The 288358-nt window shown below is 45.8% G+C and overlaps 1 protein-coding gene and 5 long non-coding RNA genes across 8 annotated transcripts; 3 read left to right on the forward strand and 3 right to left on the reverse strand.

Moving 5' to 3' along the window:
* Positions 1–52446: 52446 nt before the first annotated feature.
* LOC141417423 (uncharacterized) lies at positions 52447–89686 on the reverse strand. Of its 2 annotated transcripts, XR_012441982.1 has the most exons (6): positions 89358–89686; positions 67297–67395; positions 59519–62849; positions 55659–55720; positions 55315–55464; positions 52447–54329 (listed from the first exon to the last, which is right to left on the reverse strand). It is a non-coding gene; the product is annotated as an uncharacterized lncRNA (long non-coding RNA). The 2 variants fall into 2 exon arrangements; XR_012441981.1 differs by lacking the exons at positions 59519–62849; positions 67297–67395 and having other exon boundaries at positions 52450–54329; positions 89358–89468.
* Sall1 (spalt like transcription factor 1) lies at positions 89207–105512 on the forward strand. The gene is made up of 4 exons (XM_020187216.2): positions 89207–89232; positions 90273–90365; positions 99114–102538; positions 103664–105512. The coding sequence occupies exons 2-4, from the start codon at positions 90290–90292 to the stop codon at positions 104102–104104; spliced, it is 3942 nt and encodes a 1313-aa protein (XP_020042805.1). The 5' UTR covers positions 89207–89232; positions 90273–90289; the 3' UTR covers positions 104105–105512.
* Positions 105513–105764: 252 nt separating this feature from the next.
* Positions 105765–135051, forward strand: LOC141417424 (uncharacterized). 2 transcript variants are annotated; one of them, XR_012441983.1, is made up of 3 exons: positions 105765–106833; positions 127988–128238; positions 130283–135051. It is a non-coding gene; the product is annotated as an uncharacterized lncRNA (long non-coding RNA). The 2 variants fall into 2 exon arrangements; XR_012441984.1 differs by having other exon boundaries at positions 105765–106740.
* Positions 135052–140511: 5460 nt separating this feature from the next.
* LOC141417196 (uncharacterized) lies at positions 140512–210973 on the forward strand. Its single transcript, XR_012441784.1, has 3 exons — positions 140512–140598; positions 208713–208938; positions 210923–210973. It is a non-coding gene; the product is annotated as an uncharacterized lncRNA (long non-coding RNA).
* A 10359-nt stretch (positions 210974–221332) lies between these two features.
* Positions 221333–223753, reverse strand: LOC141417197 (uncharacterized). Its single transcript, XR_012441785.1, has 3 exons — positions 223448–223753; positions 223016–223146; positions 221333–221527 (listed from the first exon to the last, which is right to left on the reverse strand). It is a non-coding gene; the product is annotated as an uncharacterized lncRNA (long non-coding RNA).
* Positions 223754–283245: 59492 nt separating this feature from the next.
* On the reverse strand, positions 283246–284227 carry LOC141417198 (uncharacterized). The gene is made up of 2 exons (XR_012441786.1): positions 284087–284227; positions 283246–283568 (listed from the first exon to the last, which is right to left on the reverse strand). It is a non-coding gene; the product is annotated as an uncharacterized lncRNA (long non-coding RNA).
* Positions 284228–288358: the final 4131 nt, after the last annotated feature.

A 288358-nucleotide genomic window follows, 5' to 3' on the forward strand; every position in this document is an offset into this window, starting at 1 on the left:
TTGAGTTGAGTCACATGACCATCTCTAAACCAGTCACTGTGACCAGAGGCCATTCCAGGGGTTGGAGCTTGGTTCTCATGACTGCCCTGAAATGGAATGGAGAGATGGGGGCGGGCGGCGGTGGATCCTACTCACAATCCATGAACCTAGAGATGAAGAAGGCTGGTTCTCCAAAGGAAACTTGAAATGCTTTCCTCAGAAGATAGAGGAATGTATTCTGGGATAGCCTTAGACATCAGGTGTTTACTGTGGCCCCCAAATACCCAGTCAATAGAGATATTTAGTTCTTAGATCTGACTTCCTGGTGCGACCTGTTCTAAAAGAACCCTCTGGAAGGTCAATGTACTCTCATAGAAGAAGAAAGCCATACCCTATGCTTTTGAAGGGAGCTAGATCCTGGTCATTTGTGTCCTTTTTCCTCTTTCCTTTGTAGGAACATCAAGGTTGCCCTCAGCCCAGTGCTTGCTAAGGAAAGAGAGGACAAGAGCCAAAGGCCAAACACTGGAGCTAATTCTCCTACACAAGGGAACACCATATAAGGAGGGCAAGTCCCAGTACTGGTTTTGGTGACACACCCTTTGTCCACTTCTCCTCCTTCACTATCACATGACCTCCTGCCAGCTGATTAGCATCCACGGTGGAAAGAAGCAGAGGAATGAGACCATGAGTGATGGTTACTCTTCATGGTCAACTTGATTGGATTGAGCCATGCCTAGTTTAACATGCACATTTCCAGAGAGGATTGAAGCAGGAGGACGCTGACCTAATGAATGGATGAGTCTCTCCATGAATTCATAACATCATGGCATTGTTAACAGGTGGTGAAAACTAAGAGGTGGGGTGTTTGGAGGAAGTAGGTCACTAGGGCGTGGCCTTGGGGACATTATCTTGCCTTGGCCCTTTCCTATATTCCCTTTGCCCTGCTTCCTGGCTGCCATGAGGGGAGTATCCTTGGCCACACGCTCCCATGGCCAAGGAATGTTCTGCCTCACCATGGGCCAGGAATGGTGGAGCCAGCCATGACAGACTAAACCCTCTGAAACTTCAAGTCAAAGTAAATCCTTCCTCCCTCAGGTTGGGTCTGTCAGCATTTTGTCACAGAGATAAGAAAAGTCACTACTATACCATGACATGGCAGAGTTTTAATATTGTGTGAAGAGATTTAAGGTGGTGTGGTTGAGCCTGGAAGCCCTGTGGGAAACAGTGTTCAAAGGTTTTCTGGAGAACAAGTTTATGGGATGGATTAAAGCAGAGAATCCCACCAACTCTGCCCCGTCAATCTTGACTTTGTTCTCTGGTGTATTTTCATAGACCTCAGTCCTAGGAGATACATTCTTTGCTGGCTTTGTTGATCATTCACATAGCAGGGAGTTCTGCTACTTCAGATTATTTTTAATTATGGAAATTTTTCAGATATAATCAAAAGCATAGAGACTAGTCCGGTGAGCCCCCGTGCCTATTCCTTGGCTTCCACAGTGATTAACTCGGGGCCAGTTTTGTTTCATCTCAAGCCCCACCCATCCCACTCCACCCTGGATGACTTTGAAGCTAATCCAGACCTCATATATCTTTAAGATGCTTAGATTGCAGGGCCTTCCAAGAGCTGAAGAGTCCATTCTCCTTGAGAAGAAAGGAATCTGATCCATTATTACTGCATCCTTTAGCCAAAGAGAGTCTTGCCCTTCCTCCTCCATAAACATGGCCCACTCTCCTTACTCAGTATTGTACTTTGCATCTCTCTAAGAGGTTCTGATTGTGTGGACATACTCAGCTGGAGTGACTGTGGGCCTCTTCCTCTGTCTGCCATATTGCCCACCCCATCTCTGTCCCCTTTCTCTGCCTGTGGCCTTGGTTTCTGACCCACTCCTCAGCAACTCATACCCGATTCCTAGGGTCCTTTACCCAACTTCCCCAGCATTCTAAGACTCTCACGTAGTCTGGGGCTCCACAGCAGCCTGAAAACCTCTTGTAATCCCAATATGACCATCTCTCCCAAGCTCTATACCAGCCCCAACCTGCTGCTGATGCATGAATCAAAGAGAAATTCAGCTGCTAACGTAAACACAGACTGACCATGTGCTTTCAAACTGTACCTTATCTCCACCACAGTGTACTCCTCGACTAACTGACAAATGCAAAGGAAAGTTTGGGAGAAAAACATAACAAAAATTATTATTATTACTTAAAGAGCCAGAGAAAGGTAGCCAGCTTCTCTTAAGGTTCTACCACCATCCTTAGCAGCTGCAGGGTACATTAAAGCAAGGGGCCGGGGGAGGAGAGATAGGACATATTTCAAAGCTGACTGCTGCAGAACAAAAAGCGAAGGGGGTGTTGTGTGAAAGAGGCCAAGTGTTTGAAGTGGACAAGATTTCTAGCATGATTCCTTGATGCCTGTGCGCACTTAATAACAGATGTTTGGTCTCTCTGGGAAGATAATTGTCCTGCTGGAAGGTTGACTTGACCTGCCTGAGCGGTCTGGCTTGAGCGCCCCGGCAGTAACAAACGATCCTGATCCTCTCGTTTTTACTGGGGGAATGCTCGACCACGCTTCCTTTTAAGAACATAATTACTTGGCGGCCACCGAGCCCATACATCCCCCTCTCCTAATGGCTAAGGAGCCATTCGGCCATAATTTATGGGGACAGGGTTCAAAGTTTTAATAATATTTGGATAATATCATTGCCCACACGTCAGTGGCGTGGTGATGGATAGAAGGAGAGTGGGCTTATTTCGATTCCATGCATGACAGTGTACGCGTTAACGACTGGGTGCCCGGCGTGGCCTTTGTGGAAGCTGCCGCCAGGCCATCAGCTCATGAATTATAGATCTGGGCATGAAGGATTATAAACAGCAGTGGGGATCACATAGGGACGTTGCTCATGAGGAACTGTCCCGTTAGTGCCTCTCCCTTATGCAGATAAATGAATTGCAGGGAATACCAAAACGGCATAAATAGACCCTTAGTGGATAATGTATTAGCACAGCAACATAAAAAAACCCAGTGCGGGGGCCTGCTCGGAGATATTTATGTTTCTACTCTCTGCTCAAGTGGCTTCCTAGTTTTTTGGCTTCTTACCACTCACCTCGTAATCCCCACATCCTACCAGCACCTCAGAGCACGTTTCTTGATGCTCTGTGGAGCCGGTTGACATTTGTACACAGGTTTGCTTTTTAGTTGTCCTTTTGGGCAGGCAGATGGGTGAAGGATGATCATCAAATAAATACAAGGCCAACTGAGTCGGGATTGCTTTGGGGACATTGTGGGTTGCCTTCAAAACAGAGGCCCACATTCTGGCAAATGCTGGTGGAGAAGAAGAGGCAGCTATGTCCCCCAGGGCAGAAGGAAGAGACGTGGGTTCAGCCATAAGCCACGTAGAAAAGAGCCTTAAAAATGATCAAGTTCAACTGACAAGACTCAAAAAAGCAGGTGGCAAGACCGAGGTTCAAAAAGAAGGGACTCCCCCTGCGTCACAAAACTTTGTCACTAAGCCAAGATTTTGGCTCTCAAGTGCTGCCCTAGGCTGCCTTATCAGGCCTGAGTTTTCTTTCCCCAAAATGTAAACATTTGACACCAACCCCAAATGATAGTGTTAAGACTGAAACAACGTTAGCCAGCTTCCTCCTGTTAATCTAGACTGACTCACCCCGAACTTTGACAAGGTTCGCGTGCGGTGAGCAGTCATTGAACTTACACACTCGATATCCATTTAATCTGAAGGATTTATTTAGAAACAACAGCAATTATGGCTGCATCTCGCAATAACCAGGAACTGGCACATTTAAATCTCTTTAAATAGCTCTCTGGTGTTCTAAATAGCTCCCCTCACCCAGACTTAGCTGTCACTTGCCTTGGGCCTCCTTCTCGCAAAGGTCAGGAGTGGCTTGAAGTTTGTCTCAACCTGGGGGCTTGTTTCTCATCTGTGAGGTGCTGTGCACACAGAGCTTCTCACCTTCCAAAGTCTAAGGATATGTTTTTTTTCTTTTTTATCTTGCCCCAAGAAAGGAGGAAGGCAAAGGGCAGTAATGTTTATCCAGCCCCCAAATTTTATCATACAAAAAGTTTACTCTTTTTCATTCACGGTTTTATGACTTTTAACACTGAGTAGAATCATGTAACCACCATTACAATCAGAATACAGAACAGTTCCAGCACCCCCCAATCTTCCTTTAAAAAGTTTAACTCTCCCTTGACCTTGGACCCCAGTCCCCATGACCCACTGACCTGTTTTCCATCAGGATAGTTCTGTCTTTTGGGACTGTCCTTTAAATGGATGTGTATGGTAGGAAACATTTTGTCATTTAAATGGATCTGTATGCTACAGAACCATTTGAGGTACACATAGTACCTCCCAGATCCATCCACGTCCTGCCCTGTTTTTACAGTTTGCTCCCTTTGTTGCTGACTTATGTTCTATCACAGAGCCTTGACTGAGGCAAGGAAAGTAGCAGGCACTTTATGGGATGATAAAGTAGCCAAGGGCCAAGACTGTTCTAGCATTTTCCCATGTGAACCTGGGCAATCTCACAACAACTGCTAAGGTTTGAATGTGTCCTCCAAAAGATCATGTGTAGGGGATATGAGGGCAACCTGGTTCTGCCATATGTCACCCCATTGATTGTCAGAGTTGACTGAGCTCACCTGGCTGGCTAGGTGGTGTCCCCTTCCACCCTCACCACCGTGTCATCCCTCCCAAAGCTGCTGGCACAGTCAAAGAGGGTGAATTCCCAGACAGAGGAGGAAACCTCCAAACAAACTCCCAAAAGTTCACCATGGGAAATTTTATCCCCAAATTCATGTGTTAATGGTATTTGGAAGTGTGGCCACTAGGGAGTAATGAGGATTAGATAAGGTCATGCAGGTGGTAACCATGATGGCATTAGTGGCTTTATAAGAAGAGAGAGCTGAGCTGACACACTTGCACCTTGAAATGATGCAGTACCAGGCGCTTCCAGAGGCTAAGCAGATGTTGGCACCATGTTCTTGGGCTTTCCAGCCTCCAGAACCAGCTGGGTAACTTCTTCATAAGTTACCCAGTCTCGGGAATTTTGCTATAGCAAAAGAACATGGTGACAATAACCTAATGGGACAGTGACTAGCGTTGTGTCCACTTTGCAGATGAGTAAGTTAAGCAATAGAGAGGATATTTAACTTGCCCAAGGTTATGAAGCAGGTAAGTCAGGAATCACTTATAAGGTTAGAAAGGCCCAGCCTTGTGTTTCCTAGGGGAGATCTCAATAATCAAAAATGTCTCTGGCAGGCAGATGAGAAATTAAAATCTCCAGCAAGGTGTGAATGGTTGATAGCCTTCCCTTTCAAAGAGCAGGTTGTGCTGGGGACCTGGGAGAACAGCTCACATGACCAGAGGTAAACAAGGAAAGGGGGCCAGAGGTTCCCACAACCATACAATCACACGCCACCCAAGACCACTCACAGAGTTTGCACACCCCACACTCATACTTCCGAGGGGAAGTGGGAAAGGACTACACTTTGCATGGATACCATGTCTGGCAATAGGAAACCCCTGGCCTCCACCCACCCTGCCCAGTCTCAGGGATTAGGAGGGGGAACCAGAGCTGAGGGTTGTGATTAATAGCCATGAATTGAGGGCTGTCAACCTCCAGCCTCCAGAACAGCAGTCATCAGCCACCTTCCCCAACCTCCTTCTAAACCTGAGCTGCTCCTAACTGCCTTGGAAACCATAACTACCCACAAATACAGCTATGGAGTTCCAGAAGTCGTTTCGCTCAATATTGGAATGTAGGGAAACTGAGTAGCAGAGAAAAAAAAATAGATTTTCTCACAGTCACATAGCTAATTCACAGCAAAAGGAAGAGGACAACCCCATCCCCTTCTACACTCATCTGCTCCTTCATTCTCTTGAAAAATACTGAACTTGCCTTGTATCAGGTACCTTTCCAGAAGCTGGAGACAGATGAGAATCAAGACATAGTCCTTGCCCTCATGGAGTTACAGTTTTGACAAGGAGACAGAAACATTACAAGATGATTCCAGCAAATTGCACACCTAAAACTGTAATAAAGGTTCTGTGACCTTTTTTGGAGGCCCTGGGGTTTGAACTCAGGGCCTCTCACTTGCTAGGCAGGCAGGCGCTCTACCACTAGAGCCACTTCACCAGCCCTTAAAGATTCTTGAATCATCTTAAGGCTCCCAGACAGTGTTTCCAACTAACCTCATTTGCTTCCTCTTCCTGTAGCCACAGGGTCAGGGATCCTGGAGTGGTGGAAGTTTCTATGGACCCTCTGAGTAATGTCTGTAGTTCACACAGGTCTATTCAGATCTATGATTCTGTAGCTGTTTATCAGTGATGTTGAATGCTGGTCCCCTAAATATCACTAAAAATTTTTTTGTTGCTTTTTTGCAGCGCCGGGGACCAGGCACAAGACCTCGTGCATATTAAGCAAGTGCCCTACTACTGAGCTATGGTATTACTTACTAACAAGACAAAGCTAAGTAGACTGAGCCCTGCAGGGTGGGACCACCCACCGCCACAGAGCTTTCATAGTATCCTAAAGGGGTAAGGGCAAGGTCACTTTGACTGAGATAGCTGAAGTCTGCCTTAAGAGAGGGTTTCCAAGGTGGTGGGGAGTGGGTCGCAGTTAGTTAGAATCAAGTAAGTACTGTGTTATGGGTGAAAGTTGATGAAGGCAATAGTGATGGCGGTGGTGGAGTTTAGGACTGGCAAAAGTAAGATGAGGTTATCGAGGTACATGTTTCAAAGAGTGTTAGGATAGAAAGTGTTGATGCTTTCTGTTGAAGAGTGCCAGGATTTTCTTATAGTGAACAACCAAGTTCATTGACTGGGCTAGAGTATTTGCTGGAACAGCCAGGTTATTCCGGTGAAGACAACAGAGTGAAGGACGATGGACTATGTGGGGAGCAGAACTTTGGTTCAATAGAAGTCATGCTCATCCTAAATGGAGGCACTAACCATAACCACAATCTCTACTGCTCTACACGATGAGCACATGCTAATATGGTGTGAGGAGACCTATTTTATGGCTGTTGATTCTGAAGTTGAGTGGGGTCAAGATGCTCACCGCAGCCCTCTCCTATGAAGCACAAAGACCAGGACTTGAACGCAGGTTCTCTGTCTCTATCTCTGCTCTGTTGCCAACAAATCAAAAGTAGACAAGATAAATATTAGCACAACCTCACCACTGACAACCAATTCCATTCTTTTGGTTATTATTCTGTTAGTCTTTTTTTTCCTGAAAAAAAAAAAAGAGAGAGAGAGAAAGAGACAGACAGAAATCCTTATGTGTGTGTGAATATACATAATTTTAGTAATGATTCAATCACATTTAACCAATTCACCCTAGCTCTTTCCTCAACTCACATCACATTTTTCTTCCTTGCTGGGTCATATCCATTGTGTTCTGGAAGAGGGTCACAAAACTCCTATGGAAATCACCCTCTTCTACTCTTTCCAGTGGGATGTACCACTCCTCCTGTCTGGTTAGCTTAGACCTGAGTCAAGGTGAGTGATGCTGAGAGGAGCGTGTGATGCAAGCCAGGCCAACAAGACAGAAACTTCCTGGGACTTTTTCTGAGACTGTGGGAGAAAATGCCTGCTTTTCTCCAGAATACCTATATATAAAGATTCCATACGCTTAAAATTGCAAGTGGCCATCTTTGCCTTCAAATGGAAAGAGTCTGCCTGAGAATGAAGCCCACAAAGAAAAACGCAAAACCAATATTCAGTGTTTGGGCGAGTTGCCCAAAGTCAAAAGAGTTTGGAGTCTTTTGAATTGTGCAAGTATAAGTCAGTAAGTTCTTTTCACAGCACAAACTAGTAAAAGTCAGATTCTAAAACTACTGGCCTTCCCTACTTGTTCTACATTCTTAGATCTCACACCTAAGACGAAACTACTGAGAGACAGCCCTGGACCTTCAGCCACTCACCTCTATCATGACCAATCCCCATCAAACTCTGTTAGCAGAAGTTTACACTGCTCAAGCTTCAATAGCCAAACTGGAAATAGACCAGATGCCCCACAACTGGTGAATGGGTTAAGAAAATGTGGTATATATATATATATATATATATATATATATATATATATATATATAAAATGGAATTTTATTCAGCCATAAAGAAGAACAAAATTATTGCAACATCCCATGTACATATGAATATATGTACATGGGATGTTTCAATATTTTTCGTTCTCTAAAATTTTCTTTCTCTCGCCCACTCCCATAGTCCCCTCAGACAGACAGTCAGACCTACTAAACTATCTCTCAATAGTTTAGTCTTAGGTGTGAGAACAATCTTGTTCTCTCTCAATAGATAGATAGATTGATAGATAGATAGAAAGATATAGATAGATATAGATATATAATGTATTATTTATGTGTACATTTAACTTATAGGTCTAGCTTCCATATATGAGGGAAAACACACAAGCTTTGACTTTTTGAACCTGTCTTACTTGGCTTAACTTGATGTTCTCCAGTTCCATCCATTTACCTACAAACAATATAATTTGTGCTTGTATAAGCTGCTTTTTTATTTTGCTTGGTTTTTTTCTTTTTTGTAGTTCTGGGGTTTTTTCTTTTTCATGGTTCTGGTGTATATAGGGGAGTCCCTGCATACTCCCTACTGTACTCTGAATGATCTTCTTTGACCCAAGTCCATCTGGAGAGCTCTACCTCAGATTGGAAAGTTCAAGTTGAGAATCTCTGTGAAAACTCCTGGCCAATTACCACATCCTCCGCACTTGCCACCACCAGCACTTCCATCACCACTTTCAGTACCACCATCCCATCACACCAACATCATCCTGCCCCTGCCAGCACCATCACCTCAATCAACACCACTACCACAACCTCCATCATTACCTCCACCCACCTACCACTGTCACCACCATCACCACCTCCACTAATACCATCAACACCAATAGCACCCTACTGCCACCACCATCACTGCCTCTACCACCACCGCCATCACCACTACCTCCGTTACCACCACCTCCACCATTACCATCATCACCAACACCACAATTGCCATCACACCACAATCACCCTACTGCCACCACCATCACTGCCTCTACCACCATCGCCATCATCACTACCTCCACTACGACCCCTCCATCATCACCATCACCAACGCCATCATCACCTGCCTTCATCATACTATCCCCAAAACCACTGCCGCCACCGCCTTGAATTCTCTCACCACTGGTACCATCAAAAACAGCGCTACCACCATCACCACTACCTCCAACATCACTACCATCACCTCCTCCACTACCAACTCCATCATGTCTACTTCACCACCGTTGTGTCTTCTTGGTGCCATTTCACAGCACCCTAGAGCTGTGATCACTTTTCAAGTGATTCATGCATTCGCTGAGCTTTGAGCTTTTTGAGGGCAGAGACGTTCTGATTTAACCTTGAGCCTCCAGCAGTTCAGCCTGGCCCAGAGCAAGAGCACAGACAGAGTAGGCTCCCTGAGTGGGCGCATACCATTCTGGGTGATTCCTATGGCAGGGCTGTCAGCTCCCTCTTCAGTAGCCCTGGGTGCATTTGGTCCTCATCTCCCAGGATGGTGTAAGGATGACCTTGTCTATGTCACCACTCAAGCACTGAGCTAGTTGTAAGGCCCAATGCCCCAGTTCTGGGTAAGGATAGTAACAGTAATAGTTATAAAATCTACCACTGTGTGCCAGTCATTGTGCAGGAGCCCGAGAAGCACAAAGGAGGTCTGGGGAGGGACCAATGGACTGGGACCTTCTTGGAGGCAGAAGCAGCTCTGATTCAACATTAGACACCAGAGTCTTGCCCAACAGGCTAGAAATCAGCCAATATTTGTTGACTAAATAAGCTTTCTTTCATATACAATTGACCATCTCAAAGCAGAAAATCCAAAATTCAATGTGCTCCAAAATTTTTAGCACTGACATGATGCCACAAGTGGAACATTCTACACCTGACCTTATGGGATATGTCACAGTCAGAAGGAAAGAGCATTGAATACAATTACCTTTGGGCTGTGTGCATAAGTCCTAGCTCCAAGGCCTCGCCTTATGCATATGCAAATATCCCAGAATATGAAGAAGTACATAGCCCACAGCACTTCTGATCCAAGCGTCTCGGTTATGCACTACTCCATCTGTATTTACTTTTTAACCTTATAGTGAAGGCCCTGGCATCAGAGTTCTCAAATTCCAGGTGCATCAGAAATGCCCCTAGAGTCTTGTTACCACACAGACTGCTGGACCCTCACCCAGAGTCTCAGACTCTGCAGTCTACAATGGGACCATGAAAAAGTGACATGGACACTGCTGCTCTAGGAACTCCATTTTGTGAACCCCTGCCCCTTTGGGAACCCCTGCTAGACGGAATTGTGGTTTGGGAAGGCCAGAAAGGTCAAGAACTCCCTACTCCATTCTCCCATTCTGAGCATCCCTGTCTGGCCTGGCTGACACTACCTGGGGAAGGGGAGGTGCCCATGAGGATCCTGTTTTGCCAACAAACAGAAGGGGCTAAATCCCCAATCTAACCTGCTTTTTTTTGCGTAAACACATTGCAAGGCTGCCAGTGTAAACACGCATTGTCTCCTGGTGGATTAAGACTGAGCAGGGGCTGAGATTTTTTTCTTTCCTTTTTCTTTTTTTTTTTTTTTCATTTTTTTTTTTCTTTTCAGCACTGAGAAAAGCCATTAAGGGATTAACACCCCGATTTATGAAAATGGAGGATGATAAAGGAACAATGGGTGACAGCATTGTGTAAACGACATTGATTCATTTCAGAGACAGGGCTGTTAACTAGGAGAAATGGAGAAATAAATGGAACAATGAGGAGATGCTTTTACCAGCTTGTCATTAATTAGCTCAGAGTACAATTGTTTTATTGTCCTTTTTGAAAAATACAAAATTGGTAGGAAAATACAAGCGCTGAGCAAATCGATTATTCTGTGTCACGGCTGACATCTGCTTTTCCTTTTCTCCTGAAGCTTGCCTCCGGAAGTGGCTTCCGAAGAGAAGGGAGGAAAGAAACTTTTCCCCCTCAGGCAGAAGGGCCTGTGGAGTTTGGGGGTGTAATTACTCTCCCTTATAAGGACATTCATCTTAGTGGAGTGGCCTCTAAGCTGGACAGCAGGTCCCCTTTTCTCTAGAATGGATAAGGGGCTGGGAGGTGCTAGGCAGCAGGGAGAAAGGACAGGCCCTTGGGGAAAGGAAAATGGGCTCCTGGGACACAAAGCCAGCACAGAGGTCTCCACCTGATTAAAAGCTTGGCCCACTCAGCCCTCCAGCCTCCTCCCACATACCTCCAATGAGGAGCTTCAGCCTGGGAACTCTGCCTGCTCTGGGATGCAAAGAGTGAGGTTGCCCCAGGCCAGTGAAGGGTAGGTGTCTGTTACAGAGGCTTTCTGCAGTCACAGAGAGCCAGCTTTGCTCCAAGGAAAGACCTATTTCTGCCCCCAAGGACATTTTAAACAAGACATCTGCTGGCCTGGGCGGCCTTCTGTTAGCATGAGTTAGAGGGGAATGGGTGGCATGGATTTAGGGCCATGGAAACTCACAGGTGGACACACAGCTTGCCTAAGGGGAATTCTGATGGAATAGAGCCCTGCATGTGTTACCCACTCTCCCAGCAGCTGGGCAGAGGTGCAGCTGGGGAGAGGAGCAAGGCTGTGTGAAAGCCAGACTTGTTCCATCCTCCATCTGTAAAGGGCCATTTGTAAATCCGAGGGCTCATGTCTGGATTCTGACCCATCTGATAAAGAACAGTTAGCAACAGTCCCACAAAGGGTTAACAGCACTTAGAAAGAAAAGGAGCTCAGAGAGTCAGTTTGTCCCACAAGGAAACTGTAAACAGCTTTCCCATTGTTCTTGCCTCCTGTGACTATTGGCCATTGTTTGGCCTTTAATCTGGAAACACTACAGATATAAATATAGCTATCTTTATAGCATTGTGTCTTTACAGCCCAAGATCAAACAATGCATCTTTATATTCTAATCTTTATATTGATATAAAGATGTCTTTATTCAGGAAGGGTCTATATGTATGCCTCACATATAAACATTGGCCCATCGTACACTTTTATGCATTCACACCACACACTCAGTTTCTCCTATGTGCCAGGCACTGCTCTGGAGTGGGGCACACAGCAACGAACAAAGTGAGACCCCATCTTCTGCCGCATTCCCTAAATGCTTTACATTGCCGAGCGAAGAAAAAGTCAGAAATTAAACGAATCTGTAATCCATAGAGATAGTTCAGATAATATTGGGAGCCATAGGGAAAATGAAGCAGGTGTGTGTGTTGGGGGAGGGGTGCTTTTTTATATGCAGAGGTCCCAGGCCTGATAAGGTGACAGCTGAGCAGATACCCCAGCTGGCCACCATCCCCCAGGGAAGGGTGACCCAGGCAGAAGGCAAAGCAGGTAGGGCCTGGAGGTGGGAGCAGACTTGGTGGGGCTGAAGTACAGGAAGAGCCTATGAAGCTGGAGTGGTGAGGACAAGGAACAAAGTCCATGGCAAGGTCTGAGAGGTGGGCAGCAGGCCTTCGGGCTGGGCCCCAGGAAGGGCATTGATCTTGCTCAGAAGGCCATGGGATGTCAGAGGGTTGTGAGCATAGGAATGGCGCAGTCACAGGACCAACACCACTGAGATGTGCAGAATCAACCAAAGAGAGTGTCCTGCACTAGGTGCCCATCTTAGGTGCCTAGGAGGTCTTCGGGTGATAATGGGAGTGGGCAACAGGGAACAGTGGGGAGCATGGCTAAAACTACCTTGAACTTCAGAGATATGAACGTGAAATCTCATACTTTTATCTTTACAGTCAATCTGGCAGAAAGACAGGAACCACATGTTCTCTCTCATGTGAAAACTGAAAACCAGTTGGCCTGAATGTAGAATAGTAATTGCTAGAGGTTGGGAAAGGCTGCAGGGAGGGTGGGTAAACGGAGGCTGGGTTCAATCCAAGCACACCATATGTATATGTCACAATATCATACCAAACCCCATCAATATATATAGTTAATACATATTAATAAAAAATTTTAAAGCAAGGCTGGATTTTCCACTGGACTCTTCTTTTTTTCCACTGTGTACAGCAGTCCCCTGCTGGTCCCCCACTGGTCCAATGGTTTCAGTCACTGTGGCCTGAAAATAGGAAAAAGTTCCAGAAATAAACAATTTGCAAGTTTTAAATAACTTTTATTACATTATATTTTTATAATTTTTCTATTTTATTATTCGTGACTGCTGCTAATCTCTTACTGTGCCTAATTTATACATTAAACGTGGTCAGATGTATGTATGTAGGAGAAAACGTAGTATACACAGGGTCGGTACCGTCTGCAATTTCAGGCATCCATGCGGGGTTGGAACATATCCCATAGGGTAAGAGGGACAGCTGAACAAAGCAAGCCAGAGGCAGACTCCTCCCACAAGTTCCCAGTTTATACTCTGTCTTGAATTTCTTAGAAAAGGAGAACTTGAATGATACATCTTCTTGCCCTTTGTTATAAGGTTGCCAGAAAACTCAAGAATAAATCTAATTTTAAAGCATTGTCACTAGGCTGCACAAAATTCTTGGTGAAACCATCTCTCTCCTTCCAGTTCTCATGGTTTAATATAATTTTACATGACTGATTAAAAAGTGTGTGCTTTTTATTATACGCAACCTCAAATTATGTTAAATGAAGAATAAATTCTAAAAAAACTGAATGGTAAAGTATAGCTACTATGGTTATATCCTTTTGTAATCATGTGTTATAGATGTTCAGAAAGAAAAAAAAGCAGCCTGCTTACTGTTTTGATTCCCTAGGAAGGGGCCTCCAGCTTGTGCCATTGGAATTTTTGTAAACCCTTTAGATTAGGGATGGGGGACCATTTGCATTCCATGTGCCAGTTCTGGTAGATGGAAGTGGCATTGTAAATACAGTCGCCCCTTAGTGTCTGTGGAGATGAATTCAGGACCCCCGGAATACTAAAACCTGCCATAGAAAGTAGCATGGTGTGTGCCATAGTGGGCACAGAGGTCTCCTGTACACTTTAAACAATCTCCAAGTGGCTCGTGACATCTAACTCAGTGCAATGCTATGTAAATACTGTAAGTCCGTGCACGCTCAGTACAGACACTTTTTGTTTTTCCAAACGTTTTCAGTCTGTGACTGGTTGAGTCCATAGGCGCAGAACTCCTGGACACAGGTGAGTAGAAACTACGTAAGCACTCAATCAATCTCATCTATCACTACCCTCACCCAGTGGATTTTTAGAGAACCCTCAGGGCCTGCTCAGAGTTGTATTAGCTCACTTTGCTTGGTGTCTCACCACCTCCTCCATCTCCTCATCCTGTATCCAATCCTCTCAGCACACCAGTCACTGGCTGCTGAGGTTGTCCTTGTCTTTCACTGTCTCTGGTGCTACCGAGGTACCGCTCCCCTCTAGTCCCTACTCTATCTCGCTGCTGTTCACTGAGCTTCCTTCTGACTGACTCTGGGTCCCACGCCCAGGGATAGGATCATTCACTGACCTCTGCATCCTCCAACGCAGCCATGACCACCTGTCACAGAACAACCCATAGCAGAGTTAGGCCAAGCACGCAGACGCAGAGACTGCCTGTGGCAGAGGCCCTGAGTATTGTCCCCAGATGGTCCTGCGGACTCTTCACCAGACAGTTTCCAAGAGACCAACTGACAGGCCTTGGCCTGTGTCCTGCAGTAGACTTCAAGAGCCTGGAGCAATGGACATGTCCTGGTCACCACTTGTCTCCAGCCCTAGGCAGAGCCTGACCCATGGGTACACTTGGGAGAATGTGGCTGGAGACAGACCCCCAGTCTTGATTCCTCCAAGAAAGAGCTCAGGCAGCCTCTCGGATTCTGCGGGCTCTGCTTTATGATCAGGGGCAGGAATAAAATGCTTTCGGCAAGGTCTTGCTAAAGTATGATTACTTGCAGGAAAGGAAACATGGGAAAGGGCTGAACCTCCTGGAAGATCTCTTCAACTTTGTGTTGGTCCGCTCCCTTCCTCATGGCACAAAAGCTAATTTAAGCCAAAATCAAAACAGTAACTCCAAGGAACTTACTGCTCTTGGAACAAGAGGTGCTGGGCTCAGAAATCCTTGTTCTGTGGGCCTTTTGGCCTTTTGATTGAGGAGATGGCTCAGCACTGACTCAGGAGGTGGGTCAAAGCCTGGCTCTACTTTTCAGTCTTGCGGATTGTGGATGAGTCCCTCAACTCCCTAGGCCTCAGTTTCTCACTCTGCTTATCTTGGGATGGTGGTAAGAGTATCTACCTTAAAGAACTGCTGGGAAGATTAGGTGAGATGACGTGCGTGAGTTCTAGCACCAGCACATAAGAAGAGCTATAGACTCCTCAGTATTAGTATTTTGTGAGTGTGTGTGATACTAGGGTTTGAACCCCAGCCTATACCTTTAGCTACTCCACCAGCCCTGCTTTGTGATGGATATTTTTGAGACGGGGTCTCCCAAACTATTTGTCTGGGCTGGCTCCTGATCTCTGCCTCCTGAGTAGCTAGGATTATAGACATGAGCCACCAGCTCCTGGCTGATTAGTGTTTTTTAATAGATAGCTATTCTTTTGGTTACCCAGCTTGTAAAGTTCCTTCTTATTTGAGGAAAATTGTCCACTTTCTGGGTCTTGGAAGGAGCATTGGCCTCCTTCATCAGAGGGTTGAAATGGCAGTGTTGGGGCTCAGCAAATGAGACCCCAAATGTGTGATTTTGGTCTTCAACTGACAGCAGCTGGGAAGCAACTAATGCAGAGAGGGCCCATCTCTGAATTCCCACATCTACAGAAAGGCCATTTTGCCCAAAAGCAACACCACTGCCTTCAGACCTTCCTGAAAATTCATTAACCAAGGAATAAACCCCTATCACAGAGGAAGAGACTGTGAATGAACCACCACACACAGAGCCCAGGCAACTGTCTGTTCTCCAGGCTCATCCCCATTTATTCCTACTCTGAAATTACCCACAGTTCCCTATTTTCCTCTTTCCCCATGAAGAGACTATTTAAGCCTTAATCACCTGGCCCGTCTTTGAGTTTCATATCTGTATGGCTCCTACGTACTGCACACATTAATATATGTGAATGCTTTTTCTCCTGTTAATCTCTCTACTGTCAGTTTTCCAGAAAATTCATGTACCAAGCCTTCAGAGGAAACATTCCAACTTCACTACCTTAGCTATGCCCATCCCAGGATCCCTTGCAGCTGGAGCAGACATGTGACCTTTGGTTCTCCAATCAGAAACATCCACCCCAGGTAGATCCCTGTGATACAAAAAGGATGGAATTGGGAAGCATGTGGGGGACAGTGGCCATACTGGGTTGCCAGGGCAGTGTCTAGAAGGCCAGCCTGTGGGGTCCCTGCAACAGTGTTAGTGGTACATCTATGGCGCAAGAGTGGTGGCCTTCACCTGGCCTTCCTGAAGATGATGGGCTGACTCCTGGCTGCATGGCCAAATACTGGTTTGCCAGCTCTTCCAGTCATGTGGAGCCCATGCCCTTGACTTAACTTCTTTCCTGCTGTGTCAGCCCAAGTCTATTTCTGTTGCTTGCAGCTAGGAAACCTTCTTGATATAGCAATGTAGAAAAGGCACACTTCTTAAAGTTCTGGAAGAATTTGGGTATTAATTCTTTTAGGTTAGCAAACTCATAAGAAAAAAGAACTCTTTCACTATGACCAAGCCAGAGGTGGTAGGTCTATCATTAGGACTCCACAGCCAGAGTCAAGGGGAAGACTCTACACTTTCCCAAGGAACCAACAAATTGTATGAAGCCCAGGCTGCCACAAGGGCTCTGGTATGTCTTCTCCACCCACTAGTGGACATGGATGGACTCCTCAGGGAAGAGTGAGGGTCAGGAGGAGGTGGGGGAGAATGAGAAGAAAGTAAGAAGCCCCTGACAGAGGCACAGGAGTGTTTGGTGAGAATAGCCTGGCACTGCCCAGAGAGAGGCCACTGAGGGGGCCAAAGCCAGTGTCAAAGGCTTTTCAGGTTATCTGGAGAAAGTGAAAAATCAGGTAGCTGGTAGGTTTTCCTTCACCCTCCCTCCAGGGGAATTGTGAGCACAGACTGAGAGCTCAAACAGGCAATGATCCATAGTCACCCTTCCCTTGGAGGTGGCAGAGCTGCTCCAAGGAACCAGGCTTGGAAAAGACTCAGGGCCTCGGAAGACCCAGAATCACCAGGAGCAGCTGTCAAAATGTAGATGGCAGGGCCTCACTGAAGAATCTCTCTCTGGTTCACTTCCACAAAATTCCCAAGAGCTGCTCACTCTTTGGGAACCATTGGCAAAGGATGAGTCATTTAGTTTCTTCATCTGTAAAATGGGAACAAGGCCTAGTTCCCAAGGTGAGCCCGAGGGCCAGTTATGGTCATGGACAAGAGAGTGCTGTATAACTGAATGTCACCATTAAAATGTGAGTTGTTTGTAATGACGTAGAGGTTGGGGTGTGGCTACGTGATCACGGGAACATAGCTATCAAACCCTCAGACATGGTCATTGCTGCTGAGAAAACAGGAGAACTTTCCACACAACCTCTGTCACTCCCATCTGTGTTCTCATTTCCACTCAAGACAGCTTTCAGTTGCACAGCTCTGGCTCCAGGCTCCGAAGGATTTTCACAGAAGCACAGAGAGCCGACACGTGCCAGGGTGCCTGAGCACCTCCCAGCACGCTCCCAGGGGTGGAACTCTGTGTCAGCTTTGTACTTTGTGACCCTGACATTCTGGCCAGGGTTGTTGGATCAAAGGTTGACCCCTGACCTAAGCTGCTTCAATTAGCCTCTCCCTCCTGGGAATTTAGAACTGCTACAGAGAGACAGGGACTGAGTCTCCTGTACAGAGGATGCTGGTGGGACATGGGTGAGGATGGAGGGGAATGCAAGATGCACACAGAAGCAGCAGATGGGTGCACCAGTGGCCCGGATGGTCTACATGCCTGGTACCAGGAGCTTGCTGGGCTCTGCTGCAGCCCTGTCCTCGGAGGCCATGGTGTGTGTGTGTACATGTGTATACATGTATGTGATGAACTATATATATAATTTTTAAATTTTAAACTAAATAAGTGAGGTAATATATAATAGCTATTTAATTTTTTAATTAAAAATAAGGTAAAAAGAAAATACAATTTTTTTCAATGAAAAAGAGAATAAATGTTTTGTTTTGTGTTTTGCTGTAAACGAAAGGAAGCATCTCTAGCAATCTTCTGTAATAAATATCACTAATTGTTGGGTGCTGGTGGCTCATGCCTATAATCTTAGCTGCTCAGGAAGCAGAGATCAGGAGTATTGTGGTTCAAAGCCAGCCCAGGCAAATAGTTCAAGAGACCCTATCTCAAAAATACCCAACACAATAAAAAGGTGGCAGAGTGGCTCAAGTGGTAGAGCACCTGCCTAGCAAGCGTGCTGCCCTGAGTAAAAAAGAAATTATACATATAATATATATCATATATGTGTATTATAGAAAATAATATTATATATATTTTTTGTTGTTACCTATGTCACTTTAAAGTGCTAAGGTAATTCTGGCTTTAGACAGGGCTGATTTGGTGATTGAAATCTCTCTCTCTCTCTTTCTCTCTCCCTCCTTCTCTGCCTCTGCCTTTCCTTCCTTCCTCCCTCTCTCTTTTTGTAATGTGAAATTAATTCCAGGATTCTTTGCAGCTCTAGACTTTTTTACATGATAGCAAAATAAGCGCAGCAGTTTCAGACCTGGTGCATAACTTGTGTTACCCAAAGGAAGAGGGAACCCCTTCCAGTTGCCCCTGCACAAGTCCTAGGAGTCACCCCCATTGGCCCATACTAGGTCACATGCCCATCTCTGACCAGTCATTGTGAACAAAGAGATTTATATGCTGTTCATATTAAGCCAATCAGGACTCTCCCTTGGAGCAGAGGGTGTAGTCTATCCCTCTCATACCATATTCCCCAAAGGACAGTGAGGCATTTTGGGTGGAAGTAGGACCAGTGTCTTAAAGGGACCAACACATGCCCACTTCAACAAATATAGATCCAATAGGCATAGCTTCAATAAATCTTTTTTTTTTTTTGCTTAATTGTTCTTGAATTAATTTTAAACTTTTAACCAAAGAATTCTCACTAAATAGGTACATGTGATCTTCACCTTTACTTTCAATGATTTACGCTAAAATATTTCTGGAAAGCTCTGATATACTTAGACAAGCACACTCTTGTTTAAACAGAGAAGGAAAAGCAAAGTTAAATCCCACTCACTCCAGGTGACAGAGAGAAGTTTAATCAGACTTTGTTAAGATCCTCCTCGCTACAAAAATTTAACAGAAATATAGTTATTGGGACTAGTAATAAACTATAAACAAGATCTAAAGAATGGGACTGAGTAAAATTATGGGGTTAATAGAAAATACTCAAAATATGAATCCTATTTCAGTATGCTTCATTCATGATACCCACTGCAATCAAGATCCTATGTCCTGACTCATACTGAGGAATCGTAATTATGACTCCCCCAAACATTGTTTTATTTTACTAAATTTATTTTATTCATATAGTAGTCATATAAATATTCACAAGGGAGAAATTTTCAAAATCTTACTCAAGGAGAATAGTGAATACCATTGTAGAATCATCACAAATGATTAAGCCACAAATAATACTGTATAATTTGGGGGAGGGGCTGTGAGTGCCTGGGAAGAAAATGGCAGCTGCCATAGCCAAGGACCCTTTTAGGAAATGCTGAATTACCAGTGTGCACAATAGCATGAGGGTGAGCTTGTAGGTGGAACACAGACATCAAAAACTCAGTCAACAATCATTTGTAAGAGGTGGACATTTCATGCTTTATCAATTTATTTGTCATTTGAGTTTGCACAAAAAGAATTTATCACTACAATCCATGTCCAAGCTGACCATGGTGGTATACACCTGTAATTCCAGCACTTGTGAGACAGAGGCAAGAAGATCACAAGTTGGAGGCTATCCTGGGCTATATACCAAGACCTTGTCTCAAGAAAAAGGATACAATTTAAAATAACAATAGTAAAATTCATGTCTAAAGACATGTACAAAACTCAGTAAATTTAATTTTCAAATACTTATAATAAGAAAACGTTACATGATATTGCCTGATGTTATTCTTTGTCTACTTAGTTAGTGGTAGATGAACTGGTTACCTTACCTTAAGAGCATCCTAAATGTGACAGAAATGTGGCAGTTCAAGTCTATCACCTAAAACTTCACATGAGACAGCCTCGCTGCATCACTGCCACAGTGAGTTCACCTGGTTGATGGTCCCCTAACAGCACCCACCTTTCTTTCTTTCTTTTCCTCATCAGAGTCAAGTACTGTGAAACTCAGTGCCTCCCACATTCACTACCATTATTCATGGTTCTATCCAACGGGTGAGTGCAGTTTACAAATTTATAGCAGTACAAATGTTGATATATTAAAACTATTATATTAAAATGATTTTTGTGGTCAAACACCCTATTTCATCCTCCAAGAATCTAAGACCTATAGAACAAAACAAACCAACCAATCCCAAAGACATTACCATCTACTGACAGGCACAGCTGCCTGGGATGCAAATGGGAGAAGATATCAAATAAACAAGCGTGTAGTGTCGTCCAGTGAAGTGTAAAGGAGAAGGAAATGAATGAGGGGGCACATGCACTTCCTGCTCAGCGTCTCTCCGTCAGCAGTTAGCAGACATTGCCTTCAATGCCTTGGTGCGGATGGGACTCATCAGCCAACCCGTCTTACGGCTCCGGCTATTTCTAGAAAATGGATGCTAGCATTCATGCTAGAAGCATGCGAAAGCATGATCGTCACTGTTGCAAATTTCCCTCTCTTCCATGGCTGACCATTCCATTACGTCATAATTGCCACACAGCTATAGTGTAACTACGTGGTTATTTCCCTGCCTCCGTCCAGATGGTCGGTTACACGATAATTACAGTATGTTTGTACTTACTGGGTTTAATTACCAGATAATCAGGAAGAACATGCAAATTGCTAGGTTGTTGTAACACAGTACATTGAACCAAGTCAAACCTGTGCATTGCATGCAAGTAAACAAGCTCTTACATGGGACCGGCCTCTGTAACCTGCGACAACAAGGCTGAGGTGGCTTATAGCTGCATTGTGTGGGTTAGCATTACACCCACTGCAAGCTTGGATTAATGTCCGGATTACAAGGAAATGTAATGGGAGAGACGCTGGTGCTGCCCCACCTGCGTGGGGACAAAGGGGACCGGGCCACAGGAGTGGCTGAGCAAGGTGCCAGCTCCTGGCTCTGGTATCCAGCGCATTCCAGAGTCACCTGCCAGCATGTCTTCTCTGCCCAACCATGTACCTTTCCACGAGTTGGCAGGGAGCTATTGCAAAACACCAACCAAACATGCCCCTCGCTTGACAAAAACCTGCTGCAGGCAGAAGCCAGCCCACAGTTCCCAGCTTGGCCACACTAAGCTGGTGCTCGGTATTTTTTCCCTCTCACACAGCAAAGGGAGCCACCCAAAGCAACATTCTCTCTTTCCATGGTCAGACCACGCTGGCTTCCACCTTCCTGATTTCCTCTTGAAATTTCATGTTGTTCTAAAGAAGCCAAGGTCATGGGTTCTTCTGCCCTGAAACTGACACCTGTGCAATTAGCATAGCCCCGCCCCCGGCTGAAGTAATTGGTTGAAAGTTGGACATAAGCCACAAGCTGCTTCAGTCAATCTTAGGACAGAAGATTTTCTGGAATGGCAGAAGCAAGGCCTTCCCTCCTGCCTGTGAATAAGGACGTGTGAAGCCCCAAGGGTCACTGACAGCCATCTTGCAACTATCAGGAAGAAACTGGGTCTTGGTGAGGTGGATCAGGAGACACAGGATCCAGGTTTACGTGAAATCTTTACCTACCTTTTCCTAACACAGGAGTGAATAAACCACCTTTCTTTCTTGTGCCACCTTGAGTTGGTGTTTCTAGTATTTACAACTACTTATCCTCAAAGTTGCCAGATTTCTCTGCCTGGCTTGCCACAGAAAAACCCTTTCAGATTTTTGTTTTTGTTGTTGTGTTGTTTGCTTTTGTTGTTCTTGTTCTTGTTTTTTTGAGACAGGGACTCATTATGCAGTCCAAGCTGGCCTTTAATTCTGGATCCTCCTCTTACCTTGGCTTCCCGAGTACTGGGATTATAGGTGTGCACAGCCTCGCACATCCCTTACAGATTGTTTGCATGGAATCCTCTGCCTCACTCCCAAGACACAAGCGGCCTCCATGCTCTGATACCTCATTTCTACAGCTCACATATCTACTGCTTTTCCTGTTCCCAGGAGTTGGCACTGCAGCATGGGGGGACCTACTTTACCCAACTCATTACAAAGGAAGAAGTGGACAAAGTATTCTTCATCTGTAGATGGAGTAGGCTGGGGGAGGAGACTTTCCAAAGTCCTGCTCTTTCTCTTACGGAGAAGTTTCTGTGGGCCTTTCCCTCTGGAAGAGGTGGAAGGTTTTGTGGGATGACACAGGTGTGGAACCAACCTCACTCGTGTTCAGGAGGAGTTTCCTACAGAAAAGATAATCTCTCTGAATCCTGCAGGAGGAAGAGCTGGACATGAGGGAAAGAACAAGTCTCCAGAGGGGATAAGAATGCTGGTGAGGGAGCCAGGGGGCCTGCCGGCTTCTAGGGACAGGAAGGAGTCTGGTGAGGCTGTGTGGGGGTCAGCGCCGTGGAGGTTCACCTGCAGAGCCAAACAGGGCAGTGTACCCAAGGTCTTGGCACCCAAAAGGGAGTTTGTGCCCATCTCAACGGTGGTTTTAGCAGCCTCTGACATGAACAGATTTGTCTTTTGTGGGGGGCAGGGGTCACTGGCCATATTTTGTTCCAAACACATCTGCAAGCTACTTTTCAAAGGTCTCCTTTGGGGGGCTAAAAGGAGGGATATCAATAAACCCTTAGCCCTATTTTCCTGTAACCTAAAGTGCAGCAGCAGAGAGCAAACTGTTCGGCTCAGACGCATTTGTACTTCACCAGCGTCCTCTTCACAGCTATTTGATGTTCAAGACACCCTTGGAAGACTTTCAATAAGTCTTTTCAAGTCTGTTTTTCCTCGAAGCAGGAAGCCCTATCCTCAGCATGTGACTAGGTTGCAACACCCTGCATTTTCCAGACTGTAGTCACCAGGCACAGCGCCTGGTGACAGCCGAGTTCCCAACCAGCAAACGCCTGCTTCCCTCTGACCAGATGGCATTGCCTATGTGGAGGTATCACTCACCTTTGTTCCTGATGCTACAAAGCTTCAGCGGGACATTAACTGAGGATGCCATCAGAGTCAAAGCCAAAGACCTTCTTGTCACACGGCTGAAATCTAGGAGCCATGACAGATGATGGGGAAAGACAGGAAATGAATTCTTATTTCCATGAGCTATCTTATAGAAATACGTTTTGGGGTTTTATCAATACAGTTGTCTCCCCATTTTCTCTGACACCTCTCCTATTTTTTAATGGGCTAATAATAATAACAATAACTTGAGGAGATTATCAATAAGAATAATGACCACCAGCAGCAGTAAGAAAAATGATGACCGCACATTGAGTTTACAAAGTACCATGTTCAGAGACAAGCACCTGAAATGAATGATCTCATCCATTCCACAACAACCTTGTAAGACAGATAATATTAAGTTTCCATTTTACAGGTGAGAAAACAGAGGCCCAGAAAAGTGAACTCAGGCCACCTGATAACGTGCCCACAATCCTTGACCCCTTGACACAGAGGGAATCCATTCCTTCTGAGTTACAAGGAAGTCCATCCCATCCCGGCTCTCCCTGGCACATCAGCCTCCGTGATGACCTGCACAGGACAAATATCTGTCTGCTTCTCCAGTATTTCTCCTTGCTGGTCCTGGAACCACAGTGCTGAGCCAAAATAGGCCCCATCACCTGGGCCAAGTTCTCATTAAAATGTGTGTGTGTTTGGGGGCCTAATGATTATTTTCAGTCCTGGTTCCTGCTTATTTGGTTTGGGCTTTGCACGATTAATTAGGAGCCTAAATTAATGAGAAGGGAAACACGTGTCCAGCTGGTCTTCCCAGATGTTCCTGGAAACAAACTCCCCCATTTGCACAGTGCATCATCACAAACATGAGTCGGGAAGCCGCTCGAGCTGGTTCAGGCCCCAGTGCTCCTGGCAGGGAGGAACCGGCCTGGCTGAGTCTGCGGTATCCAGGTCTGAAAGGAGGTCTTAGATGTGTTTGCTCATCCTGTTCTTCCTTGGCTTGTCACGGTCACACTTGCTCACCTTAAACCCCAAGTGAGAAGGGAAAGAGGGAGCCAAATCCAGAACAAAGAGATGAGGAAGGACTAGAGCAGTCCCCCATGAACAGGGGACAAGGACAAACACTGCCAAAATTCAGTGCCATGTGCATTTCGCAGGCACCTGCCAGTATCCAGCGGTGCAGGCCTCTCTCTCATCCCACTCCTGGGGCTTCTTTTGTCTTTGGAATGAGGAAAGACTGGCTTATCTGTCCCGGTTGTGTCAGATTCGGGATAGTGGCTGAGCTCAGGCAGGGTCATTTAGTATGCCTCTCTGTGATGGAGTCAAATACCATGAGGAGACCCCTGCCCTGCCTTCAGGGAACAGGAAGGGATGTGCAGTGTTGCCCTGCAGCATCTCAAAGTGGATGCAAGATCAGGGAGCTTAGACCTCCTCTCTCTTGTGCTACTGGGCACCTCCTCTGTGGTGAAGCTGGGCACTGATCCAGGCAAGCATGATCTCCAGCCTCAAGTAGGGATGGCCCAGCAGGTCTAGCTTTGCCCCTGACCCCCCCAGACATAGACAGAGGCAAGACATCACCCCACGTGTACACATGCAATGGAATCCTATTCAGCCTTGAAACTGTGTGAACTTCTAACGGTGCTACAGGTTGAGTGAACCCTGAAAATATCTCCTGTGCTAAGTGAAAAAGTCAGACACAAAGGACGAATGCTGGCTGATGTCACTTACCTGAGATGTCCAGAGAAGTCACTGAAAACAGAAAGTAGAAATGGGATTCCAGAGGCTGGGAGAGGGAAAGCGGGAGTCGGAGTTTCAGTTAGGATGATAAGAAAGTTCTGCAAATGGATGGTGGTGGTGGTTGCATAGCAATCTGAGCACAATTAACACCACTTAATTTTGCACTTAAAATGACTGAAATGATGCATTTTAGTTTATGAATATTTTACCACTGTGAAAAAAGACTCCATTTTAATGAGAAATCCTTGGATTTTTATTAGCATATATTAACTGTACAAAATGATGGGTTTCTTATGACATTTTCATACATGTACATGAGGTACTTTGATGGTATTTACTCCCCCCTTATTAACCACACTTATCTCCCCTGACCCCTGCCCAGCTAAACTCCTCCCCATTCCCAAATAATCCTCCTCTACCTTCCTGTCTTTTTTTTTCTAGATTCTGTGTATGAGAGAACATATGTCTTTCTGAATCTGGCTTAGTTAGCTTAACATAAAGTTCTCCAGTTCCATCCATTTTCCTACAAACAACATGAATTTGTTCCTCTTAATGGCAGCATAATATTCCATCATGTATATACACCACATTTTCTGCATTCATTCATCCATTGAGGGCACCAAGGCTGATTCTGTAACCTGGCCACTGTGAATAATACCAAGATCAACATGGCTGCACAGGTGCCTCGATTGTGTACTGACTTAAATCCCCTCAGGTATATACCCAGGAGTGGTATAGCTGGAGCATGTGGGAGTTCAAGTTTTAGTTCTTTGAGGAACCTCCACACTGATTTCCAAGTCACATTAAGGGCTTATATTTTAATGAAAGTCAAACAGTAAACAAGCAAGTCTCACGCCTGCACCCAACCGGCTCTAACCTGGTCCTTAGCACTTATCACAGTTCCACATGGTACGTGTTTTACTGCTGTGTCCTGTGTGCCTGCGTCCCTGCACCCCTCCACCAGGACAGAAGCTCGACTACGATTGTGTTGGTGCACCCCTGAGCCTAGAGTAATGTCATATGACAGTCATCAATATGTCAAAAACGAATAAAACCAACAAGATGCATACAATACTTCTCAATTGGGACAAATCCTTTAGAGGAAAGGGGGTTCTGTCATACAGCAGAAAGTTCCTGGTGCGTGAGTTTAGATAAGTTGATCAAGGAAGGGTTTTTTAAATGAGATGACATCAAATGGACACTGGACGAATAAAGGGATCACAGGCAGCGTGTGGAGGGAACAGCAGATGCAAAGGCCCTGAGGCAGGAAACATCTTCATTTGTTGATGGGGAATAGAAAAAAACAATGTGGCTGAGGGAAGTGTGTGAAGAGGAGGGTGCGATCCGCTGAAGTCACAGGGTCAGAAGGGAACAGATCCTGGAGAGCCATGTGAGGAGCTATATTAGTGTACAGCATGGCAATACAAAGTACACTCACATAGTCGCACAACTACCACCACTCACAGCCCAAAACTCCTCTCTGTTACACACTCACTTCCCAATGTCCCTCCTCACCACTCCTTCAACCACCACGCTACATTTTGTCTAGGAACCAGACTACTCTAGACACCTCATAGACATGGAATCACACATCATTTGACCTTAGGTGACTGGTTTATTTTACTTGGTGTGTCTTCAAGGTTCAGCCTGTGTCTGAATTCCCTTCTTAGTCAAAGCTGTTAAATATTCCATTGCATGTATATGTCACATTTTGTTTTTCCATCTACCCTTGACACACACTGAAATTTCTTACCCGTGTTGGCTATTCTGAATAGAGTTGCTGTGAACGTAGGTGTGCAAATGTCCTCGAGACTACATTCAGCTCTTTCCCCTGTATGTCCAGAAGTGGGATTGTTGGACCAGGTAATGAGTTTAGGTTTAATATTTCCACAGTGGCTGGATTTTACCTTCCCACCAACAATGTGGGGAAGGGCGACTGCTCCACTCCCATGCCAGCATGGTCTTTCTGGCCTTTGGATTCCAGCCGTGCCAGAGTCCCTGTGGACTAAGGTGTCAGACGCCTTGTCACCCATTTGTTGCTCTTCTCATACCTTCATTGGTGAACTGCCTATTTAAGTCCTGTGCGTACTTTTTGACTGTTTTTGTTCTCAAATTAACCTGTTACCATATATGGTTGAAAATGTTCTCTCTGATTTTCTGTGGTCTTCTCATTCTGGTGGTAGTGTTCTTTGATTCACATGTTTTAAATTTTGGTGATTTCCAATTTACCTATTTTTTTCTCTTATTGTCCAAGAAGTCATTGCAAACCCAGTGTCCTTAAGAGTTTCTGCTCTATTTTCTTCTAAAAGTTTTCTGGGTATAGCTCTCACAGAGTTCTTTGAACTATTTAGAGTTCATTTCTTAGGTCACGTAAAGTTCCAATTTTGTTGTTTTATATGTGTATCTCGTTTTCTCTCTTCTGTCTGTTATAAGGACTGAGTTTTGTCTGTCAAGTGGTCTTAGCACCCTTGTCAGAAATTGTTTATCATATGGGCCAGGGTTTATTTCTAGACTCTCTTCTATTCCATTGGTCTGTGTGTCTGTCTTTACGCCAGTGCTATACTCTTTTGATTACTGTAGCTTTGTAACAGGTTTTAAACCAGGAAGTATTTAAGTCCTCCAGCTTTTTCCTTCTTTTTCAAGATAATTTTGGTTATTTAGAGTGCTTTGATAGTCCATAGTGATTTTAGATCAAATTTTTTCCATGTCTGCAAAGACATCTTTGAGATTTTTGATAGAGTACATTTGACCTGTAGATCACTTTGAGTGCTCTTGGCATCTTTGTGATATTAAGCTGTATGGTCTGTGAACATAGGACATGTTCCACTCACTCACAGCTTCTTCGATAGCTTTCAGCCATGTTTTATAGCTTTCCTTGTATAAGGATTCCACCTTATTGGGTAAATTAACTCCTAAGTATTGTATTATTTTTATGTAAATGAAATTCTTACAATAATTTTCTGTTCAGATTGTTCATCGTTAGTGTGTGGAATGCAATCAATTTTCTTGCATTCCCTTTGTCCTTCTATTGTACAGAATTCACTTATTAGTTCTAGCATTTTTGTTTGTTTTGTGCACCTTTTCCATTTTCTACATATATGATCATGGTATCTGCAAACAGAGAACTTTTATTTCTTCCTGCCTAATTTAGATACCTTTTATCTCTTTTCTTTGCCTGATGGCTGTGCCTAGAAGCTCCAAATACTCTGCTGACCAGAAGTGGTGGAAGTAAGCTTGTTTGTCTTTTTCCTGATTTACATGAGAAACTACCCCTCTTTCTCTGTTGAGTCTGAGGTCAGCCCATGTGTTTCAGATATGGCCTTTGTGGTGCTGAAGTGGTGCCCATCTTCTCCAGGCTGTTGAGTGCTTTTGTCCGGTGCTTTCTCTGCATCCCTTAGGGTGCCTGGTGTTATGTGAGTGTGGTCTACTACATTGATTTTCACATGTTGAGCCAGCCTTGCATTCCAGCAGTGAATCCTGCTGAGGATTATCACATAATCCTTTCAATGTGTGGCTGAACTGTGCTTGCTAGTGTTTTGTGGAGGGTCAATAGTCGTAAAGGATAGCAAGCTGAAGTTTCTTACACCTTCTTTGTTTGGCTTCAGTTTTACCAGGGTAACACTGGCCTCACTGAATGAGTTCGGGAATATTCCCTCCTCTATGTTTTTAGGAGAACTTGAGAAGGTCTAGTGATAAATTAATCTTTTGTTGTTTGATAGACTTCACCAGCAGTGCTTTTCTTTGTTAGGAGGCTCTGATTACTAGCGATAGGTCTCCTCTTTCTCTCATCACGATTCATCTTGATAGGTGGTGTGTCCATGTTATCTAGGTTACCCACGTGCTCACACTATTCTCTTCATCATTTTACTTCCATAACATCAGTAGTAATGAGCCCACTCTCATCTTTTACCTTAGTAACTCCAGTCTGCTCACCCTTTTTCTTAGTCAATCTAACAAAAGGTTTGTCAATTTTGTTGATCTTTTCAAAGAACCAACTTTTGGTTTCATTGGTTGATTTTTTTTTCCCTATTCTGTCTGATATTATTATAATCACCCCAGATCACTTTCAGTTACTCTTAACAGGGAACATCTATTTCTATTCTTTTATTTTCAACCTGCTTGTATTTTCAGGTTACTTTATTTTGTTTTGTTTTTGTCACAGGGTCACACTGTGTAATACAGGGTAACTTCAAACTCTTGATTCTCCTGGTTTAGTGTCCCAAGTACTGAGATTACAGGTGTGCATCACCATGCTCAGCCCTGTTTGTGTCTTTACATCTAAAGTGAATTTTCGTGGAAAGTATACAGTTCAATCCTGTTTTGCATCTATTCTGCCAATCTATTTCTTTTCCTGAGGATTTTAATCCAATCACATTGAAACTATTGCTGATGAGAAAGGGCTTATTTTCACCATTTTGCTACTTGTTTCCTGTATTGCATAGCTTTTTTTTTAGGAAAAAAATTCTAATATTCTAAAATTTTTGCCTAGTTCACCTTTTGTAGTGACTCCTTTTGACTCCCTTCTATTTCCTCCTGGCTGTATCTATAAATTGTGTGTGCGTGCAAGTGTGTGTTCAACATGGAGAGGAGAGTCAACATTTAAGTGTATAACAATCTATTTAATTCATACCAAATTGATTCGAGTCACATATGAAAACTCTAGCTCTATCCCTGCCCGCTTTCTGGTATTGGTGTCTCAGTCTACATCTTTATATGTTTTATAATCATCAACATACATTTGTAATTGTTTTTCTTCATTTGTTTTTAAATCCTATAAAAATAAAAAGTAGAATTACAAACCAAAGTAATAACAATGAGTGTGGTTTGGTTTGGTTTGGTTTGGTTTTGGTTTTTTAAGCCTGGGTCTCCCATGTCACTGTGCAGCCCAGGCTGGCCTCAAACTTGCCATTCTCCTGCCTCAATCCCCCAGGTGCTAGGATTATAGCTGTGTACCACACTGCTCAGAATAGTGTATTTTCTGGGTTTTTGTTTTGTTTTGTTTTTTGTTTGTCTTTTGTGGTACTTGAGATTGAACCTAGGGCCTCATGCTTGCATTCTACCACTTGAGCTATGCGCCTAGTCCTTTAATTGAGTTATTTTTTCTGAGATAGAGTCTTACTGCTACTTTTACCCTGGCTGGCCTCAAACTTGTGATCCTCCTGCTGAGTAACTAGGAATACAGTATATGCCAGCACATTCAGCTTGTGTTTTGAGACAAGGTCTTGCTATGTAGCCCAGACTGGCCTCAAATTCAAATTCTCCACCTTCCAAGTACTGAGATTACAGGCACGTGCCACCATGCCTGGTTTAATGGTTGCTTTTGTGTTTACACAAAACATTTTTACCAGAAATGTTCATACTTATGACTTTGACGTACTCTTTATGTTTTATTTCAACCTGAAGGACTCCCGATAGCATTTCTTAAAGGGCAAATCTACTACTGATGACCCTTCAGCTGTTATCTGAAAATCTTCATTTCTCCCTCATTTTTTAATTACAGTTTTACCAGGTATAGAATTCTTGCTTAACAGCTCTTGGTGGATGTTGCAGTTGTTCCTGATGGTGATGTTTCATCCTGCACTAGAAATATACCATCCTTCAGTTTTTCTGTTGAGAAATCAGTCAGTGCAGTAAATCCTTGGTGTCCATGGTCTATGGTCCCAAAGGGGTCCACCACTGAGGAGAAACTGTGGCTGCCCATTATGCACAGAACTCAGTACCTACTGCAGATGCTTGACTCACTTTTCCATAACACCACCCATTTCCACTAACGATAGGTCACATTTCAACAAATCTCAACTTTTCACTTTATTCCATAAGTTAAGCACATTCACTTTTACCTTGCTTTTGGGGCTCCGTTTGCTTTTTTGGGAGGTAGATTTTTCACAAAATCAAGGGCAGAGAAATATTCCTGCAGACAACACAACAACTTAAACACAACTACTAAGAGCTTCTCCACACAAATTGATCTGTGGATGTGTCCATGAGAATTTAAAATTTTTGCTTTTGAAAAATTTTTTTGATTTTTTAAGTTATTTTGTCTTGACTACATTTGGGCAAACCAGGCATATTAAATCTGTGAATCAGGTGGGCTTGCTATAATTTTATTGAGAACTCCTTGTACATGACAAGTCCCGTTCCTCTTGTTTGGAGACGCTTTGTCTTTCAGTGGTGTATGTGTCTAGATGTGGGTCTGGATAAGCTGGTGTGCATGATGGAACCCTACAGACCCTTAGGCTTTGTTCAATTATTTTCACTCTTTTTCTTTCTTCTCCTCAAACTCAATAATTTCAAATGCTCTACGCTCAAGTTCAGTGATTCTGCCTGTTCAAGTCAGCTGTTGAACACTCTAGTGAATTTTTAAACTCAGTTATTATGTTTTTCAGCTCCAGAATTTGTTTCATTCCTTTTCATAGCTCCTTTATCTGTGATAAGATTCTTATTTTGTTCATATATTCTTTTCATTGTCCATAGTTCCCTTTAACTCTGTGACCCTACTTAAGATGGTTTTTTAAAGTATTTATCTATGAAATCTTATGTCTCTGTTTCTTTAGGAACATGTACCATTTCTTTGTACCACCTCAACGGCCCTTGATGGGCATGTTTTCCTGTTTCTTTGTACATGTCATGATTTTGTTATTGCTATTGAAAATTAGCTAAGCCAAGGAAGTTCTTTACTAATTTTCTCAGAATTGAAATCAGCCTGAGGAGAAATCTTAAGGTTTCCTCTGGATATGTGTCTTACCCGTGCTGCAGATAAAGACTGCTCCCTCTAGTTTGAAGGAAGGAACTGGGAACTGGGATGTCACTTCCTCAAGAGGTGTCCTAAGATGGCACTGCCCTGGGGAAGCAACGGGGAAAGGCAAGTAGAAATGCTGCAAAATTTTCTACCATTTTGAGTGAGTTTTTTTTTTTCTGGATTGCTGTAGATCTCTGTTTTCCAAAAATTCTATAAGGTTACTTTAGCCAGTTTGTGGTTGCTTTTTGATATCTTCATGATGGAACAAGGACTGAGACCTTCCTAGTCTGCCATGTTGCTGACATCCCCCTCACAGGATAGGTCTTTCCAGTTAGAAGGGGGTGTGGGGAGCAGAATATTCTTGTGAAACCATTGCTACAATCAAGATAAAGAACATATTCTTCATACTCAAAAGTCTGAAGTCCCTCCTACCCTTTCCCTACCCTCCTCTGCCCTTGCCATCCCCAATCACTGCTCTGCTTTCCCTCACAATAGATTTGCTTATCTGTTCTAGAATGTACATAAATGAACCCATACAACATGTATTTTGTCTTATTCACTCAGTGTGATATTTTGAGATTGATCTGTAATATGACATGTGTCAATAATGATTAATTTTCTTGCTGCCTAAAATTCCATTGTATGGTGAAACCACAAGTATTTCATCTATTCACCTGTTGATGAACCTTTGGATTGCATCTAGTTTGGGATCATTTCAAATACAGCTACAGTCACCAATCAGGTACAAACCTTCATGTGGACATAAGGCTTCATTTAGTTGGGGCACGTAGCTAAAAGTTGACTGGCAAAGCCACGTAGTAGGTATGTACTTAACTTATTAAGAAACTGCCAAATTTCTTAAACTTAAACTTACATTATTTTACATTCTCACCAAGGCTTCTAATTCCTCGACATTCTTACCAACTCTCATATGTTAGGTCTCTAATTCTGATATCCAGTAGGCACACAGTGGCATCTCTTCGTGGATTTAATTTGCATTTCCCACATGACAAATGATATTGCACATCTTTTCCTGTGTTTAATTCACCTTCCATATGTCTTCTTTGGCTAAATAGCTGTTCAAATCTTTGGCTCATTTTTTATTGGGTTGTTTATTTTGGTTTTGGTTTTCTTATCATTGAGGTATGTGTGAGTATGTGTGCATGTCTCTGTGTGTGTGTGCATTCTTTATCAGATATAAAATTTCCAAATATTGGTTCCTATGATCTTTTCATTTTCTTAACAATATCTTTTGCAAAGCAGACATTTAAAATTTTGATGAAATTCAATTTGTTATTTTCTGAATTATGGTTTTTTTAATCATATCTAAGAAATATTTGACTACAGTAAGGTCAAAATATTTTCTTTTTTCTCTAATCATTTTATATTTTACATGTAGGCCTAGAATTCATTTTGAGTTGAACTATTTATGCGCTGTATGCATGGAACCCAAGTTCACTACCACTAGCAGTAGTTGTTTTACCACTACTTGTTAGAAAAGACCGTCCTTTCTCCATCAGTTGTCCATGTATGTGGGAGTCTATCTCTGGGCTCTCTATCATGTTCAATTCATGCTCACCTACCTTCCCATCAACCCCACAGCTCTTCTTTATCATGGCTTTCTTAGAAGTCTTGAAACAAAGAGTATTAGTTCAACCTTTCTAGGCCATTTGAATTTCCATAGGAATCTCAAATCAACTTGGGGGAGTCCTACAAAACAGAAGCTTGCTGGAGTTTTCATTGTTATTGAACTAAACCTGTATCTATAGATCGATACATCAGCTTAAAGACTTCTACTCAAGAGTATCATCTACATTTCTTCAGCTCTTTAATTTCTATCAGCAGTACTTTGTGGTTTTTATACTACAGGATTATTTTTTAAATCAGATTTAATAGTGAAGTATTTTGAGCAAGGTATCCCCATGGTCTACTTTCTTTTGTTTGTTTTATTGTTGCTGTTTTTCAGATGGCCTGGAACTTGTGATCCTCCTATCTTCATCTCCTGAGTGCTGGGATTACAGATGTAAACCACCATGCCCAGCCTCTCATTTAATTTCTAAAGTAAAAATAAAAAGGCCTGGAGGTGTGGCTCAAGTGATAGAGCACCTGCCCAGTAAGAACAAGGCCCTGGGTTCAACCCTGAGTACTGTCAAAAAAAAAAAAAGAGAGAGAGAAAAGACTGAAAGAGGTAAAGCTGGAACAGGGAGCCCAATCAATTAGGAGACTGCTGCACTGATGATAGTTTGGACCAGGATGGTGACAGTGGAAATGTACAAAGCAGTGGTTTGAGATGTAAGTGACTTGATCCAGATGAAATCGTCATGTTTCCATAGGCCAAAAGGCTATACATGAGTCAAACTGACATTTTGGAGGACTTGCTCCTCCGATAGGTAATTAGTTCAGGGAGCTGATGAAAGGAGAGGATTAAGCGTGGTGCTTGGGAGCTGTGCTCAAGAAGTTAAGGATTACGCCACTTCTCCAGTCCACTGGAGAAGGCTGGGACAGGAAGGAGCCAGGCAACCTTTCTCTTTCCTCCCAGTTCTCTTCTCTTTCCCTCATCTTTAGCTGTTCAGGGGACACAATTATCACGAGCTACATGTTTACTTTTAAGCATGCATTTTTCCCACCTGGCTTCTTGTCTGACATTTTAATGACTTCTTGCTGGCTTAGATTTTCATGGGCAGGGTCTACAGAAAGAACGTATTTTCTCTGCACAGCTTGAGACTCACGCATGCCCCCTTAACGTCAATGCCATAGCACCGTGCCCTTAACTTTTTATTTCTTTGAGCCCGACCCGCATCTGGAAGGGTTCTGGGCCACATTTTCAAGCAATTTGGTGCCGACCATCATGAGGCTTCTGAGTTTATGGAGGGAAGGCTAGGAACGCATGCTTTACTTTATACTCAAATTACTATCCTAAATGACTCCATGGGGGGTTTCTTTTAGGGGTCACTGAGAGCCAGAATGGAATGTTTTTCCTTCCTCACTTTTTGCCAGGCATTGGGGCACAAGAACCATAAATGCAGGTAATGTATTTAATAGCCAGATTCCATCTTTCTCCCCACCCCACAAAGCTGGCTGGAGGTTCACTGTGTGCAGTCCAGTTTCTATAAAGACTGAGATTTGGAAGGGTGTGCAACATGGCAGTATGCCCCAAAAGCACGTGTCACTTTCTGTCTGTGGCTCAGACAGACATGAGTGACCATCCTCAACCCCATGGAGAGGTCTAAACTGAAAAGGACTGCTCACAGGTAGAGAGCTCCCCGTCACTGGAGGTGACCAAGCAGTATCCAGACAACTGTGGTTGGAGATTTATGTATCTGACAGGACACTGGACTACAGTGCTTCTCTCTCCCCCATCCATCATTTTACTGTCCATGGTTTCAGTTATTTATATTCCAGCAAGGCCTGAAAATATCAGATGGAAATTTTTAGAAATAAAGAATTCATAAATTTTACATTGCATGTCTTTCTGGGTAGCAAAATCACATCTTCCACTGACCTGCTCTGTTCTTCTCAGGACATAAGTCATCATCTCACCAGGTTATCCACGTCATACATACCACCCACCCCTTAGTCACATAGCAGACGTCTCACTCATCTGCTCTCCGGCTAGAGATATCTCTGTGCCTGTGTTCAAGTAACCCTCACATCAAACCTAACGCTATGTTACAATGCCTGCATTGGTCATCTCTCTCACTTTTGTATTATTTCATGTCATTGAAGCAGAGGAACAGTAAGCACAAAACAGGAAGATAGTTTGACAGACTGCTTTCACACACGAGTATATTGTCATAATTGTTCTGTCTTATTAGCAGGTCTATTAGCATACCTAATTTCTAAATTAAACCTCATCATAGGTCTATGTACATGCATAGGGAAAAGCTGGTGTATCGAGGGTTCAGTATCTGTGTGGTTTCAGGAATCCACTGGCAGTCTTGGGATGTATCCCTAACAGATAAGGAGACACAACTATATAAACCATAAAGTTTTCATACAGCACAAACTTTTTCTCAGACTGAATGCCTCATTGCATTACACATGAGCTGGAAATTGAACTCACACAGCAGAGACTGAGATGGATGTGAACCCTGCCTAAGGGAGCTCTCACTCTAGTGAGGGTGACAGTAACAGGTAAGCAATCTGCAGCAATGTGAGGACAAGGTTGTGGCTTTCAGGTGGGAGGCCAAGGCCTTTGCTGGTATGTTATATGGAGTATCTCAAAGACACTTTCCAAACCTGTGAGGTCAAACTTCACTTTAAATATGACAGATGGAGGCTTGGAAAGGTTGCTTAAATCACCCAAGCTCACACAGCCTCCACCTGTACCTGCTGAAGTTGGAGCAGCTGGCCAGCCCTCAGCTCTTTCTCTGTCCAGTTAGCTGGGCCTCTGCTTAAGATTCCTGCAAAAACCAAGGGATTGTTCAGATTCTTAAGGCCATATCTCCACACCTTACCCTCACTCTGACCTGGAGAAAGACCTGCATGGTGTTGGTTCACTCACTTCCTTCCCCCTTGGCAAACACACCAGCCCTCAGAGGTCTTCGAATGAAAACACTTCTATGCTTCAGGCAATTCAGCCTGCCAGATGTGGTGACTCACATCTTTAAACCTATCTACTCAGGAAGCAGAGATCAGGAGGATTGTGGTTCAAGGCCAGCCCAGGCAAAATGTTAGTGGGAACCCATCTCATCCAATAACCCTGGTATGGTGATTCATACCTATCACCCCAACTATGCAGGAGGCACAAACGGGAAGATTGAGATCTAAGCCAGCCCAGGAAAAAGTGTGAGAGTCTGCTGGAAAAATAACTAAAGCTAAAAGGGCTGGGGACCTGGCTCAAGTAATAGAGTACCTGCTTAGTAAGTACAAGGCTTTGAGTTCAAACCCCAGTATTGCAATAAATAAATAAACAATCAAAAGCACAAATAAACCACAACACATTTTGTTTGAAACGTGAGACTTGATCCTTGCCAGATATCCAACCACCACTTTGAAAGTAAAGAGTAGGTAAGAGAAGATGAGACAGTTGGTGAAGGCCCTACTGTGTGCTGGACTCTGGGAGAGAGAGGGCTGGGCACCTGGAGTGTGGAACATAAATAAAATTAAAGATAAGCTACCGCCCTTGACAGACTTAAGATCTAACTGCAGGGACAACAAAGAGTGCACCCTTCAAAGCCATTTCAGCTGCTAGAGACCAAGGTTCAGTGGTAGCTTTCTTTTCAACTTGACAATATGACAGGGTTATGAAGGAAGCATTAAGCAGCATCTCTACTTTCTGGCCTGGAATTACCTAGGTCAGTGGTCAAAGGCTCCAACACCTGCAGTGGCTAAGCAGGTGGCAGCCATGAGTGATGAACCTGAGCCAAGCACCCATGCCTCAGAGGAAGCTGCTGTCCACATGTCCAGGTGATGTCACCTGGTGGGAAGGTGGCCTTTGTCTACAGATCTCCAGCTTTTCCAAGGAATACCAGAAATATGAATTAAAAAAAAAAAAACACAAACAAGTAAAACATCTCAGTTTTAAATGTTGGCTCAAAAAATGTAAAAACAAAAACTGTAGACCAAGCAAAGAATATGTGCAGACTGAACTCTGCCCCACTCCCAGCCAACACCAGAACAGATGATTGGGCCAAAAAGGACCTGAGTCCGGGACAGGTCTCAGAAGGCCACCTTTAGAAGAAATCCAGACCAGACCCATTTTTTAAATCAGACTCTTCCCATTAAAAATCAATACAATGACTTTTGCCCCAAAAGTCCAGTGAAGTCCAACACAACTAAAAACCCAAAGCAAAAAAGATTCCTGGTGAAATTAGGAATTGGTCACCCTGTGGTGAAAGCTGACATTCAGAAGTCTGTGATGTTTACTTTGTCAAAGTGTTCAAACCCAAAATGTCCTAGGTATCTTGAATTCCTGGGCAGTAAAGCAATAAGAAGTCCCCATTGCTCAGTCATAGAATCATTTTTCCCAGAATTACTAGGAAACCAACATCCAGGTGACGTTCAGTTCCCACCCAACCACCCTGGAAATGGAGGAGGTGACCCCTTGTGATCCCTCCCACAACTGCCTAACATAATGTCCTTCCTCACATCTACCAAATATTATAAATGCTTTGATTTCCTTGTTTACTGTCCACATCCTCCACCCACTAAAATGGAAGCTCCATGAGAGTAGAGCCAGTGCCTGTCTTGTTCAAAGCTCTTTCTCCATCTCCTATAACAGCCTGGAAACAGTGGGGTTCCAAATATATACTCACTAAATAATACTTGAGTGAATGGTCATCAAAGCTATATCCCAGTGTTCACACTCAGGACGAGTATTACGTTCCACAACAGTCTGTTACTCTTTGCACACTTTTCCCTGATAGAAAGCACCTCTAAAACAAGTTTGAATGCAAATGAATAACCTTAACCCCAGTTTTCTCTCATGGGGTCACACAAGCTAAGCCTGTATCCTCTTCCAAATCATAGGCTCCAGCTTACAAGTACCATGTCTCTTTGAGCTTTTTTATTCAGTACTGGGGTTTGAACTCAGGACCTACACCCTTAGCCACTCCACCAGCCCCTTTTTGTGTTGGGTAGTTTTGAGATAGGGTCTCACAAACTATTTGCCTGGGCTGGCTTCGGACCATGATCTCTGCCTCCTGAGTAACTAGGATTACAGGTGTGAGCCACTAGCACCTGGCCTTTTTTTTTTTTTAATCCAAGTGATGCATGTTTGCTCCTTCTTGTCGATGTCCTAACAGGAGAGTGATGACTGAGGGTAGTAGAGAGGTGTAAAGAGAACGAGTAAGTCAGCATCTCAGAAGTCTTAAATGCAATACACAGCTGACAGTCTCATGGGCACGCTTACTTTCAATATGTATTTTAAAACCAGATGGTCTGGTTTTGCAAAATGTGCCTTCTTCCTCACATTTGGATACACACATTGAAAAACAAGCCTGGCTCCGTGATCCCAGCCACATTTCTCTGTGAATATGCAACAGAAGGATTTATTGATTATGGACTAAATGCATTGGATGGGCCCTGCCAAACTTCATATTCTAAGACTCCATGAAGAACAGCAACCACCGTGTGTGTGTGTGTGTGTGTGTGTGTGTGTGTGTGTGTGAGAGAGAGAGAGAGAGAGAGAGAGAGAGAGAGAGAGAGAGAGAGAGTTTGACTGTACAAATGGACTTTTCTCTTAACACATGACTCTGAAAATACCTTCTAAAATGTTCAGAGACAGTGGTCCAGCACAAGGGAGCAATAGGCCCAGGAATGGTGATACTGTCCTTGAACCACCCACACCCCTTTGATGTCCTGAAGATAATCAATCTTTATGAAGAACAGAGCAGCTCTTGCTTCTGAAGATTCCTGCTTAACTGACAAAGTCTGTTAGTTATCTGCAGTCTGGATGAAATGCACATCAGGAGGCTCAGCCAATGCCCTCCTGATGTCTGGCCACCAAGCTACATATCTAGCTGGAACTCGATGTGCTGCTCAACAGGATGTCACTAGTAAGGCCAGGGCACTGGGGAGCAACAGTCAAAGCACCAGAAATCCAGAGGAGAAGAAGGAGTGGGTATGGCATGGTATGTTAGTGGCTAGAGACCATATATGCTTGAATATTAGGCAAGATTATTTTTCACAAAAATTATCTCTTGAATAAGAGAGAGTTTGGTTATTTAAATCTCTGTGAGGTCTACCATGTTATAAAAGTTTTTTTCAAATACTTTATTTTGAACAAACAGTGCTATTTCAGGAAAACAAGTTAGCCTGAAATAACTTCAACCAGCTGGTTGGGTTACTAGGAGAGGTCATCTGACACAATCAATAAAGAAAGAGGACGAAGACATTTAAAACAGATTTAGCCATTCTTCCTGGGGGTATGAATTTACAAGAGCAAGTTTTGAATGTTGTTATACACAGCCTTTAAATGATTGGTTCAGAAAGCATTGTGGTAAGTTGTTAGGGCTGAGATCACAAGCAGTGCTTGTGCATTAGGATACAATTTCCAATGACAGAGCCATTCACAGACTCAAAGAATGCAGCATGCAGACGCAAACAAGGAAATTTTTATAATAATAAAAGGGTCAGATTCAACAAGGAGACATAACAGCTATAAACATATATGTGACCAACAACAGAGCCTCAAACTTTACGAAGCAATAACTGACAAAACTGAAGGAAAAACAGGCAATTCAACAATAATACCTAAGGACTTATATACTCTACTCTGTATAATAGATAAAACAATTAGACAGAAGATCAACAAAGAAATAGAAGATGTAAAGAGCACTATAAACAGACCTAACAGAATTCTCCACCATGAAAAAACAGAATTTGCATCCTTCTCAAGTGCACACAGAGCATTCTCCAAGATATACCATATGTTAGGCCATATACTAGGTCTCATTGTATTTTAAAAAGATTGAAATTACACAAACTATGTTCCCTGACCATGATGAAATGACATTAGAAATAAATAACAAAAATTAATTTGAAAAAGTCATAAGTATAAAGAAAGTAAACAATACTCTCCTAACTAAATAATGGATCAACACAGGGAAATTTAAAAGTGCTTTGAGAGAATGAAAACAAATATACAATAAACGAAAACTCATAGGATACAGCTAAAGCAGTCTTATGGAGAAATTATAGGTATAAATGCCTTTTAAAAAAAGATTTAAAATTAATAAACTTCCATCTTGAGAAACTAGAAAAAGAAAAGCAAACAGAGCCCAAAGCAAGCAGAAGGAAGGGAATAATAAATAAAGTGGAAATAAATGAAATACAGAATGGAAAAGCAATAGAGAAAATCAATGAAACCAAAGGTTGGATCTTCAAAAAGATCAACAAAATTGACAAACCTTTAGCTACACCAACCAAGAAAAAAAGAGAAAAGACTCAAATGACTAAAACCAGGAATACAACAGTAGAAATTGCTACTTACCCTATAGGAAAAGTTCAGTATTCATGCTTTTTGTAGATATTGACAAACTGAATCTAAAATTTACAGAGAGGAAAAGGTAAAAGAATTCAAATAGCTAAATAATTCTGAAGAGGAAAAACAGAATTAGAGGACTCATACTCCTTTTCTCCGAGAACTCAGTACTGGTGTCAAATTTCTATGTAGCCATCTTTGATTCCCTTCAACATGTTTTCAACACCTCTCCTCCATGTTCCTACAGGAGCCTGTGCAAGCTATCAGCAGTACACTCATTGTGCCAACAATGTGACCAGTTTCTTGAAGATACAGGTGGCATCTTTCTCTCTTATATCCCTAGGACCCATCAGAATGCCCAAAACAGAAGGATGATTAATACATAGTATTTTGGATGGATGGCTAGATGGATGGGTGGATGGATGGATAGATGGATGAATGGATGAAACAATGAATAGATGGATAGATAGATATGATTTTAGGATCCTTTATCTATGTACACATGGGTGAGGCACTGTGATTTCTTAGATGGTTAACACAGAAAAAAATCTAAATTGGAAAACCAGGGGACCCCTCCCCCACTCCAGTTCTTCCATTTACTCCTATATGAGTAGTCAACCACTTAACTGTGTTCTGTCCTCAGTGCCCTCTGGAAATTTGTGACTTTTAATAGGTGATATCTAAAGGTCACCCAGGTATGGCTTATCCTAGGACTAGTTGGGTCCTTTTAATCATGTCTAGTACATTTAGCATTTGATGGAATTGGCCTTTACTTTTAAAAGCCAACTTACTCAAACTGTTTGATAAATCTTTCAAAGGGGTCAAACCAGTGGTGTGTCTAAACACAATACTCTCTCTCAAGAATCTTTGCACAACTGTAGCATTGGTACCCCTTGAGCTCCTTTTGTAGAAAATTTACATGGCACTCCATCAGTATTCACAGTGAGTTTTTGGCATGGATAATGTGTCACTACAACAATGTCATCCTGAAAACTGGCCCTAAATTCAATTTTCTACACTGATGGGGAAGGACACTGTAGAAATTATGGGATGCGGATTGGACAGATAGTCACGTAGGCAAAAGAAAGCGTAAAGGAGGTGTCCTCCGATCTTTAAACTCATGGGTCCTCCTGTAAAACCTACAATTATTTTTTAATGCACCACAGCAAAGAAAATAATTAATGAGTCCTTTTCTTGTCTCTCAATTTCTAAAATATCTTAGTACAAAACTGGATTGTTTCTTGGAAATTTTCTTAACAAAGAAAATGGCTTGGTCCAATTTCAAAATTTTAACTTTTTACTCTTTTTAAAAAATTTTTTCAGCAAAACACCTACTTACTTTCTCCATCTGACTCCAGCCATTAGAACTTTGCCAATGTGGGGGTTTAAACTTGGAAGCAGACTCTTGAAATAACTTAGTCATTCCTTCATTGGAGCAGTACTAGTCTATTTCGCATTAGAACATTTTCTCAGGGTGCTGAGGACCACAGAAGCTCCCCAAGTCTGCCATTAAAAAAAAAGTGTCATCCTTATTAGGAAAAGATACACATCAGACTTTACAGTAAGAGAGTTGGCCACTTTTCCATTACTTTCCTAGAACTCATTTTTATTATTCTAAAAACATTATAGTTAAAATCATCAGTATCTTAAAACTGCTTGTTGAAGTATCACTCTATAGCAATTATACAATGAATTTTCTTTTAATTACCACCAAAAAAATCTTCAAAATAACCAAAAAAAAAAAAAAATGTAAAATGTGATTATGGTTTAACATTTCCCTGATTTGATCTCTCATAAATAAAGACCAAACTAGGCACGACAAAGGGGGAAAAAAGACTTCTTTTTCTGCCTTTTTGAGACAGCTCAGGAAAAGGCTATTTGTTATAAATCAGTGGACATTCAGGTCGTCAAAAGCACAGACCCATTAAAGGATGCCTCTGTATGTATTTGGCTGGTGACCCGGGGACATATTTTCAGATCTTTATCAGTGCTGGGAATTGAACCCAGGGCCCTAAACATGCTAGGCAAGCGCTCTACCACTGAGCTACAACTCAGCCCTAGTTTCAGTTTTAACTCCAGCATACATCCTGGGCCCAAGGTCTGAGGATTCCACTGAGCAGGCCAGAATGTTCACACACTATTGCTCCCGATGACTAACTTCATGCCTGAGTACAGATTAAAGAGGGGAATGTAAATGTCTGCTTTCCTGGGAAATGAAAGGTCAAGGAATTTATCAACACCATCCAGTTTTGATTGCCCAGAGACATGAAAGGAAAAGTGGCCTGGAGCTCCGGGTGGCACTGCCATGGCCTTCCCAGTACCTTGGGAGATTCTTCCTATCTCAGTTCTTATCCCATTACCCCTTCTGTGCCAAGCTCTTCCTCTAGGAGGAAGTAATTTAAGGACCTTAAGGATTAATCCAAGGAATCCTCTTTGTTCAGGAGTCATCTGGGAGCAAAATCTGGATCCATCCTAGTGTATCACAGGCCTGATCAAGCGGTGAGCTAAGTGAATGGAAAAAGCAAAAGAACAAGGTAAGTCTGGTGTCCACAGACACAGTAGTGGGAGTGGGGCATGGCCATAGGCCTCACACTTCAGAGCTTCATCAGCAGTCACTTCAGTAAGCCCAACAGACAGTCCCCATCATGCTTCCCACACAGGCAAACAAATTTCCACCGTGTTTGTGCCATTGCTTCTCCCGAGAGGGTCAGTAGTTTCTCACCATCAGCACCCAAGCATCAAGACTACCCCATCGCAGATTCTGTTCAAAAGGTAATGCCATTATCCATCAGGTAGGACAGAAGGCAGGTAAGTGATAGATAGATAGATAGATAGATAGATAGATAGATAGATAGATAAATGGATGGATAGATAGATGCTTGCACACATACGTACACATGCACACATACATAACACTACAAAGGAAAGAAGGGAACGGAAGTAACATGTTGAAGATCATGGCTTCTCTCAGTGCTTGTTGGGACCACAGAGCCTAATCCTTGACCTATGCTGGCACTCTGCACTTCTCCCCTGAAAATTCTGGAAGAACATAGCCCTCAATATCTGGTAGACACTGCTATTTGTAGAATGAATACCATGTTCCATAGGGCATAGCTTCTTGGGTCTGGCTTGATCACCTGAAGAGCCACCTCAAAAGAATAAATTCCCAAGACCCATGGCAAAGATCCTGACTCTATGGCTTAAGGGTTAAGCATGAGGTGAGACTAGAGTGCTCTCTCTCTCTCTCACTCTCTCTCTCTTTCTCTCTCTCTCTCTCTCTCTCTGCCCCACCCCCTGGGGGATTTTACTAGTCTTGGTAATTCAGGAACCTCCGCTATAGGGCAAGCAAAAGACAGCCAGGTCATAGGGCCTCCTGCATCTGAGAACTGTGAAATTTCTAAGGTAGAATTTCCATTTGAACTCAAATGCATCTGAGAAAAGGGAGGGCACACACTGCACTGCAAGTTGGAGCTGAGTCCCTGCTCTACGCACATGGACACCTTGACAAGCCACTGAAATGAGTCTTCTGAAGTCTTACATGGGGTCACCTCCATCTCATGAGGTAGGGGACTGGACAGGCACACCACTTAGCACAAGGTCCAGGTTAAATGGTGAAGACTTTTAAGTTGGAAGGGTGACTGTTACTTGTAGCCCCACCACATTAAAGGAGTCAGGCCCTAATCAAGTGCTATGAAAGACAACAGAAGGGAAGTATGTTTACAAACTGATAATTAGTCAAGGAACACGTAACAGACGTGGCCTAGAAGGAGGCACTTGGGGCAGGGGTGGAGCCTCTGGATTTGATTAATACCCTGTCCTGGGAGAGAGGAGGTTCTTCCTGCCATGGACTGAGAGCAGGTGCTACAGAGCGAGTGCAGCTTCCTGGGCTTTCTCTTGCTTCCTCTCTCTCTCAATTTGGTCATTTTGGCTTTCTGCAATGAGCAGAAGCAGCCTGATGCCCTCCCCAGCCCCATGCTTTCAGACTTCCCAGCCTTCAGAACCACGAACCAAAAACCCTCCTTTCTTTACAAACTACTCAGTCTCAGGCATTTTGTTATAGCAAGAAAAACAGACTACAGGGGCTTCAAGTACTCTGTACTTGAAGAGCTTCTAGAGAAACACAGTCATCAGGCCCCAACCCTAAGAAGCCCTTTCCAGTCGGCTGCTGGTGACCCTTTCCTTACTTACCATAACTGGGGGGACTAAAGTGAACTCTACCATGCTGAACGTAGTGGTCAGACACCAGGAACAAACCTTGATGACACTGGGCTCAGCTCACCCCCCCTTCTTGGTTTGGTTGCTACCACCTGACCCAGACACTTGTGCTTCTCACCTTCCTGAGCCTTGCCCTTCAGAAGAGGAGTGAGAAATTCAGAGCCTGGCGCTGTGACCTAGAGCCCTCCCCCATGCCACCTGGAAATGTGCACACTTTTCAAGAACAAGCAGCCTTATTGTCTCTAGGCAGTTTTGTGATGTATACAAAGGCAATGTCAGTGATTAGATCCAAGAGAGCCCTTCAAGGTCAGAAGCCAGAATTCCCGAAGCAGAGGATGCAAAGTTCACCCAAGCTGATGCAAGCAGCTGCACAGCACAGTGTGCCCTCACCCACTCTCCCGACCCTCAGTCTGCCTTCTGGTGAGGCATGGAGAACAAGGCTCCGCGGGTCCTACTGTCTGTAACTCTGCTCTCACACCTGCCCATCTCCCTTTGCAAGAAACCACAGCGCCAACCATGAGGGTGCACATCTGTAATTCCAGAACTCTGGAGGCTGAGGTAGGAAGATTATGAGCTTGAGGCCAGCCTGGGTAATGTAGTGAGAACTCGTTCAAAAAAACAAAACAAAAAAAAACAGGAGGGGAGAGAGGGTGAGGGTGAGGGAGAGAGGAAGGAAAGAAGAGAGAGGGAGGGAGGGAGAGAGGGAGGAAGGGAGGGAAGGAAAGAAGGAAGAAAAGGAGGGGAGAGAAGGGGAGGAGAGGAGAAGGAACGAGAACAGAGGGGAGGGGAGGAGAGGAAGGGGAGGGGAGAGAAAGAAACTGCAAGTAGACCTAGGGCCCAGAATCTTCAGCAACAGCACTTAGCTAGAATTTAATTTAATAACAGCTTTTTTGTTTATACTATATGTATTTTTTCTATTACCTTCTTTTGTGTTAACTGGTTTTCCCTCTGTGAGAGCAAATAGATTTGTTTTAAAAAAGAATGTATGGAGTAAATTTAGTGAATCAATTAAAAGGAAAATATTAAGCAAATTAGGATCTAAGTGATTCATAGACATGACAAAAATTATAAAAAGTGATACATACATGATTTAAGTCTAGAAAACTCTCACTACCCCACCCCATGATCCTGTTGTTACAGTTTGAATGTGAAGTCTCCCACAGGCTTATGTGCTAAACACTTGGTCCCCAGCTTGTGGCAGTACTTTGGGAACTGTTGGAAACTTGAGGTAGGGCCTAGAAGGAGGAAGCAGGTCACTGGTGGCATGCCTTTGAAGTTGTGCCTTGTCCCCAGCTCCTTCCTGTCTCTCTCTCTCTGCTTCTTGGCCACCATGAGGTAATCACCTTTGCTCCACACACCCTCCTGGCGCCATGATGCTCTGCCTGACCACATCATCTACCACAATGGAGCCAGCCAACCAAACATAGGCTGAAACCTCTGGAAACATAAGCCAAAATCCTCCTTTTAAACTGTTTTCTCAGGTATTTGTCACAGTAATGAAAAGTTTGACTGACACACCTACTAATGGAGAACTGAGGCCAGACATAAGCACCTCGCTTGCAGACAGCAGAGCTCATTTGGGGCTCATTTGTACATATAGTGAACTCTGAGAAAGAGCAGCTAAAGAAACACAGTGTCAGGCCCTGGTGAGCTGGATGAAGACTCAGTGATGGGCAGGGTGGCAAAAGGAAAAGGCCTTGGAGAGTCTGAAATCTGACTGACAGTGAACCTGGGATGGAATCTGTCTGCAGAGTTAATTCTGCTTCACGAGGTAGCACTCCAGATAGGCCAGCTAAAAACTCTACTTCAGAGCCCTTTCCTTTTGTAGAGATCTATCTGCAGTTCCATCAGAAATAACTCAGTTCTGGCCTCTCTGGCTCAGTTGCTAGACTTTGGAGAGTAACCTAGGAAAATGTGGGTGTGAACTGAGCCAATAGGACATCATGTATCCCAGCAGAGATGGGTACCAGCAGGAACAGCTACCAGACTGCACTGGACTGGTCTTCAACAGCGACCCTGTGTGGAAGAGATGAGCAACAGCAGGGCTGCACGGGTGAGCTCACCCTGTCTTTCTTGGCCAAGCATTTGCTCTAGAGCTGACACACTGTTAAAGCAGGGTTTCTCAACTCTTACGCCACGGACCTTTTGGATCAGAGAACTCGTCACTGTTTGGAAGCTGCAAGGCACATTGCAGATGTGTAGAAGCATTTCTGCCTCTACCATTTGATGCCCAGAGCACCATCCCACAATGTAATGACCAAAGATGTCTCCAGACATTGTCAAAGTTGCCCCTGGTTGGAAACAACTGGGGTTAAAATAATCCCATGAAGTTCTTGGACGATGTAAAGCACATGTAGAATTGTCTAGAGAAGTATTTTCATCCTGGTGTTAGGGATGCAGGCACTCAAGAAATTTACTAGAGAAATGGGAGTTTATACCACAGAACTTTCTGAAAATAAATACACAGGATCTGGCAGACGCTAAGTGGTCAGTCGTAACCTAATTTCCTTGCTACGCTCTTGCTCTTTTGCGTGTGTCTTTCTTCCGTGAGGTGTTAAAGATCACTGTGAATGTGTATAAGCTAATTTCAAAATTAGAAAATGTCAGAGGGGAAAAGAAAGAATATGCGTGTTCCATTGAAATCTTCCCTTAGACAAAATGGAACCAAAAAACAAAACATGGTGGGCACCACGGCTTCTGTCATATTGGCTCAGAATTTCTTCCCTCCTGCTGGTAACAGTGCCCACCAAAGTCACAGCTGAAGACTCTCCATTCAGGCTTGGCCACAGATGAGAACAGGCTCTAACAAGGCAAATCAAAGAGTCTCTCTTGGGAGTTTCATTCTTGAGTAGAAATGCACAGGGAAGGCTGCCCTAGAGAAGAATCAGCTATGACTTCCTGCTTTACGGAGGTCACCAGAGGTGCACTGGGTCCTGCCAGTAGCTGTGTCATGAGTCCGTCTTCTTGCTTAAGTTAGTGAAGTCCCTTCTATGATTTACCACCAAAGAACTTCAGAACAGTATTTTTTATTTTTTTTTTTTTCAGCAGACTCCATTTAGTTGCCTTCCCACAAATTGTTACCCCTAGAGGCTCAAAGTTCTTTCTTTTTTTTTTAATGAATTTTCTTTTTTTTTTTTTTTTATTGCTGTGCTGGGGGTACCTTGTGTCATTTATAAAAGTTCTTACAATATCTCAAATATATCATACTTGAATTCACCCCCTCCACCATTCTCCTTTACCTCATCCTCCCCGTTACTGGAATAGTGTCGACAGGTATCACTTTTCCATTTACAAAATTTACAAACGTGTGCACAGTATTTGCACCATATTCACCCCCCCTCCCTTTCTCCTCCCTCCTCCCCCTCCCACTGATACCAATTCCCCAGAGAGGACCTGTTCTGCACTCCTGTTCTCTGATTTTGTAAAAGAAAAAAAATGACATTTCCCTTTGTATTATTAATGTATATGAATTTAAAATTAAAATTTTTAAAAAATTCAAAATGACAGACTGGACTAGCTTTTAAATCTTAACAGAGCTTTAAAATTTTTTAAATTCTGCTCATTGAATTAGAAATATGTTAAGGACAAATGACAGACACAGTGGAATAAATTCAGCACATCATGAGAGAACGTGGAAGTAGCATTTAGTTTAAGCACAGGAGAAGGAAGAATTAAGATAGTCTGCATCAGATAACCAGTGTGCCTTCTACACAGACCATCTTTACAACTGCACTAACTTGGGTTGGGCAGGTGGCAGGGCAGTCTGGTTCTGTATAAAGCACAGAGTTTGTAAATACATCCAGAAGAGTCATGTCACATGAGAATTGTCTTGGCTCAGTCAGCTAATCGAGGTTGGGAGAGATGGCGGAGAGAGAGAGAAGGAGAAAGGGAAAAATGGACAGGATGTCCCAGATATGGGATGAAGTAGGATTCACTGATGTACTGGTCTCTCCATCAGCCTCGGTTTCCCCATGCCTCTCATAGCCTTACCATCTTGTTCTGGGGATTTCGTGGTTTCTTTTACACATGATTCCTAAACTCCTTCATCCAGTGTTGTTATGGTTTGACACCTCAAAGTTCATGTGCAGGAAGTTTGGTCCCAGTGTGATGGCCAACTGTAAGGCATGGGTCTTGGGGGAGGTAACTAGGCCTTTATAGGGATTGGTATTTTTCTTTAGGGGGTGCATACTCTCGTGGAACGTTCTGGCACCTTCCCTGAGATCTCTCAGCTTCCTGATTTGCCATGTGATCTCTTCTGCTATTTTGATGCCATCCATTGTGAGGCCTTCACTGAGTTATGTAAGTGCCAGTGCCATGCTCTTGAACCTCCATCTGTGAGCTAATAAACATCTTTTCTTCATAAAGTATCCAGCCTCAAGTACTCTGTTACAGCAACACAAAACTAACACAAATGCTCTATTGACAGCATGCTCTCCTCCAACACTGGAGGAGATTAGAACAGGGTTGGACTAGTTGAGAAGATGGTAAACAGAAACTGAAATGTTCTGTTTTAAAGTCATTTGTAATTTTTTAACACTTTACAGTCAGAGTGATGTCAGTACTTAACAGGCTGGTGGAGCAGCTACAGTTGGTAAGTGCCCACATCCGTCCATCATTCAACCCTGAAGCCCAGGCTTCTTGGGAGGAGACTGACTGTGCTGGGACTCTCCCTGCCTTGAGGACAGGGAGAGGTGAGTCATTAGCACCTCAAGAGGTGCCCTCCCAGGAGCCCACAGGGAGTTGTGGAAAACACCACACCAGCTCCCTCACTCTCCCCGGGGTATAACTCCAAAATCAACGTGCCATTCTGCCTGCCATGTTCTCAGTCGGATTGAGCAGTGTCTCCCTCAGTGACAGCTCCCTCTTCTTTGGCTACCTTCCTATTGTCTCACATTCTTAGAATCTACTTTTAGAGGAACCCAAACCAAGACTCCTGCTCTTTGTTTTCCTTGCAGTGCTAGGGATCAAATCCAGGGCCTTGTGCAAACTAATCACATACTCTTCCACTGAGCTACACACCCATCCTGACTCCCACATTTTCATTTTGGTAGCATTGGGATTTGAACTCAGGGCCTCATACTTGGTAGACAGGTGCTCTTACCACTTGACCCACTCCACCAACCCTTTTTTTTGTGATGGTTTTGTTTTGAGATGGTCTTATATTTGCCAGGGGGCAGGCTTTGAACCACGATCCCCCATCGCTGCCTCCTGAGTAGCTAAAATTACAGGTGTGAGCCACTGGTGCCCTGTAATCTTTCTTTTCTTTTTTCTTTGTGTGTGTGTGTGTGTGTGTGTGTGTGTGTGGTGGTGGTGGTGCTGGGGCTTGAACTCAGGGCCTAACTCTTGCTAGGCAGGTGCTCTACCACTTGAGCCACTCTTCTAGCCCTCCCACATTTTTAACACCAACTGTCTTCACCCCGTTGCTAAGATCCAAAAAGGAATGCTTAGTGAGTTTTGAGGGTCAAAATCCAGCATCGTCTTCTCAAACAAAGACTATAGGGACACCCTTTACAATCTATGAGCTTTGCAAGGCCTGAAAAATGTTTGCACCCTAAGACAAAAGGCATTGACTGCAGAATATACAAAAGAATCTACAAAACCTTTTGCAATATATGATTAAATGTGGACAAGAGGAAGTCTGAGGTCCAGCAGATCCACACGTGGTTCATACGAATTACAATTAACGCAGATGTGGATATTATAAAAGCTGTCTTCTGTAAGGACAGCGTAAAACTTGTGCTGATGGGCTCAGTCCCAGTGGCTGCGAATGCAATCCCTATGCCCAACGCTACACTCGCACTCTACAAAACAGAGCAGAAAATGCCCCTCCCAGGTCACCTCGCCTTCTCCAGAGTTATAGATCGTCATCTGTGGACAGAAATCTTTTCTGGAAGAAGATATCACCAAGGTTTAGAATCCAATATTCACCCAGCTTTGTTCTACCTTCCTAGGAATCCATAGTTCCCGCAGTGGTTGTGAGGAAGTCACCATCATCCCAGTTGTGTTGTGACACCTCTGGGCCCCTCCCCCACATTAGCTTGCTATCCAAATGTGACTGGAAGGCTGGGGAGGCTCCTGGTGATCAATGACAGCTCCAATCAAAGCCACCCAGATAGGCAGTGCACTCCCGGCTCCTTGATATGAAGAGTGTTTTATTTCTCATCCCTTTATTTTTGTCACTGGAAGAATGCTTCCCATGTGTGGATTAATTAAAGTGTAAACATTAAATATTGATTGATGCATTATCAGCACAGAGCAGGGGCCTCCCGTCCGATTGATTCCTGAAGTGATTTATTGTCATATTTGAGGAGTCATTTTACTTGATAACTAAGAGGGATCACCTGCCTCCTCCCGCCATGCTGACTCCACTCCCCTCTTTTTTTCTGGTACCTCCTCTTCTTCTTCTTGTAGGTGACATTTGAATTCCAATAACTTAAACATCTTCATCTTTCTGTCGAGAGAAAAGTGTGTGGCCTGGCATTTGTTTTGCGTAAATATATATCTGTGTGTATCTCCCAGGCAATTATCAAATCAATTAACAATTGAACACAGAAACTAACAAATCTGCCCTCTTGTATGGGATAGCTCTGGTTAGCAAAGCTTGCCCCTACAAACCTCTATGAAATCTGACTGGGAGCAAGTTGGAGCTGCAGGTAGTATAAAATGAAGCAGACAAAAAGGATAGCTCCAGTCTTTCTCTACGTGCATACACACCCGGAGGGAAGTAAAACAATCCAAGGTTAGAATTGCCTGTGAGTTTCTCCAACTATGACTCCGGATTCCACATTTGATCAGGTTGACCCACATGAAATGGGCTGTTCTGCTACGTCAAAAATGACTGAATATTGACAACTTTCATAGGGCTTGGAGACCGTAGTATTTAAACTCCCTTCTGAAATAAGATATGATGATATTTGTCTATTCTGTTTTCAAATTAGAAAATGGTAAGACAGGTAAGTCATAGCTAGTGGCACTTAGTTTGTGTTGTTCTGTGAGCCAGGACCAATTCTAACTGCTCTACATAACGTCCTCATGGAAAACCACCATGGCTGAGGCCCACACACACTGCAATCATTCTATAAAAAATTAAAAATGTAAATAAAAAACAACAAAATGAAACAAGGCTCTATGAAAGTCAGATAAATCAGTAATCAGCAGAGACCTCAGGGGCACACCAGTCCTGAGATGCCAGCATTCGTACAGTGTGCCTCATTCAAGGCACTCACGGGTCACTAGGAGACTCACAGACATCCGGGGCTCTGACTTCCGGTCAAGGGTGTGTGGGGGTCAGTTGAAGACTTTGGCTTTGACATCGTCCTGTTTCCTGGGACTTCCTGGCAGCATAAAGGTGCAGACCAGTGTGGAGAAAGCAGCTGTCCTCTAAGTTGCTACCCTGAACAGGAGTCCAGATAGGATCTACTGGGGGTCTTGGTCACCAGCATCGCATCAGGAAGATGTCCTCAGGAAGGAGAGTCTGGTCTCTTGATTACTCATCAGACTACTTACCCAGCAGAGCAAGAAAAGGGAGCCAGCATTCTGGTCCCCCTTCCACCTCCCCCAGTCCTGGAGATTCCTGCTGGTGGCTCAGGTCCCCTCCCTCCCAACCCCAGCATCACACCCTGCCTGTCACACTCAGGGCTTCAGGTCCCCAGCAATGCCACCACCATATTGTACAGATTGGACCACCCAGCATGGTAGTTCTTCATGAGGTCAAGGGCCAGAATGAGCCTTGTGCTTTCTCTGGGACCATATCCCTTCCCCACAATCCAACACTTCCATTTTCTGCCCATGACACTTTCTAAGCATGAAATGAAATGTGATCGACTGTTATAAAATGGCTGAAAGCTTCACACTGTGCACATTGACAGTATATAATTATGATTGTTAATTAATGAAAAACGTGACCATTGGTGACAACATTCAGGGAAATGGCCTGATAAAAACACATTCCGGTGTTGTGACCTTTCTATGAGAAGATTCAGATGAAAATTTCTTTCTTCCTTTTTGTATTTGCGTGTGTGTGAGTGTATGTGTGTTGGAGATGGTGGTGGTGGTATTACTTGTTCTCCGGTCCTTTGTGCTGAATATTTGGTTGAGGTATTTTCAGTACTATATTTTGATAAATCAACTAAGGCTATAAATTGTTCTCTGAATGCTATTTTAGCCACATCCCATAGGTTCTGGTATGCAGTGCCAGTTATGTCTAAATGGTTTCTTATTTTGACTTTTTAATCCAAGAGTTAATTTGGAAAAGCATGTTTAAAGTTCTGAGAAAGCATCTGTAGTATATTTTCTAGAAACATTATCTGCTATAAATTCTAGAATTAGCTTAACTTCCTGAAATTGTCCTTTTCAAATCAATTTCATAGCACTTAAAATTCAAAACCACAGTAAGATGCAATTGATGTTATCCCAACCTTAAGGCAGTGCTGGCATCATTGTCAGACTACAGGGACAAAGCCACAGTGCAGAGAAAAGACACATTTTCAGGCCTCTGGATGCTTGTTCCCACCATATTTCTTCCTGATTCTTGATCAGGTTAATTTTCTCAACAATATTTGTTGACTATCCAGTATGTACAAAGGACTATTCTGGGCATCAGGAATAAAACAATCAGTGACACAGATGAATATCCCCACTTTCCTGGGCATTTGCTTGGGGGTGCTTACTTTCAGGCAAGTGGGGTCAAATATGTAACACAGGATCTGAGAATAGAAGAGCAAGAGGTTCAGAGGAATGGCTCCTGCAAGGAGTAGGAGAAACAGGAAGTCATCTTCACAAGGAAATTCTGGGTAGCCTGCTCCACCTACATCTTAGAGTGCTCAAGCCAGTGGGAGGGCTTCTGCGTCCGGAGTCCCTCCAGAGATCATCCTAGTCCTGTCCTGAGACACGGCCTTCTTCCAGCCACTAGCCACATGCAGAGTACCTGCCAGGCCAGATGGAGTGCTAAGCAGTTCTACTCAGGATCTCTTCTCATTTCATCCTACCATCTCTGCCCATTTTATAGAGGAGCACATCAAGACTCAAACAGACTTACCCAAGTTGGCATCTCAGGAGGGTGAAGTTTTCTGACTCCAAGACCAGTGCTCATTCTAGGGCCCCAACATTTCTTTGTGGTTTTTTTGTTTGTTTTGTTTTTGTTTTTCTCAGCACAAGGAAAGTTTGGAGAATTTGTAGAATTTCATTGTTCTACAACCCTCTGTTTTCTAAATATGTACATTTTGTTTGTGTTTTGAGCTTTTTATTTGGGGGGTTGTTTTGTTTGTTGTTTGTTTGCTATGTGGTGCAGGAGCTCAAACCCAGGGCTTCTTGCATGTGGACCCAGTGCTCTATCACTGAACTATACCTCCAGCCCTGTATGTGTCAGTCTTGTTTTCTCTTGTTACATCATCGTAGTCATCACTATCTTCATCACCACATGAAGAGATAGCCATGGGCTGAGCAGGGTGGTTCATGCCTGTAATCCCAGTACTCTGGAGGCAGAAGAAGGAAAGCAAGAGGATTAACAACTTGAGGGCAGCCTGAGTATACAAGGCCCTGTCCAAAAAAGAAAGAAGAGAAGAAAAGGAGAGGGAGAGAAGGGGAGGGGAAGGAAGGGGAGGGGAGGGGAGGAAAGAGAAAAAAACAACAACCAAGAGTGAAGATCATTTCTGCCATTTAGGAACAGCCAGGGACCACAGTAACCATACCGGATCAACTGCACCCTGCACCCTGCACCCAGGGACTAGATCCCCTGGGTTCAAACAAATGTTCTGCCTCTTACCAGCTGGTAACGGTGACATTGGGCCTAGCCTCTTGCCCAGTATTCCACAGGAAGTAAATGTCAATCAGAGCCAACCCCAGGCCTGCTGCTCCACCAAGCTCCTGCCACCCGCCCTCCACAGGCTGGACATGACTGACACAGGGCCCTGAGAAAGGAATCCTCACATATTGGAGAGTATAGGGCTCTGTAGCGCTACAGACTCATGGATGATATCAAATGAATCTGAAAATTCAAAGTGATGGCATGTCTTGCATCCAGAGGCAAAGAGGATGAAATCAGACATATGGGCACTTTGGGATCGCATGTGGGCCTGGGAAAAGCCAGAGGCCAAGTTTCCTTGCCCTGCAGAGCGTTCCTGTGTGGAAAAGTACAGGACTTAGGGAAGGTTCCCTAGAAGCCCGGCCTAGGACAGGAATCTGAATGGGGAGGATTTCTCTCAGGGGAGAGAAAGGAGCAGGAGAAAGAAGGGAAGGAACTGAGCCAGCCTGTGCTCTTGGTAAAAACTAAACCTGGATGGGAATTGCCCCTTGTTTATCTCTCCAGATGAGGTCAGCAGCAACCTGTGGGATGCTTGGGGAAAGATGGACTTAATACACCAGAGAAGGTGGCAGCTCTGAGCCAAAGGGAGTAGCTGGGGAGTGGGTGCACTGACCCCTGACCCAACAAAAGGATCTGTGCCAAGCCCCAACACTAACCTCATACACAGCCAAAGTGCACGTAACTGAAGCTCCATCCACAGCAGTTTACCAGTGCCTCCTTCCTGACAGCACAGTCATCGGCTTGCAGTGATAACAAAACAGAGACCCCTTCCAGGTGGTGCTCTGTCTTTAAGTTCTCTGGATACACTGGGCAGAGAGGCAGGGAAGAAGGCAAGGAGCCCTTCGCAGGAAGGACCAAGAGGTGTCCCAGTGCTTCCCACAGCTCAGGACTGTGCTCTGCCCCCCAATCAAGAGCAGCTCCCCAGGGACCCACCCACAAGGGTGATTTGAGGTTTTTGTCCTCAAAAGTTTTCCCCATCCTCATCATCCCCCATTCTCACCTTCAATAGGAACAGAAGTCTATCCACAGGAATAAAGTCCCACACAAGCTGACTGCTTCACTCTGGTGTAAAAAAAAGCATTTAAAAAAGAAATTGAGTGATCCCATTTCTGACCTTGGAAGAAACAGAACTGAAAGAGCAGCATTCAGATCTCAGCATTCAGAGAGTTTTAAAAATAATGTCCAAATGGCTCAGTGAGGATCCATCAGAAGACAAGGGAACTTGAAAGGTACATTCTTACAGCCATCACCATAGCACAGACGGGTCTGAGGGGAAGAGTCTGACATCCCAGTGTGTCACCTCCCCCATGGACACATTTCAGACTAACTCGCTGCTTGAAGTGTGGCTGTGATTATTACAAAGAGAGGCGAGGTGGCTAAGGCTGCCTTCCCACCCTGCTCCAAGGGCCCCTTCAACTCCGACATCAATTTTCAAAGACAATGACACTCAAGAAAGCCTCTCCGGTGTGGCCGAGCACCCAAGAGTTGTGACAGAGTAGGGATCAGATTGTCTGAAAGACGGTAGAGCTTCCTGGAACAAGTTTTATGAAAAGACACCAGAATCTCATTTTATGAAAAACCCACGTTGGAACAAGCTGCTAGTGTCTTTTTCACGGTGTGGAAGAAATGACTCTTTAAAATGAAAAGCATCTAATTTTCTATTATATAAAAAGATATCCACACCATGCACACTCCACAATTCCATCACTTGGACTTGAACCCTCTTATAAAAACTTACCTAGACCAGAAAACAGTATCATTCATTCTTACAAAACTGGCTTTTCCATTTTTTAATCAACAAGTACAAGCCACCTCCCAATGCCTGGTGTGTTATTTCCTGAATTGTATATGAAGGGTTTAGAAATGTTTGGGGAAAGAGTTTTGAAGTTCACTAAATGCCCACTGTCTCCATAACTACTCAGATCAGGCTATTTTTTATAATTCCTTTAAATTAAATATCTTTGATAATAAATGCAAATTAGGGAACAATAAATTATAACTTCCAGACTGACCAGTGACTAATTACATATATTATAATTAACTCCGGTTTCCTACAAAAGGTATTTATCTTAATAATCATCCCATCCCATTAGCATATCTTGAAGGGGTTTTGTGAAGCCGATTTTACCATTTGAAGAGCCAGCTGGTTCCCTCCCTGGGCTATGAAAGGGTGCACAATCAAAAGAGATGAAATTACTTTAAAAAAAACTTTGCACTAAATATAAGTTGAGAAACTCAGATTATAGTCATAAAACCCTAACTTAAAAATATTTATCCTAAATACACCCTCTGATCACCACTAAGGAGCCTTCAGGTTCTAAAAATCTACAATTTCCACGAATCTGTTCAAAATAGCTTTAACCCTTCTAAGCTCTTGTGACGGAAATGTAGGGTTAGGATTTGAACTTCACCGTCAGATTTTTTCAGGAAGCCCCTGGCCTTGGCCTCTGAGGGGCACAAGGAGAACCAACTGTTGGCAGCAGTGACGAGAACAAAATGGCTGCAGCTGATTTTGCTCTTGTTCCTGTTCTGCTGTTGATTTTAGAAACTTAATTGCTTCTCTGACCCACAGTTAGCTGAGCTCTTGGAACTATAAATAAGGCGTAGCCTATGTCGGCATTTTCAGACCCAGTTATCTTTTGGAAGATTTCAACTGTCCTTTCAGAGTGGCTGCAGAGGTCAGGAGGCCCTGAAGAAGGCATGAAAATGGCCCTGATGGCGGCCCCGCTGCCCACCATGCCCAGGCTTTTTGGGAGACCACGGGGCATCTCCTAGTCTTGTTCCTCTGATGCTCCATTGTCTCTGGGGTAACACTTTTTTGATACAGCCTGTAATCCCGACTCTGGCCATTATTGCTGCATTTTCCAACTGTCCCTGGGTAATTGTCCAAGGGACTCGGACAAGTTGCGCCAGCCAAAGGCACCGTGAAGGTCAAGCTGCAATAGAGCGCGCCCTGATTTTATCCAGGAGATTGATGCACAAATCACCTTGATTTCGATTTGGCACTGAGGTTATAAAATGCATTCGCAATCACCGATAACACGTAAGATCAGGCCCCAGCATGGGACACTGTATTTTATACCCTCGGTGGAGTTCTCCCTAATGCAACCATAAATCAGCCCACAAGCAGGACGTTTGGTCCATGTTAATAGACACAACAGTGAGAAATCCTGGGTGCATTAGAAGGAAGGCATTTTTAGAACATGGGATGAGCTTGAAAGTTTGAATTAAGGCCACCCAGATGCAACCTTCAGGAGAGAGACCACAGAGGATGAGTCACAGAAGGGACACAGACTAGGATTACCCAGCAAGAAGTACATGGAGATGTGTGAATGTGTCCAGAGACTTCTATTTCTGAGTATTTAAGGAAAGATTCAAAATCTCCAGGTGGGAGGAAAAGTATGCAATAGAAAAAGTTCATTCTATATGCATATTTAAATGTGAAGAAAAGAGTAAAGTGTAGCAAGTAGAGAAGGAAAAAAAATTAGCAATCAGAAAGCAAAGCAGAAAACCGCAGCTTGCAAGGAAAATTTCAGTAGTAGTAACAATATCATCCCTACTGCATCCTTCCTGCCTGGTTCCATGAAACACTTGTCTCAAATTAATATATTTTTAAAAAATAAGTATTTTCAGTTTGCTTTGTAAACTCACGAAAGTGGCAGTGATGGTTTTGATAACTATTTCATAAAGAACCAGAGTGGGGGATATTTCCAGTCCTGAAATGCCAACATCAGTATCAGAAAAAGAAATAAACGTTGGTATTCTCAGGCTTATCTACCCCGGGTGCTGGGGGAGAAGTCCAGTCCCTAATTCTGCTCACGGAAACTGCTCTGTTTCTCCCAACCTCCTTTCTCCCTCCAGTCACCCAGTCCATTTACCTGTGGGTGTCGGACTCACTCTCAACAGGGTGAGAGAGAGAAGACAGGCCCAGCCTGCCCCGTGGGAACCACAGACAAGACGGGGCTTAAATCTAGGTTGGAAAAAATAGAAAGGTAATCACTTGCATTATTTTTTCCTTGCATTGTTATTTTTTCAGAGCTTTCCTGAAGCAAAAGCAAGGCAGAAAGCATCTCATGAAAGCAATTCCCATGCTGTGATTCCACAGATCTCTCCCCAAGGACGACAGAAACCAAGAGACCCAATGTTCAAGAAAACCTCACTCTACTGATCCCGACTGAAGTTTCCTTCAATGTAAAGAAAAACTGCTTCAAATCAAAGGCTCGTTTTCGCCTCTTGTGAAGTTTCACATGGGGGTTTCTGAAGTCATTTGAGAATGGGCACGACTTGGGGGTTAAGTTGAACACGGAGAAACCCAACCCTGGTACTTGCAGTTTGCCGTGGTGGTAGTCTTTCTTGGCCAACCTGGATGCCCAACTCTTAACACACCTCATTCTATGACTTCCTTCTTTCTTTTAATTACAGTGCAAAAATACACACCACTTCTTTTTTTGTTTAACCATCCTTTGTCTATTGATACCTTCTCAAGGTAGAAAAAGAACTTTCTAAATGAAAATGCTGCTTTTTGTTTAGAAAGAGGAAGAAAACTGACTGTTGTACATTCTTAAAACTTAAGAGTATTGAAGGCAAGTTGATGTTTTTGCTGTCTGGCTTCATTGGATCCAAATTAAACTCTCCAACAGTTTATACAGGTTAAAACAAAAACACAGCACACAAAGATAATGATAAAAGAAAGCTCCCTCCTACACTCTGCTCAAGGTCAGGATGTTAATTTGAAATAACATAAAAATAGAATAAAGTAGAAATCCCATTCTCCTTCCAAAAGGTCAGGCTGCAATCAACATCCCAGATATGCACAGCCATTCTCCAGAACCCAGAGGAAGGCTGCAGGCATGTGCCCACCTGTGTGCGCCAAGCCAGGAAGGACCTGCTCACCAAGCAGTGTGACGGGCCGAGTGGCTGTACAGAATGGAATCTTCCTTCTGCTTCCAGGCGAGAGGGACTTCTCTAGACAGTGCCTGCTGGAGAGATGCTGACAGGATGCAAAGAAGCGGGCACGGATTGAGAGGTCCAGTTGGCCCAGTACCAGGCTCTGTGCTCCGTCTCCTGCCCTTGCCCTCCCAGGAACCTGGACAGCCTCACAATTCCCCAGCCAAGAGCGAGGAGGCTGGCCTGCTTGTAAAATGTGTCACTGAAGCTGGAAAAGGGAGGTGTCCTTCCTTGAAGGCAGCAGGAGGTAGCGGGTCAGGCAGGAGACAGGGAGCCTGAGGGAGACAACTGTCCCTGAGACTTCAATGCAGGACCGGCTTTACTCTGGAGTTCTTTGCTTTGTCTCCATCAGCCTTTCCCCAGGAAATATCAGAGAGACAAGAGAGGGGAACCGGATCTTTCTCATCTGGTCTCTACTACTGTGTGTAGTCGGGGCCTCAGTTTCTTCACTGGGAAAAGCAGTGATGACCCTTTTGGGCATAGCAACATGCTGACGGCCTGCCTGGGCAGCCACTAGGCTCAGTCACCTGCAGGCTCTGCAAGGGAGGTGGGTGAGAGATGCTTGCATCTGACAGCTCTACCCACAAAAGGGACTAGAAATTGTTCCTGCCTATGAGTGCCATCAAAATAGGCTGGTGCCCTCAGATAATGCTGCAGAGCCTGGACAGAACAAAGCCCAAATGTAAAACAAGTTTGCTTCAACATTTGCTCCTGGTCAAAAATGTCCTTCAGGGCTAAGGGATGTAACTAACTCAGTGGTAGAGCACTTGCCTAACATGTGCAAGGTTGTGGATTCATCCCCAGCACTGGAAAAAAAATAAAAATATAAAAATCTTTCAAAAACAGGGGCTCACCATACCTAAGTGTCACAAAAGCACCAGTCAGTGAGGGTCTTGTGACAGATCTGGGAAAACCTTCAACCTCCACCATGCTCAAGCAATGAGGCTGGTGTCATAAAGGGACCAAACTCAAAAGGGGTGAAGAAAACCACAGTGCTCCCCGAGGTGTTGGGGACCAGGGAAAAGGTAACGTGAAAGGATGACTTTAAAAGCTACCAGGTTATGTGTGGGGACAGATAGAATATGGGAAATCTTGATTTTGCTGTAAAATTAAAGTGCTCTAAAAACAAACAAACGAAGAAGTCTGGGGTGGGGTGTGGGGGAAGGAAGCAGTAAGGGGCAAGATGGTTGGGATTCATGAAGAGCCAGCAGGCACCTGAGGGTGGAGTGACAGCATCAATGAGCACTGAGGGTGGCCCAGCATGTGGTGTCAGATTGATTCAGGTAATGAAGGCCCAGGCGATGTCAAAGACGTCTCTCTAGCCTACCAAGTTACAATCTCTACTGTTTTTAACACCAGAACGTCGTTAAATCCACAGACTGGACATTGTAAACCAACGTCTTTGCATCTGACGGTTACAGAGATTTAATTTGGTTTCTTCTATTCTTGTCTATATTAATAATTCAGAAGACAGGTGTGAGTGAGGACTTAGAGAATCTGCAGAGGGTAGGGTTGGTGGAGCAGGTGAGCAGCCCCCACCCTTGCTCTCTGCACCTTGCCAACCCTGAGAGGGCATGAGGTCAAGTGTGGCAAGCATTCCTCTTTTTCCATTTGCTTCCTCTGCTCTGCACTTTTTCTGCATTCGTCAGAACGTGTGCCTGTGTCTTGCTCTGGCCTCCTCCCATCCCTCCTCTGTCTCTCTTTGTTCCCAAGACTCCCTGCTCTCCACAGACACCATTCTTGATAACTACAGTTTATTGATTCTCTGGGTATTTGCTGCCCCTGGGGCCAGGTTCTTCATCTTCGTTGGGCCCCTTCCTGTGCATCTCAGCCTGCATTTCCTGGCAGGCACAGTGATACTCAGTGCCAACCCTTAGAAAGCCACTGCCCCACAACAGGTGGGCCTGACTGCTCCCTCCACCCCCCACTGAGGCTGGGAGGCTGAGGCTGGAGGAGAGGTAGAATAACAGCAGTAAACATGTGTGGACACTCTCCATATGCCAGATAAGCTGTAAGAGCTGCTCACAGGCACAGTCACCAATCCTCCCAAATCCCTTCCTGGGAAGCTACTACTCACCACTAGAGATGAGGCACAGAGAGGTGCAGGGCTCACCTGAAGTCACACAGCTGCTACCTACTGCAGCTGAGATCTGACCCCCAAGCTTGGGGATGTACACATCCCCAGCTTACACCCCCAAAAACCAAGACCACTAATGTGGGTGAAGCAGATGGTACGGGTGATGCCAGTGTAAAAAAACAAAAGTACAAGCTGAAACTATGTGACTGGCAGCTTCTCCACCCAGTGCCACCCAGAGAGAGAGGTCCCCGCCAGCTTGAGCAGTGGCCCAGCTGTTGCTGGAGACAACCTGGCTCCTGAGCTGTTTACTTCTCAGCCATAAACAGGAGGGCTATAAAAGGGGCCCCTTTCAGTCAGCCACCTCAGGCTTCTCTCTCCTCCTGCTCTTCCCTTTTCTTCTCCCCAGCGGGTGAGCCAGGCTTCCTTGAGACTGTGGCTGCCTCACGGGTGCCTTTGTCCCTTTGCCAGAAAATGTCTCCCTTGTGCTGGAGGTTCCAATGCTAAAGTCACCCTGAGTAGGAAAACAGGAGTAGACACCTGTGCCCTGCCCAGAGCCCAGGGAAATGGGGCAGGGGGACAAGGACAGATATGCAGTAACCTCCCCACTCTCCACTGGCCACTCAGAAATGGACTCATTTCCTGAAAACAGAAAAGTGCAATTAAAAAAAAAAAAAAACATGGAAAAAAGGGACTAAGTATTGAGGATGTTGAGAGGTGAGGGGGGAAGGCAGAAAGGAAGATTAGACAATGCAGCTCAAAGGATATTTCTTTCCAAAGAGAAACAGACAAAACAAGCCGAGCATTGGGTGGGGGTGCTCTATTGCCCAGCAGGGATGTCCCCCTGGAGCCACACACAGCACAAGGCTTCTTAAAGACTCTGACACCTCCAGCAAAGGACCGGTTTTGTCCCATAACCAGTTTTCCAAACATCTTTACTCACAAGCTTTTGTGTCCACAAGTGGTCCATTTACTTCACTCCATTTCATGTCACCCTGCACACTTTGGGAGCCTCTGGTAACTGTGAGGTCAGAGGTTCCAGATACTCACAGGTCTCATGTCACAGCACAGTGGTAAGAGCCATATGGATGTGGCCAGGTGTGGTGGTGCATGCCCAGAATCCTGGCTACCTGGGAGGTAGAGGTTTGAGGACTGCAGTCTGATGGTATCCTGGGAAAAGTATAAGATTCTATCTCAGAATAAACTAAAGCCAAAATGGCAGGTGGTGGAGGGGGGTCGCAAGTTGTGGACATGCTTTCTTTACTGTTCAGTGTCCCTGCTCCCCAAGAATGAGCTGAGCCCCAGGAGGGATTTACCCAGCCATGGCCTACTTTCTTAAGGAGGCCTTCTTCTGTGACATTCAACCATATCCTGCTCCTTCCCCAAGCACATGGTGACAGTGAAGTTTGCAGACACGCAGCCTATGCATTAGAGTGTCCTCAAGGAGCGAGTGTGGGAAACTGCTGCATGGGTAAATGTGAATAAACCTAACAAAAAACTCACAGGGTTGAGTCCTGGAGAAGGCATGTGACCCTCCCTCCCCTCCCCCAACCCAGGAATGTCCTTGTCCCCACTATTGCTGCAAAACCCTCTCTGGGCACTAAGCATCTCTCTGTCACCCTAGAATCCCCAAAGCATCCTCGGACCCCGGCCGCCTGCTCTCGCCCTTCTCCTCCTGGGCCCTGTCACTTACCAGGTGCCAGTTACCAGCTTGAACATCCAAGTTGAGTCAGATGTTGTAAAGTCTCAGACTGGTAAAGCAAACCTAGTTCACTGACGTCTTAAGCTCAGAGTGCTGTTAATTTAAGTTGCCCGTGTATGGTAATCAGAGGATTTAACTTGAAACTTATGGCCTAGGTTTTTAAAAAATGAGAGGACCCAGCAACACTAGGACCCCACTCCTCTTTCCCAACCATCACCTGCAGCCAAGAGTGGTCTTCTGCGGGCCATGTATCTTCAGGTTGTTGAAATCCTCACCATTCCCTAATGCCATTGGAAAACTAAGACACTGAGCCACTTAAATCAGCTCTACCCCTAACTAGCTGTGTGATCTTGGGCACGTGACTAAACCTCTCTGTACCTCCAATGTCTTGCCTGGAAAAGGAGAACAAAGGCAGTATTCTATATATATTGTTTGGGTTAAGCTACCTTGCTGTGGTTAAAATACAACTCTCAAAAATCTTGAAAGGGGAAGAAATGCCCCAAACAATGTATGCACATGTGAATAAATGAATAAAAAATAAATAAATAAAAATAAAATGCAGGTGATGATAATAATAATTTAAAAAAAGTCTTGAGAGTCACCGCAATGAAAAGTTTACTTGGCGTATTCCATATCTCTGGCTGATTAACACTGGGCAACACCTATCTGTTTCCTTAATGTCCTATTGGCCAAATAAGTCACGTGCTCTTGCTTAGCTTCAGCAGGGGCAAGGCACTAATGTAGCCCACAGATTTCCTAGGGAGGCTTTGGCCCTTAGGTCTCTGTGTCCTGCCCAAGGCCCTACCTGGATGTTCTACTTGTAGCTTGGTATTTCTTTCCTTCAAGGGAAGTCCCATGGCCAGGCTCCAATGGCTCATACCTGTAATCCTAGCTACTCAGGAGGCAGAGATCAGGAAGATCACAGTTTGAATCCAACCACAGGCAAATAGTTCGTAAGCCAGGCTGTGTGTCTGGCTTGATCATCCAAATAAAGCATCTTGCAGCCTACCTATGCCTCCCACACATGGCCCAGGGCCCCCAGCTCTGGGTCCTTTTCCCAGCTAGTTTTTCTGGTCAGACATGAGAGAGGGAAGAAGGTCTTTGTGAGGATGCAGGGAACCCTAGGGGCCAATGTGTCCTCTAGAACTCTTCCAGCCTCATTTCCAAGCTCCCAGATGAATCTTATCAGAGGCTCAGGGTTTTTCCTATTTGAAAGCAAAAGAGAATGAAGGAAATCCCAACCCTAAATCACAAAAAAAGCCCAGAACGTTCCTTGGTTTAGGTCTGAAAGGCCAGTAAGGGCCTCCCGTAGGAGGGAAGGGAGAGAAGAGAGTCTGAGCTGGGCAGTCCCCTGAAGTTAGACATCTGTCCACTGTCCTTTTAGTGTGAGCTTCTCTGGTCCTCAAGCAGGGAGGAATGCCCCTTCTTGGAGAGTATGTCCCTAGCAAGCAGCCCCTCCCCTGATGTCACCTCTCCCTCTCTAGGCCAGTCTCAGCACTCCTTTCAGCAACTGTCTCAGGGACATTCCACAAGCCAAGCCTGTGACTTAACCATGTGAATGAGAGACAGGAAATGTCAGCTCCAGAATAGTTTCTGTTTTGATCCATTCATCACTACTCTCTGCCTGATTTCAAATTGTGGTTTGTAGCTGGGCAGTGGCACATGCCTGTAATCCCAGCACTCAGGAAGCTAAGGCAGGAGAATCCCCACGTTTGAGGCCAGCCTAGATTATAAATTGAATTGAAGTGGTTTGTTTTCTCTTTAAGACTCCCTGGCCAATACTGGAGTGGTATCCAGCAATCCTACTCCTAGGGATATACCCTGAGGTTATTCCAGAGGCACCTGCACACCCATGTTTATTGCGGCACTATTCACAATAGCCAAGTTATGGAAACAGCCAAGATGCCCCACCACTGACGAATGGATTAAGAAAATGTATTTATACACAATGGAATTCTACTCAGCCATGAAGAAGAATGAAATTTTGTCATTTGCAGGTAAATGGATGGAACTGGAGAATATCATCTTAAATAAAGTTAGTCAGGCTCAGAAAGCCAAAAGCCACATGTTTTCTCTCATATATGGAAGACAGATCCAATACAAATACAAGCAATATTATGAAAAGCAGGTTACATTAAGGGAAGGTCACTGAAGGAAGAGGGAGGGCAAAAGAAGGAAGTTAAGAAGGTGAATATGGTTGACGTACTTCCTATACAAGAATGAATGTAGAATTTTTAAACCTGTTTAAATCACCATAAGAAAGGGACTAAGGTAGAAAGGAGAAAAATAGAGGGGATGAACCAATTTGGGTTATAAAACATATATATGTGGAAATGTCACAAGGAAACTTCCTGAATAGCTGTCTTAAACAAACAAAAATGCCTCTTTTTTTCTCACATCAATGAAGAACAGGAGGCAGAACAGGTCCTGTCTGGGGGTTGGCACCAGTGGGATGGGGAGGATATAAGGAAAGGGTGTGCGAGGGTGAATGTGGTGAAAATGTTATGTGCTCATATATGAAATGGAAAAATGAGACCTGTTGAAACTATTCCAGGAATGGGGCGAGGAGGATTAAAAAAAAAAGAATCCCTGGCCACCTTTTGGATAAATAACAGGTATGTTGTGGACACTCTAATAAACTGTGACCTCAGACAGACGTTGGCTCTTGCTGGAGGCAAGTCATTAAACATTCTAGCAGTGCAGCAAAGTTATGCACAGACTTTAAAAAAAGACATGCGTTTATCCTCCCAGCTCACGTTTCAGAGTATTTTACTACTGGGGTCAAATGTCAAATGTCCACCAAAGATTTTTTGAAGGCCAAGTTTGACTTTGAACAACCTCAGAAGGTTTCTACAGTGTACACTGTACTCAGCCCTGTAAACAGCCACGATTTCGCCTGCACGTGTCTAACTGTCCTGCTCAATATCACCATGGCACCTAAGAGGTTTTTAATACAGATATTAAATATATCCATATCACCACCTCAGAGAGCGCCCAAGTGATGCATTTTCCTCTGGAGTCTTCTGAGCTATTTGCTGCTGATGTACACTATTAAAAATAAACCTACCCCAAGGAACTAGTCATTTGCCGTGGTATCAGGACTAATGTTATCATTTAAGTAGCTACACAGATTTGCCAACTACAGAGGCCCCGGATAATGATGGGAGCATGATAGCATGAGATAATCTTCTGCACAGAAAAGACTTTCATCACCTGCAGTATGTCATTCAGATGCTTATTTAAGACTTATACTATCGAGCAAATATTGATGCCTTCAACAGAATAAAGAAGAATCAATGCCCTGGTTAGATAAGGAATCACATGCACCTCTGGGCTTAGGACGAGGGGTCTGGGTAGGAAGCAGAGGAAGAAGGATGGAGGAGAACTTAGAGGAAAGACACTAAAATCCTACCACCTTCCGTGTAAGCTCATGGCAGGCCTGGACATGCACACATCCCCAGAATCTGCATCGCCTTATAAAAGGAGGTGATCTACCCCAGTTGACAGATGAAAAAACGCATTCAGTAAGTTTTCTGAAGCTTGAAATGCAAACAAGGTCACTGCTAAGATATGGCAAAACCAAGATTTGAAAGAAGCTCTGACTCCATAGTCAGACAAAGTCATCGGTCAGGTGACATCTATCACATTGAGCCCATTTTTGCTATTTATTTATTTACTCTTGTGAGAAAGCAGGTACTCTGCCACTTGAGCCACACTTCCAGCCCATTTTGCTGTGGTTATTTTGGGTATGGGGGTCTCAATAACTATTTGCCTAGGCTGGCGTCAAACTGTGATCCTCCTGATCTCAGCCTCCCAAGTAGCTAGGATGAGAGGCATGAGCACAGTGCCCAGATACCGTTTTAGAGTGAGGACTCAAGACAGGGAGATAAGTAAGCACACAAACATCATCCTCACCCACTGTGGAGGGAGCAGGACTCAGCAACTTCTTCCACTTCCCTCATAAGACAGAGAAGTAAGTTTCTGATGAAATTCACCATCCCGTCATCCAGTCATCTATCAATAAATAGATGTTTATTGAGCATCTGCTATGCTTTGTGTAGACACACAGCAAAGAGAAATTAAAAAGGCATAGATCCCAACCCTGAGGTCAGAGGTTCATATGCTGGCCGTCATGGTTTGGTGGAAACTGGCTGTCCACACTGAATGACTGCTTGGCTCGGTAAAGGCTTTACCTGCGTTGGACGCTAGTTCGGTTGTATAGACCTTTGGATAGACTAGACCAGAACAAGGACCCCTTCAACTCCTGTGAGACACATAGTTTGGCAAGGGATACTGTGCCCAGTATCATCAGACTTAGAGCTCCCCAAAAATACATAGCTCATTACCCCACCTGCGTAATTGCCTTAGGATTGTGTAGCCCATGACACCTGTCCACTGTCTACTTGGATGGGCTGCCTACTCATAATAGTCCAGGAAAGTAGGCATTGTTAACCCACTTTACAGATGGAGAAACTGAGGCTGGGGGATGGGAAATAAATTTTCCAAGGACAGGTAGATGGAATGATGGAGTGGAGTGAGGACACCAGCCCAATCTTTGACTATCTTCACTCTCCCATGGTCCTATAAGAGAGAATAATCTGAGAGCTTCTATCTTGCCAGGCCCTTTGAGTCAGGTGGAGTTAGAGATCCCATGACATGGAGAGGTACATCACTTGCCCGAGTGCCCACTGCCAGGGAGAGGAGGAAAGAGAACATAACCTGAGCCTTCTGACCACCAACAAAAAGCCCCATAGGCACTTCCCAGAGGGTGGTAACTTGGTCTTAGTATGTCATGGAGTGCCATGCCCTCTCTGGTCATGAGGTTGTCTTCCTGGGGACAAAACACTGCAGGGGCTCCTTCTTGTCCCTTTTTCCCCATCTTGCCTCTTAGATGCTAGGATTCCCTCAGCCTCAGAAGACCTGAGCCTACTGCAGGAGCCTCTTCAGAAAACCAGGGAGCTCTATTTTGATATTTCAAAAAGGAAACTAATTTGCATGAGGAGTCCAACAGAGGGGGGAGGGGATTCAGGGATGGTGACAGAGCTGGTCCTGGATAAGGCCCAGGGCGATGGGCACAGCTGCCGGATGGGATTTGGCAAACACCAGCCCTGTCTCATTTCTAGTCATTTTTACCTGCACCATTTGCATACACCTATGATATCTGTTATCCTAATTACATCTATTTTCCCAGGTACAGACAGACATACCCCAGAGTTGGGGTGCCCATTAGCAAATCACACGGGCCTCTGCAGCTGTGTTTTGATTAGCAGAAAAGGTTCTTTGGCATCAGAGAACTGAATTCACATTTGAGGGTATGACAAGCGCAGCCAAGCGTCTCACAAGTGAAAATCAGAGGTTTCTCTAAGGAAGGAGTGAGAACGACCACAAAGAATTAAAAGGAGAATAACCTTTAATGGTTTCAACTGTGAAAGCTCAGTCACGCTGAAGGCCGCCATCCATCAGGCAGCATGGCGTTGCAGGCTCTATTCCGGCCAAGACACACCCCCATGCATGCTTCTGGAAGGAGGGGATGGCAAGGGAGCCCACCACTTTTCCAGGCTGGGCTGGAGTCGGGGGGAAGGTGACAATACAGAGGCCAAGGATGCTTGCAGGAAGGAGAGCACAAGAGTATATGGGTCACAGGCCTTCCCACTTGTCTGAACTCACTTGCAAGTGATATGCAAATCATTATGCAAATCATTAGAAACCCTCTTTTCTACCCTGTGCTCAGGGGCTCCTTTTAAACCACAAGCATATATGTTCATGGTTGCATGCTCCATCGTTGACTTGTATGCACAAGCTCTCTCAACTTCCTTGGGAGAGTTGTGTTCCATGTTTTATAGTTTTGGGGTCAGCATCTTAGGGATTATATGAATCCTTCCAAAGGAATAGCATTTTGGCAAGTTCTATGTCCTTGACACTTGACTGCTCTGTAAGGGAGACTGAGCTGGGCTGTATGACCCCCTACTACACTGGGCCTAAAGGTGTTAAGTGACTTGCCAAACAGCCGCACTGCAGCTGAACTGTCCCCTCAAAGCCAGAGGCCCTAACAAGTCTAAGACTTCGCATGGGGAGAGGCAGAGGCCTGGAGAGCTAGGGTGCATAATGAGGAAGGGCCTCTCACCTTGCTTCCCCTTCCACACAGAGGCAGGGCTTCTCCCTGGTGGAAGGATAGGCCATGTCAGATGGGAACCAGAGCTCTGGAATTGAAAATGTACCTCGGGTGGGCCGAGGTGCAGAATTACTCATCCGTTCACTCTTTCCTCCCACCAACAAATATCCATTGAAGGACTACTATAGGCAGCAGCAATGATTCTGAGCCAAGACTCCTGGTGGAGTAGAAGCTGGCCATGCAAGGGGTGGGGGGTGCTCTCCAGGGGGACAGCTCAGGAGCAGAAAAAGGCTGGAAGGGTGAAAACCAAGAAGGACTGACTGACTGGAGCTGGCTAGAAGGCTGCAAAGGGCAGCTGGTCTGTGCAAGGCCCCAGTTCTGACCATCACAGTGGTGAACACAGGTCTTGCCTTCACAGTGGGTTGACTTCCCAGCTGCTTTCCCAACATGTTGGGTGATGTAGAACTACCACTGCCCATCTTAGAAACTTGGTACGACCGACCGGTAGAACACAAAGGGAACATGAAATGCTATAGCACTGTGCAGTACCACAAGGCCAACTGAGTCTCATTTCGTCCATTATAAATGCGAACTTGAACCCCAGCGAAAGAAGGGGACTTGCCCAGGGTTCACACCTCATGGCTGGTAGAACTGTCAGGGAAGCTGTCTGAAACCAGAGGCCTGCTTCCCACCTGGCTCTCCTGGACTCCTGCACAGGTCTCTCATCAAGTCAGCCTTCCCTCCTGGTCCCCTAAGGCCCTGGTGAGGATGAATGTCACTGTCTAATTATAAATTCATGGAGCTGCAGGAAGCCTAGTGGACACCAGAAAGTTGCTGACTTCTTAGGGATACTCTGGTTTAATCTCTGTGATGTATATGGTGCTTTCTAGAGCACTTTGCATTGTCAGGGTCCAGGCCAGGGACAGAAACACTAAGGAGCCACCCAGGTGAAGCTGACCCCACCCTGCCCCTTCCTATCTACTGCATTTTAACTGACCTCTCATGGCATAATTCAGTGGGTGCCACATGGTTGAGTCTAACCCTGGCCACCAGTTGGAAAGAGCCAACCTCCTCTGCTCATAGCAACCGGAGCATTTTTTGCACTCTGCCCTGAGTGGGGAAATTTGTACATTCCATCACTTACCTGACACACTTGTGTGGTGCCAGAAGCACTCAGGTCCAGAGGCCCAAATAGATGCAGACACAGCCTCGGTTCTCAGAGAGTCCATGCACAGACCACTGCCATGGTGCATGACGAGACAGCAGAGGTCTCCAGGTGCTGAGTTGCACATGTATGTCCCCTGGCCAGTCTGTGGTCTTTTTTTATTTTTTAAGTTTTTTTTTTTTCTTTTTTGGTGCTGGGATCAAACCCAGAGCCTTGTACATGCTAGGTGAGTGCTCTACCACTGAGCTGCATCCAGCCCCAGTCTGTGGTCTTCTTGAGGGCAGGAACAGTGCTGTATCAATTTGCCCAGTTCTGTTAACCACCCCTCCTAAATAACCTGCAGCTTTCTCAGAGATTCCCAAGAGAAACAGGTTAGAGCACAGAGGTCTCCCAGCTCCTTGGGGACTTCGGGCAGAGTCAACTCCATGGAATGGCCAGAGAAATCCCCTTCCCTTCTCCCTTCACCTCTGCCCTTGAATGATCCCAGATGATGGCAGATTTATGAGGACTGCCCCACCCCCACCTCTTTGTTTAGGAATTGCCTTGCGTGTTCTACATGGTCATCAAGGGAGTCACCCTGTAAGTCCAACATGACTCCTGGCTCAGGGATTGGCACCTAAGTCAGATGGAGCCATCAGAGGTCTTCTGAGATCCTTGAAATTAAGACAAACAAGAGAATCAGTATCTTTGAGTGGGGCATGAACTATTCTAGACAGCCCCGTTTCCTTCCATGAGGGAGTCAGAAGTGAAAGAAGCCAGTGAGCCAGGGGATAGGATAGAGCTGATGTTCACGGAGAAGAAAACAAAACATGGGTGTCTCATGCACTTGGAGTCCTCAATGGTTTTTGGTTTTCAAGACCCTGCTTGCATCTTTCTCTTTTCAGTTCCCCTCTTTCACAAAGTAGTTCATCCAAAGTTTTTAACCCATGGCATCCAAACAGTGCAGAGCTCTACATTTGGGGAATCTGTGCCTTTGGGGGAATTTCTTCTCTGCCCTACCTTCATCCCTACCCCAAATCAAGAGACACTCAGGGATGTTGCCCTAATCATCTTGAAGGAAACCAAGTCACAGGGTATATTTAAAAACATTGAAAAATAGAGAGCCCGCAGTGATAATGGAAGCTGGCTAGCAAAGGTCCCGACAGAAGTCTGTGACAGAAATGTTAGGGTCATAGACTGGTGAGATGCTAAAGTCTGGGCTGAGAAGAACAATGACCAAGTCTTTTCTCTTCATTCTGTTTATACTTCTGCTATGTAATAAAAGCCTTATTAGCTAGAGAAAGAGCTAATCTTGCTCACAGGTGTCAGTATGGTGAATATATTGACTGGCCTGGGTCACTGTTCTAAGGTAAAGATGAACTAAACTTACACAGATTTGTGGATACTTAAGTGCATTACTATTTCTATAGTGGACCACAGACAACTCTTTGGTCTCCAGTACCCCACAAAGTTTGGGGCATCGATTCAGCTCCAATGGTAGGTCTGAGGCTAATCACATCAAGCAGGTGTTTGAGCAGTGGTCACCTGCCCTAATTCCAGCCAATGAAACTCAAGGAGAGATTTGTAGGAGGCATCCGAAAAAGTTCTTTCATGAACTTTAAAGCAAGTATGAAAATCTATTCTCACTTTCCCCAGTGGGACATGAACAAGGAAGAAGGGGGCCCTCATGACTGTGACTGCCACCTGCAACTCCAAGGGGCTCCAGCCAACAAAAGAGGCTGGCACAGGTTCCTGATGTCATGCCTAAGGCCCTGGATTAACCAAATCCAAGTATAGGAACTAATAAATTTCCTTGTAGTTAATCCCTTGGAGTGGGGGTATCCTGTTACTCTCAGCTGACTCCTCTACCCAACGCACTCACTAATCAAAGACAGAGCAGCTCTGTGATTAGGAGCTCAGGCTCTGGAATATGGGACTTCTGACTGCAAATTCCAGCTCTGTCACTTGTACCCTGAATGAAATTGAGCCATTTACTCAAACCTTCTGAGCTTCCATTTATTACTGTGTACACTAGGTGCATTAATGTTTCTGTGGTAATTATGAACAGTTTGGTCTATCTAGTTCCCTCATCCTCCAAACCCCTTTTGGAGGTCTCCCCAATGGTGAAAGACAGCACTACTGCCCAGCACTACTGACACACAGCAGATTACATCTCTTTTTCCTACTCTGGCCCAGTCAGATGGCAGGTCTTGCTGTAAGCCATGGATATGACTGGAAGTTCTCTCAATGGTAACAGCAGTGGTGGGCAGACCCACAAGGACATCAGGGCAGTAAAGGATCAGGACTCCTGGGCAAAGGCCCACAGTAAGCTCTCTAGGACAAATCACAGCCTGCCTGGCTCTCTAGTGGTCACTGGGTCCCTATTCCCTTTCATAACCTTGTGTTCCATCCCTCGGACAGCTCTGGAAGCCCCAACACCCTTCCAATAAGCTTCTTTGTTCTGTGACTGTGTCAGCTTCTGTTGCTTGCAGCCAAAGATGCAAGCAGATATAGGGCCTTCTTTGCAAGGCCATTGCCAAAATCAACTGCAGTCACACCTGTAAGGCCTTTTGCTGAATCCCTGGTCCAGAAAAAAAAATTTACGACCCAGGCACAATGGAGGCTACTTAAGAGGCAGAAATGAGGAGAGTCAAGGGTAGAGGCTAGTCCAGGCAAAAAATTAGTGAATCAGGTGAGATGATGACAAACTCCCATGGCCCCATGAAGGGATGACCTGCATTAAACATGGCTTTTCATTGACCAAAAAAGGAGGCTACCCAGAGCCTAGCTACCCAATTGGCAACTTTCCCTCTACGCTTCGACTTTGGCTGCTTGGGGTCTTGTGCACACCATGTTCACCATGAAATGATAACACTTGATAAACACAATAGTATGGAGGCATGGACCATGCTAAAGCCATCATCAAACAGGATGCTGAGTGATGATTTGAGCAACAAATTCTCCTTCTTCACTATGGTTCACTAGTCCTAACATTTAAAGTCACTGTATAGTTTTAGGATACACAGCCAATGGGCAGCCCAAGGAAGACAGAGCAATGAAGGAGCCAGCTCAAGAGCAAAGGTCCAGCTCTGGAGAACAAACAACAGTCCCAGGTACTTTGCAATCAACAGCAATCTTTCTCCTTCCTAGGATTTATTGTTTGCCCCCAGAGATAGGCTAAACATTTTACACACATTAGTTCATTGAATCCTTACAAAAATCTTATGTAAAATTGGGGGTGGAGCTCAGTGGTGTGTGACCCAGTTATAGGGAGACATAAGTAGGAGGATCACAATCCAAAGTCAGCCCCAGGCAAAATGTGAGACCCTATCTGAAAAATAACTAAAGCAAAAAAGAGCTGGGGGCATGGCCCAAGTGGTAGAACACCTGCCTAGCAAGCACAAGGCCCTGAGTTCAGCCTCACTACTGAAAGAGAGACAGAAAGAGAAAGAGAAGGAAGAAGAAAGAAAGAAGAGAGTGGGGGGAGAGAGAGAGAGAGAGAGAGAGAGAGAGAGAGAGAGAGAGAGAGAGAGAGAGAGAGAAAAGAAGAGAAAGAAGAAGAAGGAGAAGAAGAAGAGGAGGAAGAAGAAGGGAAGGGAAGGGAAGGGAAGGGAAGGGAAGGGAAGGGAAGGGAAGGGAAGGGAAGGGAAGGGAAGGGAAGGGAAGGGAAGGGAAGGGAGGACAAGAAAGAACTTAGGAGGCCGGGTATTATTTGCATTAACAAAGTAATGCTTACAGAACTTGAGTGACGCTCAAGGTCACATAGTTCCTAAGTGGAGTCATGATTCGCCCCCAGGCTCGGCCAGACCCCTAACCGCTCCCCTGGGCACACTCGTGCACACTCCACCTCTAATTGCTTCCCACCCTGTCTCTGCAGTCTCCACAGACCTTTCTCGGCCACCTTAAGAGCTGCAGAATAGAACTTTTGCCCAAAAGTGCCTTTGCATTTTTATTTGTAAGATAGGTTTTTATGCCTGGGTTGGGGCTTGTGGCAGATCCTGTCTCTTCTACATTATAAACTCTTATGTTTCTGCCATAAAAACGCTCCCTTGGTGCTTATGGCAATATATTGATCATGGCCATTTAGTCTCATGTGCAAAGCTAGGGGCTGAGCACACACGTTCTCCTCTGTGCATTTGGCCTGAAGGCTTTGAGCCTGTAAATCTCCCCCACATACCAGTGCTGGGTGGGGGGCCAAGAAAAAGGATTATGAATGGGATTCTCCGGCATTCTGCCCCAGATTAATTACTCTCAATCCTATTTAACGGAGGTCTGATGTGTCAACGGTGGGAAAATGAATCTCAGCCACACAGCCTCAATGGGAAGAAATCACAAGTGGCATGCATCTTGTGAAAGGCTGTGCCGCTGGGCCAGGTTGTGTCCCTGGGGCACAGAGTGAAAGGCCCTGAAGCCCTGGAGACAGGTAGGGACCATCATGCACACACTTACCCCACAGAGTGGCTGCAGCCCAGAGCGCCCACTTTTTACTACCTTGTCTTGTTCCAGGGAAGCAGACCACAGATCAATAAGATGCGTTAACAGAGATGCCTGCAGCACGACCATTTCTCAGGCGAGACACTGATGGCACCTATCACTAGCAATAAAAGGCGGCTGGAGACAGAACGGAGGCAGGTCCCACTCTCTACCCCTCTCTGATAAACATCTCCTGCACAGGCTTGCAGCAAAGACACCATTTCCAGGAGGCAGTGCATGCTGGGCCACCTCCAGGATCAATCTGTTTTATTCCTGTGTTGGGTGGGAAGGGGATGCTGCTGGCGGGTTCGTGATAGCTCCTGGCCCCCGGGAAAGTGTTACGGAACCCCATGTACTGTCTAGATCCGTTCCAAATAAATTTACTTCAGGGAGGCCACACCTCGTCAGTCTTCCCTGGTTTTCTGGAGAGGAAAAGGCATTATTCTGCCAAACTCGTTGCTTAGAGTGCAAACTTTTTGAAAAATCCTTTCTCCTGTGTTGAAAGAAAAGAAAAAATCACCAGCCTGGAATCGCAGCCCCAGCGGGTAGAAGGGGGCTGCCTCCTCCTGGGTGAGCATCCCTGGCTGATCTCACTAGAACAAGGTGGGCAGTGACCAAGGAAGTAAGTTCTAGGTCTGAAACTGATGGCACTAGCACAAATTCACTGGGGTCCTTTTTTCCCCTCTGCCCTATACACACTGAATGGGAGTATGAATGATCTCACCTACCACAGCTCTCCTTTGAAAGGAAGGGAAGAGCAGAGGGAATGGTGGGAAATCTTCACTGGCCTTGGGTTTGAACTCATACTCCTGAAAGGAGTAAAAATTAGGAAAATAACAATGAAACTTTTCAGTCCAAAATCAGCTTAGAGAATCCATGGAATATTTCAAGGTAGAATTAGAGGAAGCATCTTCTATAGGAGGAACCATCTACTAGGAGTGTTCTTCACTTCACCACTATCAACATCTGTGGCACCAGCATTCTTTGTTATGGAGCTGTCCTGTGCATTGCAGGGTGTTTAGCAGCCTCTCTGGTCTCTACTCACTAGCTGCCAGTAGCACCATAGCTGTGACAAACAGAAATATCTCCAGCTGTTACAAAAAGGGCCGGGCTACAACTGCTCCTAATTGAAAGTCTCTGCTTTGAGCAAACGTGTGGAGGTGGGAGCAGGGCGCATGTGCTGCTTAATCTTGACTGTCAATGTAATTGAGTGCCTAGGAAATAGTGCAGCAGGCCTCTGGGGGTGTCTGGGGGTGTTACCTTTGGGGGGAACCCACCCTGAATGTGGGCAGCACCATCCAATCAGCTGGCATTTTCTTTCTTTCTGCTGTAAGCTGCTCTGTCCACTACACCCTCCCCACCAAGAAATTTCAGAAATCTCTGAAACTGTGAGCCAAAATAAATATTTTCTCCCTTAAGTTGTTTTGTTTGGGTATTTGTCACAATGATGTGAAACCGCACCAGAAACACTCCAGACCCTGCATAATCCATGACCAAAGTCATCAGATCATTGAGAGAGAACTCGGTGAGAATGTGAAAGAACTTCATGAAACAACCATCGTTATCAGACGAGCCACCTGCTTTGGGTGCCTTTCTCGTGCCAAGCATGTGCCAGGTGCTCAACCACACCACCTCTAGCAGGTATTGGTGGTTATTAATGCTAGTGCCACTGGCTGGCGACTCACAAAAGGAGGCAGTCAGACCCATTCTGTTCACCAAATACCACAAGCATGAGAGACTGGCCAGGCCACCCTAACTGCTGCTTGGGAAATTAAAAAAAGGTGGGGGGGGCATGTTTGTCCCTTTGTGGGCATGCTGTCAGCTTGAAGTCATGTCTTCAAATAGGATGAGCTGGAGAACCGGGTCATGCTCCTATTGGAAAGTAACCAGATGACATGATCACCATATCACCCAACCCAGCCGTGCACGGCTAGTGTTTGCTGGTCATGGAAAAACATCATGCTATAAAAGGTGGTCCACAACCTGCAGGAAGTGCATCACCCTGGAGCTCACTGGAAACGTGGGCTCTCAGGCTCTGCTGTTGACCATCCAGCTCAAACTCTTCATTCTAACAAGAATTCTAATTCTTCATTCTAAGAATGAAGAATTCTAACAAGAATTTACTCCCCAGGTTAGGGAGTAAATTAAAGTCTGTGATGTTGCTTCCTAGTAGCACAGGGCTGCTATCAGCATCCTACAGTGAGTATCAGTCAACTTTCCACACCTCAGGTAATCAACTTACAAAAGACAAAGGTTTTTTAGGCTCACAGTTTTAAAGATTTCAGTGTATGATCTGTTGGCCCTGATGCTTTTGGGTCTGTGGTAAGACAGCACATCATGGTGGGGTGATATGATATAATAAAAACACTCATCTCATAGAAAGAAAGCAAAGAAGGAGGATGAGGAAAAAGAAGGGGCAGGAGGAACAGGGGAGGAGGGGGGAGGAGGAGGGGGGAGGAGGAGGAGGAGGAGCAGCAGTGCTGGAGTCCCCTTACCCCTTCAAAGGCACTTCCATAATGACCTAAGGACTTTCCACTTGGCCCCATCTCTAGAGGTTCCACCACTTTCAAACAGTATCACTCTGGGGGCTAAGTCTTTAACACATGGGCCTTTGTGGAATATTCCAGATCCAAACAGAGCGTGTACAGATGGGAGACAACGTCCCTTCTTTCTCTAAATTCATTCATTCCACAAATATTTATTGAATGCTTACCAGGTCCCGTGCCCCTGGAGAGTTGACAGCCCCGTGGCTCTTCACCACCCTCCCAGGCAGGTGACTACATAGATGAAGTAACTCAGTTTTTATAAGAGGACAATGTAGCACTACCAGATTAAAACACTTGGGCAAAATCCTGCTTCTAATAACAAAGTAAGAGTTTTAATGCAGACATTCTTCCCCAAATCCTGGCTTTTTCTACTACATGCATCCCACTGTTCAGCCACACTCATGGAGGCAAAAAGAAGAAACAGAACTTCTGCTTATCCTAACTATTGAGTCACACTGAGGTAGGACTGGGGGCTGGGGTCATGCAGACTGACAGCTGACATCCATCATTAACTCATCCTAAGTCAAAGGTTCAAAGACAGTTGAATTCATGAAGATGGGGTTAGCTTTGCTCTAAGTTCTCTCCCAGTATCATCAGTTCCAAATCAAAGGCATTTAAAGTCTACCCACAAAAAACCCCAAGCAGCCTCAGCTCTTGAGATCTCAGGGGCCTCAAACTGTATCCCCTCAGCATAGAAAAGTCCAGATCAACATCCCTACCATGGACCCCAATACCCTTGGCCCAAATTCCTCCCTTACCTGGGCTTCCTAAAACTTAAAACCTTTTCTGGTTGCCATTTAGTTTTGCTTTCTCTTAAAGATGTCAAAAACCTGGCTCTAGGTTTTTGCAAGCTGCTCCTGAGTTCTTAGACTCCACAGAAATTGATCAAGAGCCTCCATTTTCTCATCTGTGAATTGGAAACAGGGGGAACACTTCACAGGGCTCTGGGGGACACACTGTGCTAATGTGGGGTCCTGGCCAGTGGGCAATGAATGGTAGCCACCTTCCCCCTCCCTTTCTCCTAAGGACATCCTAGGAGTCTACTGACAGCTGCCAGGCCTTGATGGGGCTCCAATCCATCACATGATGCTGACCCAGGACCATGAAGGAGGTAGAGCCCCATTCAAATGCAGGGAAATGGCCAAAAATGGGGTACTGCCCTGGTCCCTTGACAGTAGCACTCATTGTCCTCTTTGCCATGGACCCACAGGGGAGCACTCAGTGATGCTCAGGCAAATAAGACTGTGGGGCTGCCAGCCCACCTGGCAGCCTGATGTTCTTCTGGTTCATCCAGTTCAGAGGCTCTACTCTTTGAGCCTTAGGGCCCCCTACCATGGAAACTGCAAATGCCACGCATCCATTTTCCCAGCTTCCCTTGCAGCTATGGAATTGCTGTCAAATGTCCCTCCCCATGACTCTGACTCAGGAGCCAGAGCCTGCTGAAACTGGCACAGAGCTGGGACCCAACGGTGCTCAGAGGCTGTGCTGCCCTCCTTCCTAGAGCCCTGCAATGGTCCCTCTAGAAATTGACTGGATAGGCTGAGCCTCCTAAGGAATCTGTGGGCTCCCACAGTCCTTTGTGGGATTTTTCTTAGCTTAATTCAGCCTCTATTGCTGAAGCTAAGAACTCTGGTGAAAGTGTGCAGCAGTTTCTTCCTGGTAGAGGAGCTGGCGCATGCCCACTGCAAAGCTCATGCCCGTGATCCCGCTCCACTCTGCTCCACAGGTGCTGTTCAAACTGAGGTCCTTAAAGCACAGCATTGTAGCCAACTGTGGCATAGCCGGGGTGCTGATGAAAGGCAGAGTCCTGATTTCAAATCCCAGCTATAGCCGGGAAAAGCACATTCTCACAAAGCGCTCCCCCCCCTCAATTCCTGCACTCACTGAACTTGAAAAGCACCTGTCTATGATGCTTCCTAAACTTTTTCACAAGACCATCGCTGACTTCAGGGTGGCTCCATATGATAACAGGCAGAAGCTTCTGAGACCAGAGGCAACTGGTCCTGTGTGGCCCTAGCTGCCCCCAGGTTCCAGATGTCATCCAGAGCACGAAGGGGAGCCAGTACCTCACACAACACTGCTCTCCTTATCAAGCAATGGCTGGGGGGTTCTGGATTATTCCAAAGCTACTCCAACTCTGGTCCATGGACTGGTGTGATCCACGAACTGTTTGTTTTCAGTCCCTAACACCATAAAAGACAGAAACAGAGGCTGAGCATCCTGAAGCCACTTGGGCATGTTGCCAGCATAATTTCATGGTTGCTGAGGCTACAATACAATTTGGTGGTTATGTTTGGTGTGACTTTGTTTTGTATTTCATTTTTTTCTAGTAATAGGTTTTTATTATACTTTACAAAAATATCGCTCCATGACAGATGGGGGATGGTGGATCACTGAGGTGATCCTCCACCAGAACAACAACCATCCAGTCATCGAACCACAGGCGGTCTAGCCTTGGAGTAGCATGCGTTCAGCCTCAGGCCTAACCTCCCTCAGGACGTTCCTTCCGGGGAGGGCTGTGGCTTCTCTCTCACCTCCAGTGGGAAACCTAACTCGAAGACTAGGTTAGGACCTGACAGTCCAGGAAGAATCACAGAGTCTCTCTGCAGCAACACAAACTTCATGCCCTCCCCAGGGTCAATATAAGTGGCTCGGTGACAACCCAGTCTTAGTCCCGCCCTGGCTGGTACTTGTCCCCAGACTAGTTGTGATGAAGTCCCAGATAACTTTTATGATACAAGCACTTAAACATGACACTGCAAATTCCTTTTCCCCTTCAAATTCTTTTCTTAATATCCTTTTCCAACAGTTTTTTGAAAGGGAAGCCTAATTTTTCAATTCTGTTGATAAAACTGAAGTACAGTGACCTGAACATATGTAAAGTGTACAATCTGATCATTGTGAAGTAGTATAGAACTGTGAAATTATCCCTACATTCAGCAAACATTTCCATTACCCCCGAAAGTGTCTTTGTGCCTCTTCACAGCCTCTCCCTCCCTCCCTCACCTCTATCCCCAGGCAGCTGCTAAGCCAGTAATTTACTTTCTGGCACTATGAAGTCATTCGCATTTTCTAGAATTTCATATAAATTGTACTGTATGCACTCTTGGCTCTGGCTTTTTTTCACAGACCATAATACTTTTGAGATCCACCCACATAGTGGTCAGTATCCATTCTTCGTTCCTTTTGTTCTGCTGAGTAGTATTCCAATGTATGGTTATTCCCTGATTAGTTTTACCCATTCAACTGAAAAAAAAAAAACAATTTTTATAAAGGAAATTTAATTTCCCTAATCCTCCTGAGAGTACACTAACAAAAAGGAAGAGGGAGTATTATGGTTTGTATGTGAAAGATCACTCACAGGCTCATTTGTTGAACTCTCCGCCCTCAGCCGGCAGAACTGTTTTGGGAGGTGGTGGAAAGACTGGGAAGTGGAGCCAGCCTGGAGGAAATAGGTTGCTGGGACCTTTCCTCTCTGCTTCCTGTCCGTGAGGTAAGTTTCCTCTGCCACACCCTCCTGCTATGGGAAAAAGTAAGTAACACAGGGGAAAAAGGAAAACAAAAAAAGAACAAACTTCTTCAATCTCATTCCCACCTCAGGACCTTTTCACTTGCTCTTTGCTTGTCAGAAATGCTCCAAATTTTGACATAATTATCACTTCTCTTCACTCACATCTCATCTGTTAGAGCACTTCCTTAGAAGCCTGCCAAGACCCCTATATTCCTTCCTGAGCTCCAAGTCACTGTCCCTCTTCTGCATGGTTTTGTATTCTCTAAGGTACTTGTCATTCTCTGTATTAATAAATCTGTTTGTAGTCAGTCCCCTTATTTAGAATGTGGGCTTCAGAAGGGCAGGGACCTTGTCTGTCCTGTTCACCATTACACCATTCATGCCTAAAATCCCAACTGGTATGTACATGTGCCCAGTGAATACTGGCTAAATGAACGTGCGGTGTGTGGATGGATGAGAAGGCAGAGGGCCACTAGACACTGCACTGTATTCTTTTTCAAGTTAGAAAACCCTTGGTTTGGGAAAATCCCAGCACTCCCTAATATAATAAAGATATTTCAAAGTCTGACACCGACACTGAGGTTACTCATAGATCAAGTCAGAGGCCTGGACGGACAGAGTCACCATGTCATGGAAACCTATTGCAAGCAATGATGGGAAAGCAGTCCCCGCTCTCCTCCCTGCACTGGCTAGCCATGACGCTCCCACAAATCATCGGCAATGCTAAATCATGTTTAAGTCCCTCTGATTGCGGCCACCGGGAACTCTGAGGAACACTCATGCATAATTTAGATACTGCCAAGCTCCTGAGAGCCTCTAAATAAAGTCCCGAGGGCTCCCAGGCACTATTTTTTGAGGAGAAGGACATCAAGTGACAGATTGAATGGAGTCTGCTCCCCCAACACCAACAGAAAAGGAAGCCTCACCCCTCCCCTCACACTGCCCCCACCTGCTGACATCTGCAACTGTCTTAAACTCCATTTGCTGTCAGCCCTGACCCTGAAGCCGTGATACACAAGTACGGCACACGTGCGCACTCTTCGTTCCCGTTGTACACAGCTCTGCTGCTAACAGGTATCTGTGCTCAAACTTCCATTCCTTTCCCAGATTCTAACAATAAAGGACGGTTTGATCTCATGCACGGTGGGGGGGCGGGGGTCACAGGGCGCGCTGTATTCTGCCTGTAAACATTGGTCACATTTGAGCACAACATGCTTTACTGCTAATAATGGATTGGCAGGTGCAGTAACCGTTAGAGAGGTGCTCGCTCTGAGGGCAGGCGGCTGATGGGAGCATTCTCCATCCCCAACACTGGGGTGGGCTACAAAGTGAGTTTTTATAATCTGACAACCTGAAATGCCACAAAAGCCAGAAATGAAAGGCCTAAAATGCCATAAATGGTTTATACCTTTTAGGCGCCCAGAGAAAAAAATGGCACCTGTCTTATGGTTTTGTTTGTTCTGTTTTGAGCACAACTCAGAGATATCTACAGAACAGAGCCAAATCAAACAACCAAGTGAACCTAGCAGGCACCTGAACATCAGCCATGTACATGGCTACTAGAGCTTGTGAGCCTTCCAGAGGCATGAAAGTCTGTCCTTGGCCCAAATGACATGTGTATAATTGGGCTTTGGCTCAGGCGTGACCTGCCCTAGTCTCAAATTTATCTGCTGGGACCTCCCATTGAAATATTAGATTCCTTTGACCAAGGTCTGCGTTTACTCTTGCCATGGATACTGTTCCCTCCACCCTAACACTGAGCCAGGCAATAACATACTCCCAGGAAATCATTTGTTTGATTAATTGCTATAAGCAAGAAAGGAAGGCAAGTGTTTGTTTCACAGTAGCTTCCACCATACCTAACACTTTACTCTGTGTGGTGAATGAATAAAAGAATGGATGGATGTATGAACAGGTGAATCCAGAATATTTTAAATATATCATATCATCTGATCTTCACAATGACCGTGACAAATATTGGCAACGATAGTTATCAACACTTTACATGATGCTAATTACATGCCAGCCACCATCCTAAATTCTTCATATACATTCACTCTTTTAACTCTCCAGAACCCTATAAAATAAGGACTATTATTACCTCCATTAGGCAGACAAAGACACTGTTGCAGGCATATTGAGGTCAAGTGCATAGGAGGCAAAGCTGAAGCCTTGCTACATGCTGGTTAGCACCAGGCTTCTCCTCTATTGGCTACATTTAATGGAGCAGGAAACAGAATAGTGATTATCTACATGACCAAAGACCTAGGACTGTGTCCCTTGGACACCGTTTAATGACACAACCAAATGTGAATGGTCTGAGTCTGAGTGAGTCCACACTCTCAACACCCAAACAGCACATGGAGAAGAAGGCAGGTCCACTGACCCCAGCAAAAGAGGCTGGGGACCAGAGCTAAGATCACAGGTACTGACATACTCAACACTATTTTCCTGAGCTGGAGGTGTTGAGGACTCCAGAAAAGAAAGAAAAAGTAAAAACAAGCCTAGAAAACATGGGCTCCACTTCAATTCTTCTGAAATCATGTTGCTTTACTTGCAGAAGGAGAAATTTGCTGGCATAGCCTTGCATTCAGGCCCTGAACACACATCTGTTCCAGTCTAAGCAAGGTTCTTGCAGAAGTTAGAAGTTCATGCATCACATCCTCAGCAAGGTTCTGAGGAAGTCTTGGAGGTGACTGTTCACCATTACACCGTTCATGCCTAAAATCCCTACTGGTATGTACTATGTGCCCAGTGAATACTGGCTAAATGAACGTGCAGCGTGTGGATGGATGAGAAGGCAGAGGGCCACTAGACACTGCAAAATTTTTATTATGACAAAATTTGCCAGAGTGTGAGGAAAGTTGGGAAATCCTGGATGATGGAGAAGCCAGGACAGAATGCGAATTTACAAATGAGAAGAGAAAGAAAAGGCGGAGCTAGTGTCTAACTAATGTTTGTGTAAATTTGGATGGTTTCAGAATTATAAAGACACAGAAAACAAGGATACACAGGTTTGAAGATGGGGAACTTTAGTATCTAAATTTCCAGCTCCAAGTTAAACTGGGTGTGAAGCTGAAGAGGAGAATGTTGTATGAATGTGTCTGGACAGATGAAAAAAACTGGGAGAAGTTATAGTACAATGAATAAGGACCAGGTTTGAACTGAAAGAGCTGTCCAGGACTGACTGAATGAACTATGATGCAGACTCAAGCCACAATCCTAAGAAGAAACATGTCTCTCCCTCAAAAAAAAAAAAAAAAACCTCTTAAAAGCCAGTGGAGAGAGATATTCCCTATGAAAGTCAGCTCAGCTGAGTGATTTGTAAATTACCACCAATGTGACAGGCCCTGCTCACAGGCAAGTGCTAGTACCCCAGAAGGGCCCCCAAACAAGACCTTGCCACTTCATTTTTTTCCACCAACTGAAACCAAAGGTGTTTTGCCCCATGAAAAACAACCTACGGGGAGAAGCCGTCCACCCAACAAGGTTACAAGACACACAGCCTTTTTATAAAACCAAGACAGACATCTTTGAATTTTAATGTTCTTTAAAAATGAAATTTATGCGAAATATGTGACAGTATAATTTTTTTAAACACAACTTTGTTGCAAGAGGTTTGCTAAATGAGTCATCTCGGCACCACATAGAGTTGTTAGCAAGGAATAGGAATCAGTTTCCAGATAGATCCCAGTCATCTCCAAAAGCACACACACACGAGTGCAAGACCACAGATCTCACACCTATTCTGGTTTGAAGACACAAATAAGAGCCAATCACTTTTAGCTGGACTCTAAGATCCTCCTTCAAGAGCTGGATGGGAATCCTTGCGCCCTGCTGGGCTTTCTAAACCTCCTGCAGTTACTAAGTTCCAAGAATTAGCTACACTCTATTGCTTGATGACTTTTTTTTTTCACGCTCAGAAAACCGCAAAGAGATTTAACCAAAAGGAAGCAAAGGTTTTCTTTTTATAAATTCGATTAGTCTTTTCCACTTTCTCTGCCTCGGGACATTTCCTTTGGGAGGAATTTTATACCTAGAGACCCTTTAGCGAGGCACTGTTGCATACGGGGTGCGGTGAATTTAAGTGCAATGTGGACGGAAAGTAAAAATCGCAGGCACTTGCAGTCGCTAGCCAAGTCAGTTTCTAAATGCCGGTGTGGGAATGGCCCTGCACCGGAAGGGGGGCGAAGTTTGCGGCAGGCAGGCAGTATAGGATCCTTGGCCCTCCCGTGTGCGTGCGTGTGGTTGCCAAGCCTGCCCTCTGATCGTCCTGGCTGAATTTCCCGTCCGAGCGTCAGGTCCCCGCGCTGCATAGAGTCCATCTAGAGATAGCCCTTGGCTGTGGACCACGGGAGGTCCCCAAAACTGTGCCTTTGCGACTCCAGGACTTAGCTGCTGGGTAACCAGAGTGCCAAGAACGCACAGCGTAGACTTGGCCGGGAGCGGGGACACCACCCGAGCCAGCTCTCGTGGGCCTCGGGTTCGAAGCTGCGTCTGTGTACAGGGAAGGTTAGGATTTGAACACTAACCGATCGATTAGGAAAGGAGTTTGTGAAACTCCCGAGGAAGTATAGAACTGGGCTCGGAAAACAGCCGAACCTACAGAGGGCTTTCCAAACTTGGTCTTTAGCTTATGCCATTTTTCCTGCCACCCCCTCCCCCAACTCTAGCCCCAAGCCTAGGAAATACCCCTAAAGGAAGTCACCTCAACCTTTCTCCCCGTTCCCTTCCCTGCCCCCCACAAGCTCCCAGACAAGGAAAACATAAATAAACCCCAGGTGGCTAATATGGGTGCATCCTGTCGCCGCATCCCCAAACACACACACACACACACACACACACACACCTACCTCACCACCCGCTCTGTCCCACCCACCTCCGGATAGGGGAGGGACTGGGAACCTGATCTCTGGGCTCCTGCCCCGAACGTTTCCCCATCAATAATGTTGATACCATCGATGTGCCTCCTCCCCCGCCCCCGGGGCACCACTGCCGCCTTTTTGCCGCTCTCAGCTTGGCTTAGAAAAACGAAACCTTCTCTACTGCCCTTCTAGCTTCGGCCCGGGGCCAGCGGGGCCTGGGGCCGCACATTTAGGAAGCAGAGGCGCGGACATGGCGCTTGGGGACATCCTCTAGTTCCGGGGTAGAGTACCCAACATGTGCGGGGAAACGTGAAAGAGGGCTTGGGGGCCCTGGCAAGGCCTCATCCCGGCCCCATCCCTGACCGCGAGTAACACTAAACCAAAATAAATTAAACTTCACAGGTAGTAGAACCAGGCCTCAGAATGGGAAGCCTCAATACTACCCCTCCTTCCTAGGACTGGCGATGGAACGAAGAAGCCCCGAAACCCCTTCCTTGGGAACTCTGTTGTGGCCCTCGGCCTCAGGGCACTGCCCTTATGCCCCGCCGATCCACCAAGGACACTCTAGACTTTGGGAAAACTCCGGGGACATATTGGTAGACTCAGTCATCAAACCCCCAAATTGGGAGTTTGCACAACCACCAAGCGCCTCCCCCCACACACACCCCGGTGCGGTTTCTCTCGTTCTCGAGGTCGCGACCCCAGCACAGCTGCTGCCTCGCCCCGGGCCACCCCCATTCCCCATGGCGGATCAGTCCCTAAGTACCAGGCCCACTCGAGGAACCTGCCAGCCCGAACCTCTTCACCCCATTCCCCAGCAGCTGTCCCCCATCCTGGACTGGGAGGGCGCAACCCCTGGGAGCGCGCTCAGGTCTCGGGGTGAGCAGGGCGTAGGGAGGGACGCCAGCTGTGGCACACCGCTCGCATTCGCTTTTTCTCGACCCGTTCAAAAATAAGCATTAACCCCTACTCCGTCTCCGTTTTTATTGATTTAATTATTCCTTTGCATCTCGGCACGCGGAGCCTCGCCAGCTCGCTGACACGGCGGCGTCGGCATCACCGAGCCACGTAACTTGGGCCAAGACAATGGCCCGTAATTGATGTATTGCCACCAACAATAAAGACCAATTCTCCTCTCCCCGCCATTCCGACCGTCCCCTTCCTCCCATCCCCCTCATCCACCTCCCCTTTCCTCTCTCCGGGCCACCGAGGGAAAGAAAACAAACAAGGAATTAGCTGGGGACGCCGAGCGCAGAGTGAGACGCCAGCCTTCATGCCGTCGAGGACGCAAAAGAACGAAAAAAGTTATTAAAGTTCGGATCCCCTTAATTAATTCGTCTCTGCTCGCCCATTTTTAATTAAACAGCGCGAAGCAGCTTTTGCGTGTTCGTTTCGTTTGGTTGGTTGGTGTGGTGTTTTGCGGGGAAGTCAAGTCCCCCCACCCCATCTTAATCACACATAGAGCAAGTAATGAGCACGTGTGAAGCTACTCCACGGAGCTTCCCTCCGCGCTTGCGGCGCGTACCGGGGTGCCCGGAGAAAGGGTTTGCGGGTCCGCCGACAAGACTCGGTTCCCGACAACACGCGGCGCTCAGGAGGGAGGCCGGGACTTTCAAGAAACTAAGAATGTTAGAGACAGATGCGGGAGCTCCAAATGCGGGCATATTCGTGGAAACGCGGGTGCACGTGGAAGCGTCAGTGTACCTGGAACAGTGGGGCTGATGTGTTTTCGAGGGCGCTAGTTTGCGGGATTGAGGTGGGTGCGGGATTTACAAGTAGTCCTGTACACGTTCCCGGGGGCTCAGGGGAAGCGAAGCGACTCGCACCCCAGGAGCGCGCAAATCCATCTTTGCCGAGGGATCTCTTTAAATATTCAGTGAGAAATAATGGCATTTGAAGCACCACCTATGGAAATATTATTATCTTCATTCTTCAACATCAGACCCACTGATAGCTTCGTTTGTCTTTTTATCAAAATCTACTGTACCCAACAGAACCTGGGGAGAACCGGGTAAGCGAGGCGGGAGAGAAGGGGGAGGGAGAAGAGAGACGGAGAGAGAAAGTTGGGTAGCGAACAAGAGCAGAAAAATAAAAGGAAGAAAAGGTAGAAAGGGCGAGAACAGGGAGAATGAAAGAAGGGAGAGAAGTTACACCAAGAAAAATACCAATAAAGTCAGCAGATGGAAAACATTCACCCGCACACAAAAGATTTACACTTTGGTGGGGGCGGGGGGGGGAACTGAAGGGAAAAGTAAAGGTTAATTTAGGGGAGCGCGTTATGGGTACAGAGCACCCGAAGCTCCGCTCAGGAGGTTGGTGCCCATTTCGGGCGAACCGACTGTGGCACTATCCAGACTCAAGGGCGCTCCAGAATTGGGGCGTCCTTATGAGCCCTCTCCTTTCCCGATCGCGAGATAAGGCAAGGATTGTGTATCTGCACCCCTCCTCCCCCCAGTACTCAGTCGAAGTTTAGTTTTAGTTTAGTCCTTCAGGCGCCGGACTTCGGGAACCTTGGAGCGAGAAGGCGCGTGGGGAAGAGATAGGCTGAGCCCGGGACCGAGCCTCAGGTTCGCGGGCGCCTAAGCCCGGCAGAGGGAGTGCGGGGTCCGAGCTCCCTGCTCCAGGGTAGCGGGAGGGAGGCGGCATCCCAGCTCGGGGAGATGGAAATAGAGTGAAAAGTTTGGGCGCTGCGGTTGGCAAGTGCCGGAAAAGTGGAGGCAAGCTTCAGCGCAGCTAGGGAGCAAAAGATAGCCCCCCCCACCCCTCAGTTACTTCTGGCCGAGGGCCACCACCTAGTCCCTAGAGGCTGGGGCGTAGCCCCCTCCCCCAGGGCGGGAAGCCCAGGGGTCCGAGGACTAGCCGTGCCCAGGACCCAGCTTGGTGGAGCCGCGCCTCCCCAGGCCCCGGGCGCGCTGCCTCGCACAGGATAAGCAGCAGTCCCTCCCCTCCCCCTTCCCACCCCCCGGTCGGAGCTGAACTCGGAGCCCAAGCCGGTCCCCGCTCTCCACCCGCCCGGGGCTCGGCGGCGCCACCGTCGCCGCCGCCGCCTCCCCGCGGAGTGACGCGCCCTGTAGCCAACCGGGGCAGCCGGGGGGGAAGTTCGGGAGGGGTCCTGGGCGGAGCTGAGCCGCCCCTTATCCCACGGGCTCGGGGCGCTTCTCCCGAAAACTTCAGCCCTAATTGTCCTGGGAATGTCCGAGGTAGAGAAAGGGAGCGAGGTAGAAAGCTAGAGGCTGGAGGATCGGAGCCCCTCGGGAGGGGGAGGATGAGGGTGGCGAGAAAGCTGCCCCTCCCCCCAAGCCCCAAACCCATCAAGTTCCCAAACCTTTCCTCGATCCTCTTCTCCGCGCCCCCGCGAGCTCGGGATCCAGGGGATGGAGAACTCGGGGCGAAGGAACGCCGAGCCAGGCGGCGGGCGGGCGGGCGGGAGGCCCGGTCGCGGGCGGGAGGCGGACCGGCGTGGGGCTGGCTCTTCCCCACTCGCTTTTTTTTTTTTTTATGAGGGTGGGGGTGGGCTGCTTTCTGGTAGCTCTTAAAGAAACGAAGAAACACTCACGAAACGGGACGCCCTCCACCCCAAATCCCGCCACGGGACTCCCTCCCCCCGCGAGCGCGCGGCGCGCCGGAGTTGGGAAGTTCGCCTTGCGCCCGCAGCCGGGTCCCCAGCCCCCCCCTCCGCCCCCCACGCTCGGCCCCACCCCCCCCCACCCGGGCGGCTTAATTCCGGGGAGGGCATGCTAATTTGGGTCGGCCCAGCCCGGGATGGGGGGCGGGGGAGGGAGAAGGGAGGGAGAGGGGGCGCCGGCCGGGGCGCCGGGCGCGCAGTGGCGAGGAGGCAGGCCCCCGGCGGCCGGGCCGTGGAGTCCCGGGCGGTCGCAAAGAGGGTTAACCCAGTGTCGGGCGGCGCGGCGCGCAGAGCCAGCCCCGCGGCCGGCTTATTGGGCCAGCGCGCGGAGAGACAGGGGTCTGCAGCAAATCACGAACTAATTGATTAAGGCGAGCGGGTTTGAATAGCGCTGGCCCAGTGCCAATCGCCTTTCAAAGAGCCCCTCTATGATTAATCGCAATGCATTATTGATAATCATAATTATAGCAGGACACATGCGCGCTGCGCCCGGGGCCGGGGAGCCGGGGAGGGGGCGGGCGGGCCGGCGGGCGGGGGGAGCCGCCGCCGCCGCCGCCGCTCGATTTCCGTAATTTTGAGAAGATTTTTTTTTAGTAATTTTTTATTCTGCCCCAGCTGATGTTTGAGCCAGCATGTCGCGGAGGAAGCAAGCGAAGCCTCAACATTTCCAATCCGACCCCGAAGTGGCCTCGCTCCCCCGGCGAGATGGTGAGTGCTTCGGCCCGCGCCGCGGACACACAGACACACGCACTCACACGCACACCCGGACCCACGCACACGCGGCGGGCCCCCGCGCCCGCTGCTCGCCGCTACTGCGTCCTTGCTCGCCTTTTCGATTCCGCGTAGTTTGAGGGGTTTTGTTGTTGGGTTTTTGTTTTTTTTTTTTAATTTTCCATTTGCCTTGGCTGGGCTGCCCCTTGCTCCTGGGAGAGCAGGCTCATCTCTCGGCAGGATCTTTCCGGACTTGCAGTGTCCTCCCCGGGGGGGAGGAGGCAAAGGCTGGCCGGCCTGGCTCCTCCGCCCGGGCTTTTCCAGGGAGCCGAGCCCTGGAGCGCACCGAGCCATGGCCAGGACACCGATGCCCCTTGGGTCAGGATGTGGGCAAGAGCCATCCATGCCTGCCTTAGCGGGGCCCCTCGCGCTCCCGGCGCCGCGCCCGGGGCCCCCGATCGGCCTCCGCCGCCCGGGCCTCGCCTCCCTGGCCTCCGCCGCTTGGCCCTGCTGCCACTGGGAAGTTTACTTGGTGCTGGTGGCTGAACTCCGAGCGTATGGGGCTCGTAGTGTGCCCCCCCTTCCCCACTCTCACACTCCCATTCTGCCCACAAGCGAAATGGGGTGCCTTTGGGGGTTCGGAGCTGTAAGAAGTTGGCGATTTGAGTCAAGGCGCAACACCCTAGGGTTGCTGCCGGTGTAGAATACTCTTTGCTGCTAGTTGCGCCCAAGATAATGCAGGGGCGAGGAGAGTGTGGACTTGCTACTCCCCAAGTTTATCCTCGCATCTTGTCTCTCAACACATGCACCTAGAGCCCCCCTCCCCCCAGTCTTATGCGCCCTTTGCGGATCGTGGTGTCCCATATTTCCAGGCTGGTCGAGAAAAGACTCGTAAGGCAGTTCTGGGGGGATTGGGGGATTAGGCCGCCAGAGAAGACCCCCGAAACAGAGGCAGTCGCTCTCCAATGGAGGCGACAGCTGCGGGGTCCCGAAAGGAATGGACAAGTCCAGAACAAAGTTTGTGTGCAGGAACTCCGGCCGAGAGTCGGAGACATCCGGGCAGGGAAATGGGGATAGGAAGGAGGCCACCTCCAGTCACCCCTTGACCTGAAGGTGTTTCACGGTAGGCGCCTCGGAGCTGCCAGGCCCAGGACCCGAGGCGATGGAGCGGCGCCGGGGCTCGGTTCCCCGGGTCACTCCAACGCGACGCTCGCCTCTCGGCTGCTGAGGACGAGGGGCAAACCCCGGCCATGGCTCCGCGGCTCCGGCTGCCTCTCGGGATGCTCGCGTCCCAGAAGGCATTTTGGGGTATGGAGGAGAAAGCTGGACCTTAACAGAGCTCAAAAGCGTGCCCCGAGGTCGGCACCTCTGTCCACTCAGCCCTGTGGCCGCCTGGGCCCCACGTCCCCAGGTTGCTTCCCCAGAGGCCTGACTGAGCAGGGTTGGGGCGCAGGGACCCACACGGATCTCCGCAGCATGACGAAGGGACCCGCGCTTTACCCTGGCTGTTGAGAAAGGGGAGTCAGTCCACGGGATCCCTGTAAAAAAAAAAAAAATTAAAAACCGGGGATCTTGAGTCTGATTAAGAAAACCATTCACAATATTTGTGCCCTCTCGGTACTTTTGTCGAGCTTAAAGCCTTGCCCAGAGTCCCTGCTTTTCTCGGTCCGCTAAAAGGAGCCCCGGCTTTTCACCCTAAAGGAAGCCCGGCACCCGGCCTAAACCCAGGCGAGATCAACCAAGGCCGCAGTATTTTTCTAGGTTTTTCTCACTGGTTTCTTAGGCTTCTCACCTCCACGCCAACCTTTTCTAAAGTTTCTAGTGAGACCTTTGGCACCAACACACTGTTAAAGTTGAAAAATTTGTATACCAAAAAAGAAACTAGAGAAGAGAAGGTTTTTTAGTTTATTTTATAAATTTGAGCTGATTTTTTTACATTTTCCACCAAAAGAAAAAACAAAAAACGTTGCGCTTCCAAAGAAATGATGCTTGCAAGTTCTTTGCCTTGTGCCTTCTGGATGTGGAATTTTTAATAGTTAAGGCTTCTCATAAAGCGATAGCATAAAAGGAATTCACTACTTCTCGCCATTTTATTTATTAGTACTATTTTTTAAGTTTATTTGAGCTTTGAGGTAAGTTAATTAAGTAACTGAGTCATTTCCTTTTTCTTTCTTTTTCCTTCAATTTCTTTCACTTTCTTCTGTCTTCTTCCTAAAAGCTAATTCATTGTCTCACAAGCAGTAAGATACTGGGGGCACTCTAGGAAACACCCCCCCCCTTCTCAGTCGTTTTTCCTCACCTCTCCCCACCCCCTCCTGTTTTTCTTCAGTAGTAATGGTTTTAAGTTATGACTGTTTTTACACGGTTGAACAATAAGTTTAGGAGAAGTTGCCTAGAAGGTAGATTTTGTAAGAAGGTTACAGGACTTAGTGTAATGGTATTAGTACACAAATAGTCCTCCCCACCGACATACAGTAGGGCCTAATACACCCCAGTTTTTTGTTTTTATTTTTGTTTTTAATTTGGGAATAGTGAGATAAATGGAACTGAGAATTCATGACGTAGCTTACTTTTAAAATGTCACCTTTTCTGCAACAAGTTCAGTGGTCTCTATCCTCCCCACACAGGGCATGCACTTTCAAGGAGTTGTTGGCTTTGGTTTGGTTTTGTTATCTATAGCAGCATTGTTAAATTTTTAGAAGGCAAACCCCTATTCAAACACTGAGGTTATTTTTCCTTCTGTCTCAAGATGTTCTTAAAATATAGCAAATGAAATATCAAACATTACCAAATTAAATGTTGATGCTCTTCACTTAAGCTAGCCCCTCAAGTTTTATGACTTCTACCCAAAGCAGGACTTAGAAAAGTTTGTAGACCCCACTTACAGTAGCTGGAGGGGCTGACCAGCTATGGCATATGTCCTGCCTGTGTGGGTTTGAGTGTGAACACCCTTACAAAGAAAGCCCAAGCCATGTAAGCAGCCACAAAGTTCAAGGAAGCGAGATGATGTGATCGATCTCACATTGTTGATATTTCATTCTACTTTAGTGCAGGAAACACTTTAGTTGCTGGAAACACTCTAATATAAAGTTGACAATTTTTCTGTTTCTTATGAAACCAAGATTATGGTAAATATGACTTGTCTCTTAAATGATATTCAACAAGTCCTGAATTACTTCTAGAAAGATCACTATTTACCAAGATAGAGAATCTGAGAATAATGATCTGTTATGTGGTTTCTTTCCTATAGATTTGGATTTCAGGTGTGTGTGTTTTGGGTTTTTCTTTATTTGGTGGTATTTTTAACATTTCCCTGAAACTCCATGGAAGGCCCATTCAGACTCCATTCATTTATTAAGTATTTTGGTGCTCAGCTTTTCCAAGGAAAATGTAATCTTGGAAGAAAAATAAAAAGATTATGAATTTTAGATAAAACATTAACTCTCATGAAGTATCATAAAAATCCCTCTTATTAATATTAATAATGAAATTCTCTTATTTACTAAAGTAATTTACTCACGTGAGCAGCTTAATGGTAACACATTGATTTTTTTAGGCCCAAAAGGTTAAGAGAGAACTATAATTAATTGCTTTTTTTTTTTTTTTTGAAACCCCAACACCTGCAAGATAAAGCATTTGGAAAGAACTCATGTTTAATCAGGCCTATTTTAAGTTTTGCATAATGGAAGATTCTGGATGAGAAAATGCAAAGTGTTCTTTGAGACTTGCTTCAGGCTGAAGATACTTCCTAAAATGTTAAAAACAAACACTGGAACAAGCAAAGTGAAGCTGGGCGTGAGACAGTGTGTGTGGAAGTGCCTGTGATACTGAATGTTTGGTGGTTTATTCGACCTCAGATTTCTCCTATAGTTCGTAGGCACAAGTGCCAAATTAGAGGTTATTCGTTAGGGGCTCCTATTTCTTTTCTTTCTACTTTTGGAGGTCTTGAGTTGCCTTTACCAACAAAGTCCTTCAGAAGGCAGGAACCCACATTTTTCTTGTGGTGATCTAACTCAAATTTGGGGAAGAAATAAGCAGACAAGTTACAGGTTTTGAAACTGTTGAAAGCCAGGCTCTTACAAATGACTTCTGCAGTCTAAACTAGGTTTTTCTAAGACATATCCTGGTACAGATAGCCCTGGATTCCAAAAGGCTCTTAAGTGATCAAAAACTTAAGTAGTTGAGCAGTTTAGGGTAAAAGATGGTAAATTAACCTAAGAGGTGACACCCATCCCTCCCACCGCCCCCCCAAGAAAAAAAGTTTTTGTGCCAGGCTTTAGAAAACCTACGATGTGTCGAGCTGTTTTAACCTTGGCTAGCCTCCTCCCATGCAAAGGTGACAAGGTCCAGATCATAACATGTCCTTCAGTATCTTCCCAGTGACCCCCAAATTGAGTCTTGCTAGTCACTTAGCAGGAAGTTAGTAGTTTATTTTAGTTTCGCCTTATCAGCTTGGCTTCTTTTCCTAACCTTATTCCCCTGTCACCCTCAGATGCCAGACCCCCAAAGGGGAAGATTGACAGGTAGTTCCCGGAGCTCAGCTTCATCCTCAAACAACAGGGATTTAGTTTCTTGTGCCTTTGCCAATGTTTATGTAGTCAGCGTTTAGATCTGGCTTTAAGGAGTCTCTCTTTTCCGCGTCACTGGAATAGCAAAGCCACAAAGAAGTTTTTGAACAAACCCTTGCAACTGGAACCCCATCTAGTGTTCAGTTTGATTCATCCATGGGCGAGACATTTCCCCCTTTCTGTTATTGTGTGCATTAGGTGGACTTGGATCACGACTTTAAAAGAAGACTCTTGTCTGTGTTGTTATTTTTTTAGTGAGTTCTGTTGTATTCTTCCACGCGAGAACACAGTAACCCTGGCCAGCACTCTGAGGGAACTCGAGGGGAGGTGCAGTCAATTTGTCATTTGGTTGCATATCTCAGAGGGGAAACTTGAGACATTACTGAAAATATGCACAGCGTATGCTGTAGTATTTACAACTTCTTTGGAATCTGAAGTCGGGCATTCAGATTCAGCTATGCAAAAAAAAGATAAAGGATCAATGAGATGTTTGATAGTCTTTTCAAACAGCTCTACAAAAAGGAACAGTCCATTAAAATTATGGGCCCCAAACCCAATATTGTCAGAGTATCTCTCAAAAAATGTTCATGTAATCTAAAGGAATGGGAAATACTGAAGTGACTTAAGAAACTAAATCTGGTAGAGTCGGGTGGTGGTTTGGGGGATTTTTTTTTTTTTTTCCCTTTCCTGGCTGGCCAAACCTTTCTGTGTGGGGCATAGTTTTATTTTTATGTTCTCAGTAGACAGATATGCTGGAACACTTCAGTTTTCTGCTTCCGATTCAGCAATGTTTGGTTCAGAGGGTGAAAAACTGACAAATTCGAATTGAACCTAAATAGTACAAGAGGAAAAACATATGGGATTTTAGTGTAAATTTGGTGGCAGTATGGGATTGCCTCCTTTCTCCAAAAAAAACCCAGAAATTTCCAAGTATCTTATGATATGTACATGTTTAGAAAACCACTACTTCTGAAATGCTCTTATCTGACTAGATTTACAAAATTAATTTGTATGCAGAGTCCATAGAAAAGGAACTGGAATGTTATTTTCACTATAATACAAGGAACAGGGCAACTGTATTTACTATAATGAGGTCACCAGTTGCAGTCCTGTGTAACAGATTATTGAGAGAGATACAAGATAGCAGAGGGTAGGATCAGAAAATGAATTAGAACATGTTTGTGTGTGTTCTTACTACAACTTAAAATATTCCTTTTGGTAGTTAGACATTCTTAGGCGTTTTCGTGTTTTGTCTTTCTTTTTAAACTGTTTCATTATAATTCTGTTCAGAACACAGAAAGATTTAAAGTTAGGAATTATCACAGTGTAACGACACCTGCTTTTGAAATGAATCAAAATAGATACCAGGGTTTTTGGGGAGAGGGAGTGTTCGTAAACATGAGGAAATTAAATTAGTTGACTATACAGTGAGATCAAATGTCAGCTTGTGAAAATCTAAGCTACAACACCGGCAACTTTTTAACACAGTCTCTCTTAGAGGCAAGCAGGCACTAATTTTCCATCCAGTTAGCACAATCCTAAATATAAAATGTTCAGATTGAAAACCTCGAAAATTCTCAAGTGAGTCTTGAAGCAACTTTATGTTCCAGAATTGGAACACAGAAAAGTAATAATCAGTTAAACCCTCTGAAGTGACCTTCCTTTTATTTTTTTTCTATAGATTATGAGAATATCAGATGTTTGCAAGTTATAAAGAATTAAAGTGTCCTTTAATCGTGAGCACAGATGTGCTAAATATTTTGAAGCAACGACATTGTAATGTGTACAATTGATGAAGTCAGTTTTCTGATTTCCCTTGCTAGTTATTTAGTTCTGAATCTGTCATTATTTGTCTAAGCCCAGCTGACCAAGCAAAACTGTGTTTTAAAGTGGCTTTATGTTTTGATAAATGTGAGCTGGTTGAAGAGTATTTTCCACTGAATGCAGAGCTTAATAGAACATGCTGACATAATAGTTTTAATGCATTTTGTTGAAAATGTGTGAACAAACAGAATAGCTTTTGTTCCTTCATAATTGGCTGTAAAAGTAGATGGAAACATAACCATTACATATGGAAATGTGCAAAGAGAAAGAAATCACATTTCTGTTGAATATATTAGGAATTGCATTTCCTAGTTTAAAATATGCATCTGAAATGGATGCATCATTTGAAATTGGTTGTCAAAATAGGAAGCTTTAAACAGAATTTTTGTCACATTATTTTTGTCCCAAGTTAAGCAAACGTAACTTTAGCAAATTTCATGTAATATTTTGTTTATATTATTTTAAGGCAGAGGGAGAGACAGAAAGTGCTTGAAGCAGCACCTTCAGTGTGCATTGGAATCTGGTGCCAATTAGGATGGTTAAACATTAAATTAAAACTGGATCATTATTGGTATTTTCTGCGATGACGATGATTTATCTGGTCGTGTTAATGTATTTTGCACTGCACCCTTGTGGAGTACAAGGAAGACTAGCTTTTTAAGTATAACTTAGCTAGTAAAGTAATACTCCCAGTGAGTTAAGTGTGCATACAGTTGGCTTTCTTTACCAGGGGTCCTAGTCAACTTTGCCATCACTCTGAGCAGATGGAGTTAAAGAATTTTCACAAGTTAATATTTAGGTGTTAATTATATTTTCTGAAATGCAGAACTACTCAGGCCTTTTGGATGTTTGATCCAAAAAGGCAAATGGCTGGCTCTTTGGCATGGACTCTTAAATTTACTGAAAAAAGTAAAATAAAAAGGCAGCATTTTGGTTTTGCGTGTATTCATATCTGCAATTACTTTTTTTTTTTGCAAGTTTTCTGGGAGATTCAATTTGGAAGTCATGGAAACTACCTATTATCTGATTCAGTTCAGCAGAAAAGCATGCAGGGAGGTAATCCTTGAATTAAACAGTTTTTTGTTTTTTTTTTTTCCACAGCCTTCCAAGATGACCACACACCATTTGTACAACAGAAGTTGGTGTTCCCCATGCTGGGCACACAATGGGACGCCATCCTGTCCTTGAATGGGATGTTAGCTTGGAGTCGCAGATTTTTGTGTTTAATTTACAAATGGATCTTAGTGAGAAGACATCTGAGCAACCAGTGGAAACAAACACAAAATAAAGGGATTTTTATAAGAAAAGGTTCAGGACAATCTGTTAAACAATTGATAACAGTTAAGAGCAAACAGTTTTTAAAGGCAAGGAGAGTTACAAACTCTGCACCAAGCCTGTTTTCTTATGGGAGGGAATGAAAGCTCCACCCAATTTAACAGCACATCCTTTAAGTTGATCTTAATCAGAAATGTAAATCTTGTGCCAGTTTTTACAGATCCAGAAAAGCACATCGGATGAAATATTTAGAGCCGCGATGTTGCCATTCGGAGCTCAAAGCATGTATTCCTTAGTGGGTGTTACAGTAGCCAGGACTGCGATCTTTAATTTTAAAGATTGGCGTGCCATGGGGTGATCTGTAGGTGCCAGGCAGGCCTTGTAACGGATTATGCTCATTGTGTTTCTGTGCTTTGTGTGTGTGGTGATTTGCCTTTTGTATTCGAGGGAGTCTTGAGGGGCGCTCTGGAGGATTTGTTACTGATGTGACTAAAGTGTGTTTGTCACGCTCAGCCTGAGCTCAGGTTCGAGGTGGGGGCTGGAGGTGACTCCAGGTTGTCAGTGCACAGCTTGGTGATATGCATCTTTCCCCCTTGTCAACAACTGATTGGAACTTGAATGACTACAAATTAGTTTAGTGACAGAACAAACTGTCACAGATATCTTTGAATCAGTTGAAAATGAATAAGGTTGACAGAAACTCAAGAGCCTAATAAGTCCTCAGAATGGTTGCTGGACCTTTCCAGATGAGTAGACAATCAGGTGTATAAAATATTGGAAATCAATATTTTGCTATGGAATTTCATTATGTACCAATGTCTCCCATTCGTGGTATTTTATATTTTGATGAATTATCTGAAGGCCATGACTCTGTGAGATATCAGATGGATAGGAATTTCTCCACATTCTTAAAAATTAATTGTGACCAGTCTTAAGTAATATTGATTGCTTTTCAGGGGCTACAGTTTTGAGTTTTGCAATGGAAAACACTTGATTAACGTCTTATTTATGTTTTTAAGTCATAGATGACAGTGTGCCCTGACTCCCTTTTTAACCGTGCACCTTTTGATGTTTGTAGGAGACACAGAGAAGGGTCAACCAAGTCGCCCCACTAAGAGCAAGGACGCTCACGTCTGTGGCCGGTGCTGTGCCGAGTTCTTTGAATTATCCGATCTTCTGCTCCACAAGAAGAGCTGCACAAAAAATCAATTAGTTTTGATCGTCAATGAAAACCCAGTCTCCCCACCCAAAACCTTCTCTCCCAGTCCCCCTCCCAATAATCCCAATGAACAAATGAACGACACCACGAACAAAACAGATCAAATAGACTGCAGCGACCTTTCAGAACACAAGGGACTTGACAGGGAAGAGTCCATGGAGGTGGAGACCCCGGTTGCCCCCAGCAGCAGCAGTGGTACATTGAGTGGCACCACTGACAGCACCACCCCAAGCTGCCACAGCGGCTCCTCCACTGGTACCTCAGCGATCACAACCTCTCTACCTCAACTCGGGGACCTGACGACACTGGGCAACTTCTCTGTGATCCACAGCAACGTCATCATTGAGAACCTCCAGAGCACCAAGGTGGCGGTGGCCCAGTTCTCCCAGGAAGCGAGGTGCAACGGGGCCTCCGGAGGCCAGCGGGCCGTCCCGGCCCTCATGGAGCAGCTCCTGGCACTGCAGCAGCAACAGATCCACCAGCTGCAACTGATCGAACAGATTCGTCACCAAATACTGTTGTTGGCTTCTCAGAACGCAGACTCGCCAACATCTTCCAGTTCTCCTCAAGGTACTTTACGAACATCTGCCAACCCCTTGTCCACGCTAAGTTCTCATTTATCTCAGCAGCTGGCGGCAGCAGCTGGATTAGCACAGAGCCTCGCTAGCCAATCTGCCAGTATCAGCGGTGTGAAACAGCTCCCCCCAATCCAGCTACCTCAGAGCAGCTCCAGCAACACCATCCTTCCATCCAACAGTGGCACTTCTCCCAATATGAACATACTGGCGGCAGCAGTTACCACCCCGTCCTCGGAAAAAGTAGCTTCTAGTGCTGGGGCCTCCCATGTCAGCTCCCCAGCAGTCTTAGCATCATCCTCACCAGCGTTTGCAATAAGCAGTTTATTAAGTCCCGCATCTAATCCACTTCTACCTCAGCCCACCCCTGCTAACGCGGTTTTCCCCAACCCTTTGCCCAACATCGGAACAACCGCAGAGGACTTAAACTCCTTGTCTGCCTTGGCCCAGCAAAGAAAAAGCAAGCCACCAAATGTCACTGCCTTTGAAGCAAAAGGTACTTCAGATGAGGCATTCTTCAAACACAAGTGCAGGTTCTGTGCAAAGGTCTTTGGGAGCGACAGTGCCTTGCAGATCCACTTGCGTTCCCACACGGGAGAGAGGCCATTCAAGTGCAACATCTGTGGGAACAGGTTTTCCACCAAGGGCAACCTGAAAGTCCACTTTCAGCGCCACAAAGATAAGTACCCTCACATTCAGATGAACCCTTACCCCGTGCCTGAGCATTTGGACAATATCCCCACCAGTACTGGCATCCCATATGGCATGTCCATTCCTCCGGAGAAGCCAGTAACCAGTTGGCTAGACACCAAGCCGGTCCTGCCCACTCTGACCACTTCTGTTGGCCTACCATTGCCCCCATCCCTCCCAAGCCTCACACCCTTCATCAAGACGGAAGAGCCAGCCCCCATCCCCATCAGCCATTCTGCCACCAGCCCCCCAGGCTCTGTCAAAAGTGACTCTGGGGTCCCCGATCCAGCCACAAGAAACCTGGGTGGACTCCCAGAGGAAGCTGAAGGATCCACTCAGCCACCCTCCAGCAGCAAAAGTGAAGAGAGTGGCATGACCACCAACTCAGTCCCGACAGCAAGCAACAGCACCCTGAGCTCCCCAGCAGCCGACTGTGGCCCAGGAGGGGCCACTACCTTCACCAACCCATTGTTGCCACTCATGTCCGAGCAGTTTAAGGCCAAGTTTCCCTTTGGGGGACTCTTGGACTCTGCCCAAGCATCAGAGACATCCAAACTGCAGCAACTGGTGGAAAACATTGACAAAAAGGCCACTGACCCTAACGAGTGCATCATCTGCCACCGGGTCCTCAGCTGCCAGAGCGCCTTGAAAATGCACTACCGAACGCACACAGGGGAGAGGCCCTTCAAGTGTAAGGTCTGTGGCCGGGCTTTCACCACAAAAGGGAACCTTAAGACCCATTACAGCGTCCATCGGGCCATGCCCCCGCTCAGAGTCCAGCATTCCTGCCCCATCTGCCAGAAGAAGTTCACCAATGCTGTAGTCCTTCAGCAGCACATTCGAATGCACATGGGAGGCCAGATCCCCAACACCCCTGTCCCCGACAGCTACCCCGAGTCCATGGAGTCTGACACAGGCTCCTTTGATGAGAAAAATTTTGATGACCTAGACAACTTTTCTGACGAAAACATAGAAGACTGTCATGAGGGTAGCATCCCAGATACACCCAAGTCAGCAGATGCCTCCCAAGACAGCTTGTCATCTTCACCTTTACCCCTCGAGATGTCAAGCATTGCTGCTTTGGAAAATCAGATGAAGATGATCAATGCTGGCCTGGCGGAGCAGCTACAGGCCAGCCTGAAGTCGGTGGAAAATGGGTCCGTTGAGGGAGACGTGCTGACCAACGATTCATCCTCCGTGGGTGGTGATATGGAGAGCCAAAGTGCAGGCAGCCCAGCCATCTCAGAGTCTACCTCTTCCATGCAGGCTCTGTCCCCATCCAACAGCACCCAGGAATTTCACAAGTCACCCAGTGTTGAGGAGAAGCCGCAGAGAGTGGGAGCGAGCGAGTTTGCCAATGGTTTGTCTCCCACCCCAGTGAATGGGGGGGCTTTGGATTTGACATCTAGTCATGCAGAGAAAATCATTAAAGAAGATTCTTTGGGAATCCTCTTCCCTTTCAGAGACCGGGGTAAATTTAAAAATACTGCTTGTGACATTTGTGGCAAAACCTTTGCTTGTCAGAGTGCCTTGGACATTCACTACAGGAGTCATACCAAAGAGAGACCATTTATTTGTACCGTTTGCAATCGTGGCTTTTCCACAAAGGGTAATTTGAAGCAGCACATGTTGACACATCAGATGCGAGATCTGCCATCACAGCTCTTTGAGCCCAGTTCCAACCTTGGCCCCAATCAGAACTCAGCGGTCATTCCCGCCAACTCGTTGTCATCTCTCATCAAAACAGAGGTCAATGGCTTTGTGCATATTTCTCCTCAGGACAGTAAGGACACCCCCACCAGTCACATCCCTTCAGGGCCTCTGTCAGCCTCTGCCACGTCCCCAGTTCTGCTCCCAGCTCTGCCCCGGAGAACTCCTAAGCAGCACTATTGCAACACTTGTGGGAAAACCTTCTCCTCATCGAGTGCCCTGCAGATCCATGAGAGAACTCACACTGGAGAGAAACCCTTTGCTTGCACTATTTGTGGAAGAGCATTCACGACAAAAGGCAATCTTAAGGTACCCGCCCTGCCTGCACCCATCAGCCCTTCCTCATTGCCCTTGACCCACTGTGGTGCATGCTTCTGCGGTCCTCAGCCCCAGATAGTCAGGGAGAGGGTTTCTGGAAAGGGAACCTGCTGCAGGTGGCTAGCTGGAGAGAAAGGAGGGTGCCTGTGAGGGTCAGGATCAGGACAGGGCGAGGCAGCCCGCAGCTCGCTATATGTCACCATGCCTTGAATAATTTGGTATCTAAGCGAAGCATTGGTCTCTCTGTTGTCTTGCTAAGTGCACCAAATGAATTGCTTTACCTACCAACTCAGACAGCCTGGCCTTGCCACAGGGTATTGATTAAAGACCTCCATGTGGCCTGCGTGCTGCCCGTATCACTTAATAATTACGCTTCACTGTGGCGTATGCAGCTATTTTTCATAACTATGCAGTCCAGCATGGTTTGTTTTTCTAGAAACAATAACGTCACTGCCCTGCTAATGGGTATTATGATAATTGATTATACAACATTTCCTACTGATATGTGGTGGAAATCAAGCAAATACACTTACGTTCTAGAGCAACAGTTGAGCGCTCTTACTGTGTACATTTTTCTGTTGACAGAGTATTTCTCTGGAGATTGCTGCCAGTAATGTGAGATGAATAATTACTTTCTGGCTTTTCTCTCCATACGCAGGCCCTCCAATGGGCAATCAGTGAGGGGTACTTTCTTCCCATCTGAAAAGGACATTTATAGGGTAAAGGGTGTCAGGGTGTCACATACAATACTTACCATTGCAATGAGAGTGGACATAACAATTCTAACCCTGAAAGGAGCTCTCTGCGACTGCCTGGCTTGCTTGAGGCCATTATAAGCTAAATACGAGTAATAAAAAACCAGTAAGTAAGGCATCTTTGCCTGGGAAGAGGAAAGACGGCTGGGGCTGCAGAGAGCAAACGTTATTACTGGTCCACCTGACTGGATGGTCCCCCTTCCCTTTTCCACTGTCTGTCACATAATAAGAATAGACATGTAGGCCACTTGCTTTGTCGAGTGTTGGGATACGAGTTGAGACAGATTCAACTATTAAGCTGCTCTCTCTCTCTCCTTTTTTTTTTTTTGCTTCCCTCCCCTCCCCCCATTCCACCCCTCAGGTCCACATGGGCACTCACATGTGGAACAGCACCCCCGCACGCCGGGGCCGCCGGCTTTCTGTGGATGGCCCCATGACATTTCTAGGAGGTAATCCTGTCAAGTTCCCAGAAATGTTCCAGAAGGATTTGGCGGCCAGGTCAGGAAGTGGGGATCCTTCCAGTTTCTGGAATCAGTACACAGCAGCACTCTCCAACGGGTTGGCGATGAAGGCCAATGAGATCTCTGTCATTCAGAATGGTGGCATCCCTCCAATTCCTGGAAGCCTGGGCAGCGGGAGCAACTCACCTATTAGCGGGCTGACGGGAAATCTGGAGAAGCTCCAGAACTCGGAGCCTAGTGCTCCTCTGGCCGGCCTGGAAAAAATGGCAAGCAGCGAGAATGGAACCAACTTCCGCTTCACCCGCTTCGTGGAAGACAGCAAAGAGATCGTCACAAGCTAAAACAGCAGCACACTAGAGACATGGCATTCCCAGGCAGAATGCAACCTCTGCTTGCCTCCGACTCCTTGCCCTGTCCCCCTACCTTCTGGTCCCCTGGGTCTATGAACTCCAACATTATGAAGACATTGTTTTGTACAACTTCTAGAGTTCTAAGCAAGCTTATTTATTAGTGATATAACCTTGCTTTGCAAACAGAATGCAAGCATTAACTTTGGTCTTCTGTATTTTGGACTAAATACTAATTGACTAGAGTGCTGTAAACTTACTGTAACATTTATGGCAATTCCAAGTTGCCCTGCTAGGCGGTCTTAATCTGGCATTAACTTATTTTCTATATCCAGTTTAATATGAATCTGGTGTTGATGCAATGCCTTCGTGATACATTAGATCTCTAATAAAGTCTGTATATAAATGTACACTTTGATCCTGCTGGAAAATTTTATCAGCAAACACATTGTCTAACCTTTCAAAACAGATTTAAGGGAAGGACTGAAAGTCCACACTGAACAGTGTGGTTCTTTGAAAGGTTTGGGAGTTTTTGTTTTTGTTTTTTGTTTTTCATTTTTATTCTAAACTTCCACTTGCGTTTTTTGTTTTGTAGACTTAACTATTTCTGTTTGAACTGCTATTTGTATTGTGCTTTTTACTTGAGTCGTCCTCAATGTTAATAAGTTTCTGTACAGTAATAAGCACGCAGAATTCTTTAGAGAAAAAAACAAGTGTTGTTTTGGTAGTTGAAACTGAGACGTAACATTTTGCCTTGTTAGGTATATTCACAATAGAACATGTGTGCTGGAATTTCACAATGCTGCTAAGTATAGCATCTTGAACAACCTTCAGTGGAGAAAGTATAGATGCTCTTGTATATACAATAAGAAATATCGCTTTCATTAAAATGTATATATGTTCCTTACAAGAGCAAATGCTTCTTCTTCATCAAGAGAGCAGGTATAGTGTTTGTTTATTTTGTATTAGGTATGGGAGAAAAAAAATTGGACTTGTTACATGCACTTTCTTGGAAAGTTGAAAGGAAAAGGGGGGGTCCAATTTCCTTAACATTTAATACTTACTAACAACAGAGATACTGTAATTTTACTCAAGTAATCAAATACATTTTCTTTTTGCAACAGATAAAACAAAAAGCTGTGTCTGTGTTTTTAGAGTGCATTTCTATTGAGTCAGGCCCCTAAATGTATTTTAACATTTCCCCAGGTACCAGTAAGATGTGTGTGTAAGTGAGTATCTCTCTCTAAATAAGAAATTGTAAAAAAAGCAAAACAGAAATGGGTTTGCATGGGCCTGTGTTTCCTTTTATTTAGAAATCGGAGGGCCTACATACTTTCCCAATACCCATTACTTGTCTGGGAATATGTATTTCAGTCTCCCCTCTTCTTCTACCCCACCCCCACCCCAGGGAAAAGAAAAAAATGCAAGTTGTTGCTGCGCTTTCATCCTGACAGGTAAGTTTCCTCAAACCGGACATTTGGATTTCAGTTTCAGCTGTAACTATTCTGGTTTTATTCTACTGGCTTCAGTGGCGGGTTTTTTTTTTTTTTTTTTTTTTTTCCAGGCAGCTGAGAGCCGCATTCTGGAGAATTCCCCATGCAACAGGGTTATATAATCTGACTCAGAAACCGGGCCTTAACCCAGTGAGGTCAACGTGTTCTTTATTTAATTAGTCTTTTTAGGCATTTAAAAGCACATAAATATTTAAAAGAAAAAGTCCATTATAAAGGATCTGTAGAGTCAACTTGAATTTTGTTGAATTTCATCCACAAAATTCAATTTGATTCTTCCTCTCTGTCTTTTGTTCTAGGAGAATATGTTTTCCCCTAGATTTCGGGGTGAGCAATCCCAACAGGGTGGAAGTTGTGTCCACAGGGGTTGGTGAATTTTGTTTGTTCATTTTAGGGAGGTGGTGACCCGGTAGCCTTGGCTGTGCCCAGGTAACGGTCAGAAAGTTGGGCTGCCTTCTGGGAGAAGTTTCGCAGGGGCGCAGGCCACTCCACGGCGACTCTGGCCCTGCCTCCCTGGACCTTGTCATTAGACTTCAATGCCTTGGGTTAAAGAGCCCAGAGCTGAGGGGCGCCCGCGGCGCCAAATCAACCACAAGAGAGGCCCAGGGCGGGGGTTCCGGAGGGCGGGCTGACCCTAGGCCCTGATGATGCTGAGGTGGGGGCGCCCCCAAGCCAGGAGAGTATTGCGATGGGGGTTACGGGACATCGTGATGCAGACGATCATCCCGACGTCTCAGGATAGAAATTTTTGGAGGCTGAGATTTCTCCAACTCGCCTCTCCGGCCCGTTCCCGCCGCCCCAAAAGTGAGGACCAGGAGAGGCGGGCACGGGCCATAGTGGCTACATTTCGCGGCGGGGAAGGCGATGGCGACTAGGGACGCCGGGGCTGCGCTCTCCGAGGCCTGGCGCTCCTCTAGGCGGCCCCCGCGCCCCTGGGCAAAGCCTGGGGACATCGGGGCGACCGCGGGCTGCGGCCACCGTGGGGGGCGGGCTTCGACAGGCTAGGCCCGCATCCGCCCGGGGCCCAGCGGCTGCATCCCGAGCTCCGAAGTCCGGACGACCCGGCCCCCGCCCCTTGATCCCGGGCGGGAGGAGGAGTTCAGGCCCAGCCCCTCCCGGGTATGCTGTGGACGTGCGTGCGCGCGGTGGGGACCGTGGGGGTCCAGGGCGGGATCCCCGCGTTTCTCCCCACTCATCACCAGCCTTCTTACAGTGAGTAAAGGCTAGCAAAAGTCGCTTTTCGTTGAGACCGATTTTCGGAGGCAACCTTAGGAATAGGTCGTAGTCTCGGTCTCTCTCCCTCCGTCTCCCCTCCTGGGCCCCTTTTGTTCCTGCCTATCGGTTTATCGATTGACTATCTATTACTTGCCCATTCCCCCTGCATTCATTTCCAAAACAAGAAAGTGCCCGCAGCCCTCCTTCTCCTGCGTGTGACAAACACGCTGAGCCTCGCACAGCGGCGGAAGAGAAATGGATTCGTTCTCATAAAGCAACAGGGTCGCCTTCAAGGCAGAGCGTGCGCCGCCCCTCCCCCGCCGCGCCACCGCGCCCGGTCCCTCCCGTCGGCTTCTCAAAGTTGAGGTGGGTCGTGGTGGCTTGGAATCACCGAGAGCCAGAGTCGCTGAACTAACAAGGGCTATTGCAGAGTGGAATGACAGCTAAATTCACTAATTTTTTTAACCAAAAATATTCACTTTGGTGACATTTTCTCTAACCATCTTTTTTTTTAAAATGTGAATTGTAAAAACACGGAAAAGTTACAGTGGTGCCAATGACCCAAAATTTACAAAACTTAGCAACTTGTTTCTTCGTGTTTTTTTTTCTTAAGTAACTGCTTTGTTCTTCCTTTACGTCTGTGTCACTGTCATTCTTTGTTCAGTTCTCTGAGGCTTTCTTCCCTCTATTCTTTATGTTTTTTTCCCTTTCTCCCCCTGCCTCCATCTGCATTGCTTTGCCCCTCCCCCAACATGGACATTTTCTTTCTGGAAAATATACTGGGAAGAGCAGTCTGGTGGTGGACAGAGACCTGGGGAGGAAAAAGAAAAGAGAGAACGAGGGGCAGGTCCAGGCTGCCCAGGAGACCCTTCCGTGGGGGTCCCGGTGGGGGAAGGGGGGAATCCTTGAAGATCAGTGGGAGATAATTGAACCCAACTTTGAGTTTTGCCTTTCCCTACCCCAGTCTACATAGGCAGGATTTATTCAAATGGATTTATTGCATATTCATATATATTATATATGTGTAAAGGTGTTCAAACCAAAAATCCTAAATAACTTGCAGTTGACATAAATTTCTAGGAGTAGATTATTTGCTTTTTTTTTTTTTTTTGGTGTGTTGTGAATGTCAAGAATGAGAGAGGTTTTTAAAAGAAAGACAAAAGCTCCCACTCTGTTAAAACTTAACAGTCTTGTTAGAAAAATAAATCCATGGCTCCTCACTGGGAGAGACACACTACCCCAAATGAAACAAATGTCAGAGGGTAACAAAATGGGGGTGGGGGAGTGAAGTGAATTTCAAAGGGCTCCACAGTACATGGCAATCTGAGATTCACAGAAAAGTGGAGACGGATAAGGCAGGAATTAGGTCATCTTGTCCAGACCCCAGGAAATATGTTTAGATCAAAGCCTGCACTGTTAGGATAAACAAAACAGGACACGTTGGGCCCTACCATTATTTTCATCTCAGTGTTAAGACCTGCTAATCTAACCAACTCTATTTGATGAAAGGGGGTAAAAATTACAACTGTAAAAATGACTGGGTAAAAAATGTCCTCACAACTGGAATAGGAAGATAAAGATTTAGATTTGAGCTAAAAAGTAACAAGATCCAGACCCAGATCAACACAAACTTCCTGGAATTTTAGCACTAAATAAATTATCTAATCCTAACCCATTGTTCCCTCCCTGCGACCCCCACCCCATGCAATTGATGATTTACATAAAAAAAATTGTTAAATTTTAACTGCAGTCTATGAACATTGCAGGAGGCCTGCTTTGGGGGCCTTAAAGACCTATCTCCTTTCTGCCCACCCCCACCCCCCCAGCCGGGTGGTCCCTGAGGCTCACCAACCCAGGCAGTTCTTGGGGCAGCCTGCCTGTTGGCCTTTACTGTGTGGATTCTCCTTTAAACCCAGCCTTAAGGTTTGGTCTCTCTTTCCACTGTAAGGGAGATTGACAGAGGCCGGGAGCTTACGTCACATAAACCTGGCTTTGGATCCACACAAGTAGGCAGTGGTTGATATTTTAGCATCTAAGCCGGGTCTGTGTAAGACTCTTTCACCACAGAGTTGATGGCCTTAAACCAACTGCCAAGGAACATTGGACAGATAGAAACATCCAGAAAAGGGACAGGAAATCCCAGAGAAGGAAAATTCACCCCAGCTAAATCCAGGGTTGTAGTTCCTTGCTGAGTCTGGCTTCCTCTTAACTGTTTAAACATATGATTTGGCTTCTCCTGTGCTTCTGCGTCCATGGGAGCTCAAGTTGAACAAAGACTCGTGGGCTGTGTGTCAACTTGGCTCCAGCCCTCTGTGAAGCCTGGGTGACCGAGGTGGGGAATGACAGGGCCTTTACAAACACCATAGGAATAGGCCATGTCTGTGTGGGGCCCTTGGTGAGCGGCTGTCTCCTCACACAGGGCAATTCCAGGATCAGCTTTTCACTTGTATTCTGTGGAGGGCTCTGATGACACACAAGTTGCAAAATGCAGCCACACACAAGGCGATCCTCTGTGTTAGACACAAGGTGGGACCTTCTCCAGCCTCGCCAGGTAAATCCTGACTCAGTGAGGTTTGGAAGCTCCATTTAGTATGAGGCACAGTCACCCTATAAACATGGGTGACCAGGTAAATGCAGCAAGACCCCACTCCAAATGCTTGCAGCAGAAAAAGGAACACCTTACTTGTCATCCTGAACATCTGCCTCTGCATTCTGAATTTGGGGCATTCTAATCTTGTTTGTGATTCATAAAAATCCATTTAATAAGTAACAAAATTGAAGTCCATGTAGCAGAGACCCGACACGGGCCCCAGGAGACCTACCGCTCTCATTGGCTTGTGCACTTAGGGATCATCGCCTGATTGGTGGTTTGGGAGCCCCATCTGTACTGCAAGAGGTGATTTCCTTCAATTTCCGTTTACACCCTTTTCCCAGTCTTCCCATCATTGGTGCACCTCATATTCTATTGCTTATTTAGTCATTTAATTTACATTTACTCCTTTTTTCAAGCTGAAGTGTACTTATTTTAGAAGGAACAGGAAACACAAAGTTCAATTCTCTCCAATAGTCTTGTAACCCTGTGCAGGAGAAATACTTAGACTGTGAACCAATTTCATGTGGGTGATGAACCCCAAATCAAAATAACTTGAACACAGCCTGCCATCTCACTCAGTCACTTCCTTTCTTACTTTTCTTCTAACCCGCTACCTCTTGCTAAAAACGCGGCAAGGTCTGTGGGCCTTAACAGAGTTTTAGTGAAGTCCTCATCTCTGCCTCCTTGCCTGGCAACACACACCTTTGAATTGCTCCAAGGTTTTTCAAACTGTGGGCAATGACTCATGGTGAATTCCCTTTATGAAACCAGCATAGCAGCTCTTCACCAGCACGTGTTAATGTAATTAACAGAAGAGATACAACCCATCACTCTTGGAAAAGCATCTTGGAAGGTTTGCTTCAGGTGTGCATGCAGGTATGTACACTAGGCCACAGGGAAGAGGGTGGGTCTTAGCATGAATTGCTATCCAAACAGTTTGGAAAGAGTTGGACGTGGTGGTGGCTCGTGCCTATAATCCCAGCTACTCAAGAAGCAGAAATTGGGAGGATCAAGATTGGAGGCCAGCCCAAGCAAAAAGTTAATGAGACCTCATTTCAACAAACAAGCTGGGTGTGGTTCTCCACATCTGTTAATCCCAGCTGTGCAGGAGGTGTTGGGTATGAGGATCGTGGACAGCCCAGACAAAAACACCATATTCTATCTGAAAAATAACGAGAGCAAAAAGGTGTGGCTCAAGTGGTAGGAGGCCATGGGTTCAAACCCCAGTAGTTTAAAAGCCATAGCCCTGAAAAGTATGGTTTTCCCCTCTGTATTTCAGCTGAAATACAGAATTTGGGGCTTCTGAGAGAGGACTGACTGGATGGGGCTGGACTGAGCAATGGCAGAGGCACTGTCTCCACGTTGTCTTTACAGTCATCATCCCTTGCACAGTTTTTTGGGGCTGCTTGGAACTGCAGAGGAAGAAAAGGCAGCTGGCTTCCTGGGGCTGACTTGCGTGTGTTCTCCTTGCCTAGTCGGCGTTCACGTGGAGGATTTTAATAGCGTTTGTGTCGTCAAGGGAATTCCTTCTTAAACACCCACTAGTGCAAAAGAGGAAACAAAAACTGAGTGAAAAGCTTAGTTACAGCAGCAAGCTGCACTGTCCCTTTAAGACCCCTCCCCCATTGGTAATTGGGCCCAGCTCTTGGGTAACTAAGATAACATCCCTCCCAAATCCTGCCATTTCTCAGCATCCTTGTCACTGCAGGACTTATCATGGCCTAATAGCATAGAATCCTGAAGTCATTTCTATAAGACTCCCTGTAGACACACCACTCAGGGTGGGGTGGGGGTGTGACTCAGAGGCAGAGCAATTACCTAGCTTACAGGAGGCCATGAGTTTCACCCCTAGAAAGTATGGGAGGGAAAGAAAAAGAAAGGGAGGGAGGGAGGGAGGCGAGGAGGAAGGAAGGAAGGAAGGAAGGAAAGAAGGAAGAGGACTAGAGGTGTGGCTCAAACAGTGGAATACCTGATTTGCAAGCCTGAAGCCCTGAGTTCATATATTAGTCCTACAAAAAAACAAAACAAAACAAAAAAAACAAGAAAGAAAAGAAAGATAGGAACATTGAGGACTTCAACACAGATAAGATTCTAGTGCGTGCTCTCTCTCTTCTCTTTCTCTCTCTCTCTCTCTCTCTCCTAAATCTCCAGATCTAGGGGTGACAAGGAACTTCTTTTCCTATACAGGAGTTGGTCTAAGAGCAAAGCCTGACCTACTTACACTTACTTCTCTCCATGTGGATGTAACAGTGACGTCCCCAAGTCAACTTGTGTATAAAGCACAGGATGCAGCGCTCAGCCTCGGTCCTCAGTCCAATACTTCTTATTTAATTGGACAAGGAGTTACCGTGAGAGTTGGCATTGTGGGCATAGGTTCTTAAGCCTTTGCCAAACAGCTGCATGCTGTCCCCTCCCCCCCACACACACCCTGGGCAGAGGCACTTCCTGCCTTGGCTCTTTGGGTTTGATCAAGTGACTTGCTTTGGCCAGGAGGTAAGGTAGACACTACTGTGTGCAGGTTCCAAGCCTGGCCTCAGGACTGCGTGTTTCCACTTGGGCCTCTGCTGTCACCCTGAGAAGCACATACCAGCTGGCCTCAGGGAAAGAGTGAGAGCCCCCTAGGAGCAGAGCTTCCCAGCCAACCCCACCCTGGACTGGCCAAGCCCAGCAAGGCACAGGTACCTGAATGCGGTTTGCTATGCAGAACCACAGCTCTGCTGTTGTTTCAAGTCATGGAGCTTAACATCACTGAGGCTAAGTGAGTGCATTTTGATGAGGTATTTAACAACTTGCAAAGTGTCAGCCATTGCTCCACACATTTTACTTGAAGTAACTCATTTAATAATCACTGTAACAACCACGAGTGGACATGATCATTGCACCCATTTGATAGATAAGGAAACTGAGGCCCAGAGAGGTTAAATTAGATGTCTGCAACACACCTGGTAAGCAACAAGAATTTGAATGTAGATGTGTGGTTGCAGAGTGCACATGCTGAGTTCTGAATCATTATGCTATGCTTATGCCCTGCCACAAATCTTCCCAAGAATCTTCCAAACCCCAGGCCCAGCGTTACAAGATATACCAGTCTCCCTGTACCCGCCCATCCTGATGTGCCCTTTCCCGACACTGTTCACAAGTCTCCAGAGAAGAAACCCAAGTGATCCACAGCAAGCCACCTGTTCTCTAAACCCATGCTGCAGGATACCCCTCCCATTCCAATTCCTTCATGCTCAGCATGCAGCGTAGACAGAAATAGCAGAGATGCAGCTGGGTGTGGAGCTTCTCACCTGTAATCCCAGCACTCAGAGTGCTCAGGCAGGAGAATCTCCAGTTCCAGGCCAGTCTGGGCTACATAGCAAGACCCTGTCTCAAAAACAAACACAAAAATAGCAGGGATGCACACTAATTGTGGGTCCATCCCTGGGTCCAGTGTCTTCCTTTAGCAAGCAAGGAGTGCCTTATGTGATGACCAATATCCTCCCTGCAAAGACCTCGGTAATCCTGAGAAGTGAAATTATTTTAGTGCCAGTTCCATAGGAAATGATATGTCCATCTAGAAGTATGGGGAGCTTATCCCCTCCCTCATTTCTGTCTCGTGGAAAAAGAAATCAACTTTCTTCTTTATCATTCCATACACTGCAAAGTCACCACAAGTCTTCACTGAGAGAGGAAGTCGCATCTGAACTGTCACCGTGAAGAAATCATCCACAGGGATGAGAAGCTGGTATATTTTTGTCTCCATAAAAAGAGAATCATTGTGATTCCCATCTTCTTACTTGCTCAAAGCTAAGTTTGAACATTCCTGGAAAATCAAGGAACTGTTTGAAAAAGTTGTTAAAATTTAGGAAGTCTGAGAGGTGGGGGTCAGGTTTTCCTGGTGTGGATGTGCTGGGGGTGGGGTGGGTAAGAAAGGATTGGAAGATTGGCAGAATGGTGTCTTTTCTCTCTTGGTGTCTGTCTCAGTCTGTTTTCTGTTGTTTTGTTGGATATTTTGAGGGGTGTGGTGTGATGCTTGGCAAGTGCTCTACCACTGAGCCACACCCCCAGCCCAAGACTAGATATTTATAAGAAAAAGTTTAGATAGATCATAGTTCTAGAGGCTGGATGTCCAAGATCAGACAGCCACATCTGTGAAGGGCCTTGGGCTGCCTCTTAACATGTTGGAAAGATGGAAGGACAAGCAGCCATACACAAAAGAGAGAAGACTACAGGGAAACTTGCCTTCTAACAGCTAGTGCTTGAGACAATGAAGCCAGTCCTGAGAAAAAAGCATTGAACAGAGAAATCCATTGAACAGACTTATCCATCTCTTAAAATAGGACCCACTTCCAACACCACCATAATCACAGTCAAATTTCAACATGAGTTTCAAGAGGAACAAACCCTATTCCATTGAATGCTGCTTACTCCCTGATTGGCCAATGCAAGCATTTCCCAAAGCTGCTATAACACATCACCTCTTCTCTGTATATGTCTCTTCTGTCTCTCTTCTTCTTTTACAAGAAGACCAGCCATATTGAATTAGCATCCACTCTATGGATCTCATCTTAATGTGGTTACATCCTTAAAAACCCTATTTCCAAGGAAGTTCCTAGGCACAGATACCAGGTTTTGAAGGAGGCTGCTGCAGTAGCCCAAATGAGACCCAACAAGGTCCTGAGAGGAGAAGGAAGGGTGGAAGTTAGGTGTTTTCAAGCAGTTCCCCATGCCTAGAAAAGCAGTGGCTCTCAGAACTCAAAAAGTGTTCAGAGCCTTCCAGCCCCAGAGTGGAGCCTTTCAGACTGTTTGGCCACCCCACACTACTGAGTGTTTCACTTGGCTCATGCAGCAAGGTTAACAAATTTGAAAGCGTTGCCAACATTTAAAAACTCAGAAGTTCTCATATAAAAGTTCCAAATTCCAGATTTGTTTCAAATGTCAGATGATCAAGTGTTCTCTCCCTTCCACATTTCAATGATCAGCTGGCACCATGGTATGACTGTCTCCTTGGAGGAAGCAAACCTGCTCCCCACTTTGCTACAGTACCTCCCTAAGCCATCCAAGATGGCTGGCCTAAGAAAGGCACCCAACAAAGCAATGCATGCATGGGGCTGTTTCAGAAGAGCTCCCTCAGGAAGGGTTCAGACAGGACCCTGGTTTCCTGTAGAAATATGTCCTTGCTGGAGATGTTAGAGACAGACACGATGGCTTGAAGCTGGGCCTGGGGTACAGGAAGGCTCCATTACTGTTCACCTTGCTTGCACATTCTCCATTTCCTTCAGCCTTGTCCCCAGGGCAGAGCAGATGGAGACACCACTCCATTTCCTTTCCACAGATGCGGAAACTGAGGTCTAGGAACTGACTGAGACCTCTCTGGAGCTTTGCCTTAAATGGCGGAGAACTATTTAAACCCAGGATTTCTGCCTGGGTTTCTTTTCAATGAAACGCTCACTATTTTAGAAGTTAGGTTTGTACTCTGGCAAAAGGACTCTATTGCCTTTGTGTTTGGAAGGTTTGATTCAGGCCCAGTCACAATAACAACAAAAAAACAAAAACAGGGTTAGCTTCCCACAGAAGAGACTTGAGTTACCGAAAGAACTTCCTTCCTTCCTTCTTTCCTTCCTCCCTCCCTCCCTCCCTCCTTCCTTCCCTCCTCCCTCCCTCCTTCCCTCTCTCTGTCTCTCTCTCTGTCTCTCCCTCTCTCTGATCCCACTATCAAATCCAGAGCACATGGCAGCAGACACTGTACCTCTGAGCTACACCCTCAGTCCCTAGAGACACCCGTATCTAATTACTTACACTTTTACTTCCCCTCCTGCCTGCCACCTTCTCTGTGCTCTTACCTCTTTCCTTCCTTCCCCAGATGGTAAACAGTTAGTGCTGCAGTTTGAACATGACTTGTCCCCATCAAAAACTCATGTTGAGGTTTGGACTCTAATGTGACAACAGCGTTGAGAACTGGTAGGACCCTTGAGAGTCATGAGGAATCTGCCCTCATCAAGGGAATCTGTAGTTCCCTACAGAGTGGGTTTGCTATCACAAGACTGATTGTTGAAGAGAAGTTTGACTTCCTCAGCTTTCTCTTGCTTCCTCTCTTGCTATGTGACCTTTCTTTCCTTTCCACCATGAGGCCCTTCCTCAAAATAGAGAAGATGTTGGCACCTTCCCAGCCTTCAGAACCATAAGCCAAAATAAACCTCTTTCCTTTACAAATTACACAGTCTTGGGTATTTGGTTATAGCCACAGAAAATGCACGGAGACAGTAAACTACTAAGCACTTCCTAGGTGCCAGGCAATTTGGTAATCACTAGGATCGCCCTCTGGTGCTCACAGGCTGGTGGAGACCACTGTGAAAGCCTGCAGGGTGCAGAGAAGTGTTCTAGAATCCCCTATACAGGACACTAAAGTGTAGCCACAACAGGGGAAGAAGCTCAGGAAAGCCTCAGCCCCCACACTGTGCCAGGCTTGCTGGGTGGCATTCCTTCACTCATTAGCATCTCCTCCCCGCCATGCTCTGTTGTTAGGTTGATGGGAAGCATCAGTGAGCAAAGTCAGATAAATATCTGCCCACATGCTGCTTACGCTCCTGCAAATGACTTGAAGGCTGGCTCATGAGACTTTAAGTGGATGCTTTTCTAAGAGCTGTTGCAGGAGTCAGAGTATGAGCAGACGCTGATGGCGACAATGGCTGCTGTAGAGATATCTGCATTCTGCAGTATTAGGGCACAGAGCGGGAACATGGCCAATGGGGCAAGAAGTAAACCAAGTCACCAAAGGCCATGCACTGACCCAGGATAAGGGACAAAGACAGTGCAAGCAGAAAGGAACACAGCAGCTCCTGTCCCCAAATTTATAGTGTGTGGTAGATCCAAAAGCACCTGTGGTCATGGGCGTGGCCATCAGTCACCAAGGAGAAAGAGCCAGTGGGGGAACTGCTCAGCCTGCGGCATGCCACTTCTATATGATAGAATGCTGATAGAAATTGGAACTTTGCTCTTCCTAGAGTCCCTTACCAGAATGTAGCACTCTTGGAAAAACAGCGTTTGTTCTTGAATGTTCTTGACAGTTGCTAGAAATAATGGCTTACCAAACTTCAAAGGGCAAAGTTAAAGTTAGGAGCCACGGTCAATTGAAAGGAATATTTTATTCATGAGGACACAGAATAAACACAGGGCTCATATCAACATGGTCTTTTTCTGATCACCGAAAGAAAAGAAGCAAGACTTGTCCTAGAATTAGAAAAACTGTTGCATAAAAAAAAATGAAAAGCCCCAGATTTATGAGGAAAAAAAGTGAGAGACGTTTTACAGAGTGCGTAGATACCAACACAAAATCAATGAGATGTGTACAGGGTTGCAAAGCATCATGGATGAGAGGAACAGAGAACAGGAATAAGACCCATGATTGTAAAGTGTCAGTGATGGATAGAAGTTTCCATTTATGCCATGGTGCTTGTATTTCTTGAAGTTGTATATTGCTGTGGTTTAAGTGTGTTCCCCAAAGGTTCACGTGATGGAAGCTTGGTCCTCAGTAAAATGGCATTAACAGGTGGGAGGTCTTTAAAAGGTGGGGCTCAGTGTCCTAGTCAAAGCGGCCCAGTTCTCAGAAGGAATTAATGTTGTGCTGGCAGGACTGAGTTAATTGTCTCAGGAGTGGGTTGTCATAAAATGAGGCCACTCCACATGCTTGTCCCCTTCTGCTTCTCTGCCACATTCTAACACAGCCAGAGGGACCCTTGTCAGATGTCAGCACCATGGTCTTTGGACTTTTGAGACACTAGAATTCTGGGCCAAGTAAACCTCTTTTCTTTATACCTTACCAGCATCAAGTATTACATTACAGCAACATGAAACAGACTAAGACACATTTTTTAAAATATAAAATACTAACACAGCATAGTAAATACTGATGCTTACTTACTTTAATAGAGAACTGTCTCTCTCTTAAAAAAAAAAAAAAACCTAAAGATAAGTTTCAGTGTCTGTTGTCCAGTTGATGAACCTTTGTAAAGCCAAGTTCAGATTTTAAGACGCGGTTCAAATGATTCAGTTTGCCCCAGGGAGGCTAATTACAGCCTCCCTGTGTTTGTTTTTTAACTGTTGCTCCCCATTTGCAGAGGAAAATGAGAGTATAATCGTGTATGTTGTTGATCTTAATTTTTTATCACTAAAAATCATGCAACTTCCATCTTCTTCTCGATCTAAAGTGGTTTTTTTGTTTGTTTTTTGCTTTATTTTGTTTTTTGAGACAGGGTCTCACCATGTAGCCCAGTCTGGCCTCAAGCTTGCAATCCTCCTGCCTCAGCCTCCCAAGTGCTGGGGCTGCAGATGTGTGCTCCCGTGACCAGCTTCTATGTAAGTTGTTTTGTGATAGATTTTGTACTGGTTGAAGTCCCCACTTCTCAAATTCTCACATCTACTTAAACACTTGGAATGCCTTTGTTGAATTGCAGATTCTAGTTCGGCATCTGCAGAAGGTTTGGGGAGGTGTCTGAGATTCTGCAGCTCTCACAAGCCCCAGGTGATGCAGCTGGGGCTGGTCCCTGGACCATACTCTAAGGAGCCAGGCTCTGAATTAGTTCACACACATCTCCATCCCCACAATTTTTGAATAAAGTGAAGACTATAGAATTATGGTTCTCAAAATTTCCAGTACAGGCCAGGCATGGTGGTTCATGGAAGGTGGTGGTAGGAGGAACTTGGTCCCAGACTGGCTGGGCAAAAGTAGGAGACTGTATCTGAGAAACAAACTAAAAGCAAAAGGACTAGGGATGTAGCTTAAGTGGTAAAGTGCTTGCCTACCAAGCTCAAGGCCCTGAGTTCAATCCCCAATACCACGAAAAAATTCCAGGACCCTGGCCCCAAAGGTTCTGATTCACTACTGCCCCTTGTTACAAGCCTAGACCAAAGCCTGGTTGTAGGAGCCCAAGCCATGAGGACCCAGGCCTCCAGCTACCCTCCCCTTAGCTGACAGCTCCACCTTCCATGGCCTCCTTCCCTTTCTTGAATGTTCCAAGGTTGCCCTCATGATTTCCTCTTGTTATTGTTCTCAGTTCAGATGGCACTCCTCAAATAGGCCTTCCCTGATTGTCCAGCTACAGGAGGGCCTCTTCCAAACTCTCTTTAACCCAGCATGTATTTTCTTGCCTTCTTAGCTCCTGTTACTCCTACAATTACCTTGTCTGTACATTTGCTCATCAGTGTACTATGCATCTTCCATGAGATCAGGGACTCCATCTGCTTGGCCCCCGCTGCTTTCCCAGTGTCCACACAATACCCGAATACTGGGTAAATGAACCAGTGTGGCCAGGGTGAGAAGCAAAGTGTGAAGTAAACAGTGTCATGAATTCTGGCCTTGGAGACAGGTCTGCAGAGGGAAGCAGATGTGAAGGTTTAATGAGCAAAAGGACTGGAAGAGTAGAAAAGAAATCACTGTTCTTCCTTCAGGGTGGAGAATAAAATTAAATTAGGAATGGTGGACAGAAGTGCAGTTGCGGCTCTTCCATTCGTGTGGTGTATAACTCAAGATACCTTGTCCTTTCTCTGTATCTGATTTTAAAATTATAAAGATACATGTTTGTGGTAGATGATTTGGGAAAACAGAAGCATTTTAAGTCATAAATTGCATATGACTTTATCCTACCACCCGTAGACAACCATGTTTTTTGTGTGTGTGTTTTTCCTTTTAGAATATTTTTCAAATATGGGTGTCTTCGAGAATTCACATGTCACATATAATCTCACATTCTTCTCTCTCATTATCTCACATTATAGGATGAATGTATTCTCATGCCTATAAAGTATCTTTAAAACATGTTTTTAATGGTTGTCTAATATTCCGTTGTATGACAGAATACATAATTTATTTATTTCTTACACTTCACGTTCAGCAGAGCACTCTCACTTTCTACTAGCTGTCCTTTATGAAAGATAGCAATGCCTAATAAATGAATTTTCCTCTTGCTGAGAGTAGTAATTCTCAAGTGGGTTGATTTTGCTCCTGAGGGGACATTTGGCTACATCCAGAGACATTTTGGGTTGTCACCACTGGAAGAAGATATTGCGTGTAGTGTGTGGAGCCCAGTGATGCTGCCAGACCCCTCCCACCCCCCCCCCCCACACACAGGACAGACCCTGGACAAAGAGTTACCCAGATCTCCGCCAGAAAGTCAACAGTGCTAAGATTGAGAAACCTGCAGTTCAGGACAGTGACGGGGTTAATATTCAACAACCACTTAAAATTCAGATTAGCATCTACCATTGAAATATAGGACTTTGCCCTAGGAGTCTGCCTTCGAATAAGGTCTCAGCTAATTAGATTTCCAGATACAGGAATCTGGAATAACTGATGTTTAACTTGCATAATTCTTATTTTATTAGCAGTTTTTAAAGTAGTAGTAAAGGAAAGCAAAAATGCAGGTTTGTTTCTTTTTTTTTTTAAATTTTGCTATGCTGAAGGTTAAACCGAGGTTCTCTCAAATGCTTGGCACGTGCTCTACCACTGAGTCACATCCCTAGCCTGACGTTGTATTTTTAAAATTCAGCTCCAGGGATGAATTTGATGGTTTTGGCATCATTAGTTCCCTGTAAACACTGAGGCACAGAGCAGGCAAGCACTGCATCCTAGGCCAGCCCAGTAGCAAACTCTGTGTTTAAGGCAGAGAAGTGATTTGGTCATTGTTGAAATAATTTCTAAATTCAAAATGGGAATTTTGATGAGTACTAGTTAAACTTGGATGCTTGCAATCCCATTCTGTGAACCCTTCCTTGGACAGAGATTTTTTTTTGCTCCTTTCTGGCATTTGCAACACCTAAAAGCATTGGGAAATTCCACCTTTAGTAAGCAAAACCATCTGCCTTCCTTCTGTTGAGAAATGTGCACATCCCTTTTATCTCGGATTTAGATCTTTGAGACTTTACCCAACCTTTGCACAGAGATAAATGGTATAGAGACCATTTGTTAGGTTCTACCCAGTGGACAACCCAAATCCCATAGGTTCAAATCTAGAACAAAGAGAATGTTTGCTACACCCTTTTTTCTACACACATTCTTCCTGGGATTGATTGTGAATGGCAAAGGAGTTTAACTTGGAAATGTTTGGAATTGTAATTCAGATACTAAAAACAGCTAAGACCTACCCAACTCCACAAAATTGGCATCCGTTTCTGAACTGTAACAATGGTAGTGAAGTTGAGAGCAGATGAGTATGGGCTAAAGTCAGAGATTCCCAACTGAGATCCACACATGTGTGCCTCTGGGCATTGCTGTTGTTGTAACTGCCTCCGCAATATTTTACATGGCTTATTGCTCATCTGCAGAGCCTGGGGCCTTCAAGAAACAGTCAGTGGAGCCTCCCTTGCTGGGGGCTCATCTTCTGGAGGGGATGGTATGTTCCTCCCCCTCATCTTCAATCCCCAGGGCTGACTGAAGACAAGAAGCATCTCTGGGCTCTAAAGGGCTCCATCAGCTAATGATGGAAGAAGGGATGCAGGGGCCTGAGAAGGCAGACAGATCTGGAGATGACAGAGCTGTGGGACTGACAGACAACTTAAAATAAGCAATCATGGGCTGGAAAAGAATACGTTGGCTCTAAAATAAGTGTAGGACTAAAAGAAATGGATGGGAAGTCAATTCTTAGGTCTCTCTGTTAGTGATAGGCAATCGTGTTTTCTTTTTTGCTCTTAGTCGGCAACCAAAGGTCGCCAAATGCTCATTTTCTTTGTAATTTTCTATTAAAATATTGATTTGACTGCTGAAAATGATATAGCCAATGCTTTCAAGATTTTCAGGGCTGTAGAAAGGCAAGCCCATTCCTCACTGGCAAGATACATACATCTGTATGTACAGATGCTCCCAAATGCATGAACACAATACACACACACACACACACACACACACACACACACTCTCTCTCTCTCTCACACAAACACACAATGCTCCCTGACTGGAGGCTACTGTAAATTTACACAGTGTGGCAAATGAGATTTTCTCATCTTCATCTAAATCCAAGATCGGCAAGATTGGGGTAGTTTGGACTGAATGGGACAAAAATGGGAGGTTGAACAGAACAAAGTTTAAAACGTGGACAAATATCCTTCGCTATACAGATTTCTCAAAATAGTGACTCGAACTCAATCAACCCTGACTTATTACTGCAATTAATGTCATCTCGCATTCAACGTATACTTAGAGCACCAGGTACCATGGCGACATTCATGAATACATCAGCATTGCCTTCAAGAGTTAGAAGTCTAAGTGGGGCAAATGCAAGTCACATAAATCAACAAGCCTGCTTCAAACTCGCTTTCAATTCCGAGTCGGAGCATTGGAGGTAGCACCGTGGATTTCCTTCAAACAGTTCCAGTCAGTGTCCCTGGGCCTCCCAGCCCACCGGGCAGCTTGGCCTGTGGGGGACACCACTGTCTACTGATGATGGGGTATGTTAGCTGGATTATTGGCTAAAGCAAAAGAGCTGCCTTATAAATGCAGTTGATAGTCATTTGATTCTAGAATTTTTAGTCCTAATTTTGCTTGACACTAAAGGAAACTTTGTTCTAAAAAGGGTGAGTGTGACCTCCCCAAAGTCACACAGCCTCCAGATTTTCTTCCTTTTTCATTCATAATAGCACACATGCCTAGACACCAGTCAAACAAGGACCTTGGCTGTGTTAGGCTTATGTACCTAAAAAGCCTCCCTGAGCCAAGCAGGAAAGATGGAAGACTCCATTGAGGTCTAGATTGCAATCCTCATCTGTATCATCCTTGTCCCTGCCATTATTTTGTGTCTGGCTCTTTTAAGGGAATCAATCTGTGAAAACTTCTACTTGAAAAACAGATAAATCACTTCTCTTAAGGTTCTTCACTTTACAAAGGCATTTTCTGTAGTATTCACTTAAATTTTGTTCTACCTACTGTCCAAAAAACTTAGACAAATGGAATTCATTATTATGTAAAGGAAGGCTATTTACTCTCAGGTTGACTACATATTTGCATAGAACTTGAGAATTGTTAATTAGATTTTTCTTTTGCACTGTCTGCATGACAGTGATCATTAAAAATGTCCAGAAAGCATGGAAATACAGATATTATTAGTTGTTTTTCTCATTGAAGATGTCCTTAATCAAATTATTTATATTTGCCTATGTTTCAGACTTCATGGACACCCTGTAGATTCATAAACATAGTAAGCAAGAATGAATTACTTACCATTTTGAAGGAATTTCCAATGTTTTGCATGGTTGGTTTAAAAAAAAAGCCCATATATTTTATGATGAAATCTCTATGTTTATAAACAAAACCCCAGAAATTTACAGAGAAAGAAATCATTTTGACTTTCTTTCTCAATACTGGTTCCATAAACCATGACCAAATCATGGCAGATCTTTAGAGGGATGATTGAGTTATTTTGTTTGAGTTAGATTAATAGCTTCAGGACCCGGCCCCTTTTTTTTTCTTTTTTTTCATTGTGCTACACTTTTTCTTCCTCTGAAGTTTCAAAATTAAGTCAGAAGGCCTAACTTTTTGTAGGCATTTCTGAGGTCTAGACTGTGGGGAATTGTGTACCACCAAGTTTTCTTTTTGGTCTCATTCCTCAGGTGCATGCTGGAATTTTAAAACAATTACTTTTATTTACAAAAAAAAATCAAAAAAGCATAGAACAGGTTGCTTTCTAGTTTGGTTCTTAAAATGACCAGGGAATTCTGTGTAGGTATTCAGCCCTATGGAACTACACGGCTGTGACTTAGATTTCTGAATTCAGATTAAACCAGCTTCCAGGTTCTGCAGTAACAAAATCACAGGCTGGGGGACCATCTGCCTGGTCACTAAGTGATGTTCTGAGTCAGCTAATTGTGCATAATTGGGAGTATGTGGCAGAAATGGCACTGTCCTCTCCAAACAAAGGACATCACATTTGTGCTGTTTCAGGTGACACTGTTCTTTTCCTGGCCAGTGACAGCAGAAACTCAGGTCACTACAAAGCCTGCATCTACAAGCAGCCAGTGGTAGGAATGATCAATTCTGGGATAAGCAGGAGACAATAGGCAGTGGGGGAGGGGAAGAAAGGAGAAGGAGGCTGGGAAATAAGACCTAGATAGGAGGAAGGTCCAGTGCTGGAAAAATGGTTCCCTGCGTTTTAGATCCTGAAATATGGTCACAGTCAGCATCTAATTCCTGTACATACACTTGGGATCTGAGGAGATTCTGGAGATTCCCAAATGAACTGGGTCAGGTATTTGGATGGCAAGGCAGGAGCTAGGACAGTCACCCCCAGCAAGCTGGTGGAGTGACAGTTTAAAAGCAGCCTGGAGGAGATTGTGCTCAAGTGACCCTGGAGCAAGGGCTCAGAGCTGGAACAGAAGTAGACTTTGGAGACGATGACTCTCAGTGGTCAACAGTCTAACTGCTTGGATGAAAGGCCTGTTACTCAGCCGGAATAGCAAGACAGGATCCCGGCATTCCCCGCCCTCTTCTTCTGGACAGAAAGAAGGTCAAAGGCACTGTGCTTGCTACAATGACTACAGCACAGTGGACGCTGGCAAAAAACGAAGCTGTGGTGACCATAGCCCAGGTCTTCTCCATCTAGGCAGCACTAGGTGTTGTCACTGGCGGCTGTCCTGGGCATGGTTTAGCAGCTTCCCTGGCCTCTGCCCTTAGAAGACTGTGCTATTTCTACTTCCTGCCCACCTCCCAAGCAGTGTCATCCAAAAATGTCTCCTGGGCAGGGAGGCAAAAGTGTTTTGGCACCCCTCTCTGCTTTGTTGTGTCTACTGAGGCAGAAAGTCTGCCCAGCACTTGAATTATCTGGGGGGGTCCTGCCTTCATGGGCCTGGCTTTGTGTGTGTGCATCTGCTTGTGGGTGAGGGCTTGCTTGTGTGTGTGTGTGTGTGTGTGTGTGTGTGTGTGTGTGCGCGCGCGCAGACACCTTTTCATAGGCTGTCTGTGTCCATAAAATGACCAGCATTTCTTGTTTCAAAAGTCAGTCCAAATGCACACAGCAAAGGCCACAGGTGGAACTGGAGGGTGGACAATGAAGCTGCTTATCTCAACTGCTCTGGCTGAGATGGGGACCTGAGGCTTCCTGACTAGTCCCCAAAAGCTGACCACCCCCAGAGTTCCCTGCTGATCCTACACCAACTATGTTACCCTCCCAGGCTCTGGTGTGACACAGGGAAGAGAGCAAGACAAAGCTGCAGCCCTTGAAGGGCTCACGTTCCAGAAGGTGGAGGCAGTTTGGATATGCACACGTGTGCACACATATATAGGACAATTATCATATAGGATAATTTCAGAGGGACTTTACACTGGGTCAGACTCTGTGCGATTCCAGCTTCTAGGTCACTACCCTCCCAGGCCTCACAGCTCTGGGAGGGGCCTGGACAATGCATTTCTATTTTTTAAATGAAATTTCCAAAAGTGATAAAGGTTTTCTTTAAGGGAAACCATTCTTCCAATTGCATAAGGTTCAGGTCCCATAAAACCTGGATCTCTCCCTGACTTTGAGAAATGCTGCAGGAAGGAGAAAAGGGAAGTGCATCCAGTTTTAATTCACTTCCAGGCCAGAGCAGCAGAAAGGAAACAATATTCTTGTGCAAAGAGAAAGCAGTGAAAAAAACAAATTGAAGACCTCACTGCATTGGGTGGGTAAAAAGGTGCATGCTGCTCAAAGTCTCACACCAGGGGGAGAGGAAGCTTAGATAGTTTGTTCCTCACTGGAGAGCTGGGGAGGGAAGCTGCCCGGCTCTGGTTAGGAGGGGCTGAGCAGCTGGCCAAAGCCCCCCTTTATAGAAACTGGCCATGTTTTTGCTCTGGGCGGGAGCTCCGGGCCTGCCCCCGGCTTTCTCCCGGCCATTGTGAGCTCGTATTGATCAGGCCGGGAAGCAGTAGGGCTGCGGCAGCTGAAGCTGTGGGGTGGGCAGCATTGATCTGGCCCCCTCCCTGGGTTATTTATAGGATGCGCAGGCCTGGCAAGTAACCGGGGAGAGAGAGCTTGTTTAACGAGGGTTCAGGGCGCGCTCTTCGCTAGCTGGTTAACTTTAAGTATTGGAAATGGAATTGATGCGCACATAATAATATTAGGATTCATACAAACCACTTCTCCGGCAACTCGATATATTTCATTACCCCCTTTCTAGCAAATGTATTGATTTCTGTTTTGCGGTTTTATAACACAATTTCAAGGCTGTTGTGGGCTTAATGAGCCGTGTTCTTATGATGTTTAAAAAGATTTGAAGCTATTGTTGAAATAAATATTATGGATCACCTCCTCCGGAGGCCCCCTCCCTCTCTCCCCTCGCCCTCCTCTCTGCTCACCCCGCCCCCTCCCCGCCCGGCCGGAGCCGCCAGCAGAAAGCAGGGGGCTGCAGCTCCACGGCCCTTTGTGGCCCAGATCAAAGGACCGGAGCGCCACAAAGGCGGCCCCACTCGGGCCGCGCGGCCACACACAGCCGCACCTGCAGCGCGGCCAAATGTCATTGTCGCTTCTGCGGGGCGAGCGCGGGGGACGCACCTCCGAGGCGGCAGATGACTCTAATAACGCTTGATGGGAATTGATGGGGAGAGAGAGGCGCCCGGTGCCCAGGGCTTTTTATTAGCTGCCCCGACTTCTCCAGCCTCAGCCCAACGCCTGCACCTGTGGACCCCCTTCCTCTCGGCCTTTATGGAACTTGACAGATTTTATTAACTTTAAGGAAGAACTTTCCAGCGTGCGGAGGGCCGCAGTTTATTTTGTATTCATGCGAAACGGAAACCGAAAAAGCCATGTTTACATATTTACCGGCCCCAGTGACCTCCCTCGGGGGCTCCATAAGTCCCGTTCCAGATTAACTTTATCATAAAATTGACTGCTGTGCTCAGGGAGTTGGGAGTTTGTGGGATGTTGTTGGATGTAGGATTTTTCTTTTTTTCAATGAGAGAAAGCTATATTCAATTATCTAATATCTCTGAGGAACCCCCAAAGACTTTCCAAATGGTGCAGGAATTGGAATTCTTTTTAGAAGCATTTGCTCACGGGGTGTGAGCATTTGCAATCAACCCAAGTAGGCTTCCCAGGCTCAGCAAGGGTTCTCCATCTTTTTGATGACCTAGAAACAAAGGCCAGTCCCAGAAACATCTTTAAACTTCTGAAGAGTGGCCCCTTAGAGGTTGGGGACCAGGGGACCACACGTGTTATGTTGCGGTTGGAAGCTAAGCCTCCACACGTTTGAAAAAACTGGTGTGTTTCCTTTAATAAAATGATATGTTTGGTGGAAACAATATTGTCACACTGTGAAGCCACTTATTCGCTCCTCTTTTATTCTTACCTTACAAAAGAAGGAATATAGATGTGTGTTTTAAAAATCAAACAGACTGCACATCTAAAGAGCCACTGAACACAGCCCAACACACCTTTATAACTTCCCACACTCTTAGAAAAACCCAAACAAGAGACAAAGTTTTCAGATTTTGTTCTTAGTCCTCTGTTGCACTGAGGCTATTTCTAGATCCTTGTCTCCTGACACATGGAAGTCCGTGGCTATGAAAACTCAGATTATATCAAATGGTCACGGGTGGAAAATTCATCCCAGAGTCAGTGGGCTGTGCTCCTTATTAGCTTAAAAGCATAAAGCTTTCTGGAGCTTCCTTTTATGTGCCAGATAAACTTCAAATGAACTGGGGATCATTTTGCAGAGAAACCCTTAAGTTGAGTGATAATAGAAAGTAGTTAGTAGAATATTACACTTTTCATTTGGGCAAACAGATGGGATGCCTGCTTTTAGATTTAATCACGGGCTGACAGACAGGTAGGACGCCGCATATTTTAGTTGGAGTCTCTTTCTTTTCAGGAAAGAATGAAGCTACTTAATATTCACTATATCCGCCGCCCCACCCCCACTAGCCCATCTATTCTGCAGTACCTCGTGATCCCTAATGCCTAACTTTTTCTCATTTCTGATGACATTACAAAGTCCAAAGGTCATCTAACAGCAAGTGAATCCATTTATTAACACATCTTTTACTCTATTCTTCCCTCACAAAAAAAGTAGATGTGTGTATGTGTGTGTGTTTAAAAAATAAAACATCACAGAGCGCATACCAATCTCCATTTACATAGACACAGACGTAAATAAATGATTTAACAATTTGGGAGTCATGAGTCTCTGACCTCATGCTTTCTCAACTAACCTTTTCAAAAGATTTTGATTCTCAATTGTTTCTCTTTTTTCCCCAGAAGCATAATACACTGTAACCTTAGCATGCACAGTCTGTTTGGAGAGAGGGACACAGACAAGGGCAGTCGGAGGTGGATTTTAATGTCCTGGCAGAGCTTATATTACCTTGCTGGAAACAAAATCTGCCCCCCTACTTCGAATGCAAGTCCCTGGACACCCCCATCGGAGGTCATTTGTTATGCAAAGTTCGGTGAGGCAGTCAAAATGAATTCCTAGTGATCTTTACACCCTAAGCCCCAGCTCCTAAGAATGGTCTTTCTCAACAGGTGTTCATTGTGGCAGTCTGACTTCAAATTGCCTGACTAAAGGTTTTATTCTTTAGTCATTTCTTTTTTAATCTGGAACTTGTAATTTACTAATCTGCAGCAGCTGCCAGGGAGGGCCCAGCTGTTTACCAGAGGGGAAGTGCATCACCAAGGAGGCTGGAAGAAGGGCACCTGCAGACCAGGAGGAGGAAGACCCTGAAGTGCACGGCCTGGAGAGAGCACAGCCCAGCTCAGGAGCACAGACCTACCTGGTCTCCATAATACCTTCTCGGCGGCTGCTCTAACATTCATGATGTCTAATTCAGCTTCCCCTGGGAAGGTTTGCAGACATACCCTCCGGTTATGTGCAAAGTGAGTAGAAAGTGATTTTTAACAAACAAAGACGACCACCAGAAAAATATGGTCATGAAGGAAGGGACGTTTGAAACGTTACATTTTTCATTAGGGCCTGTGTGTCACACAGATCCCGTGCCTTTGGGCATCTTTATCAACCCCCAACTCCAAGTCCATTTTTTTTTTTTTTTTTGGTACTGGAGTTTGAACTCAAGGCCTACACCTTGAACCACTCCACCAGTCCATTTTTGTGATGGTTTTTTTTTTTTTAGATACAGTCTCATGAACTATTTGCCTGGGCTGACTTTGAACCACAATCCTCCTGATCTCTGCCTCCTGAGTAGCTAGGATTACAGGCATGAGCTATTAGCACCCAGTGTCCACCTCTTCTTGAGATCCCTCTAAGGAATTGGGAGAAATGACATTTTCCTGCAGTGATTCTTGGATTTCCTGATTAGTCAGAAGTTAGTTGGCTGAGTGTTCATGAGAGACAAAGCATGATATCAGGATCCTGATTTCCAAATTGCCTGGACTGTAGCCTTCAGGATACCAGCCTAGAGATTCTGGAGAGTGGGTCTTGGCATAGAGCCTGGGAACATTTAACAAGCATCGTAAGGTGCTGGTGCTTGTGGTCTGGTCTGGGGGAAGCCACAGACAAAACCTCAGGACCTGAACCCTTTCCATCACATTTGGCCGTTCTTCCTACCTCAGTCATTCCATCTCTACAATGGGCTCTGCCTCTTTAGCCTTCTCAGTCACAGCCACCAAGAGAGCCTCTGAGCAGGCACATCTTGGGAAGGTCAGTGTTCCAGCTAAGGGATGGGTTTCTTCCTAAGGAGATGACACATGCATGTTGTGTACCGAGGGTAGATAAGGTCATCAAATAGAGACCTCTTCAGCCATGCAGCAATTCTTGGCTTCCTGGTTTCTTTTGCAAATGACGCCTGCAGCTTGTTTATTACTTCTGGTCTGTATCAGAGGTGTGGTCGGGACAGAAGTGGGCATGTTGTATAAAGACCACAACTAAAGCAAATCCTGCCTCACTTGTGAAGACGAGGCCAGTGGGAACATTGGTGGCTGCGCTCAGCCTTATCATAGGCTAGAAGTCAGCATTCTGCAGGGAGGCAGAAAGGAGGGAGCTAAGATTCCTGTCTGCCCCAGTCTTCCAGAGAGAAAATTGGAATTCCTTTGGTATTCACCCAGAAGAATAGACACAGGCACAGGAGACTTCAGAACCAAACAGGAATTCGCACGGGAATCCAACATTAAAGGAGAGTCTGGAAGTGCTAGGACGTTAGGACACAAGGAGTCCTCATTGCCCTGACCACCCGTCCCCTGAGGTGCAGCTCCGTGGAAAACCCACCATTTGGGAGGCATGATATCTCTTTGAACAGTCCCCAAGGAACAGTATATGACTGCCCCTTGGCCCTTCAGCTTGGCTGTTCCCCTGAGAAGGCTCTCTTGTATCTGTTCAAAATCTAATTATGGCTGTAAAAACTGTGCAAAGAGGGAAGCCTGTGGCTGCACATGCTTAGCAGTGTCTCTGCTGGCACATTTGTCCACACGCAGGGCAGCGAGGCCACGCCCATCACTCAGGAGAATTGATTTTGTAATACACGAGCTAGCCACCTCGTTTGTTCTGCTCCTGTGAGCCTCTTTCCTGCTGTGAGGGAGTGGAAAGGTTTCTTGGGCTCCAAAGATCAGAGCCCATGGGCAGGAAATAATATTTATACCAGTCTCATTTCTGTGTTGTACAAAGCTACTCCATTTATTTCAAGTCACAAAGGATGCTTGGCTCCCTCTCCAAGAAAATGTGCTTTGCAGAGAGGCAGGGGTCAATGAGGGAATGTCAGATGGTGGACTTTGCTAAAGGCACCCCAAGGAAGTTTTGGTGGGAACTGCCATCCAGACTGGATTGGGCATCTTGCAGTTTCCAGTAGATGGCACTTTGGGAAACATCCACATCTGACAGCCTGAGCACAGCACGATTCTCTAATTACTGCTCAGCATAATTTATTTTTGTGTTTTATGAATACATACTGCATGTTTTATTATGTTTCAGGTCACACTTGGAAGGGTCCAGAAAAGACCATGATTTGATAGATGAGGAAGCTGAGACCCAGAGAAGTGAAGACTCTTGCCCAAGGTCACACAGCAATTTCTAGACAGGGCGTATTGCTCAGAAGGCAGGAGCCATCTTTTAACCTACTAATCTGATGGACTATTAGATTCTTGTTAGAGGGACATTCTACCATGTGGTTGTATTTATATTACTCTTCATCCATTTGAATCTTTCATTTTGTTCTATCTTTCAACAACTACTATTGAGTTTCTAACATGAGCTAGGCACATAGGTGCTAGAGATTTGGTGATGGACAAAGCATTATGGGCCCTCCCACAGAGCTTTGTGTCTAGAGGGCCAGACACTAAGCAAATAATTACAAATATGTAAGCAATTATAGTTTTGATAAGTGATTTGAAGAGAGAGACCTGACCAAATGCAGGAGTGAAGATGGAACCATTAGGGCAGGTTGAGTGTATCAGTCAGGATCGATTATGTTTTGCTGCATAACAAATAGCTCCGATCCTGGTTGGGGTGTAGGAGGGTGTTAGCAGAATATTTGCTTCTCCCTTATGCAGGTCAGGAGGGATACTGTGTTCCTTACACTCACTCAGGAGCAGACTGAGAGGGGCTCTGTCTCAACTTTGCTTCCACAATCATGGGAGAAAAAGAAACACTTTGGTTTTTCATCCTAGAGGATGCACTTCACTTCAGTTCACATTCCATCACCAACTGAATAAACAGACAAACCTCACCTGAAGGAGATCACCTAGGGGAGCAGCCCAAAGGCCTACACTCTTACTCTGTGTTCTGCTGCTGTCACAGAATATGTGAGACTGGGTGATTTATAAAGAATGGAGGTTTATTTTGCTCTGGAGGCTGGAAAGTTTAAGAACATGGCTCTGGTACTTTGTTGGCTTCTGGTGAGGGTCCCCTGCTGTTTTAACTCATGATGGAAAGCAAAAGGGCAGGGCTGGGGGTATAAGTCAGAGGTACAGTGCTTGACTAGCAAGGTCCTTGGGTTTGAGCTCCACCAGGGAGGAAGGAAGAGAGGGAGGGAAGGAGGGAGCGACGGAGAGAGGGAGGGAGGGAAAGAAAGAGAGTGAGCCCAGCCAGCAAGGGGAAGGAGGCTCCCCTCCAGTAGGACATGTGAGGACTTAGAAGCCAACCACAGGGGCAGGAGAAGGTCCAGGCAGACTTTAAAATGATGCAGGTTATGAAGACCACTTTGAGGGAGCTGTAGGTAGTGGATGCTCACGCATCACACCAGGCCCGCAAGGCAGGGAAATGCCCATGGTATTGCAAGACAACTGTGGACCAGAGACATCTTTGATCCAACTTGGCCCAAGGTTGTGCCCAGTAAATGCTACCTAAGTCAGAATTCTAACGCCCTCCCTCCAACTCAAACCTTGCTGGTCCCCCCTTTACCACAGCAGCCTCCTTGCTGGTGTTGGAAGAGTCCATGGTATCTTGTCTTCTTTCTTACCACCATGCTGCATTGTGCTCATGATGCAAGGCTCAACCTATCTTTTTATTTTTCTTTTTGCAGTGCTGGGATGGAACCTAGGACATTGTGCATGGCATGCTAGGCAAGTGCTCTACCACTGAGCTGCATCCTGAGCCCTCAATTTAAATGCTGTTCAATGGAATTTTCAGGCAAAGCAAACCATGACATTCATATTCTCAATTGCAAGGAGCTCTGCTGTGTCGAGCTCCTGAGACAACTTCCCAAAATGACAAATGTGTGTCCACTAAAGCCAATTATCATAAGCATCAAAGAAAAGTTTCAGAAATGGAGCTGGAGAAAGTCAGAAAGCTTTTCCCCTCTGCACTAAGTCCCCTTTTCCCAATTAGCATACAAAAACATTTTTAAAGGAATAACCTTTCCTAATAAAATGCTATAATCTCAATAAGACATTTCAGCAGGGAATTATTAGATATTAATTCATGCCTAGTTGCACTGACAGCTCTCGGCCGTCAACGTTAGCCTAATAGCACACTAGGTGAGAATTAATATGCCATAATCACGCTCTGTCATGCATTATTGCTTAAATAAGATACATGAAGAATAACCTATTCTGGCGAAATAACTGGGATTCTCAGAGTTCTTCTGGCCAAGTTATAAATAGTTAGGTTTGAATCCAGGATTTTTTTGTATTACTAAATTTGAAATAAATTGCATATATGTATCCTCATCTGTAATTACTGTGAACATTTTTCCTAAGTACTAACATTAAGTTCAGTCATATTCCATGTTTTTAAATTCAACTTAAGCAAAATCACATAATTTTCTTGAGCCCAAAATAGAAATTTCTCTCCTTCATGTATAATTGTATCTGGTGCCATGACATCGTGTAGCTCCCTATGGCCTGGGAGTCAGGCAAAATGGGCCTGCTTAGAAGGACACAAAACACAGACAGTGGAGTGTGAGGGGCCTTGAGGGTCTTGTGCTTGTGTTTATTTTTTTTAAACTTTGGGGCATTTTTCTTTTTTTAATTTTTTAGAAGTACTGGGGATTGAACCCAGATCCTTATATATTGCAGGCAAGTGCTCTACCACTTGAGCTATGTCCCTAACCCTCTGTTTGTGTTTATAAAGGGCATGTGTCTCTTTGTACAGCTATAGTTACTCATGAGTGCCTACTGTCTACTTAGCCAGAGAAGTGGGAGGCAGTCCCTGTTCTACAGAAGCTTAGAGCCTATTGATGTAGGTGATAAAATTCACCCTTGTCCTCAAAAGCTAATGCCTAAGACAATGCTAAGACAAAAGAGGGAGACATGGCAGGAATGGAAAGAGTGTGGAGTCTTACGGAGTTCTGAGAACAGTCATGCATTTATCATACGTCTATTGAGGAAGGCAGGAGACCAAAGGGAAGAAGCTGGAGTTAGTCTGGGACATGATGTATTTGAGGCCTGGAGCTCAGTGTGGGGAGAAGCAGGGACAGAGGCCAGAACTTAGAAGTCATCATGTTACAGAAGCTAGACCATCAGAGCTGGAGGGTCGTGGAGATGGTCTCACCCTTCCTACCACTAATTTAAAGATGGGGAAACTGAAATCCATAAAAGGGAAGGATCTTGTCAAGGTGACAACAGATCTCAGGAATCTTCTGTGACTCCTTAGTTCCTTTCAGTGGGAAGCTTTCCATTCCGATTGTCAAATAAGAGAATTGACCACGAAAGCAGAGGCGACGCATCCTAAGGCACAGTAGCTTACACGGATGTTTCCCAGACTGAAGGCTTTCTCAAGGCGCCCTCGGAAATTGTACCATGATCGGTTAAGTTGCTTGTTCTTACTTTGTTTTGGGGGTGTTTTTGGGATGAAACCCAGGGCCTCATGAATGTTAGGCAAGTGCTGTACAATTGGGCCACGAAATACTATTTTTTTTTTGTTTTAATAAATTTGCCCCAAAAGAAAGCTCCTATCATTTGCATAAATGGAATGAGAACTTCCTTTGCTATAAAAAGCAAACCTGTAAATTAACTCCTGTAAATTCACCTATAAAATGAAGCAATCCTAAAATCCTACCCAGAGATCGTTGCCCACTGGAGGCCTACTCTCTCTTTAACAGAGAGACTGTCACATTTTAGAGAAGTGTTAAAGACATACTAGTACCAAACTGAGCCTTTCTGCTTGTCTCTATAGGATTGGAAGAATTGAAAAAGGACTCATTTTCTCACTGTGTGATTCAAGGTTATGAAGTAATATGCCCATATGTCACCTAAAATATTCCATGCTTTCAGAAATACTGCACTAGAAAAGCCAAAATAAAAGGTGTCACTTCCACATGCCCCAAAGATGGGTTATTGTAAGGATTTATTGAAGGAAAAGAATGAGATCATGCTGAATGATGCTATCAAACCTAGTTCAAAGAAGTCTTTGTGAGAAGGCTTCCAGCTTTGCCATTTGGAAAACAAGGATGGTTCCCTGTTCTGCCCCCTGGGATAGCTGGGAGACTGCAATGAAGCCCAATAGCTGAGGTTGTGCCAATGACCGGTCTCTAGCGATGTGAGGATCCTTCCCCAAGGCCATGCCCACCACCCAGGAAGGGAACAAGACACAGCTTCTGTTCTGAAGGGGATCAGTGTCCCATCCTTCCCCCCACCCCCATTCCCACTGTATGGGGAGTCTCTAGGGCATAGCAGCACACCCTGGCTTGACTTGGGAGAAATCAGGTGTCCCCTGGTCCTGAACTCATGCCTGTGGAAGGGCTTCTGGTCCTTTGTTTCTCATATGTTTTAGTCTGGGTTTCCCCAAAAGCAGAGCCTAGGGGTTGAAAGTACAAGTAAGTGGTAGAGTGCATGCGTGAGGCCCTGAGTTTTTACTTGAAAAATAAAAATAAAAATAGAACCTAAGAAGGACTTGGGTGTAGTTTTTTGTTCTGTTTTGTTTTGTTTTTTGATAGATGATCTTGGGAAGCAAGATGAGGGGGATAGGAGAAGGGAGGCTACAAGAGGAAAGGAGGGAAGGCCAAGGACAGGGGAAGGCTGAGTTGGTTATTGCTGGAGGCAACTGGAGCGCCATGTTGCTGAGACTGTCTGAGGACCCACAGAAAAGCCACCTCAATACTGTCCTTTTCACAGGATGAAACTGGGATTATCTACTGATTCCCACCAGGCTGATGTGGAAAGATGCCACAGGCATCATTGGTATGCAGCTGCCGACCTCCCCAGTGCTGGAATTAGATGAGCCATGGGGTCATGGTTCAGGGGACATAAACTGTACACCTCACTATGTCCTTTCCTATGCAGGGAATTTGGGAAGCCGTAGGTAGCCACAACCCAGGTATAAAGTTGTGCGCCTCACCTTACCAGGTAGTGCTGATGCAGGTAGTTGATGGAAAAGGCAGCCTCGGATTCATCTAAGGTGTCTCCGCCCACCCCACAGAGCCTTTCTCAAAGGAGCTGCACCATCCTACATCCTTCTGGGGATGCTCCAGGTGGGTAGAGCGTTCTTAGCCTGCCAGAACCCCGCTGTCTGTGTCGAGCAGAAATGGACTTTTGTTGCTGTACAGAGGGGTGGAAGGGGCCTGTCAGGGCCACGGCATTTAGGGCTCTATGGCACTTCCTTTCTGTCATTTGTGATTTGAGGAAGTGGTCTTGGGAAAAGGAAGAAAAAGGAAAGGGGATTGTATTAGGAACATTGTATGGGGCTCAAAGATGAACTATTTGAGCAATGACCTCTTTGCCTGTCCCTTTGAACGTCCCCTGGCCCCTTAAGGTCCTCTGAATTCCTATACTGCTTAAAGCCAGGCACAGATGAAAACTGCATGGGGTGAGGACTGGATAGGGTTCCCTTTGCCTCTCTCTGCCCCCTCTCCTCTCCAGGTTGTCTGAGAAGGATGTAGAAATGTCAGTGGTGTCCTGGCTCAGTTACTCTGCTAACTCATCAATCTGTATGAAAAGAGCAGATTAAACTGACTGGTCCGCATATAGTTAATGATTGCTGCTATTCGACTAGGATGCATTTCTAAGGAAGTGCCTGTCACAAACTATCGATAGTTTTTAATCCCAAATTACTTAGTGTGGGGTTTGCTTTCTGCCCAAGATGGCCGGTCTCAGATGATTCCAGACTTTGCAGCAAGAAAATGAGCTGCCTAGTGGCTCTACTTCATTGTTCGATGATTGTGTTTATTTATTTACTTACTTATGTATTTACTTATTTGGCAGTACTGAGCTGGAACACAGGGTTCGGCTCTGACTACTTGAGCCACAACTCCAGTCTGGATGATTGGGCTCAATTCCTGGATTGTGGATTTGATGGCAGATGCAGTTTCTTACATACAGAACTCCATGACTGCCCACCCTACCTCTCCACTAATCAGAAAGGGTACTATGAAATTCTTGGTCAAAATGTCCTCTGAACTTGTGATTGCAAGGATATCATGGGTGTAGTGATAATATCAGCTACCATTTTTGGAGTCTTTCTTTTATATGCTTTGATTTTTATAGTCACAACACCCCTCCCAAAAAAGTCATGAGTTTTATCATCTCTATTTTATGATGAGGATGCTAAGGTACAGAAAGGCTAAGGAACATGCCTGAGGTCACACAGCTAGCCCAGGGCAAAGCCAGGATGCTATCCCTCGCAGAAAGACCACACACACTAAGTTACACACTGTTGCACAGTGACAACAATGCTCACATGCAGCTCTGAGTGCTGTGTGCTGATCCCCTCATGGTGATAAAATTTTATTCAGATGCCAAGCTTACATATGGCAGCTACTGTCTTCATTTTCCTGGAGGCTTCACTGTCTCTTTGCAGCCTTTGGAATATGAATCCCCAAAATAGGCCTGATTCCAGGTAAGTGTCTCAACTAGTAATATTGTAGGAACACTGTTTTAGGTTACTCAGGTATTACAATAAGACACTACAGAATAAGGTTGTTAAGGAGCTTAACAACAAATTTATTGCTCACAGTTCTGAAGCTAAAAGTCCAAGTTAAAACACCAGCAGACTTGAAGTCTGGTTCATGGTTGACATCTTCTTGCAAAGCCCTCACAGGTAGAAGGGGTAAGAGAGCTCTCTGGAATCTCTTTATAGGAACGCTAACTCTGTTTGTGGGAGTTTCACTCTCAAGACCTAATTAATCTCCAAAGGCCCCCACCTCCTAATTCTACCACCTTGTAGATTAGGATTTGAACACATGAATTTGGGGTCAGGGCAAGGGACACAAACATTCAGTCCATAGCAAACACATTCCACATTTTTATTTCTACCTCTTTCCTCCCTCCTTCCTGTCTTTTTTTTTTTCCCCCCACTATCTAAACTTTCAATTCAACACATGTTCTAATCACCAGTGATTTTCTTATTTCTAGTACTGGGGTTTGAACTCAGGACCTCATGGTGGCTAGGAAGGCACTCTACCACTTGAGCCACTCTGCCAGACCTTTCTTATGTTGGATATTTTCAAGATAGGGTCTCAGGAACTATTTGCCTGGGTTGGCTTTGAAACTTCAGCCTCCTGATCTCTGCCTCCTGAATAGCTAGGATGACATATGTAAGCAACGGATGCCTAGCACAAATGATTTAAAGAAGTGTTTCATAAAGTCACTCAACAACCATTTACTAAACACCTACCATATGTGAACGCTGTGTTAGGAAAAAGAAAAGCACAGTTCCTGTGCCCAGAGAACTAACAGTCTAGTGTAGGCAAATGCATCAGTCAGGCAGCTCTCGAGAGTCATAGAAAAGCTTACTGGAAGAAGTGGTAGCAAAAACAGGTGGAGGAATGGTGGCATTCAAAGATGTCCTGCTTCTTTGAAAGCATGGTCAGCTACTTTAGATTGGTTGGTGCTTGGTGGCAAAACATGGGGGAGTGGTGAACATGAGGTGAGAGCACTAGGAAAGGAGACTGGCAGGTTAAGCCAATCTGACTTCCATCCAGAAGGTTCTAGGGATCCACAGAAGAATTATAAACATGGCAGTGCTAGGAGCTTGTAGCTAACACTGTGACCTCAGCACCAGAGGCCCAAGACTCCACTCTCACTAAGAACTTAGCCACTCTGGGCTAATGCAAGTCTCAATACTGTCAGCCCCCAAGGCCTTATCTATCACATTGTACCCACCTCCGAAGGCAGATGCAAAGGCTGAAGGGATAGGGGAAATGGCGTGCTCAATGCCAGAGTCGGGCACATAGTAAGTGCTAAATAAACACCAGCTGCTTGCGTGATTAATTTGCATTTTAGAAAGTTCCCTCCAAGGGCTACATAGCAAGAAATCCAGGCTGGGAGTAGGGACATAAATTAGAACTCTCAAGCTTTCTGCTTTGTCTTTGGTGTCTACAAAAATGGGGACCTGGAAGGAGACATCTAGTCAGGGACATGAGCCATGAAGGGGATGGGTGCTCTGGGTTCCCAGGGCTTGCCTTGTCAGCACTGAGCTGCTGCCTGGCAGGTCCCTCCCTCTAGCTCAGTGGCACTGTCATTTTGGAGGCAGATGCATTTTTAGCTCAGCCCTGACTCGTGGTTGGTGCCACACAAATTCAGAGAAGGAGGAGACCATGTAAGAACCAACTCTTTATCTGGCTTGATTCCCCCACCTCCACCCCAAACTTCCATACATCATTCTTGTCTCCTTCCGTCCCACCACATTCCTGCCTTGAGCACTTGATCTATGGACTATAAGTAGATGCAATGAAATGCCAAGTTGCTTTAAAAAGAAAACCACACACCCCCAAAGATTTGACCTGGGGATCCTCCAATAACAGATAACAGTGCTCTGCTTCTTCTGCCGGGCTTGGGCATGTCGCCTGCCTGAAGTCCCAGAGTCCTTGTCTGCTGCTTGGTGTTGCCAGTTACTTCTCTCTTGACCCATATTTATTTTCACTTTCCTTATAGGAAGCCACAAATAACTTGTCTGAGTAACTCGAAAGCAAGAAGGACTTTCCTTCCAGGACTTGCCTCTCCTCCAGCTCTCTCCTGCTTCAGCAAAGAGGAGCACTGGATTAAGAGGTGGTGTTGAGTTGTCCTTTCTGGCTAGTGAGTGTGAACTCCCCCCTCCATTCAGGTAGTACTGGAGAGCTGTGTTCCTTCACCTTGAGGGGAGGAAGAGGGGAAGCTCCTCCAGAGCCCCCTTTCTAACCAGAGACCTCAGCCTCTTTCACTAAGCAAAGGGTTGTTAGATAATCTTACAATCTATTCCTTAACCAAGGCCTCCACCTTCCCTTCCATAAAGGGGTAGAAGAATTTGTCTCAACGGACAAGTGACAGAGGGTTAAATCTCCTAGAGGCCCCTTTTCTTCCAGTTTTATGTAGAGGTGACTCAGGAATGACACTGGGAGTCCACCATGCTGGGCTCTTTACCCATCTCTTCTTCAGGGTCTGCCCACACCATGAGTTTCTGGTCCCCCTCTTATCTCTACCTTGGTCTTTAATGAATTCTCTATACACTTCTCCATCGGAAACAGACCCTCTCATGGTTGACACTGTTGACACTTACAGCCAGATAATCCCCAATCATTTGTTTCAGGAGCTGTTCTGTGCATCCTAGGATATTTAGCCCTATCCCTGGTCCACCCCATGGTGCCAGCAGCTCTTCCTAGCACATCTCCAGGCATTGCCAAATGTCTCCTGGGGAAGGAGAGGGGTGATTGGTCCCCAACTGAAAGCCATGGCACAGAGCCTCAGTGCAGTGGGCTGTACTTACCATTGTCATTTGCAGTAGCTCTGGGCCAAAGCTGTGTTTTATTCATCTCTGTGGCACATAGCAGGTGTATGGAGTTAGTGACACTGTTAGAGACAGTAGGCTTTTGGCCCAATAACATTTTGTACTTCTTGTACTCTATTCATCCTTTGATTAAGAAATATTTACTAATCACTGGTAGGTGCCAGGCGCCTCTGGTCTGAGGACACACTGCAGAACATGGCAGTCAGGGGCAGGGGTCTTATAGACTTCCTTGCATTCCAGTGGGGGTAGGGCGGTGAGAGGGGACTTGCAATCAATCAATCAATCAGCAATCAGCAAGACAATTTCCAGCAATATTCAGGCCCATGAAGAAAATATTTAAAGGGCCAAGAGTAGAGAGGGAGTAGGTCAGGGGTGTCTTGGACCCAGTGATACTTAAGCTGTTTCTAATACTTAGGCAGAAAGGCAGAGAGGAGGTACTTTTGAAGTTTTGTCTTTGCATTTCCAGTCATGTGTAAGTGCCTGACACATAGTGGGTGCTCAGTCAATATCTGTCTGTACACTCTCTCCTTCCTGTGGAAGAGAATCTGTGCTGCAAATACCCATTGCCCTTTGAACCCTAGTGTAAGTTCTAGAAACACCAGCCAGTGGGGTGTGAGTGCAAATGTTTTTACAAAGAGAGTTGTTTTTTGAAATAGATGGGACAATAAGCCCCTTCCCAAATCAATCGTTTAATCATGCATCAATCATCATCGTCATTTAAAACCTGAAACCACATCAATACACTTTCGGCCATTTCCCTGGTCCAGGTGTGAGCCCCAGAAATACGCGCGCTCCCCTCCCAGTCATCTACCGTCCGATCAGATGTGCGCCCAGGATGAGGTAGCATTACTGTTGTGCCTGGGTAGGAAGGTCCCTGTTCCGGCCCCCACCCCACAGCAGGAGGGAAGGAAAAAGAGCTTAATCATTAATAACACTAACTTGCATTTCTAGAGCCTTGAAAATGAGAATTTTGCCCTTTTTTCCCTGGGAGTAAATTGGGTCAGAGTGTTCCCAGAATTTACATTTCAATTAAAAATACAATAATAACACATTGTGCTAATAGTGAATGATTCCGACCCAGGGGAAGATGACACCGCCTGCTACTTTGTTAATGAAAAGCCCCCTTCATTCCGACGGGCCACACATCAGCGGTAACAAATCTCGTTCTGGGAATGGGGCGGCGGGAGGGTGGGGCTGGGGGAGGTGAGCGAGTCACCCCTGCCCGCAATCCGGGGGAGGCGACCAAGAGAAAGCCCAAAGCTCTGCCTTCGCTGGCTCTGCACCCCCACTGCAGCCTTCCAAACCAAACCTGACTCTGTTTGAAACCAAGGCTTTAAAAAATTAAGTAAAAGTGAGGTTTTCTGTTTGCCTATTGGGTTTGCTGGTGATGGTGGTATTTTGGGTTTTATTCACTTTCCTTCTCCAAGCAATAGCTGAGGGTATCAGAGATACCCCAGCCCCTTTTCCTGAGGCCTTGATGAGTAGATTCAACTTTCAAAACAACTCCCATCAGCCTCTCAAGCTAGAATCTGATCAAAACTTCCATGCAGGGTTGCCCTATCACCTCATTCTGTTGCTGCTTTGAGAAAAACCCACTGAGAGGATGGTGTTTGGGGGTTAACTGGGCAGCTCTTTCTGAGAATGTCCCCTGCCTCACTGATTTTTAGTGTTGGTTTAAACAGTCCCCAGATGTGTATCTTCATTCAGGCCCTGTAACATGGGAAGGGAAGCCAGAGGGGCCCAGCCGCTGGCCTTGGAGACCCACTCCCAGGAGCACTGGGGAGGAGGGGCCTTGCCTTCCTCAGACATGACCAGAGGAGTTTTGTTGCTAAAAAGAAATAACCCGGTTCAGTTCTGTTTCCATCAGAAAACAAACTTGCTATGAGGGAGAAAGGTGGGCAATTCTGTACCCTCCCCAGGAAAAGGGGACTTCAAAAGCAGGTACATAAGGGGCAGGCAGTGCAGCGCCTGAGGAACGGTGGATATCCAGACACAGACCTCCAAACTGGAGCCCTGATGGATTGGTTTCCCTGTTCCTCTTCCTGGCCAGACCAGACAAAGCATGGAGGAACATTCTAGAGCATGTTAAATGCTGACCACAAGCACAACTGTTAATGGCACTGGTGCAGTCTGTGATCAGAAGTCCAAATTTTTCATATCCCACCAGAAAGAACCCATGGGAGGACACATGGTGGGTGTAAAGGGAGTTTATTAAAAGTTAAGGAAGGGGAATACAACAGGGAGCATGGTGGGCACAGGTGGAAGCTGGACACAGCGCTTCTCCAGGTGCTTTTAAAACCTATGATAACCTATGGGAAGGGCGGCAGGTGATAATCAATGAGTGGGGAGAGGCAGGGTTAGTTACTGAACAGGTGAAGTGGTTGAGATTCCCACCCAACAATGAACAAGTGGGGAGGGTCCTGGGCAGGTCCCAGCAAGATGAAAGCTGTTCCAGAGCCAAAGCACGGTTAATCTAAGATATAACATTTTTTCTATGAGTCCCAAACTTGTCCTAGTTTAGCCTGCCTCACAACCACAGCTATTGTGTTCCATTGTGTGATATTCAACATCTTTTAATGAATTTAAGTGTATACAGCCTGGTGCTGGTGGCTCACACCTATCATCCTAGCTTCTTGGGAGGCTGAGATTAGGAGGATGAAGGTTCAAGGATAGCCTTGGCAAGTAGTCCATGAGACCCCATCTCCACAATAAGCAGAGCAAAATGGACTAGATGTGTGGCTCAAGTAATAGAAGCTCAAAGCTCCTGCTTTGCAAGCTCAAAGGTCTAAGTTCCAACCTCAGTCCCACCAATAAAAGTATACAGATGCTCCTCACCTTACAATGAGACCACATCCTGACGAACCTCTCCATCGTTAAGGTGAAAATGTACTCTGCACTCCTAACCTACTGACCAGCTTAGCTAGCTGACCAACCTTACGCATGGTCAGAACACTTACATTAGCCTACGGTTGGGCAAAATTAGCCACCACAAAGCCTATATTATAAAATGTTGTATATTTCATGTAATTTGTTAAATATTGAACTGAAATTGGAAAATAGAATGGTTGTATGGGCCAGTGCACTTTTTGTACCATGGTAAAGTGAAATGTCCTAAATGGGGATTCATCTGTATATATAGAATGAAAATTAAAATGCTTCAAATTTTAGAACACTGGAAACTTGAAATGGGGGAAGGAGGGGATGAGAGCCTTGACACTGTCTGCAGCCAGTCTGGATGGAATGGAACGGGTCTCTAGTGCATGGGTTCCCCCTTAGCCCCACAGCTGAGCTCAGATGGGCCTGAACTTGTGGCTTCCTCTCTCTCTCTCTCTCTTGCTCTCTCTCTCTCTTTTGCTCTGTTTCTCTGTCCAAATCTCTAAAAGAAGACTAAAGTTGGCAAGGTTGTTCAGGTCCTCAGGTTTTAAGATCTAGCAGTTATCAGAGTTATGATCAACATTCCTTCCCTGACGATACCCCTTGGTTTACTGTAATGCTCACTTTATCCCAAGTTACCTTGGGTATAGATAATATTCAGAGGTACCATTAATTAATGTTGCTCACTTACTCCTTTTTCATTGTCTTCCCTGAAGATCCAGCCCCATCTCCACATCCATATGACTTCCTGTCCCACTGTCTCCATTAGCCTGACTGGACTTTTCCAGGACCTGTTAAACCAAATGGTCTGACTGTTCATTCCAGAAACTTCCCAAAAGGCCCCTCAATTCTTCAAGGAAGGCATCAGTGATTGGTGCCCTAGGATTCCTTTGAGCTCATCCTTTCAAAAACCCCATCTTGTTTCCACTAACCCTACATTGTTGAATGGTGATCCTTACCAATCCCTAGCCAAGTCCCTGCACTGAGAGACCCTTCTGAAACTAACATCCAGTTTTCAATGAATTCTGACCTTCTTTCCCTACCATGCCACACTGTGCAAACAGTCAGGGTGGTGTTCTCTTGTCCCCATAAACAGTAACCTCAGCTTTGTTTTAGCCACAGGTCATAGGTCATAATACTGGGAGCCAGCTTTTGACTTCTGTCTCTGTTTTCCTGATCCCCCACCTGGGAGACCTCTCTGCTGGTTCTGGCTTGTCTTTGATGCCTCTCTCATTTCTCGTAATCTTCTTCTTTTTGGTGCTGGTGTTTGAACTCTTGGCCTTGCATTTGCCAGGCAGGTGCTCTCCTACTTGAGCCATGCCTCCAGCCCTCTCCTAATCTTAAATAGAGCACAGGCCTTGGGTTCAGAGCTTTGAGCAGGCCCAGAGAAGACTCAATCACGTTGTTTTGTATTCATTGTATTAATTTTAATTCATGTGAAAGTTGTACCAAAATAATACATAATCATTGTTTAATATATAGCTAAATAATAGTACAACACTCGTAAGAAGCAAGGTTTATCATGAACAGCAGGTGCATTCCTCCTCCCAATCGCAGGAAGCCAACTCCTGAAGGATCTACTGTCAGTTCTTACAGCTCGTTCTCCTGGTTTCATGCCGTTTGTACTTTTAAATGACACACTTATGTTTCCGTATCCTGACTTTAATGTATGACAGGTGGATGTTATTAATTTCCAAATATGAATGAGTGGCCCTGTCTTCCTACACTTGTCTCTCCTCTCTCCAACTTCCCACTAAAGATTTGTCAATTTTTTATTATTAGATCTGAATTTAGTGTTTTGTTATTATAAGGGGTAAATATTATTCACGGCCTCATGGAATGGTGTCTGGTGATGTCATTCTTTGCTGATCCCTGTGTCTTTTTGCTTGGCTTTCTTTGACCGTATGGGTGACTCTTCCCACACCCTCCAGTAGCTCTGTACAAAGGCCTTCAATCCAATTTTACACCCGGCCACACCTGTCAGTTAATCTGTCAGTTCCATTTTTTCCCAGAGACATCCCTCTTGGAGCCGCCCATCTTACAGCCCCCATTGGATCCTGATGCTCCCCAAGCTCCAACACAGCTGTCATCAGGGACTTTCCTCTACTGCTGTCCTGGGCAGCTGTCCTTGTACCAACCTCATGTCTTCATCTTTCTGGATTTACTCCTTTGTTTTGGTGGAGCACATCCTCTGATATGTTCCTGACAAAGAGGGCTTTGGAGGCAATTTCTTGATACCTATGTTCCTTAAAAAAGTGCTTATTATTCTGTTCATTGGGTTGATAGTTTGTGTCTAAAATTCAAGAGTCAGAATAATTTCCCCTGCAAATTAAAATAATTTTTTTGGAATTAATTCATTAGCTTCCAGTATTGCTGATGAATAATCCTTTGTTTACTGATTCCAAATTCCTGATATATGTGATCTAGATTGTTGTTGTTTTTGTGTTTTCATTTTTGTTTTCTTGCTAGAAGATTTGGGACTTTTCTTTCAATTCCTGGTGCTCTGAAGTTTTATGTGCTATCCCTTTGTGTGGCGTTTATGCATTCATTCCATTACACACTCAGTGGATCCTTTCATTCAGAACGCCAAAGTCCTCAGGGTCTGGAAGTTTTTCTTGTATTAGTTCTTTGCTAATTTCCTCCCCGGAAATGCCTTATTGAGATGGCTAACCTGAAACAATGCACACATATTTGCCTTTTCTCTGCTTTCCTGTCTTTTGATTCTTTTCTTGCTCTTGGGGGTGTTCCTTTTTATAGTTTTGTGTCTCCATCTCATAGACATGAGACGTCCTGCCCAAGTGTCCCTTGGGCCTTGCCTTTTAAACACACCGGCCAACTCAGCTTCCTACCTCCTAAGGACTATGGTATGCAGGTAGCACATTTTCAACTTTCACAGCATTGATGATGGAAGAACTGATGGCTATGACTAATGAAACCCCCATCTTCTTCTGGGGGAAGGGGTACCTGGCTGGAGGAGTGGGAGAGGAAAGTTAGCGGTCTGACAGATTCTAATTTGGATTCTCCCTCAGTGCTTCTGGGTGTAGTCCTTCCTGAACTCCCCTCTTCCCAGAAACATTTCCAGGGCATCACCCACTCAGCACAGCTCACCTCTTTGCTATTGTTCCCCAAATCTTGTTTACATCTGTCATTTGTTGTCTCTGTCTCTTCTGTTCTTTTTGATTCTGTGAGTTTATGCCTTTTTTTTAATTCCATAAATGTCATTTTATGAGGGACTTGGGAACAAGCAAAGTAAAACATTTGTGTTTAACCCACCATGAATGCCCATGGTGTTTATTTTTAGAGACATAGTCTATTTATGGCCTGCAATATTGGTTTCCAGTTTGGGGTAGTGATTAAAAAAAAACCCTCGAAACAAATATGTTCCTTTTTTACTTTCAAAAGTGAGTCAATTCAATGAAAAATATTAAACATGGGGTATAGCCAAGCCACAGTGAAACTAAGAAAATGACAGGAATGTGAGATTCACTGAATCAGAGCTTTCTTGATGTGGCATATAATGGGATCATCTATGAGTTTTCTTCTTGAACATCCCTGGAGTTGTTCTTTTTGTTTTTGTTTTTGTTTGTTTTGGTGTTTCTGTTTTTTGTGTTTATTTTTGTTTGTGTTTATGTTTTTTTGAGCCAAAACAGGCTCTCACTATGTAGCCCAGGCTGGCCTTGAACTTGTGGTACTCCTTCCTCAGACTTCCCAGTGCTGGGATTATGGGTATGTGCCACCACACCTGCTTGGGCACTGACTGTGATGCTGGAGTGCTCACTGAATTTGTAACCAGAAGTGGCAACAATGGCCCAGAAATCAAGGGTGGAATGTTCCCCAAGAGCAACTTCAGGATAGGCCCATGGGGGCAGGGAGTTGAAGTTGGGAAGACAGACAAAATGAGAGAAGGCAGATTCTGTCCACTTAAGACTGGTGGTTCCCTGGACATCTGGCCCAAGGGTCAGCATGGCCCCTCTCAAGTGTGATCCATTTACTGGGAAAAAGAGGAATGTGTCCTTCTTGTTGGCTTTCCCTGGACACATGCCAGGATCAGAGTGGCATCTCCAGGTTGGTGTTGGGGCTCTTCTGAGCATACCTGGTGCTTCTTCCTGTATACTGGATGGCCACAGGCAGCTAAGCCTGTCAGACAGAAGATGCTCCCGCTTTTACCCTTTGGACTGCATCTGCTACCCCTTCTAGCAGAGATAGCAGCCATGTGGCGGGAATGCTCTCCTCTCTCAGCTGTTGCCCTCCAGAACTTGGGCAAGGCAGCACAAGAGACTTTCCCACCTGCCCTGCATGGATCAGATGCCTGGAAGTGGAGAGCTGGTGGGGACTTGCTTGTGCCACTTGGGCATGTGGTGGTGAGATTAAGGGGCATCGATTAGCTTGCGTCTAATGAAAGGAAATCATTCCTGCAGCTGCAGAGGTTCTTGCTGCTGATTGCCTGGGGGTTATTTGTTTTTTTAAGTGAACAAAGTAATGGACAGTGGAGATGTCTGAAAATTGCCTGGGTTTGTTCCCTTTTTGCTTACCTGTCCCTCTCGGGTGCCATTACTCTCAAGCACCCACTAGGAGAGTGATTTCACCCATCTATCTCTGTTGGGTTAAATCAATCAGCCTACAGGCTGGGGAAGGGGAGTGGAGAGGAAAGACGGCTCCTGATCTCTAGGCACCAGCTGGGAAGCCAGTCCTGGGACCTGGGTCCCACCTTGATGATATGCAATTGTCAAAGCAAATCAGGTACAAGTTTTAGGAAAGGGGAAGCTGAAGGGATGGGGCTTCCTCTTTGTTTCAAGATAACAGCTTCACTGTTACCTGCTTTATATTTTAAGTTTTAGAGAACTTTTTTTTTAAACAGAATTACTATAAGCAAATTTGAAAACCACTGGCTTGATCCAAACTTCTTCCCAAACAGAACAAGTGACCAAGGATCTGAGAGATTAATATTGTCACACCCTCACTCTGGTTTCTGGTTTAGGAAGACGCAAAATATGACCTGTTATATTTTCCAAAAATGGCCATTGCGCTAGTTCATGCTCCACATTCTCTTTCCATCAAAATATAGACTCTATTTCCCTTGCTCTTGAACCTGGGCAGCCCTTTCGATGGGGGGGGGGGCATGTGAGGCATGACTTCTGAACCAAGATCTGAGGAAGTGACAGGGCTCCGTCCTGGCTCTCTTGCTCTTTTTCCTCTGCCTCTTCGATGTGGCCTTTTGCAGCCCTGAACTGCCAGATAGAGCCACTTTCCCTAAAGCCACCATGCTGCAGAGGCCACCAAGAGGCAGAGGTGCCCAGGAGCCCTGGCTTTCGCATCCCGCTCTGGTTGAGTCCCCGAAACAGGCAAGGCTCCAAGATGATTCTAGCTCCAGCCATAATCTAATGATAATGGATGCCAGCCCACTTTCCACGTAAAGTCTGCCCAAGTGAGCCCTTCACCCTTCACCTGTGTGACTGATAATACTCATAAATCATCAACATTTGCTTTAAGTGCTATTTTGTGGTGGTTTGTCACAGGTGATAGAGAACCAGAATCCAAGCAGGTACACTGACGGGATGGGGTCACCAGACACCTTCACTCCCTGGAAGAAAGCACTACTATCGTCCCTATTCCCCATTTTCCCCTCTCACATCTGAAAAAGAGAGAAAGAGCTGCCCATCGAGATAGTTGAGTCTGGAGTCTTGGACTTGCTGAATGAATTCCTTTTATACTTTCACTTGCTCCAAAGGGAAAGATTCTCACTGGCCTTGACCTTGGAGTTTTCGTCAATGTCAGCGTATTTCCACAGATTGCATGACTGCTGGTGGGAAACAAGCTCACTTTTCAGACTGCAAACTATATTTCATCAATTTAGTTTGTTTGATAGGCACCTGTTGATTGCTAGCTCTCTGTTGGTATCTTGTTGCCCACTCCAGAATGGAAGGATGGCAAAGCACAAACCCTACCTTCCAGAGCTTTCCAGCTTCTTTGAAGAGGAGGTGGCCATGAGGACTCACTTAGAAGAGGATGGAAAGCCATCCCATGTAAGCATGGGATGTGTCAAGTTGGCGTACAGGACAAACTTTCTTTGGGGTTTTAGGGAAGACTTGAATCTGGTTTTAGGGCTTGATAGGATTTGCTGGACAGGGTACATTGAATAAAGGCCAGACAGAGAGAAAGCCTGAATAAGACCCAGGTTTGGAGGTGTGTTTGGGGGATTGGGAAGAAAAGCTATGGAGAAGGGTCAATAGTTACAGGGGATGCTAGCTGGGGAGAGGAAAGCACTATGGCAAACAGGAAGGAATGCATTTACCAGATCAAAATTACGCATTTTGGTTTGCTGAAGGTCTATATAGCCTGTCAACAAAAGGTGACAGACTGGACTTGTGGTGGCATACACCTGAAGTCCCAGATACATATAGATAGGGGTAGGAGGACCAAGGCCTAAGGATGTCCTAGCAAAAGTGTAAGACCCCACCTGAAAAGTAACCTAAAAGCAAAAAGGCTGGGGGCATGGCTCAAGTGATAAAGCACCTGCCTAGCAAGCCAGAGACTCTTGAGTTCAAACCCCAGCACCACTGGAAAAATAACAGCAACAACAGGTGACAGATTGGAAGAAAAAACAACCTCTCAACCCACAATGGCTTCTGTGCCTGTGGAGAGGTGCCTAGCCTCCTACTGATCAGCAAAACAGAATATGACAAGAAGGTGCCATTTCATACCCACCCATATAGACCATAAAAAAAAAAGTTGAAGATCACCAAGAGTTGATGGTGATGCAGGCCTGTTCAGGGACTCCTCATAAACTGCAGGTGACAAAAATGTGACAGAGTCACTCTGGAGACCAATCTGGGAGCAGGCATAGACTTGAGGATAGGCAGATCCTGAAGTTTTGTCACCTCAAGCCTTAGGCTGGCTCCAGGGTGACAGCTGTGGTTGGACAAGGATACCCTCTATGGCATAGCGTCTGAGACAGGCACTGGAGGTGACCTGCGTGTCCATCCCTGGAGCAATACATAGGAAATGCAAGGCAGAATGGGTCCATCTTAAAAGCATGAAGTTTAGTGGAAAAGTCGGAAGTAGAAAGTACCACTACAGCACAGTACCACTGACCCTAATGGAGCACACAGACTCAGGAAACACTCCGCATTTTACCAGGACACATACATGAAAGAATATAGATCCAACACGTGACTTGGGGAGCCTCAGGGGAGGTGGGGGATGGGGGAAGGGATGGGAGAGTTTCAAGCATTAAATGAAACAGCTAGGAGTGTGGCTCAGTGTTACAACACTTGCCTAACATGCGTGAGGCCTTGGGTTCCATCCCCAGCACTGCAAAAACAAAAACAAAAACACAGGCTGATTAAAATAAAATCAGGGGCCACTTTGTCCACCTGAAGTTAGGACAAAAGAAAAAAAAAGCAAGAGAAAACAGAGCAGCTGGCAGAAAGGCAGCCAGCAATTGTGTTTTGAATGAGTGAGTCCAGTGAGGACAGGTGACTTCAGGACCATTGTTATTTTAGGGACCTGCTTCATGACAATTTGTGTTGAGGGACTTGGGCCCAACAAAGACAGGTAGGGCCAGGATCCTGTGCTCATTTGAAGACCCAAGAATGTTGATCTTCCATCTGGCAAGATTTCTGGCCAGTCTGGTTAAAATGGCTCAGTGCCTCCAGGGGAAACACCAGTATCTGAAAAATTCACTTCTACGAAGTGCTCCTCCTCTGACAGGGGTAGATAAATGAGGCATTCCTGTAATTGTATGCAAATCGCACTTCTAAAGTGCTTGCAAAGTTTGGTGTCTGGAGTAGGCTAAATGCCAACCCTATAAGTTTCTTCACCCTCTTAATTTGCCTAGTAAATCCTGTCTTTTCAGAGGCTGAATTACAGTAAAAGCGGTTTATCTCTTTGGCATCCTGTCTACCAGCCCTGGGGTGCAGGACCAACGAAATGATAATGGATGCTACTGGTGGTGACCCTCCCACCCCCAGGAGGCCGTGGTTTCTGAGTCATCTAAGAAAGTTGAAATGAATTTCTGCAGAGTTTTAACATTAAATAGATGTGCTATAAACCAAGCCTTTGAAAACTGGCCAGTCATGTGCAGTGTTCAAACTCTAGGCAGTTGAGGATGGAATCTGCCAGATCATCGCTCCAAGCTAATGACAAAACAAAAATTAAGCAAATCTCTTGCTTTGGGTTACTGCTTAGTTACTTTGGGGTGGATTAAAGGTGGTCACCACATGGTTAGGCCCTTTGAGGGGTTGAGTTCCTCTTCCTACACCTCGCAAGTGGGCTTCCCTCTGACAGCCCTAACGCTAGACTAGGGCAGCAGTGAGAGGTGCCAGTTGGAGGCCTGGGTTCAGGGCTGGTGGCTTCCTTTTGCTGTCTCGTAACGCTCATTCTTGAGTTCCAACCATCATGGCGCCAATGGACAGTTCACCTGGGAAGAGAGCAATGTCCCAGCCTGCCGGCATCTCTGTCTGTGTGCGTGACATGGGAGGGAAGCCATCTTTGAAGGCCAGGTCTGCAGGAGAAATCCCAAGCCAGAAGAGCAGAATAATAGCAGTATCGATGATAATAATGACAGGTTGTTGCTTTAAGCTATGAGATTTGGTGTGAGCTGGTAGGCAACAGCAGGTAACTGAAATAACTCTTGTTTTTGTTTTTGTTTTGTTTTATTTTGTGTTTATTTTGAAATTATCAAATTATTTCTGAATTCATTTAAAAACAACTCCATTGAGTAGTATTTCTGTTAATCTTTAGAAGCTTAATCATTTTATTTTGGTAATAGGTGTAACACACGGGTTGCTGCACTGCTGCTTTCGTTACAACTCAGTGACGTTCAGTATATTCACGCTGGTGCCTGGCCATCACCATCACCTCTCTTCCTCACCCTGGCACCCACCATTCTACTTTCTGTCTACTCTAGGTACCTCATGTATTTTAACCTTGTGTTCTGTAAAAACTCTTACATTAAGGTGCTCATTAACTTTCCCCATCAACTTGATTGGGCCACATGATGCCCAGATATTTGGCTAAACATCATTTCGTGTGTTTTTGGGAAGGCATTTTTAGATGGATTAACACATGCATTGGTAGACTGAATAAAGCAGACCACCCTCCCTACTCTGGATATATATTTAAAAAAAAAGACTGATGCTTCTCAAGCAATAAATTATCCTGCTTGATGGTCTTCACACTAAAACATCAGCTCTCCCCATTTCCCCCTACCCCCATAATGTATCCTTATAGCATATATATTGATATATAGCTTATTAGTTCTGTCTCTCTGGAGAACCATGGCTTATATATCTACTGTGGTCTGATAGAGATTTTTCACTGAATATGGGCAATTCAGAAACCAAGTTGGATGCAACACTTCCACTTAATATTTGGTATATACTCAACCGTGCCATATTCAGAAAGGAGCAAGCTGTTTGCTTAGGTCAATAGGTATCATAGTGAGTCCTGCAGTAGTTCAGCAAAACCCCTGCCCCCAGTAAGGCCTCAGATCCCCTCTGTTCTGGCCACTTGTCTGTCTAAACAGGACCGGGCAGAGGGAGAAGGTAGAGCAAGGTGAGTGGACGAAATTCAGGTATGATTCGTGGGGCTCAGATTTCTAGTCACTACGTTTGTCTTGTAAGAATTTCTGCTGCGTCTTGTACCCCTTGTAGGTGAGCGAAGGAGCTGTGGGTAGTGAGTGAGCTCATAGGGGTTCTATCTATCACCACTCGAATGCTTCAAGGAACTGGGAAATCTGCTCACTAAAATATGCTGTCTACACAGGTAGTATTTTCTTCATCTGTGTTCATATCTAGTAAAATCCTATTCAGAAACTTTGCTTTGCTCCACACCATTGTAATTGTGTCTTTCTCCAGTGGTTCATGTGTGCTTGTCTCTGGACGAGTCTGGCTCAGGCCAGGAAAGCAGAACCCAGTCTATGTACTCTAACAGGAAGAATTTAATACAGGGGATTGGTGAGAAGCCAAGTGGGACAATCAGGGATTAGAAATTGCAGGAAGCTACAACACCTCTAGATTAGAGGATCAGAGAGAAGAGGCAGATTGCTAGAGAACCAAAGTAGAAGCTGAGCCATGCAAGTCTGTCGAGTGGGGTTTGGAACGAGGGGGGAGGATCAGCCAGGGATCCAGGCCTTCCTAAGACAGAAGGAAATACAGGGGCTTTTACTTCTGCTGTGTCTGGCCTCCAACCAGGGTCTTCCACAGACTGAACCCAGTGGGAAAGCAAAGGACAGAGGAGTGTGGAATGCAGTCTGCAAGGTCCAGAACAGAGCGAGGGTGGTGGGGATGGTTGGCCACCCCCTGCCCTGAGACTGAACTCCGAACAGGAACCCAGCTCACTCTTGCTCCAGCCCAACCCAACCCAAACTCAATTCTTTCATAGAGAATTTATAAAAGAGCCAGACTTGGATGTAAACCATGGCTTCTTCATTTGCTAGCTATCTGACACCAAGAGAGGTTTTTAATCACTCTGAATCCCAGTTGTCAACAAGGAGAATTACAGTACATTTCTCCAGAAATGTCATGAGATATTGTGGGGAAAAGACTAGACTTGAAGGACGGCTTTTAACATTTACTCAAAATCGGCACACAGAGAGAAAGCAGGTCCTCAGGGCTGAGCTGGGGTTTTCCCGCCTCTAACCTCAACATAGAGAGCTTAGCAGTTCTTTTCTTTATATAAATGCAAGCATCTGGGCAGAATACCTGGTATGTAATACTTTAGCCACAATCCGTGCATTTATACTCAAGTACAAGTAATTTTAGATGCTCATGCAATACATAAATATGATACCTTCAACCCCCTCCCCCTGTACCAATATGTTCTAGAAAAGTCTTTAGAATCCATGGGAAAAGAAAACTCTTGTATTCATAGGAAAACAAACCTCAAAAGGCTATTACATTTGAAAAGGCATTCAAAATACATTTTGGAAATAAAGGGAGTCACAGTGAAAATATTTATTTGAAAAGAAATTCAAGTGTCCCTTAAAAACAAAAGTCCTGAGTTAGTTTAGAAGACCAAAGAGAAGCAAGGCAGTTCCATAAAAGGTCGTGAGGTTGTTCAAGGAGGGAAACAGGTAAGCATATTCTCTGTTGACTAAGGGTTTCCATTTTTACAATGTGTGAGCTGTTGATTGTAGAAGAGCTGATTTTTGTATCAGATCATATAAGATAATGTAAAAAGCTGTCACAGCGTCTCTGTCATCGTCTGTGTGCATGCACGCAAGCAAGTGCATAACTCTCGTGTACATTGGTGGTTTTCTTCTTGGTTGTCTTTCTTTCCTGGCTGGGTCTAAAGTGAGATAAGAATTAGAATGGTACTGGGAGGGGGACAAAATGGCAGCCTAGTGTCATTATACATTTTATGTGGCAATCAGTTGGAGGTGGAAGATAAGTAAGGTTTTGGTTCTGGTTTTAAGAATAAGAATTCTCACACACCTTGGAGCTAACTCTCTGCACACACAGATGCTCCTTACTCGCTTCCATGTGGGCACTTCCTGGCGTGGGTGTGGAATGAGGCGGCGACTACGCCCACCCAAGACAATGGAGGTTGTCTAAGGCCATAGGCTCCTCACGAAAACTGGGAAATCATTCATGAGTCCGTGGACATTGTTGTGGATGTTTCATATTCTACGCTGGGATGATTAATGTAAAAAAGAGCTTTGTTTTCTGCTGCCATAACAAAATACCAGAGACTGGAGAATTTAACATTTAAACAATGGAGGTTTATTTGGCTCATGGTTCTGCAAGCTGGGAAGTCCAAGAACAGGCCCTGGCATCTGGTAAACCCCCACCCCCCACCAGGTGTATCCTCCAGGTACACCCGGAGATGGAGTAAAGGGCACGCAAGAGGGGTCCCAGCATGTAACAAACCTCCTCTTCAGAAAACTAACCTGCCTCCTCAGTACTAGCCTTAATCCAGTCATGAGGGGCCACCCCCAGGACCCAATCACTTCTTAAAGTTCCTTCCTAGCAACTGCCACAATCACAATGAGATGTCAGCATTTGTTGCACACAGAGGGTCACTCAGAACACAGCAGAATGCCTCTGGTGCCTTTTTCTCATCAGTGTCCCCTTTCCAAGATGGCAGTTGGTGCAGAGCTGTCTAGACTAGCCTTCTGCAGGAAAGGTCTGGTCGCTGTTCAGAAGAACGCACTTCCTCACTTTGCTGAAGGAGGAGGAGGTGAGGAAGCCCTTTCTTGTCAGTCTTCTCCCCTTTCATAGCCTAGCAACCTGGGCCTATCCCCAAACTCCAATCAGGCCAGCCAAGGCTAAGGCTCAAGTCTGCAGACAGGCACCTCCACAGGTGCCTGTGGAGCGTACTGAGCTCATTTGATGCCTATTAGTTTCTGACAGCTCAGCTTTGGACACCCAAAACAAGCATTATTAAAGAAATGGGCCTGCCACTTATCATATATTTCTGTACTGCTTTTTCAAGCAGCAGACTCTTCAATGAAAATATTACTCCCGATGCATGTCATCTGCTTGGTTTCAGAGCATTAGGGCGGGAAACTTAAAAGGACTATTTGAAAGAAGAAAGCAAAGTTGGAAGTACTACCATTTTGGCCAAAGATAGAGAGTAAAGCCTGGTTTGGATCTGGTGTGTGGTGAGGGAATCTTGTAATTAGAGGAACTGGCTTTAAAGTTCCAGTCCCTCTGGGTAGCTTGTGCCAACTCAGGCAAGTCATGTAATCTCCTGCCTCAATTTCCTCATCTGTCACAGATACATAATCAGAGCAGTGGGTCTGCCAACCTCATGGACTAGGTGAGGATTTGAACGTGCTGTGTAAGCATTGGTATCTTATAGACAGAATGATTGGGCGTTGTTCCTGCCCAGGTTGTTTTCATTGTAGTTAGGACTAGAAGACAACCTTGAAATGATTAGAGAACTTAACGAGATGGTATCTGATTAATTGCAGGACTGTTAGGTGCCACTGTAGACAGGAATAAGGGCTAGAATACTCGTGAAAGCTTCAAGAAAGAGGTGATCCTTCCTAGTTGTCGCCTCAAAAGTGGACACTGGTTGCGTCGGAAAGTTTGTAATGAGGGGTAAGTATTGTTGCTGATGACTTTCACCTATGGTAAGAGTGTGAGGGGGCGGGGTTAGTCATTGTGACCTTCACAATGGTCAGCTGTACAAATACGACCATCCCTGCATGATCTTGCAGTTCTAGGAGAGCTTCCAAGAGGAATGATTTCCTCTGACTTACATTGTGGATTTGATAAGAGTAGCCAAGCCTGCCGGCATTATCTGGTGGCAATGAAAGACCGAGTTTGAGTTTTGTCTCTTTCAAAATATAAAATTTTCAGCAAGTCATTGTTCCTATATCTGAATTCTGTATCAGTTTTGGAGGAGTCCTTCAGGTCATATTAGTAGGTCTCTGTTTTGTCATTGAAAGGTGTCTGTGGGGTATTAAAAGAGTTAATGGCTCTAAATGAACTTGAAAACTTCGAAAGAGTTCATTGTTCTGTGCAAGATTTACTTCTTCAAAGCAAGTGCAACTCTCACCAGCGTTGAGATGGTGATTGGCTTTTTCTGTTCCCAAGACACTTGGCTCTGGGCTTTGCAGTCAGCAGCCCCAGATCCATCCTAGATGGATATTTAGTGATTAGCATGTATTTAAAAGAAGGATGTTTGCAGGTGGGGATAGTCAAGGTGGTGATGACATTAAGAGGGGTTGGGAGTAGGAGCCCATCTCGTACTCCATTGGATGTTGTGTTCACCAAGTGAGAATCAAACTCCCCAGGACACTTCTGCTAGACTCAGCATTAACCAGATCACAGCATTTCTGCTCATTCCTTGGGTTCACCTAACACTGAAGAATGAGGTAAAAAATGACAACAGAAATAAGCTGATTGTCATTTATATAGAGAATAATTCTGGGGAGGCACAAGTAAGGATGCTGTCCCAATGCTATGATCCAACTTGAAAATAAGGAATGTTTTTTCTCTTCCTTATCTTTTGCCTGGCAAGATAAGGCCTAAGCAAGTCTCAGCTTCCAAGTCACTCATTCATTTAAAAAAATTTCAACAAATATTTATTGAGCATTTACTGTATGCCAGGATCTGGGTGAGGTAGAGTAGATTATGTGGTAAATATAATTGACCAAGTCTTATAGGACTAGTTGATATCTAAAGAGGGACTCAGAACAAATAATATTCCAAGTGTCTAAGGGTTTGAAAAGAAAGGAAGTAAGGCTTACTCAAGGTTGGCATGGACCTTAGAAAGTGTTGTTGAGAAGACACTCATAAGGCAGTAGTATTTGAACTGAGAGTTAGGGGCTAAGGAGGAAAAAGTAGCAGAACTTGGGGGAGAAGAAGCACAGAGAACAGCAGTGCAAAGGCACTGAGGCACAAAGAACTTAAAATGTTTAGGAAACTCTGAGAAGCCAGTGTAGCTAGAGGGAGAGAAGAGTGTGAGGAGGAGGGGGGCAAAGCCAGAGCCCTGGGGTACCTTGGTGGCCTCTTAGGGGATAATTCTGTTCCCTACCTAGCAGGCAGTCCCTGGAGGGCAGGTGCAGAGGTGACATGAAGTTCAGTTTGGAAGCTTCTCTCTTGGGCTCTGCAGTCTGTATAGCTCTCATAGGGCACAGTGCAACTGGGTGGTGGTCTGCCTCCCACACCCTTGCCACTTGAAAGTGCCCTTCTTGAGCCTCACCATGGGATCTCTAGGGTCTAATCCAAGCCTGGCATTTGCTAGGTACTCAAGAAATACATATGTATGTATTTTTTGTGCAATGGTGGAGATTGAAACTCTGACCTTGCCTGTATTAGGCAAATGCTGCACTACTGGGCTACATCCCCAGTGCTTAAAACACTTACTGAAGCAAGTCAAATACACTGAGAAAGCAGATGCTAAAAACCAAGGAACCCAGCAGTAAAGGGTAAGGTGTAAAACAAAAGCCATTACTTCCTGCGAGGGGAAGTCAGAGAAGGCTGCCTGGGGAAGGAGGCCTAGCATCTGAGAACTGAAGGGCCAGCGGAATGGAGAGAAGGCCAGGGAAGGAAAATCTAGGCAGATGAAGCCATGTGTCCAAATATCATCAGCCTCCTGCAGAATTAAAACCCATGAGTCTTAATTTTACTGAGTTCCCAAAGCTAAGCCAGTAGAAACTGCACAAGAGGGCAATTGTGGGAGAAGGAGGCAAAGGCAGCTCCTCCAGCATGCAGAAGCCCCTTTGGGTCCATCCACATTCATCCTGGGGCCTTCAGGAAGAATCTCCTTTTCCTTCTATCATCTGTGTCTCACACTCAGCAGGGACAGCCAAACCGCCCACTAGTCCCATCCCTTGAAACGTCCCAATATTTCTTGATAGACACTTCTGTTGTCTTAGGTGCAATAGAACTGCAATCACCTGTATTTAAAACTAATGGATTTGAAATAACCTGCAGGCTTCCACTTTAATGAGAGTTAGATTAATGAAAAAGGACCTTTTGCCTCAGATTGCATGACAACATTTTCAAATTACATTCCTAGAACAGAGAATTCACTTATTCAGAGTAATTGGATGCTGACTTGGGTTAATACGTACAATGTCCTTAAATGAAAATGTTCCATTGTAAGTGGAACTGTATGATACCTGAGGCTTTCTCAATAGATTTGGTTGGGCTCTGAGTTAATTATACTGCATGCTATTTTTTGAATGAATTCAAGCATGAATTCTACACGCTAGAGATTGGGATAATTATATTCAATTCTGCTTGGTGCCCCGCTGAAAGAATTGACCTTTTAGATAAAACGAGCCTCCCGAACAAGAAACCTGAAGAAAGTCTACACAAAGCCGGCAGATGCAAGAGCAGAGAAAGTCTTAAGTAAGAGGGAAGTGGGGGCGGGGAGGGGAGACAGCCCAAGGAACAGTAGCATCAGCAAGATTGATTTTTTGTCACGGGAAAGTATTTCTGTTTTGTAGCTTGTTTTGTATCCTTGGTACATAAAGGTATAATTTAAAACCATTGATTTTACTAAAGCTGTTTTCTCATCAGTAACAAGGCTACTGCTATGTTTTTAGTAGCAGCATGAAGAATGAGAAGCCAACAAAAAGCAATCTCAGGAGGCTCTCTGAGTGCAGGCCCCCAGAGGCAGCAGGGTGGGCATAGAGGGGCACTGACCACCAGGCAGTCTTGCCTGGTTTGCATTGTGGCCTGGGCTAAGAACAGGGACTCAGAGGTCACACTGCCTGGGTTTGTAGCAGGGCTCTACCACTTACTAGTTGTGTGTCCTTAGGCCAGGCACTGGGCCTCAGTTTCCTCATCTGCCGATTGGGGTAAATCACATAGGTTGTGAAGATCAGACAGCTGTCTTTATTGATGTCGTTATTCTCAGATGTGATATCCTTCTCCCTGGAGAAAGGTGACCCATTAACAGGATTAACCCTATCAGACAGATTGAAAATATCTCTCTCCTTGGGCAGAGGAGAAGCAGGGGCTGCTGGACATTGTGTGTCAATGAGGCGCCCTTTGAAGTCTGAACAGGACAGGTAAGAAGATCAAACCCTGGTTTCCAGCAAGCCATGCTCCTAGTGGCAGCGATGCTCCCCACCCCAGTGGCCTTCAGAGGTCAGGGTTTTGCCTGCTTGGCCCAAGCACTTTTCACAAAGAATAGGGGCCTCACTCTTCCATGCGTAGGAGCCAGCCATATGACGCCTTTGGTTTCTGTCATATGGCATCTGTCTTTAAAGCAATTCCTGGAATCTGACTATCACTGGGGGTAGAGGGTTGACTTAATCATCCAGTGTGAATCTCTAAATGCCACCCTGATGGCATGGCCATGTGTTCACACCTGTGGGCCTTGCCTGTGTCCAGCTCCCCTCCCCAGCTGTAGCACACACAGTCAGTGTGAGTACCTTGTGGGTACTGAAACAAGTCACCACAAATGCAGTGACCTAAAACACAAGCATTTTTTCTCCCACAGTCCTGGAGGCCAGAAGTGTGAAATCAGTGTTGATGGCCACAATCAAACACTGGCAGGGCCGCACTTTCTCTGGAAGCTCCAAAGCTATCTGTCCTTTGCCTCCTCCAAGTGCTGGTTGCTAGCAAGTTTTGGCTTTTGGCCACATCACTTTAATCTCTGCCTCTGTAGTGACATCTCCTTCTTCTCTCTGTGTCACTTCCCTCTGCCTTTCTTGTAAGGATGCCAGTGACAGCAGTTGGAGCCACCCAGACAACCCAGATCTATCTTCTTAGCTCAAAATCCACAACTTAATCACGTTTGAGCATGTCACTGTGTAAGATGACATTCACAGGACCCAAGAACTAGGATCTGCCCTTTCTAGGTGCCACCACACAGCCCACTCATCCACAAAGCAGGAGACTATAACCTGGGCAACACAAGTTTCTCTTCACTCTCTGGGTAGTCATTCACTGACCACAGACTTGAGGGAGCTCCTCAGGTCCCCACCCCATCCACCATTCCTCCCAGGGCCAGTTGTCAATCTCTTAACGCCCACAAAGGTGCTTCTCAGGAAGGATCCCACATTCTCTTTGGCACCGGGGGTCACCTGTGGTTTAGGGCAGCAGTGTAGGGGTTTTTTGGAGGAACTGTCTCCTCCCCATTCTGCTAAGGCAGGATGAATGGTACCAACTTCCCCCAACCCCAAGCAGTCCTTGAACAATCTACCATATTGAACACATGGCAGCTTAGTTGGGGTATTCAGAAACTGGAGGGGACACAGCATGGCTTGACCTCATCCAAGTGCTGCATTGTCCCCGAGGGCTAAGTGCTTCAGCATGGACGTGTGACACAAGGCCCCAGTAAGACGCAGGCCTGGATTTTTGCTACAACTGGCGAACTTGAAATTGGGAGGACAGAACCCTACTGCTCCCAGGCCGTGGCCAACACTGCATTTGCCTTGCAGCTTCTGCTAGTGGACTCCCTGAGCCTGACTGAAAGATCCGCCTGGGACCAGTGTCTACAGTCCACCTGTTCTATGTGTGGGCCTAGCATACAAGAAGACTATGGCTCTATCCCTTCTCCTAAGGGCTCTTCCTATGGGTTGGGGAGCCAAGAACTTAGGAAAAGAGTGAAGCCATGCTTCCAGCGTATCTAATTCCCAATAATTTTCCTTCTACCTTCATCAGCTTTGTTACTCTGATCTTCAGATCTTTCTTTAGTGTACAGGAGATAGCTGGCTCTACTTTACATCTCCTAGCACCATTGGATTTTCCCTCTGTGTGTCTGGATGTTCAATCAGCATCCAGTTGATGACATCAGTTGATGTCAGTAGAGCCTCAGTCCTGGCTCAGAGAGGCTGGCTTCTCCCTGGAAAGGCTAGGGATCCCCTTCTTTATGGAATTGACCAAGTCTGGGATGCATTCCTTCTCAGCTAGGGTCGCACAGATACGAACTACGTTGCTCCCTTTGTATTTTCGGATGGTTGGAATTGCCTAGGGACCTGTTGGAGAGCTTGGAGGGGAGACATTGTAGGAAAAGCTCAGATTCTTGTAAACTCTGTTCTGACTACTGACCCCTTCTGACCTTGGGAAACTACTTCACCTTCTATTGGTTTACTCTTCATTGCTTATTTATTTATTTATTTAATTTTTGTTGCTGGGGATTGAACTCAGGGACTTATATATGCTAAGCACAGGTTCTACCACTGATCTACATCCTCAGCCTTTGACTGTGGGTTTGTTTTATTGTCTTTTTTTTCAATACTGGATTTGAACTCAGGGCTTCCAGGGCTTCATGCTTGTTAGGCAGTTGCTCTATCACTTGAACCATGCCCCGAACCTTTTTGCTTTAGTTCATTTTTCAGATAGTGTCTTATACTTTTGCCTGGGGCTGACCTTGGACTGCTGTCCTCCTACCTAGGTAGCTGGGATTACAGGTGTGTACCACCATTCTTGGTCCAACTCTTCCTCTATAGGAATTTGAACTTGGTCAGATTTGGCATTTATGTTTATTCCCATACATTTCTGGTTGATCACTGTCCTCTTCTTGTTGTGCCTAAACACAGCCTCTGAATCCTTCTCAATACCATGATTGATGGGCTTCAAGATTTATATGATCCTAAGACTTTTGGGCCAAGAAATGGACACTTTGACTCATTGTAGTTTTGGAATCTTAATCTGGAAATTTTCTCCCTATTTTTCTGTAGCTGTGGCCCCTAGTCCAGAGATATAGGGCCAGGATGCCGTGTATCCTGCCTCTAGATCCAGGGTGTCAGCAGTGGGTCTCAGAATATCATGGACTGGTAACAGCAAGAAGAAACTGTCCCAGCTGTGGAGATGTGGAGGCAAAAAGACTCCAACAATTAATTCCATTATATAGTTAATATAATTAGTCGGATTTATGTAAAAGGACCAACATTTGCAAATTTTTCATTGTTTTTCCCCTATTTTTAAAAGATTCTAGTTCCTTAAATTTGTACACTACCCATGACTGATAAGTCATTTATCTAGAGAGTATACTTGTCATTCACTTCATTTAATTAGCTTATGGATTCTAAATTATCTGCTACCATAAAATGTGGTTTTTATACTGCAGATTACAAAGGTTTTCAGAAATTTAATATGCCACTTTTAACTGGTGGAAAGTACCTTCAAGGATTCATAACATTTTTTACTGCACTTGCATTTAGGCTCAAGAGAGATTGAAGACGTTCAGTAAGAGATGGTATTTGGGTCAGTGAGGCTGGCAATGATTTATTTGGAATTAGGCAAATGGGGGTGGGTGGGTGGAGTCCTAACTACAGCCATGGGGGGATCATGTTCAAGCAGTGAGACCACAAAGTTGAAAACTGAGCATCTTCTGGCTTTCATACCAGTAAGTCATTCTGATTGGCTCACAATACATTTGTGGCATATGGTTCCAAGTTGGCAGCCACAACTAAGAATAGCCTATTTTCTGCCATTTTCCTAACCATTAAATCCATAATTTTCTGCATATACAGTATTGTCACAACTCCCTAAATACATTCTTGACCTTACAAATGCCTGGTCTCTGTTGTACAGCTGGGCCAGCATTTGTTCAGCAAAAGCAAGCAGTCCTTTTTGATCCTTAGACTATGGAAATGCTATGTATGTTGAGGTTATGATCATAATAGAGACTGGGTTCTTGGGAGCAACTCCAATGATTTTCACAAGCATTTATTATAACAGCTGTGAGTAAGAGCTTATAAAACATGAAATTGGGCATAAGAAATCTAGAACCTTCAGGAGAAGGGTTGGAAAGAGTCAGAGAAAATGTGGGTGAAGCTGTGAAGTCTCCACTTCCCTCTGGGACCCTTCCTCTCTCAGCTCTGGGTCCCACCATTGCCCGTTGTTTTGGGTTAAGCATTGACAATCTCTGTTAAAAGCAAATGTAGAATCTTCATTAACTCTTAGTATGTTCGCAGCAGTTCCTTTCATTCATTGGGTTATGAGAATCTGATTTTAGTCTGGAACATCTTCCTGAGAGAAAAGAACCAAAGAAGAACTTGATGTTGGGTAGGAGAAGGACCAAGACTTGGGAAGGCCAAGCTGGAATAGGGAGCTAGAGATGGAAGGTGTAGATAGTAACAATAACAATAGAAGAATAACTAATATAACATCACGTCACAATCATAGTGAGAATCAACTATAATACCACCAATACCTACATTGCATAGAGTGCTTACTATGTGTCAGGTACTCTGCTGGGCTCTTTACACATATTTCTTAGTTCTATGAATAATAACAGGCAAACAGGGGCTTAGAGATGTGATGTAACTTCCCTGTGAGCTCACTGCTGGCAGAACTAGGATTTGCACAGAAGTCTGTCTTCTCCAAGACCACTTGAGCCCAAAGTGCTTATGAGAAGCTAAACTGGCCAAGGACTCTCACTTCAGTCAGTCCCTTGTAGGGGGAGTCAGGGTTCTCCCAGGTTCATTCTACCTGGACCAAGCTCCTCCTCCCAGAAGCAGGTCAATGCTCTGGGAGAGGGAATTAGAGGGACGTGAGAAAGACACGTGCTGCAGGGGACTGGCAGGAAGCATCCTTGGGCCTCACCATTCCACCTCCTTTAACTGTTCCTACCCTTTATTTTCAATAGGTGCTCACAGAGTGTGGGTTCTCTGGCAAACTTTCTTTTCCAATCTTAAAATACTTTTGCCTTTTTGAAAGTGAAAGTCAGTGTAAGACCTTATTTTAGAAAAGTAAGAAACATAAAAAAGAGAAAAAAATAAGAACAATTCATTATCCCACCACGCATGGAAGAAAATGATATGAATATTTACGTGTGTGTTTGTGTGCATGTGTGTGTGCATATACGTGTAGAAATGCAAATGAGTCATACCTGCTTTGCATTTAACAAGAGAGGAAACAGGGCATGCAGTGGTTTCAATCTTAGTTTTTCAGAACGTTGGATTTCTCATCTACAAAAGAGGCCAAATAATGATGCTTTCCTCACATAATTCTCATGAGGATTGAACAAAGCAACTTGGTAAGGGTGGCTGCAGGTAACAATGCCATATAAATACTATCTGCATTTATTAGTGTTGTTATTAAAACTATTATGTAAATATCCTCTAGGGTTCTTAAAGAATTCTTGCACAGCATCACTTTTACACAATTTTATTGTTTTTCATCATGCAAGTAAATACGATTTTTTATAAAACTAGAGATATACAAATGACAAACCATAAACATTCTGTGATCTCATTGGTAAAGAACTAACAAATGTTAATTTTTACTATACAGATTTCTAACCTCACTTTGTATGTATATTGTATAATTTGTATATATATCTCTATGTACATACATATGTAAAATATATCTGAGCCCATGCAGCACTTATTATTTTATTACACACTTTTTTTGGTGCTGGAATTGAACCCAGGGCCTTGTACATTTGGAGCACATGTTCTACCACTAATTACTCCCCCAGACCCTATTACCTGTTTTTTCCCACTTAAAAATACATTGTGAACATTATCTTATGTCCTTATAGCATTTGCTACACACACAAAGCACCCTAATAGATAGAAACTAGATTTAAGACGATATATTGAGCCAATCCCCTGTTGCTAACTTTTTGGCTGTTCCTAATATTTTTCATTTTGTAAATAATGTTGTAAATATTGTTGCAATGAACAACCCTGTATCTGAATTCCTGGGCCATGTTAGAATTGGAATTTCTAGGTCAAAGCGATCGCAGGTTTTTAAGGCGCCCGGTGAACAGCATCAGGGACTGTAGGGAGACCCATGGTAATGTCAGGCAATGCTGAATGTGTGGATGAGAGCAGCACTTCTGTGTCACTGTGCAGGAAATTGCAAATCCCAGACTGGGTGTGTAGTGTGCATTGGGTTTCTGTGTCTCTGGCCCTCGTGGTCAGCTGAAGAAAAATCAACAAACACCTGTGCTTATGTTCACTGGAAGAGAGACCATCCTGAGGTCATACTGCAATTAAACAGTAGAGGCAATTTGAGAAATCAAGTCCCCTGGGTCCTGACTCACATTTTTCTAAAGCACACCAAATATTCAGTACTTTTCTTTTCTTTCTTTTTTTTTTTTTTTTGGCAGCTATCTCCCAGTCTTGTACAAAGTAGGTGTTCAGTTAAGATCTGTTAAACCAAACAGTCAATTCTATCTGCCTTCTGATTACAGAATTAAGGCCCAGAAAGAACAATGGGAAATCTCACAGACACCCACGCACACATGTCAGCATCACCATCTTCATGGCTAAAGTTCTTCCATAAGAAGAAGATTCCATAACAAGTCTGTAGTGATTCCTCAGCTCACCTGATGGTCAATAACAGGATGTTTGTGGTGACTTGTTTGTGTATCATCTCTGGGGCTTGTGTGTTACCTCAGAACACCTGGCCACCTATGCTTTGAGCAGCAAAAGCTCTTCTGATTGAGTAAGCAGTATTCTCTGTGACAGTACTAGAGTTTCAAAATTCCCAACATATATTAATCTTTGGAATCTGGGAATGCGAAGCTGAAATTTCCCAAATTATAAGTAATGCTTAAAATACTTCTAGAATTTTTCATTTTCTTTTCTTTATGACATTTATGATATCTAAAAACATTGCTGGGTAAATAAAAATAAGTGTGACAGTATTTATAGAGCACATTATAGAGATTTTATGAAAATATTTGCCTCTAGCAAATATACAAACACTGGAAAGTGCCAGTGAACATTATTGGGTAATATTTGAATAATGTAATGTTCAGATCTCCCAGCAAGGTTAAAAGCACCACACAGAATGAAGAAAATAAGACACAGGGATTTCCCAGGTAAGATGACAGGTTAGAAGCTTTCTCCATGCCATTCTGTGAATGAGAAGGTTCAGGAAGGCTAACAAAGGACAGACTATATTCTGAAGAGAGGAGAAGAAGAGCATCAGGAGTCATGGAAGAGGTGACAGGACAGCTGAAAGTTTGGAGAAACAGAGAAGACTAGGAAACAGCCTCCAGCTTCAACCCTAGCTCCCTTGGGGGAGGGAAGCCAAAGCCATAATCACAAGGCATTGTTTCTGTTATGGTGGTTTGTTTTCTCTGTGAAAGGTACAGAGAATTAAGCCCTGAAGAGAAGGTTGTTCACTAAGAAGACCCCAGAATAGAACCAGAGGAGACATTCATCCTAACAGATGGGCAAATTGCAATTTAGAAACACAAGAAATATGAGAAAGCAAGGCAATGTGACTCCTCCAAAAGTTCACCACTCTGCAATAACTGAATTCAAAGATATTGAAATGATTGAAATATCAGGAAAGAATTCAAAAGTCTAATTTAAAAATAATCAATGACCTCAAAGAGGATTCAAATAAGGAAATGAATGAAAGAAAGTCAACACCTTGAATGAAAAATTTACCAAAGGGATAAAGGTTCTGGGGGAAAAAATAAACAAATTTTAGAAATGAAAAGCTAAAATATCCAAAATAAAAACTCAGTGGAAAGCATTACCAATAGACTAGACCAAGTGGCAGAAAGGATATTAGGGACTGAAGACAAGGTTAAGGAATTATTGCATTCAGATAGCAATAAAGAAAAAAAAGATAATCATGACCACAACATTCAAGACCTCTGGGACACAAGATACCAGAAGATACACAAGAAGAGGAAATCAAGGTACAGAATAAGGGCAAAGAAAACTTACTCAATGTAATTATAATAGAAAACTTCCCAAATCTAAATGGACATCCAAGCACAAGAGGCCTTTAAAACTCCAAATAAAAATGACCGGAAAAGAACCTCTCAATGTCATATTGTAGTTAAAATGCCAAGAGTACAGACCACAGATAGAATGCTGGAAGCTGTAAGAAAAAAGTTACTTACAAAGACAAATCTATCCAAATAACAGTAGACCTTTAAGCAGAAACCATAAAGGCCAGGAGAACATGGACTGCTGTATTTGAAGCCCCAAAACAAAGTAACTGCCATAGAAGACTTCTGTATTCCACAAAGTTATCTATTAAAAAAGGAGAAGGAGAGACCTTTCATGGTAGGGATAAACTAAAGCAGTTCGTGACCACTAAGCCAGCATGGCATAAGATATTTAAGACTATTACACAAAGTATGCATAACCATGAAACTCAGAAAGGAATAACTCTCACTAGGAGAACAGGTAAACAAGTGAGAAGTAAGAGAGAATCAAACACCATCACCCAGTCACCAGCAAACCTCTAAAATGAAGAAGGAAAAAGTTAGTACATGCTATTCAATAATAATCCTAAATGTCAAGGGTCCTAACTCTTCAATTAAAACATGCAGACTGGTTGAGTGGCTTAAAAAGAAAGATCTAGTTGTTTGCTGTCTACACGAAACCTGCCTCACTGGCAAAGACACACACAGCGACAATAGTGAAAGGGTGAAGAATGATATTCCGAGCAAATGGAAGCCAAAAGCAAACAGGAGTACCTATACTCATATCTAACAAAGTAGACTTCAAACCAAAATTAGTCAGAAGGGATAAAGAAAGTCACATACATTGAAAAAGGAAACGGTCCATCAAGAACATATAATGATATATCCAGGTATGATGGCTCATGACTGTAATTCCAGCTACTTAGGAGATGGAGATGGAGATGAGGAGGATGCATGCAAAAAGTTAGTGAGACTGACCCCCCTTCCCAATCTCAGTTAATAAGCCAGGTGTGGTGGTACATGCCTGTGATCCAAGCTCCAGATGTTGGTGAGCCCGATTTCCTAAAATAAACATACTGAACATAAAGGAAAAAGCAGGTCCAGATACAATAATTATGGGTGACTTCAATACCTAAATTTCAATAATAGATCAATCAGACAAAAAAAATCAACCAAGAAACTTCAGAATTAAACTGTGTCTTAGATCAAATGGACTTAACAGACATCATCAAACTAGTTCATCCAACAGATGTAGAATACACACATTCTTCTCAACAGCCCATAGAACTTTCTCCAAACAGATCACATTGTAAGCCATAAAGCAAGTCTGAATGCATACAAAATATATAAATAATTTCTTTTATCTTATCAAATAATAATGGAACAAAATTAGAAATCAATAGCAAGGGAAATCACACAACACACAGAGATTAAATAATACATCTTGGAATAATTATGGGTCATTGAAGAAATCAAGAGGAAAATTTAAAAATTCCTAGATGTAAATGAAAATGAGAACACAACTTACCAGAACCTCAAAGCAGTGCTAAGAGGGAAGTGTAGTAAAAAATCAAAGAGATTACAAACAAATAACCTAAGGATGCACATTAAATCAAGGTCTTAGAAAAACAAGAATAAGCCAAACCCAAAATTAGATAGAAAGAAACAATGAAAATCAGAGTAGAAATGAACAAACTGGAGACTTAAGAAAAGCAATACAAGAATGAGTGAAACAAAGAGTTGGTTCTTCAGAAAGATAAACAAAACTGACAAACCCTTCACCAAACTAACCAAAAGAAAGTGAAAGATACCAGGCACTGATGGCTCACACCTGCAACCCTAGCTACTCAGGAGGCAGAGATCAGGAGGATAGTGATTCAATGCCAGCCTGGGCAAATAGTTCAGGAGACTCTATCTCAAAAAATACCCAACCAAAAAAGGGCTGGCAGAGTGGCTCAGTGTGAGGCCCTGAGTTCAAACCCTAGAACCACCAAAAAAGAAAAAGTGAAAGATGACCCAAGTAAATAAAATTAGATATGAAAAAGGGGGTATTACAACAGTTGTCACTGATATCTAGAGTTATCATTGGGGAATCTTTTGAAAACTTATATTCCTATAAATTGGAAAAATCTGGAAGAAATAGATAAATTTCTAAAGATATATGACTTACCAAAAATTGAACCAAGAGGTTATAAACAACCTAACAGATCTATAATGAGCAATAAGATTGAAGCAGCAATAAAAATCTTCCAGGATCAAACAGTTTCACTGCTTAATTCTATTAGATCTTTAAGTAAGAACTAACACCAATGCTCTTCAAATTATTCCATAACACAGAAAGAGAAGGAAGCCACTAAACTTATTCTATGAAACCAAAACTGGGTAAGAACCTAACAAAAAAAGAATACTATAGATCCATTTTCCCATGAAAAAATCCTCAAAAAAATATTTTCAAACCAAATTCAAAAGGTCATACTCCATGATCAAGTTGGTTTCATTCCAGAAATGCAAGGATGGTTCTAAATCTGCAAATCAATAAAGTAATACAGCCCATAAATAGGATTGAGGACATGGAATCAACAAATAGATGTGATCATCTCAATAGATGCAGACAAAATTTAACATCTCTTCATGATAAAAGCCCTGAGGAAAGTAGGAATAGAGGCTCATACTACAAAATAATAAAGGCTATAAATGACAGACCTATAACCAACATATACTGAATGGGGGAACCAGTGAAAGCAATTCATCGGAAATCAGAAATGAGACAAAGGTGTCCACTCTCTGTACTCTTATTCACTGTAGTGCTTGAATACTTAGCCAGAGCAATAAAGCAAGAAAAAGAAACAAGAGGGATAGAAATAGGAAAGGAAGAAGTCAAGTTATTCCTAGCTATATCATCCTAGATGATATGATCCTATACTTAAAAGACCCTAAGCCTCCACCAGAAAACTCTTTTATCTGATAAACATTTTCAGCAAACTATCAGGATACAAAATCAACATGCAAAAACCAGTAGCTTTACTTTATACCAACAGTGAACATGCTAAGAAAGAAAACAGGAAAACAATCTCATTCACAAATGCCTTAAAAATACTTAGCAGTAATCTTAGCAAGGAGGTTAAAAAAAAACTTCTACAATAAAAACTATAAAACACTAAAAAGAAATTGAAGAAGACACTAGGAGACCTCACATGTTCGTGGATCAGCAGAATTAACATTGTGAAAATGACTATATTACCTAAATTGAGTCAACACAATCCCCATCAAAATTCCAAATAATCCCAAAATTCATATGGAAGCAAAGATGACCCAGAATGGCCAATGCAATCCTGAGCAAAAAGAGCAATACTAGTGGTACCACAATATTCCATTTCCAATTATACTACAGAGCAACAGTAACAAAAGCAACATGATACTGGGACAAAAACAGACATACAGACCAGTAAGATAGAGAACTCAGAAATAAACCCAGGCAGCTACAGCCACCTGATTTTCAACAAAGGTGCCAAAAATGAATGTTGTAGAAAAAAACAGCTGCTTCAACAAGTGGTGTTGGGAAAACTGAATATCCACATGTGGAAAACTAAAACCAGAACCCTGTCTCTCACCCTGTACAAAAAATCAATTCAAAGTGGATCAAAGACCTTCATGTAAGATCTGAAACTTTGAAGCCACTAGTGAGAAACATAGGGAAAACACCTCAAGATATAGGAACAGATAATGATTTTCTGAATACGACTCCAAACGGCTCAAGAAATATAGCAAGAATTGAGAAACGGGATTACACTGAATTAAAAAGATTCTGCACAGCAAAGGAAACAATTACCAGAGTGAAGAGACAGCCTTCCAAATAGGAGAACTTTGCCAACTACTTGTCCAACAGTGGGTTAGTATCTAGAATATGTAAAGAACTCAAAGACACCTAAAGAACAAATAATCTGACCACTAAATGAACTAATGAACAGTTCTCAAAAAAGTATAAATGGTCAAAAAATACACGAGGATGTGTTCAGCATCTTTATCCATAAAGAAAACTCAATTGAAACTACACTGAGATTATTCCATCTCAGCCTGCTCAGCATGGCTATTGTCAAGAAAACAAAATCAAATGATGGAGAGCACATAGGGGGAAAGGAGCCCTTATCCACTGGCAGTGGGAATGTAAATTGATGCAGGCAGTATGGAAAACAGTATGGAGGCTCCTCCTCTAAAAACAGAACTGTCCTATGATCCAGCAATACCACTCCAGGGCATATACATGATGAAATCAAAGGGAGCATGAGATAAAGGGTCCTGTAGCCCATGCTTATTGTGGCACTCTTCACAACAGTGAAGTTATAGAATCAGCCTAGGTGCCCATCAGTGGAAGAATGGTCAAAGAAAATGTGGTATGTAAACAAAATGGATTTTATTCAGCCATAAAGAAATAAATTATGTCATTTGCAGAAAAATGGATGGAACTGGAGATCATCGTGTTAAGTTAAATAAACCACACTCAGAAAGACCCATCAGTATCACATGTTTTCTCTTTATGTGTGGAATCTAGACTAAAAAAAAGACATGAAAGTAGAAGTGTGACTACTTGGGCAGAGGAAACAGACCAGAGGGAGAGGTAAGTGGGAATAAGAGAAGGTAATTGGGGTGGATATGAACAAAGTTTCATACACATGTATGAAAATGTCATCATTGAACCCAATTATTTTGTACAACTAATATATGCTAATAAAAATGAATGGAAAAAGAAAAGACACAGGCCTTACCTTGCTTCCAGCCTCCTTATTTCTTGGAACTCCACTTAAGAGAATTTGAATAAAGTATGCTATGCATGTAAACGTATTCACATTTATTTCCTTTGAAAGAATGAGGATTAGCAGCGTGCAAGACCACGAACACACAGGCTAGCTTCACTGCGTGGATTAAGACGGAGTCTCTCCTCCATGTTCCAGTGCTGGTTCCTGAAAATGTCCTAACCCTGGACTCCATGTGTCGGTGTCTCCTGCTCTTGCTTTCACTTGACATCACTGGAGAATTCCAATCCTTTTTTTTTATTTTCTCAGTTTCTTGACTGATTTTTCTCAGGAGCTGAAAAAATATAAATTTCCTAAGAAACGCTAGAGAGAAGTTCTCAGGTGCACGTATCACATCATGCCACCTGCTCAGCCCCACCCAGCAGGCGCAGAAAAATTCCAGGGTTTCAGGCAAAGAATGAATGAAAACCTGGGGGCTGGGCCAGACACATGTGATCCTGGAACCTGTCACTAAGGCATCTGTAGCTTTTGAGACCAGTCATACAACCAGAAGACAGTGTCAAAGCAGAAGAGGTACAATGGCTTCAAGGCTGGGAAACCATTCTTTTCTTTTTCTTTCTTTCTTCCTTGTATTTTTTTTTGTTCATTCATTAATATTAATTGAGCATTTGGTATGCTCCAAGAAGTGCTATGGATTCCACAGGGGACAAATCAGATAAGGCACAAATCTTATGGAGCTCAAGATCTATTGGAAGGAGTCAGAAAATAAACAGATTTCAACTGAGAAACTGACAGAAAATTACTGCAATGCAGAAAATGGACGTGGCCAATCTGGAAGAAAGAGACTGGTTGTATTTGTAAATTTGGGGCCGTAGAGGGAGGCAGGCAGGGAGTGATCTGCATTGAAACTGTTAGGACCCGGAATCCTATTCCCCCGAGAGACAGAGAGCCAGGTGAGAATGCAATCAACAAAGCAGAGTTTATTGGGCTGGCTAGCCAGGGTCGAGCTCCCACACGGACACGCAGGACCGGTTAGGAAAACACGACCCTGAGCCTCTTTAGGGGAAATCTTATATAGACTGCGGTGGCATGCATATTTTCGTTATCAACATTGGGCAAGCAGACAGAGCACATCTTGCGCGTACCTCACATCTTGCATGTACCCCCACTCACATTCCCCACATTCTATATGCCCTAACTGAGCCCTGCTGCATTGCTTATCTTATCTACATGGGATGTTTGGTACTGGTTTCTCCAACAAGGGGGTTGGGGCCCGCTGAGACCTCCTATTCCTTTCATTCCCCCCTTTTCTTACGGCCTAAATTGAGGAATCATTCTCAAGGGGATGAAGAGCCTGATATTGTTGGCGGAGGACCAGAAGTTGGATAGTATTAATTCGACTTTTGACAAAAGTCATAAGTCGGTTTAGAATCCAGGGTCCTATGGTAACAAGTAATAGGATGATTATTATTGGCCCTGCCAATGCAGATAAAAGGGTAGCCAACCATGGGGACTGGTTAAACCAAGACTCGAACCAGCTTTCCCCGGCCTCTCTTTCTCGTTTTCTTTGTTCCAGGCTCTTTCGAAGTTTAGACATGGAGTCACGAACAACTCCGGTATGGTCAGCATAAAAACAACATTCTTCCCCTAGAGCAACACATAGTCCCCCCTTTTGGAGGAACAACAAGTCCAGACCTCGTCGGTTTTGAAGTACTACCTCAGACAGGGAAGTGAGGGATTTTTCTAGGTGGCTAATGGAGGTTTCTATTCTCTCTATATCTTCGTCTATGGCTGCACGCAGCGAAGACATCCCTTTCTGCTGGGTGGCCAAAGAAGCTATGCCGGTTCCTGCTCCCGCTAACCCTAGGCTGAGTAGGGTAGCAATAGTTACTGTGGAAATAGGTTCTCTCTTTTTCCTTTTTTCAACCATTTTTGTATTCCAGTATGAATATAGACTCTCTTCCGAATGATAGAGGATGCGGGGCAGCACAGTCACTATAACACAGAATTCTTTAGAGCTGTTAAACACCTTAGTTGATAGGCACGGGGTGAGTCCAGACTGCGAGCATAGCCACCACCCATTGTCCTTTGGAATTACCCATTTAATAGCATTTTCCCAGGTAGAACTGGCGTTAATAACAGTACATAAGTCCCGTCTGTTCTTTGGCACTTTTCCTAAGCAGGTTCCTTGGCCGCTTACCTGCTGTATGGTCAGACCTCTCTTACGGTCTCCCCAGGAACATTGAGTAGGGTTTTCCTCAGATGAGGTATCGTGAGTGGTGTTTAGCCCTATTGCCTCATAGAATGGGGGCCTCACATCATAACATAACCAACAGGAGTTAGTCATGTTAGGGTTGGTGTGGTTTAACGTCAGGAAGGCAGCACCCACTAGCTCCCAGAGGGGGTCTTTAGATGCGGTCATGAGACTGGGCCTCACCAGGGGAGGACTGGTTTCTGATGGTCTTGGAGTTGTAACATTAGCCCGGGCTATGGTTGAGGGAAGGTGATGAGCTGTGGGAGGTTGGGGAGGTGGCTTTACATAGGGTGGCCTAAGTACCTTATTAGGGCCTATTGTTAGAGTAGAGACTGGTTGTTGCACATGCCGCAAAGTAAAAAGGGCTCCTGGATGATTTGTTTTGTAGAGTCTGACTCCCCAGGATTTACCCAATTCCCAATTCGTTGCCTTTTTTCCTAAATCAGTGAAATTTATCATAATGGGATTACAATTGGGGGGAGTTGGGCATCCCTTATTTATAGGTCTAGGTTGGTGGTATGTAATGCCAGATTGAGAGACTCTACTTAATTGAATAAGGTCCCCCTGTTCGGGGGGTGGCCACCATATATCCCCTGAGCTCTCACAACCCCATGACTTACAATAATAGTCTGCGATTCCTCCACATTTTTTTCTGTGGTTGGGTTGGGGAGCGGGGCAGACATAGAAGTAACTTTGGCGCAAATCCCATTGTCCCCTGCCAGTGAATAAGGCCCTTAAGTCAAAGTATAATTCTGGGAACCAGGTGCTGGGAGGGGTCACCTTGGAGGTCTGGTTAAGAATGTCTCCTGTGGACACATCTACAATCATCCAGGTCAGGTTAAAAGGTTGATGTGGATTTGTATGCCCCCAGCAAGTGGTGGACAGGGTTAGAAAAAGGAATAAAGTTACCGAGGTCCAGTATGAAGTTTGAGTTTGAAAAAATTTTCCTTGTGGTGGGACACCCTTCTTGTTGGCAGGAAGCCTTTCTTCATAGCTACCGGATCTGCCGGTCTGATGTGGGTGTAGTGGACCCAGGTGATAATCCCATTCTAGGAGGGCTGCGGAGCATCTGGAGTGTTCTCGTTTTTCGGAGCATCCCGTATCAGCCGGAGCTTGAGTGGGTTTGTTGGATGCTTCCGTGCGGACCAATTTTCCTGTTTTTTCTCTGGAGGGTGAGCCCGTCTTACATGGGAATGGTGTACCCATGCTGCAATCCCGTCGACCTTGAGGGCGGTAGGGGTAGTAAACAGTACAACATAAGGTCCTTTCCATCTAGGCTCTAGGGTTTTGGACTGATGCCTTTTAACCCATACCATGTCACCTGGGACTATGCCATGTTCCGGAGCCGGGTCCCTCTTAACAGCGTGGTATGCTTGAATTAAGGGCCAAATCCGTTGTTGCACTTTAGCTAAAGCCTGCAACATGGTCAGGTAATTTGGGGCCAGATCACCTAGTTCTGGGCTTAAGGTCCTCTGAATGATGGGGGGTGGAGCCCCATACAGGATCTCAAAGGGAGTTAGCCCATGGACATAGGGGGAGTTCCGGACTCGGAAGATGGCCAAGGGAAGGAGCGTCACCCAATCACTGCCAGTCTCCAGGGCCAATTTGGCTAAAGTCTCCTTTAGTGTCCTATTCATCCTTTCTACTTGCCCTGAGCTCTGGGGGTTATATTCACAATGTAGCTTCCAATTGGCCCCCATAGTCTGGGCTAGTCCCTGCAGGACTTTACTAACAAAAGCCGGACCGTTATCTGACCCAATTGCCTCGGGCACCCCATATCTGGGTATGATTTCCTCTAGCAAAGCCTTTGCCACTACCTGACTCGTCTCCTTCTTTGTAGGAAAAGCCTCCACCCAGCCTGAAAAGGTATCTATGAATACCAGCAAATATTTGTACCCAAACTTTCCCGGTTTCACCTCAGTAAAATCCACTTCCCAACTTCTTCCCGGAGCCCTCCCCCGTTCCCGAGTACCTGTATGGTGCCCCTCCCTTCGTCCTGGTTTCATGATTGTGCAGCTGGCACAATCTTCCACAATTTGGCGGACTGCTATGGTCTGGTTCGGAAATCGGAGCTGCGCAGATGTCAACAAGTCTAGTAATTTTCTCCGCCCCAAATGGGTGGACTTATGTAAGTTAGCCAACAGGAATCGTCCGAGTTTTTCAGGCAGAATTAACTTGCCTTCCAAGTCGCTTTTCCATCCGTCTTCCCCTTCTCTAAAGGGGGAGTGGGCTCTCATCCAAGTGAAATCCTCTGTGGAGTACTCTGGTCGGGGGGGTAGCAGAGGGAGCTCTGGGACCGGCACGTCTATCGCCGCAACTGTGGAAGGTTGCCCTGTCTCCATGGGAGGACTCACCATTGCTACTCTCTTTGCTTCTTGATCTGCTCTGTTGTTACCGACAGCTTCCGGCGTCTTGGCAGACTGGTGGCCTGGGACATACATCACTGCCACTGCCTTCGGTTTTTCCACTGCCATTAATAGACGCTGGACTTCGGCTAGGTTCTTTAGATGTTTTCCTTCTGCTGTGCGGAATCCTCTTTCGCGATAGATGGCCCCGTGGACATGGATGGTACCGAAAGCATAGCGGCTATCGGTGTAGATATTGACTCGCTTTCCTTTTGCCCTCTCCAGGGCCTCTGCCAAGGCAATTAATTCCGCTTTTTGGGCTGATGTTCCGGGTGGGAGGGCGCTGCTCCATACCGTATTTCCTTCTTGGTCGACTACAGCTGCCCCTGCCCTTCGGGCTCCATCTTGGAAAAAACTGCTTCCATCCGTGTACCAGTTTAATTTGCAGCCGGACAGGGGGGTATCCTTTAGGTCAGCCCGTACCTGTGTAACTTCGGAGAGGAATTCTTTGCAGTTATGGACAGGTGTCTGCAGTTCCGGGTTAGGCAACAAGGTGGCAGGGTTCAGGATTACGGGATCTGTGAATGTGATCCGAGGGGAATCCAACAAGAGCCCCTGGTAGTGGGTGAGCCTGGCATTCGTCATCCATTTCCCAGGGGGTTGTTTAAGGATTCCCTCCACCGGGTGAGGGGCCGTTACCCAGAGGGCCTGTCCAAAGGTTAGTTTATCGTCTTCTCTCACCAGCACGGCAATGGCCGCTATGATGCGGAGGCAGGGGGGCCATCCTGCCGCTACTGCGTCTAATTTCTTGGAAAAGTATGCCACTGGTCTCTTCCAGGGACCTAGCTGTTGGGTCAAGACTCCTTTGGCTACCCCCTTTTTCTCATCTACAAACAGAGTGAATGGTCTTGTAGGATCTGGCAAGGCTAAGGCAGGGGCCTGCAAAAGAGCGTCTTTTAGCTGATCAAAGGCCTGCTGTTCTCTCTCTCCCCAACTCCAATCTGGAGCTTCTTTGGTGGCCTCATATAGGGGTCTGGCTATTTCCGCAAATCCTGGAATCCAGAGTCTACAGAACCCCGCGGAGCCCAGGAATTCTCTCACCCCCCTAGTGGATGTCGGGGATGGGATAGCCAGAATAGTCTGTTTCATGGCATCAGTCAGCCATCTTGCCCCATCTGCAATCCGATAACCCAAATATGTCACTGACCTTTTACAGATGTGAGTTTTCTTGGCACTTGCCCGATACCCCAGCTCACCTAATTCCGTTAGCAGGTGTTCAGTAGCCTTGATGCACTCCTCTCGGGTTTCTGCCGCTAACAGTAAGTCATCAACATACTGTAATAGAGTGACTCGTGGGTGGCTCCGATGAAAAGGTTCCAGGTCCTGGCTCAGGGCCTCATTAAACAGGGTGGGAGAGTTTTTAAATCCTTGCGGCAGTCTGGTCCAAGTGAGCTGTCCGGATTGGCCCCCATCTTCTTGCCATTCGAAAGCAAATAGCGGCTGACTAATTTCTGACAATGGAATGCTGAAGAAAGCATCTTTCAAATCAAGGGTTGTATACCATACTTGCGAGGGGGGTAGGTGGCTGAGCAAGGTATAGGGATTCGGAACGGTGGGATGAATGTCCTCCGTCCGCTCGTTTACCTTTCGTAGGTCTTGCACAGGCCTATAGTCCCCGCTTCCCGGCTTTTGGACGGGGAGCAGAGGAGTATTCCAGGCAGACTGACAAGGTCGCAGTACTCCTTCCTTTATTAGCCTGTGGATATGAGGGGCTATGCCTCTTCAGGCCTCCTCAGGCATAGGATACTGTTTCACCCGAATGGGGAGAGCAGAAGCCTTCAATTGTATAACTACGGGCGGGAGGTGTTTGGCGAGGCCGGTTCCCGCAGTCTCCGCCCAGGCCGTGGGAAATCTTTTTACCCAATGAGTCATGTCCCCTCCTGGTTCCTGTTGACTCTCAAACAGACGATGCTCGTCAGCCAATGATAGGGACAAGACATGAATCGGGCTCCCTTCTCGATCAGTCACAATTATTCCATCTGGTTCAAAATGGATATGGGCCCCTATTTTGGTGAGTAGGTCCCGTCCGAGCAGGGGAGCGGGGCTCTCAGGGACGACCAAGAAGGAGTGTGTGACCTGGTGTTTTCCTAAGTTCACCTTTCTTTTGGTAGTCCATGTACATAACTGCGTACTGGTGGCCCCCTGAACAACACTTGTTCGTGCCTTGTTCAAAGGTCCATGTGCCTTGTTTAAAACCGAATATTGGGCGCCGGTATCCACCATGAACCCCATCGGCTTCCCCTCCACATGCATTGTTACCCAGGACTCGGGGAGGGGGTCCGAGCCCCGTCTCCTTCAGTCCTCTTCTCCGGCTAGGAGGACTCTGGCCTGCTCTACTGCTCGTTCCCTTTCCCTGTTTTCCCCCGGTCTCCTTCCAAACCCTCTTCTTCCCTTTAACTTAGGACATTCTCTCTTCCAATGCCCCGTTTCCTTACAGTAAAAACAGTGTTCCTTATCCGGGGTCCTGGCGTGGCCCCCTCCCCTGGGTTGGTCCCGGACACCCGCTAGGAAAATACGAGCCATTTCTCTCTGTTGCTTTCGGTTTTCCTTAGCCTGGAACTCCCGGTCCTCCTTTCTCAATTTCTCCTGGGCCTCCCTGTCTTCCTTTCTCTGTCTTTCCTCCCTTTCTTCTGGAGTTTCCCTAGCGGTAAAGACCTTTTCTGCTACCTGCAGCATTTCCCTTATAGTCATCTCCCCTAAGTTTTCCTGTTTATTGAGTTTTCTCCTAATGTCTGGAGCTGCCTGATTAATGAATGAGAGTACCACAGCAGACCGGTGGAGGTCCGCCTCAGGGTCAATAGGGGTGTACTGACGGTATGCCTCATAGAGGCGCTCTAAGAAACCGGCTGGGCTTTCGTTTTCCCTTTGAACGACTGCTTTCACTTTTGCAAAATTGGTGGGCCTTCTGGCGGCCGCTCGGAGACCGGCCATAAGAGTCTGGTGGTAGATCCGAAGACGCTCCCTACCTTCTGCGGTCCCGAAATCCCAATTAGGGCGGCGTAGGGGAAAAGCCTCGTCTATGGCCGGTTGGAGAGTTGTGGGTCTCCCATTATCCCCCAAGACGTTCTTCCTCGCTTCGTTGAGGATGCGCTCTCGTTCCTCCGTCGTAAAAAGAGTATTGAGCAGCTGATGACAGTCATCCCAAGTGGGACGGTGTGTATGCATGATGGACTCCAGGAGATCTATGAGACACTTGGGGTCTTCAGAAAAGGGCGGGTTCTGCGTCCTCCAGTTATATAGATCACTGGAGGAGAAGGGCCAGTACTGAAACTGTTGCCCTCCTCCCGGTCCCCCTTGGCCCACCATCCGGACTGGAAGTGTAGGGACAGTTTCCTCCCCCTGTGTTGATGAGGGGGGCCCGTCTTCCCCCTCCCTTTCCCGGATCCCTCGGGGGCGAAGTCTTCGACCCATTCCTCCTCCTGCTGCCAGTCCTGTTGAGGAGGATGAGGAAATTTCCTCCTCCGGGGCACTGGCTTGGCCAGGGGGAGTCACGTATGGAGGCGGCCGATCTTCCTCTGCCCCTGCGAGGGATGGGTAAAGGGGGGAACTCTCTGGTAAGACCGGAGATGGTGAAGGAGATGCCCTAATTTGAGGACCGGTCAAGGTGGGAAGAGGAAGTTTTTCCTCCTCCTTTATGACCAAGGCGGGCGTGACTGGGGTTTTAGCCCCGGGGGCCGAACTGGAGGGGTGGGTCAGAAAAACTGTTAACCAAGGGGGAGGGTTCCTCACCAGATCCTCCCAAACCAAAATGTAAGGAACTTGGTCTGGATGGCCTCGATTGTCTGGCTGAAAAATGACTGCTTTAACCTTAGTGATCAGGTCTAGGGAGAGGGAACCTTGAATGGGCCACCCGACTCCAAAGGTGGGCCACTCTGCAGAACAAAAGGTGTCGAACTTACCTTTCTTGATGACCAGACCCGCATTTAAGGCCCTTTCTTTAACTTCTGGAAAGTGAGAAAGGATCAGAGACTTTGGGGTTGTTTGTCCCTGTCCCATTGTGGAAGGAGACTCAAACACCAAGAGAGATAGAACAAAAAGGGTAAAGGCAACAATAATTCCACACACACACAACACTCTCCAGCACTCGCTCGGACCGGTCCTTCTCTCACACTGGTGCGCACCCCATTCAACCTCCTCACCGTCCAACTGGGATATCAGGCCGAAAGGCGTCCACTTGACGGGTGGTCGGTCGACTAGCTCAATTAGTTCTTCACCTGGCGCCAGGGTTCCTAAAATGCTCGAGCCCAAATGAGAGGAAAGCCTCTCCCAATAGGACCCTGTGGTCCTCCTTGCGAGATTCCCAGAATGAATCTCCCTGGGGATTGGCCGAATCCCCGCCGTGGCCCAAATGGAACACTCAAGTTCCTCCAAATGAAGGTCTGGGATCCCCTCCCAACGCCTAGGACTTGGGATCGCCCCTGCTTTCTCGCAGGCAGGTTCTGTCTCTCGAGAAAATGAAATCTCGGTGGAACCTCCAAATGTTAGGACCCGGAATCCTATTCCCCCGAGAGACAGAGAGCCAGGCGAGAATGCAATCAACAAAGCAGAGTTTATTGGGCTGGCTAGCCAGGGTCGAGCTCCCACACGGACACGCAGGACCGGTTAGGAAAACACGACCCTGAGCCTCTTTAGGGGAAATCTTATATAGACTGCGGTGGCATGCATATTTTCGTTATCAACATTGGGCAAGCAGGCAGAGCACATCTTGCGCGTACCTCACATCTTGCACGTACTTCACATCTTGCATGTACCCCCACTCACATTCCCCACATTCTATATGCCCTAACTGAGCCCTGCCGCATTGCTTATCTTATCTACATGGGATGTTTGGTACTGGTTTCTCCAACAAGGGGGTTGGGGCCCGCTGAGACCTCCTATTCCTTTCTAAACTAAGACAGTAAGTCAGATTCGCAGGGCCCAGGGCCTGCGAAGATCATAGTTTAGTGAGAGCGTTCCCAGGAAACACAAAATTCAAAACCCTCAGAGGTCTGTGGTTAAGAAGGAATAGGCAAGAACCAAACTGGTGAGGGCAGGGTCCTCCAGAACCGCACACCACAGTTCTGAGACAGAGATAGGGCTCTGAAGTTGGTGGCTCCATCATTTATTTCACTGCCGTGGGACTTAGGAAAAGTCCCAACCTCTTAGTGCCTGCTCATCACCTAAAGTGGGAATAGAAGTACGGTACTATCAGGTTGTTCTGGGTATTAAATGAGATGATATGACACATAAATGCTTATATGCTTGCGTGAAAACTGGTGTCTCCTACACAGGGAGTGCTGACTGAACATGACCTTGGGTAGCCTCCCCTGCTGACACCCTGACTCTACACCCCTTTATTCTGATCTTTTCAGTGCTAGCTGCCCACTTTCTACCTGCTCCCTGTCAACACCTGCACATCCTTGTCTTGGGCTTCTGGCTGCCTGGGGCTGCTTTGTCACACAAGCTCACTGTGGTCAGAGGAGCTGGGGAACTACTGACCATACCCCACCCCCAGCAGCCTTGAACTCCTGTCTGATGGGAGTCGGAGATACAAAAGCTCCAACCCCTGGCCCCTCAGAGGAGATACTCTGAGGGTTCCCCTATCCCTCCTCTCCTCCCAAGTACCCAGAGCGTTAAGTTCCAGTGAAGTGGGTAGTTGGTTTCATCTTTCCACTTCCCTTCCTCCTTTCCCTCTCACTCCCTCCTGGCATTTCCTAGGCTTTCTTCCAAATCAACCACATCCACTTTGACACATCTCAGGGGCCACCTATAGGAGTTCCAAATTAGGACAAATTTTAAAATGTCAACGGCTTAAAAATAACCACAGGCAAATAGTTCATGATACCCTATCTCAAAATATACCAAACACAAAAAAGGGCTGGAGGAGTGGCTCAAGTGGTAAAGCACCTTCCTAGCAAGTGTGAGGCCTCAAGTTCAAATCCCAGGACCACTAAAAAATTTAAAAATATCGTCAGATCAAATTTTCATTTCTTTATTATAAGTAAATTTGAGTTTCTTTCCTATGTCACTGGCCAAGGGTGTTGCTTTTCTCTGCCGTCTGTCTGTTTTTGTACTTTGCTCATTTGTCTGTTGAGGTGTTTGTCTTTTCCTTATTGATTTGTAAGAGCTCTTTGTAAACAATAAAACCACACCCTTAGTCTATTATGCAATGATTCCCACATCGCTGTTTGGCTTCTGACTTTGTTTAGGTCTCTCTCTCTCTCCTATTGAGAAGTTAAATTTTAATGAAATCAAAGAGAAGATCAGATTTGGAATCACCATTTCTTTCCATTCATTAACTGCTTTGGTTTAGTTCTTCTCATGAAAGAGACAGTATGATATATGGGACACTCTAGCAAGAAAGAGCCTTGTCAAGACACTCTGCTATACACAGACAACTTTATATATATATTTGTATATTTATATGGTTATAAATTACATATATAATGACACACACATGCAGTGAAGTTCTAGAACTAATTATTAGTCTCTCCTCCCTGGAAATGCCATGCATACATTTCTTTCTTGTTTCTTAGGCTAGGTTGTGTGGCACTAATGTTTTTGGGTAGAGGCATTAGCACTTCTTGCAGAGAATTCGCAGTTCCTGTGTGCCAGAGTTAAGTTCTGAGAGCTAGCAACTGCGCTGTGTAAAGCAATCTCAGTGTGTCCCCCCCCTCCCCCCAACGCCTTCTTATAGCCTAAGATTTCAGCTTTGCCTGTTTCCCTCTGGCTCCACTGCATGGTGCAGGATGCCTGCATCCGGGTTAGGACTACTTGGTGGCAGCTGCAGCCGGGCCTGCCTTTTCTGACTCAGCTGTGCCTGAGAGCTGGGTTGAACTCCAGGGTAGGCAGAGAGAGGCTTGGCCACACCCTGGCTGTCGATGAACTTTTGGCTGTAGGTGGATAGCTCTGTGGTGATCAAGGCACAGAGTCACCACCTCTCCCTCTGTTCCTTTCTCAAGCGTCCTCCTTGGCTAGGCACTTAGAGGGTGCTCCTTAACCATTTCACTCCCACTTTTCGGTAGGTGACCCTAGCATGGGGACTTTGTTTGATTTCTTTCTGTTCCTAGAGGATGTGGCGTTTTTCCTACTTCAGGGCAAACCTACTTGGTCCTTCCTTTCCCGTTATTTCAGTCTCTGCTCAAATGCTCCTCCTTGGAGTGCAGTCCCTGCCCACCCCACAGAAAGAAACCACGGGTCCCAAAAGCATGCTCTGCCATTTTTCTGCTTTGTTTATTCAAAGCTTCGCCCTCTAGCTGGAATTGTGTTGTCTATTGGTTTGTTTGTTTATTGTAGCCTGCCTACTACAGGTAGGCAGGAACTTGCCCTGGAGCCCTAGCATCTGACTGTCGCACAGAGATGCTGCAAATGATTCTTTCTGTGCAAGGATGGGATCCAGGATGGTGTGGGATGGGCACTGGTCCTTCAGTTGGGGCAGTCTGAGACCTTGGCTGGGTGGTCAAGCCAAGGATGGAAAAACACCTCCCATCCTTCAGAGAGGACAAAGGACTCAGCCACAGCTTTCTTTCCCCAGGGTGTCACCTATGTCTAAAAATTCCCAAAGAGACATAACTAATGGTTATAGTTTGGATATGAAGTGTCCCCCCAAAAGCTCGTGTCTTGAAAGCTTGGTCCCCAATGCAAGCCATGTTCAGAGGAGGGGGCTTTAGGAAAGCAACTGAATGAGAGCTCTGCCTTTTATCAATGGTTCAATCCATTGATGGATTCAAAATTTGAATAGCCTACTGGAGGGCGGTGGAGCTGTGGAAGGCAGGGCCTAGTTGGAAGTAGATCACTGGGCTGTGTCTTGCAAAGTTATACCTGGTGCTCTCACTGCTTCCTTGCTACCATGACGTAAATAGCTTTGCTCCAGAACACGCTCGTGCCACCGTGATGCTCTGCCTCACCACAGGCCCACAGCAATGGAGCAAGCTGACCAGGGGCTGAAAACTCTCAAACCAGGAGCCACAATCATCTGTCCTCCTTTTAAGTTGTTCTTTTAGGTATTTGTCTCAGTGATGAAAGTCTGACTAACACACTAATCCTACAATGTCAAGCATCCTAGGATTATGATAGGCTGCTCTAGGAAGTGAAGCTGGAAGAAAAACACAGAAATAACAGAGAAAGGAGAGCTATTTGGGAAGAAGACCAGAGCTTAAGAAAGCATTGTTTGAAAGAGGAGAAGGGTCTCATGGTAAGGGTCTCAGCAATGCCAAGAAGAAGAGGCTAGTGGCCTTGTAGATATTTACACAAGTGCTCAATGCATGGACAAATGAATAGAGACCAGGAGTGGACTGATAGACTTTAAGAAAAAATGATCTCATGGCTATAATGTACTGTTTTTGTTTTTGTGGTGCTGGGGTTCGAACCCTGGGATAGACAAGCACTCTGTCACAAGCTATATCCCCAGCCTCTGTAATGTAGTATTTTTCTAAAACAGCATAGAAAGGAGCATGCACTGTATCACTCTTTTTCTCTGTCTTTCCCTCTGTATTTCTCTGCCCTGTCTTTCTCTATCCCCATGCCCATCCGTCTGTCCGTAAGTCTTGCTCTAGGCCTCTCTCTTTTATGCTCTTGGCCTCTTTTTTATGCTCTCCTGCCTCTCTCTGCCTGAGACCCTTTCAGGATGGTTGTATCAATGTATGGTCATGCATGCAAACTCATCAGCAGTCGTCTGAGTGAATTCCATAAAAACTTTCTGAAACCAAATCAAATGAAAGGCAACCCATAAACTGGGTAAAACAAAAGGGCTCTTTGACTTGAAAAGGTTACAGAAGACTGCAGGGGCTGCACGCCCCGGTCGATCATTCGCGAAGCTGAGGTTTTAATTTAGTTTTCCTATTTACCTTGTAGAAGTTCCTCACTGCTCAACTGCTAATGCATTTCCAACCGAAATTTTGTAAATTATATCGGGAAACATTCTCAGCAAGAATAGATCGAGCAAGCTCTCAGAATGGCTTCCTGCTGCTGCATGGCTTTGCAGGGCTCTCTGGGAGCAGTGTGTGTGGACAAGTGGCTTTAAGGCCTCTCTACTCTGCCCCTCTAGGCTGGAGGCTTTGCGCTCTCGGGGCTGACTGTGAGCAGACCCACGCGCTCCATCAGCACCGAAAGCTGGGCTTCACACGTTCCCTTTGCCATCTTGAGAGGACGCTCCTAAACCCATGCTTGTTGTCGTTCATAAAATCACTTCTCCCAAGATTCTATCAGCACACAGGAAGTACAGCTCTATGCAGACCATTCCTCTGCTCCCAAACCGTCCAAAGTCAAATCCTAGGGATTTGATTTGATTTGTTTGTCTTGTTATTGTGGTACAGTTGTTCCAATTCAGGACTTTGTGCTTGTTAGGCAGGCTCTTTACCAATTAAGCCATGCCTCCACCCTTTTTTGACTTTAGTTATTTTTCAGGTAGGGTCTTACCCTTTTTTTTTTTTGTTTTTTTTCTCTGAGTCAATCTTGGATCACTATCCTCTTTCCTACACCTTATGAGTACCTGGAGCATCACCCACTTTATTGGTCTAGATGAGGTCTTGCTAACTTTTTTTTCCTGGGCTGGCCTCAAACCGTGATCCTCCTGATCTCTGCCTCTTGAGTGGAGTGGGTGGTTTGGTTTAATTTTTTATTTTATTTTATTTTTTAGGCAGTACTGGGGTTTGAACTCAAGGCCTCAAGCTTGCTCTGCAGGTGCTCTAGCATTTGAGCCACTCTGCCAGCCCCGGTAGTTTGGTTTTTAACAAGGCATATTACATTATCTAAAAGTTTAACCCCAACCTATTTTACTAACAACATACTGTATGCCACCACTCCCGTTCACAGTTAAAGTGCATCTCATCACTTCCCCCGTCTCTGCTTGCACCCTAGGCTAAAGCCTCTTCTCTCTCCTGACAGCCTGCAGCCTCCTACCTGGCTTCTGTTTCTGTCCTATCCTTCACCCCTCCCCCACACTTCACATCCAGGATAAAACCCAGCATCCTTCCTGTTATCTGCCAGGCCCTTTAGGATGCTCTCTAGCTGATATTAATTTTTAAATTTATTAATTATTATTATTATTATTTTAGAGACAGTGATTTGCTATGTTGCTCAGACTAGCCCTGAACTCCTGGGCTCAAGTATCCTCCTACTTCAGCTTCCTGAGCAGGTGAGACTGCAGGTGAATGCCACCACTCCCAGCTCTGATACTCTCTTTTGGTTTGGTTTGGTTTGGTTTCAGTGACATTGGGTTTGAACCCAGACCCTTATTCTTGTGCAGGTGCTCTTGCGCCATCCCTTCAGTCCTTTTGGCTTTAATTTAGAGATAGTCTTGCTTTTTGCCCTGGCCAGCCTGGACAGTGGTCTCCTATTTGTGCTTCCCTGTGGAGCTGGGATGACAGGCCAGTGCCACCAGGCCCAGCCATTGTTTGAGATGGGGATCTCATGAACTTTTTATCTGAGCTGGACTCAAACTGCAGTCCTCCCAATATCTGCCTCCCAAGTAGCTAGGATTACAGGTGTGAGCCAGTGTACCTGACCCTGATAAACTTTTTTTTTCATGGTGGGTCAGAGGTTTGAACTCAGGGATTTGTACTTACAAAGCAGGTGCTCTATGGCTTGAGCCACCCCCCCTCCCCAAGCCCATTTTGCCCTGGTTATTTTAGAGATGGGGGTCTTGTGAATTATTTGCCCAGGCTGACCTCAAACCATGATTCTCCTGATCTCAGCCTTCCAAGTAGCTAGGCTTATAGGTGTGAGTCACCAGTGCCAGGCTTGCCTCTGATATCCTTAAACACACCAAGCACATTCTTCCCATCCACCCAGAGTCTCTTGTTTGCTGCTCCATCTGCATAAAACCCTCTTTCCTTTGACAACATGTAAATGTGTACCTTAATTTATTCAGCTCTCTGTTCCAGCATCATCACCTTCCTGACCACTTGACTTATGGGATACAAGTACTTATTGCTATCTCTCCCCATGTGGCAGAAAGTTCCCCCCCAAAGCCATCTTTCCTTTCTCCCTTTTAGTAATAAAACTTCCAAGTTTTATCTGGGCAGAGGGCTGCCTAGCTAGATTCTACACGTCCCAGCCTCCTTTGCAGTTAGATGAGACCATGTGACTAAGAAAGACCAATGGGAAGGGAGGAAAAGTGTTTCACTTAGGCAATTGTCAGGTCAAGTCTTTGAAGGACACCACCTGCCCTGCATTGTCCCCATTTTCCAACTTTGACCATTTGAGCCACACTTCCAGCCCATTTAGCCCATTGGAGTGACAGTGTACTGGAGGCTGCCAGGGCAGAGTGGAAGGAACCTGGGCCTCAACAACTCATGAAGCAAAGCCATCGACCCTACATCACCTACCAACTTGGCCTTTGAGTGAAAGGGCAAAAAAATCTGCCAGCATTTGTTGGTTTCTGTTAATGCAGCTGAGCCAATGACCAAATTAATACATCTATGAACTGTGAGCTCCAAGGCAAGGACAGCATATCCCAAGCACTTTGCCCAGTGTGTTAAAGGCATAGAACAGGTAGTTAGTGGCTGAAGCTGTGGCATGATGGAGGGAACAGAGGAAGTTTCTGTAGGTTCAGTGATGGCCAAGCATGCAACAACTTAAAGAACTTAAACAACTTAAAAAAATGATCTGCTAAGCCAGTTCTCTCAGCTCTGCTGCCTGTGGCAGGACAGGACAGTCCTGGCTTAGGGATCAGGGGACTGACTGGGAACTGCTTCCTCCCAAGATAAGTGGCTTCATCAGGCCTCCTCACCATCCTGATCATTCAACTCCATCAGGAAGATGGAAGGACGGCCAAGTAGGAGCCACTGGGCAAGCCAACCAGTGTCCCATAGGGAAGGGCGGAAGGGAAGAGCGAGCCTGGCATCTAAGGAAGGAAGCTCCGCATGCCTCTGAGTTGCTTTCTGTGACCTCTGGGAGGACTTCCTTCCAGTTGTCCTCACCCCACAAGATCAGCCTCTACCCACAGCATAATGAGTCTGGCCTGACTGAAGGGAGCAGCAGTCTGGGACCCGGGGGAGGTCAGTCATTCTCTCTCAGCTTCCTTCCCAGGCAAGTGAGGAAAGCAGGCAGCATGCTGACCTGGGGATGGCTGATTTCCCCACATCTAACTGCCAAAAGCAGTTGAGCCAGTAAGCTGGTCGAGGGTAAACTCCAGGCTTCTATGGGCACGAACCCCAGATCCCAAAGAGCCCCATGCTGCCTGCTGCGAGGCAGACTCGGCGACATCTGGGCAAGAAGAAGGGGCTTTCTTTATTTGTCCATAAATTTAGGAAGCCCAGTCACTCAGAGCAGCCAAGTGATTTTCAAGAAAGTTCATCCTGTCATTTATCAGGCAAATATGATGTGCCTAGTCCATACACTGCACTGTGTTAAGAACTCTGGATGCAAGAAGAGGAAGAGTTGCTCTTATTGAGTGCACAACAAATTGTAGCTGTTGTGCAGTTTTGCATGTGCACATGCAAATTTTGTCTCAGAACACCCTGTAAGGCACATGGTATTCTTATAGATGATAAGACCAAGGCTCAGAGAGGTTAAGCAGCATGCCCAAGGTCACACAGCCAAGAAGAGATGGAGCAGGGGCAGGGCCCTGGACTAGCTGTCTCTCCACAGCAAGTTCCTACTCTACCAGAACTTGCTATTAGTCACTTGTTACTAACAAGAATTATTGGATGTCTACTTAAACACATTTTATTGAAATATTAAATGAATGCAAGTAGAGTGCAGCTTGGTGGATTCCCACAAGATGGGCACTCCCGGGTACCCAGCATTAAGAAACAGGTGCTGGAGAGACCTGTGAAGACCTTCCCCATTCCCCACCCAGTCACTACCCCACCCTGCAGGGAGCCCAGCGTCTCCTCACAGCACAGATTAGTTTTGACCTTGACAGTGGTAGAATCATAGCAGAAGAAATGCACTCTTCCAGCTCTAGCTTCCTCCCTGCCACCTGACGGGTGGCATTTCACTGTGCGAGTCCACCACAGAGAAACCACAGGCTCTGTGTCAGTCTACTGCCCATGGGCACTGGAAAGTGCTCCAGTTATGTGCTGTTACAAATGGTGCCTTGGCTGGAAGTATGGCTCAAGTGGAAGATCGCTTGCCTAGCAAGCATGAAGCCCTGAGTCCAAACACCAGTTCTGCAGAAAAAAAGTGACTCCTTTGAGCATGAACATTCCAGGTCAGGTCATTCGGTGGACACATGGATGCATTCCCATGGAGCATCATGTGCATCTTGCAGACGTTCTCTCACTGGGTGCTCACCAATTATTCTGCTGCAATTATTAACCTAATTTTGCAGATGAATGAATTCCTGCTTGAAGAAATTCAGGAATGTTCCCAAGGTCCCCCAGGTAGCAAATAACAGGCCTCATAGGAACCCAGGTCTTTGGAATCTTAGGCAGAACCCCTAACCATGACCTGGCACTTCAACGTGCTTTGCCACAGCTATGAGCTTCTAGACCCCACACAGACAGACGAGGCACAACTTACGAGACGTGGCAGAGTCAAAAGTGCAGCCATGACAGCTGGGCTGCAGGATTTGAACCCAAGCTTTATGGCTGACCAGTTAGTGTCAGCTGGTTTCACCATTCCTCTGTGCCTCAGTTTCCTCAGCTGGAAATTAAGGATGGTTGGGGGATTCAATGAACTAATGCATTTCGAATTCCTAGCTTGGGCAAGAACATCATAAGGAGTAGCTGTTATTAAAACTGGGAGGTTAGTTATTCATCAAAGTCATTGAGCAATTTTATAGTTCTTGAACAAAGCAAAAGAGCCCTGAAAGGAAGCGTAACACCACATGGTTTGCACTATGGTCCACGAGCCCACAGTGCTCTTTTATAAAGGGAGTGGCTAGGGCAAAGGGAAGGAAAAGCTCCCTCCAAGCCATCCAGCTGGTTAAGGACAGGGTTGGGACAGGAGCAGGGAGAACTCCAGAGTGGCTCCTTTTGCCCTGTTAGAAAGCTTTTCTCTCCAGCAGAAATTTCCAGCTCTGTTTCACCATCAGCCTCTGATCTTGGGCTTTCCTTCAAGGAGGAGTGACTAGCTCACCCCAGTTTCTTTGGGCTCTTTGACTTTTACAGTGAATTTCACACTTCACTCCCGAGAAAACCAGGCTGTTTGGTCCCAGCCCTCCAGCCAGCTGCCTGCTTCTTGTAGCCGCGTTCATCACTCCAGCAGTCAGTGTGGTGTAGTTAGGTGTTCTGGAGCCAAGTCTTCCATGGAAGCAGCTATTTTACACTTTTAGAGATGAGAACAGGAAATGTAAACAATTTCCAGAGTATGTCTGACATATGCGGCTAGTTCACACGTGTTCTTGAGTTAATGCTTCCATCAAATCATGTGAGAATGTTCCTGTGTGCACACACACACATGCTCTCCCACGTTCACCTATACCAACACCCCTTCCAAACTAGATGTCCTGAGTGCTCAGTAGATATTTGTGGAAAGATTAGAAACGTGTTTGTTTTCTGTGTTCAGAAGGGTGTTGCAGTTCCCTGGAAAAACAGCGGAGCTGGAATCAGATGGAAGAGGGTTTGAATCTCAACTCTGCTGGTTTCAAAGGCTCACACCCAGCTGTCAACAGGAGCCAGTGGCTAACTGACATACACGAAAGAGGGACATCAGACCATGGAAATGGGGACCCCTGCTGCTCCCCTATTCACTTCTAGCATTTATTACCAAAAGCAAGCCTGGGTTTTCTTTTGGGGAAGAAGAGTCAAGTTTTCTATTTATTTATTTATCTATTTATTCATTTATCTATCTATCTATTTATCTATTTATTTATTTATTTATTGGCAGTACTAAGGATTGAATTTAGGCCTTTACAACCTGAGGCATGCCCCCCAGCCCCAATTTTCTGATTTTTAGACATTGTAAGCTAATAACAAAAATCAAGCCAGGCCAAAAATACACACAGTGCATACCAAAAAAAAAAAAAAAAAGCAGAAGTGGGGGACTATGTGAGGTTAGGCCCCCAAGTTTGCAAATGAGGGGAACTTGGGCTTGACACCAAGTATCCCCGAGTCTCAGTCTCGTCCTCACCTGCCTTTCTCCCTGAAGGACTACAAGGCCCTCATGCGAGAGCATGCATAGGGCAAGGATATGACTGCCATGTGCCATCCAGGGTTGCAACTTCCTTTTGGTCTTCTGTAGCAAGTGTCCGCTCCCACACAGGTCCATAGTCTCAATATGGTGGTGAGCTGGAGTGCTTCTCTGGCAAGGTCAGCTTGAAGCAGGAATACTTTCCCCCTTCTCTTCTACACATCAATAGAAACGTGGAACTCATCATCTTAAGGAGTAAATGTATCAGTGACTTTAAAAGGAGTCATTTTGCTGAAGTTAAATTCCTCTGAACTTAAAGCAAATCCATCCCATGGGTAAAATGAAACTTGATATTGTGGTAGAGTCCAGTGCAGGTGCAGATTTGTCAGTCAGGGTTCAACCAGAGAAGTGGAAGCCGCCAGGACACATGTGTGTGATATGGTGGGCAACTGGTCAAGAGTCCCCGTGAGGTCTTTCTCCTCCTGGGACATGAAGTGCACAGACAAGGGGGGAGATGCAGGGGAGAGAGCAAGAGCTAGCTGGACCACACAGAACGAGCTAGGCCTGGGAGGATGGGCTGGAGCCTGTGCCAGTTCCTGTTGTGCCTGATCTGGGCTGTGTGGTTGTCCCACAGGAGCTGAAGAGACCCTGATTGGAGTTTAAGGGGAGAATGATCATGATAGGGTGAGACTTTGCAGGCCCAACTGCTGCCTCACACCAGGGTGGGTCAAGAGATGCATATGGACCACCAAGAGCCCAAAACAGCTGCTGCTCCCTTCTACTTCCAAATCTCCTACAAGAAGATATTTTCTATGGTCCACTCAAACCCAAAACCCACAGGGAAGAGAATTCTGGGAAATGTAGTTGGACACATCACATAGCCACCACAGCAGATAAATTCAATTATGTTGAACAAGAAAGAACTTCTTACCCCAGTCATGACATTGGAAGTATGGTGGCCAACACCAAGTGCCTGGTTGTACTGATGACTCATATTATGGTTTGGATGTGCAGTGTCCCCCAAAAGGCTCATGTACTTAAAGTTTGGTCCCCAATGCAGCATGTGCAGAGGTGAGGCTGGGATGTGATTGGATCATGAGGGCTCTGACCTCATCGATGGGTTAATCCATTGGTGGATGCATAATTTGATGGCAGTATTGGGAGGTGGAGGAACTTTTGGAGGTGGGGCCCAATGGGGGAAATGAGTCGCTGAAGGTGTGCTCTTGGGGGTATCTTGTCCCTACCCCTTCCTCATTGGTTCTCTCTGCTTCCTGGCCACCATGAGGTGAGCAGCCTCCTCCACCACACGCTCCCTCTGCAATGCTGTTCTGCCTCACCTTAGGTCCGAAATGATGACACAGCCTCTGAAACTATGAGCCAAAAAATTCTTTCCTCCTCTAAGTTAGTTTTTATCAGAAATCTGTCAGCATGGGAAACTGACTAACATGTCTGAAGAGTTGGGTTTGGGCCACTGTCTCCAGACAGGTAAAGACAGAATCTAGGCAGAGAGAAGCTAGATCAAAGCCTTCTCCAGGGACTCAGCCACAAGGCAGAAGGGTGAGACTGGCTCCTGCTACAGTACACATGATGCCAGCACAAGAGCCTTGCTGAGAGAGAGGAGAGGGACCGTCTTGCCTCTGTGTACTCCTCAGAAGCCACAAGTAGAAACACAAGCTGGTTCTCACAAAGGTAGACCTACCTGGTGGGGGCAGGTGTGGAACTCTTCAGAAGGACTTTGAAGAAGGGGGTGGGGCACTGGAGTGACAGGACAATGTCTAAAGTTTGTTCACCACCTCAAGAAGTTTGCAGTGAGAGGAGAGAGACCAACTCATAGTCAATAGACAATAGCCTATTTCAGAGATAAGCATCAGTAGAGTTTAAAAAACTAGAATAAGTAAGCAAACTAGCCTTTGTGTAGCATTTTATAGCCGTTTCCTCTTCAGAAATCACGTGCAGGTCACCTCACCAACCTCCAGCTTCCCTCTGCCCTCTCAACAAGAACATCATGTTGGGCACCTGCCTGAAGGGCAGTCACTCATTGGCTGAGGTATTGAGCCAATCGGATTCCCCCCTTCCTCCTGGTGTCTCCCGGGGGACACGAAAGCCATGAAGGATTTGAAGCAGTAGGGTTTGGAGCAGAAAGGCTGGCCAATATAAAGAAGAGGCAGGTTGTTAGACAAAGCAGCCCTCTTGGGCCATGCAAAACCTGATGGGAGAACCAGAATGGAGCAGGGAGGGGTGGAGACTCCTCAAAAGGGAGGCCCTGTCCCAAATCCTTTCCTACTCAAAAAACACAGCAACTTCAGGATTTTTCTAGCCCCTACAAATGAGTTTGTATTTATTTATGTCCCCAGCATCCTATATTCTCACACTACTTCCGATCACCTCATCCATTTTCTTTAGCAAAATGAGAGTTTGTGTGACTTGAGCAAAAGCTCCTTACTGACCAAGGTTATCTTACAACAGTCCTGTGAGATAGATTCCCTCAGTGTCCTCCTCATGGAAAGTCAAGTCATAGAACCAAGATCAGTCACGCGGGGGAAAGTCAGGACGCAACCCCTGGCCTAAACCTTTTCTGTTCTTCTTTTTTTTTTTTTAACACCACATGTACCTCCAGGGTCTGGAGAGTTTAAAGACTATATGGGTAGAGTGAGTTTGTGTCTGTAGAGGAGAGGGTGAGGGAGGCTTGGAGAGGTGAGAGCACAGGCTCACAGATGTCTTGGGAAACTGGACCTTCCTCTCAGCTTCTGAGTCTCGAGGTGTAGTGAACCGTGCCCAGAGGGCTCTCAGAATGAGGTGACAATTGTGAAGTGATGCTGAGATCTCCTGCTTCCTTCCCCCACTTTTCATGGACAGGGGACAAACGGAGTCCTCTCATCTGCTAAGAGGCTGTTTAGAGAACGTAAAGTCTAAATAGGAAAATGTAGTGTGGTCAAATGGGTTCCAAAAGCAAACGGCCTGAAGAAAACATTCAGGCCCTTAGCACCTCCCTCCTGGGATGGAATTTAACAGAGAAAGCCACAAGGGAAAAACGTCCTGCATGGAAAAAGATGTCTAGGGAGCATTCTGTCCCCCACCTGGGCCCTGTTTTGCAGTGTATAAAATGAATCTGTGAGTGAGGGCACCTGTATTTGTCAGCTTTGCATCACTGTAACAGAATACCAGACACAGGCAGGATACTTTCAAAGCAAAGAGGTTTAGGAAACTCAAGGCTCTGCCAAGACTTCGTGGTCCTGTGGTTTGCCCTGGCAAGTCAGGAGCACATGCGGGAGCAGTGTTCACGTCTTGACCCAGGAAGCAGAAAGAGAGAGACTGGAATCCCATAACCTCCTTCAGGGGCATGCCTCCCACTAGGCCCCACCTCTTACAAGCTTTATTTAACACATGGTCCTTTGGGGCCATTCATCCAAACCACAGTAGTGCCTGCACAACCACCTCATTCCCTAGGTCTTCCTTCTTGGGCTCCATGGCCCCTGGGCTTCTGCTTGCCCAAGTTGTGCCCAGGGAAGGCTCTGAGGCTCACTATGACCCCCTTTCCTTACCACCTCAGCTGCTCCCTCTGCCGGTTGACTCGGGTCCAGCCCCACTGGGCACAGTCCTGTTCATTCAGCACACTAACTTCTCCCTTCCCTGGGAATTGTCCATCTGCAGCTCCTTTTGCCTAGAGCTTGGATGGCTCCTTGCAAAATACCAAGGACTGGATTAAATAAGAGAAATTTGTTCTCACAGCTCTGGAGGCTGGAGACCAAGATCAAGGTGTCAGCAGGGTAGGTTTCTCCCAAGCCCCTCTCCTTGGCTTTCAGATGGCAGTTCTCATTGTGTCCTCACACTGGGTCCTCAGATGCCTTTCCTCTGAGCACACACATCCCTGGGGGCACTCTGTGAGTTCAGCTCTCTTTTCTTACAAGGACATCAGAGAGACTGGATTAGAGGCCTCACTCAGGCCTTGTTTTAACCCAATCTCCAATATACTCAATGCTGAGGTACTGGGCTGCAATGTGTGAAGGCAGAGACACAACTGGACCTGCAGCACCACCTTAAGTCTCCTCAAATGTCATTTTCCAGGTGCAGTGGCTCATGCCTGTAATCCTAGCTATTTAGGTGGTGGAGACTGGGAGGATTGCAGTTTGATGCCAGCCCGGCTAAAAAAAAGTTCACAAGACACCATCTCAGTCAACAAAAAGCTGAGTGTGATAGTCTATGCCTATCATCCCAGCTATAGGAGAGGCATAAATAAGAGGACATTGGTCCAGGACAGCCTGAGGAATAAATGAGAGACCCTATTCAAAAAAAAAAAAAATTTTAAGCAAACAGGGCTGGTAATATGGCTTAAGTGGTAGAATGCTTGCCTGGCAAGTAAGTACAAGGTCCTGAGTTCAAACCCCAGGATTGCCAAAAAGAAAGTCATTTTCCAGGAAATTCACTGTGCAGCAATGCTTGGCTGAGTTGGACTGACACAAGTTCTGTTCCCTGACCAAGCTCGTGCACTGCATGGAGCTGGATCCATCGAAGAGGGGGGAATGTCCTTTCCTTTGGCAATGAAGCCACTCACCTATGGGCAGCCGTGGCCCAGAGGGGAGTCTTTTTAACTCTAATATAGGTACCATGTAGGCAAGTAGCTGCCCTGGCTCCGGGCCTCCACTCTGCGGTCTGTAGCCCCTCTACTTCTTGCCCTATGACCCTGTTTGTTTTATCCAGGGCACTTACAACAATGCCTCCTGGTGGTTTAATGCTTTGTTTTCATTTGATTTGCTTTGACCATCTGGCTTCTCTAGGAGGAACCTCTATTCAGTGTCACATCCTCAGCCCATCCCTGAGCCTGCTCACTTTTGCTCCCAGGAGCAAAGCACCCTGGGGCAGGAGTGCTGAGCAGTTTTCCAATGAATGGGTACTAAAGTGACATGCTTGGCAGAGGTCAGGCACTGCCGGCTGGCCTGAACCCTGGCTGGTGGAAATGCTGAGTGAGACGGAAAAATGTCTCGAGCAGAGAGGAAGGAGATGAGTGAGCCTTGGAGACATATAAGGTGCACTTGGTCGGGGGAGACTATGAGAAAGCACAACAGCCAAGTGAAAGAGCCCACAGTCTGCATAAAAATGCCATCGAAAGCAGAATCAGCTTCAGATTGGTGGGAAGCATGCAAGGCCCAGACGACTGGGGCCGTGTCTTTGTGAGGGCAGCCCATAATACCTGCGAGGCCAGCGTGTAAATCACTCACACAGCTGGCATATTGCAGTGGACATGGCCCTCTAAGGAAAATCGTTTCCTGACCCATTGGTTCATCTATTTCCAGGGTGTTGTTTTTGGAGTAATCGCAAGCATATAACGTACAAGAGCATCATTTGGGTGTTTTTCTTGAGGCCTGAGGCAGAGCTGAGCGTCTCAGCTGCCCTTTCCTGCTAAGGATTGCCCGGCTGGGCCGTTGTAAGCCCAGAGGGACATTTTCAAGATTTCTGTTTTATGGCTCAGTGGGCCATTGTAAAATCAGGGTAATATTTTTCCTTGCAGGTGAACATATTCATTTTTTGGGTTGTTGTTAGGTCACACAAAGTCCTAGGAAGTGGCCTATTGTTCCGGGTTGGAAGGCAAAAGCACATAAGTAGTGACATTCTTATTAGAGGTTTGATGAATGAAACGTAGTAATGAAGTTTCTTTTGTTCTTGCCTATGGGGCCCACAATTGTTAATCTATAACTTGCTATATGGATTCAAACTTATTAATCATTTTAAAGCAAAATTCTATTTAATGACTGAAATTGAAAATGAGGCCTTGAACTCACATGTCAATCTGGTTCCATTTTCCTGCCCAGTGGACGCCAACTGGCAGATTCTTGAGTTTTCTCCCCGGGCAGGGTTTGGGGGAGCAGAGGTGGGCAAGACTGGGAAGGCAGGCAGAGCTCAGGGGTGAGGCTGATCTCTGCCACATGCACAGGTGAGGACAAGCCCTTGGAGGCGCTAGCTAAGACTTCTGGTTTCTCCATGGTGGTATTAGCAGCAGGGCAGGCAGGCCTCACTCTGTTTTTCCACCCTGGCTTGTTATGAGGTTTGGAAAGGTGCGCTGGAAAGAGTTCAGTGTTTCCATCCAGAGTTCCTTGTGAGAACTCTAATTTGTTATCTGTTGAGCATTTTACTATCTGGGCAGTATTTTTACAACCATGCTATCTAACCTCAGCATTCTTGGAAAGTAGGCAAGGCTTAATTTATCATCCCTGTTGGAGTGCTGAGAAAGTCAAGAAGCAGAGAGGCAAAGTGACTTGGCCAGGTCACTAGGCAAGGACTCCTAGCCTGTAGTCCAGGGACACTACACATCCCACTGTGTGCCAGACTGGGCCATAAGGAAACCTAGGCCTTGAGGCAGAGGGGAAGGGGAAAGGAAAGTGTGTTTGCCTCTCCTTATGACAAGGCCTGTAGAGTGAAGAAAGTCCTGACCCTGATGGTTTGGGGGGAAGGGTGGGGGAAGTGGCTTCTTTGGTTTATTGCCTACTTCTCTCTCTAGAGAGAAGGGGTTGCTTGGTTAGGAGTTGCTTGGTTAGAAGGTGTCCCCTAAAGTTCATGGATTGGAAGCTTAATTTCCAAGTTCATATTTGACGGAATTTGAAGGTGGGGTCTAGGTCATAAGGGTGGGGCTCCATGAGGACATTAGTGGCTTTAAAGGAAGAAGACTTGAGTTTGCATGCTTGCTCTACCTTCTCCCCAATGTCCTCTGTCATGTTACAGTGCAACATGAGGCCCTCACCAGATACCAGCACTACACTCTTGGACTTTTATTCTTTATAAATTACCCCCTCTCCATCCTTCTGTTGTAACAGTAGAAAATGGACTAAGATGGGAGGGGTCTCTTTTGTTCATTGTGTTTCTCCAGTGCCTAGAAGAGTGGCCGGCACATAGTAGGTACCCAATAACATTTGGTAAGTTAAGCAGTGGATGAAAGGATGAATGGAGCACCTATCTGAGATCTGAGGGCCCCCTTCTCTGGGCACCACCTAGAATCAATCCCTCCTTGGACCCTCCTATGTGTTCCTTTTGGAAAGGTTCTGTGAGCAAGAATCAAAGGGTCCTGTTTAGAGAGCCAGGTCAGCATCATCAGCCACAGCCTGTCCAGGAAGGAGAAGGCTCTGGCTAGGGCCACATCTCATCTCATATTTCCTAGACATTCATTTCTCTAATACTTCACAAGGTTCGAGGACAACCTGGGCTACATAGCAAGACTCTGCCTTAAAAAGCCAAGGGCTGGGGATGTAGCTCAGTGGTAGAGCACTTGCCTAGCATGTATGTATAGGTACCACAAAAGTATGTTATTATATTTTTATCTGTCTGCCTCCACTAGAACTCTTAGGATAGTTAAGCATCTTGTTCCCTTTTATGCGTTGGGGAGTAAGAACATTACTGGAGCATGTTAGGATCCCTATAAATATTGCAGAATATATGAACAAACGGACAAACGAATGAATGAATGGCTTCTCTGGAAACTGACTAGAATTGCAGAGAGGAACCGAGAGCCACTGCAACCAACTGTCCAAGAGGAGAGGGGAAGTCCCAGAGTAGGTAGGGCGGGGACAGAAAGGGAAAGAATTGGTGGTGCAACAGCTCAGCAGTCCTAGGGATGAGGACACAGGCAGACTTGGAAGACCATGGGAAGGTGGGGCGCTCATCCATTCCTGATACAGAGTCAGCCCCAGCTGTGGTGGATTGATTGCCAGGGTCAGGGGTGGGAAGTCAGACCCGTGTCTTGCACCTCAGCTCTGCAGCTCTTAGCTTTGTGTGGCTGAAGCAGTTGATGGACCTCTCCGAGCCTCAGTTTCTCCTGTAAATTGCTGCAAACCCAGAAAACTCTTGTGAAGACTGAACAGCATGGAGTTGAAAAACTCTGTCACTTGGCATGTCCACAAAAGAAGCAGGATGCTGTGCCTCTGTCCTGGGTAAATGCAGTGTGACAGCCTAATTTCATCCCCACAGAATACGCTTCCCTTCCTTTTCTCTTTTGCATGTTTATGCTGGCTTTAGGGCAAAGGCACAAGACCTGGCACAGTCCTGGCGCAGAGCCGGGGCTGGCTCTGTTGTGTGGCCCTAGCCCTGTCACCACATCTCCAAGCCCAGTCTTCCTCAGGTGTGCTGAGATTAACAGCGGTCCCTGCCCACACCCCACACCACATTCTCTGAAAATGGGGTATTTACTCTTTGATGTTTAAAACTACTGGATCATAAACTTGTGTTTATTTCCCACAATAGAAAATTGCCTTTTATATTTTATTTCTATATTTATATATACTCCATAAATTATTATATTTACTTCTAGAAGCTCAGATGTTTATGTGCAGGGGACATTGAGGAATGATGGTTATGAGATAGAATTACAGAATTGGAAGACATGAGTTCAAATCCCCATGTGGCAGGTTTGCCGGGTGTGACCTTGGCCAAGCTTGGAAAGCTGCCTGCTTTTCATTTCAGGTTTCGCCATCATATAGTGAAAAAGCAATGGGACAGATCTCATAGACTTGTTTCAAAAGTTAGTGACACAAAAAATATGAACGTGTATGACCGGAGGGCTGGCTCAGGTAGTACGGCAGCTGCTTCTCAATCATGAGGCCCTGAGCTCAAACTCCAGTACTTCTAAAAAGTAAAATTATGAACTTGTCCAACAATGTTCACAGAAGCTGTCTTAATCTATTTTCCTGTTGCTGTAACAGAATACCTGAAACTGGGTATTTAACAAAGAAAGGAGGTTAATTTGGCTTCTAGAGGTGGGGAATGTGCTGGCATCAGAGGGCCTCACAGCTTCAACTCATGGCAGAAGGCAGGAGAAGAGGTGGGGGTGTGCAGGAGAGAGGAGGGGACAAAACGGTCACCTCCTTTATGACTACCTACATTCTGGAGAACTCATCCATTCCCACAAGAATTACTACAGTCTCACAAGAAAGACATCGATTCCTCCCAACTGTGCTACTTTGACAAGCAAATTTCAAACCACATCCAAACTATAGCAGCAGTGTTATTCACGACAGCTAAAAGATGGGAACAATTCCAAGGAATATTCCTACAATGGAATATTATTCAGCCTCAAAAAGGATGGAGATTCTGACACATGCTGTAACACAGGTGAACCTTGAGGTCATTTTGTTAAATTAAATAAGGTGACCACAAGAGGATAAATATATGATTCTACTTATCTGAAGAACCTAAAGTGGTCAAGTTCATAGAGATAGAAAGGAGAATGGTGATTGACAGGGGCAGGAGGAAGCGGAATTAGGTATTTGCTGTTTAATGGGGACAGAGTTTCAGTTTTGCAAGATAAGAAAAGTTCTGGAGAAGGTCATGAGGACACTCACACAGCATCGTGTGTGTGTACTAACTGCACTGAATTGTACATGTAAAAGTGGTTACAATGCTAGCTTTTATGTCATGTATCTTACAATGAAAAATACAAAAAGCAAATTTCTAAAATCACATAGACTACTTACCATGATGCCTGGCACAATGAATGTTAGTTCTGAATGATAAATAAACAAATTAGATGTGTTCTGCATGAGTGGGGTCAAAGTGCTTTGTCACCAAAGCACCTGAGGTCCCACTGTGCTCCTCCTGCAAGGTGAGCTCCAGAGCGGGTGCCAGATCCAGCCACAGTCCATGGCTTCCAGAAAGGTTTTATTTCCTGTCACCTCCCTGCACATCAGCCTTTCTGTCTGTCTGCTGTTGGGCAGTGGAAGTATCTGGAAGCCGATGCAACCAGGCATTTGGGCAACCGGCCCCTGGAGGAGCCCAGAGCAAATCACCCTCTAACTTGATGGTGGTGACCGGGTGCTGCTCAGCAGTGCATGGAGGAAGGGCTGGCATGATGTGTGATACTTGGGGGGATGCAGCCCACCATCTGCATCTCTGTAGCCACTGCAGTGTGCCTCCTTGTCCCCAGTGTCCAAGTTGGGTCGTATTTCAAATCTTGTGTCCACCCAGAAGAGAAAGTATTCTGGGCTCCTCAGCCAGCTTACAGAAGACCAGAAGTTCTCTGATTTGTAAAATATTCTATCTTACTTGGCTTGGCAGGTGTGCTGTACACACAGTGCACAGAGCCACTCCGACTCAGGGGGTCAAAATTTGTATTTCTTCTCAGGCACAGCCCAGGGCTGGGAGACAAGAGACCTGGGTCCTACTCTGCCACTAAGATTTCAGAAGTCTGTAGAGAGTCACCCTCTCTACAGTCCTGAGTGGAGCCTGTGCTTCAAATGCAAGGGGTTTGGGAGGCTGGCAGAGGAAAGAAGACTCCTGTGACAAGGCAGGAATGAGAGTTGGGGTGACTCCAGCCCCAGGCTTCCATTGATCTCTTCTGGAGACTCTTCTTTGGTTGGGGAGGTGAGGCTCTACTTTTACTGACCTGTTTTAGTTTCCCCATCTGCAAACAGAGATAAAAGCCAGTTATCTTGCCAGGCATGGTGGCTCACGTCTATTAATCCCAGCAGAGGGAAGAAGATCATCCTCTGAGGCTAGCCAGGGCAAAGAGCATAAGGTCCTATCTGAAAACCAAACTAAAAGAAAAAGGACTGGATTCAAGTGGTGAGTGCTTGCCTAGCAAGCTTGAAGACCTGAGTGCAAACCCCAGTACCTCCAAAACAAGCAAAAACAGTGGACACTTATTTCCCCCATCTCTAATGTGGGCTGATCTTGTGACTGTAGACAGTAGAACACAATGGGATTGATGTCATGTGGCTCTGGAGGGGAAGCCTCAAGAGATATTGCAGCTCTACTCCCGCCTTCTGGGAGCAGTGTCCAGAGATGGCCAGCTTAGCCTCCTGGAAGAGGAGAGACCACTGGGACACCAAGGTCCCCAGCCAGAAGCCGTAGTGCAGCTGCTGGACATGTAAGTGAGGCCACCTTCCAACCCAGCTGTCCATTCAGCTGAAACCAATGAACATCACCCGGCCCATGGAAAGAGCTGTGAGAAACGGTCACTCCTTATTGCATTGAGTCACCAGGTTTAAGTCCTCACATAGCAAAGGTTACTCAGAGCAGCTCTTGCTGGAGACTGGTTAAACTGAGTAACAGAGAGGAAAATCCTTTGAAAACTACAGCTCTGCTTCCAGTACAAGCTACTCTTCTTCATACTGGACAGTTAGAATAATAATACAGTGTAAGAGCACATGATGTGACCACTGTGCAATGACAGTTAATTTTTAATTTTTTAATTTGAATTGATATAATAAGCAGGCGTATTTATGGGTACAGTGTGACCTTCCAACACATGTACACGATGTGTAGTGCTCAAATCACGGGATATGACATATCCATCATTTCGAATATTTATCATTTCTTTGTAGTGGCACATTCAAGATTCTTTACCTGGCTGTTCTGGAATGTACAATAAACTGTTGTTAACTATAGTTGTCCTGCTGGAACATGGAGCACTAGGACTTGTTCCTCCCATGTACTGGGTGGCAACTTCTTTCTGGCCCCTGGCTGGGAGAAGACCACAGTGAGTTGGAGCAGGCTTGGCCAGGCTCGAGAGCGCAGCAACCTTCTTTGCACACAAATACTTCAGACCCTGTGTCTTTCATGTCTATAATAGCTCCGTGTCACCTCGTTCGGCCACCAGGGCTGGTGCCACGGCTCCTATTAATATCCTACGTGACAGCATGGCGGTGCCACACTCCCAACTGGCTGTGTGGGGCACAGAGCCTATTCTTAGTGTTTTATGTCTATAATTATGTAGGTTTCACTGCCTCCCAAATGCACATTTGCTCTGGGGAGAGGTTGTGCTTATGGAATGTCACTTATTTTGATAGGGCTCACTTATTTTGACACCGACCCGCTAAGTCTCCTTCAGGCAGAGGAAACAGCAGCCCTGTGTCCTACTCTCAGACTTCCATGGAAACAGCACAGTCTTGAAGTATTTTAAGTCCTGAAAAAGCAGTCACTGATGGGTCACATCGGAACCAGCGGTGCCAGCACACTGGTGTTTATCAGCTCTGCTCCCAAGGGCCTGTTCAGACTATGGATTAATTCATGATTTTCACAGATTAAAGTTCCCTTCCAGGAAGTCAGTCCCCTGATCCTGCTGCTTGTAACCAGGTACCATCAGCCTCGCCTACTGTCTGCATCAGTTTCCCAAAGGGAGCTGCCCTTGCCCAAGAAGTTCTCCAATTGAATTTTCTGCTCCCCAAGGAAGGGGAACTGGTCAAGTCAAGGCTAAGTGGACGGGCTCCAGTGAGGGAGAGCTTGGGTCCAGGAACACAGATGGAGCAGGTGACCTAGAGAGGCTCCCAGTATGGCAGGTTGGAAGAGATCAGGGCAGCATCCTCCAGTGTTGCAGAGGTCCAGGCAGGTTGATCAGAAGAGGGTCAAGGCCACAGAGCAAGCAGCTCTATAAAGGCAGATATGAGGCAGGGTTCCAGGTCTAGAAGAATCAAGAGATCAGGATATGCCCCAAGAAAGGTGATTTGCCTAGGAAAAACACATTCTTTTATTTATTCTCTTAGTCACTCATTCAGCCATTCAACAAACATTGACAAAGTATTTACTGTGAAGTAATACTGTCCTACTTACTAGGGAAACAAAAACACCTTACAGTTTCCTTACAAGATAACTGGTTTCCCCATATGTTAAAATACCCAAGTGGAAAACTTAAGGAATATGGAAAGGAGAAAGAAGAAAATAAGTCTTCTTGATTCTCGTCTCTTAGAGATAATCCTTGTTAATATCTGCTCCATGTCATCCTTATTTGTACATAATATATGTTTGGGCTTTTTTATTGAGCAAGTATTTGTTGAGAGTAATTTTGTGCCTTGACATGAGAAGTATAACAATTAACAATGTAAATAATTAAGTTAATTTGTCTTTACTTTTATGAAGATTACATTCTATTTTGGAAGACAACAAAAAGACTGTAATATATATTTTTTAACCTCAGAATTGGGACTTTCTTTTTAAGACGAATCTTGCTATGTTACTCAGGCTGGTCTTGAACTCCTGAGCTCAAGTGATTCTCCTGCCTCAGCCCCCTGAGTAGTGGGGACTACAGGAGTGCACCAGCATGCCCTCCAGGAGCACAACACATTAACTCTTTCTCACTTGGTATTATAATGTGAGAAGTTTCTTATACTTCCCATATCTCTTGTGAATGTGATTTTTAAGGAATGCAGAGAATCCCACCATAGGGCATACAGTGAATGATTTAATGGCCCTCAATTGTCATAAATGGACCCCCCTTGTCATTTATATGGCATGAAACATGCCACCTAGGACTTTTATGAAAAATGGAAAGAATCTAAATAAAGAATCCAGTCTTTCCTGTTTAAGAAGTATATTAGAACATGAGTGAAAGTTACAGCATCGAATGGCACTAGAAAATTGGATAAACTTCAATTTGGTCTAATTTGTGTCAAAAATTTCAAGCCTCTATATTTCTAAGGCATTATTTTAACTAGTGGTACTAACAGAATGATAATAACCAGTGCTGGCAAGGGTGCAGAGAAATGAACGCTTCCAGGTTTCTGGTGAGAGTTCAAGTTCTGCTGTATTGAAAGACTTTAAAATGTTCACATTGAGAGCTTCACCTTCTAAGAATTTGTTAAGGAACTCACATGAGAGATGTGTACAAAGATTTATGAAAAACAATATTTATATCAGCATTATTTTTGTGCTTAATGCATACTAACTTCTAAAAACGGAAGCTGTAATTACCAGCACTATCATCAATCCCTTTCCCAGCTCCATCTGGCTTTTAAAATAAGAATATTATAATTAATATATTTTTACATTGTGTGCCATCTCTTTCCAGAATTATTTTTTGACACTTGCATTGTATTATAATCATGTTAAGTGCAATTACAGAGAAATTAACTTTAAGTTTTTTTGGTCTTCTGCTGGCCAGTGTTTCTTTTGTACTCCTTCTTGCAGCTCCGTTATTTATCTTCTTTCATTTTTCAGCCACCTGGAGTGTTTCTTTGATCGTTTCTTTTTTTCAGGAATGTGAAGGCCATGACATATTTTCTGAATCCTTCCCTGTAATATGAAAACCTCTCATGTTATTAATGTACACTGATTCAAAAGCAAGAGGAAGAAACCTCAAAACAATTTAAAACTAAAAAAGAATTGCAACTTGGCTGTGTTTTCAACCCTCACTTTCCAAGTCTTTAAGATTTTGAGATATCTTATCCTAGAATGTGCTAAGACATGTGGCCTAATGGAACATTTTCCTCCTTCCTTGTCGATTTTTTTCACCTGCAAGAGAACTAGTTTGTGGGATTTTAAAAATGTATCCTTGACATTCAACCCTGCTACCATGTATGTCTCAAAGAACTCTTACAGGGACTGGCACACATTTCCCCCTACAGGGCCACATAGCATTGACAGTCTAGAGTCTCCATTTCAGCCACGTGACGCCTGCTGTAACATGAAGAATGCAACCATGGACAATGTGTCATTGCACAGGTGTGGCTGTCTTTCAATAAAACTTTATTTACAAAAGCAAGTGAACAGCCCCGGATGTAATTCCCTTTTAGTCTTTCTTCAGCTCAGGGGAATTTCCATCACATCTTGAATTACTATTTCCTTCATTTGTTCTGTGATCATCATTTTAAAACTCTTACACATCTCTCTTCTCTCTCTCTCTCTCTCTCTCTCTCTCTCTCTCTCTCTCTCTCTCTCTCTCTCTCTCTCTCCTCATTATCACTATTTCTTGTCTTTTCATTGATTTCTGCAAGGATCCCTTGAGCTCATTTCTAAATTCACACATTCTATTTCTGGTGTTCTGGATTTCAAGCATTTCCATTGAAAGAAGTGAGATCTCTAATCTGATGGGAAATTCCCAAATTGCAGATCATGGTTTTTCTCATTTCTTGGTTTTACATCACAAGGGAGTATTGGTTTCAGTTTCTCAAAGTAACGCCCCGCCCCCTGCTTTTTTTAAGTCACAGAAACTTTTCACCTGCCTGTTAAATTTTATTTTGTTGTACAGACTTGCAGAGGGAAAATTGCTTATCCACTATTTGAAGTTGTGGCAGATCCTGTTAGAGACATATTTAAGTATTTTGCTTGAAGAGGGGACAAACCATCTCTCTATTGTGTAGTTTTATTTTGTGCTCTGTAGCTGCAGTGGCCTGTGAGGAGAGGAACAGAGCTCCTAGGATGGGAAATGCCCTGCACCAAAAGGTACCAGTTTGCCGGTAGTGTTTTCCACCCTGCGTGAGCACGGAGTGCTGCAGGGCTGAGATGTGCTCACTCCTTGGCTTTACGCCCTCCTCCCATGCCCCACCTCCACCTTTCAGGAGAGAGAGAGCTCCATTTGCTCCCATATGGCAGGAAAGTGCAGTGCTGCCCAAGTAGGGGCTTTTCTGTGTGGACATTTGTTTTCATTTCTCTCAGGTGTAGACTTGGGAGAATCAAGGGTTATATAGTAACCCTGTATTTATCCTTTTGAGGAACTGCAGGCCTGTTTTCTGAAGCAACTCTATGACTTTACAGTTCTACCAGTGGTGTGTGAGGGTTCCAGTTTCTCCACACCCTTGCCAACCTCGTTTGATTATAGCCAACCTGTGGTGTAAAGTAGTGACTCATTGCAGATTCCCACTAAACCTTGAGAATCTCTCTACCTGGGTTACGCTGGATGATTTGACTGTTCCTGACCCAATCAATCTCTGTGTCCAGGTCCATTTGGTTCTGGATTAACAAGACCTGGGTCATGAACCCCAACCTTGGAGATCAACCCAGACTGTGTGCACTCAGACTGAAGGGAGGATTGATTCCAAGTGAAACCAGAGTCAGTCCTATCAGAAGGGGAGCAAGATGCTACAATATGGGGTCAAACGACAGGAGTATATTGGAGCAACCCCCTGAATCAGGCCTGGCATGGCAGTCTGCTTTGGCATTACATCTCAATGCACACTGCCTGGTGACACTGACCCCCTCCACTCCACACTTCAATAGGACTTTGGGCAAGATTCTGCAAGAACATTTCAGAAATTTTTATCAAGCAGACCATTCCTTTATATTCTAGAACTCATGGCTCTGATTGGCCCAACCTTCAGTCTGGACCCTCTGTCATGGACCTAACAGAATTCTTCAGACCTTCTGGCCTCTAGATATCCCCCTTCTCTGTTGCCCAGTACTGATACAAGTAGTTTTACTGTTTTCACACACAGCAGGCCATTTCCTTGGGAATCTGGGAGGTCAGTGGGTGCTGGAGGAGTTGTCTTTCTGCATTAGAGAAATAACCCCAGCTGTGTCTTGGGAACAGCTTATGCTCTAAGCGATCTCTTTCAAGGTTGTGTTGTAACTATGGTACCTCTAAATACATCAGTCATACCACATTGGACCCACCCCATGGGGTCAATAATGTAATAAAATCTAGCTACCACTTACTGAAGGCTCTCTACATGGTGAGCACTCTGGAATACACTTTCAAGCACTATTTCATTTCATCCTCATCAAGGTCCCATAGGGTAGAAAATGTCTTTGTACTGTAAGTGAAGGAACTGAGGCTCATAGAGGTTAAGTGATTCACCAAAACTCATGCAGTAAGTCACAATAAGTCACTTGTGACTATAATTCTTCTACACAGTACCTCACCAAAACCCACAGAGCTTCTCTTGTGAATATCTGAAATCCAGCCCCTGCCTTGCCCCTTCTTGGTCCAGCCATCATCCTAACCTGCCTGACTCACTGGGATCACCTGCTCTCTGGGCTCCTGACCCCAGTCCTGCATCCTCTAATCATCCCCTTCTCCTCACCCCCATACAAGCCAGCACAAGCTTTCCACAGTGTGGCATGGGTCCCTAGATCTTGTCACTCCTGACACAACAGCCTTGAAAACCCAGAAGTTGAAACTCCTCAGTGCAAGGCACTCAGGGACTTCTGGAATACCTTCCAAACTGCCCTCCCTGGCTCTGCTCTGAGGCGGATGCACACTGACTGCAAGTCCCTCAGTGCACTGAGCTCCTTCTTCCTCCCTTGGCTTTACATGACATCCTTCTTGTTCTCTTGCCTCGCCCCCTCCCCTCATCACTCACCAAACTCACTTCTCACCTCTCCTCATTCTTCAAGACGAAGAAGCCATTCTTCAATCCCATCACCACCTCCAAAGTCACCAGGCCTGTAGGCAAGGCACAATGACCTCAGAGCCCGGAGTCACAGCCTGCCTGGTCCACCTACTTTCTTGGACATCCACAGGGGCAGAGCGAAAACACTGCCATGGTCATCTGGTCGACCTGAAATTCTTCTCTGCACAGGGGACCAGGCTTAGCCTACATTCCACATGGTCCCCCCACATCCCTGACCACTTCAAATCCCCCTCCCCCCGAGGAAGCATGGACCCTCAGGCTGGTTATTACAGGTTTTTCATCACCAAATTGAAAAGAAACGTTTTTCTAGGTAATCTACAAGGCCTTTTCCAGTCTATCTTTCAGTATTATGTATGGTATCTTATCTTAGGGTCTTCACCAAGCTAAACATAACTTCACACGTCCCCATCACACTATCTCTCTCTCTCTCCCTCCCTCTCTCTTGTCACTTGGTCATTTTCATGTTGCGCCTGCTCCTAGAAAGTTTCTGGGCTTCAGAGACTGGGTACCATGTTTCCATTTTTCATGCGCCTCCATCCTGCAGGTGGAGGACCTGAACAGCGGGTCCCCAGCAGGCTGCGTATCTACTTGAGGAGGAATAAAAGGCCAGGCTGGATGCCTGTGGATAGGTAAACAAACCCATACATTTGTTACAAAAGAGAGAGAAGAAAGAACGAACGAAAAGAAATATTGATTATGTGGTGTTGAAGTGCTGTGGCTTTAACAGACATTCAAAATTAGATGCATTGCTTAAGATCAATAGTCAGTTTTATAATTCTGACCTAAAAAGTACCAGCGCCACGTAATTTAAACACAGCCAGCTACCAGCGTGTCTCCTAACATCTGCTACCTGGGGGACATCTGCTTGCTTCTCCACAGCCATTTTCCCTTTTTTGCCAGATAATGACAGTAGATAGACAAAAGGATTTTCCAGAATGTTGAGTCAAGTGTTTCTGATGTCACTGCCTGAGAGACGACCACACAGAACAGTTTCGAGTGAGTGTTGGACCAGCCGGGGAGAAGCCGATGGCCTGGGCTCTGAGGCCAGAAATGAAGGTGCACCCTGGGAGCTGTGCTGGGGCACTGGGTCCTCCCCTCGTCTCTGAACAGCCCCGTGGAACAGGAGGTAGGCGCATGATTTAGCTGCAGCCAAGGGATAGGGAGCATGATTTCTGGGGGGACATTTGTGTCCAAGCATTTCCACACATGTGCACATCGTGTGCACCAGTATATATATGAGGACATGCACATGCATCTCACACACACACACACACACACACACACACATACACACACACACACACTGTTGACCAAGGGTCAAACACAAGCAGTGGCAGGAGGCTATCATTGTCATAGCTATGAGCTCTGAAGGCCTGAGACTTGATCCTGGCTCCATCAATTATTAGCTATGACTTCAGCCCCATTGTTTGGTTCACCTGTTCCTCTACATATATCAAATGATAATAATAATAATAATAATAATAAACATATCTATATCTTGGGGCTCGTGGGAAGATTAAAAAGGTCAATGCAATGAAATGTAGCACAGAGCAAGCCCTCCATGCCTGTCAACTGACTTTAGTAACTGGGAGGCAGGCAAGCCGAGCAGAGGGTGTAGCTGTTTCACAAGTTGCCCCAGATTTGGGTGTTGATTTCAACACACAGTTTTAGTGGAGCAAGGGAGGTCAAAGCCCTCACTAACATCCACGGCAGCTGCATAAAAGTGACGACTGGCACCAGCCTCCAGGAACTGGGTTCCTACCTGTTGCCACAGTCATCCCACCCCCAGCCCACCATGTCTTGGCTTTTCTCGGAGCCCTGCTCCCATGACCCCCACAGGGACAGTGTTCAGCCCTGTGGGCCTGCTTTGTTTGTAGGCACATGTGCATTTACTGAGCAGAGTTGTACAAAGTTCTTTTCCTTAATTTTGTAGCCGCATCAGACAGCTAATCTGTTTTGACATACTATCTTAATGGCCCCCAGATCAGCATACAGAAGAAGCCATCCATAAGTCATGTCTTTTATACACATGTACTGGTGTGTACCAGGGAAAGAGTTATATTGGCTGTGAGAGGTTGAATAATAATGGCCGTTATTATGGCGAATCCAGGGTCGCCACATTCACTCCACATATCAAATCCACTTTCAATGAAACCAGTTCCGTCAGCTGTCAGATTCTATTAAATATATCCCTCAGACCTACTGACCAGCTGACGGCAGAGAAACTCAAAACCATACACCCACCATTAGCATCATAAAATGTGAAATCAGCTGGAAGGGCCGATAACAGAACTGAAAACAGAAGAGATGAAAATCTGCAACGCTCTTGTGTCCTCTAAATAGAAACCCCAAGAGTTACCAACACACCCAGAAAATACCAAAGTGGAGAAAAAAGCACAAACAAAAACACAACAAAGGTTGCCCTGTTGTGTGCTTCGCAACATCCAATGGTTCTTTTACCTTGTGTGAATGTGAGATTTGCATAAATGTTTCATGAGGTTAATACAATGCATAAACTGAAACGTTTATTAGGCAACATCTGTGCTGTTTGCTCAGATAATGCATTGCTTCTTCCAAGTGAATGAAATATAACCTATCATAAGGTTGGGGTTGTTAAAATACTTGTGCAAGGGCTGTGATCATATTTTATACTTTAGCAGATGCTCCGATCCCAGCAGAGCAAATTTTAATCAGAGAAGAGCTTGATATGGCTGCTCTCAGAGGGTGTACGGGTCCCCATGGAGACAGAGCTTCAGACCTGACAAGGAATGGGGCCCTACAGAAAGAGTACTCTGTGAACACATTGGCTTTACCATTTTGTCGGTCTTTGTGCAGATTTGTTTGCTGAGGTATTCACTTAATACTCAAGGGGAAAAATTATAACTCTACCTAAAATCCACCAAGAAAAAGATAGAGGGTCAAAAATGTCCAATGGCTTTGTGCAGCTACAATCTGATTGTATTGGTTCCATATGGGACTCTTTAAAGCAAAAACAAAAAAAAAGTTAGGAGACCAATAATTTTTAATGCAACTTGGCTTAGCTCACAAGCAAGTCTAGCAGATGAAACAGCAGCCCAAGCTGGAAACATGACTTTTCTTCTTTTTGGCAGGGGAGAAAGAGAGCATCATGTCAATTAAAGAAGACCCTAATGGAGAGATGGTTTGTATTATCAATTTTATGCAAGTAGAGTTGTAGGCATTGTCTTTTGTCACCTATCTCTAAGTGAGTCATTCTCCTTTTCTGATGGGTGTGTTAAACCGTCCTAAATGGGGGAGCCTTTCTGATCTTGCTCTCTTTGAGTTGGATTTTTGATAAGAGTTTTGTAGAAAATTATTAAAATTCTTGTCTCCATAAACTTTGGAAGGATTTTAAAAGAATTGCCAGAAAATGACAGTGGTTATCTATCTGTCTATCTATCTATCTATCTATCTATCTATCTATCTATCTATCTATCAATCTATCTACCTATCCATCCACCCATGTTATTTATCTATCTCTCATCTATCTATACATCTGCTTATATCATTTATAGCTATCTATTCTATCCATCTATCATCTATCCATCCACCTGTTATCTATCCATCTGTTTTATATCATTTATATCTATCTAATCTATACCTCTCTATCAATCTATCATCTATATCAATCCATCTATCTGATATCTATCTGTCCATCTGTCTATTTGCCTACCATCTATTCATTTATCATCTGTCTTTCTCTTTTGTGTGGGGTTCCCCACTACTGGCAGTTTGTGCTGGACCACTCTTCACTATGGGTCATCCTGTGCATCACAGGATGCTCTGCAGCTTCCCTGACCTCTACCAACTTCACGCCAGTCACCTCTTTCCCCCACTTTGCTGCCAAAAATGCCTCCTTATTGCAAATGTCCCAAGGGTGGGGAACAAAACTGCCCCTAGTTAAGTATTTTAGTGTTTTCTAGTCTTTGGACATCTGTTGGATTTGGGTCTCCCCTGTAGGATTATTTGCTAAAGGACAAAGGTGACATTTTAATCAGTTCTCCCTGTATTGGAAAACTCTCGAGTGTTAGAACAGAAGAAGAACACAGATTCTAAGGGTTTTCAAGTGCTACGCATGTAACCATAGGGTTAAATGAGCTATATAGAAAGATCTACTAACCAATGGAACAAGCAGAACCTGGCTTGCTTGCTCGAGTCCCTTGCTTCGAGTAGGGAACGAGAACCTACTAGCTAGCTTCCTCTTGTCATTGGCTATGTCATTACCTTTTGTATTTCTCAGAGTTCTTACTGCTATTTGAAATGAACTTGCTTATTTTATATGCCTCAATTTGCCTTTGTTTTCAGTTGTTTGTCTCTCCTTCTAGAATGCAAAGTCCATGAAAACAAGGATTTTGCTTGCCACAGTGACAGTGTGGCACTTTAGCTAAATTTAAGGACCTTGTTATCAGATCGCTAGCATTCAAACCCAAGGTCTGCTGCTTATTAGCTGTGTTGACCTTGGGCAGTCACTTAGCCTAATTTTCCTACACTGTAAATAATAATAAGATTAGTTCCTATCTGATGGGAGTAAATAAGATAATACTTATCGCATAGATTCACTCCATAAACATAAGCTGTTATTAGCCAATCCTTCCAGTTACAACAGCTAGAGTAGTGCCCACCTACAAGAAATATTAACAAAATGAAAGAATGAGTGAACACATTTTCTCATGTCTCTCATTTTAAATTTCTTCTATTGTAGTTGGTAATCTGCTATCTAGCAACTTTTTTTTTTTTGGTTTTCATTATAGCTGGGAAGCATCAGTCTAACCAAATGTTTGTCTTAAGCAAGGAATTGCAGTAATCACACATAAATATAAGGTCCAGGCTTGAATCCGATGTATTTCCATGAATGTTTCTCACTGACATCCCACTGGTGACATGTTTTCCCTTGGGAGTTTTCAGCCTCTGCAAGGACTTTACTGCTTTCTGAAACTCCAGTTGGTGCTGCCTCAGATGTCTTCCTGTCCTTATAGATTTGTAGAACCCCATCAGTTTCCCAAATCAGGCACAGAGTAGAGAGGGATGAGGCTGTGGAGAGCCTGCGGTGGGGGTGGGGGTGTGCTTCTGGAAAGAAGGCAAGGATGCTGGTGCTCTCAGCATCCAAGTGGTAAATCACCATTTGTAAGAAATGCACTCAATCAGAGAAGAAAAAGAGATGTAATTATGTCGTTTATAATGAATTCTGAAGGAAACAAAGAATTTAAAAAAAAAACTCTGGAGACAAGCAAGGAGCTGAAGCCTCGTGGATGTCTGAGCTGCCCTGGAGAAGACGAATAGCTGATCAAACATTTGTGCGGATCATAGGAGCCATCCTGGCCCCGAGGAATGCACAGGAGGAAGCCGGAGAACCCAGGAGTCGTGGCCAATGCAGCCTGACTTTTATTAAAGAAATTACACACGCCTTGCAGCTTCCACTCACATCAATAATATCAACTTTTGGACAAACGGCTCTCTCTGGGGGACAGATTCTGAGGCTGCCTCCTAGTCTTTTTCCTTTGAAGTATCCAAGAGCTTAAAGGCAAGGATCAATATCGGGGGCCTCTGGCCTTGGAGGGAGGGTCTTGAAAGGGTCCTGCTGGGGAGGTGGGCGAGAACAGCGACATCCACACACTCCTCTCAGGGTGACTGCTTCCATTTCCAGGGCTCAGGTCACAAACTGCCCACTGTGGGTGAGAATTCCCAGAAGCCTCTGCTGTCTCATAAGAGATGGTCACTATGCACTTGCAGCTCCTACACAGGCCATGCCCCCGGTCTCTCTCTTTTTAAGAATAAAAAAGTCTCTAAAATCGTGTCTATTTTATTTGTTATACTAGAAGAGATGGAAGACCATTAACTACCTTCTTTAAAACTTAATGAGAAGTAAATTTATTACTATCTTTTTATATTCCATTTACCAGCATTTCCGAGTGTGTTGTGGTTTACAGCTGCTCCCCCGCCCCCCTATACCTGGGTATCAGAGCGCAGGCCCTGTGTGAACCCTACCCAGGCTTTTTATGTATTCCTTGCACCACCCACAGGAGATGAGTAATAGTCTTCTTATTTTATTGGATCCAGACTCTATGTCTTAACCTATGAGCTATTACGTTTTTGTGGTCAAGTGAGTTTGTAAAACTCAGAGTCAGTCAAGACTTTCTTACTATAGGAATTCTCAGCCTTTTAGTATACTTATGGCCTCAGAACTCTCCAAGAGGAAGACAAAATGAGTAGACTTTCCCAAACATATTTTCCTATGAAACACCCCACTCCCTGTGTGTGTCCAAAAATTAATGTTGTACAGGAACCTTGTTAGGGAGGGTAATGATCCTACAGAGACTCAGAATGGTCACTTGCAAATTAGTCACGATGCCACCAAGCTGATCATTGTTTGTTTTTATGTAAAAAAGGATTTATTATATTCATAAAAACCACTTTCAAAATTGCACATATCCGAACTGAAAACTTGACAGGGAGCTGGGTTTACAGCATGCTGGGTACCAAGTCTCAGGAATGCTTTGGTAGACTTTTGACCGTTTGTGAAAGTTCTCACCAAGCTTTCTTTTTACCTTGGAGGAAATTTCCCAACCTGTAGGCTCTTCCAGCAGAACTTCTACAGCCTACCTTATAGCAGGTAGGTTGCAAATTGTAGCCCAAAAAGCTAAAGCCAGCCCACCACCTGTTTTTTTATAAATAAGGTTTTATGGGAACACAGCCATGGTCATTCATTTGCATATGTTTATGGCTGCCTTCACATTACAAAAGCAGGATTAGGTAATTGTGACAGAGACCGTATGGTCCACAAAGCCCAAAATATTTAGTATTTGGCTCTTTATGGAAAAAGTTAGCCAACTCCTGCCTTAGAATGACAATTTGCAATGGCCATAGAACCTGGTCACAATACAAAGTTTTTCCAGTAAGATCATAGATTTAATTTGAAGCTAGCTACATCATGATAGACCCAGTTTTTATGTTCAGACATCTTACGTGATATCTTTCCGCCAGTGAAAAAAAGGGAAAGACACCAGCATTCGTTGAGGTTAGTACTTAGAAAGGTGTATATATTATCACATTTGCAACCATCTAAATAAGCAGACATACCATTTTATGGAGAAAAAAAAATCCAAAGAATTAAAGTCATTTGATTAACATCACAAAGTGAAGGGTTTGCAGCTCAAACTCTGCTTCAAAGGTGGGCACTGATACCACGGAATTGTTCAGAATGCAGACTCTGGAGTGACCAAACCTAGGCTCAAATTCTAGCTCCATCGTGGACTAGTTTTGTGACTGGGGCAGGCAACTTGACTTTGTACTTCAGCTTCCTCACCTGTGAAAAGAGAAGGGCAACAATCTTTTGCTCATACAATTGTTATGAGGACAAAATGAGTGCTTTCACATAAAACTCTTTAGAGTGATGACTGGCAAATTAAAGGCATGGAGCCAGTGTGAGTTTTACTGTTTTAATAGAGGGGGCAAGGAAGGATTGACAGTTATGTCTAACCTGCCTCCAATAAGTTGGGAGTTGGGGTGGTACATTTGTCTTTTCACCTAAATGGTGAACTCCTTAAAAGCAGGGGTGCATTCTCCTGTGTCTTACCTACCTCCAAGTGCTTCAGACAACATTTTCCCTCAGACTAGCTAGTTGAAGGCAGAATAAGGAGAGAGATTTGTTAGGGAAGTGAAATCTTAAGCACTCTAAGTCTTTGGCAGAGTGACTGAAATGGGGAGCAGGGTCAGCAACAGTGACTGACTTTGGCTTCAGCTCCAGAAGACTGGGCTTTTGTTTGATATTTCAATTACCTGCCATCCCATGCCTAGAACTACAAAACAGCAGCTATTTATCATCACTGAGGCACCACGGGATGACTGGGCTCAGCTGGACAGTTCTTCTGATTGCAGCTCTAGTCCTCTGGGGTTGTTTCAATGCTGCTAGGACAGCCAAGATGGCTCTCTTACATGTTGGCAGTTCACGTGGCTGTGGGCTGGGTGTCCATTTGGGCTGTTGACCAGACCACCTTGGCTCACTTCCATGTGATTGTGGAAATGGTCTCTCTATTTGGCATGGACTTCTGATAGTGCAGCCACTGGGGTGTAGGAGGGAGAGCTCTTGGTATCAAAACTCTGCACTTTGAAGTCCCAGAATCATTTCTCTGCTTCCTGTGAGTCAAAACAGATCGCAGAGCAACCCAAAGTCAAGGAGGAGAGGAAACTGGCTGCCTTTGGATGGCACCGAATCTGTGACCTGAACTTCCAGGACACTTGCCTCACTTTAGCCTGGAGCTGGTCAGCTACAGGCAACATCCTCCTCCCCAGGTGAATGGCTGCCAACCCTCTGTCTTCCAGGTGACCCAGAGCTCAACTCTCCCTGGTCATCCCACTGTGCAACAATGGAAGTCTGTTCTATAAGGCCTGGAAGTTTCCTCCCTCTCTGTGCTTTTGCATCCTGGTTCCTAAAGAAACTCCAACCTGGCTTTCATTTCTCTTTCTACCCGGATAATTCACACTTGCCATTCTTGTCCTAGTTTAGGGGCACATCCTCCAGGAAGCCCTCATCCCACTTTACACCCATCTCACTTTTCCAGAACTCCCCATCTTAACCTGCATTGTGATTCGATCTGCCCCATCTTAACCTGCCCACCCAACCATTGTATTTCTCCTGAGTCATTGCTGGCTGCTCACTTTACTGCTTGTTTTCATTAAGCAGAAGTTTCCATGTGCTTCATTTCATGCTATGCCCTCAGTGGGTGCTCAAGAAATGAAATCTCTCCACTGTTTCCTACTGTCCTGGTCTCAGAAATTGTACCATCAAGAATGCAAAATATTGGGGTCAGAAGAAGAAAAGACAAGAGGAAGCCAAGAGGGATGGCCTGTGGTCCTAGGCAGAGAGGAATGGAGAGAGGCTAAGACCAAGATGGCGGGCACAAGGGGCAGCTTTGCTGAGCCATGAGTCCTGGTATCATTCGTTTGATGTCGGGCACCTGCAGCTGTCCCAATGCCTTCCCAAGATGTGGTAAAGACTTAAATCTCAATAAATGTTTTATTCACATCCAAGAACACCTTATGCCTTAGCATGGCTCCGAGACTCTGACTGGGAAGGAGAGAGGGACATGCTGAGAAGGTCACATCTTTGGGCTCCCCTGAAAATTGTTCTTCTAAAGCAAACACATGTGAGTTTATAAAGGCAGGTTCATAAAATGAAATCAGAGGGAAAGCAGTGAATCTAATAATGCCCCAATCCCTTACACTTTTCTAGAGGCACCTGGGGTCTGATGCCTAGACAGGTTTGGTGGGCCCCAGATGATCACTGGCCTCCAAGCTGAACTTGTTTGGTCGCTGTAGTTCCTCTGCTGGCCTGTAACTACAAATCTGTGCAGAGGACTGTTTATCCATAATAAGCAGCACCTGGCTGGACAGCAGCCTTCACCTTCTGGCCTTGCAGACAGAACCCAGGCTGTGTTCTGAGGGGCAGGTTCAAAGTGATCTCTTTCCAGTTGTCAAAAATCTATGACTTTTCTCTGTATCTTACTTGTCCCCACTTCTTCCTTCCTAAGAGTGCTGTCAACATCCACAGTTCATAGCATCAGCCCTTCACCTCTTCTGCCAAAGAATAATCATATGATCCCTGCCCCCTACCCATGGCTTCCAAGAACCTAGAGTAGAAAAGAGCAAAAGTAGATGTCTTCCTCAGCCCTCTCCTGGCACAGTGCTCACACGCCAACATTTGTCACATGCAAAAGAACGAGCCACTTCCAACATGATAGATTTCACATCAGTCCTACTGACTTGGGCTTACTAATTGCCTGATAGTGTTTTCTTTGTTAAGCTTCACTGTGACCCTCACACTTTTTGTTGAATTGACAGTAGAAATATTCCACAGCCAACAACCCAAGAACTGCCCAATGCATGACTGCCCTCATCTTTCCTGATGAGGCAGGTGCCATTGTTCAGGTCCCAGAGCATCCCAGCCCCTGAAACGAAGCTCTGCAGAGAGCTTTGCAGAGCTGCCATGAAAGTGAGTGAGGTACAGCTGTGTGTTGTAAACAGTGGTCCTGTGAAGCTCCATCTTGAATCCAGGACTTTGGCTGGGCAAGATGCAGGGGACCCCGTGAGACTGTCATCAAATGCTCTAGTGATGAGTGGGATGAGAAGAAGCAGGCCCAGGTCTTGAGCCCCATCCCACACCATGCTTTTTAGACTCTGAGCTTTCCGCGCTCTCTGAGGCCCTTTGGTGGAGGCATCGTTGGCTTTAGCTGGTCAAGCCCAGCTGTCAAGTAATATCCAGGGAAAAAGGGGCAACCTGGACATCCTCGGCTGGTTAGAATACAGGGGCTGTCTGCCCTGGGAGGCAGGGACAAAGCGAGTCACAGGGAGGTCTCCTTGCTCTAATTTTCACCCCTCCACCACCAGCAACGAGACGGAGCTCTCTTATCAGCTGGAGAACTCAACCAGCCAGGCAGGGTCGCATACCACACGGTGGCTGGACCTGGCTCTGCTGTCTGGCCAAGAACAGGCTGGTCTTTGTTCCTGTGTGACTGGGGGTGCTGCCTGGGGATGGAGGATCCAGGGTGCGTGCAATTATAGGATTTTAAAAAAGGTATAGAAATTGTATCTCCCATCTTGGATCATGCGAAAATAAATGGAAGAAAGTATAATGTTGAAAGAGAGGCAAGTTGGGTTATTTTTATTGCCAGCAACTCATCCTCCCAAAAGTGACCCTATGAATTCATGTGCTCCCTGCTGTTGCAGGGGCCACAGCTGTTATCAAAACAATGCACTTAATTTTTCAAACCAACTTTTCTTCCTCATAATGTCTTATCCCCTAGGGACTCATAATCCCAGTCTTGGAGTTTAAAGAATCCTTATAGATCTTTTATCCATCCATCCATCTATTCACCATCCATGTACCCATTCACACATCCTTCCACCCACCCATTCATCCATCCATCCATCCAACCATCCATCCATCCATCCATCTATCCATCCATCCATTCATCCTTCTACTTACCCATCCACCCATCTACCTATCCATCCATATACACACTCGTTTATCCACCCACCCCTCATCCATACACTCCTCCATTCATCTACTTATCCATCCACCCCATCCATCCATTCATTCTCCCAACGTTTATTGAGCACCTACTATGTACCAACTCCATGGTGAACAAGAGTAACAAGGTCCCTGCTCTCAAAGAGCTGAAATGTATTGGAAGAGATGGTCAGCAAAGAAGTAATGAAATAAATGAAATAATTACAAGATAGTGGTAAGTACCCAAGAGGAGAAAACCTGAGACAATAAGCAGAGAGTCCTGGGGTGATCAGGAAAGGTCTCTCCCAGGAAGTAGCATTTAGGGCAAATGCTAAATGACAAGGAATCAATTCCAGGGGGCGGTGTAAAGAGCATCCTAGGTATAGAGAACAGAAAGTATTAGGTGGCTTTCAGAAGTAGACACAGCCTAGTGGGTTTGATAGGCAGAAAGAAAGCCAGCGAGGCTGACGCAGAGTAAGCTGTGTAAAATCCACTTGTTCAAATGAAAAATGACACAAAGTCTAATATAAAATAACCCAGAGCAGAGGGATTCAGATAAAGTCAGTTAAACCCTGTGGTAGTACTGAACTGCTGGCAGTGTTCAGATCTTCCCTGTAATGCTCAGTTTTTCTTTGAGCTCTTTTGCAATGCTAAATCACTGTGTCTAAAATGGGTCAAGTTCTTGGGCAGGCACCTTGGGACAGAGTCTATCTCGAGGGGACAGGTGTTGGGGCAAGCAGGGCTTTCCCTGGGTGACAGCTTCTTGAACAAAAGTCCTGCATGTCGGCCAAACAGCATTACACTGGGGTTCCTCCCTCCCGGCTGCTGCAGGATTATCCCAGCCGCTCGTTACTGAACGGCATAGAGGACGTATTTCAAACCAGGAGACTTTGAAGTATGTGTTCTCTTAAGGCTTAACAATGTCAAGCTTCATAACCCAAGAACTGGCTTGCTAGCTTCCTACTTTAAATTGCTCATAATTTGAAACATGCAAACATTTCCACTTTATCAAGCAGGGCTACTAAACATATTATTGCTGAAACCTGCATGTTTTATGGTCTCCATACAGCAGAGAGCTGAATTTTATTAAAATAGACTGTTAAGAGGCTCAACTCATTATGGAATCTTCAGGGCCCCAGAATGACAGAGTTTTGTTTATTCTAAGTGCAGAAAAAAAGAGTTGGGAAGAGGGCTAGGATGACTTCTGAGTGTGTGTGTGTGCGAGCATCCATGCTTGGAGGAGAGGTGGGTAAAAAGCAAAGACCACCAACAGTCTCAGCCCCGGCCCTTACGGCCCCTCCCTCTCCACTTTGCTATCAGTCTCCTGCCCAAGGCCCAGCATTTGTTTGTGGGTCTGTGAATCCGTTAGTTATGACAGAGTTGGGTCTGGCTTGAAGACAACTGGAATTCAGCAAAGAAGGATGATTCTTTACTTGTGGGGGATGTGGAAAGAAGGCTCAGAGCCTCCACGTGGAGGGCAAGCTTATCAAGGATGTTAAAAATGAGACCTAATGAACACCCTAACTGTGCACGAAGGTTTTGAGAGGAGGCTGATGATGCCAGTGCAGGTCAGGTTGTATGGGTCCTTTTAGTTGTTCCTGGGTGATGACGGTATGTGGGCAGTATTTAATGACATTAAAGATGAGACCATTCCTCTGTGTTCAGGCAGCCACCTTTGTTCATGGAGAGGTGCTGAGCTGCTATATCTCACTGCACGGCTAGTTCCCTATAGATACCAGCCCTCTCTGAGATCATATGGGGTGGCAGAGAGAACCAGCTGTCCCTGCATCCCAACTGAACCTACAGGTAGAAGCTACCGCTAGACACCACCTGGCAGCAATTGCATGTGAGACCACAAGTGAGACCAGCTGAAGAACCTCCCAGCTGAGCCCAGTCAAGCCACAGAAACATGGAAGACAATGAGTGGTTGCTGCTTCAAGTCACTAAGGTTCAGGTTTGTTGGTTATTTTACAATTGATAACCAATAAACCATATTTCATTTACTTCCTCCTGTTGGGGGCTTTGGGAAAAGAAGTTCTTCTAGAGCATGTAAAGACATCTTGCAGCTCAGCATAATGATGATGGAAATGATGACAGCTGTCTTGTGTGGAGCACACAGAATGCATTAATGCCAAATGCAAAAGGGTGTGAGGCTGCCAGTTCCATCTCTTGCTCTCTCTCCCTTCCCATTTCTCCCCCTCTCTGTCTCTCCTTCTCTCCCACTTACTCCCCCATTTCACCATGAGATGATGCAGAACTAAGACCCTTACCTAGTGCTGGACCCTTTCCCTTGCACTTCCCGACCTCCAGAACTGTGAGCCAAACAAATTGTGTTTATTACAAATTACTCAGTTTCAAGTATTGGGTTTTATAAGAACAATGTGGACAAGGACAATTTTATACCACTGATGTCAACACAAAGCCTTATCCATGGGAAGTGCTCATGTTCAGTGTTATCTTGCACAAATGACACAGCAACTCCTCTGGCATTGCCCTTCATGTGCATTTATTAAGTATCACCTGATGGTCAAGAACTATGCTAGAGTCTAGATGTCTCCAGAACCTGGCACGAAGCCCTCTCCTCTTCCCTCTCCCTGTGGAGAGGCTTTGGTGAGTCTTGCCCAGTCATCCTGCAGTTGCCAGTGAGTTCCTTTAATCTCTGCAGCCACAGCACCTGAAGCCTCATCTGATCCTGCCCAAGAGAAAAGGGTTTATGAATGGAATAACAAGGGTTGCGTGGACAAATGGATGAGTGGGTGGGCAGATGGGTGGATGGATGGATGGGATGAATAGATAGATGGATGAATGGGTGAATAGGTAGATGGGTAGATAGATGAAGGATGGATGAATGGATGATGGATGGATGGATGGGTGGATGGGTAGATGGGGAGATAGATGAGTGGGTGGATGGATGGATGGAAGATGGATAAACAAACTATATTCTGATGCATATACATTTTAAGCCTTCTGTGAAGTATTTCTCATCATGCTTTTAATTTTATATTAAGTGTCATTCTCATCTCTCCGTGACTCTATATGTGGCCTGGGTACAAGGCAAAAGAGGTGGATGAATAAGATCTGGCTGTGGGGGAGGTCAGAAAGGCGCTAACAAGCTATAAATGACCTCCCCCTGCCTATTCAGGCATAAGTAATGTCCCCAAATTGCCTACAGTCAAAACTGCCAATCCCAAGCTGACTGCGATGAATCAGGCTTCCACATATGCAATAATGTGATCAATTTCTCATTTCGCTGAATAAATAAGCTGGAAGATGGGGAACTGTCTCTGACCCACTGTTAACCTTCTGCCTCATTATTCATATCAGACCTATGACATACATGTAAGAAATCCCTGGTTCAATTTTAGCTAATTATTTGTTAGGACGGAAGGCTCCGTGAAGTGTTACTGATGGTACAAGTGCCCAGGGACCTCCAGACAGAAAAATCAGATGGTGAAAGCCTTTGTCTAGAAGGAGGGAGGCTGGGGAGTGGGCACTTTTTCTTCCCCAGCCAGAAGCTTATAGTAGTGTGTCCATATGCTCACACATGTTTATTTCCCTCTGAGCATGATGCCGGGTATTTTATGACATTTCTGGTTATTGTTAGCTTGTACTTATGAAGATCACACCCCCAAAATCAGTCCTTTCACTGGAAATTAATCCCGTGATAGTCTTCTCCTGCCCCACTCAGCACACCTGGGGTGGACACGTATTGCCAGAGGTTTGGGAAGCATTAAAAATGGTCATCTAATTGTCGGACTGCCTCTGGAGATGTTTCTGGGGAAGCTGCAGAAATTGGGATGTCACCCATATAGGAGATGGGGCAGGTGATGCCTGCAGAGATGCCAGACCCTGTTAGCAAGGTCCAGGGGACAATGGTGGCTTCCCTGGAGGAGGACACTCATGGTTGCCTCTCTAGGAAGAGCCTGTTGGCTCAGCCTAGAAGCTCCAGTTGTGCCCCACAGGGAATTTGACTAGCTGCCCTCGTCAGGGGTCCATCTGGAAATCAGCTTGTTAACTCTCAGGGAAGCTCCCGCAACCAGGAGAGCACAAACTTGTTTTAGGTGCAGTTGTTTGCTTAAGAGAGCCAAGGTCTTTGTCATTCACTGGCTGCCATATTGATCGCAGAACCATCTTGGCATTCCCATTTTAGACTCGCCGAGTTTCCTCCAGGCAGGCTCACCTTGGGAGACTTAGTTGATAAGCATGTCTGTTCCTTTCATTGGACAGATGGCTTGTGAAATGTGTCAGGCTCTGGGCTACACCTGGAGGAGCAGCAGCATCAGGCGTGGTGGCCTTCATGGAAATTTCTGTCTAATGGGGAGACAAAGATTATTAAGGCATCATTCCATGAGGAGTGAGTTATAGGAAATTCATACAGGTATAGGGCACAAAGGAGGTGATGGATTTGGGGGGCAGGGAGGTTTCTAGGAGGTTACCCTAAAAGATAAAGTGCTGTGATTCAGGGTAAGAGTGGGAAGGGAATAGGGGAATGGGGAAGGGGAGGTCTACCAGAAGCAGGGAGATAAGAAGGGATGTGACAGGACAACAGTCACTGCTAAGACTCAAAGAAGAAGCCACAGAGGTCAGTCAACCCCATCACAAAGGACCTCACCTGTCCACTTCTGGAAATGAATGCTCCAACTCTGAGGTAAGGACTTGGACTCCAGTAATAATTACTCTGTGTTTGGGGAGGCAAAGTGACTCACATCTGTAATCCCAGCTACTTGGGAGTAGAAATAGGAAGACCACAGTTCAAGGCCAGCCTTGGGAAAGAAAAGTTATCAAGAACAGTCTCAAAGAATAAGTTGGATGTGGTGGTGTGTGCCTATAATCTCAGCTATGTGGTAGGCATAGGTAAGCAGCCAGCTCTGGGCAAAAAGCTAGAGATCCTCTCTAAAAAATAACTAAAGCAAAAACGTGTGGCTCAAGTGGGTAGAGCGCACCTGCCTGGCAAGTGTGAGGTCTTGACTTCAAACCTCAGTACCATGAAATAATAATAATAATCACTCTGTGTCTTGGAGTCTGAGATTACAGACATAAATCAGTGTGTAGGGACTATATCTAAAAGTCACACCTAGGAACTTTGACTTGGGGGGATTTTAATTCCAACATATCTTGAAAAAAATGAAAAGATCAGCTTTGTATCTCATGAAGGTCTCAGGCCCCATATTGCTGAGGGTGTTGTAAGAGGGCTTGGCGAGACAGAAAGACACCATGCCATCCATGAAACAGAATTTTCTCCAGTTTGCAGACTGAGACCCAAGGAGACACAGGGCTTTGACAGTCCTTAGCGATCGTTGGGCGATGGCTTCACCCAGTCATTAGGAAACAGAGTTCCAGTGTGAACCTAGTTCTGCTAGGGAAATGGGAGAAACCCCACAGCTAATATCCAGAATATAAAGCTCCAGGAAAAAGGAGAATTTGTTGCTTTTAAGCCAGAACAGTTCCCTGGGGAACAAACCTAGCGTGTCTTGACCAAGGAGTTGCATTTCTGCAACATGGCAACCTAGCACCTTAGATGGTCGAGAACAAATGTGAATTGCCCGGAATGTGAATGCCTGGGCCAGGGTTCCTCAAGTTCCTTACAGACCTCTGACCAAATGCAGATGCTAAAACGCACGGCCAGCATCATGCTCCTCCAGACACTGTGTGTGCAATTTCCCACTACCTGAGACCTTCTTCTCTGAAAAGTCACATGGTCCACTCCATTATTTTACTCATGTCTCTGCTCACATGCAACCTCGTCCAGGAGTCTCCCCATTATTAGCTGTCCCTCTGTGATCTGCCCCCTCCTCCTTGCATAGGAGCTTCCTGACGACAGGGACTCGTCTCCTTCACCTCTGAGTAGTCTTCAGTGCCTTTTATACAGGTAATGATGTTTACTAAGCACATAAATTGAATAGATCAAAGTTGAACTCACTGCTCCGTGGAGGGCACTCAAAAGAGCATCACCATGACACCGGGCAGGGGCCCTGGCATGAGGACAGAACATGGGTGCTTGGTGCCAGATGCCTCCATCAGCACCTCCACCATCTGGACCAGGACCAGAGCCTACTGCACCCCAGTCCCTCTGCCTCCCTGAGATCAAGGATGAGGCAATAGAGGACTGTCTGGATGATGAATGACCAAATGACTTGAATGAGCAGCCATATGAAGTTTCCCCTGGGGTCAGGGCCAGAAACAGACCCTGGCTAGAGGGACTTGAGGGACCATGGGGAGTAATAACACTATCATTATCAGAGCTATCAGTTATTGATCATTTCTTGCATCAGACACAGTGTAATCATTTCACACTCATTCTCTCATTTAGTCCCCACCAAACCCCCATAAACAGATATGATTATTCTCCATGTTTTACCTATGAGAAAGAAGACCCAGAAAAGCTAATGGTCATCTCAAGATGCTTCACCTTGGTCAGAATTTGAATCCAGGGCACTTGCCTCCAGTGCTGGCTCTGAGTTACCTGTGACAGGGAATGGAGTAGGCACTCAAACCAGGTTGATGAGAGGTCACGCTTGGTAAATAAGGAGGAAGGCCTTTTTAGATACCTGTCTACAAAGAAGAGAGAAGAAGAAGGAAGGAGGAGAGATTCTCACTGTGGCGATACGTCTGACGGGCATTCAGTAATTCATCTATTTATTTTACTGTAGCTCCTTCTGTGTGCCAGGCACTGTTTTAGAGGCTGGCAGTGGAGCAAGGCACCGCCAGACAGGATTTATGCCCTGCTCTCATGGGAGAGGTGTGAGCATGGAGCTGGGGGCCATCCAAGTGCTGGGAGAGCAAAGAGCAGCTGGGTTGTTGCTCCTCTCTTGGTGTCAGCGAGGTTCCAAAGGGAGAACAGAGCCAGCCAGGTAAAGGTTCAGGCAGGGAGGAGAGAGCCACTGCCCAGCCTTTAGGAATCAAACAGAGAGCGCGGAAGTGCGGGTGGAGGAGCCAGGTCTCCATTTGAGGTGGGGGGGGGGGGGCGGGGCGCTATACTGAGACTGAGCACAGACTCAGGGTCCCAAAGGCCCCCATCAGGGCAGGTAGTGGGCTGAAACCCTGCTCTGGCACCTGTACCACCAGTGGCTCCCATCAGGTCACACCACAAACATGCCCTCATGGTAAGCAGCTTGGACTCTGAGTGCCAAAGCAAATATTTTTCTGAGCCTGGTGTGGCTCCAAGGTGGGGCAACATGTAGTGAGGTTGCTGACCTTGAGCTCAAGGTAATGGCAGGATGGCTTTTCCCACCTGTCTCCCACCCTCGTTATGGGAAGACCGGCCTGGGACTGGTCCTTTCTCCCATCTTTAAGGTCGCTTTCAGAAGCTCACCTTCACATGTGCTTCAAATCATCACAGACATCATTTTCCAATTGTTCTCAGGTGTTCCTCCAAAAGTCCCTGGCAACTAGTCACCAGTGGGCTGAACATTATTGTGCACCAAAATCCTCCCTCTGAGAGGGGCAGGGCCAGGCTGGGTCCTCCCAGGACTGAGTCCCAGCCAGGGCAAGAAGCAACTGAGGATGAAGTTCATATGGAGAAAAAGAAAGCCACCTCTCTACCATTCAGCTCCCACTGTCTGCCATGCCCCAGAGTCAGGGTTTGGTGGCTGGTACCTCAGTGCCTGATTCCACGACAGCTTTCTTGTCTGAGTTCATTCATCAACTTCTCTGCAGTAAAATCAGTTTATGGAAAACTTGCATGAGTTCCTGAATCTGGGGGCGAAGGGGACACTGAGATATAAGACAGACTTTTCCTGTGATGGCAGGAAAATTTCCAGCTGCCCCAGCCTCCCTTCCGGTCTCCAGCTGAGCCTCACTTTTTCCAGGACTTTATCAATTTCTGATAGGCAGGGGCCAATCCAGCATTCAAGGGAAAGAAAACCCTGGGAAAGCAAAGCCCAGCAGATCCCCTGCCACACTCGGGTGGAGACCCTCAGAGACTCAGAGCTGGACCTGGAAGCAGCAGTGTCAAGGTCACCACATCTCTTTGCCTGCATGTGTGGACTCTGGTGCAGGGGGAAGCTGAGTGGACAGGAAGTTAGCAGTGATGGAACAACTCAGATACGCTGACAAAGCCTAGCTGTAGTCCCCAACATGGAGAAGGAACTTCTGAGAAATTCTTTTTTGTTAGCGTATACTCATTGTACAGCGGGTTTCATTGTTCACAACATGTACTTTGACGATATTCTCCCCATTATCCTCTCTTATCCCCTGCTCCCCTCTCCAAGATCCCCTTCCTCTTCCCTAATAGGCCCCCTTCTACATTCATCCCAATTTTTTTCTAGGTTCTGCATATGAGAGAAAACAGGCGAGTCTGGCTTACTTCTCATAGCATGAGTTCCAGTTCCATCCACTTTTCCTGCAAATGACATGACCTTATTCTTCTTCATGGCTAAATAAAACTCCATCGTGTGTACCCATTCATCTGGCGATGGGCACTGAGGTTGATTCCATGGCTTGGCTATTGTGAGTAGTGCAAGTATCTCCATTGTATGCTGATTTTGATTTCTTCAGGTGTACACCCAGCAGTGGTGCATCTAGATTACATAGTAATTCTGTTTTTAGGTTTTTTGGGTTTTTGTTGTTGTTGTTAGTACTGAGAATTCAACTCAGGGCCTCTTGCTAGGCAAGTGCTCTGCCATTTGAGGCATGTCCCAGTCCTCTTTGCTTTTAGTTTGTTTTCCCTATATGGTCTCATGCTTTTACTCAGTCTTACCTTGGACTGAGATCCTCCTACTTCTGTCTCCCAAATAGCTGGGATTATAGATGGGTGCCACCATGCCTGGCCCTCTGTTTTCAGTTTTTTGAGGAGCCTCCATACTAATTTCCATAGTGGATAGACAAATATACATACCCACCAACAATGTATAAGGGTTTCTTTTCTCCACACCCTTACCAGCATTTGTCATCGTTTATTTTCTTAACGATAGGCATTCATACCAGGACGAGATAAAATCTCAATTTCGTTATGATTTGCATTTCCCTGGTGGCTAAAGATGGTGAATATTTTTTCATATATTTCTTGGCCATTTGTACTTCTCCTGAAAAACATCTATTTGGTTCATTTGCCCATTTATATGTCTGAGAAATTCTACTGGTAATTTTTAGGTAAATTGGTATTTGTTAGGACCCCTTACCAAATATTTCTGACCTTTTCTTCCCCTGGGCTCCAGTATTTCCTGGACTCTATGTGGGTGAGTAGGACCACGTGACCAGTGCTAGCCAATGAGTTCTTAGAGGAAGTGACATAAATCACTAAGCATTTCATTGCTAGTGGGGAATCTTCTAGGGTGATCTCTTCTCCTTCGGGAATTGTGATTGGTGGCCTTATGGTGGCAGCTCTGATTATTTGGATGCCCAAGTGACTAGAATGAATGTAGCAGAAGTGTAGGATAAATAAGTAATGTACCTATGTTGAGTTATAAAGAAACATGGTGGGCTGGGATGTAGCTCGGTGGTACAGCGCTTGCCTAGCATGCGTGAGGCCCTGGGTTCGATCCCAGCATCAAAAAAGAAAAGACAAAAAAAAAAAAACCTCTCCCCTAAAGAAACATGGTGCTGTTTGTTACTGCCACATGATCTAAGCCTGTGCTGACTAAAACATTGCGTGGAACTATATGGGCTTGACAGAGGAAGGAAAGCTGTGTTTTAAGGCCTCAGGACACTGCACTGTTCTTTCCTCCTCATCTCCTCCTGGTAACATTTTGATGGTAACCTTCGGACCTTGGAGCACTTAGTTCAGTTTCTGAATTGCGTGTGCGCATGCACGCACGCAGGCGCACAGTACTGGGGCTTGAACTCAGGGTCCACACCTTGAGCCACTCCGGCAGCCCTTTCTCTGTGATGGGATTTTTTGAGATAGGGTCTCAGGAACTAATTACCCAGGCTGTCTTCAAACCTGATCCTCCTGATTTCTGCCTCCCAATTGCTAGGATTACAGGCGTGAGCCACCAGGCGCCCAGCTCTGAGTTTTATTGGTGTATAAAATGAAAGTAACAATACTTGCTTCAGCATTCAGTGTCACATTTAGCTTAATGGCTGTGTTAAACTTTCTGTATTTCACTGACTCTAAACAAGGATTCTGACATTTACAATCAATGCAATCTTCCGACTAATTGGCAGGTTTTTTTCTCAGCAGCATATAAAATAATGCTGTCTTACTTTCAAATAGTATCAGAGTCACTTAAATATAGCAGTTGGCCCTCAGTAAGTATTAGAAATTATTCTTATCTTTCATGTAATCCCAATGAACTTTTCTGAGTTTACTTACATCTGGGAAGTGGCAATCACTATCTCAAAGGAGCAGGTGACATGAAAATGCTTTCCAAGTATTAAGCATTCTGACAGTGAAGTGGATGTAACCCACCAGGGACCCACCAGGGACACCTCCTCTGGAAGTCTGCCTGGACCAATCCTCTCACAATGTGCACAAACTCTAGTTCCAGAGGAGCTCTTGAGGATGCCAGCACTTAAGGTATGTGGGAAATGGCATGGCCAGATGGACACAGCAGGAAGAAAAGCAGGACTATGGTGCAGAATTATTCAGCCAGACCCAGGATAAAATGCCAGTTTGGCCTCTCAGAAGCTATGGGGCTTGGGCAATCCATTTCTCCTTTTGCAGGTTTATCACCGGTGACATGGGGGCATTAAGGGCTTTCCTACAGGATTATTCCAAGGGCTAAATGAAAACATGTATATGAGGTATACAGAACTGTGTTGTCCAAGGTGACAGCCACTGGTCACATGTGGCTGTCAAGCACCTGGAATGTGTCCAGTCCAAAGTCAGGTGTGTCAGCAGTCACAATACATACAGATTTCACAGACTTAGCATGAAAAAGGAATGCAAAACATCTCATTAGTAATTTTGTATTGATACTGAGATAGTATTGTTGACAAGAAAGTCATGAGGACACACAGGGTTAAATAAAATATATTACTAAATTATTTTTATCTGTTTCTTTTTTACCATTTCTTACCTGGCTAAGAGAATTAAATTACACCCGTGGCTTTTATTACATTGGCCTAGAACAAGGCTTGGCCCTTCACAGGTTGGACAGACAGGCAGGTGTCCAGACTTGCAGAAAAGATGCTCAGGTTGGTCCCAGGGAACTTGATGAGGGAGAATAGGAACACATTTCAACATGGGGTGGAACTGCCAAATGATTTTGATAAGAAAGAGAAAATGCTCCCCACTTGAGTGTGCATAGCGACATTGAATTTCCCTATGGCTTCCTGTCCCCATCCTAGCTACTCAGCCAGCTGGTGATGATGTTTCTGTGACTTGACTGTACTCCTTAAAATGTCAACTCCAGCAGACCAGCCTCAGACTCATGTGCTCACTACTTAATCCCTCTCATCTCTCCCGCTCAAACTAACTATTCAACAAACAATTGTGCCAAGAGTAATTAATTCCTCCAGAAGGTCTTTAGGCATTTGGACTCTTTGTTGCTGTTTGCCCCAAGTTTTAATGTGTGTGCAGTGTCTTGTAGGAGCAAGAGCTTGAGCATGGAGTTACGTGAATTCAGACAGGACCAAAGCCTCTTCAGCCTCAGTGTTTCCATCTGGCAAATGGGAATTTTCTGCTTCTCTTCTTATTTTCTTCACAGGGCTATTGTGGGATCAGATGACAAAAGTGACAGAGAGAGAAGAAGTTGAAAGATGGGAACATGTCAACTCAGCTTGCCACAGCAAAGCACTTCCTGGGAGCAACATGGAATATAAATCCTGGCATGCTCTGTAAAGCACCATCAAATGCACATTTATGGGCACACACACTTGGATATGTGGCGTGGGGAGAAAGAGTAGACTGCTGTATTCTCACTTTCATGACAATTTGTGTGGGGGGGCTCCAAAAGTATGTTGCAGACAAAACATCCTTACATTTGTCACTGTGATAGCAGTCACTGCCATAAGGATGAGGGCGATGACGGGATTTTTGTTAAGACCAGAGAAGTACACGGGCGGATATTGTTACAGAGATTATCGGACTTATAAAGAAAGATGTCAAGTCTGGATTCTATTCTTCTCAGCCTCCATTTCCCCATCTGCAAATGGGGTGGACTAGTCCCCGTTCTGCCAATCTTAAAAGAGGAGACACATGCCAATAATGGATGCACAGGCTCTTTGTAAACTGGGATACCCTTTGCAAATGCAAATGACTATTGATTATCACTAGAGCATCTGTCAGCAAAATCGGCTCCCTTGCAAAGCTGGGCCAACTGGCCTGAGGAGATGTGGAAGAGCTGGAGCCTCGAAAGCCAGGGAACATCTCGAAGGGAAAGATTTCCAGATGATGTGGAATCCACAGAAGCAGAGCTGGGCATGAACCATGGACCCTGAGTAGGTGAGGACACAGGGACCACTGCTGCCAGTCTCTTCCTGGGAGCACTGGCCTGGCCTCAGGAGCCATCAGACTCCACACTTCTAGACTAGAAGCCACGCCCTGCAGTTGGCTTCCTTCAGGGCCGTGTGACCCAGTGTGAGGGGACGGTGTGCTGAAGGCTGAGACAAAGGTTACTAACTGGCTTGGGTCTCTGGACATCAAAACAGTTCTGAGGATTAATATTTTGAAAAGTGAAGTGTGAATGAGTGGGAAACTCATGGACTCCATTTCCATGAAGGTCATACACAGGTAAAAAGGATAGAAAGCCTTCAGGCACAGGTATCCGGGACTCATTTTACCTAGATCATAATTCAATGAAAACCTTGGGGGCCCAGGACACACCGTTCTAGAAGGCTGTGTCCCCAGCCCCAGATAGGATTACACCTCCTCATTCTGATCAGGTGGGCTGTAACAAAACACTGGAATGAAGGGAGAAAAAGGTGTCCTGAGACGTGGCAGGTCACTCCTTTCTGCCCTTGCTACCCTTTCCTTAGGTATAAGGAACCCATAGAAAGCTACTCCAAGCTCTGGCTGGGAACAGCAGGGAGCCAGCTCCTCACCCAGCCAGAGAGCTGCCAGGACTGTGCGATGCATCAGATGCAAGCTGAATAATGTTTAATTGACACAGAAGATTGTTTACTTTCGAATAATTGCACTAAATTGCAGTGTTTAAAAAGTACTTAGACATTGCGCCTGGGCTCTGTGGGCTTCCTCCAGTGGGGCCAGAGTGGGCCTGGGGGAGGACTGGAAGACCCCTGGAATGGGCAGAGGGAATCAGCTAGATTCCCTTTGAGCCCAGAGGTCTGTTCACTTCCAGGACAGAGTTCTTGTCCTCAGTGAGTGGACCCCCTTACAGCCCAAGGGTGTTCTGTACCCACATTTATTGCCCACACAGTGGGGTTCACAGGTCTGCTACTTTCGGAGAAGCACTGTTTCCATCAGCTCTGGGAGACAAGATGCTTGGGCACCGACCTGATGACAGAAGCATGCACACAGCCAGAGCCGTATCCTGAAAACACTGAAATATTTCTGCACCTGTTGGGACACAGCTGTTGCCCAGGTACTGAAGGCCCCTGCCTTCGTCCCTGCCTTCTGGAGCCCCAGGATGCTTCCATATTCAGGAACTAAAGAGTTGGTGCCTGGCACATGGTGGGGGAGGGGCTCAGAATCCCCCTCCAGCATCTCAGATGCTCACCTTGCCTCTATTGTTCAAAACTGTTACATTCCATCTGATGACCTCTATGACCAAGCAGGTGGGTGGTCATGAGTACACCAACAGGATGGGGACATCTGAAAGAAGGAGACACACCCACATTAGAGGCTGGCCCTTGTCAGACCCCGTCTACCCCCAACCCCAGCCACCCACGCCCAGGCTCATCTGTTCAAAACATTTGGCATTGCAGGCAATGTCCAAGCTTTGTAATAAGCTTCCCTGGGGCCTATGAAAGCATCTGAGAACTGGAAAAAAAATTTTGGCTCTGAAATACAAAAAGGAACCCAGACAGAAACTTAAAGTTAATATAGGTTTTAATGTCTACAAGCCATAACATTACATCAACTGCTGGAGTGTAAGCCAACTCAATTTGTATATGGTTATATAAAAATCATGCCCCATGTGGACTGTGTTTTCATTTATTTGATATGATGGGGGTGGGACTTTCTAAAGGCCACTTTCATAAATGGCCTTGAGCCCAGCGCAAGACGCAGCTCTGATCCTGGTACCCCAAGGCTTCCACCAGGGCTGGATGGCTGGCTGTGCCACTTCTCCCATGGTCTTGGTTCCTGGCCCATCTGACCTGGGGGACCATTTGCTCTTAGCGCTCCTGTGGGATGAGTTTTAATATTTGGTATTTAACCCACAGTGACTCAAGTCCAGCCTCAACCCTCTGTCCCTCTACCCTCAACTCTCTCACTCCTCGAGATCTTCTGTCCCAACATTGTCAACTGTCCCTTCCCTGTGGCCAGCTTCCAAATCTGTGTCTCTGGCTACAGCCTCAGACTGAGTGCCAGACCCGTATCTCCAAGTGCGGATTGACTGCTCCCTCTCGGATGTCTTGCACATGTCCCCTCTCAGCATGTCCCAAAGCCATCCAGCTTCGCCCAAATGGCTGCCCCATCCCCGATGCCCCCCCAGGCTCCAGTAAACCCTGTCATTCCTGTTTTCAGCAGTGCCAAGCTCACTTTCTCAGCCCCCTAGAACTCTAGTCACCCCCTGTCCATGAGCCCACTCTGTCCTGCTCACTCTTTTCTTTACAATCCTTGTGTTTATCTCCTCCCTCTCATTCCAGTCCCACCAGCCTCACCCAGGCCTGGAGGAACAGGAATGGCCCCTCTCCTGTCCCAACTCTGGCCACCTGCAGTTCAGAGTGGAGAACAGTTGTCAGGTAAAGAGATACAGGATTGATCAGTGATATCTAGATGGGCACAGGAGGAGGGGTGGCACAAATTTTGCCATCCCTAGTCTTAGCACTTTCAAGTTGGCCCCTGCCTCGAGGCAGGTGCTGCCTGCCTGGCAGCTCACTCTGTCCCTCCCTTCACATTCCCAAGTGTTGGGGCTGACACTTGCATTCGCCAGGTTCTCCACAGAGAAAGCATCACTAACTTTTTCCCCACGGTGAGATCAACCCAGGCTCCTGGGCGGGCATCAGAGCCCCTGTGGCTTAACCCCACCATCCTTCTGCCCTTAAGTCCTCGCTAGTCCCCAGCGCCAGCACCTGGCTCTCACCAACCTGACATGTCATCATTCGCTCATGGAGTCTCCGCCTTCCCACCTGTACAAGTTATTGCTCAGGTTCTTCTATCAGCCCGAAATCCCCTCCTCCTTCCCTCCTCCTACCCACATCTTCCACCCTAGAGTCAAGACTCAACTTAATAGTAACTAACTTATTGAGCTCTCACCCCTTGACGAGTGGAACGCTAAGTGAGTCACCCAGATGGACTCATTTCATGCTCCCAATAGTGCTGAGGGAAGTGTCTGAGTGTTCCCATTTTTGTTTGTCTATTTGTTATTTTGAGACAGGCTTTGCCATGTAGTCCAAGATGACCTACAACTTGAGATCCTCCTGCCTCAGCCACCTCAGTGCTGAGATTACAGGCCGGCAACACCATACCCAGTTCTTAAATAGTCCCATTTTATAGATGAGGGATGTGAGGCAGAGGTTAAATAATCAGCCTAAGGTCACAGCTTATAAGGAGCAGAGATGGAGTAAGAACCTGTAGCTCTGGCTCTACCTCTGTACCTTGCATATCATACTACTTTTTCCCTGAATCCTTACGTCTTCCAGGCAGCACAACCCCTCCACTACAGCACTCCCTCCATCTCTTGTCTGTGCCACTTAGCTTTCACCACAGGCTGCCTCTGTTTCCCTCTTTTAGCCTCCGCTTCTTCAGAGGACAAGAACAATAAGCCCATGGGTCAGTACCAATATTAACAACAGGAGCACTCACTCAGCAAGTCCTTTCAAGGTGCTTTAAACATTCATTGTTTTATATAACTTTTATTCAGGGAGGTAGGAAGGCAGAATCATATATACTTTATATAAAAGAAAACCAAGACCAGAAAAGTTCAGCAACTTGCCCAAGATCACACAGCAATCAGCCAACCTTTCCCTTTTCTGAGTTTGCATAGCAGAAAAGAGGTAGGAAGGGCATAAATAATGGGCTTCTGCTTTCTGCCTCATAGCACATCTGTGTCAAGAGGATGAGAGCCTTCATGACAGAGGAGAGAGCACTAGCATTCAAGGGAGATAGGCACATTTGCAGCCTTAGAGCAGACTGGCAGCCACTGTGAGCAGGTGACATCCCCTGGGCAGGATCTTTGCTTGGACTCTTCTTTTTCCTTCTCTTTCCTCTGCTGTTTCTTCTTCATCCCTCTTTCTTTCCCCCAACCTCACCATTTCCCATAGATGAGAATTTTAGGTGTCTTTGAGATTACACATGAAAGCCCTCTCCGTGGGACAAGCAGTCCGCCAGCCACTGAGCAGGAGACCTGTGGCAGAAAGTTCTGGGTCCAACACCTATGGGGCATGATGGCACGACTGCATGAGGGAGGTTGTCTCAAGTAGGGTCCTTGTGGGCTCCAGTGCCAGGACGGAAGCTGCACAGGAGTTTTGGGGACTATGGTAAAGCAAAAAAAAAAAAAAAGACCGCTATGCAGCAGCAGCAGCAAGGAGACAAGAAAGTTCCATTAATGCAGTGAGCTCATTACCCTTTCTGACCTGAGAGTTTGTATTACCTGAGTTCCTCTGAAAATCCTAAGAGAGTGCTCTTGCCAGCTTCTAAATTGGGCATTCGTGGGCGCCTGCTGGCAGGAAGAAGAAAGATTCACTGTGGTGCTGTGGTTTGCTTGAAACCCAGTCAAGCCCCAAATTCTAAACACAAAGCAGCTGTTTGCCCAGAATCTGAGCTGGGATGGTTCATCTCAATGGCTCTTCCTCCCAACCCCCACCGCCCCTTCTCCTTTTCCCTCTCTCTTTATTCGCTACTAAAGTACCAGAAACGCTAGTGTGACTGAGAATTGGGATGGGTGCAAATTCAAGCCCACATTATCTGTCACAGACAATCAGGGACTCAGGCAGGCCCGTGGCGAGCCATCCGGGCAGCCCTGTCCCAGCACCACTGTTTACAGAAGGAAAAAATAGAAATTGATCTATGGCGTTGGTACAGGGCTGGGTCAGGCGGGGCAACGGATCCGGTTGCCACTCTTTCAGCCCTGAGAAATGCCAGCTGATCTCTATCAGGCCAAACTGGGGTATCTTTCAGGTAAATCTCCTGTTCCACACTGGGAGCCAGGGTTCTACTTTCCGATGCCCGCGCAGAGCGGTCCACCTCCGAATCCACCCAGATCGGGTGACATCTCGGGTACAGGAGCAAGACAGGCGGGCATCCTGACACCCCCTTCTCCCTGCCGCAGGGCTTTGAGCCTTTTCTGGAGAAAGGCACCGTCCCCACCTAAACCTGGCCCCAACTGACTCCATAAAGCTGTGTTACCTTCCAGATCACAGAGTCCCATAGTGGAATTTCTTCTTCAAAATGTCCAGTTTGGGGATTTATTAAAACGCCTGATGGGGGCCATGTACAGAGAACAGCCCTCCAAAGTCTAGAGAGAAGGGATCTCTGATGAGTGCCCCACTCTTACCAGGCACCATGGGTGGTGTTTTCCATTCATCATCATTGTTCAGTGATGGACGTACAATTTCCCATTCCACAGATGGGAAGGCTCAGGTGTGCAAAGGTGCCACAACTTCCCCAAGGAAATGTCACTCAAGGGGTAGAAGTAGGAATTGAACAAAAATCCACCTGACTCCAAAGTCTTTTTCCTATAGCCAACCACCTCCCACCAATATCAATTCATCATTATATTAGTCTACATGTTATTTCAGGATGTCTAAATTTACCAAGGGCCACACCTCAAGTCTCAGTCTCTCTGTCTGGACAAGGAGGCCATTGGACAAAGCTGTTCTCTGCTGGCTTTGATACTTCTGAGATCCTGTGTCTGTGGATACAGGCAGAGGCTTTCAGGCAATAAATCAAGTTGTTTGAAAATTAAAAATATGCAGGGGAGGGACTCACAGAGACTGGGCCTTTAAGCCATGATGTATAAAAATACAGACCAGCTCACTGCTAGCAGGGGAGGTGTCAAGCTTAACCTGGCTCTCACTCCAAGGTCCTCAGAGTCACACTCCCTGACATGGCTGGATAGATGGAGCCCCATTCTACATGTTGGCCCTTGGTTCAGGTCACACCTTCATGGTGCCATGGGCCAGGGTGAGCTGGGACTTCCTGTGGGAGGGTGGAGAGATCTGGGGACCGCGTGGGGGTGACAGACAGCAGCGGGTGGATTTGGCAGGCACCACAGTGTTTTCTTTGCACAGAGAGCTCTTAGGAGCCGTTTTCCAATCCTTCACTCCAGTCCATGACCCTTACCTTCCCTCGCCTGCCCCCCTCTTCCCGCTCTCAAGGAGTGTGGCGGGAACCTGGCCAATGCCTGAGAGAAAATGAAGACATTTCTCAAATGGCATGTTCCAGTGGCTGAGCGCTGGCAGCCAGAGCTCAGGGAAGTGGAGCTGGTTCCCTGTCCATCCCCTAAATATCCTAAGTATGTTCCCTCCTTAGCCGCAAAACCACAGTAATGTCGCCTTGCCTTCCCCTCCCCCCTCGGACCCGGGGTCTACGAGATCAGCCCGCCAAAAGGTCCCAGAGGCGCCACCACTTGCAAGGGAGGGGCCGCAGCCAGCCTGGCACTTGGCGGGCTTCCGGGCTGGCACTGGCTATCAGTGGCCTGTCCTGCCCAGCCTCTGGCCGCCACTCCCAAAGCTGCTTTCCAAGGGTCAGTGTGTCTGTGTCATGGGGAAGGCCTCCTAGCCCCCTTGTCACTAGGTCTAGAACAATGGTCTTCCTCTTCCCACTATTCCTCAGTCACCCCGGGCACTGCTGGACATGGAACTGACCTACTGGGCACTCGCTCCTAGGTCCAGTCTATTTCTGACACTGACTGTTTGGTGACCCCTTGGAAAGCCACTTTTTTAAGTAGGCTTCTATGGTGCCATGAAAACTTTGGGGACAACGAGTGGCTTGAGAACTTTCTTTTGAGTTTGGCGGAAAGGGCTCAATAAAAGGGAGACAACCCACCAGAAGAACCAGCTCCCCTCTCAGAGCAGCCCCCACTTCTCTCCTGTTTTATACATCCACTCAGAACACATTCTTTGTCTATTCTGAGTGATCCTGACAAGACCACCACGTCACAGGTCGTGGTCTTCATGGGTCTTCCAGTGTGACCAGGGACAACATTTACACCAGTGGGAATAATCAACAATTGAATCCAATGAGGAAAAGACTGCTGGGATCCCACAGTGCTGAGAGACAGTCTCCGGCTATGTAGCTGGTCACCCATCCTTCCACCCAAGAGTTTTCCTAGAGTCTTGGGGAGGGAAAAATCTTTCCTTTGGATTGCTCTCTCTCACCCTCTCTTTGGAGAACCCCCAAATGTCAGTATTCTCAGATTCTAGAATTTTCTTGATGCTTTTCTCTCTCCACTTCAGTGGACTCAACCCCTCTTATAGCTTCAAATCCCACCTCAATTCAAGTCTCTGAAATTCACATCTTTTTTTACGATGTAGACCTACCCTTCTCCCCTCCTCTGGCTGCCTCCTCAGTCCTCTCTTACAGTTGGACGCCATCGTAAACTGTCCTCTTGCTCTCAGATCAGCTCTTCCTCTATGCCCCTATTTTGGTCTTGGCATTCTACATCCCAGGGTCCCTCGCACACAGTCTTTGGCTGGACACTGGATGCACAGACTCTCTGCCACACTTCCACATGACATTGAGTCTGTGTCACTTGCTCTTTTCCCTCCACCCCACTTACACCCTGATGTCTAGCTCATGACCCAGGTCATCGTCTGGACCCTTTAAGGAGCCACCACTGAGGTCTTCCTCTCCTGCTCAGGGAAACCGTTCCTTTTCTTCTAAACCCTTCTCTGGCTCCATTTCCCAAATAAGACATGTTTTCACTCTGCTGCCTCTGCATCTTTGTTTAGAGGTATAATGGATTCTTCTTCTAGAACCTTGCCACACCCCATTAAGGCATGAAGCCTTAAGTCCCCTCCCTATGAACCTGCAGAGGAGAAATTACTTCATGACCATACTGCAGATGCTAGGTGACTTCCAAGTCTAGATTATTATATTAGTCAGACTTTCCTCACTGTGACAAAATACCTGACAGACAACTTGAAAAGAAGGAAGATTTATTTTAGCTCACAGTTTCAGCGGTTTTAGTCCATAATCCTCAACTCCAGTGATACTGGGCCTATGGTGAGACAGAATGTCATGGCAGCTTACCTCACGGTGACTGGGAAGCAGGGAATGGCTGAAAGAGAGGAAAGAGTCAGGGACAAGATACAGTTCCCCAGAACACATCCCCAGTGACCTACTTCCTCCAGTTAGCCTCCAACTCCTACAGTTTCCAGAACCTCCCAAAATAGTGCCACCAGCTAGGAATGGAGCTTTTAGCACATGAGCCTGTGGGGACATGTCATATTTAAGCCATAACAGTTGTAAAAGGCAGTGCCATTGCCACCCAGCATCTCTCTTGGGACACATGACTTTGGAGCCTAGAGATGTCATTAAAGAGATCAATCTGTCTAAAATTTGTCATGCTGGAGAGACCATGTGTAGAGAGAGAAACAGAAAGAGAGAGACACCAAGGAGTCCATGCTGCCTCAACTCCAGCCTGTCTGAGCCTTCCCAGCCCAGAAACCTGTCACTATTTCATGTGACTAAGGACTTTCAGATGACTTCGGCCCCATCACTATCTCATGGCAACTGCTAAAGAGACATGAGACAGAAGCACTTAGCCAAACCTATCACTCTTCTAACCATGAGGTGATGTAATACACATCACTGCTTAAGCTTTTAGAATCAGCGTGACTTGGCACATGTATGCAGGTGCCCGATCATCAGGCTCTGGAGCCAGAACGCCCTCATCTCATAGCTGAGCTCCAATAGCCTGCCCCAAAAGGTAAGTTTACCTTCTGAATTGCCTGAGCCTCTCTGAAAAAGAGTAGTCCTAATACTTGCTCAGCAGGCTTGCTGTGAGGCTCCCAGATGCCTACTACTGCAGCTCCATTCTGCTGGTTTTGGTGAATGACAGCTCACGAGCTGATCCTCTTAGAGGTGCCCCAATAGCAGGCTCAGCTTTGCCGAATTCCATCCCACTCAATTCCTTCACATTACTCATGCTTTTCCTGCCCTTCCAAATGCAAGAAAACTCCTCCACTCAAGATCGAGTACCACCTGCCTCATGCCTTCCCCTCTTTCCTCATCTTGTGGGCATTTAGCATGTTGGTAGAAGCCTTGAGCCTGCCTTACAGCCAGGGAATGGCTGTGAGCAGGGGTCCTTAGTGGCTTCTCAGGCCTCAACATGCCTTCACTACTCAGACCTAATGGGCTACAATCTTTGCCAGGGTAAATGGACAGCAGGGTACATCCTTCCAAAGAGGCTGTACACTTTTAACCTGCAGTCCTCGGGCTGCAGGGTCATAGCTACTCCCCTGCACTGTGTCCTCCCTGTCCTCCCCACATCTGCTCCCAGATCTTGACACTCCCTCTACCTGTCCTCCAGGATATATTTAACACAAAACCACAAGCTATCCACTATCAACACCAGCCTGCCACTCAGCACCTGCTGGCTTAAATAAGTGGACATGAATGATGACACAAATGCTTCTGAAGGTGACCAATACATGGATGATTTGGGGGCTGGACCACACAGGTAAAGGAAGCTGTAATCTCAGTGAAGCCAGCAGATTTGCTCAAAGAATAAGAGGACCTTGGCCAAGGAGGAGATGCAGCTCAAAGGATGAGGTCTCTTGGGCTCCACATGCATCACCCTTCCTTAAGGGAATAAGAATGGGGTATCATCCACTAACATTGACACCATCCTAAGCCAAGACAGACACAGCACCACTTCTCACAGAGATTGCTTCATTCATTCATCCATTCAGTCATCCATCCATTCATCCATTCATTTGTACATTCATCCATCCACCCATCCATTCATTCATCTGTCCATCCATCCATTAATTCCTCCATGCATCCATTCATTCAGCCACTTATTCATCTATCCATCCATCCATTCATTCATTCATTCCTTCATCCATCCATTCATTCCTTCATCCATCCATTCATTCATTCATCCACCCATCCATTCATTCAGCCACTCATTCATCTATCCATCCATCCATCCATCCATCCACCCATCCATCCACCCATCCATCCACCCATCCACCCATCCACCCATCCATCCACCCATCCATCCAACCACCCATCCACCCATCCATCCATCCATCCATCCATCCATCCATCCATCCATTCATTCATTCAGCCAACATCTTCTGCAGGCCCACTATGTATTAAGTACATGCTTGGAATAAAATGATCAAGATAGAGAGGCCCTGCCCTTGAAGAGCTCCTGCTCAGTGTAGGTGTAGTGTAAGGAGGCATGCATATAATTAAATAGTATTTGTCATTCAGACTAATAAGCACTGGGCACCTTGTAGGGATTCTGAGCAGTCTTGGGATCAGGGAAGTGGTCAGGGGAGGTGGCAGTCAGGCTGAGTCAGCCAGGCTAGAGTGGAGTGTGGGGAGAAGAAAGGGTACTCTAGGTCACAGAGGCAACAGGTGTAGAGGTGGGAGGTGAAAATGACACAATCACCAGTGCTGACAGAGAACAGATGAAAGAGGTGGTACACAGAGCAGGGTTAAGAGGCACCCTAGACTGGATCACAGAGATGCTAACCAGCTTGGCTTCACCCTTGGATCACTGATGGGCCTTTCTCCAAGGTGACAGTTGTACAGTTTAGAAAGATCCCCTCAACAGGATAGAGATTGGACTCAGGGGCTGTGACTGGTACAAGTCCACAAGCAGGAAATAATGGAAGTTGGGAGGCAAGCATTTAGAGTGGTCCAGACCAGGAGGGTGTCCATGGGCCAGAAAAAGACAAGTGGACAGACCCAGAGAGATAGAGAGACAGAAAATACATTGAAAGTTGAAGTGCAGGGACATAGTAGAGAAAATTCACAGGAGAGGGGCGAGGAAGGAGAGGTTGCAGGAGGTGACACACCATGGGCACCTCCACTGGGAACAGCTGTCTGTGTTTGCCCCTGCTCCTAACTGTGTGAGTGTCTGCTAAGTGGCCCAGCAACGGCAAGTTCACTGGGAGAGATGAGAGACCTGGATAACCCCCCTCACTCCCAGTGCTCCTGCCTGCAGTGATGGGGATTCAGCCAACATCCAACCAGGACAGCAGAAATTTCCATAACCCACTGGACTCCAGGGCAGAGCCAGCAGCATGGAATGGGACATAATTACCTTCTAATGGAAACGCCATGTGCCACTTGTCCAAGGTTTGGCTACCAAGAAACAAAATAGATGGCTCAAGAAGGATCAGTGGTAGGGCCTCTGTAGGTCCATGAGTCCTGGCTGGGCTGGTGGCACCCATTCCCAGGACTTCCCTCTGCTAGTTGGATTCCAGGAGTTGGGGGTGGGGGAGAGTGGACACTCACTTGTTCATAGAGTGAGTCAGGATCCTTACCTGGGGAGATATTTGTCCAAGCAAGCAAGCATGAATGTTTACACACATGTGTGCACGTGTATTGCTGCTAAGCATGTCTGGGATGTATTGTGGTGTGCATGTGTACATGTGCTATTTTTGCATGTAGATGTATGCCTGTGTGTGAGTTCACTTTTCTGTGATTTTATGTATAAACACGTATGCATCTGTAAGCTCCTGGAAGTCACTATTTGCATTAGTTAGCTTGTGCTGCATAACAAGTCATCCTGACATTTTGTAGCTTAAAGCAATTCACCTTTACAGTTTCTTGTAATTCTGTGGGCTTACTTGAACGTTCTTCTGGTGCAGGCCAGCTCAGCTGAACTCTACTGAGCCTGTTCATATGTCTATGGCAGCTGATGGTTCTGCTGGGGGGTTAGAATACAGGGGCATCATCCATGTGTCTGGTGGTGGCAGACAAGCTATCCAAGGCTTGTTCACATGACAGTCTCAGGGTTCTTAGCACAGCAAGAACAGTGTCTGTGTACAACCATTTTTTTCAGTCTACCTGCATTACCTTTGTTACTGCTCATTGACCAAATCAGATCACACGGTTACACCCCAAGTCAGTAGCATGCATGTGTGGGACATGAGGACTTACCAGGATATGCACACAGGAGGGGCTTACTGCTCCTAGTATTATATTCTTTTGCTGCAGTGTAACATGGATGACAGAGAGGGCACAAGAGGAGAAACTCCTTTTATAACAAACCCACTCTTGCAATAACGAACCCATTCAGAGATCATGACATGAACTATTCCATCCCTGGCGGGAAACCATTTCTCTCCTGCTACCCCAGGTCCTATCACCACCACTCACTCGCACCCAAGTCCTGCTTCCTGGCCACATCGCAACATGTCAGCAAGCATAATAAAAACTCCCCAGTGAGACAAGTGTTCTTCTACTGAGCATCATCTCCAAGACATCTCATCAACTCTAACATGACTTTTTTCCATTTTAACCCTCTGAAATCGGGCCCTATCTCTCTACCAGCCAAGTGGCTGTCGTGATGTGGTTGTCCTCGCTTGAGGGGCTTGCTCATTGCTGCTCCCAACATCGTCATCTCACTGCCCCTCTCTGCACCATTGTGCCCACGTGGAGGGCACATCTTCTTACACATCTTCTAAAGATCAGTCCCCAACCATTCAGCAGTGAAATGGAACTTTACCATACACTCCCCGAGTCATGGATCAGCACAGCAGGCATGAAGGTGGGGTTCACAAGGCAGGTGTTTCTTGTGGAAGAAAGGAAAGCTACAACATGCATTATGGAGCCCAAGACATGAAGCGTGGCAAGGAAGGTGACATGTGTGACTTCATACTACTGGAATGCATTCTAAAGGATTGACTATCACTCTCCAGAAATGAACCAAAGGCAGGAGGAACTGCCAAATGTCTGGGATTACATGAAACAAGTTGCAAAGCAGCAAGAGACTAGCCTAACCAATGATTGCCTCCCACTATTGTTAATAAATTGCATTGGGGTTTAAGAGATCATTTTCCCTGAGAGGTTACATACACACTGGTGTCACTACAACTGATGGACTCTACATTAGATGTAATACGGTACATGCCCAGCGCTTACTGGTTCTATCTCATTTAATCCTCTCTGGTGCCTGGATGTGGATATTACAATTATCCCCATTTACAATATTAACCCTGAGGCTCAGAGAGGCCTAGTGACCTGCCGAAGACCACACAGCTGGTGAGTAGAAAGGCCAGTCTATCTGAGCTCAACGTCCAGGCTCAGAACCATTTCACACAGAGACACCAAGGCCTGAGTGAGGGCAGACTCCCCACGACCTAATCACCACTCACAGGTCCCACCTCTCAACACTGTGGGGAATAAATTTCCAAAATATGAACTTTGGGGACACTCAAACCACAGCATGAATTGACGTGTGCCTGACGTGAGTGTGTCATGGCCTGAGACAGCAGGTGCCGGAGGCCTGCAGGCCACAAAGTCCTGTGGTGAGCTTTTCATTGTTCCCCAGCAGAGACTGGGTGGGCTGTCCTCTGGGCCCCAGCCTAGCTATGTGGAGGTCAAGAGTCCTGAGAGGTCAATCCACTGCTGTCTGCTCCTGCAGGGCCCCACAAGCCCAGAGCTCATCCCAGGGGCAGAGGTGCTTTCCTCTGGGTCTCAGCTCTGGGCATTCAGTAACAAAGCACCCCTTACCTCCCCTTCCTAAATACTCTGCTCCAGAAAATGCTCAACCCATGAACAGAAAGACATTTGCACTTCACGTGGCAGAGATTGTAGACAAATGTCCTTTTTCTCTTTTTCTTTTTCTTTTTTTTTTTTTGCCATGTCTATTTGTCCTCTACTATTGCTTTTATCTCTAAATCAGCCTTGTTTTCATGTATCTGTGTCAGTCAGGGTAAGTCTGATTATGCTGCAGTAACAAGAAACCCCACCAATCCTAGCAGCTTGTGAAAACTACAGGATTGCAGAAGAGGTGAATGGCTTATCAACAAAGGAAAAGGTCCTGTGGACTAAGTAGAAAGGAGAACCTTCCAGGCAGGGGGAATGCCAGTGTCCTCTCTTTTTTTGGCGATACTGGGATTTGAACTCAGGACTTCATGCTTGCTAGGAAGGTGCTCTACTGCTTGAGCCACACCTCCAGCCCTCTTTGTGTTGGGTATTTTCAAGATAGGGGCTTACAAACTATTTACCCAGACTGGCTTCGAACAGTGATCCTCCTGATCTCTGCCTCCCAAGTAGCTAGGATTACAGGCGTGAGCCACTGGCACCCAGCTGCTAGTGCCCTTGTGAAACCACAATTGCCTCTTCTCTCAGTGAGGAGTGTCAGTTATTTCTCTATTACCTCCTTCAAACAGCCCGTCAGGAATCCAAGGAGATCATATAGCCACTTGAGAACGTTGCTTTGCATCTGCTGCAGGTGAGCCTGTTGGTGTTCAGCCCGACTTGCCCTAACCACATCCCACCTGCTAGTCTCTGCATGGTTCAGTTTGAAAGCTCACTTACAACCTTGGGCAGCTGTGCACACTGAAGGCTGGAGGCTCTGGGCATTAGCCCCAGGAGGGAGTTGTCTTCGGTTATGAACAAGGGACATGGTGTGCCTTTCCCCAGCTCCTGTGTGTCTTGGTGGGGCAGATATAAGGCAGCACTTTGCCTCTGCAGTTCCCAGGGGATTAAGGTGCTGCTGTCCCCAAGCCATGCACCCTGGGCTTGCTGCCTTCCCTGCTTCTGGCATGCCCGTACTTCCTAAGCACATTCTGTCCTGCCTCAGGGTTTGCACCTGGGGAAATCGAGACTGGGGTTGCTGAGAAAGCCCAAGTCATGTACGGATTCCTGCACCTGCTGTATGAATGGACATTTGCTGGATGTTAGCAACAAAGTTGGCTGCAAGCTGAGTCCGGAGCTGCTGGGGGTGGTGGCTACCCAAGCAGGGATGAGGCTCACTGCTGACCCCTCGAAAGCCTGGCCCGGAAGCCCTGCCAGCTCCATGCCAACTGCAGGCCCATGAATGAGGACTAGAGGCCCAGACAGAGGTTGTCCACAGAGACTGGGGCTCCTTTGAACATGGCAGATGGACCTGGTTGAGGCAACTCCTGAAACCAACCAGGCTTTTCCCAACCCCAGGTTTAGGATGTGATTGGCACAGTCATGTCGCTGCCCTACCTGTCTCAGAAGAGACGCCTCCTGCCAGTCCCTGCTTACTGTCCTGCCTCTGTCTTGACAATCTCCGCCCCTCTCAGTCTGTCCATGAGTGTCTGGCCTCTTTCCAGTTCCCGAAGACTGTTTCCCACTCTTATGCCCAGATCTCAGCTCTTGTGACCTCTCTCACGCCCCTCCATTTCCTCTGTTTTGCCCAGCCAGCTCCTATTCATCTTCCATTCCTCAGCCCAGCATCACTTCCTCCAGGAGGCCTCCCCGGCTTGCCTCCCACAAGCCCTTGCACTTCCTCTTTGCCAACTTTTGTCACCCACTTGACACGTGTCTGCCTGCCACAAGTCCTCTGCTTGCAGGCTGAGCATGCTCTCCCTGCTGCCCTAGTGCCTGGCACCCAGCCTGGCCCACACAGGTGCCGCTGGCAGTGCAGAGAAAACAGGTGTAGGCCAGGCCAGGCAGCCCCATGGAGACAGGGACCCAGGGGTCGAGTATGTCACGACAGGGGCAGGGGAGAGAAAACAAGATTCCCCCAGTGACTGAGCCAGTGAAGTCATTGGTGAGGAGCGAACCCAAGAGCTATAAATAGCCTTGGAAGTCATGCATATTACATTAGGGGTGTTGGTGACAACTTAAGTGTATTTCCATAAGGTTCCATTATATTTACGTATTAGTTAATGGATACTTACAATATTACGTTACTGCAATGCTCATGTTTTATTAGCAAGCTATCACATCAAACGGAGTAGCTAAGTGTGATGGAAAATTGGCCTGCAGCTGGATTTCTGTATTTTCACACCGAATTTTTGATTTCTGACTCCCTACCCACTGACCTCTGGTGAGGAGGAGGTTCTCCTCAGAGCACGTGTGATTGCTGCCTTCCAGCTGACCTGGAGGCGTGCGAGGGGAGACAGAAGATCCCAGCCCTTCACGGGAGGGCAACACATTCAGTCTAGGGTTTTTTTTTTTTTTAATTAATTCAAGCTCAGTTATTCATCTTCTGGGTGGTATTGGGTGAGTTACTTGAACTTTCTGTGCTCTGGTTACTCTCTCTATTAAATGAAGGGCTGGACTTGAGAGTCTCTGTATGAGTCAAGTTCTCTAGAGAAGAACCAATATGGTGTGGGGCTGGCAAATCAGAAAATTATGGGGTACCACCCAGGGAAGAGGTGCTGGTATAGCTTCCGTTCAAAGGCATCTGGAGACAGAATTCCCTCTTCCTTGAGGACTCTCAGTATCTTCCCTTAAGGCTTTCAACTGATTAGATGGGGCCCACCATTATTATGGAGGGTAATTTACTTCACTGATTTTAATATTAAGTTTGCATTCCTTCAAAAATACTTTCACAGCAACATCTAGAGAGCTGTTTGAGCAACCACTGGGCTCCATGGCTAAACTAACACCATAGTTTTTAAGGTTCTTAGGGTCCAGGGGCCAAATTCTACTTTATCTGCCAGGAACTTAATCTCTGCAGGGGTCTGGGTGAGGCGTTGGCTGGAGGCTTCTGGAACTTCCCAAGGGTTGAGGCAGGACAGATGTGGGCTGCACCCCAGGGTGGCATAGCCCAGGGTGGTTCTGAACGTCATGTCTTCCTGCCAAAGCAGCCCCAAACACCTATTGGAATGCAGTGGGGTCCTCCTTTCAGCCTTTATCCAAGGACACAGGGAATCTGAAAAGAAAGCCAGGGGAGCATGCTGAGCAGAGAGTGAGGCACAGCAGGTGAGGTACCAAGTACGGGACAGCCCAGGCACAGGCAGGAGGGGACCTGCGAGAGACGTCCATTCACCTCAGTGACCAGAGCCCTTGGCCGAGACTACAGCCATGGTCATGGAGAGGGTGATTTTCTCCCATCGTAGGTAGGTGAGTCACAGGCTGGCAAGTGGTGAACTTCAGGCCTCCCACCTCCCAACCAGGTATTTCTAGGTGCTCACAAGGCTGGACAAAAATTGCCAGGCTGGAAAGACAAGGGACTTGGTAGATAGGCTTCGAGTCCAGCACCTCATGTCTCAGACGGCTTCTTCACCTGTGCAGTGGCAGATGTATATAGGACCAAACCACCTTCAGTAGTGGGAGAAGGATTCCATAAGTTACAGTGGGAAGAACTGAGCACATGGAACCACAGCAGGGACCACTGGCCTGCTGGGCAACCTGGGTGATTCCCATGCTGTCCGGCCTCAGTTTTCTCATCTACAAAATGCAGACACGGACAGTGCTTGCTTTGGGGCTGCCCATTCGTCTGACATCAAGGAAGTAATCTCAAGGGCTACACACAGGTGGTGCACACAGCAGGTTCAGCCCCTGTCTTCACGGAGCTGACATTCTAGTGACAGTCATGGAGCATGTGAGTGTTACTATAAAGAAGCAAAAACATATCTAAAGATTGTGATTAGAGTTCTGAGGAGAAACAAAGCAAGGATGTGGGCTGAGATTGATTTGATCTTGAGGTGTCAAGGAAGACCTGACATTAAAGAAAAACTGTTGCAAAGCAGGGACAGGCAGACTGAGGCTGGGGGCCTGGTCTGTACCCCACTCCTTCCCTCACACCCACCCCGCTCTTTCCTTAGGACAGCCTGAGGGGAGGAGCAGACATCCCACAAATTTCACATATCTATCATCTCATGCTTTTCTGAAAAAGTCTGCCAACCACCAGTAGACTCCTTGGACTTCAGAGGGACTCCAGAAAAGTACAGCTATGACTATTGCTGTTAGGTGACAATCCAGTGATGCCGCTGCTGAGCTATTGGAGCGGGGGACCACAGGCCACCTCTTCCCTGCACCACGCCCAGATACAGGTCCCAAATTCTGTCCTTAGGATGGATGGTATCTTGGCAGACAGAGCCAAGGCAGAAGGGATTCCAGGCAGAGAAAGCCCTCCCCCCCTCCACGCCCCCAACTTGGGAGTGGAAGATGACAGATTGCGTTTGGAGAATGGTAAGTGGCACATGGAAACAGGCCTCCCATTTCCACCTCCAAAAATACCTCTGCGCTGCATGTGGCCAGCTGCAGGGCCGGGCCGAGACCCACGGCTGTCAGCAGGCTGCTTGGCCAGCGGCAGGGGCTGGCGGAGCTGGGAGCAGCGTTAGCTGCGTGATTGAGTTATGACAGCTCCTTGCGCCCAACGGGAAGCCTGGCAAGGCAGTCCTAGTGGGGGCTGCAGACAAATGATGATGAAGTGCCCACTCTAAGGGGCCATCTCCACAATATTTCATGCTGGCGGCGGGGGAGGGGTGGGCAGGCTGCCCTGGTGGCGCAGCTAACTACTCCATCAATTGATTTGATTCACGACGGCAGCTACTCCCCGTCATAATATTTCAAATAAATGGGACCGTGGATAGAAATAATATCTACATCAATATTAACCCTGAAAGAACTAATGGACATAAGCTATAATTTCCTGGATACCCTAATAACGCATTTTGACCGTCTCTGGCATGGGACAATTTTTCTTTCTCTCTTTTCTCTTCTCTGCTTGTCTGTCTGTCTCTCTCCTCCTTCTAGCAGATCTGCTATGTTCACCTTCAGTTTATGGTTTGGGGGCACCAGCATCCCCTGTCCCCACCTTCCACCAGCCCCAGCACCCTACCACAGAGGAAAGAGAGGGAAACGCGAGGGTTTCTTGAGCAATTCTTCAGTGGGGAGTGAAAATCGCTTGGCAGACAAGAGCTTGCCAGGCAGTCCTGTTAGAAAAGAAATCCAGTTGGCCATTTTCTCTCATTCACTCTTTCAAACAATGCTTTCTGTGCACCTAATATGTGCCAACCCTTTCCTACAGGCTTCAGATATATCTGTTAACAAAAGAGAGAAAAAAAAAACCTGTCTGGTGGAGTTTACACTACAGTTGGGGAAGGAAACGATTGATAAGCCCCAACACACAAGTAATAAATTCCACCGTTGATTCCAAGGTCAAGGTCCCAGAATTTCTCTATTTGCAGACCCTGAGAACTGAGATTTTCAGACAACTGAAGTCTGAAGGCTGAGTTGGAGACTTTCTAGGCCTGATCTTTATTCCATGGTGATCAAGAATGGACTGCCAGAGAACCGAATGCAGCCTTTGGGGGTGCTTTGTTTCTAAAAATTTATGCATGAAATTTAAAAAGCTGGAGAATTTGCTTGAAAAATCTAGCTGCCACCTTGTCTTTAGACACCCAGCAGAACCCACATTCTGTCTGGCAGTAGTTGGAGTGCATTAAAGTCCACTCATCAAACCTGTTCTTGCTCTGCAGTTTACTGCAATCCCCACTGCTCCCAACTGTCTGGGTCCAGCCTGCCAAGCATCGCCTATGAGTTTCTAGGGGCAACTGCCCCTGTGACCTCTGGCTGTCTCCTTGGAGTTGGTTCCTAAACTTGCCTGTCCTTGCCTATGCCCCACTCCCTTGGTCCTTACTCCCACTGTGCCTCTGCCAATCAGCCTCTCCATGGCTCCTCCCACTGCCTTTTGCTGTACCATTTTGTGGTTCTGTTACCATGATATGTGGGTGATCCTCACTTCAAGCACTTAGCAATGGGACTGGATACCAGGTCTGTGGATGTCAGACACTCTGTGCCTTCTACTGTCAGTCCAGTGCAGGCCTTGAAATCTTGTGTGCCTAACTAAAACCTAAAATGGTGTATATACGCATGTACCTATGCAATGTCCCCAGGCACACGAGTGCACGTGTAGTGTGCAGTGAATGGTTTCCAGAACTTCAGCCGAGTTTGTGAATGAGTCAAGCCCAGACTGTGATGCAACAAGGCCATCATGCTGAGAAAGGGAGATAGAAGGATGGATCCTCAACAATGTGGAGACCAGACACGGTCTTGGTCTCCACTATCTGTGCCAATGGGCCACACGGAGAAGTGAATGAGCAAATTCTCCACCTGACAGTCGGCAGAGCCTTGAACCCCTGTGTTCCCCAGTTGATTCTCCAGGTGGAGGCTGACTCAGCAGTGTGAAACAATTTCCTGCTGAGGACAAGGGGTGATACCAAGGTGGGTAGGCCCCAAATGGGCAAGGGACATAGGGAGTCTCCATAGTGCTGTATGTGACCCTGAGTAAGGGCAAGGGGAAGCCTGATGGGGCTGATTGGCCCAGATGCAGTCTGCTTTCATACAAGATGGGCACAAAGTCATCCCCCAACCTGCCATGACAGAGCTCCCTGCAGCAGGGCCCTGCAGGAAGCCGCAATGGCATTCCCACCTGCCTTTGTGGGGCTGAGGGTGGCCCATCTACACCTTTGTTTGAAAGAGGAAGATCTATGTATCAGATACCACTTGTGCGCTGCTTGGCCTCATCTTCCACTCTGTCCACAGGCTGCAATTGCCTAAGAGCACCTCACCCGGCCCCATGCCCTGTTGGTCTCACTTCCTGCCCAAGCCCTACGAACACCGTCTCATGGGATGCTCAGTCCTCAGTCCTCACACATGCACAACCTGGAATTTAATGCCCTTGACCAAAGGGGATGGAAACAGATGGATCCTTGCTTCCCTGTTTCATGCCCTGGTGGTATTTCTGATATGCATGTCTTTGGGATTAAGCTCAATTATCCATTCTGGTGGCCAACACCTTGAGGCAGCCTTCCCTTGGCTTTCCTGCCTCTCCTGTCTCCTGCTCCTGTCTTGCATGCCTTCCCCTTCATCACTTCCTCAGTAAATATCTTTTCTCAGGTTCTGCTTCAGGGGAATACTTTACTTGCTTGGAGAACCTCCCAAAGACAGATTTAAGATTCCAGGCTTGGCAGAGGTCACTTGCCATTCAACCAGCTAACTAAGCTTGCTGAGCTCTGCCCCAGGGTTGACATGTGCTGGGTCCTAGAGATGTACAGTGGTCAAGGCAATGAATAGGTTATAGATGCTGGCTCTGAGGAGCTCGTGGTGCATTGAGAATGGAGCTAATAAGCCAACAGAGACTTTGAAGGGCAATAAATGCCAGCACTGAGAAAAAGAGAGTGCACGTCCAACCCACTGTACCCAGGCCAGGTGATACCTGAGCTGAGATATATCATTATATATCATTATCAGGACAAAATCCAAATCAACTCTTCAGTTTTCAAAGTCCACTGGGGGTGAGGGTAGGAATTGGATACCAGCAAGGAATATAGTTTACTATGTCATCCTTTCTAGAATACACTAGAATATCCCCACCTGGCATCTAATCAGAGCCTAGCTGCTCCAGGTTGTCCATTTTCTCCTGCTCTGGCCTGTAGAGGATGGAGAGGAGCAGGTTCCCAACCTAAGGTAACGGATATGTCCCCAACATCCTTCACAGCCAGGAGGTTCTGGGCTGGCCTGAGCCTCTGCCTTTCCCTTCTCTGTCACATTCCCTCTCTTGCTTCTACCTGGGTTCTTTCCCTTCCCCAGCTCAGATTTGGCACAGCATTGGAGGAGGACTTGGTCCTGGGGGCATCAGGATTGCAGGAAAATGTCTCTTGAGGGAGGACCTCGGTTTCCCCGAACAGATCACAGGAGTAGCTCCTCAGGACAGCCCATATCCTCTGAAGATGAAACCACCTCTGTCTGATTGGAAGACAGGAGGGGGCTCCAGGCATGATCCAACATGGCTAGGATTGTGCCTCAAATCCTCAGAACACTATTGACTTTAATTGGCTTTAGCTTCTGAAGAGACATGAGCATAAAAATGAGCCGGGGACATTTTCAGATGAAGGGATGGGGCAGTCCAATTAAGTTCTGGCTTTCTTAGCTGCACTAGGATTTGGGAGGGCCCACCTTCACCTCACCCTGATCTGGGAGAAGGCCAAGTGTTTGCCCTCTAAGTGGCTTTCCTTGGCACCAGAAGCAGCCAGGTCTCTTTGTGCTCTGGCTTCTTCTGCATTCCCGTGAGTCCCTAATGCTTTTGTCTTCAGGGCCTGTGCAGGGGGAGGGAGAAGTCCCTGCTTTACTTTGTGGAACTTTCCTTCTTACTCCTTCTGAGAAATGTGGGTGCCCGTTTCTCCAAGGAATATGGGATTTGACTCTTGATTTCTGCTGAGAGCCTGTATTTCCTGGGGCTGAAGTTGGGCCAAGATTTCTCTGTGGCATAACTAACCTTCTTTCCTGTTCAGCAATCAGACCCCCAATGTAGTGGGGTCAGCAAAGCCAGCATCCTCCTTCTCCTGACTCCAGAGGAACTTGGCGAGGACAAATCAAGGCCCAGTGGCAGCCAGCCCAGCCAGAGTCAACACAGTCCTTGGTACAAATACCCTGAGAAAGGAAGTTCCTTTCCCAGGACAATATAGTTTGGGTACTGGCTTGGCATCTCAGGGATACTATCTTGCCTTGTGACCTTGGGTAAGTCACTTCCTTCCTCTGGATCTCAATATCTCCACTGTAAAATGAACACACTAAGACGATACCGTGCTTCCAAGAGGAAGAAGGAAGGGAGGGAGAGAAGGGGGAAAAAGAGAGAGAGATTGAGAGTAGGTGAGCACCAGCTTTGGGAAGAAGCCCTTTGCAACCAGCTGTCTGCAGCATCCTTCTGAACAAAGTAATGGATTTGGAATTCAAAGATCACGAAGGTTCTTTATTGCTGAAGGGGGAAAGGTCCGAATATTGCTTAGCAAATTACCATCTGCTAGGGGCACCATTATGCCTTGACACAACCATTGGTCAGCAAATTGGTCACATTATTGGTTAGTAAATTTGAAGCTGCAGAATTATTTATTGGCAAATTAGAGATGGCAGAATTATTGGTTGGTGAGGCCAGAATTGCAGCGATTGGTTAGCAAATTAGAGATGCCTGTTTTGGTCTGTGAATAAATCACGGCTGGTCAGGGTATCGGAGGCCAAATTAGAGGTAGCCGGGTTATTTATGGCCAAGCCAGGAAAGCAGAAAGGGGTGGGGGGGTCAGCCCTCAGCGTGTGGGGTCACTCTGTGAGAATCCCTTCAGGTTGACACTTTGCAAAGGAGCAATTAGTACTTTGTAATCACAGTGAGGAAGTGGCATGCTGGATTCTTGTCCCACACCTTCTAGCCCCCATCTCCATTCCTTGTTTCCAATGAGAGTTTACAAGGTGCTTGTGGGGCTGGGACTGGTTGATGGACCAGATGCACAAAGTCCATCCCAAGAAAAAATTTGAGCAGAGTTGCTAGCTGGGAAGAAACTTGGGTCTGACTCAAGAATCGGCTCTCTGCAGACAAGATTTCTGATTGTCCTCTGTCCAAGCTAATACTGGAAACCATGGAGCATGAGAAGTCCCTGATCTCAGAAGTGCAGGATCAAGTTGAAATCTCTCTTCATTAAAGCTCTGGCCAGACCCCAGTTCTCCAGGAAGGGCATTTCCTCTCTGGACTGACTCCCATTTGAACCTTTCTTGTGTGGACCACTCTTTACTTAGTTATGTTTACCCTGTTTTCCAGTTGCTTTTGACTCTTGTTGAGTTTTTCATAGCTCCTCTGCTGGAGGAAAAGCTTTCTGAGGACAGAATTCCTGTTCTTACTCTACTCATGCAGACAGGCACAGAACAAATGGAGGAGGATGGATAGACCGATGGATGGTTGGATGGATGGAGGATGGATAAATGATGAACAGGAGAGTGAATAAGTGAATAAGAAAGAACTGGATGAACGAGTGGATTCATAATAGTGTTGAGGTGGTTTGATAGGAGGATGGGTGATGGTTGCAGGAAGCCAGGGATTCCAAAATGAGGAACTAGGAGTTTCAGAGTTAGAAGGCATTTGGAGCCGTGTAGTCTACCCCCCTCTCTTCCTTGGGCCAAGTTTTGAAATAACTGTTCATACATCTTGGATAAGAGAAAGTCAGCCAGTCTTCTAGGTAGCTCAAGGGCAGATTCATCCTCAGTCTACAGTGGAGAGCAACCTTTTGGGAGACCCCAAGAAGAAATCAGAGCTGAATGGAAGACAATGGGGTCATGGGGAGTGCAGGCCATGAAATCCTAGACAGAACGGGGGAGGTCCTGCACCTCCCCTGTAACAATGGGCTGTGCAATAACTTTCCCGCACGTCCATACACTCACCTCCTTGCTTATTCCCACCTCATCTTGGAGGAAACTTGATGGGGGTCTTCTCTTCATTTTACAAACAAGAAAACTCAAGTTTAGAGGGAAGAACAGCTTTGCTAAGAGCCTACAATGATTTAGGGCTGAACCCCGGGTCTCCAGGCCGCTACCTCTATCCCACCCACCACTAGCCAACTGTCTTGCTCTCTCTTTCCTTCTCATTGTTCTTTGTTAATTTATAAGGGATAGAACCTTATTTAGCTCAGAGTTCAAGAGCAGGATGGCAGCATCTGCTTGGCATCTGGTGAGGGCTTCTTCCTGCAACAAAACATGTCAGAGGGCATTACATGGCAAGACAGAGCAGACATGCTCCTTTCCCAGTTCTTGTTGCTCACTGTTGTTACCATCTTTCTCATCACTCATGTTGCAATTAATTTATCTATTTTCTTCCAGCTCTTTCCCCAGCAATGCCATGCACATCTTACGGCAGGGCCTCCATTAAGCTTCTTCCCCAGCCAGCAGCCCCAGGCCAGCAGTCTCCACACTTGGATGAATGGAGAGAGTGAAAAGATGATGTAATTTCAATACAAGGCCTAAAGGTTTAAGATTTTTAACCTTTCAAAGTCATCTGACAATTTTATTTCCTAGAAAGGAAACTCTGGTATCACCAATGCTGGTTTTCTGTTTGTTTCTTCCCTGAGCTGTCGTCTGCTCCACTCTCTGCTCGGGAAGAGGGTTGGATAGAAGGATGGATGACAGTTTCTGCTACACTATCCAAACTCCCCTGCCCTCTAACCAGGCTTAGGCTTGATTGACAGGAAGCAATGGTGGGAGATGATAAGGAAGGAAGAGAGAGAAGTTGGGTCATTTCATCCCTGGTCCCTCCATGCTTTCTACCTGTGTCTCTGCTAGTTGCTGTATCTCTCTGAGATGACAACTCCCAAAAGGTTTTCACTTCCACAATTCTGGATATCACTGGGCTGCATAAACTCTACTTCCTGTCCTCATCACTTCAGCCCCAAGAGGATGAGAGGACGAGTTTATGGTAGGGAGGGGCAGTTCAGCTCTTGTTCACCTTATGGACATGGCTATCTCTAATTTTTTGGTTGAAATCAGCTCATTTGAACCATTAGTTCATGGAGGGATGTATTAGGCTGGGAACTCTATAAAGAAAAGAAGTTGATTGAGCTAACACTTTTGGAGGCTGGAAGTCCAAGATTTGGGATGACTCATTGATTTGGCCTCTGCTGAGGGGCCCCTTGAGTCATATCATGGCAGATGGCATCATGGCTGGAAAAAATTCAAGAGGGAGAGATCACATGGTGAGGAAGCTGAAGGGCCACTGGGGTTCCAGAAAAACACCATTAACCTCTACTAAGGACCCAGCTCCCAGGAACCTAATGACCTTTCTCTAAGACTCACCTCTTAAAGGTACTCCTACCATCTCTCTCTCTCCCTTCCTCTCTCTCTCTCTCTCTCTCTCCAATACTGGAGTTTGAACTCAGGGACTCATGCTTGCAAGGCAGGCTCTCTACCATTGGAGCCACTCTGCCAGCCCACACCATCTCTTTAACATTAGGGCCCAACCTTCTAACACATGAAGCTTTGGAAGACAGACCACATCAAACCATAGCAGAGATAAACAGATGTCAACATTTGATTTCTCCCTCTGAAGTCTCAGCTCTGACAATGAGGTATTGATTGTGCGTAATCCACTGCTTTGCATCTTTGTCTTAACAACCATGGCCAGGACCTGTTGGGGAGAGCATGCTTCTCCTTCCCAGCTCTTCCACCCTCAGTGACCACTGCCAGTGTTCATCTCTGCCTTGTGATTGGATTCTGGTAAGCACACCCTGTGACCCTCTAGCTGGGTCTTCCCTCCTCTACTCCTTCATTTCTTCATCTTTTAAATGAAGAGTAAGGCGGTCCTAGAGTTGGATGAGATAATGTGTGTGCTATCTGTAGCAGAGGAAGCCCTCAATAAATGGGAGACACTCTTATGACAACTGGTCCCTTATTGTTTGACATTTGGTTATTTCAGCTTTTCTTTCCCATAGAGGGTGCCAAGATCCACAGAGATAAAGCATTTCTCACAATTAGTCTTAGAACTGATTCTAGGTCCCAGAGTCACAGGTCTGACTTTTGGTATCTTTGTAAATACACCCAAATCTACATCTAAATCTGCTTGCTGAATGGATTTTACTATTTATGAAGTGCTTAGTGTGTGCTTGGCAAATTGTGCTAAACACGTTCTGAGCAGCCTCTCTGAGGCCAGTCCTTCATTATTATCTATTTATGGAACAGAAAACTGAGCAAGAGCAGCTCAATGACTTGCTCAAAGTCACGGAGCCACTGGGACTACTGAAGATTCAAGCCAGGGTCCACCTGACTCCAACTTTCAACTGCTTGCTGCCCAGTAGCTAGCCTGGGTTTCTCTCCTGGCTCCTGCCTTGGGGACCTATGCCTGGGAACAGTGTTTTACTCATGCTTCCTTCACTGTGGTATAAGGCTGCTCCAGCTCAGACCCAGAAGGAGTGGGGAGGTAGGAACTTGCTCAACACACTCCCCATGCTGACACACTCCAGCTTCTTACAGTTTGGACTCCTAGACAGTTAGAACTAGGAAAGATGTTGCAGAGCCCTGAGGACAGGCCTTCCTTCTCACGTGTGGGAAACCCCCAGCACTTCACCCCTAGGGGCATTTCTAAACCACATCCCAGCCCTTTGAAAATTGGTCAGTCCAGCTGAGGAAGCTCCATCATACTTGGGAGCCCTTCTCTGGATGGTATGGAATGAGCAAAGCTGTTCGTCTTTTTTTTGCTTCATCTCACTGGATGGCATCACTCTGCAGAAAGTTCTACTTGTGCAGACCTGGCCCCCAAGTCCATGTGAAGGCCCTCACCTGTAGGAAGGCATCTCTATGATGTCCCGCTCTGAGGAAGGGAGGAGGAGGCATGTAGTGACTGAGGAGGAGGAACATGGACTGTCTCAGCTGGGAGCACTTCTGCTCTCAGCCCATCAGCCTAGCAGTCTCCATCTGGCACCACTGGGACCACCAGTAGGATCCCAGGACCTTCAAGAGAGGCCTTGACCTCTGACCTCCCAGCTCCAAGCTGCATGGGAAGATTCAAAGCAAAAGCCAACTGTGGGTTGCAAGCCAGGCTGGGGTCAGAAACTCAGTCCATTGCTCTGTCCCTTTCTGGGCCTGGCCAGGAAGGAAAGGCAGGGATAGCTTCCCCGGTGCAACCAGGGGTTAGCCACTGCCTGCTCAGTGCAGCTCTCTCTCACCTTCTCCTGCTCCACAGACCCACTAGGGGCTGAGAACAGAGGCGTGCACTGGACCCAAATCCATGACTATCTATCACAAGGCCCCAGATGTATTTTGTCTGATCTGTGCAGGTTTAGAAAAGTATGAAAGTGTAGCCAACCTTAAAACATCAGACATACATTTACTCAGATTACTGACTGCAGTTGAAATCGTCAAGAGGTCTGGCCACCCTGGACCTGAGGAGCAGCTGCTCTTGGTAGAAAGGACTTGACCTTGCCAGTGCACCCAGTTTTCCCCCTCATGCACATACTCCTTCTAGTGTTCCACTGGCCATATTCTCTCATCTGACCTTGGCTATGCTGGGGCAGTTAATAGCTGGTCCTGTCTCCAATAACAGGTGACAAGTGGGAGGTACAACCAGGGTAGGGACCTAGACACTGCAATAGAGTGCTGACAAGGGGTCTACAGAATAAGCATTTGTACAAAAGGATCAAGGCAGATTGACAGTCACGAAATTAATGGCTGGAGAGGGGAAGCATGTTCCCCAGAAGCCAGCAGATGTCGGAGATGGAAGGACCCTTCAGATCAATTAGCCCATGAGAATGCATGTGGGGTGCAACGGGACAGAAGAAAGGCCCTTGGTCAGCATGGAGAGGCTATGAGCCTCAAGAGGGCTCATTAAGGTCTGACCTTCTGAGAGTATCTTGGTTTGGTCGGAAAAAACTCAGTTCTAACCCCAGCTCTAGTACTTCCTGCTTCCTCAATTTTCTTGATTTCTTTACTTCAGTTTCCTCATCTGTAAGCTTACTATGACATACCCATCTGTGCCATACAAATATTTATTTTTTCAAAGTTCTGGAGCCTCCAAGTTCAAGGGTCTGGCAAGGTTGGTTTATTCTGAAGCCCTTCTTTTCTTAGCTTGTAGGCATCTGCAATCTCACTATGTGCTCACATTTTACATATATAAATGAGAGAGAGATAAGAAAGAGAAAGACAGAGAGTGAGAAAGACTCATTTCTTTAATTACTTCCTTGTAGTCTTTATCTCCAATTATGGTCACATTGGGATTAGTGCTTCCACATACGGATTTTAGAGAGACAGAATTCAGTCTACAGCACCTTCTAAGTGATGATGATGAAGATTCAACTAGATCAATATGTTAAGCACCAGAGCACATTTAGGATAAGAGTGACAGAATAATAGGACGTGCAGCAAAGTGGGGGCACATGGCCCTGCTCAGAACCAGCCAATGGCACTGTCAAGTTGACCATAGCATCTACCTTTTCAAGGAGTCATAAAATTCATAAAATTTTTACATGAAATTTCTAAAATGTACATTTTGATCCAAATACTTCCAAGCACCAAACAGTTCTAAGAAAGAATGCATCTTCCAGCCTATGGCCTATTGGTTGTCACTCTGTAATACCATCTATATCCTTAGTATGTAGAGGAAGTCCAGTAACCATCACTTCTTTTTTCCAGAGAAGAGAGCTATATTATTTATTTTCCTTTGTATTATTTTCTGAAATGAAGCTCCCCTCTGGGACCTCTGGGAGGTGGGACAGGACTCCCCATAACCACAACCCTAGCACCAAGACACCTTTTCAGTGCCTGCTGTATGAACTGAAGGTCATATAGACCATTGTCCAGCTAAGTGCCTTAGTTGGTGAGGCTTGGTTGGGGTTAGAGTGGGCCTGGAATTTCCTTTGGCACAGGCTACAGAGATGGGGCCACTATAGAACAATAGATGCCTTGGATGGTACACAGGGCTCAGTGGCAGAGTCCCAGCAGCAGGCTAGTTTCCCAGCCCTGTTTGAAAACCCCAGCAGGGAAAGGACTGTCCTAGGACTAAGGAACATTTAGGAACAGGGATGCCCAGCACTGGCATAGTGGTATTTCCTAGCTCATAGTTGTTGAGTGGGCTGAGCAAATTGATGCATGGTAAGAACTTAGCACCCTGCAGGTATGCACTAGGCACTATTTAAAGGTCCTCCCTCTGTTTGTATGCTTATGAGAGAAATAGAAACAAAAATGAAGTAGGGATTTTCTCATCTCTCAGAATGAAGCATCCAAGAACAGTCCCCAGTCACAGGAGTGTATATGCAGAATCCAGAAAAATCACAGAAACCCAAAAGTGCTGAATTTCAGGTTCCAGGATGGGGAGAAAATCCCAAAGTTATACCACTTAAGTGTTAACCTTGACAATGAGCTGACACTGTTGCCCAGCAGACCCCCACCACCTTATCTTTCACTTTCCTACCCCAGTCATCTGGATATATAGAAATGGTGAACCCTTCAGATGAGATTCAAAGTTGTGACAGGGCTGGGAGTGATGGGGCATCATTGCCTGTTGGGTTTCTCATACAGGCTGTCACTGTTTGATCACCAGAAGCAGAAAATTACCCAGAAGTCCAGTGACTTTGGTCCCAATGGATCCATTCCAGAGCTTTTAAGGGGTGTGTGTGTGTGTGTGTGTGTGTGTGTGTGTGTGTGTGTGTGTGTGCTGGGGTAAGCTGGAGGAATACTGAAGTTCTCTGAACTCTCACTGTGGGTATTCTAAGCCCAAAGGCATTCTGTGCTGTTCTCAACTGTCAGTCACCCACCAACCTAACCATGGCTTCAGACTTGAACACCCACTGGCCCATGGGTCCTCCCCCAGCAGTGTGAAGGACGCCAACAGGTGTTTCAGGACATTTTTCTTCTCCTTTTTATTTTTTTGACTTTGCTCAGTGGGTGGGTTTCTCCACTTGCTTTCTCACAGCCTAATTATTATTACACGAAAAAAAATAGCTTCTTGCACCTAAGAGAGATGCTCTTTTACTCCAGTAACTAGAAATTTTCAATGGCAGTCACTGAGCAATTATACACTACAATTTACACTATATCCTCCTGTCTGTTCTTTGACAAAATGAGCTCCTATTATTAGTCAGGCAATAATCAAATGCCTAAAATAGGCTCTAAAAGATCTCTGAACCGCAGGAGCGGGTGTTACAGGGAGTTATGATACAGTTCAGGAGTGGGTTTCCAGCAAAATATGCAACAACACACACAGAAGCTACATAAGACAGAAAAGGAAAGGGGTGTGGAGCTAGGAGTAGGAAACTTCTGACCCATCAAGTCAGTTCTTCACTCACGAAGAGGTTTCTGGGGTCTAATGAGTTCTCTAGAGTCTTCGATGCAAGAAGGTCATTTGTTGAGTACTGGTCAAACATCACTGCCCAGGAAACCACTTGAAAGAATCAGAAATTCCAGACCCTGGCCCTTTCTGTAATTATGATCGACAATAGTGCATCCCAAACTTCCAAGGTGTGTGTGTGTGTGTGTGTGTGTGTGTGTGTGAGAGAGAGAGAGAGAGAGAGAGAGAGAGCTTTTCAATTTTCTTCATATCCATGTACTTCCTATGCTATATTATTAAGCCATTTCGCTTCAACGACACTTGTTCCAAATAAATAAAATTTCCAATTCATTTCCTGGAGTACACAACACTATAAATTACTATAAATGAAAAATCTGCCTCTTCCCTTCCTAGTTTAAAACATGGTGGCTTCAGCCCCAGCCTCTTGCTGTCTTCAGCATATTCTCAAGCTGCCTGCCATGAACTCCCAGCGTGCTCCAGGGTTATGTGGTGCATGGAGAGGCAACTCCTCAACTGAGCAGCAGTAAAAACTGATGCTACCCACGGACACACGGGAGTACATCTATGTCTCTTGGATTTCTGGTCAATGAAAAGCCTTGTCATTAAGCCTAAAGAAGCCTGTGTTTTCTGGAAACTGCCTAGCTTTCTTCTGGACTTCTCTTTTCTAGTAGTTTAGCTCTCTTTCTCATAACCCAGTGCAGTAGGTCTAAGGTCCATCTCCCCAGTACACTGTGCCAGTGCTTTGGTTTGCAACTTTCTCTCATCCTGAACACTGGGAGGTATCCACATCCATTAGAAGTCAGCTTGTTGAGAAAATCCCCAAAGAAGAAAAGAACTTCTTTGGTTTCTGTTGGGAAGATATTGATGACATAGTCCTTAAGGGCCTAGGAACTGGGACAGTGAGAGACGCCATCTTCTAGTCTTTGCCACAAAGCTGCACACTATAGAGTCCAAAGACAGGAGCAGCTAACACACGGTTCCTTATTTTCTTCATAGAAATGAAGTACCTAGCACACTGTACATCCCAGCTCAATAGCAGGCTTCCAATTCTAGCTCCACTTTTAAGGAAAATATTTGAAGCCCCTCGGTCTCAATTTTCTCACTGTGAAGTGGGAAAGAAGAGGCTAAATATGCCTCTGTGTCCCAGCCAGGGGTCACAACCATGACAGGAGGGAGTATATAGCAAGCTCCCAGCCCGGGGCTGGCACAGAAGGTGGGCTTCCTCTCCCCATTGCATGTCACCTGCCTTCAAGTCCAACTCCCACTTGGCCAGCTTGCACCAGCCCCTGGAAGGACCTGTTGATCTCCAACTTTGTTTAACAGAAAGCAAGTGTGCACTAAGCATGACCCTTTCCTAGTGGCCCTGTGTTTTTGAACAGAGTTGTTCCTCTTCCCAAGGGCTGACCCAGGTCAAACTGACCTTGGCAGCTTCCCCAGGGCCCCAAGCGTCTAGGGTTGACTTGTCACAGGCTGTGTCCTCTGTCCATGGTGAGCAATATGGTTCTTTAGCAGCCCTGAAAGCTCTCTCAGACAATCTGGCCAGATGGTCTTCCCACCGCAACCCTTACCAGAGCTGAGGTGGCTCTCAGCCTCTACCAGCCCATAGGAGCCTGTAGGCATCATCTCCTGGACATATGACCAACAGCTGTAAGATGCTGCTAATAATACACAGATTTGGAGAAAGCATTAGATGAGGGGTCAAAAGGGCTGGTTCTAGTGGTTTCTGCCGTGGCCTAAAGCAAGTGAATTTGCCTCTTTTCTAGATCTTTTGTAAGTCTTTTTACCTCTAAAACGAGTCTCCATTTCTATCTTTTATTCAACAGAGATGTCTTTTAAATTTTTATTTTTTTACTCAAAGAATATTGACAGGTATCATAGATCTACAACCCCAGGATTAGCCTCCTTTCTGGAAAGAACCCAGTAGAAAATATTTTAGGTTTTGCAAGCTATACTATCTCTGTTGCAGCTCCTCACCTCTGCCCTTGCAGCCTTAAAGCAGCCATGGACCATATATAAATGGCTAAGTATGGCTATGTTCTGATAAAACTTTATTTGTAAGAAGGGCAGCTGCCACATTTTACCTGCCTGCCATAGTTTGAGGGCTTTATGTTTGTGCCCCCACCACCACCAAATTCGTATGAGACCCTAGTCCTCAACCTGATGGTGGGTGGAGGTGGGGCCTTCAGAAAGTAACAAGGATTGGATGAGGTGGTGAGGATGGGCCAGTTATGATACAATTAATGCCCTTGTAGAAAAAGGAAGAGGGCTGGATGCCAGTGGCTCATGCCTGTAATCTTAGCCCCTTAGGAGGCAGAGATCAGGAGGATCACAATAAAAAGCCAGCCCAGGCAAATAGTTCACAAGATTCTATCTTGAAAAAATCCAACACAAAAAAACAGTGCTGGTGGAGTGGCTTAAGTGGTAGAAAGCCTGCCTAGCAAACTTGAGGCCCTGAGTTCAAACCCCAGTATCATCAAAAAAAAAAAGAAAAAAATTTAAAGAGGAAGAGATGGAAGACCTCTCTGTCTCAGCCATGTAAGGTGGCTGACTGTGTTTCTTTGAGCTGTTATAACAAAATGCCTTAAAATGGGTAACTTGGGAATAACAAATGTGTATTCCTGAAAAGATAAGGAGGCTGACAAGTTCTAAGGTCAGGACGGCAGCAGGTTCGTGGTCTAGTGAGGGCAAGTTTCCAATAGATGCCGCCTTCTGTGAGTCCAGAAGAGACAAACTCCCTCAGGACTCTTTTAGAAGAGCATTGATCACATTCATAAATTTGGAGCCTTTGTGACAGAATCACCTTCCAAAGGCCCTACCTCTTAATGCCATCACTGTGGCAGTTAGGTTTCAACATAGGAATTTGGGGGGGGACAAATATGTTGAGACAAAAGCAGAGACTGTTTATAAACCAGGAATAGGGCCTTGACCAGACATCAAGTCAGCCAGTGTCTCCATCTTGGATGTCCAGCTTCCAGAACTATGAGAAATAAATGCTTGTTGTTTAAGCCACCTAGTCTAGGGAATGCTGTTATAGCAATCCAAAATGACAAAGACATCAACCCTGGCTGTTGTCCCAACAAACTGAAATAAGCATATGTGTAATCACTACATGGATCAAGAAATGAAAGATTATCATCACTGTACTCTGATCTCAAATGACAACCATTGAGGCATGTCTAGTAACTCTAAGGACTTCTTCGAGCCACTCCTTAGAACATTCAATTCCCCAGGTAAGACAAATAGTCAACCTTTAACTCACCACAGACAACCCAAGTTTTTCTCCATGGTCCCTGGAATAATGATTAGGGACACAGCCAAGAGTCTGTAGGCAGGTTAGTGGCACCAGGTGGGCATACAGGCTCATTTATTCATAAGCACAAGTGTAATTTCCTCTGTTAATGCCCAGGAACACCTGGGGAAGTGACCCTTACGGTCGGCTGAGGCCCTCTACTAGAAGGAAGGAAGAGGGAAGAGAACATGAGTAATGCTCAAGCAGGTGACCTCATCCATGCCCTGCTCAGGGAGACCCAGGCAATTCCAGTTATAGGAACATTCTTGGTTATAATGAGTATTTCTGAAAGAAGAAAATACCTATTTTAGTCTCTGTTCCATTTCTTTGTTGACCAACATTAGAATTCTAGGTACCTTGTGACCTTTTTTCTCCTCTAGGATTTAGATCACTCCTGGAGAGGGGAGGTAAGAGCCAGGATTTGAGCTGTGGAATAGTCAGCCTAGGGATCCTCAGCTCTTGAAGACCAGATGGAAGCTTCCAGAAAGAACCTGAGTGGGAATCTCTCTTGCTTCCTGCTTGTGGCTTCATGATGGCCCTTGCATTTAAGGGGTGAAACTTTTCAGGTAGAACTGCAAGCACCTGAGAGAGACATGTGAGAACTAAGAGGGAGAGGAGCTGGTAAGAGAAGGAGGGAAGCCCATTACTAAAGGGGAGTTAGAATGCCACCAAAATGGTCCAGGTCTGGGCTTGGCTTTCCTGCCTGGAGAGGGTAACTCACCTCTCTGAACCTTACCACATCCTATCCCAAGAGGGAAAATAGTTTTTATTTAAGCTCATTATCAGAGTTTGTGTTCTGCTCATGTGGGAGGGTGGGAATGAAGACTCTTTGTCTCCCTGTAGCACCAGTCCTCACCTAGGAATTGTTTTGTCCACGCTAACCCTCCCACAAGAGACATCCCATACCATCTGAAATATTTTGGGTTGTCACTACTGGAGGAAAGAAGAGAATACGATAGGCATTTATTGAGTAGAGGCAGGATTGGTGCTTAAATGTCCTACAATACACAGCACAGACCCCCTCCCCAAATAAATAAGTATCCAGCCCAAATACCATAGTGCTACATTACAGTCTATATAGTGTGTGAGTTAGACAGGGCCGCCTGTCAATGGATACTTAAGACAGGTGGTGAACAATGGCACTCTGCTCTTGCTGGGGTCCTCTCTGGAGTTGGGACCCACAGAACTTGTTGACTGTGGGCAAGAGAAACACGGTCCTGGTCTCTAAAAGAAGCATCATCACCAACCAGCAGCAGGCAGTGTCACTGTTAACAGCCTTCTGAAGAAATTCATTAATCACCGGGGATTTTATTACCTCAGCTTCCCCACTCAAGTTCTCCCCATCTCTAGATGCTAGCCGCCTTCCCCCCAGCCCCACTGCCTAGTGTCATGGCTTCTGCTTTGAGTTCTGAATATACCTCATCAGCCATGTGGGGGCCAGTCCATGGCAAATCACTGGGAGATCAAGCCCTGACACCTCACATGTCTTGTCCCCAGCCGCCCCCCATTGCTGGCTGTACACAGAGCAGGTCTGGCTTTGGGTGATATCATTCCATGTCCTCAACCAGAGACATTGAGATAATAACTTTCCAAATATTGTCTTACAAGATGCTTATCGCTGTAAAACAATATTTTGTCACCAAGCAGTGAGCAAGAGGCAGTGTCATCTTGCAGAAACACGCAGGTTGGCAAGGGGAGGTCAGCCGTGCACAGGGCTGGAGGTTTGAAAGAAGAAGTAGGTGAGCTGAGACTAAAGGGCCTTTGAAGGTAGAATGAAGGGTTTACAGTTTTCAGCTGTAAATAATGAATGCCAAATTAAATTTGCTCTTAACCTGGGGATTAGTGGGGAATATGGCGAAGAAAGGTTTCAGCCAAGCTCTCCGACCAAAGGAAGACAGGAGCAGCCCGTGCAGAGCAAGGCTGACTGTGATAGGCCAAAGTGAGCAGACAGGCAACCCTGTTCCATTGTAAGCTGATCAGTGGTTCAATAACAGTTCTTCAGCAAAAGTAAGAAAGCTAGCAAGGCCCAGCCATATCACACACACGTGCTGGCTGGAAGATGTGTTGTCCTTCAGCTTCTGGTTTCCTGTTGGTAACAGGGGTGTGACTTCCGTCAGCCCACCATTCTGAACCTTGGGACAGGGAGAAAAGGCAGGGAAGGGAAATAATTTGATAGAGGAGTAAAAGGGCCAGGTCAAGACTTCCTTCTGTCATGGTGTGGTCATAGAGCTGCACCCAGTTTGAAATGGCCAACTCCATCCCCAACACCCACCTGAGCCATCAGAAATCCTTTAGAAAGCTGCAGTCCTCTGTGAGACCCTTTCTAGGGGATCCCCAGCAGGGCAAGTACAGATAGAAATATAAAAGGGGAATGCTGTGTGTTTTATTTTATTTGGGGGATTAAGAATGGTAATATGGGGTCTCTAGTGTGAGCATCGGTCAGGCTGTGGAGAAGAACAAGGCATTGTACCCTGGCTGACTCCACCCAGGAGCTACCACTTACTACTAGCTGTGTGATCTTGGGCAAGTCCCTCAACTTCTCTGTGTTTCTGCTCTCTTATCTATGAAATGGGCATAAACAGGGTTGTTGTAGAGATCAAATTATACCTTAAGTGCTTGACATGAGCTAAAACCACCATCACTGTTGGTTTTCTTATTCTACAGAGACATGTGTAACTAACTGGGACTGTATATGCAGTTCCCAGTGTTTGTCGGACTTATCACCACCACATAAGCCATGTCTGGACAAAAGGCAAAGTCCTCTGTGTTCAGGAACTTACATTTTAATGCAGAAGACAAATTCTGAGCAATGCTTTAACAATCTAATCTCAGGTAGTGATTATGCCTATGAAATGCTCATTGCTATGGGAAATGAGAAGAGAGGCAGCAGGTTGTCAGAGCTGTGACTGCTTAGATGGGGTGGCTGGGAGAGGCCACTGGCTGGAGCAGTGTTGAAAGAAGAGAATGAGGGAACCTGAAGACAGCTGAGGGCAACTGTCCCAGGCAACAGCACAAAGGCCCCAGGCAGAGCAGACTTCAGTAAGGAGCAGTGTGCCTGGAAAGGAGAGGGGGAGAAGGGGCACTGAGCTTCGATGGGGGGCAGGGGTCAGAGCCTGAGGGATCTGTGAGCCATAATAGGAGTGTTCCAGTTTGATTCCGGAAGGATGGTTTCCTCGGACTGCTCTATCAAAGTGCCACAAACCCAGTGGCTTAAAACCACCACAATGTATTCGCTCACAACCCTGAAAACTAGAGTGAAGGTGTCAGAGGCCATGTGCCCAGGAAGCTCCAGCCTCTTCCCTGTGGGTCTGTCAAACCTTGGCTTGCACCTGCCTCACTTCAATCTCTGCCTTTGTCACTTAATGGTGTCCCCATGTGTATTTGTGCCTTCTAAGGACAGCAGTCATATTGGATTAAGGGTCCACCCTACTCCAATATGACTTCATTGTAACTGATTACACCTGCAATGAGACTATTTCCAAATAAGATCCTATTCCAACAGACTGGGGTTAGGGTTTCCACAGATCCTCTGAAGGGACACCACCTGTTGTGTGGGTGGCACAGGAAGCTAAGGAAGGTTTTGAGCAGGGTTGTGACCTAATACGATTTAGGTTGTAAAAATATCAGTCTACCTGCTGTGGGCAGACAACTCCAGAAGACTGAGATGGAAGCCAGAAGACCATTAAGGAGGCTGCCATAGTGGCCAGGTATACCAAGTTCACAGCTTGGACCAAGAGGGAGGATCAGCAAGGCACTGAGAGGTAGCCAAATTCTGGATGCTTTCTGAAGGAAGAGCTGATAGAATTCGCTAATAGATTAAATATAACCTGTAAAGGCAAGAAATAACTCATTTTTTTGGACCTAAGAATCTGTGGTCATTTACTGAGATGGTGGCCAAAGGGACAAGGTCAGGTTCATGGTGCCTTTCAAATATCCAAGTAGAGATGCTCTACAGTTGGACCCTCAAATTCAACCCATTGCTCCCAGTCTTGAGCCCACTCCCCCTCCAGTGTACACATCTCCATATTGGTCCCACCACCACCAAGAAACCCAAGTACGAATTCTGGGAACAACCCCAACCTCCAAGGTATCACCCAATGGGGAGTCTGCCTATACAGTGGCCTAAATCCAGCCCAGCCAGCCATCTCCACTATCTTTAGCCCAGTCCCCTTGTCACATTCCTAGTTGACCACAGTGGCCTCCTCACTGTTTTCCCTGTTTCCAGCCTGATCTCTTCCATCCCACACCATCCTGCAGCTTGGAGAGAGGTATTCAAGACAAAAGGGGATGTTTCAGAGTGCCTTCCTTCAGGTAATCGTGCAGAGTAATGAGGCTTGCTCTAGGCCAACTAGGAAGCACTTTAGGATCATCCTAGGGTTCGGAGGGAGATCGGCAGTGACCACACCTATAATAGAAAATTCTAAATAGTGAAAGCTAAGGTTCCAGGTTCTTGGTTGGATATGGTTAGCTGTCCATAGATGTTTTGTCCCAATTGGCAAAAGTGATGCTGTGATGATAATCAGAGGATACTAGGCATATACTACCTTGTTAAGGGCTAACCACAAAGTATGGTTATCCTGGACATCAGGTCCTAAAATCTCTCCGAGCCTCCGTTGGCTCAAGGAAAAAGAAGGGTAACCTTGCCTAAAAAATGGAGTTACCTGAGAAAGAAATGAAGCCATTTGTCCCACAAACCTAGGAGGACATTTGACATAAAGAGGGACTCGCCACCAACCCTAGCCAACGAACCACTGGAAAGCCGAGGTCACACACAGCTCTGCCAACTGCTCCCTGCATATTCTTTGATTAGAAAAAAGAGCAATTTTGAGACATTACAGTCATTTCAAGTCCTCCTTCATTATTAATTTTATACAGAGTTATTTTGTGGCTCTGTTTTTTTTGTAATTAGATGCTGTAAAAAATTTTTAGTGATTTTCTCTTCTTTGTAATTAGAAATAGTGATTAGAGTATCTTTTATATTACATGGCATTTTTCCTTTAAACAATTGTATACATTTTGTATTCTTTGCTTTTCTCCACACAGACTTTAATGAGAATGGATTCATTGTGTACCATAATTTGCTATTATTATAGTGTGTCATGAAAATGAGTTATTTCCGTCACAGAAATATAATGCCCAATGTAATGTATTTTTTTTTTCTGATGGGTTTTTATTTTTTCCCTTTAGGGACAGGAGAAATGTGTTTGCCAAGTTTGGAACCCACTTGAACCTGAACGACTGGGGAAATGCAAAGCAAACTCAGGTTTTCTGCAGCTGAAATTGCCCGCCTGCTTCTTTGGGCTACACAGGGTAGAGATGGCTTTCCACGTCTCATTAAACACACACACATGATTCTAAACAGTAGGTTCTCAGCAAACAGCATCTGTTCAAGCCAGGCATGGGTAAGCCCAAAGCAAGTTGCTTCTTCAGCTGTGGAGAGGGGCTGGAGATGTGGTTCAGTGGTACAGTGCTTGCTTAGCATGCACAAGAATCTGGGGCTCATCTCCAGCACCATTAAAAAAAAAAAAAGTGAAGAGGCTGTGTCAGGGCTGAAGTTTAATAGGGAATCAAAAGTGACCCTGGAGACATACCCATGTTTCCCTCTGCTGCTGTTGGCAAATTCTGCCCATGCAGAAGGCACCCCACACTCAGTTTTATGTGGCATAGCCTTGCCTACCTATAGAACGTGTTAGTGAGAATGCTGGGGTGCATGGCCTTTTTGCTTCAATTGCATGTGGCTGCCAAGGAAGGGAAGAGAAAGATTATCTCCACAACACACGGTGACATGAATGCCCAGGGGCTGGGCACTCCACAAAACAGGCCCCCTCCACACTCCCACTGAATTGCAGCATACTTCAAGAATGGTCACTCCCAGAGGAAAAGATGGACATTGGAACACATATCCAAATGCAAGGAAGGTGGAGCACAGGCTCCCATATTTACACTGGGAGGAGAGACTATCCCCTGGAGCTAACCCTCTTCCCACAGCTGCATAGGGAACCCTCTTTTCTCAGAAGGCAGAAGCCAGGGACCCGGATGCTCACTGATAATGGCCCTCCTCCTGTCCTGCAGTTTCTGAATTGCAAAGCCTCAGTTTTATCCCATCTCCTTCAATTCTCCCAGTGTCCCTGGGAGGCTTCCTTCTGGGACAATTCTTCCCACTTCACGGAGAGAATAATGAAATGTTTAATCACCAGTCATAGCTCAACTTCTGGTTTCGACACCTGCCTACTGCGGGAAGTTGGCTGAGGAAGGTGGGAAGAAGGAAAGCATGCAGCTGGTGGGGTGGGCCCTCAATGTAGCCTCCTTCACAGATCATCCGTGGACCAGCCCTGATCTGGTGCCTCCTGGCTAGGAGACCAGGATCCAGCAGCAAGTCATCAGAGTTCAAATTCCAGCTCCGTCACTTGCCAGTCCCAACCTTGGGAAATTACCTGACTCCATGGTGCCTCAGTTTCCCCATCAGGAAATGGAGGATAATAATAGCACCAACTTCGTGGGATTATGATAAGAATTTAGCAAGTTGCTCAGTGAGCCTGTGGATCCAGGAAGACAGCCCCTGCATGCAGTCACCATATCATGGAGTCACAAGGGTGCCAGCTCCCAATGGAGGAGCCACAACCCCCAGAAGCTTGGTTGGTAGAGCCTCGCACCTGGGACCTTTCCTAACTCCATCTACCCAGAAGAGCATTGTTGTTTGGATGTCAAATGTCCCCCAGAGGCTGTGTGCTGAAGGCTTGGTCTCCAGGGTGGTGCTATTGGGAGGTGGTGGGACCTTTAGGAAGTGGGGATTAGTGGATGGCCTCAGGTCCCTCGGGCATGCCCTTGAAAGTGATAGTGAGACCCCAATTCCTTCCTTGTTCTCCCTTTCACTTCCTGCTGTGAGGTAAGTGGTTTTGCTCCACCAGACAGTCCCACTACTGACTACTTCACTCAAATCAATGAAGCCACCTGATCATAGATTAAAACCTCTGAAACTGTGAGCCAACAGAAACCTTTTTTCTTTATAAGTCAACTGGCTCTGTTATTTGTTACAGTAACAGAGAGTTGGGTAACATAAGTGCCTTTTCCTAGCAAGGCTCTCCTTGGCTCAGCCATGGCTGCTTCTAGAGCCAACACATTCATGGTGCTCAGCTAAGTGCTACACTTTCCAGTCCCTCACAATCTCCTCTTGCCCCTGCTCAACCTGCGTTCTAGGAAGGAAAAAGCCATGCTCTTCTACTGAATCTGGAGGGAGAGGGTGCATGCATTGCTGTGTGCAAAAGTGCAGTCTCCATGGGTGTCTCCCCAGGATGTCCCCTCTGATAGCCCAGAGCTTGGACCTGAGCTCCCTTACACTGGACTTCCTGCTCTGGCCCAGCCCCCAGAGTACCCTTCCCTGTGGAGCACGGCCCCACCCACAGACAACACTTCCCTTGCTAGTGTGGATTTTTGACTCTTTCCCTACCTGAGGACTCATATTTAAGCAGTCCAAAGCACCATTAGCAGCTAATGCAGAGCTGTTGAGTGGAGGAAGCGCGCTTCCCAGAGCAGGGTGCCATCCGCCCCTCCCCCAAATTCAGATGCAATTCAAGTCGGAGGAATTGTGGCTGGATTACATCTGCAGGCAGGGAATTATTAGTAAGACTTTTTGGCGGCGAGACAGTGATGTTTCGACAATCTATACATATTGATTTAGGTCGATAAAAAACAATTTGATTAGCCTCCCTATCCATGGGCTGTCATTTCAATCACTGACAGGGCCCAGCAGAGTGGAAGGGAGGCAGCACACGCAAGTGGCAAGAATTCTCAAAATAAGAAACTCTGTCCTGATTAGAGGCCTGACTTCAGTGAATTGGACAAGACAGCTCAGCTGTCACGTTATTAAGTCCCTGGGAAAATACTCGGCCGGTCCCCGGGGCCAGCCCACATATTCTGATGTGGATCGATAAGCAATCTCCGGTGTATATGGAATTCAGCCTCGAATCATTTGTCTCAGGCTTTTTCTCCAAAGGGAGCGCTGTGGTCCGGACCCAGCCTGCCGCCCCAGTACCCCCACCCCACCCCCACTCCCCTTTTAACTAATGACCTGCCGCGGAGGAGGACGGACGGCAGAAGCCTCTTCCATCATCCAGAGGGACTCTCTCAGGTGGGCTAATGATGGTAATGGCCTCCTTTCAATTTTTTAAAAATGATGCCCGCCCCAACGTCTTGGGGGCAAGTTTGTGTAAGTGATGGGCACGCCTCTCAATGACAGATAGACAGATGTCCTTGTAATGGACACCCCTTAGCCCTGTGGTGGCCGCACCTGAGGGTGATGCTGTAACAGTGCAGGACAATGGTTTCTACCAGGCTTCTGCAGGGAAGACAGAGGACAACTTCTCCCAGGCATGCTGGAAGCTCTGGGTGTGGCTGGTTCTCAAGAGCTCCAAACTTCCCTTGGGAGCTGGCTTCTTGAGCCTCTGGTCACTGATTATCACTGATTATGGGGCGTCCAAAGGCCGCAGGAACCCTTAGAGATTACTGGACACCTTCCCCTTTGGTTACAAGTTGACTCCCTATGGTCAGGGATCTACATGGAACCACGTGGCAAGTTTGCTATTGGCAGGATCCCTGAGCCTAAGAGAGCAGGGTGGTTCAGTGGTTAGGACAAACCACTCTGGGTGCAGCCTCTGGCAGCTTACCTCATCTCTTCCAACTCTTGTTTCTCCATGTGTAACATGAGAAACAAGTAACCACGCCTCGCTTGCCTGTTTGTGCTGAGCATTCAATGAAATAATGCAGGGAGAGAGCCTAGCACAGGCTGCTGGATGAATAGTTATTTTCACCATCCATGTGAGGTAAGTGCAGTGAGCAGCAGGTCTGGGGATGTAACTCAGTGGTCGAGTGTTGAGTTTGGTCCCCAGCACTGCAAAAATTTAAAAAAGAAATAGAAGAAATCTTCTATTTGACATGGACAAATGTAGGTTCTTTGCCTCAGTGAGGGACTGAAGAAACAACCAAGGCTTTGCCCACCTGGCCACGCCCACCTGTCCATGCCCTTTTCTACCAGCCTAGAGCATATTCTGGAACCAGGGCAGAACACTGCTGCTAGCATGCAGAGGTGATCAGTGGCAGGTCAGGAGTCAAGGGTGTCTGCCCTAGCTCTAAGAAGATGGGCCAGTTCCTTTCTTAAGGCCAGATTTCCCCAGCTGAGGTCACCTCAGCACTCAGATTGTGTCTGTGGAAGGGAAAAGTCTCTGTGGTCTGTGGAGTCCCATAAAACTGAATATCCCTAACACCAATACCACAGAGCAAGTCGGCCCCACACTGTGATTCATGCAGAAGGGCCCCAATGGCGAGGGGGGCTGGCCCTGACACCTCATTCCCATGGAGCAGCCGGCATCTCACCCAGGGGAACTGGGTTTTGAATAAAAACAAAGGGCAGTGTCAGTGAAGGACTGGATTTGGCTGTGAGAAATGAAGACTTAAAATAACAAGACTTAAGATCAGATTTTACCTGTTTTATAGAAGCTGCGAAATCAGTCAGTTGGGCTTGGTGAGACCATTCTGCTGCACAAAGTCTTCAGAGACCCAGTTTCCTTCCAGCTCACTGCTCCACCATCCTTAGGGTTGAGAGGGCTGCTCTGTCCTCACTTTTCAGGATGGCAGCCAGTGGATCCAAAGGTCCAGGAAATAACATGGAAGCGACAAGAGAGCGCAACAAAGAGTGCTTGCCAACTCTTTCTTCTTCTCAATGAATTCTTTATTTTAAAATAAAGTGCTGGATGTCCCAGCACTAGGGAAACTAAGGCAGGAATATCACCAGTTTTAGGCCAGTCTGGGCTACAGTGAGACACTGTCTCAAAAAACAACTGCTTTAGACGTCAAGAAAAATTGTGATGAAGAGTTGTCATAGCACCCACAATGTAGTTTCCTTTATTATTAACATCTCAGGCTACACTTGCCAAAATTACTGAGCCAATATTGATAAATTGTTATTAACTAAAGCTCATTCTTTTTTTAAAAAAAATTTAGTAGGATATATCGTTGTACAGAGGGGATTCATAGTGACAATTCTGGTTAGGCTTATATAGTACATTAGTTACATCAGCCCCATTGTCTCTCCCCCTTAACCCTTCCCTGCATCGCTTAAAGCAATTTTAAGAGGCTTCTTTGTGCTATTTCATACAGGTATATGAAGTCCATCAACCATACACCCTCACCTTAATCTCCTTTGTTCACGTTCCCCCCTCCCACTAGTACTCCCTGCACCCACCCTTCATGCTGTACCTATTTTACAGCCCTGTATTTCGTTCTTAAAATTTAAGGTGCTGTTCAAAGGGGTTTCTCAACATATCTCCACTGTGGGTACACTTTACTTTGGTCTATTCAACCCCTTCCATTACTCTCCCTTACTCCTTTACCTCCCATCCCCCATTATTCAATAATAAAGTCCATACTTTTTAGACTTTCCTTAGCTTTTACCTACTGTCCCTTTCTCTGTTCCAGGGTATCATCAGATACTACTTTACACTTGGCTGTCATGCCTCCTTAGGATGCTTTTGGTTGGGACCGTTTCTCAGACTTTCCTTGTTTTTGATGACCTTGACAATTTTGAAGAGTACTGACCAGGTTTTGCAGAATATTCCTCAATTGGAAGTTTTCCAGTGTTTTTCTCATGGTTAGACTTGAGGTTTTGAGAGGAAGACTACAGAGATAACTCTTTCTCATCCTATAATAAGAACACCTTAGTTGCTCCCAGTTTTTAATGATTATGAATAAAGCTGCTATATACCTTTTGCATGCTTATCTCTATGTGGTGTAACAGTATTTTCTAAAGAAGACTCTTAGAGACCATTGTTCCACAGGCTAAGTAAGTTCAGCTGGCCACACCTCACTGCAAGGGAAGCTGGTAAATGTGGGCTTCATTTTGTACCTGCTAAGATGTAATGGTTTCCTTACCACAAAAGAAGAGGGAGAAGATATATTGTAGCAGTCCTTAGTCTCAGCCAAGGCAAGAAAGAGGGAGCCTTGGGGGTAAGGGAGAATGAAGGAAAGAATGAAATTCAGGTAGTTGACCCCTGACACTGAGGGTCCCATGAGAAGGCTGGTTGCTCTCCTGTACCTGAACCCATAAAATAGAGCACTGTGGTAGAGAAATGCACTGTTCAGAAAGATGGATTGGGCATCTTATGACACAAGGTAGCAATGCCCATCCACCTGCTGAGGTTCATAGCCAGTGATAGGGTCTACCCACATTTCAGCCTTTGCATTTGTATATAAAGCTCTCCAGGGGGCATTTCTTAATTAAGGAATAGGCAAGTTGTACTCTTCCTAAATTTCCCTCGCCAGAACTCCTCTCACAGTTTATTATAACATTAGAGGTGCCTCCTTCAGAGGTCAGGGCCAGGGGTCAAGTGTTCACCAATATAAAGAACAGGGTGAGTGACCAACCTTGCCCGTATCTCTGGGCACTGAGGACATGGCAAGAAAAGACACGACAAATCAATAGATCTAGGTTCCAAAAGGTTGAGGTCAGCCATGTTGCTTCTCAATACAAATAAATACACACCAAGATTTTACTTCACCTGGAACCTGAAAAAAAAGTTCTATTTTTGTTGTTTTATTTTTGCAGTGCTGGGGTTTGAACTCAGGGCCTTGCTCTTGTTAGGCAGGCACTCTACCACTTGAGCCACGTCCCCAGCCCTGAAAAAATATTTGTATGGGGCCTACTCATTTCTAGATAGTCTAAAGCATCTTAATATGATATTTGCAAATCTTCTGTCCCCAAGTGAACATTTATTCCCTTTGCTTCCTATTGCCAGTAACCAGCACTCAGGTGATAATTACAGCACTATTTCATCTTGCTTTGTTTTACTGTAAATTATGTTCAGATTCAACTACCACCTAGATGTGAGCTCCTCACGACACTTGCACTTGGTCTCCTGTGTTTGGGACAAGGCTGGGTAGATAGCCTGAAGATCCAGTGTTCCCTCTTATCTGGCCATGCGATCTGGGCCAGGTGCTGGATTCAGTAGAGTCTTGGCGCTTCATCTGTGTCATGGAGCCAATACCCCAGAGTAGGTATAAGCACCCCTAATATAACAGCTATGCACCATGACTGACCCATAGCAAATACCCAAGAAAGCACTGGATGAAAATAAAAACAGACAAATTAATATAGGAGTGTGTGAATGCTGCTCTCTGGGATAGTGCAGCCAGTTAACAAGAAAAGGCTGGAGTTACGTTAATTCCCATAAATATCATCAGAGGGTGTGGGGGAAGGAGCTGGACTAGCGAGCCTTGAAGTGCAATCACATCTCGTTTTTATCTCCCTTGCTACAGCTTTATTGTAGTGAAATATGTTCGCTTGAGCAGGGGGCAATCACCCTAAATAGACAAAAGTGAGAGGTATAAGATGCCAGCGGGGATTCTCAGAGCAGCTGCCCCAACACCCAGCTCCAGGCTGGTCGGGTTTAGGTATTAAAACCGCCCACAGATGTGATTGTGCACAGGCTCTGATGGATATTTGCCACGGTTAGGCTGCGTTAGACTCAATTTATCCCCCAGCACTCATTGTTGCTATTGATTGATTTTTAAATTAGATGAAGGCAATCAGTAAATACCACCCAATCAAGTTCTAAAAACATACAGGAGATTAGACAATTTAGGGTAATCAATGGAAATATTCCTTGATTTGCTACCACTCAATTTCGACCATAAATTACAACTATAACTTGCAAGTTAGTAAGCTATAAAGCTACTGGATGTGACAAGAAAAACTATGAGAAATGAATTAAGGGGCTGAAGAAGCAGCGTTGATGTTGTCCCATAACAAGGTGAAATGACTCTGGCTTCATATTTTGCATTTTTGTTGGTTCTCATCACCAGCAATAGGTCAAGACAAGGCAGACAGCTCAAAATGTGCCTGTCCTTTAAAAAAAAATTGAGTGAGGGTGGGAGATCTGTGTGTGGTGGGTTCACACGTAAGAGCCATTCTCTCTAACAGATGAGTTTGAGTAATAACTAATCAACCTCATTTTTGTGGTTGCAAATAAATTTCATATAATTTTAGGCTCAAAACCCCAAGGTTTGCTAAAACCCTCACCTACCTCACAGACACTTTCAAATGCTAATTTGAAAGTCACACTTCTGTACTGTTATTTCCTACAAAGTCTAAAATGTAACAATAATTAAATTTAATTTTAGATCAGAACTTCATACTCTTCAAAAGCTGTATTTTCTGATTGTACAATCTTCCATATTTTTAAGGGTTATGAGTTGAGTTTTCTTTCTCCACCCCACAGGCATAGGATTTAGAAGGAACAGATTTGCTTTCAGGAGCTCATGGTCTCTCAGCAAATGCAAAGATCCCACCTCAGCCTGCACTCCTCCCTTCATTCCTTTACTCATTCATTTGTTCATTAGTGCACGTGACATTGAAAGAGAGACAGATTGCTTTCAGTTTTCTCGTCTCACTCCTTTTGTGGCATCCTAAAAGCTTTGTAAAGTGGGAAGTGGATAATCGAACTGTAGCATAGTCTTCTGCCTGTCCGCCTGCTTTGGATCCTGTTCACTGAGGGTACTAGGTGGCTCTTCCTCCCAGAACTATCCTGAGCCCCAAATGAGGTCTAGAGAGTGTCATACAAGATGCAGAGTGAGTCACACAAGCAAAGGGTCCAGTCACTCAGCTAACTATGTGGACGGCAATGTCCACACCAGAAACTGGATTTGGCCAGCAGACAGATCTCATTTGACCTGCATGGTGCTAAAACACTTTTGAATCACTTGCTAATATTTAAAAAAATCAGGACATTTCATGGGAAGAAATCCAGTTTTCTCCATTCTCTAGGAAAATCAGAAGATATGACCACTGGCTCACATTCCCGCATGGTAACCTTGACTGGAGCCAAGTAGCAGCCACCTCTCATAAACAAAGCCATGTTCTCCAGGGCGCCCCTGTCCTCACCACTCCCTTCTGTGTCACATCTGACTTGCTTCATTCATTGACTCCACTTGCCCAGCCCTGGCAGGAGCATGACTTACCACCCCCACTTTGATTATTTCCAGGACGTAGAAGTCTGTTCCCATCTTCTCTCAGTTAGTCCTGGTCTAGTCAGGTCTGAGCTCCACAAGGTCCCCGCTCTGTTCTGCTGTCTTCTTGCTGCATTGTAGCTGGCCCACACGGGTAGCACCCAGAAAGTGTGGAATGGATGAGTGAATGGCTAAAGAGGTTTGTAAGATGCAGGCAGGTCCAGGGTAGCATAGGGGAGAAGTCTGATGATAGCTGCATAGCAGCTTCCATAGATGCTGATCAGGGAGGCTGAGAACATAGAATTGACCAGAGCCAGAGCTCCCTACAGCCACCATGCAGGAGTGAACCTCCTCTGTCCCCCCGCAGGGGGAGGGAGGGTGGCAGGACAGAGGGATGATTGCTCCCATCTGGTACCTGTTCTTTCCTTTTCAGGCCACAAGCATCCTCTTGCTTTATCTTTTCAGTGTCTCACCACACTCCAGTGGCCGGCAGTTGGCTGGTCTCTGTCTTAGAGTGAGTAAGGAAGGGCTGGGCCTTGGTCCTGGGACTCCTAGCCTTGGTCTGGTGCTCTTGGCCACAGCATCACAGCTGCCTCCAACTTGGGGATCTCTGATAGAGGGAAGGGGACCGCCTTCCTCAGGTTTTTCCAAGAACAAAATGAGCACCCAGCAAAGAATTGTCTGAGTGCAGGCTCACAGGCTCTTCCTGCCTCCAGTTCTAGAGTCTGTCACCTCTGAACAGAACCAAAGCAGCCATTTCTTCCCAAGGGGATGGATCCGAGGGTTGGGGAGAAGAAAGAGCAATGGGGAACACACTAGTTACAGGTTCAGAAGTTAGCCTGTCTGTGTCTAATTGGCGTTTCAGCAATTTACTTAGCTTTGCCGTCCTGTGAAATGGGAGAGTGATGGGGGCTGCCTCTCAGGGCTGATGAATGATATTGATACAGTGAGTACATCAGGTGCCAAGATTCACTGAGCATTTACTGTGTGACAGGGACTGCTGTAAGCCCTGGCATGTGTTCATAGTGCCTGACACACAGTCAATACCTTATGAGTGCTTATTAAATAAGTCGCCTCCTTGTGGCCCTATCATCTCAGAAGGGAGTCATTTTATTATCCCCATTTTATAGATAAGGAAATGACGCACAAAGAGATTCTATGACTTGATCAAGACTGGGAAACTGGTAGGTAGATGAGCTGAGATCCATACCAGACAGCATGGTCATAGAGTATGTTTCTCAACTCTCTGTCTGTCCCCTGTTCTCCAAGGTTCCATCCACCATATGGGTTTGAACCATGTGAAGCTGTGATCTCTGTTGAATCTCGTCATTGAATATCAGTGGTTTTGTAGAGAGTGATGCACCAAGCTCCCCTAAACCCTCTTGAGGAAGGTGATGATGACAATGATGACTCACATCCCAGGGCAGGATGGGAGGGTGTGTCCCGAGCTACAGTCCCCAGACCAGTCTCTCCAGGAGTCATCCGAGGGAGGGCCAGGGTGCTTCAGAGGAATTGCCTGGGAGGTGACCGGGAAGAGTGAGCTTTACTTTATCATGGTACAGAACTGAAAGGGCAGACCAATTAATCATGGAAGTTTCTAAAAGTGCTTTTATTTTGCCATTTAGTATGCCAGCGAGATCATTTCCCTTAATGTATACTCCTGGTATTAACATGCCTTAATCCATCACAGGCTGTATTATGAAATTACTGGGTTTTACTCCTGGGTCCTGCTGAAGATCATTAACCCGACTCTTCTCGGCCATACATCATCGCCTGGATTACCTCACAGGTCTAGGGGCCCCTCTTCCTGCACTGTGGGGTGGTCCTAGTCATTTTTCTTTGCCTCTGCTGACAGCAGGGCTGTTTGCATTAGTGAGCAGATGGGTCCTGAGTGAGGAGGGCACATCACCTCCCACTTGCCACTTCTCCTTCCAGTGACCCAGGTTTCCAAGAAACACACCCAAAAGGGAAGCAGCAGCCACCCAAAGACACCCTTCCCCACCTTTCTGGTGACTTCAGGCTATCCAAGAGCAGTGTACTCGTATCCTCAAGCTTATTAGGGGCTTTTATGCACACCATCCTGTGACTTATCTCCTGAGCAGTGGGTAGGTAGGCTCTTCTCTGGGACCAGGGGGGCAGTGGAGGGTGCCATATGCATCCCAGTGTTAACCAGCTCAAGGGCTCACCCTGTATCATCCCCCAATTGCCCTGCCCTTGTGCCTTGCTCAGTCTGCCCCATGGCTCCACAATCCCCCTTGCTGTTTTTCCTTTTTTCTTTTTTGATGAGGCACCAAACTATTTTCTATAGGTTGCTGTACCATTTTGTTTTATTAGTAGTAGTTTTTAAATTGACAAGTAAAAATTGGACATATTTATGATATAAGATGTGATATTTTGACATGGGCATACATTTTAAAAAGGCTAAATCAAGCTATTTAACACACGTACTATATCGTGTGTGTTAACAACACTTGGAATCTAGTCTTCTCAATTTTCAAATATGAAATCTTGTTATTAACTATAGTCAGTACATCCTACAATGGTTTTCTTGAACTTAATTCCTCTATCTTTTAACCAACATCTCTCCAATACCCTGTACCCCAGCCTCTGGCAACAACCATTCTACTCTCTGCTTTTGAGTTTGACTTTTTCAGATTCCATACATTAGTAAGATCAAGGGGTATTTGTGTGTGCCTGGCTTATTTCACTTAACATAATATCCTCCAGGCTCAACCATGTTGCAAATGATAGGATTTCCTTTTTCTTTTAAGATCGAATAGTTGTGTATATGTTCCACTTTTTCATCATCTATTCATCTGTGAGTAGACACTTAGGTTGCTTCCATTTGTTGGTTCTTGTGAATGATGTAGCAGTGAACATGGGAATACAGATGTCTCTTAAACACTGATTTAATTTCTTTTGGATAAGCACACACAAATGGCATTGCTACATCATATGGCAGTTCTATTTTTAATTTTTGGAGGAAACTTCATTCCCACCAATGGTGGATAATCCACCAATTTTGAAGCCAAAACCTTGAAGATGTCTTCTCTAGCCTCTTGCTTTTACCATCCTGGTCTACCCATCCGTTACTCTTCCCCGATGTGCCAACAGAAAGCATCTCTAACCCACCATTTCTCTTTTTGACCTGAATCTACCCTACTCTGAACCTGGATGCCACAGTTGCCTCTAACTGGTTTCAGCTCTTGGCACCTGCAGGGCTCCTCAGTGCAGCCAGAGGGCGCTTTTAGAAACAAAACTCCTCCCTGGGATGTTGGAGTGCCCTATGTTTACCTAGGTGTGACAAATGAATGAAAATTCATTGAGCGTCCACTAATGAATGTGTGCTTACACACCCATTGAATGTATTTTATGCTGCCTCAATTTTAATGAGCTAAGAAAATAACAGAAATCAGCTTAGGTTATTCTCCTACTTGAAAATTCTCTACTGACTTCTTGTCCTTAGATAGAGCTATGTTGTTTCTACATGGCCTGCTGTCCTTCCTGATCCCATTTCTTGCCATGAGCTCCAGCCTTTGTTCCCATACCCAGACCCTTTGTCCTGCTGTCCAGATCTAGAATATACCATGCGAAATCAAGCAACAAGGTCTTTGCCCTTCCTTTGCCTAGAACCCTGCTGAAGAATTCCACGTGGCTAATTCTGCCCTGTGGTTCTGGTTCCAGTCTAAAGATACTTCTGCAAAATTTTCTCCCCCGGGCTGGTTATTGAAAGAATTCTTCCCCTTGCCCATCACTTTCTCTCACGTTTCCCTTGTTTTCTTCGTGGCATTCAACAAACAGTACCTGAAAATGTCTTACATCTGTGTTTGTTATCACTGCTCACCTTGGTCTGCGAACTCCACCAGAGCAGGAAGTACATCTGTCTAATTCATCCTTGTCTCCCCAGGTCCCTGCCCATCTCTTCCTGCCCCTACCCACCCTTCCTTTGTCAGGGCAATCATAACACTTACATAGAGGCTCAGAAGAGAAAAGAGGTATAAACAGGCCACATTGACCATGAGAATGAACTTGGAGAGTGACAGCCAGTCACAGGTCTTAGCTATCTCTCCAAAGTCCTTCAGATGCCAAGTCCTCCAGCTCCTGGTTACTCCACTTCATTGGATAAACTCTTTATGAGAACCATGACAGCCGAACCCTGAGGGAAGTGGGCGCAAGGAAGAGGCTATTGCCAAAGGCAGCCTGTATGCTTTGAAAGGCTTCGTGTTGACTGTGATGGTCATGGAGAAACTCCTTCAGCATTTACTCCTTCTGACCTGAAAAGGGGTCAGAAGACAACCTCTACCTGCACATGTGCAGACATGGGTGCCAGCCCTGGGGACTCAGTCAAGTCACAGCAGGCCTTGGTTTGTGGGGGACAAGACCTGGCTAGATGAGAGGTGAGTGATATGCTGCTGTGGGGGGAGGCACCAGATCTCCTCAAAGGGAAGCTGATGTGACCACAAGCCTCTGATAACACACAGCTCGCACAAGGGCCTGAGCTGAGGTACAGTGACACCAGGCCCCAGAAACTTAAGGCAAACATTTTGGGTCAATCTCAGTTTAGGTTCCTCTTTTAGACCCCAAGGGGCAGTGCATGTGACTCAAGTGGTAGACTGCCTGACTAGCAAATGTGAGGTCCAGAGTTCAATCCCCAGTATCACCAATAAATAAATAATAAAAGCCTGTACCTGGGGTAGAAGTAGTTTATGATGGGGTGAGCTGATTCCAGGTAGCACAGTGGGGCAGAGGGAGACAAAGAGAAAGAAAAGAGGAAGCCAATGCAGGGCTTTGTAAAGGAGCAGGCATGGCCATTGACACCAGAACTCAACCCTCCGGGCCATCTGAGGATCTGTGTAGAAGATACCTGGGGCTCATCGTAGGAGCACCAGGAGGCTGAGCCATTTGTCCACTGATTGCCATCCCCATTGACTGAAGCTGGCCCAGTGCAGATGCATGCTCCCACACACACATGCTGTCTGGTTACATGCCAGTGTTTTTTCAATCCTTGGTGCCTAAGAAAAAGAGGAAGATAGTTAGGGTGAGATGCTGTCTACAGTTGCAGGTCAGCTCAGAGAGACCATGAGGCTGGGTATCCAGAGAACGTGCCAGGGAGTAGCTGTGGTCATAGACTCGGAGCAGTTATGTGCCACCTCGCACTGTGGGTCAATAGCCACAACTATGGACTCAGCCCCCATGTGTTCTTCTGGTGGCTTATGTGGCTGCTAGATAGCCCTCATCTATCTGCTAGACATCATTTTTCCCTTGAGGCCCAGGTGGTGGTGAGTCAATACTCAAATGATAATCTTCCTTGCTTACAACTTACTCTACTTGTAAAGGGTATTATTCTATTTTATCTTCACAGAAACCCTGAGTGATAAGGGCCATAAGTTCCATTTTTACAGCAGGGGAAATGGAGACACCAGAAGAAGAAGAAGCTTACCCACTGTCACATTGTTAAAAGAATATACCAGGTGTTCACAGCTCTGAACAGCTGTGGGGAGGGCCTCATAACCACAGAGAGTGGGCCTACCCTGAAATCCATGCGTTGGATCCATAAATGAAGTTCCATCATCCTTAGTTACCTATGGGCCACTCACTACCAATCTGGTGCCTGTCAGCCAGGCCCTGTAGAAGGTTTATGCCAGAATCACATCCTCAGTGCCTTCGGAGATGTGAGCCCCTGGTCAGAGGGCAGGGAGGGAGGGCCTGGGGGCTGAGGTGATGGGCCTTGGGCAGCTGCCCTAACAGAGGGCAATGGTCAAACCAAGACTTGCTAAGCCTGTGGATGGGCCACCAGGCCATGAGTCAGGATATCTTTGCTCTCTTGCCTTGGAACTCAGCCGGGCATGTCAGGGTTCATGGAACTTGGCAGCCCTGCTCCCAAGGGCTGAGTTTGACTAAGACAGATGGGTCATTTTCACAGTGCCTTTTCTACATCGGTGTCCCTGTCGGCTCCTTTCTTGGAAGGGAGCATGGTCATGGGAAATGCTAGAAGAGGTACCCATGAGCAGCTGTCACTCAACATTGGCCAAGAAAGAGAAATGTGATGTGTGGCTTCACAGTTCTTTGCACAGACAGTAGGCTTGGTTGCTTTCCCCAAATGAGCAAGGAAATGCTTGGTTACAGATTAATGGTCAAAGTACAAATCGTTCTGGATGAATTTGGTGGAAAGTCAGAAACCACAAGATGGCTAGCAACAGCAAAGGTCAACAGGCAGCTGGCTTATCAATCATCCTGGGTTGCATTGTTCTTGGAAGTCAAGACATGAATGTTTGCTAATGGACTTTGTGACATAACACCAAAATGACCTGGCTGGTCAGGGCCCGACAACCAACAAAGGAGCATGTGATAAAAGATGAATTAGCTAGAGACACACACAGGTTGGCCTTCTGGGATTTCCATTAATGGAACAAGTGAGCTGTGACTTGATCAGTGGAGGGAGCAGTCGAGGAAGAACAGCCAAGAGGCCAAGGCTGGATCCTGTATCAGTCAGTTTTTCATTGCTATTAACAAACTACCTGAGACTGGACATACTATGAAGAAGTGTATTTAAGCAAAGAATTTTGGAGACTGGAAATCTAAGATAGGGTAGCCCCATTATTCTGGCCTCTGGTGAAGACCTCATGGAGGATGGCATCATGGTGGGAATGCCTGTGAGAAGGAGAGATCACATGGTGAGACTAGAAGCCAGTGAGTGGGGAAGGGCCAACCTTGCTTTTTTATAACAACCCTCTCTTGAGAGAACTAACAGTGTCCCACAAGAATTATGTTAAACCTTTCTATGTGCAACATCACCAATGATCTACTTACCTTGCATTAGGCCCCACCTCTTAAAATTTCCACTGCCCCTCAATATCATTACACTAAGGACCAAGCTTCTAACACATAAACTCTTGGGGGACAAAATACTTCCAGATCATAGCAGACCCCATCCTAAACCCTCCACATAATTGGGCCAAGTTTCTTTGACTCTTTTGGCCTCAGTGTCTTCTACATAGCAAGAGATTAATTGTAAAGCAATATATCACATCCCAGACATGGCTGGACATGGATAGGGAGAGGACATTTATTTCCATCTAGTAACATTCTAGACAAGGAAACCTTTTCTCCCCAGTTGAGTGCCAAAATTCATCTTTTTCTGGCCAAAGTCATGGAAATCTCTTACAGTATTATATAAGTTATTCTGTAGCCATCAAGGCCTGCTCCTGACCTCCTGGCAATGGTTTATCTAAGAAGCAATGGCCAAGGTTCAAGTACTGAGTGTTCTATTTCTGGGCCTATGACCTTGACCTTGAGCTCACATGGTACTCCTTGGGTCTCTTAAGATACAAAAGAAAAGCAAAACTTTACAGAATACCTATCTTGTGATTCTAAGTGATGGATGATGGATGGATGCAAGAATCTAAGTCTCTCTACTATAGGGCCTTTAGGAATCTTCCCTTCCCTGAAATGCCCTGCCCATGGCTGACCCTCCTCAGTTTCAGCTGAAATGGAGCCACCTCTGACCTCCCTCTCTATCTAGGGCTTCCCCATTGTTCTCTTTCTCTCAACATCCTGTTTATTGATGTCACAAAATCCGCATGGTATACATAACTATTTATTGCTTCTTCTCCTGTGTGTGGTCTGTCTCTCTCACCAGTCATTGAGTTCTGAAGGGCAAAAATTTCTTGTATGTGTGGCTCACTATTGTATAACTAAGCAGTGCCAATATAACACGATGGCTGGATGGATGAATGGATGGATGGGCGGATGGGTGGAAGGGTGGATGGACAGAAGTTATTGTGAGAAGTAAGAAAGAGAGCACATAGAGATATTCTTTGGAAATTGTAAAGTGGTAGATTAATGTAACATGTCATTACAAAGTGCTAGTGTTAAGCACTGCAGTAGATGCTTTACAAGCATCATTATCTCCCATCATGCAATTCTGCCTCATGTATGCTACTGTGCCATTGTACAAATGGAGAAATAAAGGTTCTGGCAAGGTTGATTAATTGCCCTTTATAGAGCTGGTATGGAGTGAATTTCAAGCCCAGGTAAGTCTGCCTGAAAACTCAAACTCTTCACAAAATTATTCCAAATTTCTCATTATCAGCAAAATGACTGTGTCGTGAAGGTCCCATTCTTATAGACAAGTGCACACTTGGACACCCTTAGACAACATGCTCCCATAGCAATTCCTGAGTCTCTTTATCTTCTCTCTGAAGCTTAACCTGCTTTCTCTCCTACTGTCCACTGGCCCTTCTTGATGCTGTCATCAAGAATTGTTCATCATCCTTTTTTTTTTTTTTTTTTTTTTTTGGTGCTGATAGCCCTCCCAAAATCTTGGTTAACATTCTTAAAATCTGCCAGACTTTCTGTAAAAAGTGTGGCAAGCACCAACCTCATAAAGTGTCATAGTACAAAAGGGGCAAGGATTCTCTGTGTACCCAGGGAAAATGGTGTTATGATAGGAAGCAGAGTGGCTATGATGGGTAGACTGAGCCAATTTTCCAGAAAAAAGCTAAAACTTCAAAGAAAATTATGCTGAGGCTACAGTGTGTTGAACCCAACTGCAGAGCTAAGAGAATGCTGGTTACTAAGAGCATTCAAGCATTTTGAACTGGGAGGAGATAAGAAGAGAAAGGGGCAAATGATCCAGTTCTAAGCTCCGTCTTTTGTTTTTTATGAGGGAAGTAAAATCATGGGTTCATTTCAAAAAAAAAAAAGAATTCCTTATCTTACACCAATTCATCTCTAAGGAACTGCTTCCAGTTACTTCTAATATGAAAACAATTCTTGTTAAAATTGGGCATAAAGTGAGCATTGAGAATGTCTTAACAAGGAAGGATGTTTGTGAATTAGTTGCAATCTCCTCTGGCTCCTCTAGAGGGTTTTTCATTAATTCTTCTTAATTTCAAGAAGTTAACCGAGAGAGTTGAAATTGTGGGAGAAAGTAGTATCCAGATAAGCATGTACCATCTTGCCTATTTCATAAGATTCTTAAAAGAACCACATAAAGAATAAAAATGAAAGCACACTGGGGGAACATGAAGATACAGACATGTAAGAATATGCTGCTGCTGCTATGACTTAACATCTATTCCAAGCAAATTAAGGTGCTAAAGTGACTCCCCGGAACTTTCTTACATAAGTTTCATCACTCCTCTGAGACAGTGAGTGTCAATATCACAGAAATAAATGCCAGCTTAGAGGGAGCCAGGGCTTGTCTGGTGAGACTAGAACTCTGGGCCCTTGAGGCAGAGCTAACCCTTGTTACTGCATTTCCCATAGGCAACACCCCAGATTCCCCTGGATGGATTCAGCACAGGTTACCATCTCTGTAGAATCTGCTCTGGCAAAAATGAAGCTCAACTGCTCACAGTCAGTAGGAACAATTTGGAAGTCTTGTAATCAAGTTAATGGTTCTACTTTTGCTCACACTGAAGTGGGATCCAAAGGACTCTTGGGATCCTCCTCCCTATCACCATAAACTCAGGCAGTGAGGCTGAGCCCTCATATTCTCCAGAAGAAGAGACTATATCTGTGTCCTTCTCTTCCAGAAAGTGGAAACTGGGGTGAAGACATTGATGTCCAGAGGGAAGTGATATCCAGGGGTCCCAGGTTTGAGCAGCGATCATCACACTTACCAAGAGTTGATTTAAAAATGCAGATTATGGGCCCCACTCCAGACTGAATGTATTCTAATCTGGGAGTGAGACCTAAAGTTCTGCATGTTGGCAAGAGCCCCAGGGAGAATTGGATGGCTGGCCAGTTTGGAAAATTGCTGGGGTGGAAGAGAGAAACCAGGTTCAAGTCTGGACTA

This window comes from Castor canadensis, chromosome 15, assembly GCF_047511655.1.
Source record: "Castor canadensis chromosome 15, mCasCan1.hap1v2, whole genome shotgun sequence".
NCBI classification, from domain to species: Eukaryota; Metazoa; Chordata; class Mammalia; order Rodentia; family Castoridae; genus Castor; species Castor canadensis.

Coding starts and splice junctions, on each gene's coding strand:
- Sall1 (XM_020187216.2), top strand. CDS start 90,290: ATGTCGCGGAGGAAGCAAGCGAAGCCTCAACATTTCCAATCCGACCCC. Junction 90,366..99,113: donor CTCGCTCCCCCGGCGAGATG/GTGAGTGCTTCG, acceptor TGATGTTTGTAG/GAGACACAGAGAAGGGTCAA. Junction 102,539..103,663: donor CGACAAAAGGCAATCTTAAG/GTACCCGCCCTG, acceptor TCCACCCCTCAG/GTCCACATGGGCACTCACAT.